This window comes from Pleurodeles waltl, chromosome 4_1, assembly GCF_031143425.1.
Source record: "Pleurodeles waltl isolate 20211129_DDA chromosome 4_1, aPleWal1.hap1.20221129, whole genome shotgun sequence".
In the NCBI taxonomy this organism is placed as follows: domain Eukaryota; kingdom Metazoa; phylum Chordata; class Amphibia; order Caudata; family Salamandridae; genus Pleurodeles; species Pleurodeles waltl.
This window is the reverse complement of record NC_090442.1, coordinates 783,551,585-783,839,942: the sequence shown is the minus strand read 5'-3', so window position 1 is coordinate 783,839,942 and position 288,358 is coordinate 783,551,585. Positions and strand designations below refer to the sequence as shown.

Here is a 288,358-nt window from a genome sequence, read left to right as displayed (position 1 = left end):
TTTGAACAGCAATTGTGAGCACTCCTTGAGACAGAACCAGAAAGTATTTAGCCTACCACACAAGCGATTCTTCTTTATTGTCAATGTTCTCTTTTTATTAGATTTAGTTCTAGCCAGCTATGCAGTGTTTTGTAAAGATATGGCAATAGGCTTGAGGGTGAAACGACTTACAGTGGCCCCTTTCATTCAGAGGCACATGCACACTATGGGCTTCATACATGCGTACAGGCTAACAGAGGTAATCTGCTGATGTAAAATAGGGTGCGAGTTTAGAAAAGGGTTTCCAGTATTTGCCTTCTCCATAATAGGTCTGTGTGCTGACCTATAATAAATATGCCTAGGATGTCATGGAACCCCAGCTTCTCCTAGAAATGCATCATTGTAGCACTTTAGAGAGATGCTTTTTTGAGCACTGGTCTATGATAGGTCATGCATCTCAGACACATAGTAATAAGGTGCATTGTCCAAGGCTATACAGAATATCTGGACTAGGAGCTAAAAGTAACCCTGGAAATATATTAACTCCTGTATCTTAAAGTACTAATTAAGTCTAGTGAGTGAACCTGGCTGTCTTCAGGCGGATTTGGGGTCAACCGATGTGTATGCCTACAAGAAAATTGTGTCTTCCTGAGGTGCACTTGGCAAGAATAGATTGCGAAAGATCTCTCCATTAATTTGTCGTTAAAAGCATATTCCTGCTTCTCAGACTAACATGGATTTTTCATGTGTCCCATATGACCCGTCCAGCCCTGTCTGGGCCATGCTGCAGCATGGACCACACTTGAAGCTACTCCTGAGGCTCCAACTATTTAATCAAATCCATTAACAGAAGCTCTTATGAGCAAAGAGTTTCCCTGATGAAGCTTTTCCAGGTTGACCAGAGAAAACTTTTAGCATTGACAGCTTGGTTAATAAGACTTAAAGTCGAGCACCAATATTTGCTTCAGTACATAAAAAGTATACTATGTCTTTGGACTCCTTCACAAGTGGCCCCATCATACCGTTTGAGTGGAAACAGTTTCTGTGGGGACAGCAGTACGACCCTCCTACATGATCAGAATCAACCATGGTTATCAAAGTTCGGACAGTGTTCAGTTGCTCAACAGTCCAGAGATGGGTAAGTAGGGGGAAACGTCTTAGTTCACCTACGTTCTGGTTATTATGGGAGACATACATACAGAGTGACGTAACTGGGTCCTTGCCGGAAGTGGTGTGGTTGTGGTGGTGGGGGTGTTCGCTTACTACTGACTCATGGCAGTAATATGCATTCCAGCAAATAGTTAACATTAGGAAGGTAAAAGCTCTGACATGGAATGTACGAGGCCTCAATAGCATGAAGAACCAATATAGCTTACATGCATATATAACGGGTAGGGGCCCTCACATAATAATGTGGCAGGAAACACACTTAACTAAAAAATAGAGCCTTGCCCTGCAGAGAAGATGGAGGAGAGGTGCACTTCATGCAATCCACAGCTTATGCCAGGGGAGTGTTGACCTGAGTCAGTCCGGAGGTTCCTTTTCAGATGAATCACAAGCTCATAGACCCAGAAGGGAAATAGTTAATTTTGGGTGGCAGACTTGAAAGCACAGATCAATAATGGTTATGCCCCTAACAATGATCAAGCAGCATATGTTGTCAACACATATAGCCATCCTGGATACAATGCCCACAAGTCATTGGGGGAGAGTTTTATTTTATCGTACTCATGTAGATAGATCCCATCCTCTGTTACCAGCATCTGCCATTGTAGGGTCGGCTAATGCCTTCAGATACTGGATTGACAACTGGAACCTAACCAACTCCTGGCATGCCCATCATTCAGGGTTGAGGTTTTTCTTCATTTTATTCAGGCATGCATGATCTATATGTCCACCTGGATAGGTTCTTGTGTTCCCCAAATATGTATGCCGTGGGGACCAGTGCTCAATACCTGACCACAATCGCTTGAGTATGTCCCTGCAGTGGAGTGGAGATAGGGCAGAGATCCAACACATGCAGGCTGACTGTAGAGGTATTAAAAGATCAAACTTCCAAGGAAGAAATACGAGACAATATCCAAAATTATTTCAGGGAGTACAGCCTCATCCCACCTCAGATAACGGAGGCATTTAAGGTGGGAATCTGTGGCAAGTGTATGGGGGCCTCAGTGAGAATCCGAACCATATGGCTCAGGGAGACAGAGCAGCAGGAACGTCATGAGGGATCTAGAAAAAGGACATCTAGAATTAAATGACAACCCGGATGGAGCAAGTCAGAAGAATGTTTAATGTTTGGAAATAGTGAACGGTTTTGATTACAAGGAATACTTGGTGAGGGCACATAGGGAACAGGACAGAACAGACAGTAAATTAGCGTGTCTAATTAACCAGCAAAAACAAGAAAGTTTCACAGTGGAAATAAATCCTACCGTTGGGGATAAGAAGTTCATGCAATGAGAGGTAAATCATGCCTTTGTAGCGGCTAAACAAAGCGACCACCCAGCAGGCACTGCATCGCCTTTTAGATGCAGTGCGCTTAGCCTCTAACTCCTGAGAGGAGAGAGAAACGCTAATGAGAGAAATCAGTGCGGGGGAGGTGAGAAGTGCTATTAAGCTCATACCGAGGGACAAGGACACGGGCTCGCATGGTCTCCCTGCTGAATTTTACATTATTTACCTAGAACAACTGACATCTATCGTGACTTGACTGCTCTACTTAACGGAGCTAAACCGACGAAGAGACTGGCATCATGCCCTCAGTGGCAAACATGGTAGCTCCCGAGATGCATCACAGCCTCGGACTAACCACAGATTAGAACGTCCTTTGCAAAGTACTTGCTGCTAGGATCCTACCTCACATGACACGGATAATTCGTGAGGATGAGAACAAATTTACTCCAGGAGCAAACATAGCGCTGAATATCAGAAGGCTAGTGCGGATACTGGGCCAGTCGGGGACTGCAGATCCCCATGCAATTCCACTTTCCATTGCTACAGAAAAGGCATTTGATTCCTCACTGTGAGACTGTTCGTTGCAGCGTAGGAACGGACGGATCTTAGTAATGAATGTTTGAGGTGAACTCTTTTACTGTATATGAACCCAAGGGCCAGTGTCCGCATTGGCCGAATCGGTCCAGGGAGTACAATATTAGAAAGGGCACTCGGATGGGGTGCCCCGAACGCCACCTCTCTTTTCAATTGCTGTGGCCCCGTTGGAAGAGAGGGTTAGTACTGGGGGAATATACAGGGGGCTCATGGCAGGAGGCGTAACACATTATACCTCCCTTACTCAGACGATATTCTGTACTTACGGGATGGACAGGCGAACCTGGTGGGGGTGATGATATCCTCCCTGAGTCTGGGGAAGTATCAGGGTTGAAAGTTAACTGGAGCAAGTTAAAAAATCTTCCCAGTACAACAGTGGGTTGTGGATATTGAGAGCCCTATTATACCGGCGGGGTTGATGTGGGGGAGAGACCCCTAGGAGTCCAAATACCCAGAACTGAAAAAGACCTGATGGAGGAAAATATCAGACCTGTGATTAAAGTTATGAGAAGCAGAAAGATATTTGGAAAATGCTGCCACCAACAGTGCTGGGTAGAGCTGCAGTGTCAAAAATGATAATGCTGTCACGATTGCTATACTGTGGGTCACACCGACAACAGTTGTCTCAAGTCAGGAAAGCTCCCTGCCATGACGTACCTTGCGCTAAGTGTGCTAGTTTTCTATTGAGCGACACCCGGGATTGCAATACTCCTCACCATGAAGGCCAGGGTCCCTGGCCTAAAAATACATGCTGCTGAAAAAAACACAGCAAAACAGGGTGTCCAGTTACTTTCAACCGGCAGACCCTAGAGACACGCAACACCCCCCACCAGGAGATGACACTGTGGCGCTGACGTAAGAAGACCTCTTGACCTCCTCACAGGACTTCAAAAAAAGCTACGGGAGGAACTGAAGACCGACCTGTCCAGCTCTTTAGACACCCTCTACTCTGACCTTACCACTCGAACCTTGGCACTACAGCAAAATGTTGATTTCACGGGGGCACGCACCCTAGACTTGGAAACCAAATGTCATACTTTGGAAGAGTGCTTAGGGAAACTGGAAGGCTCCTCCACCTAACTTCAAGAACATCTGCACACTGTACTCCTGAAATGTGAAGAACTCAAAAACCGTTCTAGAAGAGACAACATTTACCTCAGGAACTTGGCGGAAGGCATGGAACGTCTGGATCTCAAATCTTTTGTGATCGGCCTGTTCACAGAACTTCTAGGAGATAAATAGGTGAAGATTAAACTGGAACAAGTCCATCGGGTTGGACCATTGGTGGCAAGTGAGGGCAAACAGCCCTGAGATGTCCTGGCGAAGCTCCATTCTATTAGGGTCAAAGAAGCGATCTTACAAGCAGCATGAAATGTGGAAACGGTCTCCTTCCAGGGAATGACATGCTTTGTATTTCAGGACATTACACCAGCTACTTTAGCACGGAGACTTCAATTCGGATCAGTTACAGATTAACTTCTCCAAGACCACATTAAATACAAGTGAACCTTCCCATTTGGCTTGGCTTTCGACTATCAGAACAGACCATATCATTTTACAGACATCATAGAGTCAGCAGATCTCCTTGTTCTGCCCCCTCCAAAAGGTAGGACCCTCAACTGCTGATTGCCCGGCGGGAGTAGACAAGGGTTCCCTGCTCCCTCAGAGACACCCGGGATAACAAGGGAAGAGATGGGGCCATGGAAACTCTGGCTCTCCCCAGCATGAAATTTGAAGGCATTGGTCACTTGATTGACTTGACAGTACCCTTGAATTTTCCTAACATTTTTGTGCTATTGTTATCATATTGTGATGGGTCGGGCCCCCTTCGGCTCAAGACTGTCCAATGTATATACAGAGAGCACACTACCCTCCTTTGAAAGGTAATGACTTTGAAATCCACTTGCTTCAACAAGGAACGCTATAGCGGGAACTAACCTACATGCCTGCAAAGTTACAGTGCCACTACAGGTTCTATTCTTTTAAGAGAATTATATTCCCAGTAGTTCACTTTTGGTGTTTATATTTGTTTTTCATGAGTGTCACTTCATTTAATTGATTTGGGGGTGATGATGGGGACTGGAGTGGGGGCTTTCTCTTTTTACAGTGGGGAAATGCAGATAGCTCAGTGAAGATAGGGTCAGCCGGAATGACCACATAATGCGACAATATGTGATGCATTATCATGACATTAACAACATTGACATGGAATGTAAGGGGCCTGAACTCCCCAGCCAAGCTTCATAAACTATGAAAATACATTTTAGATACTAGACATGACATAGTGTGCTTTACAGGAGACTCATCTCAAGCGGAGCGAAGACCATAGATTACGTCATAAATCCTACCCTACAATTTCCACCTCTTCCCACATCATCAAACTTAATGTAGTGACCATCTTTGTCCATGCTCCCTTAAGTTCCAGCCCTCCAGTCATAAATCAGACAAGGAGGGACGATTCCTGATATTGAAGGGGAGCATAGCAGGTTATTTGTGCATTATAACGACTTTATTTGCCCCCAGTACCGCCCAAGCAGCTTTCACACAACCCTGCCCTGTACAGTTGGAAGATTTTGCAGAAGGAGAGATTATCCTCATCAGGGGTTTTAATCTCACCTGGAACCCAGCTCTCAACAGCACATATCTGACTCGGGCAGCCACTAGGAGCCTCCCTAAAGCCTTAAAAACAATACTAAAGGACACAGGACTAGCGGGGGCATGGAGGTATGCCCACTTGGAATCTAGGGACTACAAGTTCTTCTCCCAATCCCATTTCACATATTCTTGTCTCGACTATTGCTTTATAAGTCAATTCCTCACATACTCCATCCTGAGTTCGGACTTCCACCCCATAGCTCATTAGAACCATGCCCCTATGGCTCTGACTCTGGAGTGGAACCTCCCATCTCCAAAATATTGTCTATGTTTTTTTCCCAAACCCTTGGTAAGAGACTAAGGGCCAGATGTAGGTAGGCTTTTGCGCCTCGCAAACGGCAAAAAACGCTGTTTGCGAGGCGCAAAAGCCCTCATGCGACTCGCACCGCGATGTAAGTTGATTTGTGACCGCGAAAGCAGTCGCAAATCAACTCGCAGTTACTATCCACTTGAAGTGGATGGTAACTCAATCGCAAACGGGAAGGGGTCCCCGTGGGACCCCTTCCCCTATGTGAATGCTCACAAAATTATTTTTTCAGAGCAGGCAGTGGTCCTATGGACCACTGCCTGCTCTGAAAAAAACCGAAACAAAAGGTTTCGGTATTTTTTTCTATTTGCAGCTCGTTTTCCTTTAAGGAAAAAAACCGCTCTGAAAAAAACTGCTCTGAAAAAAAACGAAACAAAAGGTTTCGGTATTTTTTTCTATTTGCAGCTCGTTTTCCTTTAAGGAAAACGGGCTGCAAAGAGAAAAAAAAAGAACTGCTTTATTTAAAAGCAGTCACAGACATGGTGGTCTGCTGTCTCCAGCAGGCCACCATCCCCGTGAGTGCCTAGACTCGCTATGGGGTCGCAAACTGCGACCCACCTCATAAATATTTATGAGGTGGGTCTTTGCGACCCCATAGCGAGTCGCAGAAGGTGTCTGAGACACCTTTCTGCATCGCGAATTGCGAGTTGCAATTTGCGAGTCGCTTTGACTCGCAAATTGCAAGTCGCAATTTGTGTTCTACCTACATCTGGCCCTATCTCTTTAGAGACTAATTGCATCTCACCAAGTAGAACAACTCCCAAGATACTTATGTGAACTGTCCAACAACTGGGACCCCTCCAAGGCAGTCATCAGAGAGAAATGCATTTCTCTCATATCCACCCTGACCAAGCAAAAAACCCAAGAAAGGGCCACACTACATATGGAATTACAGGTAGCTGAACAGAAAGATTCCCCCTCATTACAGGCCCAACGAAACGGAACAGTGATAAGGGGAAAACTGAATATCGTATATAAAATAGGGCACAACTTACTTTACTACACCTTAAATTTGGGGCATATGACCAGCGAAATAAGATAGGTAACTGTTTGGCATGCCAGTTGAGGGTCAAACCTGAAAAAGAATACATTGGTCATATTGATGTAGAAGATGAGGAATGGCAACGTCAGACATAGCCAAGATGAATGCCTTTAGAACTTTTTACAAATGACCACGCAGAAGCCTCAGACAAACTACAATATCTATTGGGGTTGACCTCCCACAGGTCACCAATGACCAAAATTAAGCTCTTAGTGGCCAGATTGAGGAGGAGGAGGTTTGGGCAGCCATTGCAGCCCTTAAGCTTGATAAATCACCTGGGACAGGCGACTTCACAGCCCAATTCTATAAAACCTTCTGCTCGGATTTAACACCACACCTGACTAAACTGTTTAATCATATAGCTACAATCTGCGGGGTCACAAACTTGGTGAGTGATGCCTTAATATCTGTCACCCTCAAACCAGGGAAAGACCCACACTATTGGGCCTCATATAAACCCATTGCCCTCCTAAATTTAGATGCTAAAATATACACCATGATACTTGCTACCACTTTGGAAGTAATATTGCCAGATCTGATACACCCGGACCAGTCTAGGTTCATCAAGGGAAGGCAAGCTCATGATAATCACGACGGGTCATTCACATAGTGGAAAAGGCCACTAAAAATGAATCCATGTGGTCTTGGTAGTAGTGGATGCCGAAAAGGAATTTGACTGCGTAAACTGGGCCTTCCTCTTCCAGACTCTTAAATGATTTGGCATATGTGATAAACCTATCACCATGGTCTAAGCCAGCTACGCTAACCCCTTCTCGCAAGTGCTAGTAAATGGGGTAGGCTCAGGTGCTTTCACTTTAGAAAGAGACACGACCCAGGGTGCCATCCTTCTCCTCTCTTTCTTGATCTCAGCATAGAACCTTTGGCTGTGAGAGTGAAGAAGGAGGGAGCGGTCCAGAGTATTCTGTTTGGACCCATTACCCATAAAATTATTTGCAGATTAAGTTCTAATGTCCTTGACATCCCCGGCAACATCACTTGGTGCTTTACAATCTGAGAGGGTGGCAAGATATTGCGTCAACCTCCATAAATCGTACCTCCTCAATTTGACTCTCCCATCAGCTGTGATGGAGATGCTAGCCCTTACGACCCCCTTCCAACGGGTCTAAAAAGACCTCACCTACTTGGGCATCAAAATTACCCCTAGTCTCTGATTTATATAAAGCCAACTACCCCTAACTCCTTCAACAATTTACGGCAGACCTTAAGCGGTGGGCCCCTACCTATATGTCTTGGCTTGGCTGTATTCATGCCATCAAGGTGGTGGTCTTGCACGATTCTTATATTTATTCCAAGTGCTTCAAATCGAATTAGAGCAAGTCTTTTTTTCAAACCAGCGTACACTCCTGGTCAAGTTTATTTGGCAGAATAGCAGAGCCCAGCTTCTTGTCGATTACTCTGTCAGCTGAAGATGTGGGAGGGCTCACTCTCCTGGACTATTTCTCCTATTATAAGGTGGCCCACTTGAGGGTAATCACAGAATGGCCCCTACGCAAGTCAGACAAACATTGGCTGAATATGGACCGGGAGACAGGCTGATATATCTGGGACCTCTTATGGAAGCCCAGACTGGACTGACACATCAACGTTTACTAGGCACACCAACTAGAACAAGTCTGAAAATCTGGGATGACGTGAATTGTTCAGCATCCTGGGCTATATTCCCCTCTCCATTTACAGCTATCCATTTCAACCCGTCATTTCCCACAGCACACCCGCAGGGACCCTTCGATAGGTGGAGGGAGGGTGGCTGTCTCATGCTTTCAGATCTATTTCATGGCTAGGGTATCCTTACCTTTGGGAATTGTCACTGGAATTTGGGTTACCACAGTCAGAGAGATACCATTAAAGGCAACTAAAACATTGGGTACTCCACGCTCTCCCCAATTAAAAAAAATGTTGGACACCCGAGGGGAACAGATTTAAGCAGCCTGCCCTTGATGTGCAAGCCCAAGTGGGGCATGCTACCACATGGTAAGGGATTGCCATGAATTAAAGGACAACTGGGACAGAGTAGCCTACCTTCCCCAAAAAGGTAACTTCTGGGCTTTTTGCCCGACTGAAGTTCAAAACTAGGGGGCACATTTATCAGAAAGTCATAGGGAAAGGGCAGGAATGTGCGGTATCTAACATTATACCACAGATTGATGCCTTGCCCCAGTGCTGGCGCACAATATATTGCCTAGCACCAACGCAGGCACTCTTGCACCATGGTGCAGGATTGTGTTTGTGCAGGAAGGGGCACAAAAACAATCCCCTAAGGCATTTTCCTATTTCTATGAAAGAGGAAAAAATGCAGAGAAATATACGTTACACCTCACTGGGGAGGTATAGCAGTTTGGTGTATTCCTAAGTCTACCAATTATGATAAATCTTGGAATGGCTCCAAATCCATGCGTTTTGCAAGGGAACAACCACGCACCACCCATGGAACACATCCTTTGGGTAGAGTAACGCAACACAGCAGTTTAGGCTGGGTTGCATTACTCTGGATTTATCAAGCCACTCAGGGCCAAGCAAGGTGGTCTTAGGTGGCTTGATAAATCTCAGTTTAAGTGTTGTTGCACGCTTGTACCCTATTGCGTGGTGCAAAAGCAATGCAACCCTTTCATAAATCTGCCCTAGATACACTGATCTAAAAAGTAGATTATGTACCACTGAAATAATTGAAGTGGGAAAAACTACAGACTATGGCTCCAGGAGCTTAAAATGTGGGCAGCGGCAGAAAGCTCGAGCCCCTGAGAGGACAAAGGCTACTGGACTTTGTAAGGGCTTTGGATGCATTAATACTTACAATTGAGGCGGTACAGGAAGGGAAGGCGTGGGGCTGCTGGGACATTATCCATTGGGGATCAGGGATACGGATGAACACAAGAGAGCAGAAACAAGAAGGAACTCTTAAAATTGATTATTATGATGTGCCTCATTCCTCAACTTCAGGATTCCGTCTTGTAATTGTTTGACCTGTGGCTCTTTTGGCTGACACCCTGAGAATGCCCCTCTGCTTCGCTTCCCTTCATCTCTGATTGCCCTCTTCGTCTCTCCCTCCTTGTAAATTCTATAAGTGGGATTTCTAGTCCAATGAGCACTATATGAAAGCAGCAGTGCCAAGATCAATGAGAATCTAAATGTCTTCTTGCAATTTGTAAGGATAAGGGGGTCGACTTTTAATTTTTTCCTTTCAGTTTTCTTACACATAGAAATCATTAATTGAGGTTCACTGCCAGGCACAGCTCCTCCGCTATGGTGGAGGAGTGTCGCCCCCGCCATCAGCAGCAGCTGCAAACATTTAACAAGAAAACGATAATAAACTATATTTACTATAGTTTTATTGTTAAAGGGGCAGGGCCATGGGGCGTGAGGTGCAGAGGGGGAATGCACAGCGCACTGAGGCCGTCTCGGGCCAGCCAAACACACATTTGCACTGGGCTCTTTCCAACCTGGCACTGTGTTGCTGGGTTGGAGATAGCAAGCAGAGGCACTCTGGCCAATCCGAACGCTGCTTTCATGCTGCCAGCAGCGTGAGAACAGCATTCGGATTGGCCGCAGGGCAGGCTTGGAGCCTGTGTCTGCAGTGGATGCTGAAGAGCGGCGCAACGGCGAGGAATTGGGTGAGTGTTTTTTTTTTCTTTCCCCCAATGTCCCCCTAACCCGCACCACCCACCCCTTTTCCACGCCATGAGCCGCTCCTACTCACTTCATGTCCTTGAAACTCATTTAAAGTATGTTAAAAAATGTATGTTTTTGTGTTATTAAAGTGAAGCTTCTTGCCTATTGCTAGATTTAATGAGCTTTTGTTTGTATGTGTGTCAATCATAAGAAAGGGATGGGTGGACATATCATCCAATGCGTTTTTTGTTTGTTCTTGTCACAGTTTGAGTGCCACAGCTATGGGTCAGGGGCCCATCTCGCCTCCATCCTTGATGATGCTGAAGCCAGGATAGTTGGCAGCCACATTTCTGCCTATCAAAAGGACGATGGTGTCTGGGTGGGACTCCATGACCCACAGAAGGTAAGATGTGAGCATGCATCACAATATCTGCTTAAGTTAATTGGACATTGAATTAAATGTTGTGGGAGTGGTGGAGTGAGGAAATTGAAAGTCAGTGGGATTGAGTGGAGGAGTGGGGTTATGGGACGGAGTAGCACAGGAAATCTGCCATGTAATGGGTGGAACTGAGGGAGTAGAATTGGGATTTTGAGTGTGAGTGAGCAATTAAACATGGAGCCAGTGTGGGAGACAGAGAATGCTCAACAATAATTGTGAAGCAGAATTGTTTTTTACTCTAAATCAAATTTTCCTTGCCACACTCCTTGAATAACAGCTCACTTTATATGCTCCTAAAAGGAGACAGATAACCCTGTTGCTAGCAATATTTCCTGAAGAAATAGAAAATATATTAGGGAAGCCACGGGGACCTGCCTTATTATCTGCAACTTTGCAGAAGACCCTCCCTCTCCATGCCTTCCTCCTCCAATATTCAAGTCTTCTCTGAGAAGTGACAGAGGTGGCATTTAATTACATATCTACTTGCCCATGGAACAGTTTGCTTCATAAATCTACTTGTCCTGTAAAACAATCTACGTGTTCCTTTGGTGCCATGTAGTGCGGCGACAAATTATGGCAGGAATCTCATTACATAAGAGCTCTGATCACAGCCCCTCTAATTATGTCAGGGCTAATACTATAGTAGGGCTTGAATACTAGCAATTTCTTATTTTGCCACCTTTCTGTAGAGCTATGTACTTGGGCTGGAGGCAGTGGAAAGCAATAGTTCCAGGGTTGGAATGCCCTTTTGAGTCTGTGCACACCTACTACCTTGCATGTTTTAAGGGTTCCTGCCAGCTCTTCTCTCATTTTTTCCCCATACTGTGAAAAGTTGGAAATGTACTTCATCCAGAGATGGTAAAAAACGTGGTTAGAGGAAAAAGTGAACTTGTAAATGCTCAACAGATTTTCGCATGAGCAAATCTACACAGGCATACTTGCTCATGTTAATATACAGCTCACAAATATTTTCTAAGAGTAGGGTTCCCTGGTCTACTTCTGTAAATTCTTGGGAATTTATGAAATACGTAAATCTGCACTGATGCAAAGACATATACCATGGGTCCTTTTTTATGACTTTAAGAACTGGGCCCCTAATTAGGTCTGCTGTTAACCAAGACCTTTTGTTTTGTTTTTTTAGTAAAGTTCTGTGTTTTTCTGTGGCCATCTGTTGTCTGGCTTCACCATGAGTGATAACAATCTGCTCTTTCACAAGGAGCATAATTGCAAAGAAAGCAGTTTTGCGGCATTAATCCTTTCCTGGATTCACATGCTGTGCATTATTCCACCATCTAGTGGTTGGGTCCGAAATTGTCTCTTTTTCTTCTTTTTTCCTTTTCCCCCACTTTTTGGCGTCGTCGACCACCATTTGGTGTTTGGTCCATCCCCTGCATGATGTCATATGGCGCCCCGGAAGTTCCTGTGCATTAGCCATCTTCAGATACTTTTTTCTGCCGTTAAGTCTGGAAGCAAAAGGAGGAGCTCTGAAGTTTTTTGAGACAACGTCGAAAAAATCAAAGCGGAATGGAGGTTTATTTGCAAGAAGATATCCTTGAACGAGGGAAATGAACATCGACCAGGAGAAGGAGAGCATACCCCGACATGGGATGCTGACAGAATGAAGCAAGGTAGGGGTCATTACAAACACCCCATTTAAATTCTGCCCAAACTGCCAACACAAATTTGCCCAGCGTGACCTACACAAAATCTGCCTACCGAAAGACCACAGAGACGAGAGCTGCGAGGCCTGCACCGCTTTTATACCCAAAACTCTTAACGCACGTTGAAGACAGAGAAAGGAACACCATGCAGCATTCAGTGCCAAAAACATCAGTAGTCACTAAGGGAATTAGGCTTATCCAGTGATGAAGAACAGGCCGGAGGCGCAGAGTCGACCCACAGGGGGGTCAGACAACAAACTTCTTGAAGGTGATGCCAAGAAAAAATGCCTGCCGAAAATAAATTGACAAAGGACGTCGAAAGAAAGCCTGAAAAGGTAAAGAGACCACAGAAATCCTCAAAGGAGAAAATCCCCGAGCACAAGTACCACAAGGCAGCCTCGACGTCCAAAAAAAGCGACAATCGAAGCCCAGACACAATCAAGAGAGCCCCAAGGAGCCTGGACCAGGTATACTGAAGAATGCCAGGTGGCCAAACAGGCAAAGCCCTCCACAGGAAAAGAAATCCTGAGGCCATTGCAGGAGGCACAAGCAACACCGAAAAAACGACCATCGATGATACAAGACGTTGAAAATGCATGAAGAGGTGGAGAAGAAAAGGTGTCGACTAGAGGCAGAAATGGCAGCGCTCCTGCAGCAAAAAAAATGAGTTTGACGACGCACTGAAACAGTTTCGAAGTCCACCAAAACCCTTGGCAAACAAAGACATTGAGGAGGAGGAGACTACAAGCGAGGCACTAGCAACCCTGGAGCCTCAGGAGGAAGAGCCTTCTCCCCCTGACGGCATCACATGCTTACAACAGGCTAGTGAAGAGGGCAGTGGACACATATGGAGTACCCTTGAAGAAGAGAAGGGAGACTCCTGTTTCTTATTGGAAACCCTCATGCCATCAAGCAAGCGAAAACTTTATCTCCCAATGTTACCCAGCATTCTGGACCAGGGCAAGGAGGCCTTCAAAGAACCTGCTGCAGCTAAGAGGGTGACACTAAGGGTGGAGAAAAATACAAACCCTCCTCAAAGAACCCCAAATACATCCAAGGGAACACAGTGGTGGTCTCTGTCATTGTCACAATGGCAAGAAGGAGGAGCAATGCACATGCCTCCACAGGCCCTCCTCCTGAAAGGGAAAGCAAGAGGCTGGACCTGGTGAGGAGAAAGATGGAGAGGGAAGCAGCAATGCAATGGCATATAACAAACTCAAAAACCCTTCTCAATAGATATGGCCACGAGCAGTGGGACGAAATCGAGGAGCTAATGAAAAAGCTCCCAGAAGGGACAAGAAAAGGGCAAAGGCAATTATCCAGAAAGGCAAAACCATCACCCACAGCTGCCTAAAATCAGCACTGGACGCCGCTGACACAGCCAGCAGACAGATGTGCACAGGGACAACCCTAAGGAGACATGTTTGGCTCAGAATATCCAGTATCAAGCCCAACGTACAGGCCTCCATCATGAACAAGCCCTTCACTGGAGAGCCTTTATTTGACCAGGAGGTGAATGAGTCCTTGCAACAGATCAAAAAGGACAATGAAACAGCAAAGGTAATGGGGGCACTACAATACAGAGACAGCTGAAGAAGGGGAGGAAACACCCTTAGAAGACCCACAGAAGGGGAACCTTTGCCTCAGGACAACAGCAGCAGCAACAACCCCCCCAGGAAACTGGCCAAGAGACCGGGTACTAGCAATGGCAACACACCACAAGACAGCCCTTTCGAGGGAGAGCAAGAGGCCAACAGCCCAAAAGAGGAGGAGCAACCAAGTGACTCAAAAATACCCCCAAACCTACACACAACACTGGTGGGGGGCAGAATAGCACAATACCCACAACAATGGGAAGAAATTACTACAGACAATTGGGTTTTCAATGTGATACGCCATGGCTACTGTATAGAACTCTCAACCCTACCACCACCAAACCCTCCAAAGAAGAAAAGATATCAGAGAACAGAAACAGAACTGGTACAACTAAAGAAAGAAGTGAAAGAACTGCAGAAACAAGCAATAGAAACAGTACTAAAGAAAGAATTAAATAAGGGAAACTACTCATCCTACTTCCTGGTACCAAAACAAAACCGTACGCCAATCCTGGACCTCAGATTCATAAACAAATTCATCCGCACACAGCATTTCAAGATGATGACCCTACAGGAGATAACCCCACTCATGGCAACCATAGACCTACTGTGCATATTTGCACATAATGGTTAACCAGGCACACAAAAGATAAGTAAGATTTTTTTACTCAAAGGGGTTCAGTACCAATTCAAATTTCGGAATAAAGTCAGCACCAAGTGCCTGGCAACAGTTGCAGCATTCCTAAGAAGGAGGGGGATTCACATCTACCCCTACGTGGACGACTGGCTAATAAAGGCACATACAAGAGAAAAATGTCAAACAGTGATCACAACCCTAAAGGGGCTAGGGTTCAGCATAAATCACCAAAAATCATCCCTAAAACCACAGCTGGAAAAGATCTTCCTAGGAGCAAGTCTGGACACAAGGAAACTACCCAGAGGACAGTACAGGCAATCACAGAGCGAACCCGCCTTTAACAGAAGGGGCAATCTCTGACAGTGAGGACAGTCATGAAGCTAATGGGCATGATGGCATCATGCACACCTTCATAACCCATGCGAGACTCCACATGCGACCATTTCAGGAATGGTTACGGAACAACTGGTCACAAGCCACCGGGAGTTAGGAGGATCTAGTGGTTGACATCAAAGGACATAACCAGGGGAAGACCTTTCAAGGCAGCAATCCCCTCAGTCACCATCACAACAGATGCGTCTCACAAGGAATGGGGAGCACAGACAGACAACTTAAGAATTCGAGGACAATGGATCAAGATGGATTCAATAAATCACATCAATTTCCTAGAAATGAAGACAGTGTTACTGGCCCTGAAAGCCTTCCAAACACAAGTATCAGGGAAAGCAGTACAAATCCAAACAGATAATACAACAACAATGTTCAATCTGAACAAACAAGGGGGCACAAAAGCTTTTACCCTAAGCAAACAAGCCCAAGAAAAAAGGAAGTGGGTGATACCACAAGGGATCAACTTACAAAAAGTTCACCTACCAGGAAAAGGCAGTGCTTAATTTGTAAATAGAAATGTGCCAGTGCCCAAAGCCCTTCTCTTAAACATGTGGCTGCAATTAAATGAAATGTGTGAGCACAGAATACTGAGGCAGCGTAATCCTGAAGCCATCTCAAGCCTCTTCAATCTATTTAAAGTACTCCCTGCCTCTTCAGCTCACTCTTGCAGCTTTCTGCTTTCTCCCATTGTGACGCTTTTTCGTTTTTCTCTTCCTCCGTCTTCCCCATAGTGTCTTTTACTCACAGTAAATGCTTGAGGCAGAAAAATAAGCGCCAACCCTCACAAATAAGTGCCGGTGCTCAGCACCAGAAACAAGAAGCACAAAGTAAGCACTGATGGAAGGACAACATAGAGGCAGAAAGACTAAACAGACAGTAAAGCTGCACACACAAATGGGAGATAAAACAATCTGAGATCTGGGACACACCAACAATCGACTTGTTCGCATCAGCAGAAAACAAAAAATGGCAACTCTTCAACCTCCGGGTTTCCACACACCAGGCAAAGGGGAATGTCGTATCACTAAACTGGTCAGAAAGATTTCCCTATGCCTTTTTTCCGATTCCTCTAATACTGAAGGTACTGGAAAAGTCTAGGGAACCAGGGACGAACCTCATACTAATAGTCCCTCAGTGGGCCAGACAAGCATGGTATTCAAACCTATTCAAACTGTCCAAGGGACAGATGATGAGGAACGAGGTAGAATGGGTCCTACTCACAATGCAAAATGTTCAAGTATGCCACCAGGAACCAGCAAAACACAATCTAGCAGCATGGCACCTGAATACATAGAATGTGGACACCTAAGCCTATTAGCTAGGACCATGGAAATACTAAAGGAGGCTAGAAAACCAACAACAAGAAAATGCTACACATCAAACTGGAAAAGGTACTATCTATGGTGCACATAGAATAACGCCCTAGAAGCAATATATAGACAAGAAATAGTAAAAACCTATCTTACATACCTGCTGGACAGCGGAATCTACTACTCTTCTCTCAAGGTACACTTATGTAAAAGCTTTTTTACAGCACCTGTTAAAAGAGGTTCTTAGAGGGATGCAAAAGAATCGCCCCTCCAACAAAGACACCAGCCCCAATGTGAAGCTTAAGCACAGTGTTGTCACTACTGATAACAAAACCATTTGAACCCATGCATAAAGCTGAACTCCAGTTTCCCATGTTGAAAATTGCCTTACTCATAGCTATCACATTGCTATGAAGAGTAAGCAAGATTCAAACGCTAACAATACAAGAACCATACATGCAAATCCACAAAGACAAGGTAGTTCTCAGAACAAACCCCCAATTCTTACCTAGTGATGAGCAAATCCCACATCAACCAGACCATCCAGTTGCCAGTATTCTTTAAGAAACCACAAACAGAATTAGAAAGAAAATTACATAACCTAGATGTAAGGAGGGCACTGATATACTACCTCCAGGAGACCAAGCAGTTCCATGAAGGGAACCAACTGTTTGTTTTATATCCCAAATCCAGTAAGGGATCTCCCATCAAAAAGGGGGCTATTGCACGTTAGACCATGAAGACAATCCAAACATGCTACGCATCGACTGGCAAACACCTACCACACTGACCAAAAGCACACTCAACAAGGAAAAAGGGCGCAACAATAGCTTTCATGGCAAATGTGCCCATAAACACTAGCTGCACAACAGCAACATGGGCATCCCCATACACATTCACAAAACATTATTGTGTGGACAAGTGGGACAGAAGGTACTACATCACCTATTTGTAAACTCATCATTTCACCCCAACCAACCTAAATAAAGGGGAAACCGCAACACAATCTAATGCACAGCATGGGAATACAGAAAAGGATTCATGCTGTAAAGCAAAATGGTTACTTACTAGTAAGAGTAGTTTTGCAGCCTGAAGAGTTTCTGGATTTCAGGGGGGTTGTTGGGCCTACTTGTCCCAAGGACAAAATAGACATGAAAACTTGTTGTCCTTGAACCCAAGCAAAATGTCCTTGGCGTCGGACTATAGGAATTGCACACTCGTGAGTGAACCACAGGGGGAGCGTGTGGAGGGCTCCAGGACCTGAGATTCAGAGTAGTGAAGATTACCAGTGCACAATTGGTTGCTGTGCATGTATTGCTTCTTCCCCAGAGTTCTTATCTAATGTGGAAATAGGAAAAGCATAGTTTGTTCTTAGGTGTCACCTACAGAGAACAGGACCACAATATGACTCCAACAACCACCATAATTTCATCAACTTTGTACAGTGCAAGGAATGGATTTCCCAAAGACCATCTCCCACCATCCAGTCATACCGAGGAAATAACACTGATTAATTGTGTCCTTGAAGGACCGAGTTGCTGCACTGCAAATTTCCAGTCTAAACCCCGCCCCCACCAGCCTATTCATAAGAGGCAGACGCCGCGTTTTCTGTTCAAACTAAAATATTTGTGGAAAGAAGAATGGAAGCCAGATTATGGGGGTCATTATGAACACGGTGGAACAACCGTTGTGTTCATGCTGGCGGTCAAAACACTGACCGCCAGCAACCCCGGAACCCCGCCAGCCAGATAAGGAACCTGTCTGAGAGCCGGCGGGCAGAAACATTGTTTCTGCCCGCCGGCTCTCAGAAAGGCTCGGCCGGGACATTGACGGCGGCTGAACCGCCATGTTCATAATGAGGGCCTATATTACTTAACAAATGCAGTCTTATTAAAATGGACAATTGTGGATTGTAAGGCTTCTTACCTTTACTTACTGGCTCAAAAGCAACAAAAAAGAGTTGGACAGAACTGAAAGCCCTGTTCTTGTCCGAGCAGATCAGGATTGCCCACTGAACACAAGCTACTGCAGGAGTGTTTTTTGATCCGATTGGGAATATCAAAGCCTATTGCCTATGAGTCTGACACAACATTTAAGGTTGAAGCAACTGCCCCCCCCATTCTCTTTGCTGTTGCTACTATTACGCTTATGCCAAAAGCCCCAAAGAAAGCTGTTGTGAATGCTGCTCTGAACCCCCCGAGCTCATACCGGTTGTCTAGCACTGTTTCCAGTGCGTCTAATAGCAATGTCAGCTTTGTGAAATCTATGGGGCGCCTGTTGTCCTTTCTTTGTCCCTCGAGGCCCCTCTAACCCTTCATGGCTGTTCTAATGTAGTGTGAGGCTGTGGGATCTATGCCCATCTGTGTCTTTGAGAAGTGAGCCACTGATGCCAGGTGGGCCTGCACCCAGGACTTTGTCTTCCTCTGCTGGTAGGCCCATTTGATGAAGCGTTCCACTGCAGGCGAAGTGGCCTCCGGATCCCTTGGTGACCTTAAACCCACTATATTTCCCCCTATGTTTACCAGTGAGCTGACATATTTGGTGTACCTCTTATGCATCTCTGGCTTGAGCGCATTGTGAACTAATATTGACAAGTCTGCTCTGCCAGCTCCCACAGCTCTTTTGGATAAGGTGTCATCGCTCGTTTAAACCCATAGCTGGAAGCCGCTAAATGGTGGCGAGGGCTGCAACCCTGACCCCCGACAGCGTGGAGTTGCATCGCCCGCCCTGGCATTTCTCCACCCGACACCGATGTCCAAATTCAACCACAGTGTCCCTCTCGTTGGTCCTCCGCAGAGTCTACTGGAGTTGCAACGCTGGAAAAACAGTAGTTCTCCAAACCACCATAAAGGGTCTCAGCCAGGCACACCCTGCTTCCTCCGTTTTCTCTCTGCTCCTGGTCGGGCGCTGTCCCAGATCGTCTTTCTGCCTGTTCGAGGGGACAGAGCGCTTTTAATTGTCCATCCCTGGCCCCCTGCACGTGTCCCCTGCTTCCTTATTGGGGGTTTGAATGACTCAGACACCCTCATTGGCCCCTTGCTCATCGTGCCTCCCCCACAACTGGGTGCTTGGGGGGGCATCTAGGGATGAGGGTGTGACAATTCCCAAAAACCGGTTTGACCGGTCCCTTCTGGGTCCAAGGCAGCTGTTATGGCGCCAGGCCTTTATGCCCCCTTTGGGGGTGGCCTTTGCTACTCCTACTCCATCACAATAGGGTACTGGCGAAGTACCCTGCCTCCTCCCTGCAAAGTGCAGAGCTCTCTGCCTTGGCCCAAGTCATAGCCAAGTTTTCACACTGCTGGACTTGGGGGCCGAACAGCCTTACAGCAACGTGCTATAGTGCGCTGCGCTAGGAGTATGGCAAGGTCAAGGAAGTGCGCCTTGTTGTTTCACACAGCCTGGGGAAAAGGCCAGGGTACAAACCTCCCACATATAGAGAGGGATTAAATCAGTTAATTGCGAGAGGCATGGAGAGATTGTCAACCAATAGTGCGCAAGGGATGGGCACACCCAGAACATGTGATCAAGATCGCCATCTGTGTGAGGCAGCAAGAGAATACTGTGTCAGCACCAGGAAAGTATCTATTGATTCTTTCGGGGTGAGGTAGGCCCTGGCAAGAGTAAAAAATTGCAGGACCTTGAACCGGGCATTATATAATACTGTTGCTGGTTAGGCCAAACGTCTGTCCCATTCCTTGTCACGGAGTGATCTGCTTAGGTCAGTCTCCCAGACCCCAAGGAGGCGCTCCAGGGGGAACTGTGTGAAGTCTCAGAGTGCCCAGGACAGCCAAGTAATAAGGTGGCTGCCAGCTCCCAGTGTATGAAGGTATTGGAGCAGATAATGAGATGGGGATTCTGTTGTGGTTATGTGCCATGTAGAACGTATCGCTAGCTGCATGGCATCGTGTGTAAGGAAGTGTCCATGCGGAGCACTGCAACAATTAACTATCAATTCATAAGACATTAGAGCGCCGTTCTAAAAAAAAAACACCCAGGTTTAAAATGCCACCCATGTGCCAATGTCTGAGTGTCACTGGCGAACACAGGCACCAATGACTCGGGGATCCACACAGGGGAATAGGCGAGTGGTCAGTTTAGTAGCCTGTAGGCTTCTTCTCAAGAACAAAAAAGCAACTCAGAGGAGGTTATGAGCAGCAGGGGGCCTAGAGTTGGTAGGATGAAATAAACTAAGCACTGCAAACCATCAGTTCACCCACTGGAGTTGAAAAGCTCAACATAGATAGCCCCACCAAATCCACCTCGAGTCGTGGGCGAGAACAGCTCATGCAAGGCCACTCTCTGGCAGATGTCCCTTCAGATCAGTCACCCAAAAGGCAATCCAATGTGCAGAAATAGAGACGGGGAAGACAAGGGGCAAGGTAACAAAATAGTACTACAGGCATGTCAAAATTATCATTTTAGATTCTGAATTGTGATGGAAATAAAGATGTTATTAGGATCAGAATAAATCAAGACACTTAACTTGGGGATGCACAAATGATAAATATTCACTGAAACCAGATTATCATTTTGTGCAATATAGTTTTGTCAGTAATAGTGTATGTCTGTGCAAATTTAGTGGCCATTTCAATGGACAATGTGCTGTCTGTAAATGACAGCGCGCTACCACGCAGTGCTCTAGTTGATGAAACAAATCACCTGCTTCATGTCCATTAAAACGAGGTGGGTTGCGAAACTTTCTTGTTCTAAAAATCGAGTCATGGTTTGGGAAGCACTGATCTAGAGGAGCCATTTGGAGGGAGTGAATATTGACCTTGAATTACCAATCTCAACTGGTTGGAGAGGTTGTGGATTGGGATGAGAAGCACTTAGAATTTACCATGGAAGCTTCAAAGAAGGCAGGCTGTCAGAGGTTCGTTCCTAGCCCAGAAATGGAAGCAAACAATTGAATTAAAGAAAGACTACACTACAACGATAGTCTTGTGAAATTGCATTTTCTGAACTGCATGTGTTACCCATGCCATTGTAGACTTTTTTTTAGGGACGTTGGGTTGAAAAAAGTTTACCGACAATTTTTTCAAATCTCTTTAGGGGCAGTGCCCTGATGCTGGTCAGGCTTGCTTGCCACACCATTAAATTAACAGGATATTTCTTGCATGCCCCCTCTGAATCCAGCTTTGTAACCAATGTACCTGAAAATAGTGCTATCAGATGCAGTATTATCCCCATTTGCAAAAACATTGCACAGGGGCAAAATCTCTTGAAGCCTCCATGAAAGGTGTCAGGTTTGTGTGCTTCAGTCACTTGCTCAATGCATTTAGGAGACTGTATTTACACACCACAAGTTTCAAAGATCTCCACAAGCAGAGGTCGGTCCTGCGTATCTCTCCTTGAGCAGAGGATCATTAGCCTTCCCTTCCGGTCCACGTTCTTCCAGGCAGGCCACTAGGGCAGAAGCTACTACTCTAGTCATTCTGAACTGAAATTTTTGTTGACACAGCGCTAAATGAAGGTAGTTGATGAAGCAGGATTTTATAGTTATTCTATATGTTTTTTCCCTCTCCATGCTTCGGGTTCCCTAGAAGCACCCCATTGACTACTTCAGGAGTGGAACGTGCTAACGTCCCAGGTATACCAGCGGTGACAACACATTTATTTATTTATATATTTATTTACTTCTTTATTTATGCATATTTATATAGGATGGACATTACCCAAAGGTGCTAGAGGGATTTACAAGAGAAATTTATAATTATATGGAAGGTACAGTTTAAGATAGACACATATAACGATAAATAAATTCAAAGGTTGAAAATACAGCATGGTAAATCATTACACACTAGGACCTGGTTAAAGTCTAATAGCTAAAATATCTTTGGAGGAGAAGAAGTTTTAGGTCCTTTTTGAAAGTTGCCAGCGAGGTAATTGTGCACAGATTTGGAGGTACTGAATTCCAGATTGCGATTGAGCCACCCAAGAAGGATTGTGCCATCACTCGTTCCTTTTTAAAGGACGGTTGTTCAAGCAGCATTGCTTCATCATTTTGCAATGGTTTTTGGAGTCGCCTAATAGCTTGAGTTGTCCACCAGGTAGCGAGGAGTGGAGGTGTGCAGAGCTTTATGGTTGATGCAGGCAGCCTTTGTGATGAGCTATAAGTGCCTGTGCTATATTAACTCCGCCATCTTGAAACTGAGTTCACAACAACTTCAGTAGATTTTTCAAAATGAACATGCATTGGTTTCAACAAATGCAGTTAAAATTTAGAAGGCATATGCCTTGGAAGAGAAAGACAAAACAGGGGACGTGAGGAGCGACAGAGGGCCTTAAGGTAAGTGGTGGACAGCGAGGTAGGGGTCCCTCTCCTCAGAGCTCCTTAGTATGTTATATTTTTCTTCTAATACATTATTGTATTGTATTGTAATGAAATAGTATGTATATAGCGCTTACTACCCCTGACGAGGCGTTGAAACGCTTTTTGGCGAGTAGCACGCTACTCTGTAACCCAACAAGAATTAGTGATGGATTAGTATCGGGAAATATGAGTACAGTTTTAGTATCATTATGAGTTAATTTGAGCCGCGGACATTATGTAAACAACCGGGGTTTTTCTCTTATTAAGGAGGTTAAGTTATGTTTTGAACAGTTATACGAGAGTTCTGTGAGCTTTGCCTTTATGATATATTTTATAATGTCAAGCTGTAAGTGATTCACTAAGTATCCCCCCTCTCTGTAGAATGGACGCTGGAAATGGAATGATGGGGCTTTGTACAGTTACAAGGCTTGGAAATCTGGAGCCCCACAAGCCAAAAAGGAGAATCAATTCTGTGTTGTTCTAAGTTCTGCCTCTGGTGAGTTAAACGACCCCGTTTTAAACATGTTTTTAAGTTCTAAGCCCTCTTAAGGAGAGCTGAGGAGAAAAGTCCCTCATTTAATGGCAAGACCGTGATCCCGTCCTCACAGTGAAGGCAGCTGATCGCCTCAAGACCTGTGTGATACGAAGAAAAAAACAGAAAGAGACAGCCCCACCGCCAGAGGACATCTGAACAAGACAGGGCTCCGTCAATGATATTGCATGTTCTTAGAATCATCGGATGTTCTTTAGGCTTGTCAGTAAAGTATGGCTCACAATTCTGGGTCAGAAAACAATACTCTGTAGTGGAGAAACATGCCTTTTCAGTTATGTGAATTAAACAAACTCGCTATATTTAAGTGGGAAATAGTAGAGTAGGTATTTAAAAATGAATAGAAATTCGAGTTTTAGCAGGCTGCTCCTCTTCTGATGTAATTCTTGCTTTTAAACAGAACTAACTCTTGTTCCCTTCAGGATGTTGTGCATAAATAGACTCTCAAGAGGAATTTGGAATTATGGCGGGTAACTTCAGGGTGGCCCTATAACCAGACGCACTGACACCGTTGCCTGGGATTGAAGGGAATAAGGGTCTAAAATGTCTTAATTTCACGGGAAAATTGAATTCCAGTTCGATTGTTCAATTTCCAGGGTGTCTGTTTCTCAAAAACATGTTCAAATGATAAACATGTTCAAATGATGAGCACTCTGAAAGCTGCTATGGGGAATTATATTATATTATTGAGATGCATATTTGCTTCTCAGTATCAGCCTTCAGCATGCTCTCGCTGAGTAAATAACATGCACTGCTCGAGTTTTTTAAGGATATGGTTTAGTGTGCTTTTCCTCACACTTAGCAAAAATGCCACCATCGTTAACAAAATGCAAGCAGTACAATGTATATATTCAATGGCAATGAACAGTGCACATTTTATATTCGTTAACCAACCAAATTAGCACTTAATTAAAAAATGTATTCACCTTGAGTGAGTTTTAAGCTCAATTACTCGAAGTGGGAGATTCATCTGATGAGTTACAATAGGCAAATATCTGTGTACTCTCCTGAGGCTGTATTATGCATACAGTGCATTTTCCCTGTTTTTTCCACAGACCGCCTTTCAAAAGTTGCACTGGGTGCAAACAGGGACAGTGCACTGTATTACAAAAAATGTGCTGCCCGCAGGTCAGCCGCGAGCTTGCGCTGCTCTGGAGGCAGCGCATTCAAGTAAAAAAAACAAATGTTTGCTTCAAAGAAGCGCCATGTTTCACTGTGCAGGAGGCAACTCGCCTGTACTTTGAACAGGGAGAGAGATCCCCTTGCACATGTATGCAGTGCTTGGGAATATCTGGGGGATCCTTGGACTCCCTTTATCCTCTCCAGAGGGATGCCTTTAGGATGCGGATTGAAAGTGTGGCACATTTTCGTGGCACACTTTCAGTGTGCCTCCTAAGAGCATGTTTGCTTCTGCACCCTTGTTGGTAATACGGAGCAGGCACAAAGGCAATGTGATTCTCTCGTGTGCATGGGCCATGCCCCCATGTAAATGAGGGAGCGCCCCATCATGGTAGCACTAATGGTACATGTGCGGCAGCTCTATCAGTATTACAGAAGAGGCCGTGCAAGCAGCTGTGGCCCCTTCTGTAAAACCATTGTGGCCCCGGGGTGCACTAATTGGGCTCACATGCCTGTTGTGTCCTCAGGGCACGAGGTATAATATGGCTCCATCTTGTGTGAGCCACTTGTGTTGTGTATGTATGTGTGGAGGTGTGTGCAAGAGGACCATTAAGGCATAGATGTGAGGGGAGAGAAAGAGAGGACAAGAAGGCAAGAAGGAAGATCCGAAGGAAGGTAAGAAAGAAAGAAGGAAAGAGATGGAAGGAAATAGAGAAAGAAGGAAGAAAGTGAGAAGGAGAGAAAGAAAAGGAAATAGACAAAAGGAAAGAAGGAAATAGAGAATGAAACAGAAAGGAAGAAGGAAAAAAAGAAAAAGCAGGGACGAGAGAAAGAAAGAAGGAATGAAACAAGACAAGCATGGAAGTAGGCAAAGGAAAGAAAAGATGGAGACAAAGGAAGAAAGAGGGAAAGAGAGAAGGAAAAGAAAAGGAAAGATAATGAAGAGAGAAGTGAAGAAGGAAAGAAAGAAAGAGAAGAAAATAAAGGGACAAAGAAAGAAGGAAAGAGAAGAAATGAAAGAGAAAGAAAGAAATGAGAAAAAGTGAAGAAAGGAGGGAAGAAAAAAGAAAAAAGGAAAGAAAGAAGGAAGGAGAGGAAGAAAAAATGAAGGAGAGGAAGGAAAAAAGTAAAAAGAGTATATTATATACAAAAAATACAGAACAGTTTCAAATGGGCACAATCAGCTATGCTGTAAAATAGCTGCAGTCAGAAAAGAAAACCATTCCAAGAGGAATTTAGAACAGCTTTGGCAGCAGACGGAATATAATTAAGCTGGAATGTGCATAATAAGAGTCCTGCTATCACTTCAGGCTCTAAAAACAAAGGCAACACTAAAGTAATTATGAATTAAAAATAAAAACACTGGCACTGAAGGGAACTAGCTTGTATATGGATGTGCTCCTTGTGAGAGAGCCAAATGCAGCCACTCAAAGTGAAGTTGACCAATGACTTAAGTAGGCTGCCCCACTGCCCCACTGCCCCATGCTATATGCTTTAGGGGGCAGGAGGGGGTTTGCATTAAGGTGCTGCCATTCCTACCTTTGCTGCACATTGCAGAGCATCATTTATCTGATAATTCGGCCAATCACAATTCAGCAGTTTTTTAGGAGCTAGAAAACAGAAGAAATCTCACAGTAGGTCAGGCCAATAAGGGAGTATGGCATTCTGTGATTATGAACTGCACATAGTCAATGTGTTTGGCTATAGTAGCATGTTGTTCACTAAAATAAAGATGGATTTTATTTTTCTTTCTTCTTTTTAGGTTTCAAGAAGTGGAAAATTGCACGGTGTGGTGCATCGAAAACATTTTTGTGCAAATACAAACCTTAAAGATGGAATTGACCCCCTCTGAGCTTTTAGGAGACCCCTTACTGTAACTCTGTCATAACAACCCACAATCAATACCTTAACCCTAGTCTTGGGATCTCATCCTCCTGATGAAGTCTGAAGCCAAATGAATGTGCAAACATTATCCTTACCCTCACATAAAACTCGGTCCAAATCCTAACTCGGAATCATAATTCCCTTCATTAACCTAAAGTTCAGGGCCATGATTTCTAAATCCTTAGTTTAAATCGTACAATACCTTAAACCCCTATTTTTAACTTTAAACCTACCTAAACCTATCTGTATATTTTAACTGAAACCCCAAGGCTGAAATGCCAGCTCCCTTCAAAATTACAGTTCATACTCTTTCCTTTGACGCTGCTATGTCTAACCTGCACTATTGAGATCATCAGCTCCCCTTAGTTTTCTGCCCGAAAAACCCCACACACAACAGAGGGACTGAAGCCCTTGATGAAACCCAAAGCCATTTTTGCAGCTTGTCAAGCCCCATTATACCCCATTATACTAATAATCTTATAACCCACGCTCACAATAACCCTAATAACTACCACTATTACTACTGCTACGGCAACAACTACTACTACTACTAGTACTACTAATAATAATAATATAATAATAGCACAGTGTCGCTCACTCTACCCCATTCTCCTGAGACTAGGAGGCCAAAGCTTTCCTTCCCTACCTAATCGTTAATCAATAGACGGTCACAGCCCTACACTGAAAATGGAAGAGGGACTACAGAGGCGCCTTACACCATTGAGACTGGAGGGATGACGCATCATTCAAAGGCTGAAGACACACATTGGACCCTGTGAACTCAAATATTACTGAATCTGAGTGGCATCTTGTTTTTCTAAAAGTTTGCAAATGGCTTAATCCCACCCCTCACAAATGAAAATTACAAGATTAAAGTAATGTTTCTTAATAATACATACATGTATACAAACGGGCATGCATGCATTTTCTTTGGAAACGCAAACATATCTTGTCCTTCGGAATCTATAGTATCTATTTTGTCTTTCTCTGATTGGAGAGCAGTGGTGGCTGGCGAATTTTTAAAGTGGTGGGGCGCAAGACTAAATCCTGAATTAGACTATACAAGCAAGTGTAGTGAATGAGAGCAACTGTCATGGGACTTCAGGGTGGGTGTCTCAAACTGTACAGATTTCGAATTAAGGATAGTAAATCTATATGCAGCTATAAATATTTACTGGAGGTATATTTTCGCAGTTGATATCCTACCTATATTGTTGTTGTAGCACAATAGTTTTGTGGATGGGATTCAGAAACAAAAATCACCACTTTTGTACCCTCTATGCCATTATGTACCCTTCCATCCATCCATTACTGTGTTCCTTACTCCATGCCCTGCCTCACCAAGCTAGCTAATACCATTCCATTACAGTTTCTGAAATGCTTGTATTATTCAGAGCATTTCTCTATCTATTCTCATTTTGTGTGTCTCCCTTCCCTGTGTGTATCAATTTCTAATTTTCCTACATTTTAGTTTAGCCCTCCTTCATTCTCCTTGTTCCGCTTTATCTACATCACTCTTCTTTTCTTGCTGTTGCCAACCTTACTTCATTTCCCTTCACACACTGATTGTGATGTTTTGCAATATTTGTATAGTGCTTACTACCTATTTGGAGCATTAAAGCGCTTGCCTACAAGGGTAGCTTGCTACATCTTGTAAGCTAGGTGGTTAGAAGTGTGTTTCTTTTGTTTTGATCCTATATCTTATAGTTATATTTCTGCAGTATAACACCATATTGCACATCTTACACAATCTGTATATTGTTTCCAATCATCAAAATAGGCAATATTTTCTTTGAACTATTTACTGCATGAAAACATGCAGATGAGAGCAACAAGGTCTCTAAATAAAATACCTCAGAGGCAAAACTGCGACTACTTGCAATAAACGTTTGTGGGGACTGAAAAACGTGTGAAATGATTTAACTGCATATTTATTACAAACCCAGGCCTAAAGGTGTTTGCAAGGCAACTGCTACAGCATGGTATTTACAGTTCTCAATTATCGGGATGAAGACTTACACAAAGAAAGCATGTTGGACTGGAAAGTGAATGGTTGGGAACATGCGGTAAAAGAGAACACAAATACTGTCTTTAAAAAAATGCAAGCTCTGCTCATCAGCTCACTACTCTCACGCATGAGTAGCAAAGGGAAATGAAATGCACTTTTCAAGGCACACACATGCTAAGTTGGATGGTGCACTTGAAAAACGTTATAGGCACACTGAAGCAATTCATTAATCCACGTTGAGCTGCTGGTGCTTTGAAAACATGACTATAAAAGCAGAAATGCAGAAGCAGGTCACCTTCGCTACCAATTACCTGGCCACGCTGGACCCAATCCGATCCCGAGGATGACTGCAAACCTTTTTCTCCAATAGTGCTCATGTGGAACAAGCAAGCAGAGACAAGTGCGTTGGAAGGAAAAGGGCAGAGCATTAACAATAAAACTCCTGGGCTACCTGTGTGTCTGAAATTCACACAAACATCTTTCTCTTCCCATCCAAAGTGCTCCTTGATGTTGGCCGCATGTCGCAATCCTTCTGCCTTCAATCCTGGCCTGCTGTTCCCAGCTCATAACAGAGTGGGGTGGGATGAGGGAGGCTGGCTGACCCACCCCACTCTGTGACGAACCCTCGCTGACTGACGCACTGTTTTGAAAATCACAGGCTGCAGTCTGAAGTGCCCATGCCTAGTCAGTCAGCGAGGGTGGTGCACATTACAGGAGAGGAGTGGCCCTATGCTCGGGCAGGCCACAGAAGCAAGGGCTGAAATCACACAAGCCCTAAAAAGTCTGCGACATGGCACATGCGCAGTAAGTGCCTGTCAGTGCTGTGACTGCCTGACCCTCACGCAGTGCAAGGGTCAGAAGCCTTCTGAAGGATCAACAATTACAGCAGCAGGTAGGCTGCATTTAATTAGAAGAAAAAAAATAACAAGGGAACATCTACAGGGGCGGAGCCCCCACACCCATACAAAGAAACCGCCTCTGCTGGAGAGATAGCCCATACATCTGACAATGGGGTGACTAAGCATCCGCAGAATTGCAAGACACCACATCAGTGTTGCTTAGACAAATCTATTCTTCTGAGATTAATATTCGTGAGGGATCAAACATCTTATTTTTCTGAGACTGCAGAGACACACCTCATGTTTCTGAGATTGGAGAGAAGCAACCAGTTCATCAATTACTTGAGAGAGTCATATTTACTCATGGACAACATAGAGAAATATTAAACTTTTCTGGTACTGAAGAGGGACACTGCATGCCTCAGACTGTACTAATTCCTCTAACATTGGAGAAAAACACACTGCCCCGTTGAGACTTTGGAAAGTTCTCAGACGCATGTGAAACAGTTCCTCCAAGGCTGGAGAGAGACATGCCATTGGTCTGATACACAGCTTTCATTTGAGATTGAAAAGTACACCTCCTCTGTGCCTTTCTGGGCCTGGAGGAAAGTGGCCCACTCTGCTGAGGCTACATAGAAACACGGTATTCTTTTTTAAAAAAAGACATGTAATATTTCACAGTGACTAGATACAAAGATTCAGCACCTTTGAGATTATAGAGAGAAGCTCCATTCTGTTTAGATGGGACAGTTTAACCTCCCACCACATTTAGAAGAGGGCCAATGGAAAACCGATGAAGTGGATGAAGATTTCAATTTCATCAATATGAAGATTCCCTGCCCAAGGCACGCACAACAGGACTATTTTGGTTTTTCAGCTGCAGGATATCCTGTTCATGAAGGGTGGGATATCCCTTAGCTGCAAACATAGCACAAGAGGTATGGCGTGGTAGGGGCAAGAAATAGCCCATCATTGATTAGTGCGGATAACTTGCATTGGTGGGGGTAATTTTGAGAGGGCAAGAGGTAACAAGTTTTAAGTTGACTGACATGCTGGATGTTGAAGCTGCAACAAGCGAAAGCAACAGCACCTCACTACATTAGGAATGGTTTCTCACTGAAGAGAGGTAGTTTTAGTGTTCATTAACTGGAAACTTTTAAAAAGTTTACAAAGTTTTGAGTCTTCTAACTTCATACTAGGGGTGGGCGAAAAATTCTGTAACGCTGGCAAAGTTCACAGAGTTTTGCCCACTCTGCTCTCAGCTGGGAGCATGTAGTTCTGGCAAAACTCCACCACCTGCTGCATGGTGAAGTTTTTTTCTCGCATGCGGTTCACTAAAGTTAAGTTGGCAAGCAAGAATTTGCATCCCTAGTGTGATTTTTGGGTGCTAGAACACCGCCCAGTGAGATTTCTCAAAAGCAGGCGGTCGCAGTAGACTGCAAACGTCTGCCTTGAGAAAGCTGCCGCTTGGGTGGAAAATCTATTCGGCAGCAGAAAGAAGCAGTGCCTGCTTCATGCACCTCTAGTTAAGACTGCACAGGCTATACATTTCCTTAAGGCCACAGGCCTCTGAGATTGATTAGAGAAACCCTAATTCTATCAGAGTGCAGGGAGGCACCACTTCCATTTTAAACTGAACGGATACATTCCATTCCTCTGGAACCGGAAAGGGGCTGTGTGAGCAAGCACTGGCAGCCCTTGATCCACACACCCGTTATTTTCCTTATTCCTTCCAGAATGCAGGAGTACCTCATTTTCTTTGCCAAGTAAGTGGGACAGTTTTAGTTTGTGTGATATAGACAATGTTGGGTAACTATATGATTATTGATGTTTCTAAGGATGGTTCATATATTCCTAGTTTTTTCTCTTCTTTTCATTGTTCTTCTTTACACTAAGAACTGTTTCTTTTCAAATTCAAGAGCTAAACTGGAATAGATAAATAAAGGTCCTGATTTAGAATTCGGCGGATGGGTCACTGTCAAAACAGTGACAGATATCCTATTCGATGAAATCTAAATCCCATTGGATATAATGGGATTTAGATTTCAGCGCACAGGATATCCCATCACCGGTGTGACAGAGTAACCCATCCCCCGAGATATAAATAAGGCCCAAAGTGTTTAAATTAAAGAAAAGGCAGCTGACCAAACTATAGTACAACATGCAAAGCTCATAGGGTTTCCAATTTAAAAAAATAGTTACATGTAATACTTTTCTATTTCTCTCAATGCTGCTATTGACACTTTGAAAAACATTTAAAAAATGTGATTTATTGCTCCATTGACCAATGTGTGTCCTCATTATCTCACATTGTCCTATTTTGTTCTACTTTTATCTTCAGATGTCACAGTCTGTTTCTTTTTCCAATCTGTACCAAATTTCAATGCTAATTTTCCCCAGAAGTCACGTCAGTCAAATGTAAACTTACTGAACTTTATTTGACCAGCAGTTATATCAGGCTTGCCAAACTTTGTACAAGAGATATGCATATACAATGAAGGGAACAAGCATACCTACACGGTGTTTCTTTTCCTTTGTGTTAAATAGTTTACAAGTTTACACATATTCACAAATTCCATAACGTGCATGTGCTTGACGTTATATTTCATGTCTTGTGTGGTGGCAGCTGCAACAGGGTACTGTCTTCATTGCAAAAAAGCCTGAAACTGGTGAGGAGATACTGATTATGGCCGGTGTCTCTGCACAGTTTACACCTGTCAGGATTGTATCCCTGGGACCTAGAATTACCCTGGTCAGGTAACGCAGGTTTATCCCAATTTCGAGGTCTTTTGTGTGGACTTTGTTGCACATGGCCCTTCTTAGGGGATTTCTCTGAAACCTTTTGCTTTTTCCACCCGGTCTTTTTGCTGGCTCTCTTGGCGTGGCCTTAGGACTCTGGGCACTTTCCCACTGCATTCCAATGGGAAAGTGCATGCACCCTTCCGACACTTGCCAGGAAGGGATGCTTACATGATTGGCTCAGGTGCTATACTCAAGAGAGCCCTGTAAAAAGGTACACTACATTCCTGAGGCGGGTACAACCCTGGCTGCTAGTGGGATGTTGCCCTGAGTGTGCCACCTACTAGAATAGCTTATCAAGCATGTATCTGGCTTGACAATGGGGGCCTGTGGAGGCGCAGTTGTGCTGGTGCTCAGGTTGGTATTTCTAACTTTGTAGCCAATCTTGAGTGAGTCCTCTGTTATCCCTAGAGCACCCCCTGAAGGGCGAGGCAGGTGGTAGGTGGAAGGCTGGGCAGGTAGACATGGGTGTCCCATGCCCCTGTAATGAAGAACCCCCATGTGGGTTCCCTACCTAGGGGATCGGCCCTTCCCATAGGTTTTGCTGATTCTCCCTTAGTGGCCTTAGGACCCTGGACACTTTCCCTCTGTAAGTACTAGTGAAAGTGCACACGCGCATCCCTAAATATGTTGGGAAGTGGCACTGGCCAGAGTGTGCATCCATGCCCACTGGTGCTTTCAAGCATTTATCCACTCTGCTATCGCAGGCCTGTGTGTGCCCACTTGCACCTTTGGTGGTTTTAAACTTGTATCCAGCCTGCCCCCGCAGGGTTAGGTGTGTGCAGTTGCACCTATAATGTTTTTAAACAGGTATCCAGCCTGCCATCTCAGGCCTGTGTGTGCGCATTTGCACCTATGGTGTTTTTAAACATGTATCCAGCCTGCCCTCGCAGGCCTATGTGTGCGCAGTTCCAACTATGTTTTTTTTAAACATGTGTCCCGCCTGCCAATGCAGGCTTGTATGTGCATAAGGGCAAGTATACCCAGGGAGTGAAGAATGCCCATGTGTGTTTTCACTACATATGAGAGCTGCTCTGCCCATAGGTTAACATGGGGTAAGTTTACAATTACTCCTAGCTGCAATAGTGGGTTGCATTGGAGCAGCCTCATAATGTTTCCTAATATAAAATCATCCTGACAAACAGCTTCCCATGGTAATGGTGGTTTTGTCAATATTAACTTAGAAATGCCAGTTCTAGAAAGTGGGCATTTCTATACTCTAAAAACGCTTTCTGTGCCCTTTTAAATTTGACTTCAGTCCACACCGGAGGCTGGGGAACACATTTGTGCATTCCCCAGTGACAGCTACAAACCTTGGGCACACAACTGGAACAACAGACCTCTGCCATTTGAGGGCCTGGTTGGATAGATTGGAGGGAGAGATGTTGACACTTGGCCTCTTGAGCCAGATCATGGCCCCACTAAAGATTAAGATCTGCATTCCACGGCCTCATGACAGACAGGACTGACATTTATGGGAGGTTTCTTTGGTTCAAAGGGGAACCCTCTGAATCTCCCCTAACCTCAAGGCACATTACAGTGTAACTACTGGTGCCCCCCTGCAGCCATTGAGAGATGCCCTTTTGGGGATGCAGGACTTGAGATACTGGACTGTGCAACGCACACTGCCAGAGGAACCTGTTGTGCACAGGGAGTAATTACAGCCTCTGGAAGGGACCGCTCACCTTTCCTAAATTTTGGCTGGCCTGGGCTGGATTGCCTGCAGCTGTGTGGCACCCGAAGTTTGCTATCCAAGGACTTGCTCCCTGTTCTGTGGTGGAGGTCTCAGGGACATCAAAGACCTCCAGTGAAGGATCTACACCGGCTTCCCGTAACATCTGGGGAGCGGTGCCCTCTTAAGTGCCCACATCATCTGCTGAATCCCATGTGGTAGTAGCAGTGTGAGCGTGGAACCAAATATTGTGCCTCGAGACCGGATTGCCTGGTGTGGAGCCCTCAAAGTACTGCCCGCAGTCAAGAAGTATGGCCCTTCATCCTGGGGTCACGACACACATAACCATCTTGTTGGTGGTGAACGGATTCACCAGTTATGGGACCCCGCGTGGCCCGCTTCATCAATCATTCCACATTTCTCTTGTGCGATATGCCCACTGCATGCTTCTTGCATGCGGTGTCTGATTCACAGGTTCTGACCCTCAGAGGTGGGGGAATACCCATAGCAGTTCTGCATTCTACCTCGTGTGGCACCGCTGAACTTGCGCATTTGTGTGTTTGTGACTGGAATTGTCTGGTGCGACTCAAGTCATCGCGCACCAGACGTTGTGCCTCATTCCAGGGAGGATAACTCTTTGTGTGTAACTTGAATTGTCTGGTGTAGGAGGCTGGCCTGGCTTAAAGTGGGTACTTTGTGGTACTTACACCTTGTGCCAGGTCCAGTTATCCCTTATTAGTAGATTAATAGTGTTCTAGCAGCTTAGGCTGATAGAGGTAGCTATAGCAGAGCAGCTTAGGCTGAACTAGAAGACATGCAAAGCTCCTACTATACCACTTATATCACTTAGCACTATATCATAAGAAACACAATACTCAGAGTTAGGTGCCAGGAACTTCTCCTTTGGTCAGAAGATGTCCCATGGCGTGCTGAAGGATGCAGAGTTGTTTCCACGCAGAAAAACCGCAAACAAGCCTTGCTAGCTGCAAGAGTCGAGGTTGAGGATTTTGGGTGCTGCCAGGGCCCAGGAAGGACCAGGAGGTCTCCCCTTGGAGGAGGAGACAGAGGGGGCACTCAGCAACAGAGAGAGCCCACGCAGAAGCAGGCAGCACCTGCAGAAGCAACTGAACGGGTGTTCAGAAGATCTGAGCACGGCAGTCGTCTCAGCACAACAAACTCAGAGAGTTGGGCAATGCAGGACGGAGTGCTGGGGACCTGGGCTGTGCTGTGCACGAAGGAAGTCTTGCAAAAGTGCACAGAAGCCCTAGCAGCTGCCGTTCACGCAGTACACAGGATTACTGTCTTGCGTGGGGAGGCAAGGACTTACCTCCACCAAATTTGGACAGAAGGACCACTGGACTGTCGGGGTCACTTGGATCCAGCTTCTGTGTTCCAAGGACCACGATCGTCAGCATGAGAGGGGACCCAGAGGACCGTTGATGCAGAAGTTTGGTGCCTGCGTTAGCAGGGGGAAGATTCCATCGACCCATGGGAGATTTCTTCGTGGCTTCCAGTGTAGGGTGAAGGCAGGCAGCCCTCAGAGCATGCGCCACCAGGAAACAGACGAGAAAGCCGGGAGGATTAGGCGCTACAATGTTGCTGGTAGTCTTCTTGCTACTTTGTTGCAGTTTTGCAGGCATCCTGGAGCAGATCCTTGGTAGAAGTCGAAGAGAGAAGTGCAGAGGAACTCTGGTGAGCTCTTGCATTCGTTTTCTGCTGAGAAACTCACAGGATAGACCCTAAATAGCCCTCAGAGGAGGATTGGCTACAGAGAGAGGTAGGCACCTATCAGGAGGGGTCCCTAACGTCACCTGCTGGCACTGGCCACTCAGAGGTCTCCATTGTGCCGTCACACCTCTGCATTCAAGATGGCAGAGGTCTGGGACACACTGGAGGAGCTCTGGGCACCTCCCCTGGGGAGGTGCTGGTCAGGGGAGTGGTCACTCCCCTTTCCTTTGTCCAGTTTCACGCCAGAGCACGGCTGGGGGGATCCCTGAACTGGTGTAGACTGGCTTATGTAAGGAGGGCACCATCTGTGCCCTTCAAAGCATTTCCAGAGGCCAGGAGAGGCTACTCCTCTCAGGCCCTGAACACCTATTTCCAAAGGGAGAGGGCGTAACACCTTTGTTCTGCCTTCCTGGGACTGGGCTGCCCAGGCCCCAGGGGGGCAGAAACCTGTCTGAGGGTTGGCAGCAGCGGTAGCTGCAGAGAAAACCCCAGAGAGCTAGTTTGGCAGTACCCGGGTTCTATGCTAGAGCCCCGGGGATGCATGGGATTGTCCCCCCAATACCAGATTGGTATTGGGGAGACAAATCTATGATCCTAGACATGTTACATGGCCATGTTCGGAGTTGACGTTACGTAGGTATTGACAAGTTCATGCGTGTGTAATGGTGTCCCCGCACTCTCTAAGTCCGGGGAAATTGCCCTGAACAATGTGGGGGCTCCTTGGCTAGTGCTAGGGTGCCCTCAGACTAAGTAACTTTGCACCTAACCTTCACTAGGTGAGGGTTAGACATAAAAGTGACTTATAAGTTACTTAAGTGCAGTGTAAAATGGCTGTGAAATAACGTGGACGTTATTTCACTCAGGCTGCAGTGGCAGTCCTGTGTAAGAATTGTCTGAGCTCCCTATGGGTGGCAAAAGAAATGCTGCAGCCCATAGGGATCTCCTGGAACCCCAATACCCTGGTACCTAGGTACCATATACTAGGGAATTATAAGGGTGTTCCAGTGTGCGAATGAGAATAGGTAAAATTAGTCACTTGCCTGGAGTGACAATTTTAAAAGCAGAGAGAGCATAAACACTGAGGTTCTGGTTAGCAAAGCCTCAGTGATACAGTTAGGCACCACACAGGGAACACATACAGGGCACACTTTATGAGCACTGGGGTCCTGGCTAGCAGGATCCCAGTGACACAGGCAAAACCAACATACATACAGGTAAAAAATGGGGGTAACATGCCAGGCAAGATGGTACTTTCCTACATCTGGTGAGACTTATGTCATCACACACCAGTCGTTGTGCCTCATCCCAGGGAGGTACAGAGTTGGTAACTCTTTGTGTGCAACTGGAATTGTCTGGTGTGACTCAAGTCATCCTGCACCAGACACTGTGCCTCATTCCAGGGAGGTACGGAGTTGGTAACTCTTCATGTGTGATCGGAATTGTCTGGTGCAACTCAAGTCATTGCGCACCAGACATTGTGCCTCATTCCAGGGAGGTACGGAATTGGTAACTCTTCATATGTGTTCGGAATTGCTTGGTGCAACTCAAGTCACTGCTCACAAGATGTCGTGCCCCATTTCCACGGGGGCACAGAGGAGTTAATTTGTGTATTGGAGTGCCTGGCTTGGCGCTATTGTACATGCCGTGTTTCTTACGGTGACCTCTTCTTGTGCTTTACAGGCCCGGGCCCATGCCAGAAAGCACGTTGTGGGGACCTTTGAGTGAGCTTCCCGAGTTGGGACCAAGCCTCCATTTGTCGACTATTTCCTGTTCAGCCTGCTGCCTGTTCTTTCTCCCACCCTTCCCCCAGAACCCTGAATGAGGGTGACTCCAGCCGTGATTGGCCTAGTACCCAGGGAAAGGTTCCTGTCTCCCCCAGCCCATGGAGGCAGGGTAGAAGGGGTTGGGGGAAGGGTGTAGGAGGGTTTGGGCCCACGGGGTCTGCGAGTACAGTAACAACTGACCTGCCGGATATAAGTGCACTACCTTAGGGTGTTGAGAGCGTGTGTGTGTGTGTGAGTGTGCTATATGAGCCTGCCTGACATCTGCTGCTCTGAGTAGTGGTGCAGAGTGAGTGTATGGGAGCGACTGCCTGTGATCAACTACACCGCAGTACGGTGTTACCGTACACTTTGATTCCTTGACAAAAGATTATCGCGATTGACATTGATTTTTACCCATGCAGCCTAGGCCCACAAGGCTATTTTAAAAAGCTGTACTTACCTGTGTATACACATTGCTGCTGTTGTTGTGAACTGGGGTACACCCTATAACTGTATGGTATTGAATGGAAATTAATGCTAGGGTGGGTCTAGTGCTGACAGTGTTTTGCACTTCTGGGAGGGAAAGTAGGATTTTTCCCAAGTGTACATATTGCTGTTATCGTTTTAACACGGTTGGGCCTAGAACTGTTGGTGTTATTTCCAAATGTCACTTATGCCCAGACGTACCTGATGTCCATGTCGTGTTAATTAATGTGTGTGTTGAATACAAATCTTCTTTACATATACAATGTGTGAAGTCTCTTTTGTGGCGGTCTGTGTATTTGTTGTGTATGGGTGCTGTGCCAATGCTTTAAACATTGCCCCTTTGATAAGCCTGACTGCTCTGTGCCAAGCTACCCAATGGTGAGTGCAGGTTATACAGTGAGTGTAATCATCCACCCTTGACAGGAGTGGTAGGTTCTGCCTGGCTAAGGCCTTGCCTCAGCCACCAGAGTGTGCCGCCTCCAACAGACATTTTCCACCTGCTCTGAGTAGGAGCAAACTGTTCACCAAAACCTATGTGGTTTTACTGGTGTATTTTAACACCTGGTAAAACTGGGCCCCTTACACCCAATGATCCCAGGTACTGTAAAATGGGCACCTCAGAATTGCCCGGGAACTGTATCCCTAGTGATTCTTTTGAACTGATGATTGAAGGTGCGCCTCTTTTCTCCCTTCCCTCCCGCCCCCGGCACTTATTTTTGATGAATGGCACTTTTTAGTTTCTCATCAGACTTTGGCCCAGAGCGAGAAAAACACAAAATGCGGAAAGGAGGAGGAACAGAAGGGTGGAAAACAGTGTCAAAAGAAAGGGGGGATGAAAAAAGAACCTGATAGTGTAAGAAATGACAGGGAGTGACTGGTGGTGTATGAAAGAGGAATGGGTGATAATTTAAAGGCACCTTGGTGCAGGATTTGGTCTCTAATCACACTGCACGGCCTCAGACTCCACCCACTCTCAACCCCATCATTCATATGTCCCACTGGACTTGACAAAGGGCATATATGCTGATGAAGGTCTCCAGTCACTTGCATCCCAAGGCTCTGCTCTGGCAGAAAGCAGACATCACAATCCTAGGTGAGAAAGTTAGTTTACCTCTTAGGAAAACCCACAAGATTTGGTACCTAGACTACATTACTTTCCTATGGCTCTCGGAAATAAGCCCAGGACTTACAGCAGGAGTTCGATCTCCCTACCTTACAACTTTGGAGCTATACTTAACTGACTCAAAGCCTCTCGAGTATGTGTGGGAGCACTCATATTAACCTAGACCATTCACTTGTCACTCACTATAGGCACAATTGAAATAATTTTAAAGGGATTGTCTCAGGGCTCTAGACCCCACTTATTGTTTGTTACTTCTCTATTGAAAATTCATCCCTGTTATGCACCTGGTGGGAGGTACCACTCTATACTGAATTTATAGATGATGAGTGGGTATTACTTTCAGCTGACTATAATAAGGGACTTCGATTATCATGCTTGAAATAGAACTTTTTAAGATCTTCTACCGGGTCACTGGTCACTAATGAAATTGTATAAAGCAGGGCTTAGTGCTGCCTCAGTTTGCTGGTGATGCAGTGAGCCTGACTGTGACATAGTAAAGTATACAAAAAATGATGGATGGAATGCTTGAATTAATCTCAGCCACTGGAATTACTCGGGCTGCATTCCAGTCCATCGTTATTATGCACACCATGCCACCTCAGTTGTGGTTGCTTGTGCTCTGGTTCAGTGAAATCCTGGTCGAGCAGTTCAAGCTGGACTGGTCCCAGGAGGAGCAGGGTCAAGACTGATTTGCATATGGCTGGGTCTAAACTGAGGTGGGATGGTGGGCACAAAACAATGGACTGGGATGCGGCCTGAGTGATTGCTAATGGCTGAAATTAATTCAAGAGTTCCATCCATTACTTTATTGTTTTTTAATTTGATGCCCTAGGTGTGCTGTGTATGTCTAGATGTGGGTCCCAGGCTCCCTGTGCCATAGGTATGTATCTGGCTGGAGAGTCCCAAGAAGGGCAAACTGTTTCTGAGTTGTTTGTGTGGTGTTTCAGTGAAGACCTGGCTTGACAATTTGGGCTGGACTAGTCCCATGAGGAGCAGGGTCAAGATTGATTTATATATGGCTGGGTCCAAACTGAGGTGGCATGGTGGGTGAAAAACAATGGATTGGGATGTGGCCCGAGCAATTGCCAGTGGCTGAGATTAATTTAAGCATTCCATCCATCACCTTGTTGTTGTATTTGACACTCTGTGTGTGCCAGGTATGCCCAGACGTGAGTCCCAGGCTCACTGTGCCACAGCAATCAAGCTATACCTGGCTGAAGAGCCCTAAAAAAGGACAAAATCAGGGCTGGAGTGGGCACCCAAAGCAGCCCTGGCAACTTTTGTCAGACCAGCCCCCATAGGGTGGCTAGCGAGTGAGTCTGACCACTACATTAGAGCCTGGAGGCTGACCACCCCCCCCATCCCCCAAGAAAATTTGGCAAAAAAATTCTTCAACACAGTTTTCATTATATATTGTTTTAACGCATAGTAAAGATGACCTTACAGTGCACCAGGATAAGGCAATATTTATTGGGGTTCTTCAATGGTTCCCTCACCATCATCCTCTAACAGCGCCACTCATCTCTCCATAGCCCTTCTCTCACATATATTTCTATTGTTTTATAGCACCTTTCTTTTTAGCATAGGGTGTTGTATTACTCTTGGATGTGTAGATCAGTGTAGAGAAAATGTTGGCAGAGGGGACTACAAGAGGTAGGCTTCACATGTCATCCATACCGGTAGGCATTTTTTAAGAGTACAATGCAGTTTGTAGGAGTGGCTCGCGTGGCTGGGTGGCGCGAGGGGGGGGGCGCAAAGGGTGCAAGAAAAAAATTATACCTTTTTTTTTTTAAACGTACCTGCTTTGCTCCCGCCCCACGCTCATCTCCTGTTGCTGCTGCAGGCACAGGCGCAGGTTCCCAGCCTGCCCTGCGCCAATCCTGACGCTGCTTAGAGCAGCATCATGATTGGCTGGGAGCGCCCAGCCAGGGCACTCTCAGGCAGACTGAGAGCCTGTGCAGGCTCTCTCGGTTGCTAGGCTGGAGAGAGCCCTGTGCGCATGTGTGTTTGGCCGGCCCGAAACGGCCGGCCAAACACACATGCGCTCTGAGGGGAGTGCAAAATGCACTCCCCTCAGCTCGTCACCCCCAATGCCCCGCCCCTTTTACAGAGTTTATTATCCTTTCCATGTAAAAGGATTTGCAACAGTTGCTGCTGGCGGGGGCGACGCTCCTCCGCCCATACGGATTGCAGCCTTGCAGTTTGTATAAATCTCTTTGATGGCAGTTCATAGCTCACTAAACTAGACTATGACTGTAACTTACGTACTACACAGTAGCAAAAGAAGCCTTGTGACAAAAGCAGTATCCAACTGAACTATGCACATAAAATACTGTTCTGTGATCTGCAGAGTACACATTCTTTTAATCTTTAGTCATTTATCTTTGATCCTGTGTCTTCAAGAAGTAGGCAGTTGAATGACTAGCTGTAAAGTGAAACTCAATGAAGATAAAACAGACGTTATGCTGCTGGGTAATAACTTATGCAGCAGTGTCCCGAGCCCTCTACCAGACTGCCTGAGCAAGTTGACTTCCCCAAAAGGCTCAATAAAGAGCCTTGGGATGTGGCTGGATTCCAGGCTCACAATAGTCTATCAAGCCAAAAAGTTTGCTGCTAGCAGTTATGACATCCTGAGACTGTTAAAGAAGGTTCTCAACCTCCTTCCTTTTACAACTAGAAGACTGACAGTTAAGTCATCGTGCTATCATGTCTTGATTACGGGAATGCCTTGTACTTTGGTTCACCTGGTTATGTGGTCAAAAGATTGCAGACCATGCAGAATAAGGCTGTATGACTTCTAATGAATATTCCCAAAAATCAGTCAGCTGCTAGGGCTCATGGAGATCTCCAGTAGAACAACAAGTTCAGTTCAAGCCACTATGCATTATGCACAGGGCAATCAATAAAAAAATGCCCCATATTGTTAAGATCTTTAGCCTCCCCTTTTCTGTCTGGGAGACCTCATAGATGCGCATCTGCTCATTTATTAAGTGTACCTAAGATCCGTAGATCCTGTTGGGGTGGCCATTCTACCTTTTTCCTGGACCAAAACTCTGGAATACCCTACCTTTGGAATTGCGCTAACTGGAGCATGAACTACCCTTCTGTAAAGCCATGAAGACCTGGCTTTTCAGCGACTAATGTTCCCTTACAGCTACAGACGATTAGTGGTGTATGTTGCAGTGCTGGGAGGCCTCCAGGCAGTCATGTGCTATATAACAACTCCAGACCGGACTAGACTAGATTAGTTTATTATTTGGAGACAGAACTTAGCAACTGAAAGGTGACAAATTAATGTTTACACAGTGTCTTCCACAGTGATATACTGTGTCTGCCACATTTCTTTTATTAACTTCAATTTGAGCTAGAGTTTATTTTTTGTGAATCAATAAATTGTGCATATAGACTGTAATATGTGGCAAGTAATGCAGACTGGTAATTATTCAAAATCGAGGTTGTAAGTGGCTCTGGTCGTGACCATGGTTATCTGAACAAGTCTTCAAATTATTGTTTGCAAGTATTGCATGCTGTTGTCCTTTCCGTTGTATTTCTTAAAAAATGAATAAAGAGCTTAAAAGACCAAACAAAAGAGAGACTGGTGATTACAAATATTTGCTGGAGTCTAGGAACTCATGGATATGACCCCATTTTAGGGAAAAACCCTGATTCGACAGATTTATTTCCAAATTGCAGCAACTGGGGGTCAATCATTTGGGCACAATAGTGAGGAAGATGGGAGGACTTCAGAAGGTGTGAGATGTTTAGTGATAATTAATCACATGATCAATCTCTATCATATGGGACACAAAAGAGCTAAGGCGCTTGTAATTCTGATGTGAGCAGAACACGTTTCTTCGTTCATTGCCATTACAAATGTGCCTGTAAAACTCAATGTGTTCCTGTTTCCACAAGCACATTTCAACGAGCCAAATATGCAGAAATGTGTGTAGGGAGAAAAAGCCTGTGGGAATTGGTGTGAAGACACGCACTGCAGAGGTTATTCCCCATTTGCCAGGGGTTACTTTGAATTACCTTCATGAATCATTGCAAGGAAAAGTGTATAACCATATAGGAAACCAAATATTATATGGTGGAAACGTCAACTCTAAGTGTACCTTGTAAGCCCAAAGGGATGTGTATTTAGGCCCATATTTATACTTTTTTAGCGCCTCATTTGCGTCGTTTTTAGACGCAAAATCGGCGCAAACTTACAAAATACAATTGTATTTTGTAAGTTTGCGCCGATTTTGCGTCTAAAAACGACGCAAATGCGGCGCTAAAAAAGTATAAATATGGGCCTTAATCTTTAAGTTGAAAATACTAAGGCCCATTTTTATACTTTTTTAGCGCCGCATTTGCGCCGCTTTTTGACGCAAAAATGGCTCAAACTTAAAAAATGCTATTGTATTTTGTAAGTTTGTGCCGCTTTTGCGTCAAAAAAGTATAAATATGGGCCTAAATGTTAAGGAAAAGAATGTCCCTGTTCAGAAAAGTTGCCAAGATTTTCCATGTATAGGCCTAATTGTAAATAAAATCCGTTTTCCTAATTAATCCTAGGAAAATAGTAAAACTATGACTCAAAGTTCCTTCCCACTTGTTATTTAAAATATGATTACACTGTTAAAAAAGAATGTTTATACCTGTAGTGGAAAGGTAATTTTTAGAAGGTGCACTTTATGCTTCCACTTTAGACTGCTTTGCAGAGATGAATCATCTGGAAGGGGACAGGAACTGACAGCAACCCCAGAAATGGCTGCCCTTACAGCCCTTCCTTTGAAAATCCCAACGTGGCACCCAGAAACAGAACTGTTTGTTTCCAGAGCCTCCGCAGACATTCAACCATGTACCCTGTAGAAGGAAATACTATTTCCAGTACAGAGAGGCAGGAGGTGCCTCATTTCTGTAGAGCTGTGTCAAAAAGAAATACTAGACTTTTGCAGACGGAAGAAGGTTAGGACCATCCCAGAAGGATTCTGGGGAGGTTTATAATAAATGGAGACAAATGGTGCTGTAGAAGGAGGTTGGGTTTTTGAGGGAAAGTTGCCAAGTTTGGGTGTAAGTAATTCACTATTCACTGGCAAGCCCATAGGTTAAGAATGACACCTCACAACTACCTCCTCGGAACATTCTAGAAACTGGAAGAACATGTGCAGGAAGATTCAGCCTGACTACTAAGGATAAAGGGACTGAAGTTCTTCTGACACCTACTGGCACCAAATGAATGGGATTGCTCCCCAAGGGCCATCTCTTTTGTCCAAGGTGCACTGCTATAGGGACACAAAAGTCACTCGATGTGTGTGTCTGTGGTATACATTAAAGGAGCTCTGCTTGGAGAGATCACGATGTCCAGAAGGTGGTCATGGGAAGCCATGATCTGTAGGAGAGACAAGGCCTAACTTTCATAGAATCAAAAAATATTGGGAATCTTTATTATAACAGAGGCCTGTATGACCCTTGGAGTCGTGAATGGAGTCCACCAAAAGAGAACCAGGAAGTTTAAAAGCATTGAAGTCTACCAGCGTAGAACATTATTGACTCTGGGTCAGAAGTATGAAATACTTATTTTGCATTTTCTAAATAGCGACTACTTAGAAATCGTTAGTTAGGAAATACAAAATGGTATGTATAAAAATAGAGATTCCCTAATAGCAATTCCTACAGTGTATAAATTGCTATTAGGAATTTGCTATTTAGGTAATACCAAACTATTCGTTCCTAAGGCCCATAGGTTCTCAAGGTTTAGCTTTTCCTAATTTGTAATTTCCTAATAGGAAATCGCAGATTTGGAAATGCTAAAGCAAGGGTGACATTCAGCCTAAGGTACCCCCTTGCTACACCTCAAAAAAAGTGGTCCACATGTAAAACGAACACATGCCCTAAGGGCATGTGTGTGCTTTATTGCACTTTAAGAAAAGCATTTTCAGGAGCTTAAATTGTACATGGTTACCATTGATTTGAAGTCGATGGTAATTGTATTTCCTAAATGCTCATTTTGCATTTAGGAAATTCTTTGTACATGTGCCAAAAAAATCACAAATAGGGAATCCCTATTTGCGATTTCCTATTTAGGGAATCACATAATTTGATTTCTACACAGTAGAATTTGCATTTTGGATTTCTTTAAGGCCTTTGTACATAGGAAAAGGCTGTTTTGCATTTCTTAATAGGCCGAAATTGCGATTCGGCCCGTTAAGAAACGCAAAAGGCCTTTGTACATCTGTCCCTCTGTCCCTGACCTTTTGGCTCTACCGTGCAGAAGGGTTTGCTTGTAACTTTTCTTCGTTTTGTTGCTAGTGCTAGACTGGTCTCTGTTGTGCATAGAATTACTGCGACATTTACATCTTCATTGTTCCTAAGGCCATTTTACCCTAACAATTCAAAAATACATACTTCTGGTTCCCCCTTATTCAAGTTTAACAATTCTTTTCACATATTAACTTTTTATCAAGATTTCTAAATTTGTTCTGAAATGTTATTGTGTTGTGTTATTTATTTAACATTGTTTGGTAGTACTTGAAATTAACACACCTTTCTCTGTGAAGATGCCTATTGTTAAGTTGTGCCATAGAAATGAGGGGTTACGGAGAAATTCCCTTAGAACTGTGTTGTGACATAGCCAGATTGTGTTTATTCAGTTGAAAGGGGTACCCCCTTACAAAATAAAAATCGAATATCTAACACACTGGAATTCCAAATCAAGCTTCTATTAGTGAGTAAAATGTACACATATGTGGCAAGTGTCTTCATGCAGGTTGTGCCATACAAAGCCCGATAGCTTTTGTGAGGTAATAAAAGAGCCAGATTCTGAGTTGTCCAACTCGGTGTTGGGGGAAATAAGCGATTTTCACTCACAGTAAGCCTTCATCTGCCCGTTAACCCCATTCCATGATGGAAGATAGGGAAGTAGTTTCACCTGTTGCATATTTTTAAATCTTCCTAATATTTCTAATTCTTGGGGAAAATTACGTTGCAAATCCTGCTGCATTTGAAGGTACTATGAACTATTGACAGAGCATTGATTTTCTCGCGGAAGTCCACTTTTTTTTTGGGGGGGGGGAAGGGCATTAAGTTGCAGATTTACCATTGCAACACATCACAGCAAGGCCACTTGCTGTGCTGCATTGCATGAAAGGACAGAAATGCTCCATATTTACAAAGATATGGAGCATTCCTGCTAGCTCCTTGCGCTAGTGCACTGTGTGCTGCCTAACTCCAGTGCAGGCCCCCTTGCACCACAGTGCACCACAGTGCAAGGGTACCTGTGTCATGGGCAGGATTGTCTTTGTGAGGGAAGGTAAACCTTCCTGCACAAAAAACAATCTTTAGAGACATATTCCTCTTTCTATGTGTGCTGCAGAATGCAGCGATCGTGAAAAGGTATTAAAGAGGAAAGATAAAGATATTTCACCTCATTACGCCTCAGGATGGCTAGGTGTACTATTTTGGCACAAACCCAGGTTTACAAGTATTTGTAAATCTGGGCTTGCATCAAAATACATGGGTGAATGCATGAGAACGCCCATGCTTCACTCGTATATCACCTACCTGAAGCAAAGTAAGGCAAGGCAGCACTATGCATTGCGTTACATTACTTTGTACTTTCTAAACCACGCAAAAAGGACTTTCGTTGCCTTGCGATGACTTGTGTGACGCAAGAGCAACGCAAGTCCTTAGTAAATCAGCCTCTGAATGCTAGTGCAGCAGATAGAGGAGGCTGCTCGTGGGCGTCTGACGTGCACTGATGGCGACTGAGGAGGGAAATAGCCTGAAGCAGAGACGCCGATACAAGGCGCGCAGAATCAAAATGTAAGTGAACGATATCAGCAGTGGGGGGGAGAGACTTCAGCTTGACATTTCTTACATGGCGTTAGAAATGCTGTATTATTGGTAAGATTTGTATCTGCGTGTTCATTGTGGTACTTTATAGCTTTGCACAAGCACATGAGAGACATAGATGGCAGTATGATTCGTATTTATTCGTACATTGATGCTTTCCAAGCCATTGATTGGTCTTTGTTTTCGATATTGAACATTCGTTTTGAGCACGTATAAACCTACGCATGAATCTAAATAATGTATATTTTAGCAGGTTTCAGATGCAGGACTGGTCTTGTGGTGGACAGATTGCTTGTTCGTGTTTTAAAATGACCTCCATACACTTTTAAAGCTGGATTATCTTCCCTTCCCACCATGGTCCTCTAGCAGGAGACTGGCATGAGGCCATTGTTGAAAGGAAGCGCTGACTTTTAGCCGCAGCAGCCAAGCGCTGTAATGTTCCATGGAGATTTGGATATGTTGTGGAAGACCTCTTTAAGGATGGCTCAGCTTGGAGAGTAGGGAGCACGTCACTTGTGGATGTCCTTAGGAATAACCAGCCAATGGAGTGAGGTGTGTTGTGGCTAATTTGTGTGACTGTGCTGCCAACCCTCACATTCTTTCAGTAAAGCTGCAGTCAAAAACATCACTTTCTCTGTAAACCTATCACGAGGAGAAACTGGGAAAGAACTGGTCAAAGTATAAAAAGTACTTGGTAAAATGTCATTGTCCCTCAGGAACCACCATCTCCTGGATTCCTAGTTCTGCTTCTGCCATCCGTACATAGCACAGGCTAAGGGGTCTCTGTTTCTGATCCACTTGTTTCTAGGAGTGAGAAGACACTAAAACATCGCATGGGGCTAGCATGGCTGGAGAAAACCAAGTGAGCTTTAAGTTTATAAAAATTTTAGGGTGCTGACATGCAGCTGCGATGCGGTCATTAAGGTGCCAAGTTCACTGGGGTTAAACGCTTTTCCTGAAGTATGCCATCAACTAATAATTGGTTTATCATGCTGAATCACTGGGTACAATCAGTATCCACCTTTTATGTGGAAGTGCAGACACCACACACCACCACTGGTTTTCTGTGGCACCCTCTTCAGGTGGGGCTTTTCAAGGGCACCGGCAGGTTTTGGTCAGATGCTAAATTTGCACAAGTACTGCATACGCCTTGTGCAATTAACGTTACTCCAGAACTCGTAACCTAAACGCAGAAATATACAAAGTAAATGAGCATTAGCAGTGTTTCCACCACACATTAGCAATCCCACATCATAGGAACAGTTGCATGCTGTACGAAGTAACATGAAACAGACGTGTAAACCCACTTCTGACGACTGTCCTGAATGAACTGTACTCCCAATGAAACAATGGCTCCCACAAGGCACAATTGGTTCCTTCCATTAATTTGTCGATTCGTATGTACATCGGCCAATTCTCTATACACAACCCGCCCACTCAACTCCATCCCACTTTTCCACCTCCCTCCTTGCCTCCTCCCTACTTCTCGCCTTCTTTTAGTCTAAAGAAAAGAAGCACCTCATCCTCATCACTTCAATCATCTTTCCCTCTTGGTGTTCTTCTGCTCTCAGATACAGTATTGCTCCAGATGAAACCCCCTTCCTTACACGTGTCACACACTACACAGCGACAATTATTGAACTCTTTTCCCTAGAGCATGTCTCTCATTACAGAGGTGATCTTGCTGAAATGACTCCCTCTAGTGCTCCATAACCACCTCCACCCATGCAACCTGATGGACCTCTAAACCAGATAAAAGTTGCATAATTCAACTGTGCATTTACATTCAGTTATTAGTGGTTCGCCCCTATTGCTAGACTGTTTGCGACTTCCTTTCATATTCTGGGCCTCCCAGCATGTCTATTCTGTTGCGGCCGCTGCATGAGTTCTACCTTGTGAAGCAAGAAGAAACACACAATTTTCATCTTCAAAGTTGTTGGGTTCCCCTTTGTTCCAAGCTTCGTACTGAAGGTCGGCTCCGTCCGTCCACTTCCAAGTGTTATTCTGAAAAATCAATAACACAATGCTTCACTGATACAGATTAATGTCTGACCTCATAACAGTAATATCAGTCGCTTGGCACTACACTGCTCTAGGTTTCTGAGGAGCAAGCAGATGGAAACGGGAAGACATAAAAGCCATTCTCTTCTATCTATCTCATTTTTAACTTTGTCAAAGAGGTAAGCCTTCTTTTAGCTTAAAAATGTCTTCTTGAATCATTGGTTGGAATTCAGTAGGCAGTACATATCACATCCTAGACCAGGGTTCTGCAAAGTCGGTCCTGGAGAGCTGGGTCCATGCCAGGTTTTTAGCATATCCACATTTAGAAAAATGTAGATTTCTGAAACATATTTTTTCTAAATGTGGATATGCTAAAAACCTGGCATGGACCCAGCTCTCCAGGACCGACTTTGCAGAACCCTGTCCTAGACGGTTGTGTCCAGTTCTAAATGCCTGGTGGCTGTTGAGGTTTGTACAGTTTCTCCAGAGTATTCACTATTGGCCGCCCAGTTGTCCTGCTTTTAGAAATACTGTATTCCTTTTGAGGCACAAAAAAATTCTATAAAGAGGGCCTGGATACCTAACCCTTTAAACATCAGAGCCCTGAATTATCAAAGAATTGTGCTGCACTTGCATCGTGCAGGGGAAGGATTGTGTTTTGTGCAGGAAGGTTTCCCTTCATGTACAAAAACAATCCTTGGTGTCAAGCAGGCACCCTTGCACCATGGCTCAAGGGGGCCCTGTGTTGGCACTAGGCAGCACACAGTCCTCCAGCACAGAAAGAGAGCAGAAATGCATCATACTTACTAACATATGGTGCATTTCTGCTCTCTCTGTTTCACGTAGTGATGCAAGTTTTCTTGCTGTGTTGTGCTATGTCAAATATTGAAAAATCTGGGCCCACCTATATATCATATGGTGAACTGGGATTCAGGTCCTTACGGACCTAGGCCTATTTCATTATGGGAAGGATGCAGGAATAAATACCAGTAGTTATAATATGAGCGAACTCATCCTCGAAGATGCTCTCTGTGTTCAGCGTAATTACATCACAACTAAAATAAAACTCTGCTTCATAGCAACCTATCAGTAACTGTAAAACAACACCCCAATTCATAAACATATTAAAACATTTGCCTTATTACGAAATTGTTCAGTTTGTGACTTATGACGTGTAGCACAGGGAGCCGACTCCCACGCCATGATGTCCTGAAACTTGGGCCCATATTTATACTTCTTTTGCGCCGCATTTGCATCATTTTTTGCCGCAAAATTGGCACAAACTTAGAAACTACAATGATATTTTGTAAGATTGCTCCACTTTTGCATAAAACAATTATGCAAATGCAGCGCAAAAAATGTCAAAACATGTTACCCTTAGCCCACTCTGTTAATCTTCCCATTCCTACCAGCCCTTGCGTTAAAGGTATGTGGGTAGTAAAGTCAAGTACTTCTGTCAATTTTGCCTGATGCACTACTGCAATTTTAGAGAACGTTTTAGAGAATGACTTCAAAGTTTAATACTATGATAAAAAAAATGTTATCGTTATTGTCTTTAGGCACTGATATAATACACACTATGATTTTTAAACTATTGGATTGCTTTGATACTTGGTAATTAAGTCTCGACAGAGACGCAGAAGCACAGACGAAAAGATAATTCGCCAACTAGTGTGGCCCCCATCACATAGGCTTAAGTTGTATTTCTGGGGTAGGCTTCTCTGTATGCAGTGTGCATGCCAATCATTTGCACTGAACGGAAATCTTGGGCATGTGCAGTGGTGCAGGAACAATTTTCACAGTGGGTGTCCTGCCATTAATGTTACTACACCGAAGTCATAGGGAAAGTGAAAATTCCAAGCGCCCCACAACGAGTGTAGCAAATGTGCCACACACATACACTAGGAGAATGTTAAGGGCAGTAGCACCCTATCGTTTACAGAAAGCACATTTCCCCTTGAAATGGCCACTAAATTTACAACCACATGCAGAATTGCTGGTGAATTTATATAGGCCAAAAGCAATAATGTGTGTAAATCGGGTTTCAGCGACTATTTATCATTGCACATCTCCTCCTAAGGTGTCATTTTTTGTTTTGATGGTATTAAAATCTTTGTTTGCAATATACCGGCAGAAGTGCATGATGCTCTCTCCATTATGATAGAAGGAAATGTTACGCTGACTCCCCTCATGGCCCTGCTAGGGCATGTCAAAGACTTAAATGTTGCATTGAGAAGGTATATAGCGATACCTCTATTGTTTGCTAACAGGAGGGTTACTTGTCGATGGGGGTGGAGACAATATCTTCTTAATTCAAGCACTTGCTTAGGGACCTCATCTATTGCAATGAACAGTTGAGATTGTACACTGAATTGTTACTTTTCCATTCAAGTCCCAAGGATATCTGGTTTCCTTTACACACTTACTTGCCAGCCCGCTCACCCTCCCCGGATCTGGCTGCGGACCCTTCTGACAACCCCCCTACTGACACTCTGTCATGCCCCGTGGGTAATACCGTGCCCTCGAGCTACCGTATTCTTCGCTAAGGTAGAAGCTGTCACCCTGGTCACCTCCTGTCCCTCCGGTGCTTGTGCTCTACTAACACTGTTGATGTCTTTCTTATTGAGACTGGGGTCTCTTCTATTTATCTGCTGCTCTGGGTGGGCTGGGGGAATTGGGGTAACTGGATGCACTGTACACATTATGGATTAATGGCACAACTATTGTTGTTCTTGACTTATGTTCAATGAAATTTAATAAATTATTTTAAAAAAATCTTTTTTTCCATCACATTTCAGAATTACAAAAAATTAGCTTAATTTGTGCTTTCTTAATTTCTGATATAATATGTGTAGATTCGTTCATGTACCAGAATTTAAATGTTGTGTCTTAGGAAAAAAACTGGCACCTTACAGCATTTCCTATCACCTCTTGTACCCCAGCAGGATTCTCACCTAGATCACTTTTACTAAATCTTCTCACTTTGTAGTCAGAGAAATAAAAGTAAACACTAGCTTCCGAATAAGCATTAATTTGTCAAATGACATAGACTGACATTTGAACTTTGTCTCTGAACGGGCAGCAAATGTGACAAGATAAATACAAAATTTAAAGGCATCTTTGTTGCTCATTCAACTTCGGATCTCCAGCATGATTATTATTGGGGGTGCTGCAGCACCTCTTCCCTCCAAATTCTAGTTCCAGAGACTATGCATGTTTTTGATCCCACGATGTGAAAGCCAGCAGACCTGAAATGTGTGCCCATGTTTTCAAACTGTGATGCCGGGATAAACAATCTTATCTCACCCGAGGCTGAGAGCCCTCAGATTGGTAATAATGATATTAAATGAGTGTGCAGTGTCTTTGTTGGAGTATAGCTATATATTCAACAACTATAAGGAACAAAATTGGTTAGGCACTTGAATTGGTCGTTGCGTAAGGGCTTTCTTTGCTGGCTGAGATTGCTTCATTTTACCCTGAGGTGCACTCCTATATGTTGTCTCTGAGCAGCCTCCTCCCTGGGGTGAGTGATCTGGCATCCCACTGACCTTCTACCCCCTTGAAAACACCAATCACCTTGCAAAGATCCTGGAGTCCCACCCAGACGTTCTCCTTCCATGGATAAGATTTAATCAGCGTGCTGATCATGATGCCTTCCATAGAGTGTGTTATAGAGGCCAGGTGTGTACCGCTTCCATACGACTGGCAGTCGAGCTGAAGGAGGAAAGCACAGATAGGGATATCCTTCAGAAACAAGCCTTAGAGGAGCGTTGGATCCATAGGCCCTTTAATTATCACATCTGCTCCCTGTTGCAGTTAAACAAGTTCTACACACCACAAAGACTCTAAGTCAAACTTAACACTACATGTTTACATTATGTCCAGACCATCAGGTGGTGATGCGAGACAGGCTAGACTTCATCACCAGAACATAAAACCAACAGTATAAGAAGACCTCTTCTTAATGCTGAGTCATGCCTTATTGACCTGCTTTTATACCACTTGCATCGTGAAATCGTAACTAAGTTTTCGTATGATCGTTCTGCTAACATTTGTCTTCAGCATGAGGTATTTTATCTCTTCCAAGTAATACATCCTCTCCAAATATATAAGTGACGACCGCCAGCACGAAAGTACCAGTACAATCCTCCATGTCTTAGAATCTGCAATGTATGCCTGCATCACATTAAATGTTTCTAAGCTTTGCTCAAGGCATCACAGCCATTTCCCCTGAACAATAAGAAATGGCAAACAAGCATCATCCACTGCTTTTTCACCATAATGTAAAACAATAAATCAATCAGTCAGCATCATCTGATAAGCCTAAAGCCAGGTCACCTACACTATCCACTAACAATAATATCATGCGATTCTGGTTTATCCTCTGTGCTTTGCAACAAATACTGCAACGCCTTTATTTCTGCTAAAACATGAGTGCTACTACACTTTACCTGTGCTCCTAAGCATTACTAATGTACAAAGACCAATGCCACATATTGGTTGTAATTGTTTGGAAGGTCCAGCTCAGATACTACCCTCCGTGTCTCACAACCAATGTGTCTAAGCTAACCTCTATGATGCGCAGCCAGTGCTTCTTCAAAAGGAGCCATGTCGTACATCAATTGTGCCTACACCACTGCATCTCACAGCCAGTGCTTCCACATCATGTATCATGGTCCAGAAAGGACTTTCCTCAATGATCTCTCTACATCGCTGCCTCCTTTCAATGCCTTGCAGTTACAATTTCACCCTGACTTTTTCAGTTTAATGCTTTTTTTCAAGATGTTGTCAAGAAAGATAGGATCCTTCCTCCATCTTAAGGACCTCAAACAAGATGCATATTTGTTCATTAGAGATAACAGACAGCTCACCACCTTGAGGGCTATCTCTATACAGCATTTCTCATGCAATCTCCACCCCATACTGCTCCATAAATGCTCTAAACTCAATCTGCAACTCATTCTACCTTGGTTAAGGCACCAGCCAGTGCCTTACACAACACTTAACACTGAAATTGTATGACTGAGGGTTGAATGGAGACAAAGTTAGAACTATCAGTCCATGGAACATCAAAGACCTCAAAGAAGTCAAGGCAGAGCCCCTGTCTGTCAATAGCCTGAGAGTGGACAAGAGGGCATTTATGTTCGAGGTTCTAATCTTTACTTTTACGGAAACATGAAAGGAATCCAAAGCAAGACAGAGCATCTGACTTTTAATGGGTTGAAGTAGTGCTTAACCATGTCATGTGCCTCCACAGAGAATCAAAACAGGCAAAGGGAATCCAGTAAGTACCTCTGCATCATACCAACTGAGGAGGTTTCTGGAGAATCCATAGCAATGCGAGTTGTAGAAGAACCAACCACCACGACACTCAGTTTTGGGCAAGTTTGTTATCCTGGAATCTAAACCAAACATAAAAAAGTCAGCACATGGCTGGTTTGTGAATGCAAATATCTTTACTCACTCAGGAGCATGGTACATTATATGGAAAGGTGCAGGTCATGAATGCTTCAGATACTCTTGCTCCTAGCTGTGACCGAAGACTGTGGAGAATTGACCTTGATGATCAAAGTATAGCTAAAGTAAACTAGTGTCATCTGACATATGTGTCAGATGCCCTGCCACAGTGCCCCACTACTATCTGATCACTCAGGCCCAAATTTACTAAACTTTCACGCACCCCAACTCAGCATGGGAACTTGCTGTGCTAAGGTGCATTTAATTAAAAGGAGAAAGCATAAATGTCCCATATTTACTAAGATATGGCACACTTCTGCTCTTCCCTTGCGCTAGTACACCTGTGGCAGCCTGTGCCAATGCAGGCACCCTTGCACCACGACACAAGAGTGGCCTGTGTTGTGCTCAGAGTAGTTTTGAACAGGAAGGGATACCTTTGTGCGCTAAAACCATTCTGAGGAGCATATTCCTCTTTGCATGCGTGCTGCACAACGCAGCACGCATGCAAAGAGGAAGAAACTATGGCCCGTATTTATACTTTTTGACGCTAAACTGCGCTAACGCAGTTTAGCGTAAAAAAATGTTGCGCCGGCTGACGCCATTCTGAAGTGCCATGCGGGCGCCGTATTTATGGAATGGCGTTAGCCGGCGCAAGCAGACCGGCGCTGCCTGGTGTGCGTGGAAAAAACCCACGTACACCAGGCAGCGCCGGCGTTGGGAAAAATGGCGTTAGGGCGTCTTAAAATGGCGCAAGTCAGGTTGATGCTAAAAAATCGTCTTAACCCGATTTGCGCCATTTTAAACGACGCCCAGACGCCATTTACATGACTCCTGTCTTAGTAAAGACAGGAGTCATGCCCCCTTGCCCAATGGCCATGCCCAGGGGACTTATGTCCCCTGGGCATGGTCATTGGGCATTGTGGCATGTAGGGGGGCACAAATCAGGCCCCCCTATGCCAAAAAAAAAATATAAAAAAAAATAATGTTATACTTACCTGAACTTACCTGAATGTCCCTGGGGTGGGTCCCTCCAGCCTTGGGTGTCCTCCTGGGGTGGGCAAGGGTGGCAGGGGGGGTCCCTGGGGGCATGGGAGGGCACCTGTGGGCTCATTTTGAGCCCACAGGCCCCTTAACGCCTACCCTGACCCAGGCGTTAAAAAGTGGCGCAAATGCGTGTTTTTTTGACCCGACCACTCCCGGGCGTGATTTTTGCCCGGGAGTATAAATACGATGCATTTGCGTCGCCGTCATTTTTTTAGACGGGAACGTCTTCCTTGCATCTCATTAACGCAAGGAAGGCGTTCACGCAAAAAAATGATGCTATTTGCCCATACTTTGGCGCTAGACGCGTCTAACGCCAAAGTATAAATATGGCGTTAGTTTTGCGCCGAATTTGCGTCGAAAAAAATGACGCACATTCGGCGCAAACGGAGTATAAATATGCCCCTATGAGTAAACAATTTCTTCTTGTCATGTCAGCCTCGGGTAGACGCACCATTTTGGCACAAACCCAGGTTTACAAACTAGAAAATCTGTGTTTCATTGAATTACATGGGTGGATATACAGGAACGCCGATGTCCTACCCAGGTCACACCTCCTTGACGCAGAGAAACATGGGTGAAAGAGACACAAGCCCATGCAAGTATTGATTTTCATGGCTTTGTAAAAGTCACTTAAGCACTTGTGTTGTCTTCCATGGGCTTGCGTGAAACGAGGAAAATGCCAGTGCTTAGTAAATTTAACCCTCAGTCTGCACAAATGAATGAGTACTTACAGAAAGTAAGGGCTGCTGCTGAGCCACGGTATAAACGTGAACTTTTGAATCTAAATCAAGCTCTTTCCTCAGTGTGGGCCCCTACTCATATAGGAGTTCAATGACCTGAAAACATGAACTGATGACCCCTATACAAAGCACTTTGTAAGTTCTGAAATTCTTACCATTGGTGGACACCTCCAAACAAACGGACGTCAAGAAGAAAACAGAGACAGAAAACAGGTGAAAATCCATTCCCGAGGTCTCTGCAGTGAAACACAAGAAGCGGCATAATGAGGAAAAGAAACTGGCAAGCAGACATTCGCGAGGCCACCATGAATACGTCGCCGGTGCTGTGACTGGGGAAAGCAGCAAGCGATTATTTCAAACGAGTTGCCTTGGGCAAAACATTATTTTATTAGACTTTTCTCACAAACTTTAAATGTCGCATCTGGTTACTAACATAGAATAACAATAAAAAAGAGAGGGGAGTGGTTTCACATTGATATAGGTGGAGCCTGCGAGGCCTCCCTACCTATAACTACCCTACTTTGGCTAAATAGTAGTGATTTATTCGGAAATCTACCCTCCTATTTCCTGGCCCCTATATATGAGAACAGTTTCAGTAAGCTCTCTTTAGGAGAGACTGTCTGCGGGTGGTTTATGGCACTTTGGGCATTGGCATTGATCTCTGAGCAGCAGGCCAACACTAGACATTCATGGTGAAAAGTGATTTCACTTTAAACCATGCCTTTTTTTAAAGATTATAAGCATAACAGGGTAAGAGCCCGATCTCTACTTCGTGCAACACCCAAATAAATGTCATCATGTTCTTAATATTTGCCATCATATCACCAATACGTGTCACCAGTGTGCCACTGTATGCCACAAAATATTCATCCTTTTCTTAGGATGTGCTGTCATATGTGGAGAATGTAACATCATATGCTATATCTGTGATGCCACTGATAATGTAATCAATTATGCCAACCATAATGTAATTTGACATGTCATCAGTGGTGTGATGTTTGAGGTCGTAGGTAGGGCATAGCAGAGGAATTAAGGTTATACAGCTAATCGTAATTGGTGAATATGAGATCGTTTTCAGTCTTATGCTAGAAGCTTGTCATCCCTTACACTGAAAATTTGTAAGGTTTTCCGTGATATAAATTTAGTATATTTGCATAGTAGAAACCCTGAAAGTCTCAATAAAAAGTGTTGTTAAAGCAAATAATGTCATGACTTTGTACTTGCACTCCAATTGGAAAGCAAAAAAATTATGAGTTGACTACTTGAATAAATCATTGTCACTGATAATTACTAAGGGCACATCTCAGTCCATTGTTCTTGTGCCCACCATGCCAACTCAGACAAGAGTCAGCCATATGCAAATCAGTCTTGTCCTGCTCCAATGGGAACAGTCCAACCTAACTTTTTCCAGGCCAGGTCCCATCTGAATGGGAACAAGGCAACTCCTGGCCAGTGTCAGCCTGGTGTGCCTTTTCAATAGGGTGTTCCTGGAGTACTGTGGCACAGTGAGCATGGGACCCATGTCTGGGCAAACCCGTTTTACTTTTATGGTATTGCATCGAACAAAGCAAAGAAATGATGGGTGGAATGCTTAAATGAACCTCAATCTCTGGTAAATATTTGAAGCCCCCTCCCAGTCAATCATTATTTTGCCCACCATGGCACCTAAGACAGGTACACTTTGGAGCAGGATCAAGACTGTTTTGCATATGGCTGATTCCTGTCTGCAGTGGCATGGATTATTTCAAGCATTCCATCCATCAGTTTTGTTTACTTTTCCAGAATCCAATGAGGGAGTGTACTTTTTTTTGTCTCTCTTGGATCCACAAAGTACCACATGAGCAATAATATGAGGGACAGTGATAGAAACAGGGAAAGGGGAATGGTATACGTGAGAAAATAAATATGCTGAATCCCTCCATTCTGACGAGCCCATTCTGATGGTTAGTGATGTATGCCGGATGTAGTGACTATCTAAAAGCAAAAAGGTATTTTTAGTAACTTGCTATGAATGTTCTACACTTAACTGAAATAGTGAATGGATATACCTAGGTAATATCTCTGTGTAATCAGCTCTCTGTGTTTGGTTATGGAACTTGTAATTCCTGAAACTAACATACAAATAATGAGTACCTTCAATACATGTTTACTAGTGCTTCTCTCTGTGAACAGAGTAACTAGCTCAAGCTTCGTCACTATGCTCTCACTGTGGAATGCGAGTTAGAGTTTCTTCTTGACTTGTGTAGCACTGTAAGGTAATTAGTATGTGTTAAATATTCTGCTATGCCTTCTCTATTTGTGTACACATACTAGAACTGTAATTGTTTATGCTTCGACACTTAAAGTGCATTATCCCTGTTGTAATAGTCTGTCCTGGTCCATCACAGTACACCTCAACTAAAATACAATAAACTGTCAATCACATAAGAGTTCTTATAAGTGTTCAAATAGTAATGCTTATTGTCTTTAACAACACAACATCCAGAAATGCTTCTTTATATTCTCAATGTCTTTCACTGCAAACCATGGCAGCAACTGGTCTTTAAAAAAGGAAATCCTAGATCTGTGTAGCAAGGGTCTGGCAGCAACAATGTTGTTTAATGATTACCTAGCAAAAGACGCTGTTCACAAAAGATACACCCAAATGTCCGATACGGGCCCCACATCCCCAAACTACATGAGCATTAAAAGCCTACTGGGACATGTAGGTCGTTTTCGGGATGTTATCAATGAATGCATTCTCCGTGCACGCGAAACCTCAGTACAGGCAGCACTGACACTCTGTAAGGATTATTAGCCTTGCCTCTTCTGGAAAAGGCTCAGCACAAGTGATTTCCAAGAGGTAAGCAATATCTCCAACCATGCTTCCTGGCAAACACTTTTGGATTGGCAACATAACTCTCTTTCTTTTACAAAGACTGATTCAATTAACATTCACCTGGCACACTTAACTGACATATAGGTGGAATACCCTTAACATGAAATTCTTATAACATTTGATGTATGAAATATTTTTATAATATGCAAATTATGATTATCTTTACTAATAATATATACATCCATTGGTTGCATCATCATAAAGCACAACAACAGAACATTACAAGGAATCATATTTGGAGAAATGGTTCAGGACCAAATGATCAAATAACCTCCACAGTTCAGGATACTTCTGTGTTACGTAAGGCAATACTGTTAAACGCTTCCTACAAATATAGCACTAGTTGTATTAGACCAACACGAACTTCACATTATAGGTACTCAGTCCATATATATCATCAGTAAGTGTTGCAGTCCAAATATACCATCAGTAAGTGCAGTTGTATCTCAGCTAGCTCACAGTACCACATCCAAACTCCAAAAAGAACAGGGAAAGATGTTTTGGTAACTTGGAACATGACACTATGATCCCCATGGAATCCGTGAAAACAGATCTGACACTTTTGGTTAGTTACTCTTGCATGTCCAAGATAATTACAAGAAAGAAATGAGAAGCATTTTCAAAACATTTATTGAAATGAATGTATGCTCGTGTAGAAAGCATGTGCTGAGTATTTCTTTGCTCGCTAGTAAACAATGGTAATTAGCATTTGCAATTAAAGCTACTCATGTCCAATTAAAATCATATTGAGCTACTAATATGATTAGTGTTCTAAAAGTGACCATATCAGAAAAAATTGTATTGGTGTCCACGCCATGCCAGCAGTGATCACTTCAGTGCATCTAGCAGTGTTGTCAGAAGTAATGTAAAGAAGGCTTTACCAGTTTGGAGTGTCACATCTATATAGTTAAGCATGACTGCCATAGCTGCAATGCCCCTGGAATGAAGGTAATAATATCAGTAATACTTTCCCCCAGCACCTCATGATTTATCACTAAAATATAAACTTTAAATATGTTTTGGCAATCTAATAATTTTTCTTTAAACATCAGCTGATGAGTTCTGAAAATATACACATTTTCATCTGGAATACATGCTATTCAATTTAGTGATACATATATTAATTCAATCAAGCAAAAGCGTCTAATTTAGTAGGCTTGGGTGCACACAGGAGAGCTACTTACAGGTAGCTGGAGAGCTAGCAGTAGCTCACGAGTTACTGGTTGGCGAAGCCTCGGATAAACAGTTCAACTATGGCAATTGTTGCTAATGCTAAATGTTTGTCTACTCCTATCTGTATCTAATACAATACAAAAGAGAGCCTAGTGAAAGTACCCTCTGCCAGATCGGTTGGGATGGTGAAAATGCCATACCTTGGTGCTAGGTATCTGGAAGACACTATGGGTTATCCTCCTTTGCATGATGGAGGTTGGAGTCAGGACTACATCTCAGTCACAGCTAGTAGAGGTTCCAAGATATTCACAGCATAGAAGTGCTCCGCTCACCGAATAATAGCACAGAAGCCATTTATGTAATAAAGTAGCATTCTTATCAAACTATGAGAGAGACACAGATCAGTCTGTTCATTTCATCTGGCTGAAATGAGTTGTCTCCTAACAAGCACACAAAGAAAGCAAACAAATGACATTGTGGCCCATATTTACACTTTTTGACGCTAAACTGCGCTAACGCAGTTTAGCGTCAAAAAATTTTGCGCCGTCTAACGCCATTCTGAAGCGCCATGCGGGCGCCGTATTTATGGAATGGCGTTAGCCGGCGCAAGCAGACCGGCGCTGCCTGGTTTGCGTGGAAAAAAGCCACGTACACCAGACAGCGCCGGCGTAGGGGGAAAATGGCGTATGGGCGTCTTAAAATGGGGCAAGTCAGGTTACGTCGAAAAAATCGTCGTAACCCGACTTGCGCCATTTTTTTTCGACGCCCATCCCCCATCAACATGACTCCTATCATTGTAAAGATAGGAGTCATGCCCCCTTGCCCAATGGCCATGCCCAGGGGACTTCTGTCCCCTGGGCATGGTCATTGGGCATAGTGGCATGTAGGGGGGCACAAATCAGGCCCCCCTATGCCACAAAAAATAAAATAAAAAAAACTTACCTGAACTTACCTTAATGTCCATGGGATGGGTCCCTCCATCCTTGGGTGTCCTCCTGGGGTGGCCAAGGGTGGCAGGGGGGGTCCCTGGGGGCAGGGGAGGGCACTCTGGGCTCATTTTGAGCCCACTTGTCCCTTAACGCCATGCCTGACCCAGGCGTTAAAAAGCGGCGCAAATGCGCCGTTTTTGGCCACGCCCACTCCCGGGCGTCATTTTTGCCCGGGAGTATAAATACCACGTAAAGGCCTGGGAGTCATTTTTTAAGACGGGAACGCCTCCCTTGCATATCATTAACGCAAGGAAGGGGTTCACGCTAAAAAATGACGCACACTCCGGGCACTTTGGCGCCCGAAGCGTCTAACGCCATAGTATAAATATGGCGTTAGTTGGCGTTAGTTTAGCGTCGAATTTGCGTCGAAAAAAACGACGCAAATTCGGCGCAACCAGAGTATAAATACGGCCCTGTATTCTCAAATGTGAGACCCTGGAACTAGCTGTTCAAATTACAGGCCATCAGTGCCTGTCAGATTTGCACAGATAGCACATATATTCAGGCACTAAAGTGTGGCACAGTTTACTAAAGAAAGGAGACGTCAACCTTAAGGAGTTGAATCTAAAATGGCAACTGCATATATGCCATGTGACACCTTCCCCTAAAAATATCCACCTTTAAAAGCATTTAAAATGGAGTATTACATAACATTAATCTTTATCATTAAATGCACAAATGAAAGCTGTATATAAAAGATGCCAAGTAAAACATTCCTGCAACTATATAAAAAAAACAATAAAAGCAATTTAAAAGCAAAAAGGGCCGAATTAAGGCCCATATTTATACTTTTTTAGCACCGCATTAGCACCGCTTTTTGAGGCAAAAGCGGTGCAAACTTACAAAATTCAAGGGTATTTTGTAAGTTTGCACCGCTTTTGCGTCAAAAAAATTATGCAAATGCAGTGCTAAAAAAGTGTAAATAAGAGCCCAAAAACCTAAAAGGTGTCCGTACTACAGGCTGGTAGCCATGAGAGGTCCACCAAGTCTCGAAAGTCATTTGGGTCCTAGAGGGAACCTGCATCCCCAGACGACATATGCACAGTAGTCTGGAGAGCAAGTTGCAAAGAACAAACTTGACCAGTATCAGCCACATCATCTGAAGACCGATGTGCGAGAAATGTAGCCTCAGACGAGGAACCAGGCAGCACAGATCCTGGAGCAGAAGCATCCATCCAATCTGGTGCCTCCTGCAGCAAAGGTAATGACATAGGACAAAACTGAATGTGCATCCTCAACGGAGAAAACAACCAATACGTCCATTGTCTGAACCAATTTTGCCGCAAAGCATATGTCCAGTGCACACTTGAAAGAGCACCAGACAGTTGAACACAGGCTGTATATCCTGAAACCACACGAGCTGGAAAGACATAACCCAGCTGTCATTCAATTCCAGTAGCAAAGACAATCTAAAGTACTGCACAGAAGGACTGTATGGCAGTTGCATTACTATTTGGTTGTTTTGTGAAACATCCATTGTGGTGCAACAAGAACAGGACCAAAATAGCAATGAACAGTAATAGTGCCAACAGAACGCCTCCTAAAACACTTGAAAATAGAGGATGTAGGAAAGATGGAATCACTCCAAGTACAGTCAGAAATGCAGATACAAAACCAGAACCAATTGACTTAAAAAAGTAAACTACACCAGTAGTGTTTAAAGCATTACAAATGTGGTGCACAAGCTCACTGAAATGCCATGGCAAATTAGTGTGCAACAGTGACTGGATTTCTGAAGATGACCCAGCAACCTGGAGATCAAAAGTTTCTCTGGCAGATTTTAATGCTACTTCTTTCTGAAACAATAAGGTTTTCAGTCAGCTTCGTCAATCAAAGTCAATTTTAAGAGTAGGGAGTGTTGGCCACTTGGTTATATCCCCCATCACCTGTGTTGGAGGATATAACACATTCTTACAGCAGGGGACAACTTTGGAAACTGTTAGGGGCATATTTATAACTTGGGTTGCATCGCTCTTGCACCATGGAACGTGGTGCATGTGCAATGCAAGCCCACAGTGTGATTTATGAAGCCATTCAAGGCCACCCTGCATGGCCCTGAGTGACTTCATAAACCTGGATTAAAGCAACCGAGTAGAAATCACTGCTTTACGTTACTCTGCTCCAGTGAGGCGTTGCATGGGTGTTCCCATGTAACATCCACAGATTTTGATGTATTCTCAGATTTAACAGAAGTGATAGACCTGGGAATGTGCTAAAATGCTACACCTTCCCAAGTGAGGTGTAACAAGGAGAAATAACTCTATTTCTCCTTGTTTGTTTCTCTTCTACATGTACTGCATTCTGCACCATACATAGGGAGAGAACAATGCCTCAGGGATTGTGAAGGTGCCCCTTCCTGCACAAAAACAATTCTCCTTACAACGCAGGCACACTTGCACATTTGTCCAAGTGGGCCTACGTTGGCGCTAGGCAGCCAAAGTGGAGTCAGCACAAGGAGAAAGACAGAAATGCAATATCTTCTTTTAAATGCAGTGCATTCCTGCCCTTTCCCTGTGATGCAGCAGAGCAAGGCAACTTGCTGTGCTGAGCTATGTCACAATCTTATAAATATGCCCTTAACTATAATAGGGATACCGAGCATCATTCCACAGCAACCTTGGTCATTTAGAATTAAATAACTTCCAATTGAAAGTAACAAAACAATTGGCTTAAATCAAGGCTACTGGAACACTCTTCAAATAACACGCCAAGTTGCCCATTGATGTGCCATGCAGTGTTATCTCTTCACAAAGCAATGAAATACCGTAGGAAACTCTGCATTCATTCCCACTCAGAAAAACCTCCCTCTTGCCACTCATACATGGTTATAAAATGGGAGAAACCACGTCTCTTGTAGGAAACTCCCTTCCATCTACTCATATCTGCCTACCTGAAAGTGTTTCAGACAAAACATGAAATGAAACCCAGAAATTTTTAAGGAAGTGAAGCAGTGCGTTTACCATACATCTGAAGGCGTTTCAGCTTCTGTGAAAGGCAGTTTTTTTAAATGCTCTATGTTAAGGGTAGTGTATGTGTATGTATGTATGTGTATGTGTATGTATGTTTCTTTGCCATGACTTGTTGGAAATGTTTCAAATTGTAAAGCAAGAACAATTCTGTTCCATTCAAATATTTCCATGGCACATGGTTTGATTTTAAAACCAGCAATGTCCAACTCAATTGAAAAATCAATCTTAATTGATTTTGACCATGTAGCAGAGCAGGCATGCTACTTTGTATAATATAAAATGCAGATGACACAATATTATTCAGTGAATAAACATGAATCAATAGTATAGTCATGCCATCATCAACAACAGCTAATGCCTTTTGTAAAATTTCTTTTTCAATTTGATGCAACCTTTCAGCCACTTTTTTCTTTTTTAGAAACCTTCCAAACTTCACTGTAAATAGCATAAAGAAAGCGTTTTGAACGTGGAGCTCTGGGACCTAATAGAAAATCCTGCAAATCCATGTTGTCAGATAACAGGACAAATGTTCCTTCACAGCAGACAAAGTGGAGTGTTCTAGCCATTGCTGGCTTACCTTACCCACACTGTTGGCAGTTACCACATGCAAGCATTGTGACTGGACATATCTTGGGTCTGGTGTGCTAGCCTTGAAACCCTTGGAAGAGTTTAAAAATGTGCATTGCTGCTGTTAATATCGACAGGCCACACCAACCAACCCTCTGAACCAAAAAGTGAAGAGTTGCATGTACCATTCTGCACCATTCCATAAGCTGTTCTTCTGTTATATACTGCTGCCATTTATCGAATCATGCAACAGATGGAACGCTAGGTGTGTTTAAATTTTTTGTGTTAACCAATCCAAGACACAGTCTGCTAAACAGTTTAAAAAATATATATCATCTCTCTAGGAATCAAAAAAGCCCTAAATAAGGTTTCAAATGCCATGGGTCTGCCAGTGTCTTGTACCACAAATTGATTTTAAATCAATGTTATCCTTCCAATATTCGTAACCCTTCGGCATCAATTGGGAAACAAAGGAACCGCAATATATTAATTTTGTTTGTGTCAGCATAATTGTCTTTGCTGGTGATGGTGTTATCTTATAATAAAATGAAACTGAAATGAATTACATGACCCCGTGACAGAGCATCTTTTCGTTCTGCCAACTTTTCTCAAAGCAATTTATGTTTAATAGTATTACCTTTAGAGACTCTGAATCCATTCAAGCACCAATAATGTAAATTAGCATTATAGGACTGGACGAAGTAGCAGAAATCACACACTATAAGAATCTGTGTTTGTGCCAGCTGAGAGGTACAGCCACCCAAAGTTTATGTGTATGTTTTTTTGTACCTGAAATTCTCCATCTTTCATGACACCTTTCACTGCAACGTATGCTGCAGAGTATTTATGTTTAGTACTAACCGAGGGCTATGCTGAATCATCATATATTACAAAATCATACTGATCTAGAGACAAAATATCAGTCATCACAGGGTATTCTTGTTCATGCTGGAGACATTTCTATGTGCAAAATGTAGGGTCAAAGACATAATCTATATCAGTAGCTGTCAAGGAAGTGTCCCACTGTGTGCATCGTAGATGTAAAGCTTTGGAGTCAGGAACACTTGCCTTTGTAACAGCCTCTAAGGATGGAATGGAATAAACCACAATTTCCCTCAGCCAACGAATATTCCTTCAGACCAGATGTTTGAACTGCAGTCAGAAAGTTTTAAATCAATGCAAAATGCATGTCTGCATTAGAGTATAAATGTGATTTAAATGCATTCGGTACTGTTTCATCTTCATTAATATTGACATATGCATAGCCATTGGAACCCGCAATGATGTGGATGACTACTTTATTTTGTTAACGCAAGTGTGTGTTTGGATGCAGGCATATCAGTTTGCAATGTTCTGAAAATATCTGTGTGTTCTGTAGTCCAATGTTTTTTCTGAAAAATCTGGATGTATTAAATCATACAACGGTTTAACCCATTATGCATAATCTGGTATGTATGTTCTACCAAAATTTAGAAAGTCTAAAAGTGATTGTAGCTTTTTTAATTTGTTTGGGGGTTGTAGAAGAGCACACTTCTCTAAAAAGTGTGGTACCAGGCTTCTGCCTTAATTACCGTATTTTCCGGCGTATAAGATGACTGGGCATATAAGACGACCCCCTACGTTTCCTGTTAAAATATAGGGTTTGGGCTATACTCGCCATATAAGACTACCCCTCTTCCAACGCACACCAAATAAAAATTAAAAAACATCAGATTTGATTTTAATATGGTAATTTTAATTCAAATGCTTATGACATGCAGGTACTTAATAGGAAAACTGTCACTTATAAACATAAGGCTGTTTGTCATCAAACATGTAAACATAAAACAGTGCAAGTGGAATAGCCTGGGGCACGCGCAGGAACACGCGCCTGTCCAGACAACTGCCAGCGAGGATTGCGGCACATGGTAAGAACAGCTCAACTCACGCGCGACTGAAGTAACTGAATCTTGTGGGATGAGGAACCCATCATACACTTGGAATCGATTTCCAAATGCAGCGCACAGTGGCTCAGCAACAGGGCACCTGTCCCTGAAGTTTCAGCACGATGTATACCGGCGTATAAGACGACCCCCGACTTTTGAGGAGATTTTCAGGGGTTAAAAAGTCGTTTTATATGCCGGAAAATACGGTAGATAGCATGTATCCTAAGAAAAGGGCGCTAAGAAAAGCAATTTTTGATTTTCAAAAGTTTAATTCATAGCCGTGGTTTGCAAATCCTCGGATTATGCGATCCACTCTGGCCAAATGTTTATTTTAATCTTCATCAGTTAGTTAAATGTCATCAACATATGACAAAGCTTCTGCATCAATTTCTTGTACAATTGACGTTACACGGGCAGCAAATAGTCCTGGACTGTTCTTATACCCTTGAGGAAGTCAACAGAATTTTCACTGTGACCCTAGGGTGGTAAACACCACAAAATCTCTACTTTCTGGCGTTAGATTTTGACAGAAAAAAACATTGGAAATGTTCAATGTTGTTTTGTATTTTTTATGAATAATGTTGTTCCTCAAAGACAAACTGTGTGAGTTTTGTTTTGCAAAGGTGCATGTATGATAAATGTCTTTCGTCTAAGACAATGCAATAGGAATGATGCAGTTTCGCTTCAGGAAACAAAGAATTATTTATTGGAAAAGTACAAGGTTAAATTACACCTTGATATTCTAATTGTGTTAGTATTCGCTAACAGGGTGTTTAGCTTCATGTTTAATAGGATATTTTGGTTGTGTTTGTGGGCTGGGCCTTCTAGGTATGACATGATAAGGAGAGTCTTTATCCCAGCCTGCTTGATTGTGATATAATGCAGGGGGCTTTGGGAAGAAGGATGCTTCTTTAATTTCCTCCAGAACAAAAGTACAGAAGGATGGTAAAATGATGTCCTCCCCTTGTGGGACTTCTTTAACAAACCCAGGTGCCCACTCTGCCTCAGCCAAGAGAATGTCATAAGCATTAGACAAGCATGACCTGAATATTACTTTAATAGTATGTGATATATCGCCTTTGATTTGGATGTACAAATCAAAAAGTCTGTTTGAAGGGTTCAGACAGTGATCTGAAGTTACAACTTGAATAAAATCAATTGTAGATCTTCTTGTCAGAAACTCTTGAAGAATCTGATGAAATATTGAGACCTCTGCTTCGCTGTTGAGCAGTGTCCTCACCCACGTTTGTTTTCAAAGGAACTGTCCTCAATATTTGTGGCATATTTAGTGGAAGTTCCTGCCTCCTTCTTCTTTTTGGATAGTGTTTTTGTTGTGGAAGTTTCTTTTCCTTTTTAATGATGATGTCAGAAGAGCACTGTGAGTTCTTTTTAGGTTTGACATACTCTTCCTGTCTGTGCTCACCTCATCCCATTTTCTCTAACTTTCTGTCTGACAAGTCTTGAAAGGAACAAGAAAGACGTGTATCAGAACAATGATACCTATCAGGCTGTTTATGTGTGTCACGGTCATGCAAATTATAATGTTTTTCAGTGGACTTCAGTTGCAAAGATCCACCCCCGTTTTCTGTTTTTTCTTTGTTTTATCCCAGTGTTTTTTTAGAAGACTCCGGTATCAGCTTGGTGTTATCTGAATCAGATTTGTCTTGTAGTCCCGTATTGGAAAACACTGCTTCAAGCTGATTTGTATTTTGAGCAATCCAAAACGGAATTTCCTTCTGTTTGGTGGGTATTTTACCCACAATGGCAATAATAGTAATTAAACTAATTGCTGGCACAGCTAACTACGGTTGTACAGCTTGAACAGCCATTGCTGGGGCAGTCATTATTGTATGCATAATGAACTGCATCAAACTTCTATACAGTCTAACTAGAGCTTTGTAAAGAGTATAGAGGTCAGCATTATTTAATGGTCCTAAATTTGGGTGTGGTGTGTAGCAGGCTAAAATTGGACAGATTGCCCCATCATTGTAGAGGGGGACCGAGTCTTACATTTTACAATGCATGTGGAATGGCCCCAGGAAACCAATTCTGATTTCCTTGAAATGTTAATATTATTTCTAAATATTCATAAGCTCTATATTGGCCTGGTGTTGCTATATCAGTGTAATTATGAAATGTTTTTGTAATCATATTCACTGCAGGAAAGTGTACCCAGGAATAAAATGTTTCACATTTATAAGCTTTGTGTGCCTCAACTGCAAAGGTAACGTCTCCCTCGCCAGGGGCGAGCCCATACCCAGTTAAATGTGCAATTACTGCCTGTCTATGGTTAACAGGAATAACAATTGGCAGTGTCATGTTTAATAAATGATATTCAACAAAAGGCAAAACTATGGTGGGATAATCCTTTTAAAGGTTAAAACTTTACAGAAATAGGTGCTTCCTATTAAGCAGACTAGGATGAATCCCTTTCCCCATGGATGTCTGTGTGTAGAGCTGAAGGCAGCCTTGAGCACACACAAGAAATCTACCCATGACACCCATTAAATTAGTACCTAACCTAAAATGTTGGTAGCGTTATGTTATACAGTTCTTAGAAATATATTACGGACTGTGTATTCAACCAACACAAACTTCACAATATAGAGATTCAGTCCACATATACCATCAGTAAGTGTTGTCATAGCTACTAATTCACAGTGCTACATTTAACCTCCAAACAGAACAGGGAAGGGTGTTGCTGGCAACCTCAAACATGACACTCTGATCCCAAGGAATCTGTGGCAACAGATCTGACCCGTTCATTAGTTACTCTTGTATGCCCAAGGGAAACATAAGAAAGATATGAAAACCATTTTCAAAACATTTATTGAAATGAATGTATTCTTGTATAGAACGCATGTGACATGATTATTGGCAAGATAAGACATACTAAGGAAACCAGTGTTGTTAACATGGTGAACAGAATAAACAGTAGGCAATTGTTGCTAATGCCAATGTTTGTGTACTCCTGTCTGTATCTAATACAATACCAAGTAGAACATAGATCACTTGGGATGGTCTAAACCCCACCTTGGTGTTAGGTGTTTGTACGCCAGTATAGGGTATCCTCTTTGGCAGGATGGAAGTAAGAGTCAGCAGGGCAGCATCTGAGTCACAGCTCGTAGAGGTTCTGTGATATTCTCAGCACAGAAGTGCTCCTCTCACTGAATAATACTATGGAGGCTGTTTATATAATAAAGTAGTATTCTTATCAAACTGTGAAAGAGATGCAGATCGGCCTGTTTGTTTTGTCTGGCTGAAATGAGTTGTCTCCTAAGGAGAACACCAAGAAAGCAAACCGGATGACATCATATTCTCATACATGCAACTCTTGAACTAGCTGTTTAGACTGCGGGGCATCATGCCTGTCAGATATGCACATACAACACATTCACGCCGTGAAGTGTGGTAAAGGTTGCTATCCGAAGGAGATGTCAACATTAAGAAGCTAAATCTAAAAAACAAACTGCATGCAAACCATGCAACAATATGGAGCATTGACAGAAAGCTTGTTGTGAGTGTGGGAATGATTATGAATTAGTATGCTGCTATGTGTAATTTGGCAAAAAACAACAATTTCACGAGACGTCAACGACTATGTCCAAAATTTTACACATTCATACATATTTACATTGGACAATTGATTAATTGATTGCTATTTGCCTCTTTTGTAGTAGGAGGTGCCTCTTCAGGGCTATTTTGAATTTCTGGAGCGAGGTACATGCTCTGATATCATGGGTATGAGCATTCCAGTGGTAAGATCCAAGAAGTTGGAATGACTGAAACCTTAAGTGGCACATGGAAGACTGGGTGCTGTTACGAGATTTAGACTGGTCAATCTTTGGTGTAGCTGGGAGTGTATCAGATAAGGGAATTGGGTAGGTACTCTGGGGCTAGGTGATGTATAGCCTTGAATGTCAGTGTTAGCAGTTTAAAAAGTGCCCTGTGAGAAGAGAGTCAGCCAGTTTGATGACCATTAGCTGAAATGGGCATGGTTGCATAGGGCCCTAGTAGCTAAGATGAGAACCTTGTCTAGTCAAAAGAAAGTGTTCGAAGGGAGCCCTACCAGTAGGTGATTGCAGTAATATACCTTAATTAAAAATTGTGAATTAATTAGTGCTTAAGTTGTGTGAAATGAAATGAACAGTCATATCAAGTATATATATAAGCATGATGACCAGGCATATCCTATCAGCACATTCTGAAATGAGCGCTTGCCCAAGAAATGTTCAGATGATCAAAGATTCCCATTCAGTCAATGTCTCTTTACAGTAACTGTCCACGTTCTCGTCACATACAATGCTCCTTTTACATAAATATTAATTTCCCTGAACCATTCTCCACTGAAGAGGTTTTCTCAACACTATAAGTGCATAGCATTCCGTATGCTCACTATATTCTGTAAAACAAGGAGCTACATAGTCATGCAGATCTATAGGTCCATGGAGATCACCAATGTTACTTGGGATTACATGGTATGTTTTTCAGGAACCTAGCTAATGAGTTCCATTATGAACTAAACACTTTCACTCTCTCTGATACCCAAGCTAATTCATTCCCTTATCATGCCCCTAACCATAACACTTTCCCTACCTCTAATCATAGCTGGTAAGCTAAGTTTCCCTCCAAACAAAACTTTATGAAACTAACGCTTTTCCATAGGTATTGGAATGAAAGTACTCCAAATGAATAACTAATATAATGTGCACATATTTAAAAAAAAACAATTGGGGAGTTAACTTTTTTTTTGAAAAATATATATTAGAATAATCTTTCATTCATTGTGGGGTACAGAGAGACATTGTTGAAACCCAAGGTCGAAATGTATTAAGGCTTTGCACTCTCACGAAGCGTGTCAAAGTGGCAGATAGTATTTACTGTCCAGTGTAAAAGGTGTATTACACTAGAAAGGTGGCCTTTTCTGTGTGCAAAAATGCTTTGCGTCACGGTGACATCTCTACACAGGAAATTTTGAGTTGTTAGACCCAATATAACCCTCAGCCTTACAGTGGTGTGTGCAGTGTGTTATGAACCCTACTACAAGGAAGAAAATTGAAATTGACCCCTTGGCCTCACTTTGAACTATGGAATACATCACTAATCAGGGTTCAGCTGGCCCCTCAGGTCTGTGGGATGCGGTTCCACTGGTGCACCTACTGTTCCAATGGAAGCTACACCTTAGTTCTACTCTTAAAAAGGCACATTTCCCCATCTTGTCATTCTACAGTAAAGACAGCATTGATGAACACACCTATGAGTGTGCACTATTAATATCAAACTCACAATATCGGTGGGACAGAATATTGAGGAGAAAATATCGAAAAAAAATGTTAGCAGGTAAGTGAGTCTAGATTTTCTATTCACAACTCCTCATATGTTTATCATCACTGTAAATATATATTCTAGGTACATAGATGTGGAGTTAGGAATAGTAAATCTATACTTATCTATATGCACTTACCTTTTGGTATTTTGTCCCTCGACATACTGTCCTCGATATTCTTGTATCTCGATATTGTTAGTGCCGATATTCAGCAGTACAGCTCACCCATGTAGACTGACATAGACCTCAAACTGACTGGGCACATTCCAAGATATAAACTGTCAATAGGCAAAGTTTAAATGCAGTATCGGGATGTAAGATCCAAGAAAAAGAAACTTGAACTCTACTTTTAGATTTAGTGAATGCAGAAAATTAAAACTGAGCCAGGAGATATAAAGTATTAGTTTGCTTATAATTGGCATTTTTTAATCCAATCAAATATAATTTCACAACATACCGTAACATATGGTATTGCATTCAGCTAAATCTTCTGTGACTCGTTTTCGTGTTCAGGTTAAACTTGAGCATGTGCAAACATGTACTTATATAAGTGCCATTGCTGAGTAAACACCTTCAAAAATAACTTAATAAACAATGTCATGCAAACAGCTTGTCAGTCAAACACACTTTACTGGCTTACGCTAAACCATAAAAGCACAGGTTAAGACATATAACAAAAAAAATGAATAACTCATATAGGTAAAAAGAAAACAAGGATTTAAAAAGCCACGCCCTCAGACAGAAGCAGCTGAATACATTCAACAAGGTGCTTTATACAGCCCGAGATCTATTGCTTATTACTGGTGTTAAAAGTTATGTGCAATATCTAGACGGGCTCATATCAGCAGCCTTGGGAAATCGTGAGGTTCCCGCCAGGCGAGCAGAACGGCGCGCGAGCTGTTTGTCTGGTGAAGGCCACTGATAACAATTGACTTCTGGTTCAAAGTTAACAGGCATCCCTCTTTCCTGGCGGATCAAATGTCCGCTGGGCTTTCTCTGGCATTCGTCACTGCCCCGAGAAGTGAACCGTTTCCTGGAGAAGAACCTTCTAGTAAATGAGACGCTCTTACCCGAGGTTTCCTAGGGGTCTGGACGTTCGCCCGGCAGTAGGAGGCGGTTTTGAAGGCAAGGGCCAGTGGCTGCGTTGGTGAAGTTTCTTGAAGAGAGTAAGGGCTGCTACGACATTCCGTGATGGGCCTGAAAAGAAAAAACCTGGGGCACTCAGTTTTTGGTTAAACAGGATAAATTGGTAGAGCGCCTCTAGCCTCGCTCTCTGCCTCACGTGTGTGAGCGTTAGTGTGTGCGTGTCTGAGTCTGTGTGTTTCTCTGCTTCCTTTGTTCTCTGTTATTCTCTCCCTGCCTCCTTTTATTTTTTCATCTCTATTTGTGTTACTCCCGGTATGTCTTTGTCTTGCTTTCTCTTTCGCTCTCGTTCTGATGTTACCTTTGGCAATACATGTTCTATATATCTATTAATTAATTCTATCTTCCCCACCCAACCACTTCTCTCTCTCTCCGTCTCGCACACACTTTCGCCTTCTTTCCCTATTCGCCCCTCTCTCTGTTTTCTCTTTCTTTATCATCCCTAATCACTTCTCCCTCACTGTCTTCAACGTTCTCTTTTTCTCTATCTTCTCGTCTCTCATAAACTCTTTATATTGTCCTCTGTCCGGCTCCCTCTCTTTTTTTACCGCTGTATTTTTCCTCTCCCTTTCTCTCTCACCCCCCTCTCACTAGCTTCCTTTCACACTTTGTATTTTTGGCTTCTTCTCATCCCTCTGTTTCTGTCTCCCTCCACCTCTCTCACACACATACACACTTTTCTTCCTTCCTCTCTCGTTGTCCTCATAGTAAGATATGTCAGCCTGAATCATGCTGATCGCAGAGGTATATAGGAATTTTTTTTTCAGGAGTTGTATTTCTTAATTGGTAATAATTGCTAGATAACTGCAGAGACATCTGGGTTCTCCTCCCTAATGAAAAATATATTCATTGTTTGCGATAGACTGCGTGCTTTGCCAACCCGGATGCCCTTGTGCTATCTCAGCGGGATGGTCCGTTAATGGTTGACCAGCAATCTTTAGCGGGGTGGCTGGCCGTGGGATACAGATGTCGGAGAGAGGCAGGCTGGGAAGGGCCAAGGAGGAATCCAAGGCTGTCAGAGATTCGGTGACCTTTTGTGAGGCGAGTAAACTCTGCCACATTTGAGAGGTTCAGAAAAGACTTGTGGTTAACGTTTCGATATAGTTTTTACGAGATTTACTCCAGAGATATGGAGCCGATTCAAAAAGGCACCATGCAGATCTACGGGTATTGCAAATGCTACGGCATTCCCAGTGGCATGCTTGGAAAGCTGTGCCAGTCCTACTAGACTGGGCAAAGTTGGCCGGCAGCGCAAATATTTTTTTTTTCTTTTTTTGTTTCCTGCACCAGACAAACATTTTCCTTGCGGAGAAACTCTTCCCCCTAGACCCTATGTAGCTTGGGGCATTCCGTCCCACTTCATGCCCTGGAAGAGGAAGTGATCCAGTCCTTTGCTGGAACAAATCAATTTGTGAAATTCCAGCAAACTCATGAGTTTATGGGCATTCACAAACTCTCAAGGCAAACCACGTCTTGATCCACCCTCTTCCCGCCATTGACTGGGCTTGACAACTGCGTAATTATATAGACAGTGGTGTGGTGTGAAATCACACAATAGTATCTGCTAGGGGTCCTTTTTTTAAATTCATAGCAAGCATAAATGGAGTAAGTTACATCTGCAAACGTATGTTTGCAGCTAAAAATGAGATTTATTTAATGCCAAAAAAATTCTTCTCTGCATTCTATCACCTTGCTTTGATTGTTAAGAGTGTAGTACTCCTTATAGTCGAGATGTTGGTAGCAAGCCATGAGAAGGAATGTTACGGCAGATGTGATGCCTAATTAAGAGTGACCGGTTTTCCGGTGGTATCCCTTCCATGTATACCTGTCATGGAAAACACGTCATTTTGGTGACATGTTGGTAAAAAAACTCTCAAAAACTAAGAACCTTTTCAATGTTCATCCTCGAAATATATCCCCACCTTGGGTTCATTTCTAGTACCCACATTCTTTGCTAGACCCACTTGGCAGGTCAGATGTTTTCTTGCTGTAAATCACCTGGCAATAGTTGCTCAGGCCAAAGCTTAATTAAAAAAAAAAAAAATTAAAATAAGTGCTAGGGCCCTCACCAGTAGACCACCGCAGCTTGCACGACATGTTGTCACTGTCAGTGCTGCCAAAGGCTGTGCCTACACAGCTCCTAAACATCACTCTTCTAGAAGTGTAACAATTCATACTGTTCTAGGCCCCCAAAGCTATACGAATGGCTTGGGTGGCAGGTATTAATTGTATATTGAATTAGTAAACAACTTGTTCTGCTCATCATTAAATTACAAAAAACAGAGCCACCATGTGACAGCTGCCAAGTGCCAGTGCCGAGCCCCAGAAACCACCTGCTCAAGTTAAGTACTGGCTCAGGCCATCATAGTGGCTAAGCTGAAGTACTTTAATACTCTGTGCTGGCCTAGCACTGGTCTTGGCTCACTCACTTAGCTTCAGATGACCAACAACCAGGCAGCTCACAGAATACTTGGGATCTAAAAGAGAATGTGCATGACTCTAATTCGTGGACCGACTTCCAGGGAAAGAGACATAGAGGCATATTTATGAGAGGCTTGCTTTGCCAGAGTGTCACTTTTGTTTGTGCTCCGGCTGTGCAAGCCTCTCACCCATATCTATGAGTTCTCGCAAAGCCACTATGCATGGCTTTTCATTACCTCATAGATATGGAGTAAGACAAAGGAGTGCAAGTATCTGCGTTGCTTTACTCTGTGCCAGGAAGATGTTCCATGGGTGTTGCGGTGGGTTTTCCCATGCAACACCCACGGATTTTGACTCCGTCCATCATCTGTTCTTTTTGCATTTGTCGCCCCAAGTGGGAAGGGTATGCCCAGACGCGGGTCCCGTGCTAAATGCGCCACTGGATTCAAGCTAGCCTATCTGATCAAGGGTGATACCCTGAAACCAGTACCAGGATGCTTGTTTCTGGTCCAGGGAGGACCCGGCTTGGCAATTCGGGCTGTACTGCTCCCATGAGGAACAGGGTCAATACTGATTTGCATATGGCTGGTCCAAACTGGGGTGGCGTGGTGAGCAAAAAAACAATGGATTAAACCCAGATCTTTGTGACTGGGGGTGAATGTTTGCATTGTTCAGCATTCCGTCCATCATCTGTTCTTTATGCATGGTGTAACACTTAGCACTGTGCAAAAATAGTTTATTTGCAAAACTCTGTGGATGACATAATTGGTGTGCAACTCTGCAAATATGCCACTGCACATTTTTTGCATGAAGCAGCACTTCTAATTTACTTTATTATGCTCCGCTATGCTACTCAGGTTTCATTATATTGAGACAGTCAAGGGGATATTTATACTTTTTGATGCAAAACTGCACTAAAACAGTTTCGCTTCAAAAAGTTTAGCACCAGCTATTCCTGAGAGCAAGCCAGGCGCCATATTTATGGAATGGTGCAAGCCGGTGCAAAGGGTGGGCTAGAGTAAAAAATAAAAATGACGTTAGCCAGGTGAGGGTGGCTGTGGCGGTAAGGGGAAAGGGGGTTTTGCACCAAAAAATGACATTAGGCTGATTAGAGACAAAAAAATAAATGCCTCTAACCAGCCTAGCATCATTTTCTGACGCAAAACCATCCACACCACACGACTCCTGTCTTAGAAAAAACAGGAGTCATGACCACCAAACCAATGGACAGCACAGAGGACCAGTGTCCCCTGGGCATTGCCAATGCACCTTGTGCCATGCAGGGGGCCCCAAGTTGGGCCCCCGATGGCACTTAAATAAAAAAAAAACTCACCTATACTTAACCTACTTACCTGAGATGGGGTCACCCATCCTCCGGTGTCCCTCTGGAGTGGGTGGGGGTGATCCAAGGGCTTGAGGAGGGCACCTGTGGACCCATTCCATGGCGTTTAACCATGGAATGGGTCCACAGATCCCCTAACACCTGGTCTGACCCAGGCGTTAAATAATGGTGCAAAGCAATCTTTGCACCAATATTTAGCCCCTCCTCCCACCCATGCGTCATTTTAGCATGGGGGATAAATATGGGGCTATGGGGTTAGCACCATTTTATAGATGGGAACGCCTATCTTGCATCTCATTGACGCAAAGTAGGTTCCTGCATCTAAAAAATGGTGCAAACTCCAGTATTTTGACAATAGACCTGTCTAACGTCAGATATATAATTATGGAGTTAGCTTTGCTCCAAATTTGCATTAAAAAATGACACAAGTTATGAGCAAATGGAGTGTAAATATGTCCCATAGTTTGGGAAACTAGCCCAGTGTCAGAGGAAAGGTTTTCTGCTAAGCAAATCTAGCCGGTTTGCTTCTTTACTGCTCAAACCCAGAATACTGGAAAGGTGTCCAGGGGATTGAGAATTTAAAGGACCCTTATCACCCTATTAAAGAATCGTTTCCTTGATTACTTCTTAGGGTCCTTCTGTTTCTTTTACCCTGTATGTTTTTGTAGGGCTGAGCTGGCTTTCAGTATTTTTATAGCGCTACAAATGTATGTGGCATGAAACTTGAAATGGCAGAAAGAAACGAAGGGGAGCCTGTGAGGTTTGGGCTGAGAAAAAGAAGAGGGGTGGTTTGGATAAAAAGAAGGTAGAAACCAAGAGAGAGAGGGGTGAAATGATAGAAGCAGTGAGTGGAGAAAATGAGGAGGAAGGCAAGATCAGAGGAAGGTTTAGCGAGGAGGAAAGGAAAGAAGGAAAGATGAAGGAAGGAAAAATATTTGAAGTGGAAAAATGGCAAATGATTTGCAGAACATAAACGCATTTGCCACTTTTCTATTTTAAAAAAAATGACAAAGGTGTTGTTGAACACACATTGAAAGAAGCATAAAGCCACTTTGATTTATTCTACGTAATGCAAACAGAAGGGTACAGTGACCCTAATTGTGGCAATAAATAAATCCTCACTTAGATGCAATACACCCTTATGTGAGAGTACGGGCCTGTGTGAACACACACTGCTTTGGAACAATATAGCGGCATATTTACAGGCCCCTAGAGCCACCTTACGCCACACTAGTGTAATTTTTTTCTTTTACGCTAAGGCAGCATTAAGGAGGCCTTTCTCCCACACCATATTTACCAAATGGCGCAATGCTTGCATTGCTCCACTTTGTAACCATTGTGCCAAATTATGCCTGCGCCAGGCAAAATGTATGCAAGGGGCGTTCGCTGCAGGGAGGCCTGAAAAAATGGCGCAGTGAAATTTACAGCATTTCACGGCACCATTTTTTCCGACATTCATAATGCCTGCTCAGAGCAGGATTTAAAAGGACACACCCTCTTTGATCAATTGGCCTCCCTGAGCTTTGCTGTACTAACATCAACATTTTTGACGCTAGTGCAGCAAAGCGCCACAATATCATCAAAAATGTTGACGCTATTGTCTTAATGCCCGCCATGGTGCACCGTATTGTAAATACGGTGCAACCATGGTGTCGTTAGGTCAGACCAGGGCGCAGTGCTTAATTTGTAAGTATAAATGAGCTGGTGCCCAAAGTCCTCCTCTTAAACAGGCTGCTGCAATTAAACGAACGCGGAATACTGAGGCAGCGTAATCCCAAAGCCATCTCGGGCATCTTAAATCCATTTAAAGCCACTCCCTGACCCTTCAGCTTACTCCTGCAGCTTTCTGCTTTCTTCCATTGTGACGCTTTTTCGTTTTTCTCTTCCTCCGTCTTTCCCATATGTATCTTTTGCTTGCAGCAAATGCTTAGGGCAGAAGAAAAAGCGCTGGCCCTGAAACAACAAGCACAAATTAAGCACTGCAGGGGCGACGAAGAAAAGTGGCGCAACAGGATGGATGCACCACTTTCTTGTAAATATGCCCCATAGTTTTCCCTCCTCCTTTCAACTGCATGGCTTTCATCTCATGCTTTGCCTCTAGCCGAGACCGGCGGCTCGAGCAGCGAGCTGTAATACAAATCTTGGCTATGTCATGTCTGGGTTAGTGAGAAAAAATGTACTCAATTATTAATTTCCCAATGCCTTAGATCGCTTAAAAAAAAAAAAAAAAAAAAAAAAAAAAAAAGCATTATCAGGAAGCAGCCAGCCCTTTTTGCTGAGCTGCTTCAGTATTCATGCACTTTTCCTTTTCTCTTCCCATAATTGATGGGCACCGTCCCTAACGCTCATGCGCCAGCCTTCCCAGTTATCAAGCAGTGTATCCACTTCCGAAATCCCACTAGCTAGTAAAGTGTGATTGAAGGGAAGGTAATCCCCTCAAGGGAAACGTAATATCGCTTGTAATTATTCGCCTTTTAGTGAGTCCTCATTTTTTTAGGGTAACCAGATATAAGAATCCCAAAAACGTGACAAGGTGATGACATAAAAGTAGGACGGAAAGGACTACAATTACAACATCCACTACCAATGGAATACAGCTCCCGAGACCAGCATTTTACAGAGGCTGTGAGCAGAAAGCACAAATAACATTTATTCATTCTTATGTCTGTAACAATCACACACAGGATTATGGCTGAAGTAGCAAACAGGAAATGGACCAAATTGGCATTGCTGTCATAAAGTAAAACTGGAAACGTTATGCATGGCCTATTAGGTGGCCCAACGTGATTTGGAGAACTTAAGTAAATCTAGGCTGTTATCCAAAAGCACTCTGTGTGCTAGAATGGTTGAAGTCTTTACCCTAAAAGAGTGAGAGAAAAACTATAAGTCCCTAAATGCAACTTGATGTTGACTTTAAAAAGAGCCAAGGCTGGCTAGACGCATCACAAGTAATAAGTGGCCTGTTGGTAGATACGCACATTCCTCACAAACGTCCAAATAAAGGCCTATGCCTGAAGGTTTTCGTCCAATTGATTACGATCAACCAGATCCACCAATGGCTCAACAAAATGACAAATTAGAATCACGCTAATCTTTCAGTATCTAACTTGTCATAGCATGTGTTGGACTATCAACTGGTAGCTCACCTCATAGCTAACAGGGCACAATATCACTGGGTTCAATTTCTTGTGGATCATGGCTTTCTGGTCAGACCTTCATCAACCTCTAATCTTCAATGTTGTGATCTCCTGTGTAAATTGAAGTCTAGTGTGTATTGCGTCCCTTCCGGTGACCACTCAGATGTGCCCATGGCAAATGAAAAAGTAGTTTTGGTTTTGCTTAGTGAAACTCTTCTCCTGCAGCTCCTGAAAGTTCTACTCTTTAAACTATTTGTCTGGAATTTTCGAACAGGTTACTTCTTCCCATCAGTCCTGATAAGCTAGCAAAGAAGACTGCATCCTCACTGCTGACACTGTGAAGATTTACCTCTTCTAATCCAAGAAGAAACCTACACTTGTACATTAGGGTCTCCTCCTATTTACTGCTATTGGAGGTATATATCAGGTTATATCTGATTTACAATACCGAGTATCATTTTCCCCAATTTCAACACTTGCAAAACTACTATTCTGCTAATTTAGAAACCCAGGTAATATACATGCCACTGTGAAAATCTTGAGAGCTGTGAATTCTGTTATGGTAGAAGGTTTTCCTGGTGTTCCAAATCCCACAACTGTTTGATCTAGTGTAGCGCCTACTCCTACCTATTTCATTGTGGTTGATTTGTCTTTGGCTTTCCTTTAGATCTTGATAAACGCTGACAGAAATGTTTTATTTCCACTTGAACAGAAGAAATTACCTTGAAGCTGATTCCAATAAGTTTATACAGTGTCAGCTTTCATTTTCGTCCATGCTCTCAAGGGACTTTAATTCTCTCACTTACACAGGTTGTTCCCTGCTCATCCGGTATGAAGATGACCTAATCATTGCTTCCGATTACTTGAACCAGTAGAAATATGATTTGTTGCATTTATTCACAGACCTATCCAGAAATGGGCACAAGCTCTCCACAGAGAAGTTAGTTTTGCCTTCTCAGTGTTCATTATTTAGGTCATGACCTTTCAGCTATAGAAAAACACCTATCTATAGACTCCATTAAGGCTGTCCAAAAGGTTCCACATCCTCTCACAGTGTCCCATATGCACACTCTTTCAGAAATTGCTGGTTACTACGATTTTTGGTGTTTATGCAGATATTATAAAGAATCTACAGGATTTCACCAGAGGAGACCACCTGAGCCTTTGCCTTCGTTTGTAGATGCAACAAAATAATGCAGCAAATTTAAAGACCACTTTCTCCTTGTTGGAAAATGGATTATTGGTAAGGGCAGGTAAGTACCTACACTTAGCAATAGGCCACTATCCTCCACTTAGGTCCAGTTCGGTCTCAGTAAATTAAACCCAGCTCAACCCTTGGTAGCTTGGCAACGAGCGACAAGGCTTAACTTAGGAGGCAAGGGTGTAAAGCATTTAAAAATCACAAAACAGTAAATAAGTAAAGCACAAAACACAATATAAATCAAACACCAATTTATAACAATAGATTATATTGTTATCTTTATAATGAGACCAAAACTAATAAAATCAGGTAAGGGGAACCTGAGATATGAATTTTTAAAGAATGAATGTTTTCTAGCGCATAGAAGCAACTAGCGCTCAAAGGGTTAAGAAAGGTCAAACTGGAAAGGGACAAAGTCCAAAGTTCAGGCCACCCACGAGGTAACACTGTCACACTTACTTTCAGAAGTGTTTCTTGATTCAGAAAAGTGGTCCTCAACACCAGCCAAGGGTTCAGAGGCTCTGGTTTGCCTCTTGGGGTCTGGGACTACAACTCCCACAATGCACCTCTTCAATTTATGGAGTTGCTCCAAACATCTACAAACTTCTGGATCTTTTTCCAGAGGTCCTTTTGGTTCCTTGAAGTGTCCACAACTTGATCCAAGGTTCCAGAAGCTCTGAGATGTTTTTTGGGAGTTGGGACTACAATTCCCAGAATGCACCTGGTCAGAATCCTGAAATGGACACTGGTCAGCTGGGCACTGCTTGCAGGACTTGATGCAGGGGATTCTGGGCAGCTCCTTTGTACCTGTAGCAAGCAGGGAATCCCTCCTTGAACCAGTTGAAGCCAGGCAAAGTCCTTCTTGTGGTGAAGCCCAAGTGTGCAGCTGGTGCAGTCCTTCAGAGTGCAGTGTCCAGGTGCAGGTCAAGGCTCCAGCAGGGCAGTCCTTCTTCTTCTGATGTTTTTCCTTGTAGGGATCTGAGGTGTGGGTGCAGCTATGCCACATTTATCTTTGCTCCTGGGTGAAAAACAGGGAGGTTCTGGTTCTCCAAACAGGTGCCGAGTCCTTCCCCCTGTGATGACCAGTCCCTGGGAAATGTGGCAAAAATCAATCCCAGGGAGCAACATTCCTCAAAAATCCATCATGGCTGAAACTGATTTTTGGAGGTTACATCTGGCTGAGCCCTTCCAGTGGTGTGGCTAAAAATCTTAAACACACCCTTCTTCTGCCCTCTCCTAATCTAATCAGGGGAGCACCTAATTGGGTTTGCAGGATGTAAGGGAGGTGCTGGGTTGCTCCAAATGTCTTTCCCTGCCTTTGAAGACCAGTTTGGCAGCCCTCCCGTTTCCTGCTTCTCCAACTGCTGAGGGAAGATCTCCTCCCACAGGCACATTCCTTTGTGTTGTTTAGTCCAGGCTACTTCACACCTCATCAAGGCAGCTTGGCCAGGCTGCCAGAGCTGGCCAATCAGAGGAGAGCACTACAGGGCTCAAGTTTGCAACTTTTTAGGTAGAGTTTAAAACACTTTACCTGAACAAGTTATATTAAATCCAACAATTGTAAGTTGTGTAATTTATTATAACAATTAATTTGATACCAAACGTGAGGTATCTGTCATCTAAGGGGACTTTGTAAATTAAAATAAAGTCTCCCTATTCTAGCCTATGAGGGCCATTCACTACAATGAGGGAAAAACTAATTGGGCTGTTTTACCTCACCAGGGCTTATAAAACTATTTTTATAAGGTTCTTCCTTATAGTTACATGGTACCCAGCCATAGGGACACATAGGGCACACCTTAGGGGTGACTTATATGTAAAAAAATAGTTAGTTTAAGACTTTGGAAGTACTTTTAATTCCAAAGTCGAATTTGCATGTACATTTAATTTAAAAGCAGCCAGCAAGGCAGGCCTGCCTTTAAAATGACACTGGGCACCTCAGGAGTGCACCTATGGGTGCACTACCTATGCTGGAGTCCCTAAACCTAAATGCCCTACCATATACTAGGGACCTATAGGTAGGTTGACATAGCCAATTATAATTAACCTAATTTGCATACTGATTTTACACAGAGCACAGGCCCTGGGACTGGTTAGCAGTACCCAGAGCACCATCAGAGTCCAGAAAACACTAGCAAAAAGTCAGGGGCCTCCGCAATCATCCCTGTTTTCTCACACTCCTCATCTCCTCCTGTGGGATCGCCTGTGTATTTTAACCTTTCTTAATGTATTTTCCTGAAAACAGGGCTTATGCCCCCTAGGTATTATTGAAGAGCATGGTGAAAAGAAGAAATCCATTTCTTATTATTTAATTTTGAAGCCTGACTGCTTTTGTGCCAAGACACCAGTGGGTGAGCAAAGGTTAATTTTGTGACTTTTCTCCTTGACAATTCTCCTTGGATTGTGGCTGTTGCTTGAGTAGGGTGTCACCCACCCAGCAAGCAACATCTCAGTTTCTCACATTTATCAGTCATGAAATGGTGGTAAAGGGGTTAAGACTACCAAATCACCAACCCTGCCACATGGAGATTGTTCGTGCACACTTAGATAGACGTAATTCAGATGCCATTCTGTTGCTGCCACAAGCATGAGTTAGTTAATTTGTATTTTCTTAGGATAGTTAGAAAATTCTCTTGTGCTAAGGCCAATGCCACTAAGGTGGCTAAGAGACTAATTTGGAAATGTATATCAACGTTCGGAGCGCACCTCAACAAGGGAGTCATTTCTGGTCATCTAATGTCCAAGAACAGTGCAAAGCTGTACAGATTCAGCAACATTTACACTGCACCTATTACCTTGATTCATCAGTAAAGAGAGAACAGCTAATTAGAAACTTAAAAACAAATTTCAACATTGTGCTCTGAAACAAGACTGAAATATCCTCTAGCTTTGCCTTTAAGACTTATGTCTACCAATAAACTCATCCGAGCACTCATTAAATCTTAATGGAACACCCATAATTCATTCTTTCACTCCACCTGCATCCCCAGTTTTGCTAAACATACACATGACTGATGATGCGATTCTGAATTTTTGCAAGTGACCAACTCAGCAATTCAATAGCCTCTGTTCTCATTATCAAACCGAAGGCTGGGTGCATATCAAGGTACACCAGAAACAGTCATTGTTTCAGCCGAGCTGACTGGGAAGAACAGTGCACTGATTTGCATTTGCATACCACTTCATTAAGGAATGTGAAACAAACTTGCTTGTTATCACTGTTGAAGGTCTTGAACTGCCCTTTCCTAACAAAGACACATAGTCCCCCGCAGCCTTCCCTTGTCAGCCACTGCACAAGGGCTAGTTTGTGAGGAAGGAAATGGCTGTATCAATGTAGAAGCTAGCATCTGCAATCCAGCAATCAGCCAGTGAAAGGAGCCCATTCCATTCCATATCTTTTGGATTTGGTAAGTAGACCTGCTCAGAACTACTATTTTTAAATTAAGTGCTCTTCAAACTAAGGAACATATTAGCCCAACCCGAGACTTACGACACACATGGAAAAAAGCTGCAGAGATTGGTAGATTCTCAGTATGCTAGTTATGTGGTCCCTGCTATGCTGCATTTTGTCTCTTTTCATGTTAGATCTCCAGGAAAATCAAAATAAAGCTTGCAGAGATTGCACAGAACTTTCAATTTCTGTGTCTGAACAATGGTAATGGCTTCTAAATAAATAAGATTTGCAATGTGACTTAACCCCTTCGCTGCCAGGCCTTTTCCCCCTCCTGTGCCGAGCCTTTTTTTGGCTATTTGGAGCAGTTCGCGCTTAGGCCCTCATAACTTTTTGTTCACGTAAGCTACCCACGCCAAATTTGCGTCCTTTTTTCCAACATCCTAGGGATTCTAGAGGTACCCAGACTTTGGGGGTTCCCCAGAAGGAGGCCAAGAAATTAGCCAAAAAACAGTGAAAATTTCGTTTTTTTAAAAAAAATTGGAAAAATGGGCTGCAGAAGAAGGCTTGTGGTTTTTTCCCTGAAAAGGGCATCAACAAAGGGTTTGCGGTGATAAAATCACCAGCTTCCCAGCTTTCAGGAACAGGCAGACTTGAATCAGAAAACCCAATTTTTCAACTCAATTTTGGCATTTTACTGGGACATACCCCATTTTTACGATTTTTTGTGCTTTCAGCCTCCTTCCAGTCAGTGACAGAAATGGGCATGAAACCAATGCTGGATCCCAGAAACCGCAACATTTCTGAAAAGTAGACAAAATTCTGAATTCAGCAAGGGGTAATTTGTGTAGATCCTACAAGGGTTTCCTACAGAAAATAACAACTGAAAAAGAAAAATAATGAAATTGAGGTGAAAAAAACATAAATGTTTCTCTAAGTTTTACTCTGTAATTTTTTCCTGCAATGTCAGATTTTCGAAAGCAATATACCGTTACGTCTGCTGGACTCTTCTGGTTGCGGGGATATATAGGGCTTGTAGGTTCATCAAGAACTCTAGGTACCCAGAGCCAATAAATGACCTGCACCCTGCAGTGGGTTTTCATTCTATGCCGGGTATACAGCAATTCATTTGCTGAAATATAAAGAGTAAAAAATAGCTATCAAGAAAACCTTTGTATTTCCAAAATGGGCACAAGATAAGGTGTTGAGAAGCAGTGGTTATTTGCACATCTCTGAATTCCAGGGTGCCCATACTAGCATGTGAATTACAGGGCATTTCTCAAATAGATGTCTTTTTTACACACTGTCTTACATTTGGAAGGGAAAAATGTAGAGAAAGACAAGGGGCAATAACACTTGTTTTGCTATTCTATGTTTCCCCAAGTCTCCCGATAAAAATGATACCTCACTTGTGTGGGTAGGCCTAGCGCCCGCGACAGGATACGCCCCAAAACACAACGTGGACACATCGCAGAAAACAGACCTGTTTTTAGCAAAGTGCCTGCCTGTAGCTCAGCCGCCACCTAGGGAAACCTACCAAACCTGTGCATTTCTGAAAACTAGAGACCTAGGGGAATCCAAGATGGGGTGACTTGTGTGGCTGGGACCAGGTTCTGTTACCCAGAATCCTTTGCAAACCTCAAAATTTGGCTAAAAAAACACATGTTCCTCACATTTCTGTGGCAGAAAGTTCTGGAATCTGAGAGGAGCCACAAATTTCCTTCCACCCAGCGTTCCCCCACGTCTCCTGATAAAAATGATACCTCACTTGTGTGGGTAGGCCTAGCGCCCACGACAGGAAACGCCCCAAAGCGCAACGTGGACACAACCAAATTTTTGAAGGAAAACAGAGGTGTTTTTTGCAAAGTGCCTACCTGTAGATTTTGGCCTGTAGCTCAGCCGCCACCTAGGGAAACCTACCAAACTTGTGCATTTCTGAAAACTAGAGACCTGGGGGAATCCAAGATGGGGTGACTTGTGTGTCTGGGACCAGGTTCTGTTACCCAGAATCCTTTGCAAACCTCAAAATGTGGCTAAAAAAACACATGTTCCTCACATTTCTGTGGCAGAAAGTTCTGGAATCTGAGAGGAGCCACAAATTTCCTTCCACCCAGCGTTCCCCCACGTCTCCCGATAAAAATGATACCTCACTTGTGTGGGTAGGCCTAGCGCCCGCGACAGGAAACGCCCCAAAGCGCAACGTGGACACATCACAGAAAATAGACCTGTTTTTAGCAAAGTGCCTACCTGTGGATTTTGGCCTGTAGCTCAGCCGCCACCTAGGGAAACCTACCAAACCTGTGCATTTCTGAAAACTAGAGACCTAGGGGAATCCAAGATGGGGTGACTTGTGTGGCTGGGACCAGGTTCTGTTACCCAGAATCCTTTGCAAACTCAAAATTTGGCTAAAAAAACACATGTTCCTCACATTTCTGTGGCAGAAAGTTCTGGAATCTGAGAGGAGCCACAAATTTCCTTCCACCCAGCGTTCCCCCACGTCTCCCGATAAAAATGATACCTCACTTGTGTGGGTAGGCCTAGCGCCCACGACAGGAAACGCCCCAAAGCGCAACGTGGACACAACCAAATTTGTGAAGGAAAACAGAGATGTTTTTTGCAAAGTGCCTACCTGTAGATTTTGACCTGTAGCTCAGCCGCCACCTAGGGAAACCTACCAAACCTGTGCATTTCTGAAAACTAGAGACCTAGGGGAATCCAAGATGGGGTGACTTGTGTGGCTGGGACCAGGTTCTGTTACCCAGAATCCTTTGCAAACCTCAAAATGTGGCTAAAAAAACACATGTTCCTCACATTTCTGTGGCAGAAAGTTCTGGAATCTGAGAGGAGCCACAAATTTCCTTCCACCCAGCGTTCCCCCACGTCTCCCGATAAAAATGATACTTCACTTGTGTGGGTAGGCCTAGCGCCCGCGACAGGAAACGCCCCAAAGCGCAACGTGGACACATCACAGAAAACAGAACTGTTTTTAGCAAAGTGCCTACCTGTGGATTTTGGCCTGTAGCTCAGCCGGCACCTGGGGAAACCTAGCAAACCAGCGCATTTTTGAAAACTAGAGACCTAGGGGAATCCAAGATGGGGTGATTTGCGGGGCTCTGACCAGGTTCTGTTACCCAGAATCCTTTGCAAACATCAAAATCTGTCCGAAAAACACTTTTTCCTCTCATTTCGGTGACAGAAAGTTCTGGAATCTGAGAGGAGCCACAAATTTCCTTCCACCCAGCGTTCCCCTAAGTCTCTCCATAAAAATGGTACCTCACTTGTGTGGGCAGGCCTTGCGCCCACGAAAGGAAATGGCCCAAAACACAACGTGGACACAACATATTTTTTCACAGAAAACAGAGGTGTTTTTTGCAAAGTGCCTACATGTGGATTTTGGCCTCTAGCTCAGCCGGCCCCGGGGGGGGGGGAAATGCCCTAAAATAAATTTGACCCCCACCCCCCCCAAACCCCCCCTGCCCAGGTGCGACCCTTGCCTACGGGGTCGCTACCCCTGCGTGATATTGGCGCCAAAAAACAAATTCCCGGTGCCTAGTGGTTTCTGCCCCCTTGAGGCAGATTGACCTAAAATCGACCAATCTGCCCCCAAGGGGGGCAGAAATGGTCTAAACACAGTTTGCCCCCCAGGGGAGCGACCCTTGTCTGATGGGTCGCTCCCCATCTCTAAAAAAACAAACAAACTAAAAAAAAAAACACTAAAAAAAATTTGCCCTGGCAACAAGAGGTTTCTGCCCCCCCTGGGGGCAGATCGGCCTAATAATAGGCCGATCTGCCCCCAGGGGGGGCAGAAATGGCCTAAAATAAATTTGCCCCCCGAACACCCCCCCGTTCCCCCCCCCCCCCGGAGCGACCCTTGCCTACTGGGTCGCTCCCCCTGCGTGACATTGGCGCCAAAAAACGAATCCCCAGTGCCTAGTGGTTGCAGATTGACCTAAAATCGACCAATCTGCCCCCAAGGGGGGCAGAAATGGTCTAAACACAGTTTGCCCCCCAGGGGAGCGACCCTTGTCTGATGGGTCGCTCCCCATCTGTAAAAAAAACCAAACAAAAACAAAAAAAAATTACCCTGGCGCCTACAGGTTTCTGCCCCCCCGGGGGCAGATCGGCCTAATAATAGGCAGATCTGCCCCCAGGGGGGGCAGAAATGGCCTAAAATAAATTTGCCCCCGAACACCCACCACCCCCACCCCCCGGAGCGACCCTTGCCTACGGGGTCGCTCCCCTTGCGTGACATTGGCGCAAAAAACAAATCCCCGGTGCCTAGTGGTTTCTGCCCCCTTGGGGCAGATTGACCTAAAATCGACCAATCTGCCCCCAAGGGGGGCAGAAATGGTCTAAATACAATTTGCCCCCCAGGGGAGCGACCCTTGCCTGATGGGTCGCTGCCCATCTCAAAAACAAAAATTAAAAAAAAAAAATTAAAAAATAAAATAAAAAACCACACAAAAAAAATTTGCCCTGGCGCCTAGAGGTTTCTGCCCCCCCTGGGGGTAGATCGGCCTAATACCAATAGGGCGATCTGCCCCCAGGGGGGGCAGAGATGGCCTAAAATAATTTGGCCCCCCCACCCCACTGGGGAGCGACCCTTGACTACAAGGTCGCTCCCCTTGTGTGACGGCGCAAAAAAAAGATCTCTGGTGCCTAGTGGTTTGACCTAAAATCGTCCGATCTGCCCCCAAAGCGGGCAGAAATGGCCTAAATACATTTTGCCCCCCCAGGGAGCGACCCTTGCCTAAGGGGTCGCTCCCCTTGCGTGAAATTCACGCAAAAAAAAAACTCCCTGGTGTCTAATGGTTTCTGCCCCCCTTGGGGGCAGATTGGCCTCATCAAAATAGGCCAATCTGCCCCCAAGGGGGGCAGAAATGGCCTAAATATAATGTGCCCCCTAGGGGAGCGACCCTTGCGTAAGGGGTCGCTCCCCACCTAAAAAAAAAAGAAAACATATCAAAAAGAAAAAAAAAAAAAAAAGATCCCTGGTGCCTAGAGGTTTCTGCCCCCCCTGGGGGCAGATCGGCCTAATAATAGGCCGATCTGTCCCCAGGGGGGGCAGAAAAGGCCTTCCCAAAAAAATGCCCCCCCTGGGAGCGACCCTTGCCAAAGGGGTCGCTCCCGTTGCGTGAAATTTGCGCGCAAAAACAAACTCCCTGGTGTCTAATGGTTTCTGCCCCCCTTGGGGGCAGATTGGCCTCATCAAAATAGGCCAATCTGCCCCCAAGGGGGGCAGAAATGGCCTAAATATATATTGCCCCGTAGGGGAGCGACCCTTGCCTAAGGGATCGCTCCCCACCTAAAAAAAAAAGAAATCATCACAAAAAAAAAGGTCCCTGGTGCCTAGAGGTTTCTGCCCCCCCCGGGGGCAGATCGGCCTAATAATAGGCCAATCTGCCCCAAGGGGGGGCAGAAAAGGCCTTCCTAAAAAAATGCCCCCCCGGGAGCGACCCTTGCCCAAGGGGTCGCTCCCTTTTGCCAATTTCACTGAAAAAAAAAAAATCCCTGGTGTCTAGTGGGGTTTCAAAAGCCGGATTGCAAGCAATCCGGTTTTTGAAACCTGTGAGAGACTTCAAAGGGAAGGAAATACATTTCCTTCCCTTTGAAGCCTCTCGGGGCCTCCCCCATGGGATTGAAAAAGAAATGCAAAAGCATTTCTTTTTCAATCGCGCTGGAAGCTCTGCTTCCAGCGCGATGGGGGAGACCCTGTGACTAATCAGCGCGCGCTGACGTCACAGGGGGGGTTGGGGGGGTCGGGGTGGGAGGGGAAGGGCTTCCCCTTCCATCCCTGACTTGGGGGGGTGGGGGGAAACCCCACAGAGGGAGCGAGAGCGCTCCCTCTGGGCTCTGTGCACAGGACGTAATGGTTACGTCCTGGGCACAGCAGCACTGTGCCTCAGGACGTAACCATTACGTCCTGGGCACAGAAGGGGTTAAAGCTGGTGACTAACATCGCCGCTGATGCTCTTGAAAGTATTATCATCAAATTGACTGCCCCAAGACCATCCACTTCCCCGAACAGGACGCTCTCAGATGTTCTGCTTACAGCAAAGGGTGGTACAACCTGGGAGGACCAAGGGCCTCAATTAAGAAAAGTGGCGTTGCATCCAATGCAAAAAGAACAGATGATGGGCTGAATGCTGAACAATGCAAACATTCACCCCCAGTCACAAAGATCTGGGTTTAATCCATCGTTTTTTTTGCTCACCTCGTCACCCCAGTTTGGATCCAGCCATATATGCAAATCAGTCTTGATCCTGTTCCTCATGGGAACAGTCCAGCCCAAAATGCCAAGCCAGATCCTCCCTGGACCGCAAACAAGCATCCTGGACCCGGTTTCAGGATGTCACCCTTCATCAGCCAGGCTAGCTTGAATCCAGTGGTGCAGTGAGCACGGGACCCATGTCTGGGCATACCCTTCACACTGGGGGCAACAAATTCAAAAAGAACATATGATGGACGGAATGCTGAACAATGCAAACATTCACCCACAGTCACAAAGATCTGGGTTTAATCCATCTTTTTTTTGCTAACCACGCCACCCCAGTTTGGATCCAGCCATATACAAATCAGTCTTGACCCTGTTCCCCATGGGTATAGTCCAGCTCAAACTGTCAAACCAGGTCCTCCCTGGACCGGAAACTAGCATCCTGGACCCAGTTTCAGGATATCACCCTTCATCAGCCAAGCTAACTTGAATCCAGTGGTGCAGTGAGCACGGGACCCATGTTTGGGCATACCCGTCACACTGGGGGGCAACAAAACCAAAAACAACAGATGATAGATGGAATGCTGAACAATGCAAACATTCACCCCCAGTCACAAAGATCTGGGTTTAATCCATTGTTTTTTTTGCTCACAACGCAACCCTTGTTTGGACCCAGCCATATGCAAATCAGTCTTGACCCTGTTCCCCATGGGAACAGTCCAGCCTGAACTGCCAAGCCAGGTCCTCCGTGGACCGGAAACAAGCATCCTGCGACCGGTTTCAGGGTAGACTGATTTGCATATGGCTGGGTCCAAACTAGAATGGCATGGCAATCAAAAAAACAAATAGATTAAACCCAGATCTGTGACTGGGGGTGAATGTTTGATTTGCTCTGCATTCTGCCCATCATCTGTTGTCTTTGCATTTGTTGCCCCAAGTGGGAAGGGTATGCCCAGACGTGGGTCCCGTGCTTTCTATGCCGCAGGTTCAAGCTAGCCTGGCTCATGAAGGGTGATATCCTGAAACCGATCCCAGGATGCTTTTTTCTGGTCCAGGGAGGACCTGGCCTGGCAGTTCGGGCTGAACTGTTACCATGGGGAACAGGGTCAAGACTGATTTGCGTATGGCTAGGTCCAAACTGGAATAGCGTGGCAAGTGAAAAAACTGATGGATTAAACCCAGATCTGTGACTGGGGGGTGAATGTTTGATTTTCTCTGCATTCCGGCCATCATCTGTTGTTTTTGTAGCTGCATCCAATGCAGCACCACTTTTGTTGCACCCCTTAGTGCCCCCCATCTGCCACCATGTGTGCCCCTTATTTAATATACTGCACATCATGGCGAAGAGTTGGGGCAATAGCTTCAACATTTTTGACACTATTAATATATTGTACAGAATCAGTGCCAACATTTTGGCACTAATCCTGCCGAGTAGATAGGGTCCCATTGAAAACAATGGTATGCCCCCTTTTAACACCTTCTCTGTGCAGGCATTAAAAATAGCCACAAAAAATGGCGCAGTGGAATCTCTTAGATTCCTCTGCGCCCTTTTTGCAGTCCCCCTCACAGAGGAACATCCCCCTTGCCTACATTATGCCTGCGCCAGGTAGACATAGTGTGGTGCAAGGGGTTACAAAGTGGCATAATGCATGAATTGCGCCACTTTGTAAATATGGCATGCCGAATTTGGCCTCAGGCCACATCAACGTCAAATGTTTTTTGTAAATCCCTGAGAGCTCACAAGTCATTCATCGGCAAGCTCAGGGCATTCAGAGGTGGGATATGAGAGAGCAAAATATTTTCACTGTTGGCTTTCTCCATCTCCTAAAGAGGACACTATTTGAGTTTTGGAAGAATCCCTGTCATAATCTGGAATTGATTCTTTGCGGTTTAGAGCAAGAGATGATACAGGAGCAGACTGGAAATGTTCAACTGTTGTTCCTTCGAATTATATAACTATTTTGTTTCAAAAGGGGGAGTTATCTTTAGAAGTGCACATCCAGGGATTAACAATGTATTATGTGGTCCACTAGTAGACACATTAGGACTTTTCCATATCACACAACAGATGGCCATTACAAGAAAGAACACATATACATGGTGTAAGACAGACTTATCGGCTTTTTCAATGTTTGTTATTAAAAATATCAGCATTTATTACTATAATATCTTGCTAAAAGAGTGAGGTGCCCGAGTGGTTTTGATGGACCAATGCTGTCTTCATATTTCCAATGAAAATTAGATGAAGGTGGGTGTTATTCAAGGTGATTAGTTTTTTATTATCCTTTTCATCCAAATGTTTTATTTTACACTGAATGTGCACTTTACAAATACTTTTTAAAATAACAATTATGCATTATTCCATGTAGTGTTATTGGGTTAACTCCATCTGTTGGAGTTCAGTTTTATAAAGTAATCCATTGATTGCGGTGGTTCACAAAGTTGGATTTTCATAGCCTTTTTAAAAAAACAAAAAAAGGTTGCCAGATTGACCCGGGAAAGGAATATGTTAATGGGGACGTTACCTAACTGAAAGGTTGCTGAATATTTACTGCTAGTAGCACCAGCACTGGTAGTAACTGTATTAAAGGCAGTGGTTAAAAGAGTACCCGAAGTGGTATTATAATGATATCACCAGAAATTGTCGCACTAATAAAAGCCCTGCCTGAGGCAGTAGAAATACTTGTATTAGTGGCAATCAATGTTGTAAATCGGCAACATCAGCCTCCAGAAGTCAACATTAGAATCACCTAACTTCAGCCTTAACTATTCTGCTCTTCATTCCAGAACATGAGATTCTAGAAGGCAGGGTTAGAAGACTTCAAAAGCTACTGATATGGGTCCACAGGCACTGGGCTCAGACATGTAATCCTTTGAGTTAGAGAATGACAGTTTCCAGAAGTCAAAGTTCTCAATTTGGGGACTACATGGTTTAGAGGACACATCTCAGGATATCGGTATTCTTGGATCAGGGGCCTCACACTTGATAGGACGTAATAAGATGGTATTGTAAGATGAAAAATTAGATTTAATTTACCCTTGACTGTATCTAAATAAAAAAACATTAGCTGGAAACAACAATTTTAGACTACTGTTCTCCAGGAGAGATACAAATGTGCCATTCGATGTACAAATAAGGGATGTCTTAAATATGACAGTTTATTAAGAATGTGGGCCTAATTATGAGTCTGGCGGTCCTAGGACTGCCAGATCCGCAGTGGCAGTCTGACCGCCACATTAAGACCCAGCCGGTCTGGCTTCCAGGGGACCGCCGTCATCGGTGATCCCGACAGGCGGACAGTGGGTGATGGTTGCATTCAGTGCCAGCCTGCTGATTACAACCTGGCTCTCCACCAGCCTCCATAACAAATCTGGTGGAGAACAGGTGCAAGGAGCCACAGGGGGGGCCCTGCACTGCCCATGCCAGTGGCTTGGCCAGTGCAGGGCCCCCCCTGCCCAGCACCCTTATAATGCGCACTAACTGCTGTGCAGATAGTGCACATTATGAGGGTGCTGGTGCCCCCTGTGGGCGGCAGCATTGCCGTCTGCTCGATTACGAGCCGGCGACAATGCCGCTGGGCTAACCGGCGGAAATCTTGTTTTCCACCCATCATACCAGCAGAAAAATCATAATGGGGCTGGCCGGGAGGCCACCACTACAGTGGCAGCCACCCTGTCAGGAGTTTGGCAGACAGGTGTTCCTGTCCGCCAAACTCGTGATCAGGGCCTATGTGCAGTATGAAAACCAGTGCCTAACCAGCATGTATGTATGTATGGGTGATACGCACTGTACACCCACAGGGTTTGTAGTCTTTTGTGTATATTGTTATATGGTAATATGTATAAATGTAGTTTGGTATGTGCGAAACAGATAGTCTCTTATGTTATTGCTATGTAAAGGTGGAAAATGTGGGCTGTATTCTATTTCCAATGGCAAAAATAATATAAATGAATAAAGGATTTATGAATGTACACTTTTGGACTTGGAGCTGAAATTCAAAAGCAGTCATACTACATTGGTGCACCATCAAACCATTAATATAAAATGGTTTTAATTAATATTGTGAACTACATATATAAACAAAATGGATAAATGGATAAAAAACAATAGAGATAGCCTCATTACGAGGCTGGCGGTCCTAGGACCGCCAGCTCTGCGGTGGCGGTCAGATCGCCGCAGCTGTGGCAGTCTGGCTGCCACATTAGAAGATAGGCGGGCAGACCTGCCTACAGACCGCCGTCCCCCAGGATCAAAGATCCCAGCAGGCTGACAGCAGTTTTGCTAATTACAACCTTGTTCTCCGCCAGGCTTCTCATGACGGTTTCCCCTCTGTGGAAAGGCTGGCAGTGAATAAGTGCAGGGGGCCAAAGGGGGGCCACTGCACTGCCCACAGGGGTACCCCGGTCCAGCACCCTTGAAATGTGCACTGTCTTCTGTGCATTTCAAGGCTGCTAGTGCACCATGAGTGTGGCTGCATTGTCACTGGCTCTATTATGAGCAGGGAACAATGCTGCCGCACCTTTCCCACTGGGCTGATGGGCAGGAACCTTGGTTACCGCCCCTCAGGCCAGTGGGAAAGTCGTAATAGGACCAGTGAGATGACCTCCATGTCTGCGGTGGTCTTCTCACCACAGGGCTGGCGGGCCAACGGTCGGCCCGTCAGCCTCATAATGAGGCCCTTAGATAAACATGCATCTATAATATTAACAATAACTTACACATTTATATTAATAAACATATTAACAAAAACATATATCCCACTTAATAAAAAAAGAAAATTAATATCAAAAATAAAAAGTACAACTCCTTTTTTTAAATAAATAATATAAATATTAAAAATAAAAAAATAAAACTGGTAAAAAACGTCATATTTCAAAGGAGTCAGATTTTGTATTGTAACTCCAATTTCAGGTAAAGTAGAACCTGGGGGTTAGATTTACTATTCCTACTGCAAAATAAGCGAAGCAGGCAAAGCGTTGAGCTTTGAAGGGGTTAGATTTACTATTCCCGCTTCAATCTAAGCAAACGTTTAGAGGAGTTAGATTTACAATTCTACCCCAAACATAAGAAAAATCAGGGAAAGGGTCAGATTTTGGATAGTTACCTAACCTAAGCAACAGTATGGGAAGGTGTTGGACTGTGGAGGGTTCATGTTTACTGTTCCCATTTCAACCTAAGCAACAGTAGGGAAAGTTTGGAGAGATTAGATTTACTATTCCCACTCCAATCTCAGCAACAGTGGGGAAAGTGTTGGATTTAGGAGGGGATGGATTTACTATTCAAACTCCAACATGAGCCAAAATCAGGAAAGTGTTGGACATTGAACGGGTTAGATTTACTATTCCCACTTCAACCTAAGCAAAAGTATGGAAAGTATTGGACTTTGGAGGAGTTGGATTTATTATTTTCACTCCTATGTAAACAACAGTAGATGGAGGTGTAGGACTTGGGAGGGATTACATTTATTATTCCTACTCCAACATAAAATAAATCTGTAAACGTGTTACACTTTAGAGGGGTCACATTTATTATTCACACTTCAACCGAAGCAACAGCAGGGAAAGTATTGGGCTTTGGAGGGGTTAGTTTACTAGTTCCACTCCAATATGAATAACACCATGGAAAATGTTGGACTTTGGAGGGATTAGATTTACTATTCCTACTTGCAAATAAGAAAATCAGGTTATGTGTAGGAGTTTGGGTTGGTTTACTAATGTAAGCAACAGGTGGGAAAGTGCTGGACTTTGGAGGGGGTGCAATTTTACTATTTCCAATCCAAGCAACTGGTAAGAAAGTGTTGCACATTAAGGGGCATATTTAAGAGCCCCTAGCACCACTGTGTCATTTTTGGTGACGTTCCGGTGGCGCTAAGCACTGCTCTGTATTTACAAGGTATTACGCCATTATTTTGTGGCGTAACACCTCCTTGTAAATATGGGCACTCCGACGCAGTTTTCTGCATCATAGGGGCATGCAATGGGTGTTGCTGTGGGTGTTCTACCGCAAAACCCACTGCTTTTAATTCTGCCTCAGATTTACGAGTTGTCGTAAACCTGATGCAGCTCCAAAAACTAAAACGCTTTTATTCCTCCTCGTTTTTTGCTTTTTCCATGTGTGATGCATTCTGCAGCACACATATAAGATACAAAATGCCATGGACGATTGTTTACTTGCAGGAAGGGACACCATCCTGCACATAAACAATCATTCAAAATGACGCTTTGGTACTTCTATGTGTGCTGCATTTTGCAGCACACATAGAAGTGCCAAATCGCCATTATAGATTGTTTATGTGCTGTGTTGGCACTAGGCAGCTTAATTCAGCACCAGTGCAGGGGGAAACGCAGGGGTGCGCCGTATTCCTCTAAATACGGCGTACCTCTGCATTCCTAGAGTGGCATAGCACCGTCCTGCACCACTCTAACATAAATCTGGGCCTAAATTGGTTAAATTTACTATTCCCACTACAATCTAAGGAACAACAAGGAAGGTGATCGACTTTCGAGGGTTTAGATTCACTATTCCCACTCAAACGTAAGCAAAAGCTTTGAAAATGTTGGACTTTGGAGGACCTATATTTACTGTTCCCACTTCAGTCTAAGCAATAGTAGGGATAATTTTGGACTTAAGAAGGGTTAGATATACCATTTCAATTCCTAATGATTTAAAAATCATTTAAATGCATAACAACATTTAAATATTGAAACATATTAAAAATAAAAAATAGATGCATTATAATAAAAATGTAATGTAATTAACATAATAAAAATACTAATACATAAATAACTTAAACATAAATCAACATAAATCAATTTTAAATATATTTTCTCACCCTACTACCTAAAAGACATTCTTTTAAACCCTTTAAAATAAATTATAAATATAACATAACAATACTAACATTAAAATAACAATTTGGTAAAACAAATAAAATTATATATAAAAATATTTAAAAACATTTAGCATTATGTACACCTACCAACAAATTAGCAATTAATAAAACTACAACAAATAATTCACATAAAATACGTTAAATAATTTACATAGTTAATTACCAATTAAATATTTAATCAACATAATATATTAGGTGAAAAAAAAATAAAAAAATTATAAATTAAATAACATCCCGCCTACTTACCTACAAACATACCCCACTATTAAATTATAATTCAGTAAGTTAACTATATATAAGTAGAATTACACAACCATCAAAATAATAATTCATCAATTAAATAATTTACATAGTTAACTAATTAAAATTTAAAGTTAAAAGTATATGTAATTTATCCTTTAAATAACATGCCAGCCTATTCCCTTATAAACCAACAAGCTAACTATTTAATTATAAATGAATAATTAAACTATAGAAAATTAAGATTACACATAAAGGGCATATTTACAAGAAAGTGGTGCATCAGTCCCAATGCGCTACTTTTCTTGCGCATACCTGCGCCCCCCATCGCCACCATGATTGCACTGTATTTACAATATGGGGCACCATGGTGGTCGTTACCACAACAAAGCCAACATATTTGCTGCTGCTGTGGCGCTTTGATGCACTAGCACCAAAAAATTTCGCGCTAGTGCAGCAAAGCACAGGGAGGCCAATGCAGGAGCGTCACTTTAACGCCTGCCTTGTGCAGGAGTTAAAAATGACAGAAAAAATTGTGCTGTGAAATCTTGTAAATTTCTCTGAGCTATTTTTTTGGGCCTCCCTGTGAGGGAACGCCCCCCCTTGCATACATTATGCTAGGTGCACGCATAATGTGGAGCAAGGGGTTACAATGTACCACGATGCACACATTGCACCACTTTTTAAATGTGGCATGGGGGAATGGCCTCCTTAACGCAAAAAACACCCAATGATGCTAGGGTGGCACAAGGCGGCGGTAGGGGCTTGTAAATATGCTGCAAAGAGTCACAATATATAGTTATGGTATGAAAAGTAACAATTAATCAATTAAATACTCTACGTAATTAGCTCTTTTAAACAGCTAGTTATCCATAAAAATTAATTTAAAACAAAAAACATAAATTCATAATTTAAATAACTTCTAACCTTATTCTCCTTCAAGCCCAACCACGGCTACTAAATTATAAAGTACAGATCATATATATATATATATATATATATATACATATATATATATATATATATGGAAAATGTCAGATTCACATGCAATGCATAGTCTGCCATCTAGTGTTGGGCTCGGAGTGTTACAAGATGTTTGTCTTTGAAGAAGTGTTTTCGAGACACAGGATCGACTGACTCCTCCTCTTCGGCTCCATTGCGCATGGGCATCGACTCCATGTTAGATTGTTTTCCCGCAGAGGGTAAGTTAGGAGTGATAGAGTATAAAGAAAAGAGATGTCCATGCAAATATGGAAAATGTCACTTACCCAGTGTACATCTGTTCGTGGCATTAGTCGTTGCAGATTCACATGCTGTGCACAGTCCGCCATCTGGTGTTGGGCTCGGAGTGTTACAAGTTGTTTTCCTTCGAAGAAGTCTTTTCGAGTCACGAGACCGAGGGACTCCTCCCATTTCGATTCCATTGCGCATGGGCGTCGACTCCATCTTAGATTGTTTTCCCCGCAGAGGGTGAGGTAGGAGTTGTGTATGTTAGTAATAGTGCCCATGCAATGGAATGAATACGTATGTACTTAATAAAGGTTAAAGTAATATATTTACAAATGTACAAATGTTCAAGATCTACTTCTAAACGGCTACAGGCTCCCGGGGAGGCGGGTGGGCGCATGTGAATCTGCAGCGACTAATGCCACGAACAGATGTACACTGGGTAAGTGACATTTTCCGTTCGATGGCATGTGTAGCTGCAGATACACATGCTGTGCATAGACTAGTAAGCAGTTATCTCCCCAAAAGCGGTGGTTTAGCCTGTAGGAGTTGAAGTAGTTTGAAATAATGTTCTTAGTACAGCTTGACCTACTGTGGCTTGTTGTGCAGTTAACACATCTACACAGTAGTGCTTGGTAAATGTATGAGGCGTAGACCATGTTGCTGCCTTACATATTTCGTTCATTGGAATATTTCCTAGAAAGGCCATGGTAGCACCTTTCTTTCTGGTTGAGTGTGCTTTTGGTGTAATAGGCAGCTCTCTCTTTGCTTTAAGATAGCAGGTTTGAATACACTTAACTATCCACCTAGCAATGCCTTGTTTTGAAATTGGATTTCCTGTATGAGGTTTTTGAAAGGCAATAAATAGTTGTTTTGTTTTTCTAATTAGTTTTGTTCTGTCAATGTAGTACATTAGTGCTCTTTTGATGCCTAATGTATGTAGTGCTCTTTCAGCTACAGAATCTGGCTGTGGGAAGAACACTGGTAATTCTACTGTTTGATTTAAGTGGAACGGTGAGATAACCTTTGGTAAACATTTTGGATTTGTCCTTAGAACTACTTTATTTTTATGTATTTGAATAAATGGTTCTTGTATGGTAAATGCGTGAATCTCACTCACTCTTCTTAGAGATGTGATGGCAATCAAAAATGCAACTTTCCACGTTAAGTATTGCATTTCACAAGAATGCATGGGCTCGAAAGGTGGACCCATGAGTCTTGTTAAGACAATGTTGAGGTTCCATGAAGGAACAGGTGGTGTTCTTGGTGGTATAATTCTCTTTAGGCCTTCCATAAACGCTTTAATGACTGGTATTCTAAAAAGTGAAGTTGAATGAGTAATTTGCAGGTAAGCTGATATTGCGGTGAGATGTATCTTTATGGAAGAGAAAGCTAGATTTGATTTTTGCAAATGTAGTAAATATCCTACTATATCTTTTGGAGATGCGTGTAATGGCTGAATTTGATTATTCTGGCAGTAATACACAAATCTTTTCCACTTATTTGCCTAGCAGTGTCTAGTGGTAGGTTTCCTAGCTTGTCTTATGACCTCCATACATTCTTGTGTGAGGTCTAAGTGTCTGAATTCTAGGATTTCAGGAGCCAAATTGCTAGATTCAAAGATGCTGGATTTGGATGTCTGATCTGTTGTTTGTGTTGTGTTAACAGATCTGGTCTGTTGGGTAGTTTGACATGAGGTACTACTGAAAGGTCTAGTAGTGTTGTGTACCAAGGTTGCCTTGCCCATGTTGGTGCTATTAGTATGAGTTTGAGTTTGTTTTGACTCAACCTGTTTACTAGATATGGAAGGAGAGGGAGAGGGGGGGAAAGCGTACGCAAATATCCCTGACCAGTTCATCCATAGAGCATTGCCTTGGGATTGATCTTGTGGGTACCTGGATGCGAAGTGTTGGCATTTTGAGTTTTCCTTTGTTGCAAATAGATCTATTTGAGGTGTCCCCCAAATTTGAAAGTAATTGTTTAGTATTTGGGGGTGAATTTCCCATTCGTGGGTTTGTTGGTGATCTCGAGAGAGATGGTCTGCCAACTGGTTCTGAATCCCTGGAATAAATTGTGCTATTAGGCGAATGTGGTTGTGAATCGCCCAATGCCATATTTTTTGTGTTAGGAGGCACAACTGCGTCGAGTGTGTCCCTCCTTGTTTGTTTAGATAATACATTGTTGTCATGTTGTCTGTTTTGACAAGAATGTATTTTTGGGTTATTATGGGTTGAAATGCTTTCAGCGCCAGAAATACTGCTAACAGTTCTAAGTGATTTATGTGAAACTGCCTCTGATGTATGTCCCATTGTCCTTGGATGCTGTGTTGATTGAGGTGTGCTCCCCACCCTGTCATGGAAGCATCCGTCGTTATGACGTATTGTGGCACTGGGTCTTGGAAAGGCCGCCCTTGGTTTATATTTGTACTGTTCCACCATAGAAGCGAGATGTATGTTTGGCGGTCTATCAACACCAGATCTAGAAGTTGACCCTGTGCTTGTGACCATTGTGATGCTAGGCACTGTTGTAAGGGCCGCATGTGCAACCTTGCGTTTGGGACAATGGCTATGCATGAAGACATCATGCCTAGGAGTTTCATTACCGTTTTGACTTGTATCTTTTGTGTTGGATACATGGCCTGTATTACCTTGTGAAATGTTTGAACCCTTTGTGGACTTGGAGTGGCAATCCCTTTTGCTGGGTTGATTGTCGCTCCTAAGTATTGCTGTGTTTGACACGGCAAAAGGTGTGACTTCGCGTAGTTGATGGAGAAACCTAGCCTGTGAAGGGTCTGTATGACATATTTTGTGTGCTGTGAACACTGTCTTAGCGTGTTGGTTTTGATTAACCAGTCGTCTAAGTACGGGAACACATGTATTTGCTGCCTTCTGATATGTGCAGCTACTACTGCCAGGCATTTTGTAAAAACTCTTGGCGCAGTTGTTATTCCGAATGGCAACACTTGAATTGGTAATGTATTCCTTGGAATACAAACCTTAGGTATTTCCTTTGTGAAGGATGTATTGGTATATGGAAATACGCATCTTTTAGGTCTAATGTTGTCATGTAGTCTTGCTGTTTGAGCAGTGGGATTACGTCTTGTAATGTGACCATGTGAAAGTGGTCTGATTTGATGTAGGTATTTAGTGTTCTGAGATCTAGTATTGGTCTCAGAGTTTAGTCCTTTTTGGGTATTAGAAAGTACAGTGAGTAAACTCCTGTGTTTTTATGTAGATTTGGTACTAATTCTATTGCGTCCTTTTGTAGCAATGCTTGAACTTCTAGTCCTACAAGATCTATATGTTGTTTTGACATATTGTGTGTTTTCGGTGGGACGTTTGGAGGGAATTGGAGAAATTCTATGCAATAACCATGCTGGATAATTGCTAAGACCCAAGTGTCTGTTGTTATTTCCTCCCAAAGTTTGTAAAATTGCTTAGTCTTCCCCCCACAGGTGTTATGTGATGGGGTTGTGTGACTTGTGAGTCACTGTTTATTTTGAGGAGTTTTGGGGCCTTGGAATTTTCCTTGATTTCTTGGGAATTGGCCCCCTCTATATTGCCCCCGAAAACCTCCCCTCTGATATTGACCCTGGTAAGTAGGCCTTGTTTGTGAGGTAGTGGCTTCTGTGGGTTGACCTCGAAACCCTCCCCTAAAAGGTGTTTTTCAAAATGTGCCTCTGCTCTGCGGGGAGTAGAGTGCGCCCATGGCTTTGGCTGTATCAGTGTCTTTTTTGAGTTTGTCAATGGCAGTGTCCACCTCCGGCCCAAACAATTGCTGTTCATTAAATGGCATATTGAGCACAGCTTGTTGGATTTCCGGCTTGAACCCTGAAGTGCACAGCCATGCGTGCCTTCGTATCGTGATTGCAGTGTTTATTGTCCTTGCAGCTGTATCTGCTACATCCATGGAAGACCGTATCTGATTATTTGAGATACTTTGTCCCTCTTCCACCACCTGTTGCGCTCTTTTTTGGAACTCGTTGGGTAAGTGTTCGATGAAATGTTGCATTTCATCCCAATGAGCTCTGTCGTATCTTGCCAAAAGTGCTTGTGAATTGGCAATACGCCATTGATTTGCTGCTTGTGCTGCAACCCTTTTTCCCGCAGCATCAAATTTGCGGCTCTCCTTGTCTGGAGGTGGTGCGTCTCCTGAGGTATGAGAGTTGGCTCTCTTACGAGCTGCCCCGACAACTACTGAGTCTGGTGTTAGTTGTGTTGTAATATAGATTGGATCTGTTGGCGGTGGCTTGTACTTTTTCTCCACCCTTGGAGTTATGGCTCTGCCTTTAACTGGATCCTGAAATATTTGTTTTGAATGTCTTAGCATTCCTGGGAGCATGGGAAGGCTTTGGTACTGGCTATGGGTGGAGGATAGGGTGTTAAACAGAAAGTCATCCTCAATTGGTTCAGAATGTAAGGTGACGTTGTGAAATTCGGCTGCCCTTGCGACCACCTGTGTGTAGGATGTACTGTCCTCAGGTGGTGACGGTTTTGTAGGATAGGAGTCTGGGCTGTTGTCAGACACTGGAGCATCGTAAAGGTCCCATGCATCGGGATCATCCTGACTCATTGTAGTATGAGCTGGTGAGTGCATCTGTGGTGGAGTTGTTGCTGGTGATGCATGTATTGATGGTGGTGGAGACGGTGGTGGGGTTGTTTTCCTTGCCACCTTTGCCTGTGGTTGCTTGTCCTTTTGTTGAAAGGCAAGTTTCCTTTTTATTTTGATTGGGGGAAGAGTGGTTATCTTCCCTGTGTCCTCATGAATATGAAGCCTTCTTTGCGTGTAGTCAGGCTCTACATCTTGAAGCTCCTCTCCAAATCTATGTAATTGGGAGGTCAATCCTTGTTCCTCTGTATAGGAACTAGTTTTCGGCTCCGAGGCTGGATGTTTAGGAACCGAAACCTTTTCGGAAGTCTTTTTAGGCTCCGAAGAAACCTTCTTTGTTTTCGGCGTGGTGTCTCGGTGCCGAAATTCTTCGGTGCCGCTGTCTCTGTGCTGAAGTTTCTCGGAGCCGCTGTCTCAGCTCCGAGGTTGCTGTGTGGCGGTATCTCGACCGGAGTCGGATGACTTCGACACCAGCATGCCCTTTTTCGGTGCCTTGGATGGGTCACCTAGTTTTCGGGTTAAGCCATGGCCTGTTGGCGGTGGCGTCCCCTGGGCTTTTGTGGACTTCTTGTGAGTCTTGATTTTCGACGTCTTACTCACGGTTTTGGGTGTTTCTTCGGCGTCGAGTTCTTCAGAATCTGACTCGTGGACGGAGAAAGCTTCTTCTTCCTCCTCGAAACGATCTTGACCTGTCGGCGTGGACGCCATTTGTAGTCTCCTGGCTCTTCGGTCTCTCATCGTCTTCCTCGACCGAAACGCTCGACAGGCTTCACAAGTATCCTCCTTGTGCTCGGGGGACAAGCACAAGTTACAGACCAGATGGTGATCCGTATACGGATACTTGTGATGGCATTTTGGGCAGAAGCGGAATGGGGTCCGTTCCATCAGCCTTGAAGTCGCACGTGGCCGGGCCGACCAGGCCCCGACGGGGGATTGAAAAAACCCCGAAGGGCCACCGGAGCTCTTCAAAATTCGGTGTCGATTTGTTCTAACTAACCCGATACCGAACGCAAACAATACCGACGTTTTTTTCCGAGATTCTAACTAACTTTCCGACCCGAAACACGGAGCGAAAAGGAACACGTCCGAACCCGATGGCGGAAAAAAAACAATCTAAGATGGAGTCGACGCCCATGCGCAATGGAATCGAAATGGGAGGAGTCCCTCGGTCTCGTGACTCGAAAAGACTTCTTCGAAGAAAAACAACTTGTAACACTCCGAGCCCAACACCAGATGGCGGACTGTGCACAGCATGTGTATCTGCAGCTACACATGCCATCGAACATATATATACATATGTACAAGTGAATGTTGAACTTAAACGGCTACAGGCTCCCGGGGAGGTGGGAGGGTGCATGTGAATCTGCAGCAGAACATGCCACGAACAGATGTGTACTGGGTAAGTGACATTTTCCGTTCAAAGGCATGTGTAGCTGCAGATACACATGCTATGCATAGACTACAAAGCAGTTTTTCCTCCCATATTAGCGGTGGCTAGCCTGTAGGAGTTGAAGTTGTTTGAAATAATGTTCTTAGTACAGCTTGGCCCACTGTGGCTTGCTGTGCTGCTAACACATGTACACAGTAATGTTTGGTAAATGTATGTGGTGTTGACCAAGTAGCTGCTTTACAAATTTCAGCCATTGGTATATTTCCTAAGAAAGCCATTGTAGCCCCTTTTTCCTTGTGGAACGTGCTTTAGGTGCAACTAAGAGCTGCCTTTTAGCTTTAAGGTAACATGTTTGGATGCATTTTACTATCCACCTTGCTAAACCTTGTTTTGAAATGGGGTTAACAGTATGTGGTTTTTGGAATGCCACAAATAACTGTTTAGTCTTTCTAAATGATTTTGTTCTATCTATGTAATACATTAAGGCTCTTTTAATATCTAATGTATGCAGGGCTCTTTCTGCCACAGAATCTGGCTGTGGGAAGAAGACTGGTAGTTCCACTGTTTGATTGATATGAACGGTGATACAACCTTTGGGAGAAATTTAGGATTAATTTGAAGTACGACTATGTTTGTGTACTTGTATGAATGGTTCTTGAATTGTGAAAGCTTGGATTTCACTAACTCTTCGCAATGAAATAATTGCGACTAGGAAGGCAACTTTCCATGTTAGGTATTGAATCTGACACGAGTGCATAGGTTCAACTAGTGGGCCCATAAGTCGTGTGAGCACTATGTTTAGATTCCACGAAGGCACTGGAGGCGTTCTAGGTGGGATGATGCGTTTTAACCCTTCGATGAAGGCTTTGATAACAGGAACTCCAAATAAAGAGCTATGCTGTATATTTTGCAAGTACGCAGAGATTGCAGTGAGATGTATTTTTATGGATGAAAAAGCTAAGTTTGCTTTTTGCAAATGAAGCAAATAACATACAATGTCTTGTATTGATGCTGAAAGAGCGGTAATTTATTTAGATTGACAGTAATGCACAAATCTTTTCCATTTGTTTGCATAACACTGCCTGGTAGTGGGTTTTCTTGCTTGTTTAATTACTTCCATACATTCAGTTGGTAGTTGTAGATACCCAAATTCTATTACTTCAGGAGCTAAATCGCTAGATTGAGTATGTTGGGCTTTGGATGCCTGATTTGTTGTTTGTTTCGTGTTAACAGATCTGGTCTGTTTGGGAGTTTGATATGTGGTACTACTGACAGGTCTAATAGTGTTCTAGGGTTGATGTGCCCATGTTGGCGCTATGAGTATCAGTTTGAGCGAGTTTTGATGCAGTTTGTTGACTAGAAATGGAATGAGTGGGAGGGGGGAAAAGTGTAAGCAAATATACCTGACCAATTCATCCATAGAGAATTGCCCTTGGATAGGGTATGTGGGTACCTGGATGCGAAGTTTTGGCTTTTTGCGTTTTCGCTGGTGGCGAATAGATCTATGTCTGGTGTTCCCCAACGCTGAAAGTATAGTTGAAGCACTTAAGGGTGAATCTCCCACTTGTGTGATTGTTGATTATCTCTGCTGAGAACATCTGCCAATTGGTTGTGTATCCCTGGAATGTATTGTGCTACCAGGTGAATTCTGTTGTGGATTGCCCATTGACAAATTGTTTGGGCTAGGAGGGAGAGTTGGGATGAATGGGTGCCTCCTTATTTGTTTAGGTAATACATTGTTGTCATGTTGTCTGTTTTGATAAGGATATTCTTGTGAGTGAGAAGAGGCTGCAAAGCTTTGAGTGCTAGGAATACAGCTAGCAACTTCAAGTGATTTATGTGTAACTGTGTTTGGCATCCCATTGTCCTTGAATGTTGTGATTGTTGAGGTGTGCCCCCGAGCCACTCATTGATGCATCTGTTGCAAGTATGGTCTGTGGCACGGGGTATTGAAATGGCGGCCCTTTGTTTAGGTTTGTGGAATTCCACCACTGAAGGGACATGCATGTTTGGCGGTCTATCAACACTAGATCTTGAAGTTTGACCCAGTGCCTGTGACCATTGCTGTGCAAGGCACTGTTGTAAAGGCCGCATGTTTAGTCTTGCATGTGGGACAATGGCGATACAAGATGCCATCATGCCCAATAGTTTCATGACAAATTTGACAGTGTGCTGTTGGGCTGGCTGTATTTGTGGCAATATATTGCAAAATGCTTGTATTCTTTGTGGGCTTGCAAGTGCTGTTTGCATATTTAGTGTTGCCCCTAAATACTGTTGAATTTGCACAGGTTGTAGGTGTGATTTTTGGTAGTTTATGGAGAACCCTAGGTTGTGTAGGGTTTGTATTACATAATGTGTATGGTTTGACACTGTGTATGACTGTTGGATTTTATTAGCCAATCATCGAGATAAGGAAAGACATGAATGTGTTGCCTTCTTAGGTAGGCTGCAACTACCGCCAGGCATTTTGTGAATACTCTGGGAGTTGTTGTTATTCCAAAGGGTAACACTTTGAACTGATAATGCTTTCCTTGAATCACAAACCTGAGATATTTTCTGTGCGCTGGATGGATGGGTATGTGAAAGTATGCATCTTTGAGGTCTAATGTTGCCATGGAATCGTATTGTTGAAGTAGTGGGACAACATCCTGTAGTGTTACCATGTCAAAATGTTCTGACAGGATGTAAAGATTGAGGGTTCTAAGATCTAATATTGGCCTTAAGGTTCCGTCCTTTTTGGGAATGAGGAAATAGTGAGTAAACTCCTGTTCCTACTTGATTTTGTGACACTGCCTCTATTGCTTGTTTGAGTAATAGAGATTTTACTTCCTCTTGCAACAGGGCGATATGTTGTGTGGTGAGGTTGTGTGGTTTTGGTGGAATGTATGGTGGAGTTTGTGCCAATTCTATGCAATAGCCATTGCGGATAATTGATAATACCCAGCTGTCTGTGGTAATGGGTAGCCAATTGTTGTGGAACCTTTGAAGTCTTCCCTCCACAGGTGAGGTGTGAATTGGGAAGGGATGGCTCAAGTCACTGCTTTGCCTGTTGTGAGGCTTGTTTTGCTGACTGATATTTTTCCCTGCCTCTGGGGTACTGGCCTCTGTAAGTACTTTTGAATCCACCTCGTTGATATTGAGGTTGGTAGGTCGACTTTGTTTGTGAGGTGGATGCCTCAGGTGTTTGGGTTCTAAATCCACCTCTGTATTGGGGCTTATGAAAGGATCCCTGTATTGTGTAGTATACAAAGCATCCATGGCTTTAGCTGTGTCAGAATCATTTTTTCATTTTTTCAATTGCCATTTCCACATCTGGGCCAAAAAGTTGTTTTTGGTTAAATGGCATTTTGTGGACAGCCTGTTGTAGCTCAGGCCTAAATCCTGAAGGCCTAAGCCATGCGTGTCTTCTTCTGGTGACAGCAGTGTTGATGGTTCTAGCTTCTGTATCTGCAGAGTCTAGGGCTGACCTGATCTGATTGTTTGTGATGGCTTGCCGTTCCTCAACTATTTGTTGTGCCCTCTTCTGTTGTTCCTTGGGGAGATGTTGTATCATGTCTTTCATCTCATCCCAGTGGGCCCTATCTTATCTAGCCAACAATGCCTGAGAGTTGGCTATCCTCCACTGGTTGGCTTACTGAGATGCCACCCTTTTTCCCACAGCATCCAACTTTCTACTCTCCTTGTCTGGTGGGGGTGCATCCCCTGATGGCTGAGAGTTTGCTTTTTTTATGGCTGCGCTTACCACTACAGAGTCTGGAGGCAATTGTTGTGTGATAAAGACAGGATCACAGGGAGGTGGCTTATATTTTTTCTACACCCTAGGAGTAATTATTCTAGTTTTAACTGGCTCCTTGAATATTTGGTCAGCACGCTTTAACATGCCAGGGAGCATGGCAAGCGACTGATAAGTTGCATGTGTAGAGGAAAGTGTATTAAAAAGGAAGTCATTGTGATAGGATGCCGCCGCCCTAGCTATGACCTGAGAGTAACCTGTACTATCCTCTGGTGGTGATGGCTTAGAGGGATAGCAGTCTGGGTTGTTATCCGGAATTGGATCTGGATCATAAAGATCCCATGGATCCACATTGTCCTGCTGTGAATCGAATGAGTGTGCTGGAGATTGCATAGGTGTAGGACTGGTAGGGGGAGAGAAGTAAATGAGGAGAGTGAGGAGGAGACTGAGGAGAAAATTGAGGAGGTGGAGGTTTCTCTTTGGTTCTTGGCACTTTAGCTGGTGGTTGAGCAGTGTCCAATTCTTCCTGAAAGGCTAATTTCCTCTTTGGCTTTAGAGGGTGCGGTTATAATTCTGCCAGTGTCTTTATGGATGTGAATCCTGGCTTGCTTTTCATCTATTGCCTCCCTTTGTGAGTGTTCCTCAGTCAGTTTATGGTTTTCTTTGAGTGCTTGTGAAAGTTCATGTTCCTCTGTGTAAATTGGCTTTTTTGGCTCCAAAGCTGTTTTTTTCGGTATCGAAAAAGTCGGAGTCAATGATGGTCTTGGCTCTGAAAACGATTTTCGAGGTTTCGACTCAAAGGATCGATGTTTGGTGGACTCGGAGACAGAGCCTCAGCTCGAGTCCGATGGCTTGGGTGGCGTGGCCTTTTTCGGTGACAAAGTTGTGTGTTGGTCACCGAAGGTCTTTTTACGGGTCGAGTAATGGCCTTCCGGCAGTGGCGTTCCCAAGGCCTTATGTTTGGGCTTGGCTGGGACAGGGGCAGGCGTACTCACGTGCTGTCCTGCCATGACCGGTCTGTCGTCTTCAGAGTCGGATGCTCGAACGGAGATAGCCATCTGCATAATCTCTTCCTCCTCAACATCGAGACGTTCGGCGCTCTTGGATGCCATCTCGAGTCTCCGTGCTCTTTTGTCTCGGAGCGTTTTCTTGGAGCGAAAGGATCTGCAGGCCTCGCAATTTTCTTCCCGATTGTCTGGGGAAAGGTAAAGATTACAGACAAGATGTTGGTCTGTGTAGGGAAATTTTAAGTGACACAGAGGACAAAAGCGGAATGGGGTCTGGTCCATGAGGCTTCCACGCGGTCGGCCAGGCCTGGCCCAAGTTGGGCGCGGTGGCCCAAAGGGCAAAAAAGATGTTAGACCCAACGGACCGAAGTGTCTATGGAAGATGGAACGCAATCGAAACAATACCGACGAGAATTAGAGTTTTGAACTTTTCCGACTCAAATTATCGGAGCGAAAAGAAACACGTCCAAACCCGATGGCGGAAAGAAAACAATCTAACATGGAGTCGATGCCCATGCGCAATGGAGCCGAAGAGGAGGAGTCACTCGATCCTGTGACTCGAAAACACTTCTTTGAAGAAAAACAACTTTTAACACTCCGAGCACAACACTAGTTGGCAGACTATGCATAGCCTGTATATCTGCGGCTACACATGCCATCGAAAATGTGTGTGTGTGTGTGTGTGTGTGTGTGTTGGTGTGTGTGTGTGTGTGTATGTATAGTTACAACTTAAAATGTAGGAACTATACTAATGATTATACTACTAAAACCAAACAGTATTGTAATAACTGATATATGTTTTAAAAAACAATATTTAATGTATCTATATTAAAGTAAATATTATATACAATAAAAAGTATGTTATATACATAAAAAAAGACTATCCTTACCTTCTATATTCTGTTCCTGAATATTTTTGACTTCACAGTATTTTTGGTGCAGTGCTCTGGCAGCTCAATATTTTTTTAACTGAAATGATATTCTTGTCATTCACCGCATTTGCGCTGTTCCATTAGCAGAAGTATATGTTGAACCAAGTGCAAAGTTCTTTTTCTCTGTAGCATGTCCTGTAGAACGGTTCATGGTTTGAACTTCTTATCACTGTGCTGTCTTTTATTTACCTTCTGATACTTCTCACTGTATATTCTTCTTTTTCTTTTAAACTCATTGACTTTCTATTATAGGGGATAACATTAGTTCTTTCCTTCGTCTAGCGAGTATCAGTCTTGCTACCCATGTAGCTGGAGTGGCAAAGGGTTGAATTTCCAAAGGGAAGCTTCTAATACGTTGGTTGTGATCTAGCAATATCAGTTTTGGTTCCAATTCTACCTCGTGGCAAGGCTTTTTCCAAAACTATGTTGCAATTCATAACCAGAAGCATTTCAAGACTAGAAAACTTGTGATTTACTTCATGTATGGTCAATTTTCATCATTAAATGTTGTTCTTTTTCACTAAATTGTTTTGGGTATTAAACATGTTTTATTTTTTATGCTTTTGGGGTTGCTGTTCATATATCCTGCCAGTTTATTTTTATTTTATTTTTTATTTAGAGAGTTTTATAAAGTGAGACATGATCCAAAAGTATCAGTACGTTGTGCAGAACCCCCAGAACCCATAACATAATAAAGTATCCCTTAAATATATGCCAGAATAATCACAGTTGAGAGCTTGTGGTCCAAGATAGCCCTCCAGGAATCGTGTTGTTATGCCCATGGGATATCTGCCTATCAGTGAGCAAAATGACCCTGGTATAAGAGTGTCCGTGTCGAGCTTAGTTAGAAACCAGGTTTAAACCGTGTGTTAAGAATGTCAACTAAAATCTTCTTAAACTCTTTCTTGAAACCGTACATCGATGGAGTCAACCGAACCTCTGGTAAGAGAGAGATTTTTAGGTGGTAGAGAATTCAAGTGGTGTCTGAAGATGGCTTTGCTGCTTATGACATACTTTCACAGGTGCGTTAGGAATTCTTCACATAAGGAAAATGTTACTTAGCATGGAAGCATCTGTTTGTAGTGTGTAGTGCTGTAGATTCACATGTTCAGCATATTCCTGCCATCTGGTGTTGGACCAGGATGTTTGCAACTTGTTTTTATTTCATTGAAATCTTGTAAGCCACAAGATACAGTGACTCCAGTCTTAGCTTGCAATGCGCATGGGAACTGCCTCCATGTTAGATTGTTTTCCTCGCAGTCGGTGATAGTAGTATGGGGGGATGATACACATGTGTAGTGGATATAAAGGATACTAAGTGAAATAGGAATGATATCTGTGAAAAGAGACATATGCGTCCAGAGAGGAGGGTGGGCACATGTGAATCTGCAGCACTGCACAAAAGGAACATATGCTTACATGACAAGAAATATTTCAGTTCGTAGCGTGTGTTACTATAGAAACACATGCGGGGAATAGATTGTAAAGCAGTATCCCCTGAAAGCAGTGCCTAGCGTGTGGATGAAGCAGATGTCTGAAACATAGTCCTAAGATCTGCCTGACCAACCGTTGCTTGCAGTCTAGCAAGAACATCCAGACAATAGTGTTTAGCAAAAGTTTGAGAGGTTCGCCAAGTAGTCACCTTACATATATTGCCTAGAGAATAGGCCATGGAAGCAGCCTTTCTGCAGGGACAATGAGCCCTAGGTTTAATGAGGAGAGCTCTCTTAGCTTCGTTATAGCATGTTTGGACAAATTTGACTATCCATCTTACAAATCTTGCCTTGAATATGGCATGCTCCTTATAAGGCTTTACAAAGGCATCAAATAGCTGGTCTGTTTTACCAAAGGGCTTGGTCCTATTAACGTGATGCATGAGGGCGTGTTTCACATCCAGGGTATAGAGCACTCCCTCTGCTACTGAGCCAGGCTGTTGGAAGAAGATTGGGAGCTCTGTGGTTTGGTTAAGCTGGAATTGCAAACCACTATTGGAAAACAAAATGGGAGTTTGTTTTCAGCACCACCCTAACCTTATGAACTTATATGAAGGGTTCCTACAGTGTGAGGGCTTGCATCTATTTAATCCGGTTTGAAGAGTTTATTGCCACCAGGAAGGCCACCTTCCAAGAAAGGCATAGTTAAGGACAGGAATGTAAGAATTCAAATAGGGGATCCAGAAGTCAGGTGAGTACAGTTTTAAGGTTTCGGACAGCTGCTGGTGGAACCCTAGGCAGGATGATTTTTTTAACACCTTCCATGAAAGCTTTAACCAGTGAGACACGGAAGGGGGAGGACCGATCCGTGTTTTGCATGTAGGCAGCTATTGCTGCCAAATGGAGGCATATTGGGCAAAGCCTGGCTTTGGAGACTAAGCAAGTATTTAATGATGTCTTGGACAGATGGTTTAAGGGGTCGGTCTTATGAGTAATGCAGTAGTGAAAACATCATTTCTATTTTGAGGCATAGCACACTTGCTTAGTGAGACTATAGGATACAAGCAGGATGTCCATGCAAGAGGCCCAAATAACCAAATTCAAATCTCAAGTGCCAGACTGCTAGATTTAGCTGCTTGGGATCTGGGTGCCTGATTTGGCATGGGTTCCTGGTGACGAGGTCCAACCTATGAGGAAGCTTCTCTTGGAGACTGATGGACATCTCCAGTATGGCTGAGTATCAGGGGTGTCTCACCCAGGCAGGGTCACTCGGATGACAGTTTACGATGTTAGCTGAATCTTCCACACCACCAGTGGTAGAAGCGGAAGAGGCAGAAAAGCATAGACAAATATTCCTAACCAGTTGATCCATAGTGCATTGCCCATGGAGTGAGGGTATGAGTACCTGGAGGTGACATTTGTTCATTTCGCATTTCATGGGTGGCAAACAGATCCACATTGGGAGTGCCCCAGCGTTGGAGGTACTGCTGGATCAGTACAGGTGAAGTTCCCACACATGGACATATAGATGCAACGTGCTTAAGAGGGTTGCCAAGTTGTTGCCAACCCAGGGGCAGTATTCAGTCACCAGATTAACGTGGTGAGGAATTGCCCATTTCCACGTTAACTGAGCTAGCAAGGAAAGAGAGAGTGAGTGAGTGTCTTCCAGCTTCTAATAGAAGTACACATTGAACACATTGTCAGTTGTGACAAGGATTACCTAACCCCCAAATCAGTGGAAGGAAGGCGCTGAGAGCAAGGTGGATTGGCAGGAGTTGGAGGTTGAAGGTGGTGGAGGCTTCAAAGTGATCTCATTCTAAAATGTGAGCTGTCTCTTTCGAAGTAAAGTCTGTGGGTTTTAAGGGAGGCTTGGTTCTACCTTTTGTGGGTAGATAAATAGACGTTTTAGTCTAGCATCCAAATTATCCTTGAGGATCAGAAGAATCAGTTGCTCTGAGTCACTAGAGGCCACTGACGAAGGCATTCTTTGGGACTGAGTAGGCTTTCGGAGTTGGCAGATGTTTGGACGTCAAAGACTGCTTTGAAGTTTTCTATTGGTCATTATGAATGCTTCAAATGTGCTATGCACCTGAGACCATGATCTGCGTTTTAGTGTAGACTCATGGTGGCATTTGGGCTAGGACAGTGGAAATCATTTGTTACTGATTAAAAAGATCATTATGGGCAATGGCTATGTCTGTTATAAAATGTCAGGCCATGGGTATGGCTGGAGGGCCAAAGATTGTTAGTGGGTTGTGATATTATGAGTGTGATCAGTCAAAGTGGCAAAGCCAATATTTGTTTTATATGGTGATAAGGGTAGGATGTGATCATCACATGCTCAGCTCTGACAAAAGAAGCAATTTTCACATTCTACAGAAGCTCTTATTCTGTATATCAAGCTATGACTTATCAATCATACATTAGCTCCTTCCCCTACTGTATCCCAGCAGACCAAAATGTGTAGGTGAAAAAAGCTTCACTGACTGTGACAATTCTATATAAATGAAACGCAGGGTTACTTGTTCTATCACTGCTTCCATGGTGGCATCAGCACCTTCATTATTTTGGTTCGTCTTATTTAAGACATTAAACTCTAGCTATGAAAGACTCTCTGTGAGCCAGTGGACTGCTCATTTTGGATACAGTGTACTTGATGCAGAGTCATGTGGCACTTCCCTTCTAAAACAGAACATGACGATGCAGAGATGAGTTCACACTGCACCCCATAATGTACAAAAGCAGAGATTAAGGGGTTCACTATACATCACAGAATTTATTTAGATTTCCTATAAGTATAACAAGAATATATACTACTTAGTTTTCAAAAAACTTAATGCAGTGAAATGAGCTGCAGTGGTGAGTGACAGAGACAATGCCATTTTCATATATAAAGAAACCATGATAAGTGAAACACTAGCTGGCCAGTATCCCACTAGACAGCCCTCTAGCTTTCATTCATAATAGTACACATTAATTTAAGGGGAGTGGGCTGGTTGGCAGCTTGGATTAGGTTAAGCAGCTGCTCCACCTATAAGTCATTGGTCCCAGCTGACCACCAGTCACTGACCCCCAGGAGGCTCCTTGACTTCCCATGTGTAAGGAGTTGGTGGTCTCATTCCAGCCTCTAGTCCCTAAAAGCCACCTGCACATGTTGGTCTAACGAATAAACACCTTAGATGGACTTGCATGGAAAAATATTACTGTGACCATTTTTAGACCATGGTGGTTATCCACTAGAGGAGGTTTACACTCCTGGAAACACTGCATGTGTCACCTGATCCTGATGAATGAATCAATGGGACACTTTAGCTAATAGCCAAACACCCATGACTGAAGAACAAGGCAGTGAGCCAAACAAATATCAACATGTTTTGAGGATGGATAATTGATTTTGTCTCTAATTACTAGCAGAATCAATGCATTTACTGATCACGTCGTTCATTAGAGGATGAAAGTATCTCTGTGACACCCACACACCAGTTTTCCACCTGTTTGACAGAGATATCCAGTTTTTGCAAGTGTATATCTTTTACGTGTCATTTTTTTAGATGATGGCACTCTGATGATGGGCATGAAGGCTCTTCTGTGAAGAAAAGTATCATACTTTCCAATTTCATCAACAAAATCTACCCTGTCCCTTTGAATCCCACCCACCAGACCTTTTGAATTATCCCTGTATACTTTCCCCACACACATTAAGTAAAGACTGCTATGACTTTACCCACTCACAGTTTGTACACTGCTCACTCTCAGTAGATCTGGTGACCCAGGGGTGTGTGGCTGTATTCGTTGGAGGAGGGGTTCAATACACTGATTACGCTGTCAGTGATTTCCCATAACCATAAATGACCAACTTCTTTTGAAGTCCTAAAGCACATACTCTGTTACAAACATTAAACAGTCTACCATGGTCAATAATTTACATGTGTCATGAGTTACAGAGAGGACTGGCTCTGAGACTCCTCTCCAGTAGACATCCAATCATAAGGACATGCGCTAATTCAGTAAATGTACAATTGATCTCCATATAAATCCCAGGTTGAGTGCAAGTGACGTCAGAATTCTGAATTGTGTGTACATTAGTGGCCATCTCTGGATGATGCAGGATCACCATGCCAGGGGTTTCTTGTCTGAGAAGAACCACTAGAGAGCTAATTTAGTGGCTTAGTCAAGGCAACATCGAAGAGCTGTGCAAGGTCCAGCATGGCCTGTTGGATGTTATTGCCAAACCGGAAGGAGTCCTGTTATGGGTAGAAAATAAATGGATATAATGTGAAATTTTATACCAAATATTGTTTGCCTGAAATTAAACATGTTCAATACTCTGCACAAAATCATATAACTTATTCGTGTGTGTACACAACCATCAAAGCTGACCGAAAACATCCCATACTTAATGCAACCAAACCAGTCTCACATAACTTCAGTGTAATCCATTCTCGTACGGGCCAGCCATGTCCGACTAAATAACATACAAACACATTCCACTCCAATGTGCCCACAACCAACCACCCCTTCAAGGGATGCTTATACAATATTTCAGTATCTTAAGCAGCTTACACATTTGCACAAGACCTCCATGCAATCCTTCCAGTGTGCATACAAACTGCCATTCATGGACAACACCTCAAAATGGTCCAGTAGAGCTTGCACATGACTGCTAAACAATAAACAAGACCCCTCAGCAAGACCACTGTGCCAAAGATCACAGAGGCCCATTTCGAACTCCTCCACCATGGATGACCTTGAGCTTCTCCTGAAGGTCAACTAAGGTAGGCTCATTAACTCTCCAGTGATGCAACAGTGTCCCCACTAAGGTGTGTCTTCCAAATGAGACTGGAGTTAGCACCTTTTTAGACACCTAAGCAACAGAAATATTACATAAGGTGGACTAAATGTCAACTGGATCTAGGGATGAGTCATTGCCTTTTGGCTTCTTTTATTTGTAGAGCTTTATTAGAGTATTAATGTGAGGAAGCACACTCTTAGTGCAAATGTCCAAATACATAGGTTATAGTACATACTTGTTGATCCAATTTCAAGCTTACTGGGTCCAATTTAAATGGAATATAAATAAAATAAAACACTGAACAGTACTGAACTATTGGATGAGAATTATTTCTGATTAACTAGCGTCTTCAATGCTGTGGAATGGGAATAGCTCAACATAGAGCTTGGAATTGGATCAACAAGTGGTCTATGAAAGTGATGTGCTCTACTCATCGCTTTCATTTTGACATTTGGTTGTAGGCAGTGACAACTTGAGGATTGAGCACTGTGATTTTATATTAAACATTGAACTGGCTTGTGCGGCCTAAACAAATCACATCTGCCTCTTGAAGCTATTTAGGTTATTGTAGTTACCCTTTGCTTTTCAGTGTGTGTGTGTGTGTGTGTGTGTGTGTGTGTGTGTGTGTGTGTGTGTGTGTGTGTGTGTGTGTGTGTGTGTGTGTGTGTGTGTGTGTGTGTGTGTGTGTGTGTGTGTGTGTGTGTGTGTGTGTGTGTGTGTGTGTGTGTGTGTGTGTGTGTGTGTGTGTGTGTGTGTGTGTGTGTGTGTGTATATATATATATATATATATAGTGGGGACACTAATGTTGGAGACACAATAATAATAACTGCAAAGAATGTCGAAATGTGTATAATTTGAACCCCTCACTTTTATACATGTTGAATTACCCCACCCTTGCTTGAGATGGCTAAAGCAATAATAATGTGCTGTCTGGAGTGGGTAACAAATGGCTTAAGATTAAAAGGAAGACCTCGCAGGTAAACATGATTATTAGTAATGGCCTGGAAATATGTCCTCTACCTTTGCTGCCTTCTCTTCGTCGATTTTATAACGACATAGCGAGGAAGTTCAAAGAGAGACCATGTGGTAAGGTAATTAAACATGAAGCCATCAAGGCACTTCATGAAGTGTACTTTACAAGACATTGCATACATATCCTGATAGTGGAGCCTGCTTATTTATTTGGACTGTGAAAAATGATATCCTGGTCAAGGCCTGCAACATACCTCGTCTTTAAGAAACGCTAACTGCTTGTGGGCATTTCACAATGGGTAAAGGGCCACACATGAAACCTTTGAAAATATCAGACAAGTAATGTGTACCCACAAAGCTAACTCAAAGGGGAAAGGGCTTGTAGCAACCCCAAGTAGCAAAAAAACATGAGTGTGGTCTAGGAACCAATGATAAGGATGAGATGTCAATCATTATTGACTAAACAAAACACCACCTCAGCATATACCTGGTATGAAGCTGTATTACTACGTTAATTTTAGGCACAGGTACAAAGATGGGGAACATTATCGCCATTAATGTGGGGGCTTATTGCCATTTTAGGTAAATCTGTTAGACCAACTCCTCCTGCATTACTACACCTGCTAAAAACTTCACAAAGGAGAATGAATCAGTAGTGCTTGGATCCCTTTCTTAAAGTCAAACCAGATATTCACGAATCCCAAACTGACGTGAGCGAAAAACAGTCCATATGTCCTGCCCAGAGCAGCAGGCCCCATTGCCTTTATTTTGAAATATATCCATTAACTGACCCAGGTGCAGAACACTGTGTCTGAGCTTTCCTGCTTTAGCCCTCCCCCGCTTTTCCTTTTTTTGGAATTTCCATCAAACTGATTTCCTTGATGGAACAAAAATGGGAGAAATTATGGAACTCCTGGATGCATGGGCACAGCAGAACTTCACAGTTCAGTATTCACTGGAATGCTTTGCACAATACTGCTCATTATGTTGCCATAAGGAATTTGAAAATGTGGCTGTGCTAAAATGATATTTCTTCATTTAAAATGAAAGTGGTGAAATAATCATTTGATCCTTTGTTTGAAAGAGGATTTAGCGCTGTTACAGACTGGTCTTTGGAAAGGACATTGCCAGTGATCTGACACCTCTCACTGCATATATTTCCTTATAGTTATAATTTTTGTCCAAGGAATACGTGGATTAACAGCAATATTATTTGCAAATGGAGCAACCTTTAGTAGCTGGAGAATCAGTTCATAGGACGATATCATGGGTGGTACACTGGCTGTGGGATGGTATTCTGCAATACTGATCTTCATAGACTCTGGAATCCAGCTTATATATGGTACAAAGTTCCCAATGGCCGGTTATCGTCCGTACTTCTGGAAGAGGGAGCCCCTGGTATGCTATAAAAGCGTTATACACCCTGGCCTTCTGTCACTGACACGAAGCCAATGGAGATGCAGGACAGGCTTTCTTGGCCACTCTCCCCCACTCCTGCATTTCATTTGGAGACTTTATCCAAAGGTGTAGATGGGAAAGAATGTCTAGTATGCTGTGCAGATGTTTTCTGCTGGCTTTCCCTTTGGTAGAGCACGAAGGCAGATAGGCGAGAATCCTTTTACTTGTTGCCTTTAGATGCACAATACTTCTCTGGGAGCTTGTCCCTTTTCAGGTACAGGCAGCCATTGCAAGACGTTAAAGTGCACATCTGGTCCGAACTGTTGCATTCTACACTAAGGGAACTTGTAGTATAAAACATCCTTATCTAAACTGTTCCTACAGTTTTCAATGCTGCAGAACGTCTGTTTGTCCTACCTAGATGTGTTAATGCATTCAGTTGTAATCCATGATTCGCAACTCAGTATTATGATATAGCTGTGCCCACAGGCTCTCTGTCCTCCCCTAGATTCTGGAATAGACAGTAGCTTTCATTTCTTTTGTTTGGTGTTCAATAGTTATTTCATCAATTCATTTTTCTTACATTTACTTCTGTGTGATTACTTAATCCACAGTTTTACTCTGCATTTAATTAGTTACACCTTCACTTCACCCAAGGCATAAGGACAACGACTGTTAAGGTAAGATTTATTAAGTATTATGGTTAAGAAAATCACTAAATTATTAGTAAATAAAATATAATACAATTTTGTTTAATTTAGGATTAATATCAGTTTTTATAAGTAATTAGTTGAAAAAATATTGGGTTAAAATTCCTGTGGGTTTATGGTTAGAATAACGTTTCTTACCAGTTTTATTATTTTTTTATTGAAAATAAATTTGTAATATTTATAATTCGGGTTAAGGTTGTAACAAAAAAAACTGAATACACTAATATAAAAAATGTTTCAATAGAATGTAAGGATACGATTAGCATGGTTAGAATAAAGAGTATTATTATTTTCATTTTATTTAGTTTAATTTATGGCTAGCGTAAGAATTCATCTAATACTTCAGAAGTTAATTTCAATTACCTAAAGTTATTTTAATTGAATAGTATAACAACAAATCACTTACAATAATGTAGTTTATGTAAGGTTAGTGTTCGGATTTAAAATGTAATGTGTTTCTAAACACATACGGCCTATGATAATTCTCCCCTCATTTAAAGTTAAGTCAAAGGTGAAGTCAAGTCCTTTACCTACTCCACAGGGCCTACTGTGAGAAATAATCTATCTCTATTAAAAAAATGAGTTTCATTTTCAATCAGACCAGATTTTCCATTCATCTGACTCTCAGCTTATCCGTTATCAAATCGTGAAGTGGCAGAAAGCCGGGATAGATGAGCCCTCGTGGTCTAAGGCCCACCAAACTACCTCACCTTATGGACACTTGAAATCAGATATTTTTAAGGAAGCTTTTGTAAACCAGGAACCTGGTTTGTAAACTCAGGTGTATGTGTAAAGCCACAGGTCAAACTCTGAACGAAGTCTATGCATTGCTAACCCTGTTCTGATCTCACCACTAACCTTCTCAACCTTGCACATCATTGCTGCTACAGATTTGGGATTGTTCGCTCTCCAGGCTTTTGTTTTGTAACCAGGCTAATTAGAACACTGTAATGGAAGTTACCTCTTTGCATGAATCCACAGATGTACCTTCACACGCGATCTGAATATGCTGTGTAACAGAACGTGCCAAAGTGGCCAGTACCTGACATTAAATAAATACTTATGCAACTGAATAAATAAATCTCAACTTTGCAGCCTCCTGAGCAAGACAGCATAGACCCAGCAACTGAACAGTGAGTCACAGGAACTCCCAGGATTCAGGGATAGTTACACATGACTTTTTATCCATGTAGTAGAAGGCACTTTAAGAAGGAATTCATTTTCTTTAGTCAATGAATTGATTAAATTAGATTTTCCCTGTAGGAACACTTCAAAATTGCCATAAGGTGTGATAGAAAAGTGGGCGGCTTTAGCAGTTGTAATCCGCCAGGGCTGCTCTCTGGATATACCGCCAGCCTTTTCATGGCGGTTCCACGACCATGAAAAGGCTAGCAGAATGGGGGTGTCGGGGGCTCCCTAGGGGCCTGTGCACTGCACTGCCCCCCATGCACAGCCCTGTTGTGCATTCCACTGCCTGAATTATGGCAGTAGAATGTGCGATGGGTGCTGCTGCACCTGCCGCACCGCCAAATTGCCGGCGGCTCAATTACGAGTTACCTGCAATGTTAAGGCCCTGTTCACTGCAGGGCCAGTGGGTGGAAACGCTGTTTCCGCCCGCCGGCCCTGCAGTGAACTAGAAATAGGGCCGGCAGTGTTTGGACCGCACAGGCGGACTCTCGGCGGTTTGAGTTTGGCGGGCGGCCTCCGTCACCTGCCAAACTCATAATGAGGGCCATTGTGTGACCCACTGTATTAGTCAAGAGTATGAGTGAGTCACACATTATATCACAAGTGTGACAGCCATTGTTTTGCACGATGTGTCTGGGTGTATGTTGATTAGTGGAGTCCCTTTGATATCTACAAGCGTGTGGCCCAGAATATCGTCATTTCACTCATTGTGTGTGTAAGGAAATGCCTCTTTGGCATGGTTACCCCCTGACTTTTTGCCTTTGCTGATGCTATGTTTTGAATTGAAAGTGTGCTGAGGCCTGCTAACCAGGCCCCAGCACCAGTGTTCTTTCCCTAACCTGTACTTTTGTATCCACAATTGGCACACCCTGGCATCCAGGTAAGTCCCTTGTAACTGGTACCTCTGGTACCAAGGGCCCTGATGCCAGGGAAGGTCTTTAAGGGCTGCAGCATGTCTTATGCCACCCTGGAGACCCCTCACTCAGCACAGACACACTGCTTGCCAGCTTGTGTGTGCTGGTGAGAACAAAATGAGTAAGTCGACATGGCACTCCCCTCAGGGTGCCATGCCAGCCTCTCACTGCCTATGCCAGTATAGATAAGTCACCCCTCTAGCAGGCCTTACAGCCCTAAGGCAGGGTGCACTATACCATAGGTGAGGGCACCAGTGCATGAGCACTGTGCCCCTACAGTGTCTAAGCAAAACCTTAGACATTGTAAGTGCAGGGTAGCCATAAGAGTATATGGTCTGGGAGTCTGTCAAACACGAACTCCACAGCACCATAATGGCTACACTGAAAACTGGGAAGTTTGGTATCAAACTTCTCAGCACAATAAATGCACACTGATGCCAGTGTACATTTTATTGTAAAATACACCCCAGAGGGCACCTTAGAGGTGCCCCCTGAAACCTTAACCGACTATCTGTGTAGGCTGACTGGTTCCAGCAGCCTGTCACAACCGAGACATGTTGCTGGCCCCATGGGGAGAGTGCCTTTGTCACTCGGAGGCCAGTAACAAAGCCTGCACTGGGTGGAGATGCTAACACCTCCCCCAGGCAGGAGCTGTAACACCTGGCGGTGAGCCTCAAAGGCTCACCTCCTTTGTTCCAGCACCACAGGGCACTCCACCTAGTGGAGTTGCCCGCCCCCTCCGGCCACGGCCCCACTTTTGGCGGCAAGGCCGGGGGAAATAATGAGAATAACAAGGAGGAGTCACTGGCCAGTCAGGACAGCCCCTAAGGTGTCCTGAGCTGAAGTGACTAACTTTTAGAAATCCTCCATCTTGCAGATGGAGGATTCCCCCAATAGGATTAGGGATGTGACCCCCCTCCCCTTGGGAGGAGGCACAAAGAGGGTGTACCCACCCTCAGGGCTAGTAGCCATTGGCTACTAACCCCCCAGACCTAAACACGCCCTTAAATTCAGTATTTAAGGGCTTCCCTGAACCTAAGAATTTAGATTCCTGAAACTACAAGAAGAAGAGGACTGCTGAGCTGAAAGACCCCTGCAGAAGAAGAAAAGAAGACACCAACTGCTTTGGCCCCAGACCTACCGGCCTGTCTCCTGCCTTCTAAAGAAACCTGCTCCAGCGACGCTTTCCCCAGGACCAGCGACCTCTGAATCCTCAGAGGACTGCCCTGCTTCAAGAAAGACAAGAAACTCCTGAGGACAGCGGCCCTGCTCCAAAAAGACTGCAACTTTGTTACAGAGGAGCAGATTTAAAGACCCCTGCAATCCCCGCAAGAAGCGTGAGACTTGCAACACTGCACCCGGCGACCCCGACTCGACTGGTGGAGAACCAACACCTCAGGGAGGACCCTCCGGCGACTCCGAGACTGTGAGTAACCAAAGTTGTCCCCCCTGAGCCCCCACAGCGGCGCCTGCAGAGGGTATCCCCAGGCTCCCCCTGACCGCGACTGCCTGACTCTAAAATCCCGACGGCTGGAAAAGACCCTGCACCCGCAGCCCCCAGCACATGAAGGATCGGAGCTTCAATGCAGGAGTGACCCCCAGGAGGCCCTCTCCCTTGCCCAGGTGGTGGCTACCCCGAGGAGCCCCCCCCCTTGCCTGCCTGCATCGCTGAAGAGACCCCTTGGTCTCCCATTGATTTACATTGAAAACCCGACGCTTGTTTCTACACTGCACCCGGCCGCCCCAGTGCCGCTGAGGGTGTACTTTTTGTGTGAACTTGTGTCCCCCCCGGGGCCCTACAAAACCCCCCTGGTCTGCCCTCCGAAGACGCGGGTACTTACCTGCTGGCAGACTGGAACCGGGGCACCCCCTTCTCTCCATTGAAGCCTATGTGTTTTGGGCACCACTTTGAACTCTGCACCTGACCGGCCCGGAGCTGCTGGTGTGGTGACTTTGGGGTTGCTCTGAACCCCCAACGGTGGGCTACTTTGGACCCAAATCTGAACCCTGTAGGTGGGTTACTTACCTGCAAAAACTAACAATACTTTACCTCTCCCAGGAACTGTGAAAATTGCACTAAGTGTCCACTTTTAAAACAGCTATTTGTGTTTTATGTGAAAAGTATATATGCTACTGTAATTATTCAAAGTTCCTAAAGTACTTACCTGCAATACCTTTCAAATGAGATATTACATGTAGAATTTGAACCTGTGGTTCTTAAAATAAACTAAGAAAATATATTTTTCTATAACAAAACCTATTGGCCTGGATTTGTCTCTGAGTGTGTGTTCCTCATTTATTGCCTGTGTGTATGTACAACAAATGCTTAACACTACTCCTTTGATAAGCCTACTGCTCGACCACACTACCACAAAATAGAGCATTAGTATTATCTCTTTTTGCCACTATCTTACCTCTAAGGGGAACCCTTGGACTCTGTGCATACTATTCCTTACTTTGAAATAGTGCATACAGAGCCAACTTCCTACAGTGTCCATAAGTGTGCTTCTCATTGTGCTGTCCAGTGTGTCAGTAAGCAAGCAACCTGTGGTGCGTGTCACAGTTTTGCTCAATTATGCTTCATTTTCTGTGTTGCCATTGTTTGAACTTCTCCCCCAATGTTTGACCCTCCCTTACCTCTCATCCTTTCTTATTCCTCATCTGCTCTGTGTCTTTCACCAGCAATTTGTACTGGTTACTAACCACTTCATCATCATTGTGGGACCATGATTTGGACTAATAGCATGGTTAATGGGTGAGTGTCATACACCCCATCTTCACATGTGCTATGCTCTGCTGCTATCATTTGAAGAACCCTTAAAACAAAGGAAGAGTAGGTAGCAGACTTTGAATGAATGTTGAAGTGCATGTTAAGATAAAGGAGGCCCTGATTGGAGCCTCTGGCACTACCATGTATAGGGGTTCAAATATACCAGGCTGGACATAAGATGACTTGAGGCATAAAACTGAGCACACGCACCAGACTATAACATCTGAATATGGCAAAATAGTGTGGCATCTCCTGAATAAAATCTGTCTGACAGCAATGACACGGTATTATCATTTTCTGGCACCCTTTTGTGAACAGAAAGAAATACAAACCGTTTCCGGGCTGGAAAACTTGCTGGAAATGTGGAAAGTGATGAGGTTTTCACCAACAATGTTGTATGAGACTCCATAGCCATCATCAGCCACCTGGGTAGAATAAACAGAAAAGAGAGTGTGCAAGAATCAGGGACGACTGCAATACATGATCCTCTTATGATTTGAGTGCCAAGAAACATTTGTGTGATCCTACCAGAACTCTATGGCCAGTTGACCCAGTCATAAGATGATTCTGTGATTAATATGAACGCTGTGATTATTTTACGGCTCATGGTCATCTCATGGTCTTATCATTAGGAAGATACATGGACGTGCAGGAAATTCATCTGAGATATTTCGGTAACAATTGGAATGCACACAGTACACATACACAAACATATGCCTGGGCACACACAGTAGGAGGACAAACACTTTGCTATACTGGCAAGAGCAAGCACAAAACTTATTGCTCAAATGCAAAATACCTGGTAATGGAACTGCGCAATTCAATCTCTTCCCTAAAGGGGGTACAGGCTTATGGCTGTGCGCTCTACCAGAACGTTCAGTGCGGCTAGAGAAAGTGTTTAGAAAAATATATAATATTTATCTGGGTATTTGCAGGTCAAAACGATCAAAGATGCAATATGAATTTGTAAGATATCACTGAAAAGTGATATACAGCGTCTTAAGTCTTTAAAAAGCAAACAAAGTCTCTTTCAAGCACAAAGTACCTGGTTTCTGGTGGAAAATCTCTGCAAAGGGACGCAAAAGAAGAGATAAGTGGAAAAATGGTGTGTGCGTCGATTTCTCCCCAGCACACACAGACTTGCGTCGTTATTTTTCACACGGGGAAGTCGTGCGTCGTTTTCCGGCGCGCGGACAGTCTTTCTGTGGATCGTGGGGATTACCAGATGTCCCGGGTCTGTGCGTGGATTCTCCTGCTTGTTTTCCGGCTGCGCGTCGTTCCGCGGGGCTGTGCGTCGAAATTTCGCTCTCATGGCAGGTGTTGCGTCGATTTCTCCTTGGAAGTCAGGCGGCGTTGTCCTTGCGAGGCCGTACGTCAAAGTTTCGGTCGTCCCGAAGGCGTTGCGTCGATCAGCGTCGGTGTGCGGCGTTTTTCTCGCCACGGAACAAGCTGTGCGTCAAAAATTTCGGCGCACGAAGCGTCCAAGTGAAAAAGAGAAGTCTTTTTGGTCCTGAGACTTCAGGGAACAGGAGGCAAGCTCTATCCAAGCCCTTGGAGAGCACTTTTACAGCCAGACAAGAGTTCAGCAAGGCAGCAGGCCAACAGCAAGTCAGCAGTCCTTCGTAGAAAAGCAGACAGGTGAGTCCTTTAAGCAGCCAGGCAGTTCAGCAATGCAGCAGGCCAACAGCAAGGCAGCAGTCCTTTGTAGAAAAGCAGACAGGTGAGTCCTTTAAGCAGCCAGGCAGTTCTTCTTGGCAGGTTGTAGTTTCTGGTTTAGGTTTCTTCTCCAGCAAGTGACTGTTGAGGTAGGGCAGAGGCCCTGTTTTATACTAAATTGTGCCTTTGAAGTGGGGGTGACTTCAAAGAGTGTCTAAGAAATGCACCAGGCCCCCTTTCAGTTCAATCCTGTCTGCCAGAGTCCCAGTAGGGGGTGTGGCAGTCCTTTTGTGAGGGCAGGCCCTCCACCCTCCCAGCCCAGGAAGACCCATTCAAAATGCAGATGTATGCAAGTGAGGCTGAGTACCCTGTGTTTGGGGTGTGTCTGAGTGAATGCACAAGGAGCTGTCAACTAAACCTAGCCAGACGTGGATTGAAGGGCACAACAAGATTTAAGTGCAAAGAAATGCTCACTTTCTAAAAGTGGCATTTCTAGAATAGTAATATTAAATCCGACTTCACCAGTCAGCAGGACTTTATATTACCATTCTGGCCATACTAAATATGACCTTCCTGCTCCTTTCAGATCAGCAGCTGCCACTTCAACAGTGTAGGAGGGCAGCCCCAATGCTAGCCTATGAAGGGAGCAGGCCTCACAGTAATGTAAAAACGAATTTAGGAGTTTTACACAACCAGGACATATAACTACACAGGTACATGTCTTGCCTTTTACCCACACAACACCCTGCTCTAGGGGTTACCTAGGGCACACATTAGGGATGACTTATAAATAAATTAAATAGCCAATCATGGATAAACCAATCAATAGTACAATTTACACAGAGAGCATATGCACTTTAGCACTGGTCAGCAGTGGTAAAGTGACCAGAGGTCAAAAGCCAACAACAACAGGTCAGAAAAAATAGGAGGAAGGAGGCAAAACGTTTGGGTATGTCCCTGTCAAAAAGCCAGGTACAACATGACCCCCTACCAGCCTAAAGCCAGGGGAGAACAATCACTATCCTGATGTACTTCCCTGTTTGAGGCGACAGAACAAGAACCCAGGCCCACAACAGCAGGTGCATGCTCCAGTTCTTCGCCTTCCTGACTCCACTTGGATCCCTCTGTCCATACTCTCAGGGCCCACTAAGCCAACCCATGGGGAACCTTTCTCCTTACCTGCGGATCCCATCTGTGCAGCACCTAACCTTACTTTGCTAACAGATGTATCCCAGGAGCAGGATAGTACCACCAGGACCAACACAGTGGTGTTGCCCACTCTACCCCCGGGGTGTGACACTTGTCCCCTCCCCAGGGATAACTCTGTCCACCCGGACAGCAAGCCACAGTGGTTACTGACAGCTGCCAGGGATGAGAGCCAGGCCCCAGGCCTCTCAAAGCTCTCCCACCACTGTGGCTGTGGAGAGTGGGGGGCATTAGCCCCAGGTGCTGGGCACCCTTTAACCACTCTCCCTTCCACCAGGTCAGGGATGACAGCCTGAACCTGCTCCTCCCCTCTGGGGCTCTGTACCCTCCCACCTGGAGCGGTACCCCCAGAGTCCAACATGGTCAGGGTGCTTATAGAAGTCGCCCTGTACCATTCCTCCACCAGTGCAGGGCTGTTAACCTGCAACTGGCCCTCCAACCTGGGGTCTGTACCTTCAGGTTGGACTAGGGCCCGGGGTGAGGCTCCCCCCCCCCTGCTCTCCCTTCTGGGGTCCAGCACCCTCCAACTAGGAGTGGCCTCCTCAGAAGACAACATGGTAGGGGCACTGTTATCAGTAGCCCCTCCTTCCAGGTCCGAGGGGACACCCTGAACCTGGCCTTCCAGCCCAGGGTCTGTACCCTCAGACTGGATCACTGCCTGGCAAACCAGGACTTTCTGGGGGGCACACCTACCCCCCACCAGGTCAGAGTTTAACCTCTGCACCTGACCATCCAACCCAGAGTCACCACCCTGAGGTTGAACAATTGCCTGGCACTCCAGGACTTCCTGGGGGGCACACCTACCCCCCACCGGGTCAGAGTTTAACCTCTGAACCGGGTTCTCCAACCCAGGGTCACCACCCTGAGGTTGAACAATTGCCTGGCAGGCCAGGACTTCCTGGGAGGCACACCTACCTCCCACCAGGTCAGAGTTTAACCTCTGAACCTGGTTATCCAACCCATAGTCACCACCCTGAGGTTGAATCTTTGCCTGGCATGCCAGGACTTCCTGGGGGGCACTCTCACCCCCCACAAGAGACACACCGTCCCCAAGGGCCACACAAGAGTCTGGTTGGCGCAGGTCTCCTGACCTCTGCCCATCCGGCAGAGTCTGGGTCTCCCCCAAACCAGAAACGGTTTCACCTGGGTCATTCCTGGAGGGCTCTGCTCTCAGACTTGACCCCTGACTCTCCAGGTCCTCCACTGGGGTCCGCAACCCCCTCTCAACCCTATGTCTGGACTTCTGCACCCCCTCACTAGGAGTGGTACTGCCAGACACCAGAACTGTTGGGATGCTGGCTACTGTCACCCCCCCCCAAGTTCTTCTGACACTGCGGGGCTTCCCTCAACAGGTGGCCCTACGGTACAGGCCAGGCTTCCCTCCTGGTGTTCCCTCATGGAACCCTCTAGGACCTGGGACCTACCTGGGACACTACCATCCTCTCCCACCTCACTTGGTTGGGAACCACCTAGACCACTCCCTTCAGGAGCACCCCCAAATGCCTCTTCAGACTCTCTGGTACTCACCCAGAAGTCTGCCTCCATTGTAAGTTCCCTGGGGTCAGAGAACTCACACTCCACCTGGTGTTGGCGTAGCTCTGGAAAATATGGACCAGACATATGCTCTCCAGCAATTACATCACTCTGCCCTTCACATGTATTAACCACAGTACCCTTCACCCAACCATCCAGTAACTCAGCCTTGGAAAAGCACTCTACATCACCCTCCTGAGACTGGTGAGACAGTATCTGCCTGTCCCTGACACTCAACCCATACTCTTCTGGGATGTCTCTACACCCTATATCCAGGACGTCCACCAGGGGGGAACCCTTTTCTCTGTCACTCTCTGCTAGAGCCAGTAAAGTGTCCCTCCCCCCAGTAGGAATATGACTCCCTGTGCCAGTTCCCCAATTCTTTTCAGGAACCCTGTGCATAACGGGAACTACCTCATACCCTTGAACCACCTGGGGTGTGTCAACTCCCTTCTTCAAGTTGGGCACCACATCTCTGGGCTTGTGCCCTTCTTCAGCAGTACTGGATGCAAGATTTTTGCTGCCACCATCTGAACTGGACTCAGCCCTTCCAGCCTCCAGTTTCAGCTCTTTACAGCTCAGCTCTTGAGCTGCAATCTTTTCTTCTTCCAGGGCTAAGAGTCTTGCTGCCCCAGCCCTTTCAAGAAACCCATCTAGCTCTTCCATCCACCGCTCTCTAGCTAGGAGCCATTCATCTCTCACTGGTTCTCTTTCCTCATCTGAGTAATCTTCCTCCTCATTTGAGCAGTCCCCCTCCTCATCTAAGGGGTACTTAGTCATTTGGTTTTTTTCTGCCTCTCTCTCTGCCCATCTTTCTTCCCCCCAGACTATGTAGGCATGTAGCATTTCCATCTTAGTAGATCTCCTTGATACAGGAAGGCACCATTTTCTGCAAAGCCTCCTTAGGTCAGCCTTAGTGAGGTGGTCAGTAGGCACAAAGAGTGAGTAGGTAAGCAATCTCATTGCTGATAAGGTCTTACCGGCAAAAACCAAAATCCAAAGTCCAAAATATCTATAGTATATCCAGGAGGACATCAGAGAACCAAAAGCAAAAAGATGAAAAATCAAGTTGACCTTCAACTGTGGGTAGGTAGTGAAATACTTAGCTACTGTATGTCACTGCACAAACACAAGTCCTATCCTCCCCGCTGATCACCAATGTTAGAAATGGGGTTTTTGGTTGGCAGTCAAGTTGCCCTCTGTCCAAGCAAGAGCCCTCACTCTAGTCAGGGTAAGTCTCACACAATGCAAAATCAGCCTGTGCCCAACCTCTGGTAGCTTGGCACGAGCAGTCAGGCTTAACTTAGAAGGCAATGTGTAAAGCATTTGTGCAATAAATCATACAACACCATAATATAACACCACAAAAATACACCACAGTGTTTAGAAAAATATATAATATTTATCTGGGTATTTGCAGGTCAAAACGATCAAAGATGCAATATGAATTTGTAAGATATCACTGAAAAGTGATATACAGCGTCTTAAGTCTTTAAAAAGCAAACAAAGTCTCTTTCAAGCACAAAGTACCTAGTTTCTGGTGGAAAATCTCCGCAAAGGGCCGCAGAAGAAGAGATACGTGGAAAAATGGTGTGCGCGTCGATTTCTCCCCAGCACACACGGACTTGCGTCGTTATTTTTCACGCGTGGAAGTTGTGCGTCGTTTTCCGGCTCGCGGACAGTCTCTTTCTGTGGATCGCGGGGATTACCAGATGTCCCGGGTCTGTGCGTGGATTCTCCTGCTTGTTTTCCGGCTGCGCGTCGTTCCGTGGGGCTGTGCGTCGAAATTTCGCTCTCACGGCAGGCGTTGCGTCGATTTCTCCTTGGAAGTCGGGCGGCGTTGTCCTTGCGAGGCCGTGCGTCAAAGTTTCGGTCGTCCCGAAGGCGTTGCATCGATCAGTGTCGGTGTGCAGCGTTTTTCTCGCCGCGGAACAAGCTGTGCGGCGAAAATTTCGGCGCACAAAGCGTCCAAGTGAAAAAGAGAAGTCTATTTGGTCCTGAGACTTCAGGGAACAGGAGGCAAGCTCTATCCAAGCCCTTGGAGAGCACTTTTACAGACAGACAAGAGTTCAGCAAGGCAGCAGGCCAACAGCAAGTCAGCAGTCCTTCGTAGAAAAGCAGACAGGTGAGTCCTTTAAGCAGCCAGGCAGTTCAGCAAGGCAGCAGGCCAACAGCAAGGCAGCAGTCCTTTGTAGAAAGCAGACAGGTGAGTCTTTTAAGCAGCCAGGCAGTTCTTCTTGGCAGGTTGTAGTTTCTGGTTCAGGTTTCTTCTCCAGCAAGTGTCTGTTGAGGTAGGGCAGAGGCCCTGTTTTATACTAAGTTGTGCCTTTGAAGTGGGGGTGACTTCAAAGAGTGTCTAAGAAATGCACCAGGCCCCCTTTCAGTTCAATCCTGTCTGCCAGAGTCCCAGTAGGGGGTGTGGCAGTCCTTTTGTGAGGGCAGGCCCTCCACCCTCCCAGCCCAGGAAGACCCATTCAAAATGCAGATGTATGCAAGTGAGGCTGAGTACCCTGTGTTTGGGGTGTGTCTGAGTGAATGCACAAGGAGCTGTCAACTAAACCTAGCCAGACGTGGATTGAAGGGCACAACAAGATTTAAGTGCAAAGAAATGCTCACTTTCTATAAGTGGCATTTCTAGAATAGTAATATTAAATCCAACTTCACCAGTCAGCAGACCTTTATATTACCATTCTGGCCATACTAAATATGACCTTCCTGCTCCTTTCAGATCAGCAGCTGCCACTTCAACAGTGTATGAGGGCAGCCCCAATGCTAGCCTATGAAGGGAGCAGGCCTCACAGTAATGTAAAAATGAATTTAGGAGTTTTACACTACCAGGACATATAACTACACAGGTACATGTCTTGCCTTTTACCCACACAGCACCCTGCTCTAGGGCTTACCTAGGGCACACATTAGGGATGACTTATAAGTAAACTAAATAGCCAATCATGGATAAACCAATCAATAGTACAATTTACACAGAGAGTATATGCACTTTAGCACTGGTTAGCAGTGGTAAAGTGCCCAGAGGTCAAAAGCCAACAACAACAGGTTAGAAAAAATAGGAGGAAGGAGGCAAAAAGTTTGGGTATGTGCCTGTCAAAAAGCCAGGTACAACACCCTCATTATGAGTTTGGCGGGCGGGGAGGCGTTTCCGCTTGCCGGCCCTGCAGTAAACAGGGCATTAACATTGCAACCGGCTCGTAATTGAGCCGGAGGCAATGTGGCGGTGTGGCGGGTGCAGCAGCACCAGTCTCGCATTCTACTGCCCGTAATTCTGGCAGTGGAATAAGCGACAGGCTGTGCGTGGGGGGCCCCTGCACTGCCCATGCCAACCACATGGGCAGTGCAGAGGCCTCCAGACCCCCAAAGCCCCCATTGTGCCAGCCTTTCCATGGTGGTGGAACCGCAATGGAAAGGCTGGCGGTATAGGGACTCGTAATCCGCAGCGATGCCCTGGTGGATTACAGTCACCGGGACCGCCAGTCTGCCGATAACCTGGCGGTGTTGGCGCTCGGACCGTGGCGGCTCCGCCACGGTTGTAATGTGGCAGTCAGACCGCACCAACCGCGGTGGTCCGACCGCCACCGTGAGTCTGGCGGTCTAATGAGGGCCAATGTACCTATTAAAAGCCAGAGGATTCCCATTCTCAATTGAGACCAAATTAACTCTGCCTCTACCCTTCACATAAGTCCACGTGAATCACTACTTTGAAATTAATACTCATAAGCAAGAGGTTTGCACAAGCTCACATTTGTGAGATTGCTGACTTAACCTCACACATCCTAATACATTTCATTTTTGACACCTAGTTTTCTTCTACATTCTCACCAACATTTCACATCATAGTACGACATAGTTAAACCCTCCTTCACCAAGACAGAGGGGTGGCTTCACAAAGTCACATGGAAATTTTGCTATTGTATACCTTCCCACATATAAGTCCTTTGAACTTCTTTGTTATTGTATACTCTCCTGTATATACCTCCTTGGCACTTCTATCCATAACAATGAAACTGAAGGAAAACAAAACTAAATGTTTTCCAATCACCTTCCACCCTCCGATTACAACCCTTCTTTTCTTATGCATTTGAATACACCTATCTAGTTATCACCACAATGAAAACAAACTGCTCCTACTTTTTGTTTTAGAAATGTCAAGGTTTCATGGAACGTAATTTAAACTATCTGCAACATAAAAATGAAAAAGATACACTACAAGGCTTGCTTCTCTTCCGTCTTATTTCGGTCCGCGGCGAGGTGAGGAGTAGGTTTTAAGGTGGGAGTGTCGCTTTGAGGAACGTGTGACTATAAGCACACCCCCCTCCCAGAGGACCTATGATGCAATTAGCATAAACACAGAAAATTTGCCCAGTAGAGCATTGACACTCATGGGTAGTATTTATTTAATTTAATTTAATTGTTATATATCACTTTACCACAGTAAATAGTAAAAGTACTTCTACTAGTGTAAGGTACAAGAGGAGTGAGACTAGGGAGGTTACTTTGGTCCTGAAGAGGAGTTTAGAGGTAAACTCCGAAACATGTAGACCACTAAGCAACACCCCTTTTTAATCATACCACCCTTGTGAGACATATTAAACTAATAATATCATCCAGAGGGGGGTATTTTTAATTTACCAAGACCCAACCACTCCTATCCTTTTCTAGCATCCGCATCGCTGATACCAATAGTGCTCCCACGTATTCAGTCGTTCGCAGCAGGCCTCGTTCTGCAGCAGAACGGGAAGAAACCCAATGATGAAGCATGCCACCAAGGGGTAACCCTGGTGGGTGAGGGTTTTTCTAACAAAAAATATTTTTCTGTGGAAGTTTTTCCCCTCTGGGTTGGGTCTCTAAATACGTTTACTGTTGCTTCTCTCCCAACCTATAAAAATTGTAATCACATGGGTGTATCAATTTTTCCTCTCCCCCACTACATCCCAAAACCAGATATTTCAATCCCCACCAGACAACTGATGATCCAGAACAAGTCAATCTAAGCCACGGAAAATATGGAAAAGAAAACTAACAGGGAGGTCAATTCAGCAAGTAGCTCAATACATCATAGCCATAGGTACACAGTTAAATATCCCCAATTGCACAGAAGACTACATCACATAGTACAACTAACCCACTGTAAGCTTCATAAATACCCTGCCTCCCCTCTTGTGGGTTTTTACCTGCACGAAATAAACTCCACTGCGCACCATACGGCTGTACAATGATAAAAGTGTAATAGGCAAACTAGAAGAAACTTATAGAATATTTCAAACTCATGAAGCACTACAAGCAATGAAGCAAAATGAGGAAAACCCTAACTCTGAGACAAACCTTTTCAGAAATTAGATTAATGAGAAGGCAAACGTTGACAATCCGAACATAAATTGGTGTGCCCAGAACACTGCCTAAGCCTTAGTGGAGTTCATAAAAATCATCTAATCTGCACTAAAAGCGGGCATGTTGCCCTCCTAGCAATATTTGGAGTAAATCACACCTCTAGTGGTAGACCCTAAAAAATTCCAGAACATAAGACCAGTTTCCAAACTTCCCCTACTTGGGAACATTATTGAGAAAGAGTTATAGCCAACTGTCTTAATCAAATATCCATCAATATCTAATTGCCCGTCAATCTAGATTCCATCCCAAATTCAGCATATAAATGAGTTCTCCCAAAATTTTCAACAACCATTTCTGTATCTTTAGGCCACAATCATTTTTAACTACTTGCATTTCTTAATCTGTCTGTTTCATTCAGCATAGTTAATTACAACATTATGCTTTCAAGCAACCTTTAATGCTGACAGAAAGCAAAGTTCGGCATTGGGTGCAATCCGTCCTTAATTAGGTCAAAGTTCCATTTTGCATAAATGATCTCCTTAAGATGTAATATGTCAAGCATGAAAAGTTTCAAAGAAAAGTAATAAAGTGGCTGAACTAATTTTATCTGTAATTGAGCCCAGCTACAACAGAATTATTTCTCCTCTGATAACATGATTTTCCAGGGCTCCTCTTCACCATATCATTGCAATACATCATTGAACCTTAATTCCCATATCTAAGTTTACAAAAACGCACCCTTCCATACTTGCTTTGGAAACTCAAGCCCTTATCCCCCTCAAAGAATAAAGAGTGCATTACAAGCTCTTGCAATCTGACATCTAATTACAATAAACTAATAGAAGGACTTTACGAATACACTCTTGCCCACTTCAAATACATTTTATTTGCTGGAGCCAGACTTTTGAAGCCAGAAACATGTTTAAAGTAACCTGTCTGACCCACAAGATTCTACGTGAAGACTTACCCACATAAATAAGAAATTACTTATCTCAGGAGGGTAAGGAAACAAAAGAAGCAAATTCTCATAATGTATGAATTACATTCTAATGCACTTGAATAAGGTGGGTGGGATATCTGTCTCATTTGTGATAGAGTACCTGCCAACTAAACTCTAAATCAAGCCCTCAGTTCTGGTAGTATATCACAAGAGTATCCACTTAACGTATAAGTTGTGTATTGCTCTTTTTGCTACAAATTCAGGTTGTGGAAAGATTACAGGCATCTCATTATTTGGTTAATGGGGAAAGATGAGGCAACCTTAGGTAAGTACTTTGGATTGGTTCTAAACACTACTCTATCCTTGTGTATCTGAATGAATGATTTCTGAATAGTGAGAGCTTTTAATTTGCTGATGCCCCTTATGAACGTTATAGCTATGAAAAAAGCCACCAGGCAGGAAAGGAACTGTAAATCTAAGTAGAGCAGGTGTTCAAGAAGCAGCCCCATGAGCATTGTAGAAAACATGTTAAGTTTCCAAACTGGGCCTGGAGGTGTTTTCAGGGGTATGACACTTTTGAGACCCTCTATGAACCCCTTGAACATCGGAATCCCTGAGAGGGATGAGTGTTTCCTGTTCTGCCTCTATGATGATACAGCAGCTAAGAGGTTATAGGGGTATATGCAAGACCTGTCTTCAGAAAGTAACAGACGATACATTGAATCTTGACCTTAAAAGGGGTCCAATTGCTTGGCGACACAGTAGTGGAGTTCCAATTGCCTGCATAGCGTGCACTTGTGGTGGGCCTACATCCCTCACGCAGTATTTCTCATACACTCCTCAGGAGGGTTTAGGTAGCCAAACTCTAAGACCTCTTGCACCAGATCGCTAAGTTAAGCTGCTTAGGATTTGGGTGCCTGATTTGGCTCCGATGTTGTATGGGGAGGCCTGGCCTGAGTGGTAGATTCTTGTCGGGGGCTAATGAACACCTCCAGGAGCATTTAAGCACAAGGACTGTCATAACCAAGTTGGGGCCTCAGGGATGACGGTCAAAGACACCTGTCACAACTTCCTCACCACGTAGTGGATGAGTGGGAGAGGTGGAAAAGTTTAGAAGAACATCCTTGACTAGCTCACCCATCGTACATTGCTCATGGACTCTAGGTTTTGGGTACCTGGAGGCAGAGCATGGGCATTTTTCAATTTCTAATGTGGCAAAGAGGTTGACAGCTGGGTTTTCCCACTGCTGAAAAGTACCTATGGGTCAACTTGTGGGAGAAGTTTCCACTCATGGAGCTGTTTGTGCATCCCACTTAACAGGTTCACATAGTTGTTGTCCACCCCTAGAAGGTGTTCTGATTGGAGATGGATCTTGTGGCGATTTGCCATTTCAAGGTCCTTTCTGCTAGCATGGAAAGCTGGGGGGAGTGGGTACCCTTCTGTTTATATGTGTAATACATATCTTTAGAGTTGACTAGTAGAACCTTACTCCAGAGAATTGAGTAGAAAATTGTTAGGGCTATGTGAATGTCTATCAGTGCCAGGTAGTTGATGGGTTGTCCCTGGTGAAGTAGGGTTCAGGTGCCGTGCAGTTGAGATGCACGGCCCACCTAATAAGTGATGCATGAGTGGTAATTGTAGAAAGCTGGCTAGCTATGTAGTGCACTAATGTAGGGGTACACTATGTAGATAGTACAGGTGACCCTCATTGGCTGACAGAAGTTAAAGTAATAACCCAAAATGCTCCCTTTTGTGTTAGTGTGGGTGGGTAGTTTAGGCTTATGAGAGGGCAGTGTTAAGCATTTGTTGAACACAAAGACTCCATAAATGAGACCCACAGAAGAAGAAACTCTAGACCAATTTTAGAAAAATAGCAACACTTTTTATATTTTTTAGACACCAACGATATTCAGAATTAGGTAAGCACTGCTCCAAGAGTCCCTTTGAACAGTGAGGTAAGCAAATCACACTAATGCACTTTTAAGCAGTAATCCTTTTTAATGGCAACAGAACATGTACTGCATATAGGTATTGGCAATAGTATATCACGAGAATCACCAGCAGTTCAGTTTTATCTGCCCTGGGGAGTCTGGGTGCGAAGGTGATGGATGGGTCGGGTGACTTGCCCACATCATGATTGGAGAAGAGGAGGTGAGGCACCTAGAAACAGGCTACAGAGGGGTCTTGGAGACAGGTCTGGGAGCTCCCAACAGCGGGGGAGGGAGTAGGATCAGTAAGTGAGGGTCCTGGGAGCAAAGAGGCACAATTGATAGTCCTGAACCCCAGCCAGGATGTTCAGGTGCAGACGGTTTTGGTCGGCTGGTCTTATGCGGCAAAGGCACTCAGGGTGCTTGGTTAGACCTGTAGAGGGGGAACAGACAGTCGGACCAGTCTTGTGGACATCCTCATCAATTCCGTCGTCCCTCAGGGGCAGGTCATCTTTTTGCAGTGGTGGTGTCAGGTTCAGACACAAACAAGCCTTGGTGCTTGCAACTGCTCCGGTTCCCTGGGTATTGGTGCAGGGCGATTCCTTGGGGGCTTGGCATCTTCAAACTTTGTGGGGAGACAGGTCTGTCCTCTTGGAGCCCATTGACATCCCCCTGGGTTACTGCTGCATCGATGGACCAAATGTCAGGGCCAGTGCCTTCAGGTTGCAGGGAAGTGGCTCCTCCACTCCAAGGAAGATGCTGGCTAGTTTACGAAGTGCTGTTAGCCCTCCGAGGCTTTTGGGAGATGCAGAGCTTCAGAACGAGTCTGGTCTGGACGATTGCCAGGACAGCAGCAGGTGGGCACCGTCTGGAGCCAAAAGTCCAGGCAGGCTCACAGTTCTCGTGTTGGTCTGCTCTTCTTTGTCAGTCTTCTTCTTCAGACAGATGAATCTGAGTTCCTGGTATGGGGGGGGGGGGGGGGAGTGAAGCACTTAAATACTTAAGTAAAGGGCATTTAGGAGAGTGTAAGGTAGTGGTGAATTGGCTACTTACCCCTTGGGTAACTACACCCCTTATATCACCACTTTACTGTGGGGGAGTGGGCATAACCCTTCCCCAGAATTCCTCATTCCACCAAAAAGAAAAAATTTTGCATTTCAGGCAGCCCACCCTATGCGTATGACTAGCCTGGTAGTTTAACACGCCTCCTTGCATAGCTAATTTTGTGCCTGCCCTCGTGCCAAATGGGCCTCAGGGCAGAGGGTGGCATCTCCCAGGTCTGAGGGAATCTGGTGTTGCATATCCAAGGCAGCAGGGGCTTTAAAGTCCCTGGCCTTGGTATGTAGATTCACTATCCATCCTGCTGGAGGAGGAGATAAGACCTTCCTCTCCGAAGCAGGCATTGTTTCTGTCCTCTGAGAGCACGGGCACTCACCTCCAGGGAGTAAGAAACTCACCCAGGGTGGCATACTGGTCAGTACTAGTCAGCCATCACACTAGAGGACTAATAGGTTTGAGGGAGCACCTCTATGGTGCCCTCTGGGTGCTTGTCATAATAAACTTAATAGTGGCAGTAGTGTGTATTTATTAAGACAAGGTGTTTGATACCAAATAAGATTGAGTTCAGTGAAGCCATTATGTAACTGGGTAACTTGTAATGACCAGTGTCCAGTACATACCTTAAGATGGCTTTCCTGTTCACTTGTAAATCTAGTAACCAAACTAGAAATCACAGGCTCTTATCTGCTCTTGCAGAAATGTCCTCATATAAAATATAATGCACCCTGCATTAGGGCGGCTGTAAGGCCTGCTGTAGGGGTGACTTACATATAACAAATGCAGTGAGTTTGGCATGGCACACGAGTGGGCCATGTTGTGTTCTCTCACATGATTTTCACCATGTTGCACAGTCTGCAATGGCAGTCTGCATGCAATTTGTAGGGGGTCCCTTAGAGTGGCATAATACATGTTGCAACCTTTAGAGACCCTCTTTAGTACCCATGCCCTAGGTACCATGGGTACCATTTACTAGAGTCTTACAAGGGTGCTAAAGTGTGTGTCAATTGTACACAATTAATTTAGTCTACCTTATTGTAGTGAAAGAGAACTGGCACTGGGGAACTGGTTAGCAGGAACCCAGTGCACCTTCAGTCGAAAAACCTAATACCAGTGGCAAAGGGTGGCGGTGACCATGTCAGAAAGGGCACTTTCCTGCTGTAATGTCACCTGTGGACGAGGGACTAAGAATGGCTTGCCAAGAAACACATTGTTTCAGTTCCACCACTCCACAGAGTGCCGAGTGCTGGCCTTTATTAACACTAGATCTTCCCCGACTGTCCGCTTATGACTGTTTCAGGAGGCACCGCTGCATTATCTGTATGTGTAATCTGGCAGAAGGCACAATTGCTTAGCAAAATGCCATCATGGTCAAGAGCTTCAATACTGTTCCTATAGTCAAGGGGCGAGTGGATTGAAAAAGAGGAAGCAGCTGTTGAAATGCCAGCCACCTCTGCTGGTTCAGTACGCTTTACCTGTGACAGCATGTAACACCGAGCCCAGGAAGGTGACCGGATCGGTTGGAGAAGGGGGTTGGACTTTTGAGCATTTACAGTGAATCCTAAGCTGTGGAATAAGGGTACAGCTGTCTGCCTGATTGCTAAGCATTGTTGTCTCTAGATCAGCCAGTCATTGAGAAATGCGAAGACATGGAGGTTTACTCTGTATAGATAAGCAGCCGCCTCCATCAGACACGTGTTAATGTCCCTTGTAGCCATACAGCCCCCGAAGCGCAGTACTGTGGATTCATGGTGCTGTCCTTTTACCACAAACCAAGGATACTTGTGAACGGTGGAGTAGCTATGCAGGTGGAAGTTGACTTCTTTGAGATTTAACATCGTCATGAAGTCTCCCTGATGGAGCAGCAGGAGGACGCCCTGAAGAGCATTCGTTTGAAAGTGCTCAGACAGGATGTGCGGATCTTGCGGCCTCAGGTCTAAGATGGGCTGAGGCGAGCCATCTTTCTTTGGAATCAAGACGTACAGTGAATAGACGCCTTTGCAACGATGATGTGGTGATATAGGCTGTACTGCGCCGCTTTAAAGGAGCGATCTGACCTCTTCTTAAAAGAGAGTGAGGTGGTCTTGACTGAGAGTGTGTTGATATGAAGGTTTGTTGGGTGTTGTAGAGTAGAATTCTAAGCAGGTGCCCATGGGAGATTAAGCCATGAATAACAGCAGAGCAGAATGCTGGTATTTGTACTGTGAGAAAGTACAGCATCAAATGAGCCACATATTTTTGAGCAGGAAATGATCTTTTCCTCTGCATCCAATCCTCATCTATCTTAGCAAGGTGCTGCACCAGAACCTCCATTTCCTCCCAGTGATGTATGTCATAGTCTAACTGGAAACCCACCAAACTGGCAATTCCCGACTAGGTGGTTGCACCAATTGCTACATGTTGTTCTGCAGCATTGAAGTGCTTATTCTCCTTATCTAGTGGGTCATCTCCTTCTGCCTGAGCAGATGCCTGTGTCCTTGCCTAGTGGGCCATTACAGAGTTATGGTGTACCTGGCCTCTGATGTAAAGGGAGGCATATGGAGAAGCACTGAATTTTTTACGACCAGTGGTGTCACCACTTTAGCCCCAATCAGGTCTTTAAAGTTGTCATGGGCTTACTTGAGCATGGGCAGGAATTGGACTATGACTTCTATCTTAGAGACGGTCACCACCAGAAAGTAATCCTCATCCTGAAGGGCATGCATGCTCACCCTATGATGGTGGTCTACACTCTGAACGATGGCATAATAGACAGTGGCAGGGGCGGCCCCTCTGGTACGGTGGAGGAGTGTCGCAGCACTGCTGAAAGGAGGCTGAAAAATAAAATTATAATAAAGCTATTTCATTATCATTTTATTCTTTGCTTCTGCCTTGGTCAGTCTGCTGAGTGTGGGGCAGGGCCATCCTGGTCGTCACCAGGGGAAGAAATAGTGTGCACTCTAATGTCGCATCCTGGTTTGGCCAGCCGTTCTAGGCTGGCCAAACTGGCATGTGCACTTAGAACTCTCCACCCAGGCTGTGTTGCACAGCCTGAGTGAAGCACTAGTGCAGGCTTCCAGTCCTCAACTGAGCTGTGTTTCAGCCCGCTCAGACCAATCCAGGCGCTCCTCTCATACTGGGTAACAGCATGAGAGAAGCGTCTGGATTGGATGGGGAGAGAAGAAGCAGAGAAGCATGAGGAACATGGAGGCAGCATGCGGCAGGTAAGTGTTGTTTTAAAAAAATATTCCCCACCCGTACCCCCTCTGCCCCCGCCCCACCAAGCTGCCGCTGGTATGATCAGAAGGGGAGACTGTTTGTCTGGGTAAGGCTCTAGGTCAGAATAGTCTGCAGGGGTCAATGCTGTAGTCATCCCAAGAGTCATACGCGTCCCCTGCCTCAGCAGATTGTTCATCAGAAGCTCTCTCCTAATATGGGCTACCCGGGTCAGAAAAGGAATGGACCGACTTCTCATGAGATTCTGGTCCATTGGAGGGATGGTGAGTATGGCAGTGGAGGTGGAGGAGAGGTAGTAGTGAGTGCCCGGGTGTGGGATTAGGTCCTGTTTTTGAAGATGAAAAAAGTTACTTACCTGTAACTGTAGTTCTCCAGTATTGGACACTTTCATAGATTCACATGCTTGAATACTTCCCCGTCGTCGAGATGGGAGTCCCCGGTGGAATATAAAACCAGGCCTGAAGATGTATGCACACAATACATGAAGTAGGCCTCAATACAATAACCCATTCTAGTCATTTTGTAAAATAGACCCAAACTCAAACTTAAACCAATCAGATTGCCTCTCCCCTTTAGAGCCTCCTGTGAGGAGCTGCCTTCCCTCAGATTTTCCGAGCACAAGAGCTGAAAGAACCCAGCACACTGAAAAGAGAGAAGGTGAGCTCCCCGGGAAGGCGGGCGGGCAGCATGTGAATCTATGAAAGTGTCTAATACTGGATAACTACAGTTACAGGTAAGTAACTTATTTCTTACTCCAGTATTGGAACTTTCATAGAATCACATGCTTGAATAGAATAGGAAGCAGTAAGTAACATTTTCTGTACCAAGAAATACTGTCTATGTCAATCATTATAAATAATGTCAGAAAGTTACATGCATAGCAATAAAATAATGCTGTAAACATAAATATATAAATATGCAAGAAAGGTAAGTAGATAACAACCAGAAAATGTGATTAAATATGACGCGGATGGAGGGAAACAAACAGCTCACCTTATCTGAACAAATGTCTAAGAACTGCTTGACCCACTGCGGCATCATGTAGCAATTCAGCATCCAGGCAGTAGTGCTTCGTGAAGGCGTGCGTTGTCCTCCACATGGCTGCACGACAGATGTCTAGAAGGGACACTCCAGAGAAGAGTGCACAAGAAGTGGACACTGCACGTGTAGAATGTGCATGAACTTTACTATCCAGCGGTCGACCAGCTTTTGGGTGGCAAAAGGCTATGGCACTAGAAATCCATCTGGAGATGGTTTGCTTAGAAACAGGAAGCTCTCTCCTGGGCGCACTAAATGCCACAAACAGCTGACTGGATCTTCTGATTGTGGATGTGCGCTGCAAATAAAATTTAAGGCACCGCTTGACATCCAAAGAATGCAGCGATCTTTCTGCCCCAGTCTGGGGCCGTGGAAAGAAAGTCCTTAGGACCACTGGCTCGTTCATGTGGAAATCAGTTGGCACCTTTGGGATGAACTTTGGGTTTGTCTGTAGGATGACTGTGTTGTCTGTAAACCTCAAGAAAGGCTCTTGGATGGTAAAGGCTTGAATCTCGCTTACTCTGCGAGCTGATGTCAAAACTAAGAGGAGCGCTACCTTCCAGGTAAGATACTTAATGTCTGATTTATGAATAGGTTCGAATAGCTCCTTCATCAACTGAGTTAGGACTTTATTCAGTAGCCAAGATGGAGGAGGTCGTTTGGCTGAAGGAAAGGATTGGAATAAGCCCTTCATAAACTGCTATATCAGCCGATGAGACCAGAGAGACGGTCCTTTGGATGGTCGTCTCTCTCTGTAGATAGCAGCTAAGTGGACCTTAATGGAAGCATGGGCGAGACCAGACTTAGCCAGTTGGAGAAGGAACGGTAAAACCTGTTCTGGAGCAGATAAAAGCGGATGAACACCATTCGCAGAACACCATAAACAAAACCGCTTCCATTTTAATGTACGTCTTATTGGTGCTATCTGCACGAGCTTTAGCTAAAACTGATTGACAGTCCATGGGAATGTTTAGATGGCCGAATTCATTGAACTCAGGAGCCATGCACATAACCTGAGATGCTTGGGATCCGGATGCCTCACTTGGCCCTGGCTGATGGTGAGCAGGTCCGGACTAGGTGCTAACTTGATGGGAGGACACGAGGATAGCAACAGAAGCTCCGTGTACCACGGTTGACGTGGCCAAGCTGGAGCAATTAGAATTATCTGGCAGGGCTCCGATTTGATCCTGCTGATGACCCGAGGAAGAAGGGGTATCGGAGGAAAGGAGTAAGCATAAATCCCTGACCATGCTATTGAAAGGGCATTTGCCCACAACCCTGGCTGGGGATGCCAGCTTGCATAGAACTGGCATTTCGCGTTCTGAGGCATCACGAGGAGGTCCAGGTTCAGTGTCCCCCACCTGTGGAAGACTGCATCCAGCTTTGCTTGGTTCGGTTCCCACTTGTGTGAAGATGTGCTTAGCCTGCTTGGATAGTCTGCTGTGGTGTTGCTGACTCCTGGGAGATGTTCCGCCCGTATGTGCACTGAATTCTGAATGCACCAGGTCCAGATGAGCTGAGCTTCTGTGGAGGGTAAGCGAGACCGAGTTCCTCCTTGCTTGTTTATGTAGTGCATGGTGGTAATATTGTCCGTCCGGACCAGCACCGACGAACCTCGGATTCTCTGTAGAAAAGCTTGTAGTGCAAGGTACACAGCTCTGAGTTCGAGGAGGTTGATGTGCAGCGTCGCATGAGAATTGGGCCATCTGCCACTGACTTGCAGGTCTTGGAGACATGCTCCCCATCCCTCCATCGAAGCATCCGTCGTGATGGTGAAAGGAGGGATTTGATTCAGGAACTCCAGACCAACTGAAATGTTTGCAGGCGTTGACCACCACTGGGGGGGAGTAGACCATCCTTGGCGTTACGTGAATGTTGTCCCCGAAGGACCCTTGCGCCTGCTTCCACTGTTCGTCGAGCTCTTCCTGTAGAGGGTGCATTCGAAGACGACAGTGTGGAACTAGGTTGATACAGGAGGACATCATCCCCAGTGATGATTTGAACCTCTGAGCTGAAAGATACTTTTTTCTTCGAACTGATTTTGCCACCCAGAAACACTATCCTTCTGGTAGGCTGGAGCTGTGACTTGTCTCTGTTGAGAGTGAGACCTAGTTGTTAGAAAAGACGTAACGTGGTCTTGAGTGAGTGACGTAGAGTAGAGATATTCGGAGCCTTTAGTAACCAATCGTCCAGATATGGGAATACCTGGTGCTTGAGACGTCTCAGATATGCAGCCACTGGGGCTAAGCACTTTGTGGAAATCCAGGGGGCGGATTTGAGCCCGAAGGGTAGCACTCTGAACTGAAAGTGCTGGCCGGCTACCATGAATCTCAGAAATTTCCTGTGCTTGGGGTGAATGGGAACGTGAAAATATGCATCCTGAAGATCTAGGGAAGCCATGAAGTCTCCTCTGTTGAGAAGCTGTACTACGTCCTTCAAAGTTACCAATCGAAAGGATTGTTTTTGGAGATATTTGTTGAGCTGCCTCAGATCCAGGATGGGTCTCCACAGATGGGACTTCTGTCTGATGAGGAAGAATCGAGAGTAAAAACCTCTTCCCAGCTGTGAAGAGGGTACCATCTCTATTGCCCCTTTGGACAACATGCTCGCTATCTCTTGGAGGAGAAAATGTAGATGTTGTTGGCGCTCCCGGGAAGGTGGAGTTTCTGGAGGCCTGGAAGTGAATTCTAGTAGACGGCCATGAGTTATGATGTCCAGAACCCACTTGTCGCTTGTAATCTGATTCCAGCGACGTAGGTGATGGGACAAGGAGGGAGGGGTAGCCGGCCCCTGGAGGCCGTCATTGCCTGTGCGAGGCATCCTTGGACTGTCTTGCCGATCTTCCTCTAGGAGGCGGTCTGCTGTATGCTGCCGCTGGAGGCTGACTTTGATGGTACTGGGGTCTGGATGACTGATACTGGGAAGAGTAGGGTAGATAGCGAAAGGACTGGTAGCCACCTCGAAAAGAGGAGTGGCCTCTACCCCTGGCTCCTCGAAAGGGAGTACGCTTGTACTGTAGGGATCCCAACACCCTGGCAGTATCAGTATCAGACTTGATCGCCTGAAGGGCATCGTCGACATGCTTGCCGAATAGGTCTTGGCCATCATACGGGAGATCCAGGATCTTTGTTTGGACATTCGGCCTGAAATTAGTGGCTTTGAGCCATCCCTGGCACCTTAAGACGGCTGAACCAGCCAGAAACCTAAATCCCATGGCCGCAATGTCCAGGGCGCAGTCAATCACTTCTGCAGATGTTCGCTGACCCTCTCTAATGATCTTTTTTTGCGTCAGACTTGTTGGTATCCGAAAGGTCCTCTACAGAGTGGGAGATATCAGACCACAGCTGCCTGTCGTATCTGCCCAGTAGTGCCAATTAATTTGCCGCACGGACCACAATTGCAGACATAGAAGAGAACCTCTTCCCGATATTGTCCAGGCGCCTTCCATCCTTATCAGGAGGGGCTGATAAAGGCGCTGAAGGGTTCTTGGAGCGTCTCTGGGCAGCCTGGGAAACCACAGAGTATGGTGTAGGGTGACCCACTAGGCACGCAGGAGCGTCTTCTGTTGCCTTATACTTTTTGTCCAGCTTTGGTAACACCGCTGGTACTGTCGCCAGCTTTTTCATAATTTTTAGCCCTTGACTCCAGACATGGTCAATGTTTGGGATAGCCCTAACAGATTTTCTGTGCGGCTCTTTAAAATCATACAGAAAACAGTCCTGCTGCGTAGATAACAATTGCAGCTCAAACCTCATTGCAGCTTTCTTTAAGAGATTATGGAAAGAGCCAATATCCTCAGGAGGAGATTCGAATGCCAGTGGCTCTGGAGAAGGGGGTGCCATTCCATCCCATTCGTCCTGGTCAGATAGAACCTCTCCTTCCTCTGCTGCTTCATCAGAAGAGGCCTGGACCTGAGGACTCTGCGGAGCCTGAAGAGGAACTTGTGGCATCGTAGAAAAAGCTGGCAGAGGTGCCGGAGTAGCTGGAGCAGAAACTGCTGGTGTGGGATCTTTCCTCGGTTGAGGGTAGAAGCGTTCTCTGTAGTCCGCCAGCATAGCCTGGAGTTCGGACACCAGACTGGAGGGCAGAGAAACAGTTTCCTGCTGTTGTGGAACTGGGTCATAGTACTGTTGGCCATAATACGAATTGTCGTCCGAGTACTCCTGGCATTTCACGTGTAGCTGCGAAGGACTTCTAGCTACTCCAAACATTATATTTTGACCTGAGCCCTCATCCTCATCATCTAAAAACCTAGATGGTAAGAGTCTTGAAACGTTGCTCGGGGATGTAACCGAAGGTGTTAAACGAGCTTAGAGAGCTTTTTAAGCAGAGTATGTTGTGCAGGTTGACCCAGAAGTAGTGTAGATGGTCTTTGCCTTTTCGTTGGAAGCAATCCTGGTGTTGAAGGCAAAAAGCCACTTGTCGATACCATCGTCGCTGGAAACATTGTCGCCGACGACGGTTGGACCGTCGACAAGAACGTCATCGACGGTGGCGTAGTCAGAATCATCATCGACGAAGGTGTCATCGACGAGAGCATCGTCGATGAAGGCACTGTCCATGGGGGCATCGCCGACGGGTGTGTCGTCGGCGAGAGAAGCATCGGTGATGGGGCGCACCGTCAACGAGGATGATACTGTCATCAATTAAGATTCAGTAGCAGCTGCGGTCGACGTAGAGATGGTTACCATCACTGGCGTCACCGATGAAACGGTCGTCGACGAGGGTGCAGAGCTAAGCTTCTTAAATTTGTGAAGCACTTTAGGAGGAGGAGTGGCAGGCTCTGAAGCAGTTTTCTTTACTTTTTTGAGGGATTCTGTACCCAGTCTTTTCTTCTGTGGAGAGCCATGCTTTGAGGTCTTTTTGCTAGGTGGCTCTTGCCCCTCAGAACTTTTTTTTTTTTTTTTAAGGGGTGTTTTAGGGGCAGAAATAGAAGAAGAGGAACTGTCCTCATCAGAGGTAGAGTGTCCAGTCTTACCCCTTTGCAGCCACAAAAGAAGACGACCCTCCCTGTCCTTCAGGGTCTTGGTAGAAAACTTCCTGCAGATTTTGCAGTCCTTAGTCTTGTGGATGGGGTACAGGCAGTAAATACACTCCTCATGTGGATCCTCCACATATAATCTCTTTTTTAAGCACGAGGCACAGGATCTGAAGAGGCCTTTCTTTGGTGTCTCTGACATGGTAGACAATTTGAATCACCAGAGTAGATAGAAATATCCAAAAGCTGTAGAAACAGGTCTTCTGACAGACAATTTTGAGCAGAGCTCAAAGGAGACTCCTCAGCACAATGTGTGGTGGAAAATCTGAGGGAAGGCAGCTCCTCACAGGAGGTTCTAAAGGGGTGAGGCAATCTGATTGGCTTAAGTTTGAGTTTGGGTCTATTTTACAAAACGACTAGGATGGGTTATTGTATTGAGGCCTACTTCATGTATTGTGTGCATACATCTTCAGGCCTGGTTTTATATTCCACCGGGGACTCCCATCTCGACGACGGGGAAGTATTCAAGCATGTGAATCTATGAAAGTTCAAATACTGGAGTAATGACAGTATCTGCATTTTTGAGTGTGCTCAAAGGCATTCCCTTACCCTCAGGGTCTTTTAACACTGAAAGGCAGGACAAAAAGGATGACTCCTTATGGTAGGGGAGAAGCAGAGGTTGCAGATGCAATTCTGTTCCTCTCACAGTTATTTAGAGTTGCATCTTGTAAAAATTGGAAGTATGTGAATTGCATCACCCCCTTACTGTCTGCCTCCTAAGTGCTTGGCTCCACAGAGACTGAAGAAGACTGGGCCAAGGCATGGGCTTGGGTATCAGCTGTCTGGGAGTTGAGGCAAAGCGGTCATGGTCTTGTGGAAGAGGAGAGGTGCAACCCTCAGGGGAACTGTAGACAGTGATTGTCCTCTATCCACCTGTCTCAATGAGTGGAAAACTAGGCCTGAAATAGCCATGAAGAACTTTTTATCAGTCTGGGAGCCTTGGTGAACATGTTCTAACCCAATGTGGAACAAAAACAATCGAAGGTGGAGTCTCTGCTATGCATGCTACGAACACAACTGCATTTACAAAACAAAGACACTTAGGGGGGTCATTCTGACCCCGGCAGGGTTGACAGGCCGGCGGTGCCTCGCAGGGCATTCTGACCACGGCGGTTCGGCCGCGGTCAGATGCGGAAAACCGGCGGTCTCCCGCCGGTTTTCCGCTGCCCTTGTGAATCCACCATGGCGGCGGAGCGCGCTCTGCCACCATGGGGATTCTGACACCCCCTACCGCCATCCTGTTCCCGGCGGGTCTCCCGCCAGGAACAGGATGGCGGTAGGGGGTGCCGTGGGGGCCCTGGGGGCCCCTGCAGTGCCCATGTGGCATGGGCACTGCAGGGGCCCCCAGGGCCCCCACGGCACCCCCTACCGCCATCCTGTCCCCGGCGGGTCTCCCGCCAGGAACAGGATGGCGGTAGGGGGTGCCGTGGGGGCCCCTGCAGTGCCCATGCCAATGGCATGGGCACTGCAGGGGCCCCCGTAAGAGGGCCCCACTTTGTATTTCAGTGTCTGCTATGCTATGCAGACACTGAAATACGCGACGGGTGCCACTGCACCCGTCGCACCTTCCCACTCCGCCGGCTCAATTCTGAGCCGGCGTCCTAGTGGGAAGGCCGTTTTGCACTGGGCTGGCGGGCAGCCTTTTGGCGGTCGCCCACCAGCCCAGTGCAAAACCCAAAATACCCTCAGCGGCCCGCCAGGGTGAGAATCACCCCCTTAATTTGGTATACACTGACCATTTTACTACGGATTTGGCAATGGCTGGCATAAAAAATGTAATCTTCAGCTCCATCATAAATGTAACAATTATCGGTTTAGAGAGAACATCTCTATTGTGCATGACAGTGGTGAGATTTGGGCACCACATAACATAATGAGGATAAAGCAAACACAACACAAGAGAGTGAAAGATAATACAAAGAGTGGGAAATAGAAAGTAGTGATGAATCAGGTAGCTATAGAAACGTAAGAGATAACAGAGGAGGGATGGCACTGAGGGGTAGAAAGAGAAGAGAGAAATGTAATTGGGAAGACAGAGATATAAAGAAAACACAAGCAAAGGGAGAGTGGGCATAGAACCAGAGAAACAATAAGAAATAGAACAGAGCATTGAGGTAGAGAATGTTGAGACTCTACACAGAATTTAGAAAGACAGTGGAAACAGAAAACGAGAAAAAAAGACAGCATTGGGCAAAAGAAGGAGAGTTATACAAAGGCTTCAGGTACAGTGGAGACAGGACAAAATTAAAAGGAAAGGTGAGTGAGCAAGGAAGAAGATGCAGAGAAGATGGAGAGAGAGACATAAGAGAGCATGGAAGGAAAGAGAAGACAGAGAATAGAGCCTCCCCTCTTTATTGAACCCCTCTTACCGGTCCGAACCCACCCCCAGCGGACACGTGGTTTGGATGCTTCTCAATATCAAACATTTTGAGCTGCAACTGGGGGGTCTGACTGGTGGAGAGTCGCCATGGTTCAGCGAGCACCTGGACCAAGAAACACAACATTACAGATGAACTTTCTAGGAAATACCATGAATATTTACAGACAGAGAGCACTGTGAGAGGACATTGGGAAACAGCTGAACGGATGGGTGAAGGGCTGGGGTAGCCAGTGTGAGATGCAAAATGGATGGAAATAGTGAGTAAAAGTGAAGTAGAGGGAACAGAGTTAAGGGAGGGATAAAGAGACAAGAGTGAGCTTGGAAGAGAGAGAGAGGGTGAACATGACAAATTATTTTTTGTCAGGGATTTCGCACCTCATTAGCTCCAACTGTCAGTACTCCAAGTGTTAGTTCCTTTGTCCTCACTGAGTGAGGTAGTTCCTCATCCTGGGGTCAGACTTGAGAAAAGTCTGTAGACCATCCTTTAAACAATCTCCTTTTGCTTTGGTTTGCCTTAACCTTGAGCTTCAAAGCCGTCCTCAGTGTACAGCTGCAGGTAATCGTGTGCCACGCCATGCTAGGGCCTAGCCGGACATGCTAGTTCCGGGATGGAGCTCGAACCACGGATTCCATTCTGTGGACTCATGCCGATTACCAGAAAGTATTAGCGTCCTTACTACCTTACCGCTCCTCCTTGTTTGTCTCAGCTGTCCCGACTGCTCATTCACCTAAGCACCAACAACTATGGTAAGAGAGTCCTAGTTTATACAATGCAAGAGGAACATATTACAAAACCAATTGAAGGCTTAAGTTAGCGCTTCTTCTGAGAAGCAGCTCAGGGTTTGTATCACTTAGAGTTATAAATCTTTTGCATTTTGACTAGATTCCGGTTTGGATGATGAATATACATCACAAACTCAGCTGTACAAAGAGAGAGAGAGGAGCATATGGAGAGCAGGGTGGTAATGTGTATCTTTTCTTCAAAAGCCCAGCCTACTCTCGGCCCACAAATCTGGTGTCTGAGCAAGACTCTGGCCTGAGGGTCCTACGATGCAGAGCGCCCTTAATAGAAAACACAATTTTACATGGTGCAGTTTGACAGGTTTCCCATCGCTATTAACAAATGAAGACCCTCACACCCCGGCACCCACGTGCCAAGGGAAATAACCAGAAACTCCAAAACGAGTGGCTATGATCAGACCTCAATACACCAATGTACGCGAAGTGACTGAGAACAGCTGGAACAGACGAGGAAGCAAAACAGCCGGAGAAATGCAGACTGCCCCTTATGCAAAAGGAGAAGAGGACTTTTCATCCTATGACAGCCTCTCACCTGCTTCAGGAACGGAGACTCGACCCCCAGGTACCTGGAGACCAGGTAGAGGCAGAAAAGGTGCCGATCGATGCCCGCTCCGGTCATTGCCAGCCGGTACATGTGCTGGTGCTTCTCCGCTGCCTTCCGGAACAGGGACAGGCGCTGCTCCTTCTGCACAGAGAGAAGAGCACTGAGTAACTGGTGTGGGAGGGTTGGAATGGGCAATGTATGTGGAAGACTGCCCTGTATAGAACACAAAGTCAGAACATACAACACAGGGGCTATAGAACTGTGGCCAGGCACCAAAGGGCTCTGTTTACATGTCAGCAACCTGTGATGGGGTCAGCATACTGCATACAAGCTGAAGGATGGAGAGAAAGGATAAGACTACAGAGGTCGAAGCAGTGTACACATTAGTTATTGCAAATTATATAGAATTAAAGGATCCCATAAGAAGGGTGAAGTATGTGGGATCAGACAGCATACATATGGAGAAAAGGCAAAGCATAGAAATCAAATACGGCCACATTCTACCAAATTGTTTATGTGTCCAAGTACAATTTATGGGTCGGAATGCCAGGCACAGGAGCCTTTGACCAAGTTTCAAGGGGTTCATGATAGGACCTAAGTCACTTTGGAGGCCTTCTGAAGCACCTCTCATGAGCTATGTGGCCCTCGAGAAAATACAAATAGACACAGAAATATGCAAATAGATAAAATGAATGGGATTTGCACTCACACTCTGTGTCGGATCTTCCATGGCACGCACAAATGCTGTGGACTCTACTGTACATGATCTCACGGTTTCCGTGCGACCCTCCCGGAACAGACGGGTCATGGATGCCTCATACGTGAGGCAGAATTTTCCTTTGTCCTTGAGCGATAAAGCAGAGAAGAAAGGGTGAAGCCAGCATGGAACATATGAGCAGTTCAGTGCTCCTGCCTCCTCCATTCTACTCCAAGAAGTAGACTACTCCCACAAAAACATGTACAAACACCGCTCCAACCTACATAAAAAAGGCAAATGAAAATCACACAAATTGGATAATATTATATCAACGTACACATACAGGACAGTGTCACTCCATGACATACACAAATAGGGCCGTGTGATGCCAAAACACGTAAAATCATGTGATGGAGTCAAGCACACACATCCTGCACCATTAACCTTGGCCACATTACTTCATCTTTTTCTCTCTCCTTCTCTTTATCTCTCTCTCACATGTATGCACAAACACACACAAGCATACACAAATCTTCATTATTGTTCATCACACATGCATATACACACTGGCAAGCACAAACACACATCAACAAGTTTCCAAAGCATAATCAAACACACCAACACACACACAGCAGGACATTAACCCCTTGCCCCACATGCGCACACACACACACACACACACACTCTCAGTGCAACATTAGCTAACAAACTTATGCACACATACATTCACTTGTACACATGCTGCAGAAAATGTTAATTCAACATACTCATAGGGCAATGTTACTTCATTATACACAGAGAACAACACTGCTGCAATTTACACACAATAGTAACATACCTACAAAGATGCATATAGCCATGCATGCACGCACTCGCACCTGCTCGTACACAAACATGTACATCGGGAACTGCTGCCCCAACAAGCTCATAGGATCCTTCAATGCTGCTTCAGCATACACACAAACTATCATGTTCACACAGACACGTGTATAATATTACTTCAATACACAAACGCAAATCCACGCTCAAAAACTACACAATCCACACACACATTAAATTGCACTCCACAACGTATATGCTGCCCTATCCAAATACACATGAAGGAACAAGCATATACACTGAGTAAACCACATAAAGATGCACACCTGCACACACAGGCTTACACACACACACACACAAACACACCTTTCACCTCTTACCCGGAAATGTGCTAACTGCAGGGCAATCTGTAAAAAGGCGTCGGGGCTAGTCCGGCAGCGTTTGATTAGACCTTTCCCAAAGGTTTTGAATAAGACACAGTTGAAATCCACATCATCGGCTATTGACTTGGCCAGCTGGTACGAGCTATGAATGACTTCTTGACACTGAAGAAACATCACAAATGTATAATACTTAAAGGGCCGCCCACAAAAAAAGGACATTTTGAAAGTTGTATTCAATAAACATTGGACACCAGCATTTGTTTTATCAGTAATTAATTTCATATCGCTGAGAATATGAAAAGGGGGCCTAGCTAAGCATGCTAACGGCTGATTTAGGGTTTGGCAGAAGCAGGTCATCTGCCAAAAAACAGTGGATGCCCGGTCACCCTAACTTGCTTTTCTCCAGCTCTATTGAGAGTGAAGAGGAAGCAAAACGTTTATTTGCGGGCAGAAATCTTTGACTGAAGGCCCGTCCGTTAATGGGCCATCGGTCAATGTACTTCAGTATATTCGCCCTCTTTAGGGTACTCGTTCTGCTATACATGTTTCCTGGGTGGGACTGCCAGTGAAAGGTGGTGGTCATAAACAGGAATCAAGAGAAACACCCAACCACCACATGCTGGAGAAAACTCCCAGAGCATCACAGCCATTATTTGTTTGTTTTTCTGTAACAAACTCCTGCTTTAGGAGTTTGTTAGGAAACACAAAAATACTCTGAGGACCAGGCACATTAAAAATGGTGCCCCCCTGCAAAGGTTAATTGCCTTCAATGGAGCTGCCACAGCTCTGCTAAAGACACAGAGGTCCTCCCCTTCCTGGAAGGGCTCTCTAAGTCAGGGGCGGCTGGTGTTCAAGGGCTAAGCGGCTGCGCCCCTAACCTTTTCTGGCCTCTCTAGTGAAGCACACATTTAAATACATGATGAAAGTAAAACATTTTCTGCACAACATTTTCCGAGTGCAAGTTGTGCACTTTCAAAAGCCCCACTGCGCCTGCGTGAGTGTGTGGCTGAAAGCTGCACAGTAGGACTGACAGGGCTTGCCCACGCAAAGCCCTTACGTTTTCTCAGAACGCAGTGACGTCCCTGGCTTATCTCCTCCTCCACCAGGAGCCCTGATAGTAAACAGGCTGCAGCGTTTTTCTGTTCAGCCCGGATTTCTAAAAACTTCATGCCCCTCCGATATTACTCCACCCTTTCCTATATGCTCAAATGGTGGGGTCTGATCAGAAGGCCTTTCTGACCACGCCCACTCTATGACGCAATCGTGAAGGGTTGGTTGAGAAGCATGCTACCAGAGGTCACATTTTATTAAGGGAATGTGGCACTGCGCAAAAGAAATCCCCTTTTCCTGCATTACAAGCAGTCTGTGGCAGAGAAATGGAATAAATACAATAAATAACTCCATCCAGGGCTCTCTGGGAGACAGGAGTGTGACCTGAAGACCTCGAGTCATAAATATGCCAAAGACAGCCCTGCACACAAGTAAGTTGGAGCTCTATCTTTTTTACAGACAATAAGAAAAAAATCTGTTCTCTCAGCTCTCCTCTCCCTTCACTGCCTCTGTAGGTGATTTTGACTCTCAAAAGCAGTAATGGTTCCAGTAATTTAGCATGGCTAGTTATGCTTGTTTTATTTCTTCTGCAGACTAATGACGTGATATGTCATATTAAACATGTAATCTGCAGCTCAAATAAAAGCGTAGCTTTTATCACTGAAACTGCTGGATACTGGATGTGTGTTTGTTTGAACAAGTGTTTGCAGGGCTTGACTGAGTGGCTGAGAAAATGTGGGTGTCTGTGTATAAGAGTTGTGTGAATGGCAGTGGATGACAATGTGGATGAGTGAATGGGTAGGCGACCAAAGGCAGTGGGTGAGTAGGTGAATGGAAATAAGTGGGTAGTGAGGCTCACTCACAAGGTGCGATTCCGTCTTGTATTTGTGCCCCACCACTGCTTTCAGTCACCAGCCACCACTGCTCCAAGTATGGCAGATGGTCCTCCACCAGGAGAGCAGAGGTAATCCTGGAAGCCCAGGGGATCACCCACCAAACTCAGAATCAGTCCCATAGTAAACTGCAAAATACAAACTTTGCTTTCATACGTTCAGCTGCATAGTGGTGCTACTGAAAAAGAAAAAGCACTTAGGGCACCTGAATGCAGGATGCCAGCTTCCAAGCAAAACCCACCCTTTGACTCGGAAAAAAACTGAGGAAATCCCAATTAATCATATTCCTTTTTCCTTAACATCGATGTCTTGTTGGACCTGTAAAACACAATGTGCACTGATATATTTTATAATCAAATCAGTTCATCTTCTTGTTAATTTGAAGTGCCCATTAGCCTCAGTACGCATGGTAGGTTTCGTGGTTATAGTAGGCCAGGAAGCTATTTTATTTGAGGTAGCACATTTGCATAACATTTTGCATCTCGTAGTAGTGTGTAAATTTGATTTTGATATTGGCAACCACAAGAGAGAATTTATGAAGTCATCCTTCCACCTGCTCATTAAAGTAACAAGCTTCTGTCACACATTAACATCCAATAGACTTGTATAGGAGGGAGAAATGTACACAAAACTGTTCAATTTTGCATACTTTTAGCATTGCACGCTCCATCTGGCAATTTTGGGTGAGAGCTCTGGTCGACAAATGACAATTGCCTTTTGATTATTTGCTGTGGTGCACACTTTTTTTTTGCATTAAATGCGTTAGACTTTTGGCTTTCCTATGTGTTATGTTTTAATTTTCCAGCTAGAGAAACTGGCTTTACTGAACTTTACCTCTGGAGATCAGGATTTCAGAACACTAGGGCTTTTGGAGAAATATATAGCCTCTTTGTTTTTGAATAAGGGGAAACTGGAAAGAAATGGAGGTCCGCAATGGTTGAAACTATCATTTTAGTACTTCCATCTTAAAGACATTAATTTGCGATGAAAAGCAGATAGAGAATTGCATGATTTTCCTGGCTCGTTCAAATGCCGCTATCTCTGAATTCTCGCCATACTTTATCAGCTGGACTCTAAGGCCACCGTACCCATTTTGTGCCTCCCGGTTGATTCTATAGTTTATTCTACTCAGCAAGAAATGAGTTATATTCACTCTTGAATACAGAAATAACATTCTGGGTTAGAGACTCGCGCTAAAACTTGGGGCAAAAATCCCCTATGTAAGTTAAATTTGATCCCAGCACCTCCTGAGTTTTTGAGCCAGATTTAAAGATCTTTAAAATATATTGTAAAGTATTGCAGTTAATTATTTATAAAGCACAAACAGTTACCAGAAGAGAACCCAGTTTGAAGGCACTGTGCAATAGGAAGGCAGTACATACAAATACATCTGTGCAGCAGCTAGAGTAGAAAAATGTGAGGGAGTGGGCAAAGGATGAAGAGAGTACAAAAAAGTCAAAACAATCATACAAAGTGGTAGAGAGAAGAGCAAGGAATTGAGGCGATTTATGGCAATGGTGATTAAGTCAGGTTAAACTGTTTACGTGAGAAGTATTTCTTCTGTGTTGTCTTGAAACTGTTAAGTTTGAAGGTATCTTTGCCTGGCCTCAACAGCTGGTACCAAGGTGCTGCTCATCCTGTTGTCTGATGTTTTTCACCAAGTTTTTTGTTTCCAGCAATTTGGTAACTGTGAGTTTATGGTCATTAGAAGAGAAGCTAGAAAGTGCTTGGTAAGGACGCCTGGTGCTTGAGGATGTGTTGACTTACACATCGTTTCTAAAGTGTTCATGTTGATTTGAGTTTTGATAGGCAGACAGTTCAGGGAGGCACTTGGTGTGGAGAGATGCTCACGTTTCATCACAGCAAAGATGATTCTCTGCTCTATTACTCTACACCAGAGGTCTTCAAACTGGGGGGCCTGAAGTGATCCCAGGGGGGGGGCCCAGACTCTGGCCAAAATAAATATTATACAGATAACAGGCCTTTGTTTTAAGCAGAAGCATCTTATTGCAGTTTTAAAAAGGTAACCGTACTTAACTGCAATGTTTAAATAGGTTTAGACATATTTAAACATTGCCATGTTTATAAAATAATGGTGACAAATTCTGAGGGGGGCCCAATGATTTTTATTTTTCAACTGGGGGGGCGCGGCATTAAAAAGTTTGGAGACCTCTGCTCTACACTTTGTAGCTCAGGGATGGGCTGCTGGGGAGCACTGAATTTGTTGAACGTATCGTCTAAATTTCTAGTGGGGAGTAAGGGATTCAAAAAGCAGTTGCACACCTTTTGCATACCGTATTTCTGTTTTGCTTTTGCACTCACATTTACCATAAGAGTATGCATAAACAACAATCAACTCCTATTTCATGCTGGTGCAAAAATAGGTCCTAAATTGTGCCGTAAGTGCTTAGAACAGCCATCCACGGCCTCAGGTAGTTTAAAGAAGATGTTCTACCACTGTGGAATGCAGACTGGTAATGTATAATAGTATCATCAGTCATAGAACATTAGTGGAGGTGCTAGCCTTCAAGGGAGTATAGTGCCCAAGGAATCCTGGTGTGAACTAGGCACTAAGTGGTGCTGTAGGACATACCAGTTACCTTTCATGAATCACAGAAACAGCATACACTCTGCTTATTCTCAGACGGCCACCTCCTCCTTCTCAATGGTCTGCCTAATCTCATGTGCTGTATTTTAGCTTGGCTCATTTCTCTGTCCCTGTCGATGGAGGTCTCGGAGAATGAGAACAGCTGCCTTCTGTGGGGTCACTCTTTCACTAAAGAACCCAAATCACTATAGAGACACTCAAATAACCAGAATGAGAAACAAAGAACTGTTGCCTGCCCAGTCAGGAGTTTCTACAGAGTAAATCCACATTGTTTGTTAGGATAGGCTGACTGTCATCTAAAGACACGCTCAAAGACCTGTTGGTTCTGGGTTTACATCCGAGTAGGTGAGATTGAAACTTTCACTCTTCATTGGTCAATGGGTGCTCAATGAGTTGGCAAATAACACATTATTCAAGCACTAAGGGGAACAGCACACATCCTCTTAACTATCTCAGTTTCGTCCCATCAAGGTCTGCACAGTTCCCTCCTCACCGTCTGTGGAATGTCCCACTGGAGTCTCTGTGGTGCCGGCAGTGACGGGTTCACATCCCCACAGCAGTGGCCGTCTGCAGTGTATCCCAGCTGAAAGGAGTCAACTGACAGCATGAACTGGAAGGGAAGAGAGAGTTGAAGTAAGAGAGAAGCATTGTTAGGCAGCAGGGCTCAGCCATGGGACATAAGAGCCTGTTCAACATTTTACTTCCTAGTTCGGATAAGATTGTATTCCAAGCCCAAGTTATAAAAGCAGACGAGAAGAATGTTTTAAAACCAGCTTCACAGCCAGCATGCCCAATCCTCTCAAGGGGTGTTTGTCTGTGGTTCTGAACGTCTAGAATGTATCATTAAAATATAGGAGAAAGCATTTCATTTTACAGCACAATTTTCCAATATATTGTCTAGAAACACAGGGCCTGATTTAGAACTTGGCGGATGGAATACTCCATCACAAAAGTGATGGATGTCGTGTCTGCCATATTACGATCCCCATATGACATAAATGGATCATAATATGGCGGACGGATATCTGTCACGTTTGTGACAGAATATTCCCCTCTGCTGACATCTAAATCAGGCCCTCAGTCTTTACCAGCAGCTCTCAAAAGAACCTCCTGAAATGTTCCCATGGTTTTCCATCATCCACAAAGACTTAATTCACCTGCAACAAATGTCTTCCACCTACATGTCTTACAATCACAATTTCCCCCTTATCTGCAAACACCAATTACTTCCACATCATTTACTACCACCAAACCATAATACTAATTTCTTTGATTAGATCTCAGATTCTTTTTCCATTAACTCAATGTTGTCCTCAAAACATATCTCAGAGATTTTAAAATTGAGCCAGGAAATTAATCTAAAATGCAAATCCTTCATATCAGTGAAGACCTGATGAAAGTACACAATCTTTATCAGCACTCTTCCCAAAGGAAGCTATTAGGCCAATTTATTGATGGTTCAATAGTCTCCCTACTTAATACAGGCTTGTCTGCTCATTTCTTTACCCTGTTCTGTACTCCCATATCATCTTCCTCATCGTATAATATATACACAAAAATCTACCCTGAAGAAAACATAACCGCCACTTCCCTCAAAGACATTATCTCCCTCGGGCTAAGTCCACTTCACCAATCTGCAGATAACAATTTCCTGCTAAATGACTATAAAAACATAATCATTGCAGCTGATGGTGCCATAGTGTTCCTTCTATTGAAGCTACAATACGAGGAACTGAGCTAACCTTAGTTTCAACCCAGCTCTCAGTGGGAAAAAGAGCCAAGCGAGTTTTACAAGAAACAAAAAGACTCATACTCCAACCCTTCTGAATCTCTTTTCCAATTCATTCACTCTATTATTACTCCCATTGCTAAAGTTTTAGCAGCTGTCACATGGGACACATTTCTCGCCTTCTCCACAAATCAAATTATATATCTCCAAGACAAAACTTCCACCTTCAGCTCAAACAGTACATCGGCCCCAAAAACAATAGCTGGAGCAGTTTTGCCCCTATCTGCACCAAGGACCTAACCTTGATCCTCAAACAACAGAAACCTATGAACCTTCCTTTGGATATACTTCCTTTAAATATAATTAAAGCAAACTTTCTATTTTTAACAGCATAGCCCACTCTGTTTATGGTTTGTCTCTCTCAAATGTCTGCACAATAAATTAAATTAAAAAACATATTTGTGAAATATGCATATTTTTCAAGACAATTATTACATGGGGCAGGCTCAAGTAGACCAGCAACAAATGGTTCCTCGGGATGTGCCTACCTTCCCCCACAGGGATGGAGTATCAAAATACCATACACAGAAAGAAATAAGAAGAGTGAAAAAATGTATAGTTCATAAATGTATTGTCCAAGCACTATCGGCTAACGTGTTTCACAATAACAATCGCTTCATCAGGGCGTATTTAACAGTTCCAGTAAATCACTCAATTTGTATTTTCAAAGAAGATTTCCATAATAACAGGGATGTACTCAAGTTTTAAATTAAAGGCAGTTCTAGTCTAACAAGAATTGTGCCGTTTCATTATCAGTGTGTCAGCAAAACAGTGTTGATGCACTGATCATGGAGCGGCACTATGCTGGTTACTCTTCCTGTTATATCAGAACTGTCTTTAATTTTAAACTTGAGTGCCTGGGGCTATTAAACAGGCCTGATGAAGCGATTTTTTTCGTGAAGCATGTGTTTGTTGGCCGTTTGTGCTTGGACAATAAAATCATAAAGAATACTTATTTTTTACCCCTCGCAATTCTTTCTGTGTATGAAATACATGAAATGTACTTGGTCTTTATCTACTATGAAACTAAACACAAGGGCATGCATTATTTACAAGGGTCACACAAGATCCTGAAATTAGAGTGATTAGAACAGGAAATGTTGGGAGCCTTGAGGGCGCCATGCAAGGAGGCCGCCGGACTGAGAAGCTCCCCGTTGGCTCACGCGCACAGACGGGAACTTAGCACCCTCACAGATTCATCCAAAGTCCGGATTTCAAAGCGGGAGGCTGCCGCTACCTTCTGCAACCTGCTTTCTTGAAGCTGCACGTCTTGGTGGGGTGTTTTTTTCTCCCGTATATTGAATATGCGGCTCTTCTGAACGTGTATTGAAGAGCCGCCATTTTCTGTTCACAGATTATCCTAAAAGGATTATTTACACATGCAACGCGGTTGTGTTGGCTTGCTAATTATCTACTTTGGAAGGCAATACCAGATGTTTAACCTTTCCCTGATACATCAACTAGTCTATATGAGGTACTTTTCGGGTTCTGATACTTTTTACTGGCATTTTCAATTCTGAATGGCAGCCCCTGTTGATGTTATAATATCTTTGGGTTTTTTCAGTTTCTAAAATTTCCCTGCAACACACCGGTGGGTGGCAAATGTCACTTTCTCTCTGAACACTATCAAAAATACAACAGTAATGACTTTTGAGGCGCATTTCAAGCAATGACAGATTCTCAGTGAACTTACCTGTATCTTAAGCAATTTTGCCATAGACGTGAATATGTCAAGTTGAGTTCATTTTGAATGTGGTAGGATTCAATACTCTTGCCCTTTGGAATATTTTATTCTCTCATGAAATTTTAAGTATGCGCCTTGTAGCACTTCTGGTTTACTGGTGCAACTTGCCGCCAATATTATCTGGATTCTTTCAAGTAAAACAACAGTACAATAGGCTCTACATATTACCTCTCAGAAAGGTTCATCTCTGGTATAAAATATACATCCTTTCTTTATGGACAGAAGTTTGAAGCAAAAAGACAAATCTTCAACCCTTGCATCTACTACTAAACTCATTATCCATCCTAAAATTTGTCGAAAGGACCTTGTTCCTAAAACTCTTGCTTCTCTCATGGAGATTCACATTGGATTAGGATGTTCTATCTCTCAACCTGGAGCAATTTCTAAAATGTCCTCTACTTCAGTCAAGAGACCAAAATAGGATTCTGATTCTCCATCCACATCACCACCTCTTTTCACCCTTGAGGATATCATGGAGAACATCTGGGCCTTGAAACCCTTCTTTGTGGAAACCAACGCCTCCCTGGTATGAACTCCCTGGTATGAACCGAGGAAAAATGGTCAACTCACGAACAACGCATCACTGATATCGAACAAAAGGATTAGTGTTGTGGAAGATTTGATCCTAGAGGTTTTTCGGCTGACAAAAGACATTGAGATGCTCAAAAGAGCTACTGAAGAATTGGAAAATAGAAAAATGAGAAACAACCTACGTCTTTATGGAATCCCAGAGAACTCAGAAGAACCCAATATTATTTCCTTTCTGCAAAGGATTATCCCATCTATTGTCCATTTACCAGATTAGAGTACACTTAATATCCAATGAGCTCATAGTCTTGGTCACAAGACTCCTACTTTACCTTCACACCAGAGACCTAAGAGAATCATTATCCTCTTCCTGCAGCACTGTTGTTTAATGCACATCCTCAATGCAGCAAAAAAGCAGGCCCTCTCCAATAGTCTGGTAAGAAGGAATATTTTGCGCAGGATATTTCCAACGCCACAGCTGTGAGAAGAAAACGCTTCTTAGAACTTCGTCCACAGCTAAAATCCATGAATATCAGATATGGACTAGTTTGTCTATGCTTTTTCAAGACTACATTTAGAGAGAAGTCCTATACCTTTGAATACCCAGCTAAATTACACGATTTTCTTCAACAACACCGTTTTGAAGACATGGAAATTGGTGCTGCGGCAAAGACCTGATTACTATACTGGCCTTGTTCGTTATATTTCTTTACTGTTCAGAGTGTTCTTTCTCATTTAAGAAATATACTCTTCTGGTTTGGTTATTATGTGTAACCCAGATTTGTCTCGTACTTCAGCCCCAGTATATTACTTGGCGTATATGTCCTGAATAATATGTACTGCCCTTCATTGCGCGTGCTGTTCCCTCAACATCTCACCTCTTCTGGTTTATGGCAAGTCTATTGCTACACTTTTTATCCTCTCATAGTTACACATAACATGTTTTATATTGGACAGTCACTGTATACTTTTGTTCCTATACCCAATGGTATTGATGTCATTTCCAGCATTTGATGTTTGTGTTGTCCCTCATTGTGTTTGCCAGAGCCTAATATGGCTCTATCTTCTTTAGGTGTTCCGCACTCTCCTCATCCCAAGAGATGTTTATCTTTTAATGTAAGGTTATTTTTACAAATACAGTTTTTCCTTCCTGTATTGCCTCTAAATTTTGTCTTTTTTGGGGGTTCCTCATATGCCATTCACCTTCCCCAGTCTTTTTTTATTCTATTCTCTTTTCCGCTCTTTTTTTTCAATGTTGAAATTTCCTGCATGCAATACACTGGTATGGATATTTACTCTAAATGTTTAAATATGAACTCTACACATACATCACATAGAATAAGATCCTGGAAGGTAAAAGGTTAAAAAAAAAAAACATCAAATGCCAAGTGTGCTATCTCATCTCTCTAGATTGCATTGCCAGCTTGTATTACTTTAAGAAACACATCTTATTGAAGCAGACATACACAAGCTCAAAATACAATGGGTGGGAGAGATTTTCCTTTCACCTTCTACACAACATAAAAATGGGGCAACCATTTTATTGCATAAGAGTTTAAACATTTCTTTTGTTTCTCAAGAGAATGACAAGGACCGACAGTAGATGCTGGTTTACTCAATATTGATGGTATCTTATTTCCAATTCTAAATGTTTACAACCCTACCGATCCTGATCCCAATTTTTGGAGGCACATTTCACAACTGGTCACTCAAAACTGCACTCAAAACTTTATCATGCAGGGTGATTGTAACCAAATTATTGATCTCTTTCCTGATCACCAATTCTCTGCAAGATTTTTCCCTCATAAATCTCACAAAGCATTTAAGCAGACTATAAAACATAATATACCCTCTTGGATTCATGGAGATTGGCTCATCCCTCTCTCCAAGAATTTTCATTTTATTCTGCACCGCATAAACCTCAGACCAGGAGAGACTATATTTTCTTTATCAAAAACCTTAACCAACACCTAGCAAATTATGAAATAGGCTCAATTTTAATTTCAGACCACGCAACTGTCTCTACTGATTTAGATGTTCTGTGTGACTCTTCGCCCCGATCTTGTTGGAGATTCAATAATTGCTTACATTCGAATAAGGAGTTTGTCCATGAGTACTTTATGAATAATGATATAGGCAAAATCTCCTTTCACTTTGTCTGGGATGGTTTTAAGGCTGCATCCAGAGGTTTTATTAGCTTTCTTTACAATAAATGAAACATTATGAAGGAAAAATCAGCCTCTATTCTATGTGAAATTAAAAGATTACAACATAAATACTTTACATAAAAAAACTATAAAACTGATCTTGATGTGCTCGTAGCTGCCAAAATACAATTTAACTAATTTACTACAGAAAAGATGTGTGGCACTCTACTTAAGATCAACGCTAGATACTATAGTGGATGTAATAAAACTGGGTCTCTACTTGCTAACTACTTAACAGTAGAAAAGAAAAATCCTTCATTGCTTCTATCTCCAATCCGTTGGACACCAAAGTCTTTCAAGATTCAGAAATTGCTAAATGCTTTGTTGATTATAACCAAACATTATATACCCTTAAGCCCAGCCTTCTGAAACCTCCCTTACCTTATTTTATTCACAGATCGATTTTACTCCCCTTGAACATCCCCTATAAGTGGAAGAATTGTTTTCTTCAGTCAAATGTGTTCCAATATGTAAGGCACCTGGACTAGACAGACTCACAGTGAATTTTCTCTTCAGTTTTCTAAGTTACTTTTCCTGCAATAATTTAAATTGATTACTAATTTTCTCTCAATGAACAAATCCTCTGGATCTTTCACAGAGGCTATGATATGTCTTATTCCTAAGAAAGAGAGAGTCCCTCTTAATGTAAGAATTATTGTCTAATATCACCGATAGCTACAGACTGCAACATTTTCACCAAAGCGCTGGCCCTTTACCTCAATTACTTTATGCCTGATCTAGTACATGTTGAACTGTCTGGTTTTGTTAAAAATAGAAACATAAGGATAATTCATGGGTTTTCTTCAACATTCTTAGCAAGGCACCTAAACTGAAACATTCCCTGGGGGAGGCAGCTCTCAACACTGAGAAGGCATTCTATTGAGTGGATTGGCAATATCTAATGTACGCTTTATTCTGGCATGGGTTTGGCCCTCATTTTTTACAAATAATTCATTTACTATATTCTTCCTCATGCTCTTCTGTTTTGGTCAACAGAGTCCAATCTTTCTATTTTTCCTTTAAACAGAGCTACTCGACAGGTACGCCCTCTATCGCCCATGCTTTTTATTCTTGCAATCAAGACTGAAACCTTCTGATGCCTTTACATGTTTTCGGATAATTAAGATTCATATTAAAATCATGACATATGTGGATGATGTCCTTCTCTATATCTACAAACCAGAAACATCACTTTCCTATTTTTTCAAACAGCTAGGTGCATATTCCAATGTGCCAAGTTATAAACTCAATATAGAAAAGTCCAACGTGATGTCTTTGAATACATTTTGTTTTAAAGTACCATTTGCTGGATTGGGTCTTTCCTGAAGCCCTGACAAGATCAAATGTCTAGGAATCCTTTACGACAACAATCTAAGTGAACGTCTGAGAGCTACCTTGGATGATCTTATTGCAAAAATAACTAAACTAACGCAGGGTTGGTCCCTTCTTTTTATCATGGTGGGGTCGTCTTGACACCATCAAAATGATGCTTCTTCCTATTATTAAAATACTGTTTAAATTCTTTACAACTAGCAATAAACTCTTAACTGAATTTTTGTTGAACAGGAAACCTTCTTCTATCTCACTACAACACCTTAATTTACCTAAGTCAAGTGGAAGGATTTAATTTCGTACATTTTCTTGCTATCATAAAGTATTTTGTTATTAAACAATGTCTAAGTTGTTTTATTGAACATTCACATCTTCCTCCCAAACTATGGCTTCAGCTGGAATCAGCCTTTCTCTCCCACTCATATCATACATATGTCACATCTCTCTAAATATTGGCCTCCGGCAGTTATATCTTATTCTTGTTCTCTTTTCAAGTCTTACTTGATTTCTCATCTCTCCGCGTCTGAACAATTCTTTCAAAGTACTATCTGGTATATAAAAACCTGCAACTAAACGATAAGCCAATACTCTGGTAGAACTGGTTGCATAAGAGTATAATCACTATTTCTCAATTACTTTTCAATAATAACACATTTATTCCATTTACAACTCTCTCCTTTTCATTTAAGCTCCCTCTGAAATTTCCTAGAATAACTGTTGATTCCTAAATTGTTGTCTATTCCTAGACCTTCCATTCAGGGAAATTCTATCCAAATCTCCCATAGTCTGTAATTGAAACTTCCAAGGTATCTTTTTTAACGCAAACTTTATTGCATTTATAAATCATAATAATGTACATATGCTTCAGTCTGCAAAATAACATAGTAATATTACATTGCGTTCAGCTTTCTCGGCTGTATGATTGGTTATGACTACAATCAATTTTTGAATCATCAATGTAATAAACAATCACTGTCCCACTCCCTTCTGCTGTTTGCTGCTTTTTAGTCTGATAATAATAGTGTTGGTATGGATGATCACAGTGAGCCATAGTAAGGTGACCTGGGTATCACATTTGCGAGTGTTAGTTCTTGTGAGATAGCCAATACATGGTAAATAATATTATAACCACTAAGCTTCAGGATAACGAGGGGACTATGGAGATGGTTTTGGAGGAGCAAAGTAGCAGGGCTATGTAGGGTTGTACGATGAGGGGAGGACAATAGCGTGCATCAGGAAGTCTCACCTTGAACATCCCCATCTTTTTCATTAAATTAAATGAGTGTGAAATGGGTATGGCATCCCATTGCATTGAAATCAGCCCCTTAAGTAGTCCCCTGTATTCTTCGCGACGTATTGCTGAGCTTTCGGCCTGTCCCCATTGTACAACTTCATCGCACCATTGAGCTAATGGTGGTACTCGTGAGAATTCCCAGTGTCTAGTCAATAGGCGCTTTGCTAAAAGGAGAGACAAATCTATTAAGTGGGTAGTGACTTTGGAGCTGGGGGGGGGTTGAGGAAAGAGGCCCAGAATACAATGTTCAAATGTGCACCAATGATTCTTGCCTGTTAAGTTGTGTAATAATCCCCCCACCTCTGACCAGCAAGTGGTGAGCCTAGCGGATGTCCACATCATGTGCATAGAGTCCGCATCTGTGAAATGGCATCGGGGGCAACGTACAGTGGCTGTGGGAAACATTACATTGAACTTGTGTGGTGTGAGGTACGGCGATTTAATATCGGGAACTGTATAAACTTAAATCTTGTATTGCAGGAGAGAGTGTCTTGGCATATCTGAGGAGAAAGCTCCATTCTGTCTCAGTTAATTCTTTGTGTCAGTCCGCCTCCCATCTCAATTTAAGAAAGTTGAGTGGTATTTGGAGGTGTGCGCGGACACTTCGGTATAGCCACAGAATCAGGTGCCTGCTGAGTCCAATGGTTTGTAGAGCCTGCAATAGTTAACTTGTTTGTGGCTCTGTCCCCTCTGGTGCCCAGTATTCACAAAAATAGGCCTAAACGCTGGCATGGGTGAGAACCAGTGTGGCAGGGAGGCCGTGAGTTTCTGTAAAGTCTATGTGGGGCATTAGGGTGCCTTCACTGAATAGGCCTCCCAACGTACGTGGCCCATCTTGTTCCCAAGGGTACAACATGCAAGCCTATAGGGTACCTATATAGGTGTTGGTAGACCGCGCAGTGGAACATTTGGTAAGTAGGGGGGTCCAAAGAGTTTGTGTATTGTAATGCCATCTTCCAGTATGTGAGAGTCATACGCATCAGAAGGTTAGAATTTGTGGTGGGTGCAGCTGGGCCAGGACATAACAGCCGGTGTAACTGCCTATGTCAGAGCATGTCACTGGTGTACTCTATCTCCTCCAAATTGTGGCCAGCCAGCCAATATGAGAGCCATTGTAATTGACCAGCTATGCTATAGGTTTTCAAATCTGGGGCTCCCAGTCCACCCTCATCTGATGGTCCCTGCAGTTTAAGACTCACTTTCCGGCATCCCTCACCTCAAATCAGGTGTATCAGTATGGAGTCAGTAACCTTAAATGTTTGGGCAGGTACTACAATCAGTAGGTTTATAAAATAGTACAATCAACATGGCAGCAGAACCATTTTCGCCAGTGCTAGTCGACCAACCATAGACAGTGGAAGTGTGGACCAGAAGGCTACCTGTGATAGGGCCCCTACAATTGCTTTATGTAGGTTGACTGCCAGTATGTTAGGTTGGTCTCTGTATATGTGGATGCCAAAGTACTGAAAGCAGGTTGGAGCTACCTAAATGTGTAGTGCTCCAGAGTGCACAATTGGATCTGTGTATGTATCATTAAAGGAAAATGCATATGATTTGTTGGCATTAACCCGCAGACCAGAGAGGTCATTGAATTCAGATAATACATCTGCGGCCATGGCCTTGTTGGTTCGTAAGTCTCTGTAGCACATGATAATATCGTCTGCGTAGAGCGATATCGAGTGGACCATACCATTTAGTGTAATACCCAAACTATATGTTGTGCGCCCGGATAGCGTGTGCCAGGAGTTCCAATGCTAGCACAAATAGAAGAGAAGATAAGGGGCGAGAATACCCGCTGTGAAAGAGGCTTTATATTCTTTCTCCAGATACTGGACCAATTTATCCGCATAGGTGGAATAAAATTCTACCGGTAGGCTGTCTGGACCAGGTGTTTTATTGCGTGCTAGGGCCCTGATGGCTTCTCGTATTTCCTTAGAGGAAATAGGGGCTTTGAGGGATTACCTCTCTGTGGCCAGTACCCTTGGTAGTGTGACCTGATCCAGGAACGTTGCTAACCGTGCAGGAGGAGGGGGGAGCTGCATATAGGGCCACGTAATAGTCCTGGAATGCCGTGTTAATGGCAGCCTGGGTCATTGCTGTTTCCCCAGAGGGAATCTGTATGGCTAGAATAAGTGTCGGCGTATCAACCTAGCCAGCAGCGTCCCTGCCCGGTCTGCTTCCGCATGCATTTTCTGTGTGTCAGTCCTGAAGTCAATAATTCTGTGGCGCTCTAAAAGTTCAGCACAGGTCATTTTAGCGTCTCAGAGTAGCAGTTCATTACTCGGGTCGAGCGATGCCAGGCGGTGAAGTGGGCCTTAACTGTTTTCTACTTGTGGGCGCTCTCGCAGAACTTCCGCTCTAGCACCCACTATTGTGCTAATGGACACCCCTCTAATAACAACTTTAAATGCCTCCCCTTCACTCAGCCAAGAGGATGCGGTGCCCTCATTCTCTCAGAAATACTTATTGATCGTACCGGCAAGATTGTCACGAAACGCTGGGTCCTCAAGATGGGTGGGCTGAAGGTGACAAGTTGGGACTGGGGTGGAAGTCTGTCCCCATGTTAAAGTGATTTCCATAGGGTTGTGGTCGGATAGTGTTTTGCCTAGGTATACCACATGCGTAATCTGTGGCAGTAGAGAGGGTGGGCAGAGGAACCTGCCGAGGTGGTAGTGTAGGGAGTGTGGGGGCGAGTAGAATGAGTACTTCCGGAAACCACTATTGCGGCTGCACCATGCATCAGCGAACCCACAACTCTGCACCCATTGTTGCAACATTTTAGCGTGGCTGAATGGGGCCACTGTCAGTAGGGGGGTGGGTGAGAGCGGTCTAGGTGGATATCCATTACTGCATTACAATCCCAATCCCAATCTGCCAATATGGACGCAAGATGTGAAAAGTACTTGTCCTGATCATAATTTGGGGCATATAAACATTCTAGAACTACAAGTGTCCCTTCCAGGCAACCTTAGAAATACATAACGGCCTTGTGTGTCAATTTTAGAGTTGTGTATTAGCAAGGGTACCCCGGCTCGTACCCAGATCGTGGTTTCTCGAGCATAAGCAGAGTATGTCGTGGAGAAGAGCTGTCCTCTCCACTTCCGGCGCAGTTTTTGGGCCTCAGGGTTGGTAAGATGTGTTTCTTGAAGGTATGCTATATGTATATTGCGTCTGTGCATTTGTGCTAATATCCTGTGTCGTTAGTAAGGAAAGCCTAGTCCCCGTACATTCCAAGTAAGTACATTGTAACAATTACGTTGCATGTTCATCATGTGTGTTATATATTGTGAAAGGAGTATCGCTCATGCATTGAATCTGTGCCCTCCATACCAATTATATTGACAGCAGAGACTGAACAACAAACAAATTCCCCAAATACTCAGTCCACAGAAAAAACATTTGGTCGCTCATTAAAATTCTCATAACAGAATACAAAATCAACAGTAAACCATGTGCCTGTGCATCTGGGAGCCACTGTCCAAACGCAGAGCGGTTAAGGCGCACAGAGGGTACTAGGTGAACCACAGATGGACCCGGGCTGTTGTACAATAGGGTAACATTACAGGCTATAAGCATGATCCCATAAAGCCACACCTCCGGGCCCAGGTCAGAGCCTTGCTAACCAGAATGTTTGTCCGATGACCATTGAGTGACACAATTGAATGCAAACTGGAGCTGGTGTGTCCCTAGCATCTAACAATCAAGTGTAAGGAGGCGGGGGTCTCTGCTGAGGACTGGTTGAGGATACAACAAACCAGAGGTTGTATGTGGGGGTAGATGGGGGTCTGCACACATCACCCCAACAAATCATTCGCAGTTTGTGGTGTTATTGCCAGAAACTGAGCCATACTGCCATCCGTGTCAGAGTCCGAGACACTGCCCCGAGATGAACCGGAGGCAGACAGGGGATGGTCACAATCATGTAGGGCGGTTGCCGAGCAGCGGGCCTTGCATTGGCTCTCCAGAGCCTGTTGGGGAGTTGGAGCTCCTCTGGCATAGGTCCCCATAGGTTCGCCCCTTGGTCTCCTCTGGGGCAGGAGTTTCAGCTTTGCTGGTGGACAGTGCTGTTGAGTAAGACCACGAGAGTCTGGATAGTGGAGATCCAGACAGTCTCAAGCGACCTCTGGGGTGTCACAGAAATGTGAGCATTGGTCATGGACAATTTTCAATTTGGCAGGAAAAATTAAGGCACAGGAGAGACTGACGCTGCACATTCATTTCTTTACTGTGTAGAATGAGGAGCACTGCCGTTGAACTGCTAGTGTGAAGTCTGGAAATAGCGAGAGCTTTGCTCCTTCTATGGTCAGCGGTACTTTCTCTCGAGCCACTCGGAGCAAGTGGTCGCTATCTCTAAAGTTGGGAATCCGTGCCACTATACGCCTTTGAGGGGCTCCACAGATCGGCAGTCTCATCACTCTGTGTGCCCTGTCCACCATGAAGAAATCCGATTGGCCTGTCAGGGCCACTGCCATCCAGAGTCAAGTTTCAATGTATTGGGTGGGTTGGGGCCCTTCCATTCCCTGAGGTAGACCCATAATCGGAACGTTGATCCTGCGGGCTTGGCCTTCCGCATCCTCCGCTCGGGATTGGAGCTGGTCCACTTGTTTCAGTAGTTGTGCTACCAGTGCAGTCTGCCCTGCAAACTCAGGTGTTAATGTGGAAAGGGAATGCGCAGCGTCTTTGACTCTGTCTGCCAATTTCCGATGATCATCCTTGAGAAAAGTGATGTCTGTGGCGATGACCACAGGTTGTTGCTCTATTGCCACCCTGGAGTCGCGTATTTCTTACAATACAATGTCCAGTTTGTCCATGGGGGGGCGGCATCCCGGTGGGAGGCACATAGTCAGTAGATAACATTGTGGAAGAGCCCTCAGAGGGATGGGAGCATATATAAGAGCATATATAAGAGCATATGTCTAGTTTAGTTTGCGCCCCATAGTGTGTCTTCAAGGGCAGTCCTGAAAGCACAAAATAGATTGTGACCTTGGCCAGCTCATTTAGAGTGTATCTATCAAGTCAAGCGGGTCCATAGCGTTATATGGCCCCCTGTCCAGGGACGACCACCAGGCCAGGGGGTTAGCGACGGTGTACATGCACCTCCTGGGTATATGCCCCAGTTATAGAACCAAGACTTGATTACAATGAGATCAATTCCCAAAACACTGTGTCATGAGCGCAGGCAAGGAGCATTACTGGCCAACAGGAAAGGTGGCTCCTTATGGCAGCAATCCTTGATACCTCCATCCGGAGCACCCCGCACCCGCAAGCCCAGCGCTGGGGCCCTGAACCCTATGTTCACAGGCGAGACAGAAATGCCACGGGTCAGCAACTCCCCGCATCTCCAAGTCTCTGAGTCCCTTATGCCCAGCTCAGAGCCGATCGCCGGCCCAGGCCAGGCCCACGGTCCCACTGGGCCAGCTGCAGAATCAGCAACCTGTCCAGTCCAGCTCACCACCTCCAGGCTCCGGCCCCAGGAGGCGGTGGGGCCCGCAGAGGACACAGCGAACTCCCGTGCCCACCATATACCCCGCATGATCCAGGATACTACATCGGGGGCCCACGGCTCTCACTGGGACCCCTGGAGGATGTCTATGGGGGCAAGAGGAGGACCTTGCAGTCCCAAGGGCCAGTCAGCACGGGGCACCCCAGGGCCAGGGGAGGGCTGAGAAGCAACAGCGGACGTGCACCACTTCACTGCTGTTTAGGTGCACTGTTTGTGGCAGTAAGTCTATATTGCTGCGGGCTGTATTTGCGGCTTGTCCTGCTCTGGTCCAAACTCCTGTCGCCTAAACAGGGCCACCGGCCACAGACTGGCAGAAGCTCGGAAACCCTAGGCCTCAGCCCACCTCCGCTGAGCCCAAAAGACTGACGTCTGCCCAGAAGCAAGCCGTGCCGCAACACCCACGCGGCCATGATGACACTCCACTTTAGCTGCCAGCCACTGGGTGGCTGCCGCCGGCTGGCACCTCGCAGAAGAGCGAGCAGGCAAGAAGGCACATGGGTGCTATAGTCCACTTACCAGGTGCCCTGGCTGACCCCAGCACTCAAGGCATGCCGCCCCAGCCGGATAGGCCACCGGTCGTAGTCCCGCGGCGTCGGATGTTGGCCGCGCCTGGGTGTATGATGGCTTGCTCGTCATCAGTACTCCTTTCGAATCGCACTTTCGGGTGGGCCACGAAGTGAGAGGAGAGTTTAAGGTGGTGGATTAACTGGATGCCTGTAAATAACTGTACAAATGTAGGGCCCAGGTCTGGGAAATCCTCAGCTACACATCCGCCATCTTAGTCGGCTGGACACCCCTCCCCCCCCAACATTTAAGGTATCTTTAATGTATAAAACACTAATAAATCTCCCTCTAAATATACCAAAATCCAAACTAGAACTCTTATGGGAATCAGATTCAGTTTCTAGTTGGCCCATTCTACTGTGGTAGAAAATATGGGAAAAAATTGTCCCTAGAGCACGTCCTGCAAACCAAATCCAAACGTTCCATTTTTTCTATAATAGGCTATACCATACGCCAGTACACTCGTATAAACTCAAACTACTTGAAAGCGATGCATGCTGGTGATGTAATACTGACCTCGGGATTTATCTTCATATGCTTATCCTATGTTCTAAATTGTCTCTGTTCTGGGAGCAGTTATGGAAAAGAATAGAGGACATAACCGAAGTACATACTCCATTTCCAATTGAACTTTTATATTTAGATGGATTAAGTAACATTTGGCCTCATAATAAATTAGTACGTAAATTTGTAGATCTATTGATTGCCATTGCCTTCCAAGTAATTACCTCCAACTGGAAATCTATGGACAATGTTACTTTACAACAGTGGTGGAACTTAATATGTCATAACCACCATTTGCATTCACCCTTTTTGTCGGCAAAACGAGACAAACTCTGGGAACCACTGACTATTTGTCCTTGCATCCTTTTACTTCAACTTAAATATCCAATGTATTTCAATATTTTGACAATGGAACGCAGTTTTGTTCTTCTTCTAACACTGCTATGTTGCTTGTTCATCATATGTTGTATTAAGCATGTTTATCTGGAGGTTTCTTAACAATTTTACAGCAGTTTTTCTTTACTCCATCTCTTTCCTTCTCTGTTTCTCTTTCCTCATTTTTCTGTTCTTTCCTTATCTTTCTCTGTCTTTCATACTTTAAATAATATTCAGTTTCATCCAGTCATTTGCTTAAAAAGATCAAATGATTTTCTCATGTTACTAGGAGCTCCAGTGTGTCTTATCTTTACAGTATCTCATTTCTCTATCTAAACTGGTATGCCCGAATCCATGTATATCTCTTATTTCTAAAAACAAAACAAAAAAAAACACTAAACTAAAAAGGAATGTTTCTCAGCCTTGCTTTTGCAATTCCCAAAAGACACTTTCTACTCAAAACAGTCACCTGAAAGTGAAAGAGTAAAAAGTTTGTGAAGTAGTGCTACCTCGAAGTGGAAAAAAAAAACAATCTGTTATTTTAGGTCACGCAAAATGTGTGAATGTTTTGCTGACTTCATAAAAGTTTCATCTAAGCTACTCATAACCTCAACGTTATTTGATTTTCCTGTGGCTTTCAACACAATGGATCATTGTAATCTTTACTTTGGAACACAGCATTGGCCTGTGTGGCATATCTCCGAGTTGGTTCTCCTTCTTTCTAGCTTCTTTTATAACCAGCCATTCACAACTGAAACTCATACCTCTGGCACGGAAACAATACCTTCTTACTTACCCCAGTGTTTCATTGTGTTGTATAGTATTGCAGCATTTATATAGCACTTACTATACCCCGGTGTGCTACAGCACCCATGCAGTTACATTTTATCTGTAGGTGCTGAGCTTGGTGTCTCCATATACCTATTTCCCCATATATGTACCTTTTGATGATACCTTACTCTACTTACAAACAACCTTCACAAATGGTACACTAACCTCATGCACTGGTCCCACCAAATTTCAAAGATATACAGCAAATAATGTCCTGATGCAGGTTATAAATTAGGTGCCACATTCCTAGTCAGAGTAAGTCAGATACACTCCCTAAATGAACCAGTGCTCACTCCCTGGTAGCTTGGACAGAGCAGTTAGGGTTAACGTAGAAGGCAATGTGTAAAGTATTTGAGCAACACTAAATTACAGCAACACAGTGAAGGAAACCACAAAAAGACCCAACACCAGATTAGAAAAATAGACACCTTTTTATCTGACCAAAACGACAAAAACCCAATAAACTATTCAGGAGTACTACCACTGAGAATAAATTAGATTGTGAGTTAATTTAAGAATCACCAAGTCATTTAAAAAAAATTACTGAGTTCATTGAGAAAGAATTGCTGAAAATCTCCTTGTGATATCAGAGGAGTTATTATTGTTTTTTAGCAAAGCAAGTCCTCTGGGTTTGGATATGGCCTCAGAATGTCAGTGAATATATGTGGCGTTCCTTCTAGGAGTATTACAGTGTGGGTGTAAAGTGTTGCCCGATCTGGACCATAGAGAAGTTGGAGGTGCCTCTCTTCGTTGGTGTGCAGGCTCCTTCAGTGGCTGTATCAGTTCCTGGAGGCAGGAAGCCTCTGACTCGTCACGGAAACACACGGCAATGAGGGCGGGATGCCTGTCCCAGAAAGCACAGTCCCCCCCTGGTCAAGGAGTTGGGCTGTTGCACGGCTCTCCCACTCTGAGCTTGGGCAAATGAAGTGCAGCACGCACTAGGCAGCTCGATATGAGCGCAGGCAGGGCTGGGGCATGGTGTGGCTCAGTCCACAAAAGAGTCTTCTTATTTGGCAAGTTATGCGAATGGTGCCAGACTCCAGAATATGGCCCGTTGGCCGAAAGGATAACACCTTGCAAATGTAGACACGACAAAGGCAGGGGGATAAGGCTACGTTTGTGATCTTTGCGGGGGCATTTGAACAGCAGTGTTAGTGTGTCGCTTAGTGGTGCCAGGCCAAGGAAAAATACCATGGCCAATCTTTCAAGGATCAATCTGGGGACCTCTGGAGAACTGGGGGCAGGCCGACATGCCCTTGGATACTCTTGGGGCAGGGACAAAGAGGAGAGTTCATTCCTTTTCTTGCAGGGTAGAAGCAGAAGGAAGCAGGCCAATACAACAGAGGAGCAGCAAGGTGGCAGTCCCTACTACATTTGAGCATACAGCAGCAGTAGGCTAACACAGCATTGCAGTGCAGAGGGGCAATCGCTCCTGGCAGCACAGCAGTTCTTCTTTCTTACAGGGTATCCTTGTCCCAGTGGAGTTCCCATTTGGTGGGGTTTGGGTTCCAGCATTTATACTTTGGTGCCTAGGTTTTGGAAGGTGGAGCAACTTCCAGACCTTCCTTTGGAGTCCCCAGGGTCCCATTCCTGCCCTTCCTGTCTCCAGACACTACACAGGGGGTTATGCAGCCCTTTATGTAAGGAGAGGCACAGACCTATTCAGAAAGGAGTATAAGCTCCCCCCTCTCACCTAGCCCAGGAAGACCCATCAGCCTGGTGGTAGGACATTAATATGCAAATGCCACACCCAAGAACCCTTTGTGTGTGACTGTCTTGTGGGAATGCAGAAAGCCCAGCTGTCATCTATCCCAGATGTGTATTCAGAGACAGGAAAAGGCACAGAATAGTTAAAGTAATACAATGTCCACTTTCTTAAAGTGGCATTTTCCCACTTACAAATTTAAAATCCGACTTCACTATAAGTTGTGATTTTAGATTGTGAGTCCAGGGACACCAAACTCTATAGTTCTATCTCCTCCCATTTGGAAGTTACACTTAAAAGATGTTTAAGGCAACAACAATGTTATCCTATGGGAGCGATAGCCTTTGAAATAGTGAAAAATTAATTTAGCGGTTTTTCACTACCTGGACATGTTAAATTTAAGATTACATGTCCAACATTTTAAAAACACTTTACCCTGCCCTTGGGGCTAACTAGAACCTATCTTAGGGGTGGCTTGCATGTAATAAAAAGGAAGAGTTGGGCCTGGCAAGTGTGTACACTTGCCCAGTCGAAAAAGCAGTTTAAACTACACACATAGGCTCTGCAGTGGCAGGTCTGAGACATGTTTGGAAGGCTACTGTAGTGGGTGGAACAATCAGTTCTGGCGGCCCACTAATAGTATTTAATTTACATGCCCAAGGCACCCATAGTGCACTTTATTAGGGTCTTGCCAGTAAATTAAATATTCCAGTTATGGAGAAGCCAATGTAACCATGTTTTAGAGAACAAAGCACCTGCACTTTAGCACTGGTCAGCAGTGGTAAAGTGCACAGAACCCTATAGGCTATCAAACATAGGTCAGAAAAAACAGGAGGTCAGGGGGCAAACATTTTGGGGAGACCACGCCAAGTATGCCATTTCTAACAATTCTCAACCCCCAAAAAACGTTCTATTCATTATGTTTACATGAAAAACTAAACTTACCCAGTGAAAGACTTCTCTCCTTTTCTCTCACTACCAGCAAAATCAAAGGGCTTTATACTAGACACTTCTTTTTCCCTGGTTCATCAAATAAGCAACATGGAGAGAAGTCGCCAATCTTCATTTGCTATCTCTCAAAATACAAATAATCAACCATACGCTATTACCTGACCTACTAAGATTGTCAGCCTATTCCTTGGTTTTCTCTTGTCCTGACTCTAGAAATGCCTACCTTCTTTGATGGCATAACCTCATTCCTCTCTCACTCCACCCCAGTCCATATTAAAGCCCCCTGCCAGGCTCATATCTTCAACAAGTAAGTTCAATCACATTGCCCTATCCTGGGAAGCCTACAATGTCTTCCTTTTAAAGCAAAAGTCAAGTTTAAAATAGGCTTTGTCATCTACAAAGCATTGTCTGCCTTTCCAATCCACTTATTTTTACCACCGACAGACTGACTCAGAACTGCTCAAGCTCAAAACGAACGCCTCAGGTTCGTCAACTGCTTTCTGTAACTCTCCTTCTATTTAATTAAAGATCTAACACTCTCTTTTGTGTCACGGATGACATTTAAAAGCCACCCTTTCTTGTGGTTTCTGAATTTACAAACATTTTTTATATGTTCAGTCAAGATCTTTTACAGTTCTAGGTTTGTTACTCTGAAACAATCAGCATGATTCACAAAGATAAATTACACTTTTGAGTAAGTTTAGACTTGTGTAAGTTTCGATATTTACAGAATGCATTTTTGTAGTAACTTACACTTTTGTAGAAAGTAGAGAACTACAGATTTCAAACCACTGGGACTGAAACAATCCCTCTATAGAAGTTAATGGTGGTAAGGAATTATTACAAAAGTGTAAGTTACTACAAAAGTGTAAGTAGCTGCAAAAGTCTAGTATGTGAATCAAGCCAATGTTTCGTTCATATGTAAAAATCCCTAATACTGCTCTTAGTACTGGAGCTCTTTATACAAGTGTCAGCCACATAAATACAATGCATTAGAAGTGACTATAAGAACATTAAGTGCTGCTCCTTCCACGCAGCTTTCAGAGTTGGATCCCACTATCCATTCAGCCCTAAGGAACAGTTATTTGTCGTTTGACCAAGCTGGGGATTTTCCTGTAGCCCATATACAGTGCCCGGCCCATCTCTAACCCAAAATGATAACTGATTATAATTTCACTGTACTATTATTGTATGTGTACAACCCCTCATTTAAAACACATAACATACCACATAACCTACCATAACAATGCAGTTATTGTTGTTTTTCTTTTGTTCTGTGCTGCATGTGCTTTATTGGAGTCACTCCGCCTACAGGAGAGGCACAAGACTGGTGAAAGTAATGTGTCTGTGGCTTGTGAGAGAGACCCACTGAAACCACAGCCCTTTGGGATGACTTGAAAAAACACAAGTTTTAATTGACACCACCATTCAAGGCTTTTAAACTTGAATGATTCACCTTGATCTTAAACCTTTGCTAAGCGCCTCTTTACATACGTTTAATCCCAGAGCCAGATCACAGAGTCCTCTACATAGGCACTGGGTGATTTGAAGAGCTTTAGGCACAGATCTCAGCTCTAGAGAGGTAATCGTGATATAAGAGAGAGGGACAGTTCTCAACTCCAAATTCACAAACAAATACCACAGAAATAGATTTAAACAAACCAATCCTTGCACCAGATATTCAAAACTTGCTAGCAGTTACAAACTTTGTGATTTGATAAAACATTGGGTTTGCAACCTGTAAAAGGTTTTTTCCCTTTGTACCAAAACAATCTTAGGAGACCGTAAAGCTTTACCGATTCCTAAAATGTGTCTTTAACAGGATACCAAATCACAATTTGGAAAGGTTGTATTATGAGCATCCATTCCAAACTGTGATTCTGTATCAGATGTACCAATTATTTACAACCGTAATGAAAACTACTGAAAAGTTATAGACTCCAATATTGTGGTGGTAGCTCATTTGTAAAGGGAAAGAGTCCCCTTTGAATCCCTTACTCTTTATACATTTTTGCAAATGTTTCAGCAAGGAGCCCTTTTTTCCTAAAAGCAACCCCACTTCCTTTAAGAAAAACAGGCTCTTTTTTAAGAAAATACTTTATTTAAACACAATCACAAGTATGGTGGTCTACAGAGCCATGCGGACCACGATACTTGTGCCTGTGGCTAATCAGAGTGAGTGTCAATGTGTGGCCTACCTCATGGATATTTATATAGTTGGTTGAATTGCAATCAGAATTTGACTCTGACCTTGCAGTACATAGGCTTGTTCACAAAATTACACACTGGTCGCAAAAATACTGGTCATAAACTGCAACTCATTTTTGAGACACGGCATTAATATAGCTGAACCCTTGTTCTTAGAAGTGTTGTAGTTCTTTTGACGGTGAGCCTCAGATCTTTTGTTTCAAGTTTTTATTCAGGTACAAAATACTTTACCTATGGCTTCTGGCACAAATTTTAAAAAACAGAAAGATCATGCAGTACAGTCAGTCAAAAAAATGAATAAATTAAAAAGTCAATACAATTATTTTTGCTGGCAATGTTTCCCATAAACAGTATACGAGAGCAAACAGGCGAACACCAGTGGAATATGTCCATGTACATCTGGCCTTCCCTGAATGTGAAGATGCTAGAGTGGGCAGTGAGAAAGATATGATCTCAAACAGAATTGCTGAGAGTTCAGTGCAAAAGACGAACTCTGATATGAGGAAATATCTGTGTCAATAGCATCTGTGTATATAGCGGCAATAGTGCCTCGTCAACACTCTACTCTACTTCTCCAGTCTTATTTACTCTAGCAGTTTTAAACCCCTTTCCAGGCTTACCTCCCAGAGGTGTCCGCCGATGGGAGCATCTGCCCAGGAATGCTCCATGTTCATGCCCAGCTTCCCATTCTGGAAGACTATGAGGCTGAAGGATTTATCAAACCACCTAAAACAAGGCACAAGAGTCAAGTAGACAGAAAGTAGTGTTGTTTTATGATGTGTACATGTGTAGAGAGTAAGATTTTGATGAAGCCAAAGAAAATGCACCTGTCATAGCACTTCCCATGGAGGAGGGACTTGGCATATTTGTCCATGGATCGATCCTGTTCCTGCTCAAAACCACTGGCCTCATCCAGAGTCAAAAAGAAGGCTGCACTCTCCACTGCATCAAGAGATGACTTGTTCTTTCCTTGTTGGAAGAACTCAGCACGGGCTTTTGCCCAGGGAATTCTGAAGTGATAGGAAAAAAAAGAGAGATCATGAGCAGGAACACACAAGAATAGGGCCAGAGTAGAGAGAACACAAGAGGAGCGGGCTACAACTAAGGGAAGGAAGAAAAACAAAGGAACAGAAGGACAAGAAACATAAAATAACTTATAAGACGAAGAACAAATAAGAGGTATGTGGGATCTTTTGTGCACTAATCAGGAAAGTGCATTATTAATAGCGTGTTGAAGAAGCAATCAATACCTACATCTACATGTATGCACTGATATACTATTGCTTTTGGAACCATTCAAAGTACATTTTCTTGGCTTATGTAAACTAGGACTCAGCTAGGCCTTAATGCCATCTTGGCTAAAATTGATGTCAAGTTCACTGTTTATTATCTCTGCTGCACATAGTCAAGCAAGTGATGCTTATTATTTTCTGAACTACACTGTTCTTGAAGAAGGCTCTCTAGTATGGGCTCACTAATATAAATTTTGTTGAGAATCTTTGCTTGCACGCAGTACTGCATTAATTCACAATGGCTCACTGTGGTTTATGTAACTAGTAACCTCTGGGGGATGCTATTTCAGCCACCCTCAATAAATGTTCATGCAGCGGGTTAGTGGTTAGATGGTAGTACTGTATGATGATTTCAAAAGGCTTATTTTAATTTTTTTTCTAAATGTATATCTCACACCACGATAATTCTGCACTTTTCAGACATATCTGGGGAGATTTCCTATAAAAACCCTTCATTTTGGGGGTGAGTCAGATCTCTAGAAAGACTTTTGCTATCTTACTAGGGATGCTGCCCGCTTTCTTACTGATTCTGCTGCAGATTTAGAGGCAAATTTAACTGCTGGCTGTCCATCACCGCCAGGGAAACCCTGGCAGTAAGGGACAGTACTAAACAAAAATGCCCCCTCTAGGCATGGGAGATTACTCCTATTGGCATTGCTTTTTCATTTTCAAACAGAAAATCGCGATTCTGGCATTTTCTTTCTTTTTGAAAATAAAAAAGAAACCAGTTTGGTGCAACGCTTCGTCATATTGAGATATCCCTGCACCAAACAGCGAAAAGCATTGACAGGAACCACTGTGGCGTCAGTTCCTAGCAATGCTTTAGAAATAACCACCATCTTAGCTGTCATTTCTACATTCAGTGGGTAGTATCTCCATCAGAGCACCAGCACAATTTACTCTGTCACCCTGGTGGCGAAACAGGCCTCCTGCTGAAAATTAAATCGCCCCTAGTATATTTCTGATTTTGATGATTATTTTGAATTTTGCCTCTTACTGAGAGTCTTTGTGGCAATGATTGTATGCAATTGACTGAGGTGTGTTGCATTTGTACTTTAATATTTCTGCACTTTGCTTTTTAAATGTTTGTAATAAACCTTCATAATGTATTCCAAAATTCTGCTCTAGAACTCACTTATTGAGTCTGTCTTTCATTAATTGACTTCGTTTTAATATGATGCTTCTTATCTGAGGGACAAACTGCCTCATGAAATTGAGTTAACATCGTCCCTGGTCTACCCAACCAAAGGTCATGCTTTTGAGGTGTAAGATTTTAGGGTGCAGCCCACCCATAATCCTTTGGTAGAAGAGGATGATTTATGAGAAGGATGGCTTTATAGACATCTTTTTGCTCAGTTCTAAGTCTGGCCTTTTATCTATATTCACATGTTCACTCTTGGATTATCTGTTGAGTTTCTGACGCTGCAGTGATGTTCCTGAGCAAAAAGGTTTGTAAGTATTAATAGGGGAAAACGATTCTTGAGATAGAGAGTGTTCAAAGTGCTAGTGAAGCTTTGGGAGATGCGTAGTTGAGACTGCAGTCTGTTTTGAGTGATAGATTGTTGTTGCATCTGAGATTTTTGGATATGTGGAATTGATTCTTGGTTCAGTTGGTGGTTTGATCACTGATTTAGATGTATTTGTCACATTTGTAATTTGTGTGAACAAAGATTTTAGTTTGCATTTTGCTGGTTAAGGTAATCAAATGTGTTGCAATCTAAGATCTTGAGATACTATTGTTGAACATGTTTGCAAACTGGTAGGGTGATTTGCAAAGCATCGCATCCCTATGGGATACCAATTTTTCTGAATTAATGAGTTAACACCCAGGTTTTGTGTGTTTAATGTAGGTTGGTGTTATTTTTTCTTTGATGCACAGGATACGGTACAATAAGAAAAGGTGGATACTATTGTTGAATTGGTTTGCAAACTGGTAGTGTGATTTGCAAAGCACCGCATACCCATGGGATACCAATTTTTCTTAATTAATGAATTAACTCCCAGGTTTTGTGTGTTTAATGTAGGTTGGTTGTATTTGTTCTTTACAGTGGATTGCCACTGAACAGTGATCTCCTTTCTTGTGAATTAGGATTGGCAAGTGCTGTGAAGGTACTCGTCTATTTTCTACTGATTACAAGATCCTCTTTGTCTAACATGCTGACTTTTTCTCATGTCCACTTTGAGCACACAATATTTTATTTATTGATTTGTGTGAGTTCTGTGACAGGAAAAGGATGTATATTGTTTTTACCATCCACGGAAAAGCTGCACTGCAAGTGGTTAGCCAGCTGAGGAGTCGCTCTAGCATTGGTGAGACGTCACCACAGTGTTGCGCCGTCATTGTTTGGTTGCTGCTATAATTTGTGGTGTGACTGATTGTTACTTGTTTGTTTTTAAATTATTTTGAGCAGAAATAATGAATACTGTATTGAGAAAGCCTAAATCTTCTAGAGCACCTGCTGAAGAGGGAGAGAAGATTCCTCCAGAAGGCTCACCTGTGTATGAAATGTTGCCAGGTGTTGGGCTCTATATGTGTGTATGCATACAAGACTTGTTTGACTATACATCTGGTGACATCAGCTTGCAATTTTCTTTCGAGGGCACCTTTAATATTGGAACTCGAGATTTTATGTGACATACAATGAATGAGATAAGGCTGTTACCTAGAGCTACAAAATTTGAAGCAAGCACTGAATAAATAGGATAATATGGCCACAGAGAAAGAAGAAAGACAATGATAACACAGTTAAATGTACATGGAGTCACTGATTAGAAATCAAGGGTCTGATTTATATGTTCAAAACCAATGATCCCCAAGAAATTACTTTAACATTAGTGTCTCTGGCCTAATGTGAGGCAACATACATCCAGTACATCTAAATGCATACATAGTTTAAAATATTTTCTTTAACAAGATTCTTTCATGATAAAATTTTAATACATTAATCAAAATAATTTAGGTGCTCCAAGTGATGGTGTAGACCAAGTGCAAAAAAGTGAACAAAACAGTATGCAGCAATTAGTGTAGGGAATATTTATAATATATACAAAAGAAGACATCATCCAACATAGGACAACAATGTATATAAATCTGATAATATTAGTATTCAGATTTGGGTAGTCCAACAATAGGGGTAGATTCTAAACATGTTGACGTTTTGACCCCCTCATACAAAATCACATGGGGTATTTCTCTGGACAAACGAAGCAGCAGCACCCTAAAAGAGATGGCAAAAAAACTTTTCAGATCTCCAATATCTAGGTAGTGACCGGGTGTTTAAAATTGCCTCTAAATAAACCAGCCTCACTTGACAAAATACTACTAGTATCTTAGTCTATTTCTATTAGTAGATCTTTGTCAATTGTAACATAGGAGCAAAAATCAACCCTGCAACACGTAAAAATGCACAGATTAATAGTGAGGAAAATTAAAGGAAACTCCTAGTTATGAGAAAATAGCTGCATGCATCCGGTACCAAAGAATATATTCCTGTCACTCATGCAGAGCTCACGCTGCCCCATATGACCTCATAAAATGTTGAAAACGAGAGAAGGCTTTAGTCTCTCATGCCCCTGCAAATAGTGCTTTTTCACATGCAAGTAAACATAATGCATAGGAGTACAAGCCACATCAAAACTGTGAAAAAGAGAGGTCTTTTAATCTCTCGAACACCTGTTCGATGGCATTATTACACATGCAAGCTGATTGAAGGCAAAGAAAAACGAGTTAGGAAAACCAAGAATGAAATATCCCCTTCTGGCCGCCGTATGAAAACATCAGAGAAAACCAAATCATCTGATTAAATGAAGAGTGCTGAATGCATCACACATTAATGCGTACCGTAAAGCAAGATCTCACGTTCAAACAGGCTCACTGACGGAAAATAAAAACAAAACTTGTCAAACAAGGAAAAATCCTCTCGAACTCAAAAAAATAATAATCAGAGAATCAAACTAAGGTGAAAATAACCTCTAGTGTATCCGACTGTCACTCGGAAAAAACGCAGGGTATGGGGGAAGCAGAACAGCATCCCTCGAAATAGAGAAAGGACCACGTAAGAATGTTGCACGCCCATGTGCCTCTATCCGATAGACTGTTAACCTAGGGAGAGTCCTATTCCATAAATTAGGTAAAAAGAGGACTACGTGGCTGCGTATTGCCCACGAATCCTCTAGTCCCCGTATTGTACAGCCAGGTGGAGGCCGCATGTATTTGTAGTGATGCAGAGAGCACTGCATGTCTGTGAATAATACCGTCAGCTCAGATGAAGCCCTGCTATGCATGATTACTAAAAAAAAGCAGGGCATGGCTAATGAAACTACACTCAGCCCAGTGATTTATTCGAAATTGAATTATTTTTGCTGTTTCCACCCGGTCATGGCTATTCAATACACAGTGGGCGTACAGGACCCCTAGACTCCTGAGATTGGAGAGAGAGGACTGCAGTCAGCCCAGATAAATCCCTGCCATGCATGATTACTCAAAACAAAGAACACAGCAAGCTAACTGTAAATCCAAAAGGCAACTGCATTTAGTCCAGTTATTAACTTTCTAATGAAGTTAGATTTGTGGTCTCAACTTGGTCGTAACTATTTAAAATGCCTTTGTTAGTAGTGAATAAAGACTCAAACCCGAACCATGTCTATAAAAATGTATTCAAACTGGTGCAGTTCCTGCATACCCTCAAAACCTGTCTGTAGGGTAAGTTGACCCACAGGCCTCTGGGATGAGGACTAGTGTACAAAAGTAAAGAGTTTTTTGGTTGGCTTTCTGAATAACGTATTTTATAGTTTCCTTCATCTACCTTAATAGTTAGATCCAGAAATTAGATACCTTGATTGTTGTAAAACCTAGTAAATTGGATGTCAGAGGAACATGAATAAATCCAATCATGGAATAGTTTAAGTGATGTGTCATGACCTTCCCAGGTGAAAAATACATAACTGATGTACCAAACCCCACTCCCATAGCAACACCTTTGCTCTGGTAATAGTATGTTATCAATAAAATGGAAACAAATTATGGGTCAGAGCTATTTTAGTCAATTTAACTATGAATTATGTGGGGTCCCAATGAGGGTGCTCCCTCAACTCCAAAACCCTGCTAATGACTTCAAATGCCTCACGTTGGGGAATATTGGTGTATAGGGCTTGAAGTAAAATCCTCAATCTTTTGGAAGAAGTCCAAACTGTCCCTGACATATGACCTTGCCAGAGGTACAAATGGCTTGAGAAATAAATTGACATATTGGCGAAAGGGCTCAAGTATTAAGCCACAACCTGAAACAGTGGGGCCGCCAGGTGGACTGGATGGGTTTTTGTGAATCTTAGGAAGCGTGTAAGCCTATATATATATATATATATATATATATATATATATATATATATATATATACACACACACACACACACACACACACACACATATATATATATATATACACACACACACATATATCTCACAGACATCCTAGAGTTTACTTTATTTAGGAAGATACACATGTTTAGCTTTCTCCAGGCCCTTTATTGTCAGTCTCTTTATCATAAGCATTACCTTGCAGGTGGGATTATTTGCAGTTCTTGTATAACACTCCTCCACAAAGAGCTACCAAATTGATCTCAGGACAGCAGGGCTCCTAGTCCTGGATCAACAGGTTTTTTAATGTTCATTTTATTTTTGCATTTATTGGTAACAAAACCCAGACAGAACAAAGCTCTGAGGTCAACTGGTACAGATGATAGTCAGCGTAGAGTACAAGTCACAAATGGAGACATATGAACCATCATAAGCATACATCAAGGAGAAGGCGGCATATCGCTGCGGGGTGTTGTGTAAACAGAGCCGCATCATTGAAACATCCAGATGCAAACAATGAAAGAAAAGGAGGAAGAGCAAAGAGCAAGAGAGTGCAGAAGAAAAAGAGAAAACAGAAAAAAACGGCATCGAAGGTGCAAAGGGCTCTCGCACAGCAGCGTGCCGCAACAGCGCAGTCCAGGCCCTCGCTGTAGAGGCCACAGCGTCGACCCCTCACGGTCGGGGCCTGATCGGGACACTGAGCACCCGCGGCAGCCTATCAGGCCACACTGCATCACACTCCGGTGCCAATTGTGGCAGATATCATATAGGGTGCAGCCAAAAATGTGCAAAATGAGCCTGCGCGCAATGATAATAAAGTTCTAGATCTGGGGCCGCCAAACCACCCAGTTCAAACAGGAGTGTCTGTTTTTCCCAGGAAACTCTGGGCTGCCAACCAGCCCAGGCCAGAGTCACAAGCGCAGACTTAACCCGCTTCAGAAAGCTCACAGTAAGGGCAAGAGGCAAGTTGAAAAATAAATTCAGAAATTTGGGCAGAATAACCATCTTCGCTATCGCTATGCGACCTGTCAACGAGAGCGGCAATGAACGCCACACCTCCACCTTATCTTCCAACCATGCAATAGCTTTGTAGTAATTTGCTGACCAAAGCGTAGTAACGTCCCTGCTCAACCAGATACCTAAATACTGCACTGGTCCATCAGCCCAGCCGAGGGGATGTATAGAGGGGCACCTCACCGTAGCCTCAGACAAGGGCAGCATCACCAATTTGGACCAGTTGATGGTGATCCCAGAAATCTGCCCAAAACAAACTATTTCATCTAGCAGATTGTCTAGGTGCAGCTGCGAATCACAAACATATAGGGCAACATCATCCGCATACATAGAGATCAATATTGGACGCTGTTGGAATGCCAATCTCCTGTGGGTATGGTGCTGTCTCAGACGTGCCGCACGCGGTTCCATCGCAACTGCAAAAAGCAGCGGAGAGAATGGGTATCCCTGATGACTGCCCCTATCAATCGAAAAGGGGTCAGAAATAGCCCCAATGGCTATCAGCCCGGTGGATAGCTGAGAGCACAGCAGGCGAATCAGTTGAATAAACCTAGAACTCAACCCCACCGGAGCTAACAAAGCAAACATATACGGCCACGCAAGAGAGTCAAAGGCCTTAGTAACATCAAGGAACACCGCCGCCGCACGGTCATGAGGATCGATCATGCTAGATATTGCAAAGTAGGTGCGAAGGTTATACAAAGTAGAGCGCCCCAGCACAAAGCCGGACTGATCAGTCAGCACCAAAGCAGGGAACAGAGGCTGCAGTCTGGTCACAATAAGTTTCGCCAGAATCTTATTATCTATATTTATTAATGAAAGGGGCCGATATGAATCGCACAGCACAGGTCTTTCCCAGGCTTAAAAATGGTCACAATGAGAGCCTCCTGTAACGAGGCTGGGAGAACACCGTTCTCAAGAGCCTCCGCATATACCTTCAGGAGGTTCGGCGCTAATATATATGCATATTCCTTATGGAACGACGGCATCAGGCCGTCCAGCCCAGGGGCCTTATCGCCAGGCAGACTATGTATCGCGTGGATCACATCGTCCACCGAAAAAGGAGCGTCCAGATATTACCTATGTTAATTCTCAACCCATAGCAGGCTGATATCCTCAAAGTAGTCAGAGGCAGCCGCGGATCCCCGTCCCGAGCGCTCAGCATACAAGTCAGTGAGGACTCGCCTGATCTCCTCGGTGCTGGTTTATCGCACGCCAGTCGAATCAGTCAGTTCTATAATATAATTACTTTCCCACGGCTTACGAAGCATTGCTGCCAGCATTCGGCCGGCCCTCTCACCCTCACCATATCTCCTCGTCGTATCATCTTTCCCTAGGAAGTGAACCCCACGAAGGGCGGCCTCCTCAAACTGTGTCCTTTTTCCTCTCAGTTCAGCCATAAGGTCACCAGACCAGTAGAGACCAATCATCTTTTGAGATCCGCAAGCTGAGCCTCCAGATCTGCCAAGTCTCACCTTAGCGCCTTCAACACACTGTGCTGTTTAGAGAGACAGAGCCTGCGAATTACTACCTTGAAAGCCTCCCACACGGTGCCCACAGAGGACACAGATCCCTGATTCTTCACAAAGTAGTGGACAATGGCGTCATGGATCTTGTCCCTAAAAACCTGATCCCTGAGCGCATGATGAGGCAGCCTCCACATGAAGGCACAACCGGGGCCTCCAGGGACAAGCAACTCCAGCAGGACCGGTGAATGATCCAACAAGGTACGGGCCTTATGCTCAATTGACTGCGTACAAAGCTCTACGTCCCTGGTGCCGAGACATTGGTCAATACGGGACCAACTGCCATGCACATAATTGACACAGGTACCCTCCCTGTCAGTTCCATGTTTTGCCCCCCATAGGTCAACCAAAGCACCTTCAGCCATCACAAGAGACAAGGCCTTAGCAGCTGCCACATGCTGTGGTCTAGCCTGGCTTTCATGGTCCGCCACAAAGTCCAGTACCAAGTTGAAGTCTCCCTCCTCCCCCACAGCAGGGACCCGGGACCCAGTGAGGCAATCAACCGCCACACTTCCCAAAAAAATTCAGGGTCATCAGTATTTGGTCCGTAGATCAACACCAACCTACACGGTCTATCTAGCAGCGTTCCTCTCATCATGACATAATGACCATTCGGATCCACAAGCACCTTTTCAGTACACCAGTGCAGCCCCTTTCGGGTCAAGATCTCCACGCCCGTGCATATCTCAAATACATCGCAGCATGACACCCAAAAATCCAACCAGCTTTCACTCGGTGTTTCGTGGCTTCCACCAGGTAAGTCTCCTGCAGCATACAAATGTCTATTGCATGCCGCTGCATGTAGGAGGACAGCAACCTCATCTTACGCCCATCATTCAGCCCACGAATATTCCAAGTGAGACAGCATACAGGTGTCACGCTTTTTTGCGCCATCCCAGCAATCTATCAAAACACACAACTCCCCATACCATCACAAGAAAGGAATCAGCTGCATGAAGGGGAACGAACAGGGGAAAAGGAAAGAAGGCAAGAAAAAAAACCAGGTACAAGACATTTCAAACCCCCACCCACGCCGACCCCCCAATTGGGTCAGTACTACAATCCCGCCCAAACGGGATGGGTGGGCAAGGGAACTCCCAATGTAAGGTGTATAGCAGAACAGACCGCACAAACAGGTAAAACAACAACAAATTTGCAGGCCACAAGGCACCGGGCAAGGCACAGAGACCCCAAACGATAGAATGAATTCAGTCTTTGTCCCTAAGAGCATCGCCCTCTCCGCCATCAGCCCGAGGGCACTCCGACGGTGCCTTTTTGGGAACAGATTTAGCATATTTAACAGCCAGTTTCAGGTCAGTGAAAAAGTGCAGCTTGCCCCTTATGCTGCACTCGCAGTTTAGCTGGATAAATGAGGGAGTATTTGGCATTGGTCTGGCTCAAAGTGTGTTTGGCCGGCAGGAAGGCCTTACGGGCCGCCTGCACCACAGGAGTGTAGCCAGGGAAGAAACTCAGTTCAGTAATATTATAGATCACACGTCAAAGCTCTCTGGCCAGTCTAAGTATAGTAACTATCTCAGTAGTTCAGTAAGCGTACAATAATAAGACACGCTGAGACCCCGGCGGAGGCCGCAGCCCCTGAGATCTGTGGGCCCTCTCCACCACCAACAATCTGGGAAAGCTCGCCGGAGCATAATGCAGAGAGCATGGTCTCGACATAGCCATGGGGCGCATGGAGGACTGTCGACTCCGGGCGTCAATGCTACCCAGACTATGCTTAAGCTCTAAGAACATAGCCTTCACGGAGGACGCGGCGGGCTCCTCCTCAAGCAGCAGATCATCCGCCGGACGGCCAGACGGGCCTCTTTTCTTTTTCCCACCATCAAAAGTGAGATTAGGCTGTCTCTGGTCCGCCTTCCCCATCCTCTATGCAGCTGACCAGGCCGGAAGCCAAAGTGGCCACTCCACACAGTAGTAGTCACCAGCTAGGTAGGGCCGCCAAAGAACAGAAGTTTCTCGGGGTCACTCACTCCCGCCAGTCGCACATGTCATGGCAAAGAAGGAGGGAAGTGGGAGACGTCAGGCACCAGAACCTCACGTTTGTAACCGCACAGCCGGCAGCAGCCACAAAAGTCCATCACGGCGACCCACAGCAGCAGCACTCCCACCCACGGGGCCACGTGGCTCGAACCCCGCTGCCGATCAGGCCACGCAGGTCACCAATTGCAGGGCCCCCGCTTACCAGAGAGACCAGGCCCAGGATCGGCAGCAGGCCACCCACAGGAGGAAAAAAAAAAGGGGGGGGGGGGGGGGGAAAGAGCCCCACACCCAGGCGCCCTGAAAGGCATCCCCCACAGGCACAGCACACCTTCAGCCCTCCCGAGCCAACCAAAACACTGGAGGGGTGACAAGAGGAACCAGCCCCGCACCTGCCACAGGTTAGCGCCCGCAAAAGCCACGCGGCCTGACCAAGCCGCCGACCAGGCCCCTCGGGAGCAGACAGCAGGGCGTTGGCTGGATAGGCCGATGAGGCAGCCGGCAGGTCCCTCACCCCCGATTGCAGGGGCGAGACAAAAGAAAAAGGGGAGAAAGGGGCCGCTTCCTACGCCACGCACCAGCCCGGCCTCTGTAGAAGCAGGCGACTGCGAGGCCCGCGTGCCCCACGCACCAAAATCAGGCCCCATCCCGCAGAGCAGACCAGCACGGTCCCCAGTCCAAAACTGGCACCCTGCCGCGGCCTGCAACCTCCCCGATCCTTCCTCAGGGGCACCCGGGAAGGACTAGGAGGCAGGGCGGCTGATCTACGGGAGGAAAAGCGCTGAAGGAGCCCCCAGCTGGCAGAGCCTCACAGTGTGGTGGCCATCTTGCGGAACGGCCAGGCCAGGCCACGCCCCTTGTCAACAGGTTTGATTATAATTTCATGATTGGAAGCTATGGTCTGTATAGCTCTTCTTTCTGCAACAGTAGTGTTGTGTGTAATGTATCTTTGATGTAGTCTCTCTACGTCCCTTAATAAAGTTCTCTTATAATTCAAGATCTCTAGGGCGATGGTAGTAATGGGAGGATTGAAGGTAGAAACAGGACATATTCCTGTGGCACTTGAGTTGCCTGTGTAAGGATTGTGTAAAATATTGTTCTTTAATCTAATCTTCTGAAAAAAATATTGAAGTTGAGTTTGGCCCGAGAGCTTAGTTTTCATATTCAGCAGAGTGTGATGTGTTGGCAAATGAAAAGTACGGATTAGATTTTGAAGCTATTTTGATGTGAAACACAAAAAGATTAAGGAGAAGTTGATGATTGCACAGATGAAGCAAATTTAGAGAAACACTAGAAATTCGATTTTGTTTAGTCTGAAAATTTTCGAATGAATGGAACACAGGGATGGTGCAGACTCAATTTCAAGGCTGAGGTAATGTTATTAATTCTGGAATGAATGTGAATATTAATTTGCCAAAGAAGAACACTGCTTGACACATTTGCAGTAAAATTGGACACTGGAAGTGCAAGTGAAGACAAAATTCAGATCACATTCAGAATGATTTTGTTCCCTACATGTAGCGAAAGACAAATCAAATGCAGATAGAAAACTGTGCCTAAGCCCAACAGACACTTATACAGAAAGTGCAAAATTAAAGGCAGTTAACTACAAATATGCCCATAGCTCCGATGATGCAGCTACATATGAGAAGCAAGATGCCATATACTTCAAGGTATCAACAGAATCAATTGATTCTGACCAATTTCCCCCCCTCTTTTCTCCACAACTACATTCACAATGACAGTGCCTCAAGGGGAAGAGATTTGCATGCTTTGTGCAGCCCTAGAGACAGAGCAATATGGCTGATATGTAGATGGCGAGGTGAATGGCCATCTTATATAATTTCTGATCGATACTGGTGCAACCCTGCTTTACTGTTCGTTCTGTGGAGGTTCCAAACCCACTCTTCTCTGGAAAAGAGGTCCAAGATGTAAGGATTAGTAGCAAACAGATTATTAATCAGGATACAGCAGATTCACAGTTAAAATAGGATCAATTGAACACAGTCACAAGTTCATACTGTGTGATTCAAGTCCTGTTAATTTACTTGGCAGGAACTTGCTTGGCAAAATGAATTGTGTAATTTATTGCAGACAGAATGGTGGTGCAAATGAAACACAAGCTGAAGATTCACTTTTTAAAATCCCATCACAAAATCCATGAATTCAAATGTTCCCAGTTCTTGCAAATTATGAACAACTTCTGGATTTTAGGAAATACTGTCAAGAGGTATGGGATTTTGCAGATAAAAATATGATTGATAAAAAGTGCAAAGTCAGTTAAGGTCAAAACAAATGCCATTTACCCCACAAGTTGGCAAATAAAAACTTTCAAGAAAAGCAGAAGGAATGAAGCCCATCACAGAAAGTTTGATGGAACAAGACATTCTATGGGAGGTACTTGGTAGTCCTTGTAATTTATCCGATTGGCATAAACAAAATTAGCGGGACACAGAGGAAGGCACAGGACCTTAGCAATATTAATCAAATTATAGTCTCATGTTGTCAGTTAGTACAAAATCCTGCTATAATATTGTTTCAGATTCTTGCAGATGCAGAATGGTATACAGTCATTTATTAAGCCCATTCTTTTATATTCTTCTACATGTAGTAAGTCAACTTATTTTCACATTTTGGTTCCACACAAAGGTATACATAAAGTCCCTCTATTTTTAGTCCAATCCTAAAGAAAGGTGTGGATAGTTTGCAGCAATCCTCTAAATTGGGGCTAGTTCAGTACTTTGATAACCTGTTAGTAGCATAAAAGACCAAAGACTGCAAACTATATACAAGTGCACTCGTGCGTCATCTTGCTGACAATGGTCACAAAAGGTCTCACTCAAAAAGGTATAGTAATGTGGAAGAGAAGTGATTTATCTTGTTTATCATATTGAGAAAGCAACAAGAAAAGTCTAAAAACAATGCATTTCTGCAGTCTTGAAGATGAACCTTTTAACCAACCAGTGGGAGGTGAGGAATATATTTGGGAACAGATGGCTACTGTATCAGTACATTCCCAAACTTTTCCTGACTGTAAAGTCTTTATTAAGGCTTACTTGTAGTGGTATCATGGATCCAGGGCCATTTAATGAGGGATGCATCAAAGCCTTCCAAGAATTAAGAGAACATTTTTGAAGAGCACTGTCCTCAGAATGGCAGTGGCAGCGATTTGCCTTACAACAGAACAAAGTGAAGGAATTGCTGTGTGCCATATAATCATTGTGTCTGTTCTCCATTCAGTTGATAATTTGACTTGCACCAGAACCCAGCACTTGACAAACAGCCCCCTCACAAGATATGAGCAGACAATATTAGCACCTGAAAATATTTTGTTTAAAAGGTGCGATTCCTTTAATCCTGCTCCATTGCTGCTGATTTCAGACAATGATAAAGATGATGTTGAGGGCAGTGACCACAATTCTTGACAAAATTATGTACCAAGCCAAGGCCAGATATTCAAGCTGTTCCCCTAAAAGTGACAAGACTGGATTTGTAGATGATTCCTGTTTTGAGAGATGACACAGGAGCATTAGTGCTTTTCAGTTTGTTCAAATTATGAAATCACTTAAGTATTATACATGACTGAAGTAACTTTAGTAAAAGTGGCAAAGTTGATTGCTCTAAAAAGGGCTTTCTGCCTAGCAGATGAATTGAGTGTTACAGTTTATACAGACAGCCAGTATGGATTCAAAGTGGTACACAATTTTGGACAGTTATGGTGGGAAAGGGGCTTTATAACCTCTTTTGGTATTCCCATCAGGAATGGTTCCTACATTCTTGATCCTTTGGTAACAATACTGCAACCTAGAGAAATATTAGTGGACAAATTTTCAGCCCACAAAGTCAGTGATGACATACTCACAATGGGAGATAATTATGCTGATCAAATGTCAGAAATACTGTAACCTTGAAAATGCTAAATTGAGATTAAATGAGCAAACCACAGTACCAGAATCAGAACAATATGAAATGAATGTAAGAACTGCTGGAAATGCAAAAAAAGTCAACTTTTGTCTGTTGAATCTAATAGTGAATTGAGGGACCACCAGGAGGAAGGGTCAAAGGACAACAGGAAGAAATGGGGATTGGACAGTTGTAAGAGAAACTATGATGATATGAGGGCAAACCCTGATCACCTATATGTACTCCATGATTCCATGTTAAATTCCATGGCCTGTTATCTTCATGACCATGAGCATGTAGGGAGGGAAGCAATGACCAGAACTTTCCTAAAGTACTGGTATAATACAAAATATAGAAGTGTAGCAGAAGATGTGTGCCAAAGATGTATCACTTGCCAGAGACATAATCAGTGAAATGAACATTGGTGGTAATGAGCCACTTAGGAAAATCAGAATGCCCATTTACTAGACTTCAAGCACATTTAATTTGAATACCTATTTGTGATGGACCTAATTACATTCTAGTGATGGTCTGCTTTTTTTTCCTAAATGGGTTGAGGCCTATCAAACCAGAAGCGACAGCATTACAGTGGCTAAACTTCTGTAGAGAGAGCTATTACCACAATTCACCTGTCAACTTGTATTGAGATAGACTGTGGAACTCATTTTCAAAAACGAGATCTTAAAGTTATTATGTATTGTATTTCAGATTGAGCAGAAGTTCCATTCTAACTATTGCCATCAATCATCAGGGTTTTGGGAGAAGATGAATTGCACCATCAAAAGTAAGCTGGCTAAGGTGTGCGCCTCCACAACTCTTAAGTGATCTTAAGTTTTTCCTTGTTCACATAAGCATTAGAAGAACTCCAGACAAAAAGAATGGTTTATCCCCCCATGAGGTCTTGATAAGCAGAGAGTTGCATATATCCCTTCAAAGACATTTATATCAGTAACTGAGGGTATCTCATTTGATTACTGCAACAATCTGGCTGATGTGGTGAAATATGTTTCTTATCACGCGACTTTGGCAACAGTACCAACAAAAGAAATTCTGGGCCATCTCCTACGACCAGGCGACTAGATTGTGATCAAGAAGCATGGTTGCAAAAACTGCCTGGAACCGAGATGGAAAGGGCAACATTAAGTCGTGCTTGTGACTAACATACCTGTGCAGTGTGCTGGATTCCCGCATTAGATCCACCCAGCTCACACAGAAGAAAGAAGATGGCAGTGGTGGCAACAGCCACTGATTCACCGAGTCAAGCTCAGGTTTGTAGCATGGATCCAGAGGTGGGAGAAGACAATCTTGAAGTTGGTGAATTTGGTGATGCTGGTGGGAGTGTAGATTTGGTGAGCATACCAGAACTGTTGTAAAGTCACAAGCAACAGGAAGACAGTCTTTGATTCAGTTCAGGAAACACTGCAGCCGAACGTTTGAGTGAGTTGAGTTACTGATGCTGACCAAAGTTACAGTTCAACTGTGAGTGAAAAAGATTTAGCAGTAGTCACAGGTAAAAGCATAATGGTTGATAGAGTGCATTGAGGAGATAAGCGGCCTAACTAGAAAGAGATCTTGCTAAAGAAGACATTGGGAGAACGAATCAGAGAAAGATCAGAGAAGAACCTGAAATATGATAGTGAATTACCAGTTGCAAGAAACCAATGAGTAAGAAAATCCCAAACAAAAGGAGAACATCACCTGAGTAGGCATATCTGGCATCTAGGTCTGAAGAAGATGTGTAAAGTCCCGAAGGTCTGTCTCCATCTTAGCTAGGCCCGACTCCCTCATAGATCATGGATGCCGCCATCTTCTCCATCTCAGACACAGGACATTGCCATGTTCCCTGTTTTTGCAGAACCATTGTCTTGTCTGTCCTTTAACATCATTGTCACCAGACCTTATCTTTCTAGGAACAGTGATATCATCAAGTTCTTTGATGAATGAAATAGATGTAACATCTAAACAGGCAGATGTCTGGGTCAAATGTTGATTCATCATTACATCAAGGATAAATAACAACCGCTATATATATATATATATATATGGAAAATGTCACTTACCCAGTGTACATCTGTTTGTGGCATTAGTCGCTGCAGATTCACATGCTGTGCACATCCCGCCATCTGGTGTTGGGCTCGGAGTGTTACAAGTTGTTTTTCTTCGAAGAAGTCTTTTCGAGTCACAAGACCGAGGGACTCCTCCCATTTCGGCTCCATTGCGCATGGGCGTCGACTCCATCTTAGATTGTTTTCCCCCGCAGAGGGTGAGGTAGGAGTTGTGTATGCTAGTAATAGTGCCCATGCCATGGAGTAATGTACATAATGTAGTTTAAAGTAATATATTTTCAAATTTACAAATTTTCAAGATCAACTTCTTAACGGCTACAGGCTCCCGGGGAGGCGGGTGGGCGCATGTGAATCTGCAGCGACTAATGCCACGAACAGATGTACACTGGGTAAGTGACATTTTCCGTTCGATGGCATGTGTAGCTGCAGATACACATGCTGTGCATAGACTAGTAAGCAGTTATCTCCCCAAAAGCGGTGGTTCAGCCTGTAGGAGTTGAAGTTGTTTGAAACAATGCTCGTAGTACCGCTTGACCTACTGTGGCTTGTGTGCCGTTAACACATCTACACAGTAGTGTTTGGTAAATGTATGAGGCGTAGACAATGTAGCTGCCTTACATATTTCTGTCATTGGAATGTTTCCTAGAAAGGCCATGGTAGCACCTTTCTTTCTGGTTGAGTGTGCCTTTGGTGTAATCGGCAGTTCTCTTTTAGCTTTAAGATAGCAGGTTTGAATACACTTAACTATCCATCTAGCAATGCCTTGTTTAGAAATTGGATTACCTGTATGAGGTTTTTGGAAAGCAATAAATAATTGTTTTGTTTTTCGAATTAGTTTTGTTCTGTTAATGTAGTACATTAACGCTCTTTTGATGTCTAATGTATGTAGTGCTCTTTCAGCTACAGAGTCTGGCTGTGGGAAGAACACTGGTAATTCTACTGTTTGATTCAAGTGGAACGGTGATATAACTTTTGGTAAATATTTTGGATTTGTCCGTAGAACTACTTTATGCTTGTGTATTTGAATAAATGGTTCTTGTATGGTAAATGCTTGAATTTCACTCACTCTTCTTAGAGATGTGATGGCAATTAAAAATGCAACTTTCCATGTTAAGTATTGCATTTCATAAGAGTGCATGGGCTCAAAAGGTGGACCCATGAGTCGTGTTAAGACAATGTTGAGGTTCCATGAAGGAACTGGTGGTGTTCTTGGTGGTATAATTCTCTTTAGTCCTTCCATAAACGCTTTTATGACTGGTATCCTAAATAGTGAAGTTGAGTGCGTAATTTGCAGGTAAGCTGAAATTGCGGTAAGATGTATCTTTATGGAAGAGAAAGCTAGCTTTGACTTTTGCAAATGTAGTAAGTATTTTACGATGTCTTTGGCAGATGCGTGTAAGGGTTGAATTTGATTATTATGGCAGTAATAAACAAATCTTTTCCACTTATTTGCATAGCAATGTCTAGTGGTAGGTTTTCTAGCTTGTTTTATGACCTCCATACATTCCTGTGTAAGGTCTAAGTGTCCGAATTCTAGGACTTCAGGAGCCAAATTGCTAGATTCAGTGATGCTGGATTTGGATGTCTGATCTGTTGTTTGTGTTGTGTTAACAGATCTGGTCTGTTTGGTAGTTTGACATGAGGCACTACAGAGAGGTCTAGTAGTGTTGTGTACCAAGGTTGTCTTGCCCATGTTGGCGCTATCAGTATGAGTTTGAGTTTGTTTTGACTCAATTTGTTTACCAGATATGGAAGGAGTCGGAGAGGGGGAAAAGAGTAAGCAAATATCCCTGACCAGCTCATCCATAACGCATTGCCCTGAGACTGATCTTGTGGGTACCTGGATGCGAAGTTTCGGCATTTTGCGTTTTCCTTTGTTGCAAATAGATCTATTTGTGGTGTTCCCCAATTCTGGAAGTATTTGTTTAGTATTTGGGGGTGAATCTCCCATTCGTGGATCTGTTGGTGATCCTGAGAGAGATTGTCTGCTAACTGGTTCTGAATTCCTGGAATAAATTGTGCTATTAGGCGAATGTGGTTGTGAATCGCCCAATGCCATATTTTTTGTGCCAGGAGACACAACTGTGTTGAGTGTGTCCCTCCCTGTTTGTTTAGGTAATACATTGTTGTCATGTTGTCTGTTTTGACAAGAATGTGTTTGTGGCTTATTATGGGTTGAAATGCTTTTAGCGCTAGAAATACTGCTAATAGTTCTAAGTGATTTATGTGAAACTGTTTTTGCTGAGTGTCCCATTGTCCTTGGATGCTGTGTTGATTGAGGTGTGCTCCCCACCCTATCATGGAGGCATCTGTTGTTATTACATATTGTGGCACTGGGTCTTGGAAAGGCCGCCTTTGGTTTAAATGTATACTGTTCCACCATTGAAGCGAGGTGTATGTTTGGCGGTCTATCAACACCAGATCTAGAAGTTGACCCTGTGCTTGTGACCATTGTGATGCTAAGCACTGTTGTAAGGGCCGCATGTGCAACCTTGCGTTTGGGACAATGGCTATGCATGAGGACATCATGCCTAGTAGTTTCATCACCATTTTGACTTGTATCTTTTGTTTTGGATACATGGTCTTTATTACATTGTGAAATGCTTGAACCCTTTGTGGGCTTGGAGTGGCAATCCCTTTTGCTGTGTTGATTGTCGCCCCTAAGTATTGCTGTGTTTGACACAACAGAAGGTGTGACTTTGTGTAGTTGATTGAGAAACCTAGATTGTGGAGGATTTCTATGACGTACTTCGTGTGTTGTGAACACCGTTTTAGCGTGTTGGTTTTGATTAACCAATCGTCTAGGTACGGGAACACATGTATTTGCTGCCTTCTGATATGTGCAGCTACTACTGCTAGTCATTTTGTAAAAACTCTTGGTGCAGTTGTTATTCCGAATGCCAACACCTTGAACTGGTAATGTACTCCTTGGAATACAAACCTTAGATACTTTCTGTGTGAAGGATGTATCGGTATATGGAAATATGCATCCTTTAGGTCTAGTGTTGGCATGTAGTCTTGTTGTTTGAGCAGTGGGATTACGTCCTGTAATGTCACCATGTGGAAGTGATCTGATTTGATGTATGTATTTAATGTTCTGAGATCTAGTATAGGTCTCAGACTCTTGTCTTTTTTGGGTATGAGAAAGTACAGAGAGTAAACTCCTGTCCCTTTCTGTTGGTTTGGTACTAATTCTATTGCTTCTTTTTGTAGCAATGCCTGAACTTCTAGTCCTAAAAGATCTATATGTTGTTTTGACATATTGTGTGTTTTTGGTGGGACGTTTGGAGGGAATTTGAGAAATTCTATGCAATAACCATGCTGGATAATTGCTAGGACCCAAGGGTCTGTTGTTATTTCCTCCCAATGTTTGTAAAACTTGGTTAGTCTCCCCCCCACAGATGGTATGTGTTGGGGATTTGTGACTTGGAAGTCACTGCTTGTTTTGAGGAGTTTTGGGACTTTGGAACTTCCCTATATTCTTTTGGAATTGTCCCCCTTTATATTGTCCCCGAAAACTTCCCCGCTGATACTGGCTCTGGTAAGTGGGTCTTGTTTGTGAGGTTGTGGGTTCTGTGCTTTGTCCTCGAAACCCCCCTCTAAATTTTGTTTTTCGAAATGTGCCTCTGCTCTGTGGGGAGTAGAGTGCGCCCATGGCTTTGGCCGTGTCAGTGTCTTTCTTAAGTTTTTCGATAGCAGTGTCCACCTCCGGCCCAAACAACTGCTGTCCGTTGAATGGCATATTCAGCACAGCTTGCTGTATTTCTGGTTTAAATCCTGATGTACGCAGCCATGCATGTCTCCTTATTGTTACTGCTGTGTTGACAGTTCTAGCATTGTTGGAGATACTCTCCTTCTACTAACTGCTGCGCTCTCTTTTGGAACTCCTTGGGCAAATGTTCTATAAAGTGTTTCATTTCGTCCCAATGGGCCCTATCGTATCTGGCCAACAAAGCCTGTGAATTGGCAATATGCCACTGGTTTGCTGCCTGTGCCGCCACCCTCTTGCCTGCTGCGTCGAATTTTCAACTTTCTTTATCTGGAGGTGCATCTCCTGAAGTATGTGAGTTCGCTCTTTTGCGCGCTGCCCCTACTACAACTGAGACCGGTGTTAGCTGTTGTGTGATGTACACGGGGTCTGTTGATGACGGTATATATTTTTTCTCCACTCTTGGAGTAATGGCCCTTCCTTTTACAGGCTCTTCAAACACTTGTTTGGAGTGTTTTAGCATTCCGGGTAGCATAGGAAGACTTTGATACTGGCTGTGTGTGGACGACAGTGTGTTAAAAAGAAAGTCGTCTTCAATGGGCTCAGCATGCAAGCTGACATTATGAAATGCCGCTGCTCTCGACACCACCTGTGCGTAGGCTGTACTATCCTCTGGTGGCGACGGTCTAGCTGGATAACATTCAGGACTATTATCTGACACTGGTGCGTCATAAAGGTCCCATGCGTCAGGGTCATCTTGACTCATTCCTGTATGAGTTAGGGATTGCATCATTGGTGGAGTGGCTACCGGTGATGGTTGCGGAGAGCCTTGTGGAGATGGTGGCGGGGTTACTTGTTTAGCCACCTTTGCCTGTGGCTGCTTGTCTTTTTCTTGGAAGGCAAGTTTGCGTTTCATTTTAATGGGAGGGAGAGTACTGATCTTCCCTGTTTCTTTTTGGATATGGAGCCTTTTTTGTGTATAGTCTGGCTCTATTGTTTCCAATTCCTGTCCAAATCTATGTGTCTTCATTTGTGTGGACATTCCTTGTTCCTCAGTGTAGGAACTTGTTTTTGTTTCCGAGGCTGGATGTTTCGGTATCGAAACCTTTTCGGCTGCTTTTTTCGGTTCTGACGAAACCTTCTTTACTTTCGGCGTCGTGGTCTCTCGGTGCTGAACCATTTCGGTGCCGCTATCTCGGTGCCGAACCTGCTCGGAGCCACTATCTCGGGCCCGAGATTGCTGTGTGGCGGTATCTCGACCGGAGTCGGATGACTTCGCCACCAGCGTGCCCTTTTTCGGTGCCGATGATCGGTCACCTATTTTTCGGGTTAAGCCATGGCCTGTTGGCGGTGGCATCCCCTGGGCTTTAGTGGTTTTTTCGTGAGTTTTGTGTTTTGGCGTTTCTATGGGATCGATCTCATCAGAGTCAGATTCCTGGATGGAGAATGTTTCTTCCTCCTCCTCGAAACGCTCTTGTCCTGTCGGCGCCCACGCCATTTGCAGTCTCCTTGCTCTTCGGTCTCTTAGTGTCTTCCTGGACCGAAACGCTCGACAGGCTTCACAAGTATCTTCCTTGTGTTCTGGCGACAAACACAAGTTACAGACCAGATGCTGATCTGTATATGGATACTTGTTATGGCATTTTGGGCAGAAGCGGAATGGGGTCCGTTCCATCAGCCTTGAAGAGACACGTGGCGGCCCCGACGGGGGAATCGAAAAAACCCCGAAGGGCCACCGGAGCTCTTCAAAAGTCGGTGTCGATCTGTTGTAACTAACCCGATACCGAACGCAAACAATACCGACGATTTTTCCGAGATTCTAACTAACTTTCCGACCCGAAACACGGAGCGAAAAGGAACACGTCCGAACCCGATGGCGGAAAAAAAAACAATCTAAGATGGAGTCGACGCTGATGCGCAATGGAGCCGAAATGGGAGGAGTCCCTCGGTCTTGTGACTCGAAAAGACTTCTTCGAAGTAAAACAACTTGTAACACTCCGAGCCCAGCACCAGATGGCGGGATGTGCACAGCATGTGTATCTGCAGCTACACATACCATCGAATATATATATATATATATATATATATATATATATATATAATCAAACAAGTGTAGTATGAATTAACATCCTTCATTGCTATATGCCCGTAAGGCAACATCGGAAATGTATTCTTTGATGTTCATAATCTCTGTCCCACATTCCAATCTCTGATAAGATTTAGGACCTAAGGATTGTCATATGCTCACTTTACACATTATCACCCGGGATTCTGCCAGGGACTGTCTCATCTATTGCCAGCATACTTCATACTTCGCAGATGACACATCTTGCCTGAAGCTGACAGAGCCAAGCCTGGAGGAAGACTGACGGACTGCTATTGCTCTGGGTGTTTGCCCTTTGCAGGGAACACTGTCTTCACGCCTATGCTTGTAAAGACAGCCTTTGCTGTCAATAAGGTGTGCAGAGTGCCCCTTTTCCCTAAGAACCTCTAGACTGCAAGTTGATCTGCCTTTTATGTTCTCAGCACAAAAATAGGCAATTACATGTCGGGTTCTAGATAATATTTTAAATGACATTTTAACAATGCTTGTAATCTTCATTTTGTTCTTGTTACTTGTATATGTCTCATTGCTGCTTTAAAATATTATGTGTAGTTGTTTTAGATGTACTAAGAAACAGATTGTTTCTGTAGTAATAAATAGTTTTTACACAAATTGTTCATCCATCTTAGTACAGTGTGCGTAATACTGCGAATAACGAAATGAGGTTGCTACTGTTTCGACAGTACCCGATCCTCTTATGGGATCGTTAGTAACCCTAGATCAATACTTTTATTTCAATTACACATCGAATAGTGTCTTGCGGAACTACAATGACTTGTCTTTCACACTCAGCCCTGGTGTATTAAATCACGTTCACCTGTGTCACCCATGGGTGAGAAGGCACCCCTTGTAGAGTTATGCCAAAGTCGTAACTTACGCAAAGGAATAAGAGGCAGATGTAGAAACCAACAACCCAAGTAACTGTTGCCAGTTAATCTTTGAAGACAAACTAGAAGAAGAACTACCTTCAATTTTTGCACATTTTGATGGCTGTGAAATTTAGAAACTAACAATATAAACTCTGCAAGACAATAAGTGGTGTTTCTCTTACTAAAGTATTCACAAGAAGATTTGGAGTTCGAATCTATGAACTCGATAAAGAACTGAAGAGAGAAAAAACTCTGGTTTGATTTTGATTATTGTTTAAAAAAAAGTAAAACATTTATTATTGTTTTGAAAAAAATCTCCTGAAGACAAATGTTTGGAGTCCTAAATTCTTTTAATTTTTGTATTTGATCTCAATGGAAATGGCATACAGAAAATGCTGTAAAATTGTTATGGTAATCTCATTGGTAGTGATAGTAATAGCTTTAGGTGGCCTTCTGTTTTTCTTTTACAATTTTGTTTATTGGCATTTCAAATAGTATGAATCTGTTCGTTCATTTTGCCAGAACTGAATACTCAGGGTACTATATCACATTGTTATACAGCCTGTGGGTGTCCATTACATACTTCGCAGAGCCACAATTACAGAGTATCCAATATCTTATCCGTTCCTTGGTATACAAAATCATATTGGCAAAGCCTTAGGTTTTCTCAGGTTCTCAGTTGCATATTTGCGAGATAGGGAGCTGATAATAACTCCAATCAACATCACAGGCATGCATGACTGTCTTCCCTGTGTGCGAAAGCAAAAAACAAAATGGAAAACAACAAAACATGATTCTTCGTTAACCCAGTAACTCGCCCAGAGTTCCAAAAATCATGTGTGCGCTGTGCGGTTGTCCATGCCGGCCCCCGATTCCCAGGGGCCGGGAGGGGTGGGGGGGCGCGAGGGGCATGAAGGGGCAGATCGAGGGGGAGATCCCACCCAGAACGCAGACCGACAGCGGTCCACTCAGTGCTAGTTCTCAGTCATCCCCAAGCCATTCTGAGTCAGGGCACCACCCGTGCCATCATCCGCAGCGATGTCTAGTGTCTCCCATGCGTCCACGACTTCTGCCCACAAAGGGGCAATCGGTCGGTGCATCAGTCCTCTCATCTCTTCTCTCTGCAGTACTCTCTCCACTGCCCTTGCCCAGTGAGTAACGTCCGCCACCCATGTGGCCAGCTGGGGTCCATACTTGCTTTTCCAGGCCATTGCCACCCTCTTGCGCACAAGTACTAATGCCAAGTCTGCAAATCTATTATCCACTTTTTAGCTAAGGGCTTGTCAAAAAGGCCCAACAAGCACACTGCTGGCCCACCTAGTTTTCTATGTAAAACTGTGTTGAAACAGGCAACCACCTTTTCCCAGTAGGGCCTCAGCGTTGGACAGTCCCAGGTCATATGGCGAAGGTTCACATCAGCCAACCGACATCGGGGGCATGCTCATGTCGTCCCCCCATAGATCCAGTTAATTCTGCACGGGGTGAGATAAGTCCTGTGAACATAGTTATATTGTATAAACTTCAGACACGTATTGCGTGAAATCTTATATGCCGAGGCTAGAATCTTATGCCATTCGGCATCTGTCATGGTTCTGTCTACATCGGCATCCCATTTGAGTCGCAGTCCGTTTAGTGGTCTCTCAATCATCCCATTTAGAGCCTTATATATCCAGGTGCGAACCTCCACCCACAACCAGCACAGTCTGGAGGGCTGCCGCCGTGGGTGGTTCACCACTAAAGTCTCCCCACAGTGTCCTCAAGGCCCATGCCACTGCCTCATAAGTCAGAAATTGGCCGACCGGCAGGCCCTTTTGGTCCGTTAGGTCCCCGAAGGGGATCAGCATCCCTCCCTGATAGCAGTCGCCCACTGTAGTGATCCCTGCCCATGTCCAGTATGTGAGTTGTCTGAAGGTGAAGGCGGGCCGAGCCGCGTCATGTGGGAGTCCCACATGGGGTAGCGCAGGCACATAGGGATCAGTTGTATCGGTTCTCCGAAGGGCTCAACGCCACGCTGCCAGAGCTGTGGATACCAATATGTTTGGGCTGGGCGGTACTGGTTTACCGCTGAGCAGTCGTGCTATGAGTTCCTCCCCTTGCCCGGCTTTGCCGTCCATCGTGGTCTCTGCTAAGGTTAGCCCATTTAGCCATCGCGCCAGCCATTGTAATTGAGCTGACACATAGTGTAACTCAAAGTCTGGGGCTCCAAGTCCCCCCTTCTCAGGCATCAGACGAAGAGTCCCCAGTGCCACCGGGTGGCGTCCCCCGTCCCATATCAGGTCGCGTTGTAGAGAGTCTAGTGTCCGAAACCACGGCACCGGAACAGTCAGCGGTAAGTTGGTGAAATAGAAGAGGAGTCTAGGGATCATCACCATCTTGGTAAGTGTGATCCTGGCCATAACTGGTAGTTTTAAGGAGTGCCAGAAGGCTACCTCCGTTTTCAGAGCCCGGTATGCTCTCCCCAGGTTGCCCTCCCGGAGCCCTTTTTTATTATGATAAATCTGGATTCCCAGGTACTTAAAAGTCTGGGGGGGCCCATTGTACATCCACCAGGCATGAGAGCGCATGCGCCACCCCCTTGAGCATTGGGAATACGGATGTCTTTTGTCTGTTAAGCCGTAAGCCTGCGTGTTTACCGAAATCCTCCAGCGTCTAAAGCACCTGCGGGAGCACAGCGCTCCCATCTTGCACATAGATGAGGAGGTCTTCTGCGTACAGGGAGATGATGTGTGGGACCCCACCTCTAATCACACCCTACTCCCGTCCCTTATTCCGGAACTTCTCCGCCAGTGGCTCTAAGACCAAGGCAAATAGTAGGGGCGAGAGCAGGCAGCCCTGTCTGGTCCCCCTAGGGACTTCGTAGCTGGCAGATATTGTGTGTCATGTTTTGACCCTAGCTGCAGAGTGGGTGTAGAGCAAGTTTACTCATCTTCCCCACTCCGGTCCCAGGCGTTGCATTACTGTCTCCAGGAAGTCTCAACGTATCGTGTCAAAGGCCTTTTCCAGGTCTACTGACACTATCATAACTCTGGGGTCATGTGGGTGTTTCTCATTATAGAGCAGCGTGTAGAGCCGCAGTAAATTACTAGATGTGTTTCGTGTAGGGATGAACACGATTTGGTCTTCATGGATGAGGTCCCTCATTTGTGGGAGTAGCCGATTCGCCAGCACTTTGCTGAGTATTTTAAAGTTGGGGTTTAACATTGAAAGTGGGCAGTAATCAGCAACCGTCGCCCCGTCCCGCCTCCCCTTGGGTAAGGGTATCACCAACACCTCCCTCTTCTCATAAGCCTCTGCGTACATCTCCACCAGTCGTGGCGTCAGTAATCCCATGAGCCTTTGATGAAATTCAGGGGGGAGACCATCAGTCCCGGGGGTTTTCCCCATCGCCAGGTCTTTTATAGCAGTCTGCACCTCCTGTGCCATCACCAGCGCCCCCAATTTTTCACTGTCTGGCCCTGCCGCATACGCAGTTGCAGTCCACCCAAGTAGGTATGTAGCGCGCCCCTCTCTGCCAGCAGTGATGTGCTATAGAGGGTCATGTAGTAAGACAAAGACAAAGAATATATGTAGTAAGATCTAAACTCATGATTAATGTGTGTCGGTGCATGCAGTATAGTCCCATCCTGGGTCGTCAGGTGAGTGATTGGAGTACCCCTGCTTTCCGGTTTTATCAGCCAAGCCAGCAGTCTCCCAGCTCTCCCCTCCTCCACGTGAATTCTATTAGTGTGTATTTTATAGCTGTGGCGGCGAAGGCGCTCTAGCGCCTCATTATTTGCTTCCCGCGCTACTGAGATCTGTTGAGGTGCCTCCGGGTTGCCACCCATCTCCGATTCCCATCTACGTAGGGTTGTCTCTATGCAAAGGACTTCGGCCATCAGCTCCCTTCTGATTCCCACTGTTTGGCCGAGGCAATGGCCCCGGTTCACCACCTTTAGAGTCTCCCATTCCACCCTCCGATCTGAGGCTGTCTCCTTATTTAGTGTGAATTACTCCGTCGGTTTAGTCGCTAAGGCGCCTCGGAAGACCTCGTCGTCCAAGGCTCTAGGATACAGGTGCCACGTCAGGATTGGCAGTAATTTCTCAGCTGTCTGCATTGTTACTAGCAGTGGACTGTGGTCCGACACTGTGCAGCCTAAATATTCTGAGTTTGTGAATGTACTGCTAAACTTGGCCGTACAGAGCATATAGTCGATCCTAGTATGTATTTGATATTACTTTCACATCTATGAGAACTCCCTGCAGTGCTGGTGCTGCAACCGCCATATATCTTCCAGGTCCCACCCAGATCTCCAACTCATCGAGCCCTTAGCCACCCGGTTTGCCGCCGCCCCCGCAGAGGTGGAGTAGAACGGCCTATGTCGGGATCAGGGACAGCACTGAAGTCATCCCCCAGGAGAGAGGGACCGCCCAGGTGTGTGGCCAGCCGGGCAGACAACTTGTGAAGTAAGGAGACCTGATCTTGGGTGCATATATGCTCCTCTGCTCTATCAGTCGTCCATACAAGGGGCCTTCTACTAATACGTACCAGCCCTCTTTGTCTGCGTCCACCAAGACTGGCTCACGTGGCAGTCCCGCCCTCACCCAGACCAGCGCTCCACGTCCATATGCAGAGTATGTGGTGGCAAACAGTTGCCCCCGCCACAGTTTATAGAGGCGATCAGCATCCATCTTGGTTAGGTGTGACGCCTGTAACAGTGCAATGTGGACTCCCGTTCTCTTTATGTATGTCAGGTTATTATGGCGCTTTGACATGCTACCCATCCCCGTAATGTTCCAAGACATCAATTTAAGAGTAGTTGCGGCATGCACCAGGGAACCAGCCTGTCACTCGCCTTGAGATCCTCACCACCCCCCCACCCCACAGCCCTGCACACCTGTCCCCATCCTGGGCATCACCAACAGCAAGAACATCAACAGTGTTAATCAATCGCCAACTCCCCATACCCAGGGCAGAACGGCAACGGCCAACCACCCAAATCTGTGTTACTAGCCATAATCTTCACCCTGCTGGAGTAGTCCAGGGGCAAATGGGGGGGTATGCTTGTCTTTTAACATCGCAATGGGGTTGGCCATCGGTGATGTCCAGACCGGCCCAAACTCGCACTCCGGGCGCTGCTCCCGTAAAGGGGAATTCTATGTAGTGGCGAAAGGTGGCAGCGGCTAAATAATAACTTCAGCTGTCTGAGGTGTCACGTGTGGCAGATCACCAAGAGGGTCCACAACCGACTCATGATCTGATTAGTCCTCTGTCCCTCCAGCGTCCGTGTGACTTATTTTGTCCTTATCAGAGGTGGGCGACTCCGTCAGAGACACGGCCGCCTGGTTCGCCGCCAGTTTACCTTGGCTGGCTTGTGTTTTCGTTGGCCCAAGCACTCTGTCCCTGTGAGGCCGATCACCAGAGTGGCGGCTTTTTCCAGCATCTAGCCGGTGGGGGCTCGCGCAGGTTCTGGTCATCTTGTCCAGTTCTGTACGTTTCAAGCCAGGACCATGCTTCCTCTGAGCTCACACAGAAATGGGTGTGGCCGTCCCACATTATTTTCAGTTTCGAGGGAAAGAGCAGAGCATATCGAATCCCTTCAGTCGTTAGGGCCTTCTTCACTTCGGTATAAGACGGCCTCTTGGCCTGCACTGCTGCTGTATAGTCTGGGTACATACTGACCCTGCTGTTGTACACGACAAAGGGGCCTTCTTCACGCACTCTCTGAAGTAGCAAGTCCCGATCATTATAATGGAGCAGCTTGGCCACAACAGGTCTGGGGGGTCTTCCCGGTGCGGGGGCTTGGTCGGGACCGTGTGCCCTTTCTAGGCAAAAAACAGTGTGAATTGGTGGGGTCTCATAAGTCCTTTCATCCAGGGTTCCAAGTAGGCCACCATGTCACTGCCCTCCACTCCTTCTGGTAGACCTACTATCCGGACGTTATTTCACCGGCTGCGGCCCTCCGCGTCTTCAGCCCTAGGTTCCAGACTCTGCACTCTGTCTGTAAGGTGGGCAAGTTGGGTTTGTTGCGCCCAATGTGATGTGCCCATTTCATTCAACTCTTCCTTTGCACTGTCGACTGTCTCCACCAGCTTTCAGTGGTCCATTCTTAAAAGGCCCAGTTCTGCTGACACTTTCCCTAATTCTTGTCGGATGGTGTTCTTAGAGTCCTCAATTGCACCTCCAGGATCTTTTGTAAGGTGTCTTGCAACTGGGGTGGCTGAGGTGCTCTCTGTGGGGTCGGTGTTTTGGCCCTTCGCTCACTGTCTGGGCCAGCCACCCGCGATTCCTGTGGTTTAGGGCGTTGCTTCCCAATTAGGCATGCTCAGTTGCGGTACTGCGGTACAAATCTAGTGGGGGGGGGGGCTCTCCTTCACTCGGGGTCCGCAGCATCCCAGCAGGTCTCCCAAAGCGCAGGGCTGTCAGCAACTGGAGCTGCTCCCCTGGGTATCATTTCAAGAGCCGCCCTCAGACTCCCATGTTGACTGGTCCAGCCTGCCCCAGTTGTCCGCGCCACCCCGAGCTCCAAGGTCTATTGGGGGAGGGGGTTCCGACTTTTACTATAGCTGTGTCCACTCCAATGCCCGCTTCTCTCTTCTCAGAGGCTACGGACCGTGCCCAGTCTGTCCACGGTAGACCGGTCTCACCGGCGCTAATACATCTGCCCAGCCGCACCTCATAGCTCTGCCCCACCGCGACTTATCAGCTCACCATCTGTGCCGTGAAGATCTGCCAGCTCTGTACCGAGCATCATCAGCCCATCCACTACATAGGGCAAGGTGTGTGTGTCGGGGGTGGTTGGGGGGCTGGGGATGGCGAAGCTCCATCGGTCCTCAAGCCCCTCCTGTCGTTCTCCACATCTGTCACCTTCCCCTGTGGGCCCAGGGCCCCTGCAGCTCCCGCCTCCACCAGCGCCCGGAGCTCCTGTGCGCTATGACCGCCGGCAGTGGCCGGCACTCACCTCTAATCCTTTAGAGCCGGCGCACGCTCACCATTTTGTGCGGCTGCACTGTCGCAGCTCACAGCGTCTTCGCCACTGCCGCAGGTCGTTATCCTCCGTTCTGTAGTGGCTCCGTTCCCCGGTCACTTGCCCCCAGTCCCCGAGCCACGTTAGGCCAGGGGCAGCACCCGGATTGGCAGGATAGATTGCAGGCCGGTCCGGAGCTGCTCCGCTACACCACAGCCATCTTTAGCAGTTAGCTCCGCCCCCCCTTTAGTGGCCTTCTGTTGTGCCTTATTTTGCTGCTTAGTTATGTTTCACCACAAGTTGAATTAACTACAGTGCATAATGAAACTGGACATAACACAATGACACACAAGGAAAGATTAGTTACTAACTTTGAAAATAATATTTAAGCAATTTTTTGAAGGAATATATAGAAATCATGAGAGTTGGGAATTGCTTTATGTGCACCTTTATCACCTCTTATATCAGTGAAGGATCAACATATTGTCAACTACCAATGTCATATAGTCTGTCAAGTTTTTGTTAGTTTTTTTTTTCACCATACAGAGTGTCTGATTTCAACACTTCGCTGGAAGACCTTTCTGTTTGTGGATATACTTGGTGCTAATTAACCTTTATTAAATACTTGAATTCAGTTGCACAAGCTAACCAGAAGTCTAAAATTACTAACGGGGAGTTTGTGTGTAGTTTGAGTAAAGAGGAGCATGAATTTATTAGAGAATATGATGAGAGAAAAGTGAACATTTTGAAGACTGGAAATATGAAAAGAAAGTTAGAGAACAGATTAAAGCTGAAGAGGCATCAAAGATTGAGAATACAGCATGAGATAGAATGGGTGAATAATGCAGGGTGTCTCATGAGCCTATGTGAGTTAGATCAATAAAGTTTTTGGGAAAGACACTGGGGCAGATTTAAGAGCCCCTAACTCCTCCTTGCGCCACATTAGCGTAATTTATTTTATGCTAATGTGGCCCAACGAGGCCAAAATTGCAGTACCAAATTTACAAAGTGGTGCAATGCATGCATTGTGCCCCTTTGTAACCCTTTGTGCTACATTATGCCTGCGTCAGGCATAATGTATGCAAAGGGGACATTCCACCGTTGAAGGGGCGAATGGCACAAAGAAATCAAAGAGATTTCTTTGTGTCATTTTTTTCTGCACTTTCAACGCCTGCTCATAGCAGGCGTTAAAAGGAGGAACACCATTGTTTACAATGGCCTTTTCAGGATTAGCATAATTTTTTACACACTAATCCTGCAAAGATTCGAACTAGCGTAAAAGAATTGATGCTAGTTCCATAACTACTGCCACAGTGCGCTATATTTTATATATGGAGCACAGATGGTGGCATTAGCGGGTGCTCAGGGGCTCAAGGAAAGTGGCGCTGCACTGCGTGCAGCATCAGTTTCCTTAAATCAGGCCCTTTATGTTGTTAGTGGAGACTTTCTGGTTGGTGAAGAACCAATATTTAGAGGAATTCTTTAGGTGTGTGATAAGACTGCAATTTTTGACCTACCTCATAAACGAGTGGGCTCCTGCTAACTTGCTTTGGCTTTCCCTCTGGTTTACCATGTGAATGAAATATGTGATGCTATTCGTTTCAAGAGAGTGAAATAAGGTTTTAGGCAAACTCTGCCAGATGTATTAGGAGCTATGATTCCATCTGTTGGAGTGACTATGAATAATATGAAAATTATGTACGCTTCTGGATAGTTTCCAACACTACCAACCTATTATTGCTAGTAAATAATGAACTAATTGCTATACGAATGGTGATTATGCAAAACTGGCTAACACTGCACCTTCATCCAATATAACAGTATTATTATCGGTGCATATGTTGGTAATATTATTAATTTTTCTTGTGAAGTCAAAGCTTTTGAAGAGTATGGCTTATGGGAATCAGTGGGTTCATGGATTGGTGAAATTGGAAAGGGTTTTGGAAAGGTTGGTGAGTGGTTTGACAGCCTGAGTGGGGGCATGCTAAGGCCTACTAACACATGTATTTATTTGTGCAGTTGTTCGATTTCTCTTGCTTAAATTTTCTGAAATCATATTTTCAAAATATGGGTGTAAGGAGAAGAACATGTTCTCTAAATGGAAAAGATATGAGATAGAGGTGGAAGATGTCAGAGATCGAGTATGTAATCAACTTAAGAAGTTTGAAGAATTAAAAGGCAAGAGACAAAAAGGTCACACAGTCTATATTTTAAATAGTTTGGGCGTTTAGTGATGATAGAATTGTCAAAGGGGGGAAATTGTCAGAGCTATTGGGCATTAATCATGAATGTGCATTACTAATAGTGTCAAGCAATCAACACTCAGATTCACATGTGCACAGATATAGTATTGCTGTTGGAAATAATTTTGATATGGCCTGTTAAAGTGCATTTTTCTCATCTAGGCCTTGGTGGCAGCTTCCTCACAATAGCTGTGGCATATTCACGGTTTGTTGCTCCTGCTGCACATAACCAAGCAAGTCATGTTTGTCTATTTCTGAATGACATTGTTCTCAAAGAAGACTCTCCAACATGGGCTCACAAATGTAATATATTGTTAATGATCTTTTGCTTCAAGACAGTATTGCATTCAATCACAACAGTTCACTGTTTATGTAACTAGGTTTTTTCTGATACCTCCAGATGATGTTATTTCAGCCTCTCTAAATCAATGTTCATGTAGTAGGTTAGAGCTAAGATGGCAGGACAGTATGACACTTTTAATATGCTGATTCTTATTTGTTGAATGTGAATTTCTGCACATTCCATTATGTTCTATGGGGAGATTTCCTATATAACCCCTCAATTTTGGGGGTGAGCCACAACTCTAGACAGACTTTTCCTATGCTACTAGGTTTGCTGTCTGATTTCTTGTTGACTTTGTTGTACATCTGAGGCTTACGGCCCTATTACGAGTCTGGCAGTCTCAAGACTTCACCCAGGCCTAAAATGTATTTAGGATAAAGTGAAGATGCTAACTAGCGTTACCCATTTAATGGCTATAGTAATGTAGACTGGTATAAATAATCGCCTTTGTAGAAAAAGCTGGCTTTTTTTACAAAGCATAGTTAAAAATAAAATACCTTTCGACGGGCTTCATCACGGTGTAATAATTCTCCTTTAAACGTCTATTAGCTTTAACACTTGGTATTCACAATAAACAAGTGAGCAAGCGAGGCCTACTGCCTTTGTCGTCTACTAAGCAAAGTGGTTAAATAGCATCTGTTGTAACATTTCTGAACGGGTGGGCTTAACAAGTATTTTCACATTGCAAATCTGCCCCAAGGGATTGTCAGGGAGGTTAAACAACACTAAAACATTGCCTACTATTGTAAGCTGTGAGATCCCATATGACAAAATAACAAAGTACTGTTTTTTCCAAAGTGTAATAACAATGCACCTTTAAAAGGTTCTTGCCTTTGATAGGCGCTTCACAATAAATAGGTCAGGCCGAATGCCTTTGTCATAATGTTTTTATAATAAACATATCAGACCTATCTCACATTACAAAACTGTTTAACAACGAACCAATCGAGTCTATAGAATTTATCATTGACTTGTGTATAACCAGCTCCCTGTATTGAATGTGAGCTAGCGCACGGAGCAGCCTTTTTTCGTCAAAAATCACAAATATGAACAAAAACATATTTGAAAGTAATGACCAATGACACAGTTGTCTCCCCAGTAGTGAGTGGAGCATGTTCTCAAAAGTGACTGTTACATATTTCTAGTGTCCTGGGCAGCTGCTTGTCTGAAGGTCTTCCCGATGCGCATGTCTGATGATATTCCGCTATTGGTGATGAACATCTACCATAGCAGTGAACGGTGTTTCAAAATAAGTGTTTGATTATTCTTCTGGCCGCTTACCTTTCTCCAGCAGTGAGTGCAGGCAGCTGCTCCTCGCCTGGCTGAGGCGGGGAGGAATCATCCAGGATCCGCTGAAACTGCATCTCCAGATCACGCGGGTTCAGAAGCTTCCCGCCATGGTACAGCCAAACCTTGAAGAACCGTCCCTTGTGGTAAACAACTAAGTGCTTGCTGTCCATCAGGTGCAGGAGGGTGTCTGATGGTGGGACAAGGAATAGACAGTTATCCGCATGTTCTGGTGGGGACTCAACGTCATCCTATTGTTCATTTCTAGGCAAATCTAACCTCCTCTGTGAAAGTGGTATGTAAGAAATTCCTATGTTCATAATATAATGCGCTATGGCCAAGTTACCCAACAAGAGGATCTCCTTTACAGGTATCCATCTCTCAAACCTCCATGAATTGAGAGACACCTTCTCAGATGCCAGCAATTAGGAGTCACCTCATATGAACCCAGAGATATTCACCTTCTCCATTATGGAGAGTAGGAAGACTTCTTTTTTGTAATCTAAGTCTGGGAGCTCCTCCTACATACACAGTGATAGGGGTATCACATCCTATGTGCATACCAATTAGGAGCCAGATCCTCTGTAGACAGGTATCCCACCATAACAACTGGGACCCACTTCGCATGTACACAGAGCCACTAAGGTGCTTTCAGCATACACCGGCATATGAAGCCGACTGCAGTCTACGAAGGGATTGGGATACTCCTCCTAGCTATACAGCAATGAGAAAACATGACCAGAAATTGGACGCTACTTACAAGCTCTCAGGAATGGAGACAGACTCGCGGGTGCCCTGACATACATAGCCATTTTGCAAATGGCCACAGATTGGAAGCCACCTCTTACAATGAAGTGGAAGAGAGAGACTCATTTTAAACCTGGCGGAATTGGGAGCCACCTGGTAGGAGTCTTTGAATAGAGTATCCCTTTCTATGGTTCCTACCAGGGTAGCCTTCCACCCGGTGTCCATTTGTGCTTAATGTCTATTATGATGATGGATGCCCCTACATGAGCCAAAAAGGGTTTAAAACACTGGATTATCTCAAACGTACAGGAAGATTACAGACTCCGTCAGGAAACCTTGGATTGAGATCTTAAGTGTTCTGAAGTGAATGAGCTGCCATTAAGTGCTTAGAGCAAGAGAGCTCCCTACCTTTCTCCACGCCAGGGATTCGTGTAGAGTTGAAAATTCTCTCCATCTGGTAGGAGCACATCGGCACCAGCCCCATGGCCATTGTCTGTTGACAATAACAAAAAAAGCCAGAATTAGTGCTCTCAGCAACACCATCAAAGTCAATTACAGGCTTGTACGACAAAGATCTGGGGACTGTTCCCAATTCCTGACACATCCACTGCCTCCAAGCACAGTGACCAGCAAGAGGAGACTGTTAATGAATGAAAGGCAAACTTGTATAGTGCAACACTGCAAAGTGAATGTCAATGAGGCAGTACTTGACTGAAGGAGGGAGTGGTACCTTTTAACATAGGCAGATGTCTAGCTAGTTCTTTCTGAACTAATATCAGTAGAGACTGATTTTCAATTGAGGTATGCCGACCACAATATGCCACCACATTTTCAGAAACAACATGCGTTTGGATAGGGAGTGAGCTCTGATTGGCAGATGAATGCTTCAAAAATATTCAGTTTCAAAGGAATCAGGGATTTTTAACTTCTTGAGTGGCATTGCTAAAAAAGACGTGCAGTTAAGAGAATGCAACAAATTCAATTTAATATGAAATCTTTTAGGGCTTAGACAGCCTCATTTGATCAACTCAATAACATTATAACGTACTGGTGCTATACTCAAGCTTTTGGCTATGGTGCTCATCTTCTTCATGTCCATCTTCTAGACATTTCTATAAAGGAGCAGGTTTCTTTGAAATTTTTATTTGAGTGTAGGCTTCCTAAAATGTCCCCTTTGTTCACTTCTGACTAAAACACACTAAACTCGGGCCAGTCTTACCTCAACATTCACTTTAGAAAACAATCACAATGACTTGTTACTTTTGTCTCGCCTAGCTTTGTGCTTTACCAGTAGAACACATTCTCATTTAACACCGAGAGGACAAGACTAGCTATTCTGGGCAGATCGGCAATTACTTCCACTACAAGCAAGCCAGTGAATTTATTTACAAGCTCCCATCTGGACAATCTTTCTCTGCTCGATTCCTGAAGCCTCGAGCTTTAATACGTGCATATCCTTCACATGCCCAGAAGATTTCTAGACAGAAGGTTCCCTTCGCAGTACCTCAGCAATTCATCCCCTCAGCACCAACTTTAAAAGGTCTCTTACCACACATCAACTTATTAAAGAAATGATTAGACTCACCGGAGCTATCTCCTCGCGGTCCAGTTTACGGCGGTATAGTAGCATGGAATGCACTGCGTTTCCTGCCCGGGATGCTTGTCGAGATGTAGGGATTACATACAAGAGATCCTAAAACATGACACCAAGTTAGAAATTACAGTGAGATCCATTCTGTGTCCTGGATGAGATGTCCAAGGCCAGACATATGGACTGTGCTGGCATCCTGTAGTAAATCCCTTAGTGACTGCACAAGAGCTAAAATTCGATTTCATTTAAAGTGACATCACATGGTGTAATTGACAAGTGAAATCGCATGGGTTGAGGTATGGGAGCAATCATTCTGGAAAACTGCCAGTGAGTTATTAGGTGGGTTAATAGTAAAATTGCATCATAGTGGTAAATATGGAGGTGAGATTGTGATTTATAATTGACAGATAGGTTCATAAGGCATGGTCTCCGGGTGGGATTCCATGTGATCTCTCTCAGGGGAAATCTCATTGAACAGTCTACAAGTGTGATAAAGTGTAAGTTGCAGGTGGGTTCACATGGGATAACTAAGAGGTTGGATCACGATTATATAATCTACAGGTGTGAGGTAATCTAATATAGAGGTGGTCTTATGATCTACAGGTGTTACCACACAGGGAGATCTACAGATCATATAGGCTACTTAGTAGTTACACATTCTCGTATGCTTCATTTAGACGGGCATACGGTTTATCCTAGAGACACACTCACTGCAATCGTCTGGCTGCTGCAGTGCACAGCTTTCACTTGAAGCAGTGGTTGTGTTTTTAGAGTTCAGGAGTGTATGTGCGCATGCAGGCACACACCCGAGAACAAAACGCCACACGCACAAGCCATCAGCTTTTACAATACACGTCCTGCAGTACCCATGATACGGGTCGCATGTATTTACCATGACATAGTAGTTGCTGTTCACCATGATGGGCCCCCGGCCCCGGAGGTAGATGTAGTCCTCCCACCAGTCACTGACCTGTGAAAGGAAGAACAGAGGGCTACAGACAGTCACCATGCTGCCTCTGGTCACCAGAGGGAGATAGGAGTAGTTAATAATGTCAAGCTCATCAACAAACAAACTGCATGGTTTCCTTAGTTCATTTTCTTTTTGTTTAAGTCCTGATGTAATTAGTGAGACATTATAGTGTGGAACGTCCCCGTCATCAGCGGGTGCCACAGGTAAGCAGGCAATGGGCATGACACATGCGGTAATGGCATTTGGGCAGGAGTAGGTGAAAATATCACATACAAAGTGGGAAAGAAGACAGTATTGGACAAATCAGGATAAATCAATGGGCCATCAGTGATGCCAAGATTGCAGTAAAAAATTATAATAAGACACGTACCTTTTTTAAACCAGGATGTTAATTTGCAATGTCCCTGGATGCTGGATTACTATTACTTCAATTTGTTCTGTGTGTCTGATTCTTTGTGTCTATCCCTGTCCTAAAACCTTGTCTTCCTATTGTCCCACAGCCATGAAGTCCCTAAAACCTAAGATGTATCCTATTTTGACAAGATCTGCTTACAACATCTTCCCCCATCTTCTTAGGTGAAACAATTCCCAGTCTGTTGCCCATGCCTTCTCCGCCCCTGACTCATTCTGTCTCTTCTGCTGCTGGTCACAATGGATCTATTCTAGGTCAACCTTTTTCAGGTATTTGAAGTCCTGCTTCTTGCACACAGTTCTCAAATGTACTGCTTCTTTCCCCCAATGTTTCTGTTCCATAAAAGTGCGTTAATTAAAATACTGCCTCAGGCCCCCTTCCCTTCCATAGCTAAATCCATTAAAGTTACCTTGGAGTGCCCTCTTTAACACAGTCTGCCCCACCAAGTCCACTAATCTCTTCTCTAATGGGGTGAGGTCTTGAACCAGAGCACCAGAGAGCCAAGTTACCACTTGTATCAAATAACCGTGACAACAATGGATAGTTAAAATATAGTAGCCTGATATGAAAATACCCAGCCACTACAATAGTTGACCACCAAAATACATAGCTACAACAATCCACTATCGCTTCAGTACCAAGCCACTTCAATACCTGTTCACTACAATATCTCACTACTGCAAAACCCTACCAATGAAATAGCCGAACACTTCAATAATAAACCTCTTCAAAACCTTAACAATTCAATGGAGAAATATGTCAATTTCCATAAAACACTAAACATGGATTACACATTCTGATTACTTCAATACCGTCCCAAAACAATACCCGATCATTAAATTATCCTTCCTCTTCAAATACCTAACCACCTCAGTACAATACTACTGTAATGCAATACGTGAAAACAATACCTCAGTACAACTGCCGCCCACTACAGTGTGCGACAAATGAAATACATTCATCTTCAATAGTCAGCCACTACAATTTACCGCTAGTGAAATTAGATTTAGTAGAGAAAGAGGGGTAAGTTTGATGTAGAAGTAGAGAGAGAGGAGAGAAACGAGGATAAGTAAGGGAAGTAGAGAAAGACGTGAGATGGAGAGGGTGAGCTAAAATGGAGTAGGGGCAGCAGAGAAAAATGGTAGCTGGAGAGTGGTACAAAAAGCGGTTGTGATGGATGAGTAAGGTGATGAGAGATGCGGTAGAGGGAAAAGCAGTAGAAAGAGAAAGGGGAGGGGGACAGATGAGACATTGAGTGTATGTGAGGTACATTTTGAGGTGAAATTATGAGAGAAAGAGAGAGAGGGAAAGAAGTGGGATACAAGATAAGGAAGTGAGAGAGAAATGGGGTAGAAAATTGTGAGGTTGAGGGTAGTGACATAGAGAGAGGGCTGAGAGTGAGGAGTTAGGGAGTTTTTAAATGATTAGAAAATAATGCTTAGTTTTAAATATGTTAGCCTTAGCATACCTAGACCTCAGTCAGAGACAAATCCAAAGCCAGCATGCAAAGACATCCATCTTACAGTGACAGAGAAAATGTGTTTTTTCAAAAACTACAGGAAAAGTTCCCTAGATGTTGGTTTCTCTTCTGTTTTCCCTTTTCAGAAACTGAGCAAAATAGAATTAATTTTGCTGAGGCGCTTATCAGATGAGTGAAATGTTTAAATTTGTGTTCCTCACGAAGGAAACCATGGGCTGAATGTTCGTGTAGCTGCCACACATTCAAGGTCCTTTACCAGGGTCTCTTTTAACAACCTGAACTAAGTAAAGCTTTCACTTGTTGCATGAATATCACATTAGTTTCCTTATAGTTGTGAATGCATAAAAGTAGGTGTTCGTAAATGTTTCTTATTTCATAGATCACCTTTGCTGTTGCATTTTGGTCTGTGTGAATGTTATGTAAGGCTTGGACTTTGAATATCATCCTGTGAAGATTCTCTTTACTGTCCGAGGGCCGCTGCCATCGACACTCACATTGCCCCAATCCTGCATCTTAAACCTTTGAATGTATTAGTGAAAAGCATTGACAGGGGCGAAGAGAGGTGACGTGTAGAGAGATAGAGATAGCCAGCTGGGGTGACGAAGGATACGTGCTTGAGAGACAGGTGAAGTAGGTGGAGAAGACATGCAGAGAGGTGAGGCGAAATGAGAGCAGTGAGGAGTAGAAAGGGGCATGAGGTAGATGGAGGTGGAATAGAAAGAGGTAGAGATCAAAGGTAGGCACAGAAGGTTGCAGAGAGTTCAAGTCACGAAAGAGTGAACAGTGGGATATGAGAGATAGTTCAAGAGAGACAGATGTACGGTAGAGAGAGAAGAGATAGGGATGTAGCTAGAGAGAGAAGGGGAAAGAGCGAGCGAGCGAGATGAGATTGAGGAGATCAGGAAAGGAGAGAGATATTTGGAAGGATACACTTTAGTGTAATTGCTCCAGCTGCTAGGAACATGAGTGTTAAGTTTGAGCAGGCCTGGAGGGGGCAGCTGTCACACTGAAATCCAATGTGCACCTTATCACTTTATCAAGGGGCGCCCTGCGGGCTGGGGGGGCTCTACAAACCCTACCCCTGCAATATCCCTCCACTATCATACTCTACCATGACTTACCTTACTACTGCAAAACTCCACCCCCACAATACACGATCGTTGGTACTCAGCCACTGCAATGCTTGGTGAGTAACATACAGTCCACTTTAATGTCCTAACGTTTATATACACTCCCTCGGACAATCTCAAACATGAAAATGGCGACCATGCCCACAACTACACTTTCTATTGACTGAAATCAATCAAATACCTGATCACTTTATCTGAATAATAAGATCACACTTTACTCATTTAAGACTAATAGAGTTTTCAAATAGGGGCGAATGCTAGTTGTGTAGGCCCATAGGAGTGAATCTGCGTCTTAGATGTCCATCTAAAGCAATGCAAGATATATTTGGTATGTTTGTGTACATCGAGGGAAGAGCCAATGTGTGCGTGAGTGTGTGTGTGTACACGAGCGTGCGTTCGTGTGCACAGGAACAGGGGTACTGTTAGGTGTGAATGTACGTAGGATCGAAAGTACTCTCTCAATTGCATGTACCCAGGAAGGGAGGAGACGTCTGATGTACACAGACACGGGAAGAAACGTCTTCTTTGGTGTAAATATACGTACAATTTCAAGTCCTACTAGGTAGGTACGTACATAGGAATGACTGGAAAGTATGTGCAGATGATGGATAGTGCTGAATGCACAATAGCGGTGCATTGGTGTGTCGTCTGCGTGTACATAAGATGGTAAGTGATGCGCACACGGAGAGAGGGGAGGGCTTCTGGTGTAAATGTACACAGAATGAAAAGTACTGCGTGGTACGGCATCAATGAATTCTGTGCTTTTTTTACTGTTATTGATTGAACGCTTTCTATATCGTTAGAGTTCTGGGTGCACATAGGGAGGGGCGGTGTGGTATGTAAATCCACAGAAAGGGGCGCAGCGCAGTCATTCTTGCTATTCACATACACAGGAAGAGAGAGGCGTGCTGTCCAGACGTAGAAGTGCACACGGAAAGGAATTCCTTTCTGCTGGGACTCTGTTTAGGATCCAAAGTGAGGTGTGTGTGTGTGTCTAAAGGGTGCGGGTGGCTGTTCATCTTTACTTACATAGGAAGAGGAGGTCTGCTGTGATGCACACAAGGAGTACTTTTGGTGTGTGCAGAGAGGAAGAATCGCTATTTGGTGTGAACACAAACAGGAAGGAAGTGCTGTTTATTGTACAGAGGGTTGCATACGTAGAAGGGGAGCGCTGTTAGTTCTGTACGTACATAGTTAGTGGCCCACCAGGATTTGAGGATCAGGTACTTCTGCAGCCGGGGAGCAACCTTCTTCTGGAACTCTTTCGCCATCGTCTCCATCCTAACATACTGCTCGTCATCCAGCAGAGGGCGTACGGACTCCAGGTACTGCAGACAGCACAAAGACAGCTCATGAGTCACCCAAGATCGGGCGGAGGAGGGAAGACACAAACAAACAATTGACCCGCCTACTGCCAATGACACGTAACAGCAGAAAACTGCTTCGCGATCCGGCCAGAATGGAGAAAGACTCGAAGTCCAAGGCTCCGGGAGCTTCCAGGCAGGTATAGCCCAGGAAACTGGTCAAATCATCTGCAATAGATTAAAAATAGTCTCACTGCTGCCCATGCGTACCTCCCAGACTAACTCTGAAGGAGTATGGACGTTGAGCAACCATTATCGCTAGGGTTGTGGAAGTTACATCACGCACCCTTTGGCACCGAATGACATCACCGTTGCAGGGTTGACCGCTTCTCCCACCGTTAGTCCTACAGGAGCCTCCTATTTGCTACTGAGGGGCAGGTGAAGGGGCAGGGGGTGGTAATGACAGTGAGTGAACAAAGGTGAACATGGGTCTAATTACTCCCTATCGCTATCACAGGCTTCGTGACCCCAGAGGCAAGGGGTGGGCGGGTGGCAAAGGCAGTGCCAGGGGAACTAACGCACAAGCCAGGGATAGTAGCTGATGCCACCGAGTACCCCAACTGACATCCATGAGAAGCATTCAGTCTGATCATCCATATAACTCAAAACTGACCACCGTGCTGCAACACCCGTCACCTGTCAGTGCCACCGCCCTCACAGCCATCGTGTCCCCAGAGAACGCCTCCTCACTGGTCACCCGTCACCATCCACCCTCATCCGCCACTGCTCGCCTCTTGCACCAGCATTTTCCAAGCTCACATCCCCACTATCTGTTACCTCTCACCACAGCAGCAACACTCACCCTCATTCAGTATCCAACACTCTCCTCATCCACTGCGTTGAGTTCAACGTTTCCTTTGCGTCCACAAACCTTTCAAACTATCCTCCTTCAGGGGCCAGAGATGAGTTTTTGGGGACGAACTTTGGAAAGTCCGAAAGAGACCAATGTTAACAGCTTTAGAAGGAACTGTAGGACTTTTCTTGTATAACTCTCAAGCTGCTGCGCCGAGACACAGCTCCTAGAAGCGAGCTTTTGTGTACTAACTTATAGCTGATGACATCTTATCATGCTCTATCAGCAATAACGTGGGTACACCCAGTGCTTTAAATGAAAATATAGACGTGCGGGTACTCCCTATTTAAGGTACCTGCTTGCTCCTGAGAAGTGCTGGTACTCTTCCCATTAAATGTATTGCAGCAGTGCTGAGAAGTGCAGGTACTCTCCCTCACAAATTAAAGACGTCCAGGTACTCGGTACCGGTCAGTACCTGTTCATTTAAAGCACTGGGTACACCAATATAACTCTTTTGGCCTCATTCATCGCCTCACCCCGCAGTGTCAGTACCTACCGCTCGTCTACACCTGTTCGCCTGGTGCCCCAGCAGTGCCAATGTCCACTCCGCCCGTCACTTCTTAGACCCAGGCCTCGTGCACAAGCCCCACCCTCAGGACTGATTCAGCGCGGGTCTCCCCACAGGTGGTGCGAGCGCGCTTGTGCATCCCTGTAGCCCGTGCATGCCATTACACACGTACAGATCACTGAGATCTCCCACCATGGACGCTGGAATGGGCTTTGGTCCTCCTATGGGTAGGGCCTTCCCTTACCCTCTGGACTGTTTTCCCAATCGAAGGAACAGGCAGCGTGGGGAGAGAAGTCTGGAAACTGTACAACATCGGGTTGCGTCCTGAGACCAGCCTCAAAGCTCCCTGACAAACACAAATGGAAGGAAACAAAAGGCAAGACTAGAATTAGGCTTACAGACAGCGGTTACAGGTACAGAGGAAGCACACATCTGGCATTAGGACTCCCTAAAGCCTAAACTGCTATGTTTCACATTTATAAGGGCCAACAGATGGCATCCTGGCTGCACACTATGCGCCAGTATTTCAGGAGGACAGCGAGGGGCACCATAGAGTAGATGATAGTAGCCCATGTTCCTAGTGTCCAAAACAGTGCACTCTGCGGGGTCAGCCGGTTGTCAGAAATACCCCATATTGCTCATGACTAACAGAATGGCGCTGTTACTTACCAGTACATATTTTTAGCCCACATCATCCTCACTCCAGTCAGTAATTATGTCCTGAATCCCACCTCCAGGGAAAGGAGGTAATCAGGAGTGCTGTGATGGAAGCCCCTTCTACCCTCAGCTTGACGTCATAATGGGGCTGGCCCTCGCGGTACCCTTCTGAATTTTCCCAAGAACTGTCAAAATCCTCTAAGAATGGTAGAGCGGGTGGGTTGTAATGACTGGGACGAGGATGAGTTGGGCTAAGAGTATTACAAACACAAAACCTTGGAACCATTTGCATGTAAACATGACATTTTAAAGCATCATAGTAACATCCGATTTATCACTCAAAAGTTATGAAGGTTATCAAATTATTGATATTAAAAAAGCAAACAAAATGTCACCACATTGTTTACCTAATTAAGAACCCCAGAACCAAAGAGGCCCATGTAGCAGCTTGGTATATATCTTCTAAAAATGATTTTTCATGAAACTCAGCACAAGAGGCAGAAGTTCTTCTTGTCAACCTTCCCTGAATATTACACAGGGTAGAATGATCCTACCCAGCATATGCCACAACAATAGTTTCTTTAATCCCTCAACTGATGGTCATCCTGGATGTCTTCTTACCGCTACCTGACATACTAAAAGTAAAAAACGAGTGATCTGCTTTCCGAAATGCAATGGACCTGTCAAGATAAATTGACAAATCTCTTTTAGTATTAATGTGATTCAATAAACATGGTATATCAGAAATAGAAGGAAAGAAAGTAGGCACAATGACATTCTGAGACAAATAAATGGAAGAAGAATTAACTTTCAGTATAAATGAAGGGTCAAGATTTTCAACTTTCTCCATCTTCCATTGTTAGACCTGGGATCCTTGCTGTGGTTTCCCCTGTCTTTTTGTCTCTGCTTCCTGTTTTTGACTGTGTGCTGGACTATGTTTTTATTGGTTTTGGTACTCTGGACACTTTACAACTGCTGTCCAGTGCTAAAGTGCAAGTGCTCTCTGTGTAAACTAAAAAGGAACCTCTGCCAAGGAGAAGAGTTGAAGAGCTGGAGTAGGAATACTGCCCCTTTGCTCGGGCCTGTGCTTTGTCGGGTTGGCCTGCAGTTGCTGCTTCTGCCTGAAAGAGGACAAAGACTGGAATTTGTGGTATATTCCTACTTGTTAAGTGTCTCCAAGGCTTTGACTGAGCATACCTCCTGTTTTGAAGTCTCAGGGCCATCAAAGACTTTCTCTGCCAGCACCCGGACACTCTGCGGAGACTCCCACCCTGCTAAGTGGTGCCCAAACCAGTCCCTGGGCCTTAAAAGGAGAAGCTAGTAGAACCAAGGAGGAAATCCATGCACAAGAGCCGTGCGTGGAAAATTAGACGCACCACCTGCAATGCGGCTGTAAAAACGATGCACCACCTGCATCGTGGCTGGGAAATCGATGCATCACCTGCATCGCAGCAGGAGAAACGACACAGCACCCACTTGTGGCTGTTAAAATCGACGCAACCCCCACGCAGTGTGGTTCCTTATCACCATGCAGTTGGAATTCGCACACATCATCGCTGGTGTCATGATCAATGAGAACCCGCCCAGATCCGAGGTGCCTGTCCGGAAATTGATGCATCGCTCTCTTGCAGGAGAGAAAAACGACGCATCGCTTACCCGACTAGAGAAGAAACGACAGATGGCCTCACTTGCGAGTAGGGAGTTGACACATTGCTGACTTTTCCGACACACGCTCACCCATGCAGCTTTATTTTTTATGCAGACCAGGTACTTTGTGTAACATCAACGCATCCATTGTTTTCTATGGAGTAGGACTCTTTTTAATTAAAAAAAAAAAAAATCATAACTTTGTTTATGTTGGATTTGTGTCATTTTGGTCTTGTTTGTTTGAGATAAATATTGGCTATTTTTCTAAACTGGTGTGGTGTCAATTTTGTAGTGTTTTCACTATATTAATGCATGTGTTGGTACAAATACTTTACACATTGCCTTTAAGATAAGCCTGACTGCTTGTGCCAAGCTACCAAGGAGGTGAGCAGGGGTTATCTTAAGTGTGTATCTCCATTGCACTGATTAAAGTGAGGGTCCCTGCTTGGCAGAGTGCAAACTGACTGCCACCAGAGACTCCCTTTCTAACATCCATGAATCTAAGAAAGGGGCAGGGTCCAGATAATAGGGATGAAAGCTTACCCATTCTTTGGCCAGATATGATAGCTACCTAGAGAGCTGCATTTTAAGAAATACATTTTAAAATCTGCTAATATTAGACAGATTTAAGGACTAACGGCAGCTCCCACAGTGGAGAAATAGGGTCGGAAAGTAGTCTAGTGAAAGAAAGACTCTTAAAGAGTCCAGAGACTAAGAGATCAGTGCGCCTGAAAGACTCATCAAACTCAAGGGATGCCTTGACTGCAAACTATTAGGTTTTCAAAGTAGAGCAGAAAGATTCTGTGGGAGCCCGTCCAACAAAAACTGAAGGATCAAATGTAAAAAAATTGAATTGGAGACAGAGTGAACAGTACACCACTCATGAAAAGATACCCAATGAGTATAACATCTAGAGTTGACCTTGTTCCCACCCTGAAGACTGAAATAATCTTTCCTCCAAAAGTGAGCTCTATCCACATTCCAGCTCTTCAATATGCTGGTGGTACCGTGTTGTTGGATTGTACACCATTAGATTACAAAGAGTGTTGACAATCCTCCACAAATATAATGAATAAAATAATGCTAGGCTGAATCTGGGAAAAATAAAGATTGTGCAATTTGGCTATACCACTGGTGATCATTCTTGGTGGATTGGTGGAGAAACGATCACTTGGCCATGCTTACCAGTACCTAGGAGTATGGCAGGATGAAAGGCCTAGAGACAAAGTTCAAGTGACTTCTAGACAGGACCATACAAGATTTTTAAATCAAATCTACAGACACTTTATTGCACAGACCAACTGGTTCTGCAATTCTTTGAACTTTTTAGAGCAAACGTTTTTATCCCACCCTCACATATGGTTCATCTACCTATGAGGGGCAGCTAAATAATGAAACAGAAAATACCTTTTGGGCAATGATTGGCTCAGTCTTGGGTCTCCAGCAGTGGGTGCCCAAAAGACAATTGAGATTGCAATTTGGGTTGCTGAGTCTTGGCTTGTGTGTTGAGCTGCAATTTAGGAAGAATTTCCATAAGCTGAAGAGCTCAGAGATTCTTATTTGGAGACAAAAGGCCTAATTTAGATTTCGGCAGAGGGATTACTCCATCACAACAGTGACCGATATCCCTTCCACAGAAATCTAAATCCCGAGGAAACAATGGGATTTTTGATTTCGGCAGATGGGATATCCGTCCCCATTGTGACTGAGTAACCCTCCGTCTCAATCTAAATCAGGCCTAAAGAGTCTTTTTTGGAGGGTAATTTGTGAGCATGTAAACCTCCATCATCATACAGGGTTCATAAACAATAGAAGCCGCACTATTGGAGCACTTGCGGGGAGAAGATTGCCAGTTCACGGGTATGGTAATCGTTGATTTAGCAGCAACAACCGGCAGCATTCTATGAATTGTTCTCACAAATAATTTTCTGCAAAAGGAAAATCTCATGAACAGAGTTTGCTCCCTACAGCAAAAGCGATGACAGTTTTGCTTTCAGTAGCTTTGAGCTATATTTGTGTGATATTTAATTTAACGATGGAACATAAGAGGATTATGAACTCTCAGTTTCTTGCCATTTGAAGTGCAAGTCATTGATGTACTATTAAGGTGTATGTTTACATAAATTACACTGATGATTGAATTTTATGATCGGATTGCATGTCTACTTTATTTGGTACATTCACTGTTAACCATGAGTGAAAAGGTGGCAGCCTGTTTATTTAGGAAATATGTACGGCATATTTTTTAATATTCCTTTGTCTTATTTATGATCACATAAAACTCTGTGGTGTCAGACTCATACTATGAGATCGCATATGTGTCTTAACCCCTTCTGTGCCGCGGACGTAGTGGTTACGACCTGCGGCACAGTGCTGCTGTGCCGAGGACGTAACCACTACGTCCTCGGCACACACCCCAGAGGGAGCGCTCTCGCTCCCTCTGTGTGCTTCCCCCCACCCCCCAAAGTCAGGGATGGAAGGGGAAGCCCTTCCCCTTCCACCCCCGACCCCCCCAACCCCCGCTGTGACATCAGCGCGCGAGCGCGCGCTGATTAGTCACAGGGTCTCCCCCATTGCGCTGGAAGCAGAGCTTCCAGCGCGATTGAAAAAGAAATGCTTTTGCATTTCTCTTTCAATCACTGGGGGAGGCCCCGAGAGGCTTCAAAAGGGAAGGAAATGTATTTCCTTCCCTTTGAAGACTCTCACAGGTTTCAAAAGCCGGATTGCTTGCAATCCGGCTTTTGAAACCCCACTAGACACCAGGGATTTTTTTTTTCTCAATGAAATTGGCAAAAGGGAGCGACCCCTTGGGCAAGGGTCGCTCCCAGGGGGGCATTTTTTAGGAAGGCCTTTTCTGCCCCCCCTGGGGGGCAGATTGGCCTATTATTAGGCCGATCTGCCCCCAGGGGGGGCAGAAACCTCTAGGCATCAGGGACCTTTTTTTTTTTTTTTTTTTGTGATGTTTTCTTTTTTTGTAGGTGGGGAGCGACCCCTTAGGCAAGGGTCGCTCCCCTGGGGGGCAAATTATATTTAGGCCATTTCTGCCCCCCTTGGGGGCAGATTGGCCTATTTTGATGAGGCCAATCTGCCCCCAAGGGGGGCAGAAACCATTAGACACCAGGGAGGTTTTTTTTTAGCACGAATTTCACGCAACGGGAGCGACCCCTTAGGCAAGGGTCGCTCCCTGGGGGGGGGGGATTATTTTAGGCCATTTCTGCCCCCCTGGGGGGTAGATCAGCCTATTTTGATTCGGCTGATCTGCCCCCAAGGGGGGCAGAAACCACTAGGCACCAGGGATTTTTTTGTTTTTTTGTTTTACAGATGGGGAGCGACCCCTTGGACAAGGGTCGCTCCCCTGGAGGGGCAAAATGTATTTAGGCCATTTTTGCCCGCTTTGGGGGCAGATCGGCCGATTTTAGGTCAATCTGCCCCCAAGGGGGGCAGAAACCACTAGGCACCAGGGATCTTTTTTTTGCGCCGTCACGCAAGGGGAGCGACCTTGTAGGCAAGGGTCGCTCCCCGGGGGGGGGAGAGGGAGGGGGGACAAAATTATTTTAGGCCATCTCTGCCCCCCCTTGGTATTAGGCCGATCTACCCCCAGGGGGGGCAGAAACCTCTAGGCGCCAGGGCAAATTTTTTTTTGTGTTTTTTTTTTTGTTTGTTTGTTTTTTTTAGAGATGGGGAGCGACCCATCAGACAAGGGTTGCTCCCCTGGGGGGCAAACTGTGTTTAGACCATTTCTGTCCCCCTTGGGGGCAGATTGGTCGATTTTATGTCAATCTGCCCCCAAGGGGGCAGATACCACTAGGCACCGGGGATTTGTTTTTTGGTGCCAATGTCACGCAGGGGGAGCGACCCCGTAGGCAAGGGTCGCTCCCCTAGGGGGCACATTATATTTAGGCCATTTCTGCCCCCCTTGGGGGCAGATTGGCCTATTTTGATGAGGCCAATCTGCCCCCAAGGGGGGCAGAAACCATTAGACACCAGGGAGTTTTTTTTTTGCGTGAATTTCACGCAAGGGGAGCGACCCCTTAGGCAAGGGTCGCTCCCTGGGGGGGGGGGGGTGGGGGGATTATTTTAGGCCATTTCTGCCCCCTTGGGGGGGGTAGATCAGCCTATTTTGATTCGGCTGATCTGCCCCCAAGGGGGGCAGAAACCACTAGGCACCAGGGATTTTTTTGTTTTTCTGTTTTACAGATGGGGAGCGACCCCCTTGGACAAGGGTCGCTCCCCTGGAGGGGCAAAATGTATTTAGGCCATTTCTGCCCGCTTTGGGGGCAGATCGGACGATTTTAGGTCAAACCACTAGGCACCAGGGATCTTTTTTTTGCGCCGTCACACAAGGGGAGCGACCTTGTAGTCAAGGGTCGCTCCCCGGTGGGGTGGGGGGGGCCAAATTATTTTAGGCCATCTCTGCCCCCCCTGGGGGCAGATCGCCCTATTGGTATTAGGCCGATCTACCCCCAGGGGGGGCAGAAACCTCTAGGCGCCAGGGCAAATTTTTTTTGTGTGTTTTTTTTTTTTTTTTTTTTAATTTTTGTTTTAGAGATGGGCAGCGACCCATCAGGCAAGGGTCGCTCCCCTGGGGGGCAAATTGTATTTAGACCATTTCTGCCCCCCTTGGGGGCAGATTGGTCGATTTTAGGTCAATCTGCCCCAAGGGGGCAGAAACCACTAGGCACCGGGGATTTGTTTTTTGCGCCAATGTCACGCAAGGGGAGCGACCCCGTAGGCAAGGGTCGCTCCGGGGGGTGGGGGTGGTGGGTGTTCGGGGGCAAATTTATTTTAGGCCATTTCTGCCCCCCCTGGGGGCAGATCTGCCTATTATTAGGCCGATCTGCCCCCAGGGGGGGCAGAAACCTGTAGGCGCCAGGGTAATTTTTTTTTGTTTTTGTTTGGGTTTTTTTACAGATGGGGAGCGACCCATCAGACAAGGGTCGCTCCCCTGGGGGGCAAACTGTGTTTAGACCATTTCTGCCCCCCTTGGGGGCAGATTGGTCGATTTTAGGTCAATCTGCAACCACTAGGCACCGGGGATTCGTTTTTTGGCGCCAATGTCACGCAGGGGGAGCGACCCAGTAGGCAAGGGTCGCTCCGGGGGGGGGGGGGGAACGGGGGGGTGTTCGGGGGGCAAATTTATTTTAGGCCATTTCTGCCCCCCCTGGGGGCAGATCGGCCTATTATTAGGCCGATCTGCCCCCAGGGGGAGCAGAAACCTCTAGGCGCCAGGGCAATTTTTTATTTTTTTTTATTTTTTATTTTTAGAGATGGGGAGCGACCCATCAGACAAGGGTCGCTCCCCTGGGGGGCAAACTGTGTTTAGACCATTTCTGTACCCCTTGGGGGCAGATTGGTCGATTTTATGTCAATCTGCCCCCAAGGGGGGCAGAAACCACTAGGCACCAGGGATCTTTTTTTTGCGCCGTCACGCAAGGGGAGCTACCTTGTAGGCAAGGGTCCCTACCCGGGGGGGGGGTGTGGGGGGGACAAATTTATTTTAGGCCATTTCTGCCCCCCCTAGGGGCAGATCGGCCTATTATTAGGCCGATCTGCCCCCAGGGGGGGGGCAGAAACCTCTAGGCGCCAGGGCAATTTTCTTTTTTTTTTTTTGTTTGTTTGTTTTTTTAGAGATGGGGAGCGACCCATCAGACAAGGGTCGCTCCCCTGGGGGGCAAACTGTATTTAGAGCATTTCTGCCCGCTTTGGGGGCAGATCTGCCGATTTTAGGTCAATCTGCCCCCAAGGGGGGCAGAAACCACTAGGCACCAGGGATCTTTTTTTTGCGCCGTCACGCAAGGGGAGCGACCTTGTAGGCAAGGGTCGCTCCCCAGGGGGGGGGGGACAAAATTATTTTAGGCCATCTCTGCCCCCCCTGGGGGCAGATCGGCCTATTGGTATTAGGCCGATCTACCCCCAGGGGGGGCAGAAACCTCTAGGCGCCAGGGCAAATTTTTTTTTTTTTGTTTGTTTGTTTTTTTTAGAGATGGGGAGCGACCCATCAGACAAGGGTTGCTCCCCTGGGGGGCAAACTGTGTTTAGACCATTTCTGCCCCCCTTGGGGGCAGATTGGTCGATTTTACGTCAATCTGCCCCCAAGGGGTCAGAAACCACTAGGCACCGGGGATTTGTTTTTGGCGCCAATGTCACGCAGGGGGAGCGACCCCGTAGGCAAGGGTCGCTCCTGGTGGGGGGGTGGGGGTTGGGGGGGCAAATTTATTTTAGGCCATTTCTGCCCCCCCCAGGGGGAAGATCGGCCTATTATTCGGCCGATCTGCCCCCAGGGGGGGCAGAAACCTGTAGGCACCAGGGCAAATTTTTTGTGTGTGTTTTTTTTGGAGATGGGGAGTGACCCATCAGACAAGGGTTGCTCCCCTGGGGGGCAAACTGTATTTAGAGCATTTCTGCCCCCCTTGGGGGCAAATGGGTCGATTTTAGGTCAATCTGCCCGCAAGGGGGCAGAAACCACTAGGCACCGGGGATTTGTTTTTTGGCGCCAATGTCACGCAGGGGGAGCGACCCCGTAGGCAAGGGTCGCTCCCGGGGGGCGTGGAGGTTCGGGGGCAAATTTATTTTAGGCCATTTCTGACCCCCCTGGGGGAAGATCGGCCTATTAGGCCGATCTGTCCCCAGGGTGGGCAGAAACCTGTAGGCGCCAGGACAAATTTATTTTTGGTGTTTTTTTGTTTGTTTGTTTGTTTTTTTAGAGATGGGGAGCGACCCATCAGACAAGGGTCGCTCCCCTGGGGGGCAAAGTGTGTTTAGACCATTTCTGCCCCCCTTGGGGGCAGATTGGTCAATTTTAGGGCAATCTGCCCCCAAGGGGGCAGAAACCACTAGGCACCGGGGATTTGTTGTTTGGCGCCAATGTCACGCAGGGGGAGCGACCCCGTAGGCAAGGGTCGCTCCTGGGCAGGGGGGGGTCAAATTTATTTTAGGGCATTTCCCCCCCCCCCCGGGGCCGGCTGAGCTAGAGGTCAAAATCCACAGGTAGGCACTTTGCAAAAAACACCTCTGTTTTCTGTGAAAAAATATGTTGTGTCCACGTTGTGTTTTGGGCCATTTCCTTTCGTGGGCGCTAGGCCTACCCACACAAGTGAGGTACCATTTTTATGGAGAGACTTAGGGGAACGCTGGGTGGAAGGAAATTTGTGGCTCCTCTCAGATTCCAGAACTTTCTGTCACCGAAATGAGAGGAAAAAGTGTTTTTGGGCCAAATTTTGATGTTTGCAAAGGATTCTGGGTAACAGAACCTGGTCAGAGCCCGGCAAATCACCCCATCTTGGATTCCCCTAGGTCGCTAGTTTTCAGAAATGCGCTGGTTTGCTAGGTTTCCCCAGGTGCCGGCTGAGCTAGAGGCCAAAATCCACAGGTAAGCACTGTTTTCCATGAAAAAATTTGATGTGTCCACGTTGTGTTTTGGTCCGTTTCCTGTCGCGAGCGCTAGGCCTACCCACACAAGTGAGGTATCATTTTTATCGGGAGACGTGGGGGAACGCTGGGTGGAAGGAAATTTGTGCCTCCTCTCAGATTCCAGAACTTTCTGCCACAGAAATGTGAGGAACATGTGGTTTTTTAGCCAAATTTTGAGGTTTGCAAAGGATTCTGGGTAACAGAACCTGGTCCGAGCCACACAAGTCACCCCATCTTGGATTCCCCTAGGTCTCTAGTTTTCAGAAATGCACAGGTTTGGTAGGTTTCCCTAGGTGGCGGCTGAGCTACAGGCCAAAATCTACAGGTAGGCACTTTGCAGAAAACACCTCTGTTTTCCTTCAAAAATTTGGCTGTGTCCACGTTGCGCTTTGGGGCGTTTCCTGTCGCAGGAGCTAGGCCTACCCACACAAGTGAGGTATCATTTTCATCGGGAGACGTGGGGGAACGCTGGGTGGAAGGAAATTTGTGGCTCCTCTCAGATTCCAGAACTTTCTGCCACAGAAATGTGAGGAACATGTGTTTTTTTAGCCAAATTTTGAGGTTTGCAAAGGATTCTGGGTAACAGAACCTGGTCCAAGCCACACAAGTCACCCCATCTTGGATTCCCCTAGGTCTCTAGTTTTCAGAAATGCACAGGTTTGGTAGGTTCCCTAGGTGGCGGCTGAGCTACAGGCCAAAATCTACAGGTAGGCACTTTGCAAAAAACACCTCTGTTTTCCTTCAAAAATTTGGCTGTGTCCACGTTGCGCTTTGGGGCGTTTCCTGTCGCGGGCGCTAGGCCTACCCACACAAGTGAGGTATCATTTTCATCGGGAGACGTGGGGGAACGCTGGGTGGAAGGAAATTTGTGCCTCCTCTCAGATTCCAGAACTTTCTGCCACAGAAATGTGAGGAACATGTGTTTTTTTAGCCAAATTTTGAGGTTTGCAAAGGATTCTGGGTAACAGAACCTGGTCCAAGCCACACAAGTCACCCCATCTTGGATTCCCCTAGGTCTCTAGTTTTCAGAAATGCACAGGTTTGGTAGGTTCCCTAGGTGGCGGCTGAGCTACAGGCCAAAATCTACAGGTAGGCACTTTGCAAAAAACACCTCTGTTTTCCTTCAAAAATTTGGCTGTGTCCACGTTGCGCTTTGGGGCGTTTCCTGTCGCGGGCGCTAGGCCTACCCACACAAGTGAGGTATCATTTTCATCGGGAGACGTGGGGGAACGCTGGGTGGAAGGAAATTTGTGGCTCCTCTCAGATTCCAGAACTTTCTGACACAGAAATGTGAGGAACATGTGTTTTTTTAGCCACATTGAGGTTTGCAAAGGATTCTGGGTAACAGAACCTGGTCCGAGCCACACAAGTCACCCCATCTTGGATTCCCCTAGGTCTCTAGTTTTCAGAAATGCACAGGTTTGGTAGGTTTCCCTAGGTGGCGGCTGAGCTAGAGGCCAAAATCTACAGGTAGTCACTTTGCTAAAAACAGCTCTGTTTTCTGTGATGTGTCCACGTTGTGTTTTGGGGCATATCCTGTCGCGGGCGTTTGGCCTACCCACACAAGTGAGGTATCATTTTTATCGGGAGACTTGGGGGAACATAGAATAGCAAAACAAGTGTTATTGCCCCTTGTCTTTCTCTACATTTTTCCCTTCCAAATGTAAGACAGTGTGTAAAAAAGACGTCTATTTGAGAAATGCCCTGTAATTCACATGCTAGTTTGGGCACCCCGGAATTCAGAGATGTGCAAATAACCACTGCTTCTCAACACCTTATCTTGTGCCCATTTTGGAAATACAAAAGTTTTCTTGATAGCTATTTTTTACTCTTTGTATTTCAGCAAATGAATTGCTGTATACCCGGCATAGAATGAAAACCCACTGCAGGGTGCAGGTCATTTATTGGCTCTGGGTACCTAGAGTTCTTGATGAACCTGCAAGCCCTATATGTCCCCGCAACCAGAAGAGTCCAGCAGACGGAACGGTATATTGCTTTCAAAAATCTGACATTGCAGGTAAAAGTTACAGAGTAAAACGTAGAGAAAAAGTGATGTTTTTTTCACCTCAATTTCAATATTTTTCTTTTTCAGTTGTTATTTTCTGTAGGAAACCCTTGTAGGATCTACACAAATTACCCCTTGCTGAATTCAGAATTTTGTCTACTTTTCAGAAATGTTGTGGTTTCTGGGATCCAGCGTTGGTTTCATGCCCATTTCTGTCACTGACTGGAAGGAGGCTGAAAGCACAAAAAATCATAAAAATGGGGTATGTCCCAGTAAAATGCCAAAATTGTGTTGAAAAATTGGGTTTTCTGATTCAAGTCTGCCTGTTCCTGAAAGCTGGGAAGCTGGTGATTTTAGCACCGCAAACCCTTTGTTGATGCCCTTTTCAGGGGAAAAACCACAAGCCTTCTTCTGCAACCCATTTTTCCCATTTTTTTTTAAAAAAACGAAATTTTCACTGTTTTTTGGCTAATTTCTTGGCCTCCTTCTGGGGAACCCACAAAGTCTGGGTACCTCTAGAATCCCTAGGATGTTGGAAAAAAAGGACGCAAATGTGGCGTGGGTAGCTTATGTGAACAAAAAGTTATGAGGGCCTAAGCGTGAACTGCTCCAAATAGCCAAAAAAAGGCTCGGCACAGGAGGGGGAAAAGGCCTGGCAGCGAAGGGGTTAATCGACAGATCCACTGTTAGTCATGAGTTAAAAGTCAGCTGCTTGTTTCATTTTAAAATCTGTGCAGAATGTTTTATCATATTTGCCTGTCTTATATTCTTATTTTTTAAACTGTACTACTCACAGGACTTTTTAAAGATTTTTGTAGTGGTGTTCATTAATCGAACAAATAAACTAATACCAAATAAATACCAGAGTTGAGGATCTTCTGGACCTTTGAAAAGTATCTGCTAAGTGAAGAGGAAGACCTATCTTCTGCAAATGTCACCTTTAAACTTCCAGGCTGAGAAAGAGCATCTGAGCAGAGGAGGGAGAGTTGAAGGGCTCAGAGGTGATGTAGAAATTGGAAGGTTCTTAGGGAATCTTCCAAGTGGGAGATGTGGCTTAATGGCCAGATCAGCCAACTACTGAGTTGGAGAACCAGGGCCAAGACTCAGCTCAACATTCTGTAACTCTGGGCAACTAATTTAATCTCCCCGTCCCTAAAAAAATAAAAACATGAATCTGACCTTGTGTAACGTAACCCGTTACTCATGTATAGCACTCCAGTGCCCTTGAGCCGCATTCACGCTACATAAAACGTCAAAAAATAAAAATAACTACAACAGGAAGTAGAGGGAACAAAGATTTACATGGCCAAAAGGGAACTATTACTATCACCTCTGCTTCCTCTTCCTGAATTTTATCTAGAGGCTTTGGGATAAGAGGAAATGGAGGGAAAGTGTACATTAGCGACTTGGGTCACTCCACCAACAGTGCTTCCACACCGCATGCTCTCTCTACTGGATAACAGCCACAAAATCTGGGCAAGAGAAAATGTTCCTCCTCGGAGGCATACAACTAAAATGACCAGACCCCATCAGGATATAAATGATAAGGGGAATATCTTACAACCCCAAATAGGTGAAGGTTGCAACAATCTGCAAAACGTTTATATAGTCACCCTTGTGAAATATCCAAACAACTGATACTAACTCAGGGGGCAAAGGATTCAACCCCCTGAGGTTTCAGTCAATGTGGAAGGTCCCTGGTGCTTCAACAGGTGTGGGAAGACCCATGTGCTGCGGTTAGAATGGGCAAGAAGAACGCTGAGGGCGAGCTTGTTACTCCATAGAGAACACACTACATTTAGGGCCAGATGTATCAAGGGTTTTTACCCATTCTACGTACATATGGCTCTTGGTCCTTTCCAAACCAGATGGAGCACCTGGGACCTTCCACAAGGGTTCAAACCTTAGGGGGTTAAATATTTTGCCCCCTAAGCAAGTGCCATGCAATGTTTGGGCATTTCAAGATGGTGACTATATAAAAATTTGGCAGATTGTTGTAGTCTTTATCAATTTTTGTGGTTGTTAGATAATCTCCTTAACATTTGTTTCCTGATAAGACCAGGTCAATACGTTCTGGGTCGAAATGCCATTGAGAACTATAACAAACAAACAAATAGGGTGGAACTTGTAGAAGGCAAAAGGACCACTATTGAGAATTTAGGATGGTTGTTTGTTATGAGAAACACACATACACTTGTGTTATTGTAAAACAATGTGTTCAATTGCTCTTTTCTGTGATTATTTTCACTGGGGACACTGCACATATTTTCACTATGACCAGTGGATGTAAATGTTTAATGTTTTAGTTTTTTACATATAAATGAATATGAGAAATATTGTCCAAAATCCTTACGGAGGTCTGAACCGTGATTCTATGGTGACAGCCTTAACTGCAATTGGCTATTCAGCTTTTTAAATTATTTATTGATGTTTTCAAGTGATATCTACGAGTACCATCGTTTTGTTTAAGCACTTATACCAAAGCTTCATGGGTTTATGGTGTACCAGTGGCGCGTCCGCCCTGTAGCCTCCATTAATCAAAAGCAGTTTTGGGACAAAACAGTGATATCAGGTGTAGGTGAAACGTGGGAAACGGGGTGGGTGAAACACTCTTGTCCACGTGTGCCCTCTGGCTGTGTAATCTCGATGAGCCCAATGACTATTACCAGCCCAGTCAGGGTTAACGGGTCACTCGTAATGATAACTCAGACCCGGAGCTAGACTTGTGTTTCCCTTATTTGAAGTGTCCATCACTGATATGGTTGATTAATAACATATTTCATTTATAAAGTAAATGTGGCAGTGTATTTCCTATGTTTTATTCTTATTCACTTGATGTTTTTACAGGACTCATTTTATATCTACTAGTTGTCAGAGTCCTTTGAAGCAGTTTACTATTTGAATTTACTGAGAAAACAGGCGTGAAAGCAGAGATTTTAAACCTGGCGTATCTGGTCCATGTGAACTTTAATGGCAACGCTTGGCTTACAAAATTGCAAATATAACACTTGAGTGTGAAAGGCACACAACTGACCGAAGGAATGGGCAGTTTAAGTGACAGACAAGCAAGGTCCATGCTCCAAGGGTGGGCCAAACACAAGGAGAGGACATGACGCAGGCATCCCTTGACAAACCAGAACGAAGGAAATGAGAGCAACGCAGAAGCAAACCAATGATAAAGCTATAGGAGGGCTGTAAGCAAAATTTCTGGAAGAGACAGTGCATGCACTGACTAGCACAGACCTAAAAAAGAAAAATAATTCTACACCCTCACATCATTGATGCAAGTGACTGAGCTTCAGTGGTACCACCATGCCACAGGTTGTTCAATGACATACCCAAGTCACTAGTGATAATTTCATCGATTATTCTCATTTTAAGAAGCATCGTTTGGCATTCTGGGACTTGTAGTGTCACTGTTTCACCTGCGGTATGAGCTGAAACTGACAGCATCCAAATTTCCATTGACTTAAAAACAGTTTTGACTGCTAGTGTCAGATATAACTTCGTGTCATTAGGCAGTTCCAAAACCAGCTCCTAGAGCTAAATTACATAGCAGAGTTTTGATGCTCTCCGGCACTAGTAGGTTTTACAGTTCGGGTTTCTTTCTGCAATTTAGTGTTGGTAGTTTTGTTATTTCGTTTTAAACACGGAGCTACAAGTACCAGAACACAAAGAAAAAAAAAACAGAAGTACTCATTTATGAAATGGGACAACGTGAGACAGCACCATTCAACAGGTACATTGTGCCAGGAAAATTTGCAGTGCAATCTATTCTAAAGCATTTATCTCACATGATCACTGAAGAATACATGTTAATTACAGAACACATAAATCAGCACACGATGGCTGTGCTGTCCTCCACAACCAAACGTGTACTGCCAGGTCAGGCACCAAACAATAACTTCCCTCTCGGATGCCAGGGTAAAACAGGCACCTTCAACCGCAACCCTAGAAGCGGCAGACTTCAGGGACCTGTACCCCCTCACTGACTAGCTGCAGACAAGACTTCAGTTTACAGGGGCAACTAATGAATTAGGAGCACCCACCGGCCTCCCAAGCTCAATGAGGGGGAACCAAGCTGGGGTTTGTGGTCCGGAAGCAGTAACAACTTTAATCGAGGCTATCCCCACAACGGAAATGGCGAGCGGCATCTGTCACGTGCTTTCAGAATCTGGATAGCTGGTTCCGGCCAATGAAAAGCGACATCAAGGACTGGGGTAAAGAAGCGAAAACCATGCAATGGAAAAGTGTAGCTACGGGCTTCGCCCCGGGATGGGAATGAGTATGGGCTCACCATAGTCTCCTCAGGTCCTCCACTTCTGGTCCAACAGGGCCTCTTCTGATGATTCTTTCTGGACAGCTGGGCTCAAGGCCCCTTAAGGGCGCTGCTCTGAGAATACCCACCTAACAAAGTGGGCCTTTTTTGGAATGCGCGCCCGAAACTGATTTGTCCCTTTGAGTTTAAAACAACAGAGGCCGGTTACAAGTGAAATAGTGCTGGGGTGTTGAAATTACCGGGATTGGAATCTCTGAATCCGGCTTTTATTTCACATCTGTATCATGAAGTTTCAAAATCTGGAGCCTGGATAGGGCAAGTAACCACACGGACGGGGAATACCAGGACACCTGATTTTTACCCGTGTCATCAATATTTTTTTAACTCACATTAGAATGAATTAGAGACATAGCCGACCTCCTTGGATTACAACTTATGATCCACAGGATTCTTGGACATAATTAGTCAACTAACTAGTTTTGCAGATTCTTTAAAAGTTCCACAGTTCATGGGTCTGCTCCTAAAATAGCCATTCCAAGTAAGGAAATACTAAGTGATGAAGGCCTAAAAGTCTTTGAGAGATTAAATCCATTTCCAATGCTCATTTGGGTCCCCTACATTACTCCAGGCTAGACAGATAATGACCGTTTACCTTTGAGACATCTCAAGGTCAGCAAACTTTCTCTATTCATATAAAAAACTACCGGGCCCTAGGAGACAGTTTTCAATGTGTGTTTACTGAGAGTGCTCGAGGGTTTGGAAGAGAGTCATGCCCTCAGTACAGCAGCCGCCTGACAGATCAGTAAACTGAAGGAGACAATACATCAATGCTACCAGGATGTCCTGTTTCTGCATAACTGTCTCGCGTTCTCATGCTAACGTGCCAGCTGCTAATGCTCCCAAATGGATTCTTCACTGAAATTAGAAGTCACTTACCAAAGTGTGGCTGTGAGGTGGAGGCCGGTGTGCATGAGACAACATTTTATGCGATGAGTGGAAGAGGTCCTCCCATAGTCAACATCCCATTAATTTGTAACAGTTTCCATGCAGAGGCTAGTTTCTTCCTGCCTGCAAGTGCAGGAGGGGTAAAGCAGGTGTAATATTAACAGACATGTGTCCCCTTTAAGCCTAAGGTTTGTATAGCCTTCAGGGCCACACTTGTGTTTTGAATCAACCTCAACCTATGAATCAAATTTGCAGCTTCTATGGGCGTGTTCCTGGCCTGCCTGGAAGCCTTGTCCACAGGAAACCTGTTGGCGCTTGAACAGTGATATACTAAAATGTCCATGGTAGTTGACCCATATTTGACATCACAGTGCAACTGGCCTCTGGTGAGATCACAATTGTGGCCCCTCTTAACATTATTTTAGCTCACATTCTGCGGTTTGCTGCAGAGGATTTAGGGGAAGGAGTGGGGAGTAACAACTACAGATTGTGAGCAGAGCTCTTAGAGTTAGTTCCTTTTCCTGCGGATGCCTTCATGACCCCTTAGACTGAAGGTATCAAGGAATGCACCAAGGGTACCTTCTGCATTCCAGAGCAAGCATCTGCTATTCCTCCAAACCCTCAGTGGGCTTCCATGTGCAGCCCAGAACATCAGAACCTTAGGCTCTAAGCAGCCCTTTACTCCGAAAAAGGGCAACTGGCATTGAAATACTCTAGAGCTCTGCTGAATCATGGTTTGCTCTCCTCTCTTAGATAATTACCCAGGTTACGCAGGTAGAGTTACACTTGCACTTATGGTGTTCAAAACACGTAAGGTAGGCCCCTGCATTATGGGGGGGTCCCCCAGGGTTCCTTGTTTTGGAGGGAACCCCTCACCCTCTAAGCCATGCCATTTTATGTGTTGCAAAATGTGTGCAATGGCTTGTAATAAGAAATATTTAAATACTTGGGAAAGCCACACTGCTTTTCCGAGCAGGCCCCTTCAGCGTAGAGCGGGGGCCTAACCATTCGGGGGGGGGGGCATTAAATCCAAGACCAATGAATATTAGTGCAATCTGGGAAACGCTGGGTCCCTCGTCACTTTCTGTAGGGGGGGGCCCGTAATTTTGTGTTATGCCACGTGTTCACAACGCCATTTTTATATACACTCGGGGACTCTGTACATATTGAGGATCAACTGTGACCAGTGTTTAATGCAGTTATTTAAAAGGTGGGCTTGACACTCCTGTGGAACAACTATTAGTGTTAGTGAACTTGACAGCTGTGTAGCCATACAATACTTCTTTGCATCTGTTAGAAATGAAGAGGGGGGAGGATGGGTCAAATAATATAGAGTACCTGATGCGGTCCCTGAAGCCCAAAATCAACTTTGCTCACTCAGGGCATCCTACGAGCACTTACCGCCCAAACCTTGGTGCTTCTGCTGATCTTGCCATGAGGCTCGAACATCCAGCCATGATAGGACAGCAGCAGCTTCGTGGCTTGTCTGAAGAACAGGATCCCGGACAGCCATAGGCCTGTCGAGAAGAGGGTGGCACTCATGAGGGTCTTGGTGTGAGTGCCAAGCAGGGCACTAGAGTGAAGGGAGACAAAGGTGAGGACGCATCAGGAGTCCGTCTCCACAAGAGAGAAAGCACGTGCTACTGGGACCACCAGCTCACCTCTCTGGTAGTGAACCCTCATTACCTCCCCTCTCAACAGCAGAACTTTGGATCACTGAGACCACCATGAGGTCACCGATGTAGTAGCTAGACTCAGAACCAAAATAGAAATGAGACTTTCGAGGTTTGACCTCGCTAACAAACAAAAAAATGATTTCTGAGGTCACCACGGGTTCATTGCCTCACTAAAACCTATCATTTCTGGGATCCTAGAAATTCACCTCCTGAGTGAAACTTACAGTTACTGGGATCACCAGTTTCCCTCATCAAGTGTGAAATCTAGGAATATCTGTACTGCTAGAGGTGTACCTCTTCAGTGGTTTGGTACCAGAATATCCTAGTTAGACTATGGTTGGATCTAAATATTTAGGCATAAATATTATTTACAATAATATCACCCAGTAATAATAGAAAATCTACATAAAATGAAGCACATTTTTTTGTAAACAATATTTAGAACACAATAAGTATATCAAGCTACATTTTTGTAAACAATATTTAAACAATAAGTATATCAAGCTATATTTTTGTAAACAATATTTAAACAATAAGTATATCAAGCTATATTTTTGTAAACCAAATTCTGAAATGCAACTCTTCAGTAGTAAAATTTATGAACAACTGTCATAGGGAAAAGCGATGTTTACCCCACAACAGTTACATGTAGGACAAGCAACTGCATGAAGAGCTCACCTCTATGGCGGAGTATCCGTTAATGATTGGGAGCATCCGCGGTTTACCTTTTGAGGAATGAAATCTAGTAAGATTGGGAGCATTGCTAATGCATCGCTTAACCCATCAAACTAGAGTGATCAAAACTCCACTTAACAGCAGTGAAACTTCAAAAAACATAAGGAGGATCTCACTTTTGGGATGTCCAATGCTTGAGACGGTCATCCCATGCAGATCAAAATGTTCAGTGGCCAGCAACATCCAATTCCCCATCATACCGTAAAACCACAGGACACAATGCCCTGTGCACTTCATCTCCCCAAGGCCAGGCATTATGCATAAATTCAAACAAACATGCACAAACACAACGCAAAAAACACAGGTAAGAAATTAATATAAAATACACACAGAAAACAGGGACACTAAAACGTGTTTAACTATATGCACTCAAACGGAATCGGAGAGACAAGCTACACTTCACAATGAACAGGTTTTAATGCAGCGCAAGAAGGCTGAGAAGAAAAGTTATGTCTTGCAGTGCATAGCATCCTTAGAGCAGTCTGGGATCACACTACTGGAACACACTGCAGAGACAAAGAGATATACAATACAGGGAGATAGGCACCCTCCTGCCTTCTTACACACATGCAAGTGCACACACATTGTGGGCCATGTGTAATGTTCTCACTCCATAGACGTCCTCTAACAGTAATGCATGTTTTCATTAGGAGGCATGGCGTGTTACAGATCTGATTCTTCACACACTCACAATGTGTGAAGGTCACTGATTGGCCAGGGATGGGACTGCGGCCTGAACCTTAATGAGTTTAGTTGAACTCCCTCAACACAACCGATCCAGCCATTCACTTGCCAAGTTAGACCAGAAACCGTGCAGCGGCGATTGTCACATGACGTACTTCCAGTATTTTCAAGATGGCTGCAGAGCGGTTTTCTGAGCCGGACAGCATCTCTTCTTGACTACATAAAATAACAACCCTTGGAAGCCAGGTGCGGGTCGGAAACCTCTCCCTGGTGCACATTCTGCATGTCGGATGAGGCATTCCTTTGCCCTGGGGTTCATCCTTCCCCAGCACCAAGAGCAGTTATTGCCGACCCCGAGAGGATAAAGGACCTGCACCGGAAGGACATTCCTGGTAACATGTCACACCAGACTGACTTTCCTAACGGAGCTCAACATACAATCTTGTACTGCAGGGGTTGCCATTTCACATTGCAGCCTGCATACGCCTGGCGACGGCCGCAGGACTTTTAAAATTAAAGATGTCCTGTTTACATCTAGCAATATGTTGGGCAAAAACACAGACCAATGACCTCTCTCAGGTACAACAATAGGGGACGGGCAAACGAAAATCCCTGGCACAGAAAAGGTCAGGGGCTCGCTTCATACATTTTTAGTATTAGTCCTCACTCCTGATAGAAATAAGAGGTGCACATGTTTGTACACATGATGCGTGTTAACAAGAGCGGTCTCAAGGTTTGTAGCCCCGCTTTTCACACACGCACACCTCACATTCTCCATCCAGCGAGGAACAGGGCGACGCAGAAGGGCCTAGAAGGATGCAGCAGGCTTTACCAGGGAGCATCTGGCAACATCAGCTTGCAGCATGAAGCAGGAGGTGTAGCAGGCCGCAGCAGAACACAGCAGGGTGCAGTAAAGGCTGCTTGGTGTCTCACCTCCCTGGAAGGACATTGCGGATGTGTCCAATCATCCCTGCAGACAGGTCGATCTTCGCATACAGGCAGCCCACAGTCCCAACAGTAACCAACAGCCAGCTGGTGGGGCTGGCAGGATACAAACCTGTCAGGATGCTGTTCTGTGGGGTAAACAGGCACAGAGACAACTACACGTAAGTCGAGCAAAAATGCAAGAGGCTGAAGGACAAAGATGTGTGTGCAGTGAGAAGAAGAGAGGCAGAAAAAAGATGAGTGCTGGATTTAAAATGGCAGTGAATAGAGGGGTGCGGTAGAAAGGAAAGAGAGGGCCCAGCAAGGAGCAGACAAAGGCAGAGATAAAAGACTGTTGGGAAAATTTGGTCAGAAGAAGGTGGATCGATAGAAGAGAGGAACATAGGACAGGAGAGGATCAGAAAATTAGAAGAAGAAGAAAGGAGTGGGAATAGACTGGAACAACAAAGAGCAGGTGAAGAGGGGAACAGGAAGGAGGGAGAGAGAAGATGGGGATTCAAAGCCAGTGAGAGCGAGAGAGGTCACGAAAGGATGAAACATTGGCGAGGATCACGGATCAAAAGGAATGTGTGAGAGAATCAAGGACCATAATGGAAAAAAGAGTGAGAGTCAGAGAGAGAAAGGATCAAGAAAAAGTCAAGAAAAGTGAGATTCGAGAGCGAGGGAATCAGAGAAACAGAGGAAGAAATGATGGGGGTTCAAGAGGAACAGCAGAGAGTCAGAGAACATTGTAGAGGTTCTAAGTCCACGAAGAGTAGGAGAGAGAATCAAGGAAGAAGATAGAGAAATAGTGATAGAGGTAGGAACAGAGAAACTAGAAAGAGAATCAGGGAATTACATGAACAAGAGACAAGAGCCGTGAAAAAGAGACTATGTGAGGCCGATGGGGAAAACGAATGCAAGGGAGGATCCAAGAAAGAGAGGAGCAAGAGAAAGATGAAGGAATGAGCTGAACACGAGAGGGAATAAAAGAGAGGGACAGAGGAGGGGAACGAGGGAGGCAGAAGGAATGATAGGCACAGGGAGAGAAAGAAAGAGATAGAAGAAATGGCTCCACAGCTGACCTTTATCCGTGTCAATCGCTTTCTCCAAGACCGGACTTCTGTCAGAAAGAAGTGCTTCAGAGCCTCCCGGCTCAGCTGGAAATCAAATCCTTCTGGCGTGACCGTGAACTGGAAGGCCACGGCTTGATGTGCTTCTGCCATCTTGGGATGCTCACACCACCTGTGCAAAGGTTGAAATAGAGAGATGAATCCAGCAAGGGAGTTCCCTCTGGGTCTCAGACAAGGCAGTAATTCAAAATGGACATTTGCAAAAGATCTCTATAGGGCCCTATATTTATATCCTTAACTTGACCGGCAAAAACACTGATCAATTTCTGAACAGGGAATGCGAAAACAAGTTAAGGTAATCCATGTCAGTGATTTAGTTCCTGTTAACATTTCACATGTTTAGCACTCTTAGGGAACACAATAATAAATTATTTTCAGGGTGTGTTCTGTATTTTTTTCGTGTAGCATATTACTTCTGTACAGTCCATATTTTGACCTGAGGCACCTTCAGATACTTAGAACGAGTCACAATCGAATGCTCTGGATTTGAGTCTGAAGGCAGTGCAAGTTTCTCACGGTGATTGTCAGTGAGTCAAAAAGGTGTTCAGAATAGACGGTCATCCAATTCTTGGGCTGGTGAGGGGTGCACAAGGCAATGGTCACCTATTCCAGCTGTGGTTCTGTGCGAATGTGTGTGAAGGAGGTATACATTTGTCAGCATACTGACAGGGCAAAAGTAACTGAAAAAGCGGCGCTTACAGAGCGCACGTGTTGTGTTTTGGGAGTGATGAAGTGAAGGAGAAGTGGGAGAAAGGCAGTCAGGACAGAGTGAAAAGAGGGTGCTGAAGAAGAAAGAGATGTAAGATATGTAGATGGACGAGATGTGTAGAGAAGAGACCGTGCATGACCAAAAGAGTGAACATAACAAGAGTGATTGAGACATTCTGAAGACCATTACTTCTTCCACATGCCTCAGTAACGTTTAATTCACAGTTTCAATTTCAGAATTGAAACATTTTCATTATTATTTACAATAATATCATTGTCGTTACTAATTTGTCTTAAAACGCTAAGAGCAATTAAAAATGTCAATAGTCCTGGCTGGTTTTATATGTATATCAATTGTTGTGTTATATATCTGGATGCAATAACAGAAAGTTTGAAGAACCAAAATACTTTGTTGGGGGCATACTATGGAAATCACAAAATTTAGGCCTATATTTATTATTCCTTTTCACTGTCTTTGGGACATGCAAGGAAAAAGCAAAGCCTTCAGTAATATTTACAGTGCACCTCAAAGCCTGATTTGCATGGCCTTGCATGGCTTTGTAAAGATATGCAACGTAAGGCAACTGCTTCGCTTGTGCTGCATTACACTGCATTTCAAGTTGGGAGGCATTCCATGGGTGGAGCATGGGCATTCCCATGCATCCATCCATAGGTTTTGCTACATTTCCAAATTTATAAAGACTTGTAAACCTAGAAATGCGTCAAAATGCAACACCTTCCCAAGTGAAGCACAACGGGGAAAAATATTTGTATTTCTCCTCTGTATTTCCTCTTTCCTCGTGCACTGCATTCTGGAGGGCACACAGAAAGAGGGAAATACCTCTAAGGATTGTTTTTGTGCAGGAAGGTGTCCCTTACTGCACACAAACAATCCTGCCTGTAACGCAGGCACCCTTGCACTATAGTGTGAGGGTGCCTGCATTGGTGCTAGGCTGCCTGCCTTGGCGCTAGGCTGCACATTGTCCCAGCACTCAGACAGAACTGAAATGCTCTATCTCTTTGTAAATATAGAACATTTCTGCTCTCTCCCTTGCACACAATGCAGTGCAGAAAATTTGCCCTCAGCTGCATGAAAGTTTAGTAAATGTGCCCTTTAGCTTATGAATTTGAGTCACACAAATACATAGACCATGCCTCATTTATAGACCCCCCGTTTTTTTCGTCCCTCTTAAAGTCCTGCCCACAAAGAACAGAAATTAACCAAATGACCATCTTCCAAATAGAACACGCAGGATCTCTCCTTACTCTGTATCACAAGAGGGTCATACATGGACATTATTTAGGGGTCACCCTGGGTTGCAGCTGGAACCCTTGGCTTCCCCCATGCAACTCCTGCCACTGCGTTTGCAACCCCTGGACTCAAAGGTGGCAAAATTAGTGTCACAGATACTTTGGGGTACAGCTGCGGCTCCACTTTCTTTGTTTTCTGTAAAAAACAAAGGGGGTCATTCCGACCCTGGCGGTCCATGACCCCCAGGGCCGGGGACCACGGAAGCACCGCCAACAGGCTGGCGGTGCTTCCAGGGCCATTCTGACCGCGGCGGTAAAGCCGCGGTCAGAAAAGGGGAACCGGCGGTTTCCCGCCGGTTTTCCCCTGGCCCAGGGAATCCTCCATGCCATGGGGATTCCGACCCCCTTCCCGCCACCCTGTTTCTGGCGGTTTTCACCGCCAGAAACAGGATGGTGGGAGCGGGTGTCGTGGGGCCCCTGGGGGCCCCTGCACTGCCCATGCCACTGGCAGTGGGCAGTGCAGGGGCCCCCTAACAAGGCCCCATAAAGATTTTCACTGTCTGCTTTGCAGACAGTGAAAATCGCGACGGGTGCCACTGCACCCGTCGCACCCCTGCAACTCCGCCGGCTCCATTCAGAGCCGGCTTCCTTGTAGAAGGGTCTTTCCCGCTGGGCCGGCGGGCGCCCTTTTGGCGGTCGCCCGCCGGCCCAGTGGGAAAGTCGGAATGACCCTCGCGGTCTTCCGACGGGGTTACTTTGGCGAGCGGCCTCCGCCGCCCGCCAAAGTCGGAATGACCCCCAAAATCTATTATGGTAATAGTGAATAATAAAATATTATTCACTATTACTGTAATATAAAAATGGATTATAATTAGCTGGAATATGCCCCCCCCCCCATCCCCCGGCAACTATGGTAAGTAAAAAATGCTTTTACAAATATGATGTGTGTGTGCTTGGGAGTGAGAGGGTGTTTAAATGAGAGACTGTGTGTATGTATGAATGAACAAATGTGTGTGTATATTTAAACATGCATGCATATGTGAATGAAAGTAAAGGTTCAGTGGCGTGCAATAACACCTCCACTGCTCCTGGCATTTTGGTGAATGGATGTTCATGGTGTCATATGGGGGGGTACAACTCTAATTATTGGATGTCTAAAAAATGAATGTCCCTGAATCTGTAAACAAAAAGATGGCATAATGTGCATGCATCAAATCATTGTAAAACAAGGAAGTTTGCAATACCTGCATGAAAACTTTATCTAAGTTTATTTTCACAGTCTAATTCTGGCATTTCTACAGGTCTGTAGTAAGAAAATTACATCCACCCTATTATAACAAACAACAAGGTGATGCATGGGAGGCTTAATCTGAGTCACTGGCAATCACTTGAGGCTGAATTCCAATCCATCATTTTTTACCCACCACACTAACTCTAGACAAAGGCCCGCCTAGTTTAAATTAGTACTGACCCTGCTTGTTATAGTAACAGTCTGTCCCTAACTTCTCGAAAAACCCTCAGGAGAGACCACATGGTAAACTAATACGAGTTTCGCCTAATTAGAGGCTGATAAGTAGGGAGTAGCTTCAGTCCTATGGTAACGTGAGCACAAAACCCACATCTAGGCATACCTGTCGCCCTTCAGTGTCAACTGCAACAAACTTCAAGCTGATGGATTGACGTTTGCTCTGGAATGTTCCTACTGGGGCAGGACCAAGGCTGATTTGCATATGGGTGGGTCTAATGTGAGGTATCATGGTGGGTAAAAAATGATGGACTGGGATGAGGCCCGAGAAATTACCATTGGATGAAATTAATTAAAACATTCCTGCAATCACTTTTTGTATTATCAGTGTGACGCCCTAAGTACGACAGAATTGCCCGGATGTGGGTCCCATGCTTACTGTACCACTGGAACCGAACTAAGGAGGCCCATTAGACTGCAACCAGTATTGGATTGCCGGAGTTCCAGTTCAGCAAGGATATGGCTTTGCAGTTAGGGCTGGACTGTTCCTATTGGAGCAGTACCAAGGCTGGTTTCCATATGGCAGGGCCTAAACTAAATGGCATGATGGGCAAAATAAATTGGACTCGAATGCGGCCCAAGTAATTACCACTGGCTGGCATGAATTCAAGCAATCCATCCACCACTTTTTTGTATTCGTTGGTGTGACACCCTAATTGTGATAGGTATACCCAGACTTGGGTCCCATACTCGCTGTGACACTGAAACCAAGCTTCACTTGACTCAAGAGGCCCAATTAGGCTATAATCGGTCTTGGGTTGCATGAGTTTTGTTTCAGAGAGGACCTGTTTGGCAGTTCGGGCTGGACTGTTCCTACTGGAGCAGAGCCAATGCTGATTTGCAAAAGCCTGGGTCTAATCTAAGGTCTCATTGTTGCCAAAAAAAGTTACAAAGATGGACAGGGATGTGGCCTTAGTATTAATCAATGACAGGGATTATTTAAAGCCTTCCATCAATCACTTTTTTCTTCAGTGCGATACCTTTTTGTGGGTCTGTGCTCACTTTGCCACAAGAAACAAGCTGCACTTGATTGAAGAGGTCCAGTTAGGCCAAAATAGGTCTTGCATGTGTTCCGGTTCAGAGAAAATCTGGGTTGGCGATTCAGGTTGCTCTGTTCCTATAGGACCAAGGTTGATTTGTATATGGCTAGGTTTAATTTAAAGAATGATGGTGGGCACAAAAACAATGGATTGAGGTGGCAAGTAATTACCAGTGTCTGAGACCAATTCAAATATTTCATTGTTCACTTTATGTGGTGTCCCTCTCTACTCTGCTCTAGTCAGTAATAACAGTTGAATCATGACATCACGCTGCCCACTGCCAGAGCCAGAAACAGAATGACATCTGGTGGTTAGGCAATGAAAAAGATAACTTGCTTTTCAACTCTTTTTCAGAGCTATATGCCCCTTGAAATTTATATTTATTAACTGATAATGATTAACTTGTGGTGAGATTATTATTAATGTCACAGCTGGAGTTCATTACAAGAAAGCAAGAAGTTCGGAATGCATATTACAATACATTTTGACCTACAGGTGCCACGAAAGCAACATATTAAACTACCTAAAATAAAGTTAGCACTTAATTACTAGCTGCATATTGGCTTGTTAATTATGACAGCACAGGTTCTGCGTGTATTTTATCCATGTGAAATCAAATGATTTCCTTCAAGAAACAGCACAGGAGTGTAAGATACTGAAGGGGTTTTGGTGGAATAATGAGGGTCATCTGTAATAGGGATTAAAATATCCTTTCTGTCACCTCTGGGTTTCAAGTTCTATAAGGAATTAAGGGCCTGATTGGCAAACAAGTTACTCCATCACAGACATGACTGATATCCTGTCTCCTGTATTACAAGAAGAATATTTCCCGTGACACTTGTAATACAAAGGGCAAGATAGTGTTCACATTTGTGACAGAACATACCATCTGCAAAACTGTATATCAGGCCCTTGGGCTTCAGCCAAGCTCTATGTTATCACAGATGCCTTTGGTGACTTGCAATATGGTGGTAAAGTACAGAACAGGATGTTTTAGTCCAGCGGTCCTTAACCTGTGGTCAGAGGGCCCCTCGGGATCTGCAAGGCCTACTCAGGGGGTCCAGAACTGTTATAAAATTAAATAATATTAAAATCAAAACATTAAAATTAATAAAGTATACATAAATAAAGAAGAGACATTGAAAATGTGAGAACTTTTTCTATATTTGATGGTAAATTAAATAAAATATTTCAGTATTTGCGCATTTGTTTCGTCTAAACTTGTTTTTGTATTTTTGTGTAAAGTTGCTTTGACCAGGGGTCCCCAGCTTCTAATAATAACTCGGGGTTTTCCTGGACTCAAGTAATGAGTCAGTGGGAATCCACATTAGTGGAAAGGTTAAGCACCGCTGCTTTAGCCTATATATAAAATACTAAAATGCTGCTCTGAGCATGGCTGTGCTAAACAGCTCTATCAAATCAATTGTGTTGCAAAAAATTTAAAACAATAGAAGGGTAGGCCTGCGTAAACCTCCGGTCACTCTTCCCCTCGCTAGCTCTGCTGCTGCAGCCCAGTGAGGCCTCAAAGTGCAAATAAATGACTGGCACCAGCGAGGCCTGTGCAAGGGAACAGAGCGGCCCACAGTTTGGTTTACCATGGCACACTCTGAACTCTGGGCGTGATTTGCTGTGGTCTTGGCAACACCACATTTGGCAGCACAGGCCGTGGGCTTCTGACAAAAACTTTGGACATCAGCACTTATGGGGCGAAACAGTGTAAAAAACACAACTCTCATGTTAAGAGGTAAAAAGCCGCTTTAATAGTACAGGTCTGGCATAACACATTAACCTTGGCATTCAAGCCTCACAAAACTACAAAATCCTCACTAATACAATATTTCCTCCTTACCCCTCCCCCACCCTCTAAACTTACCCCTCACCAATACCCCTTGTCCCATCCCCACCTTGACCCGACCAATCCATTACCCCTCTGTCCTGCTGTCTACCTTCTGTAGTTACCCTTGCCTTTCCTCCCTTGTGTTAACTCCCTGCCCTCTCATCTTTTTGCATCCATCCCCTTACTCCCCAAAGCCTTTCTGTGAAAAACCCTGCCTAACTAGACCTGCCTACCAGCGACATATGATCAAACAACCTCAGTAAAGCATAAACCCCCGACTCCAGTCGGGGGGAGTGACAAAGGGGACTTCCATGGCATTTCACGAGCTGGAGCAACCTGGGAGGCGTGGCAATCTGCAGCAGTGAGTGCAACATTTGGAAGCTGGAGAGCTGTGGATCGTTGGAGAGAGCTCACAAGGAACCGGAATTGGACGAGGATCTTGAGGAGCTACTACAGAAGGTGTGGGAACTACCAGCAAGGCAACAAAGAAGTGGGGGCAACAGGAACCAGAGCACACCAGCACAGAGTCAAGCCAAGAGAAGGAGGCGGATGGCAAGCAAAAGGGAACCGCCAAGTATGGAAAACAGAGCCCCCCACGAGGGCGCTTGGTGGTTGCAGCCAGAACGGCACCCCCTGGCAATCGCACAACCACACAGGCAGCAAAAAGAGGGAAGACCGCAGCTAAGTCCCGACGGCCTGCCAAGGTTGCATCTGACATAGAAGGACCGAATGGGGAGAGCAGTGATGAGGACTGGGACCAAGGCTAGGCACATGAAGATAGTAATGCGGAGACCATGGAGGCAGTGGACGATCAGATTAAGGAGACACAGGATGGTGAGCAATTGGTGCAGTGAGAGGTGCACAGGCAATGCAGCGTGGGCGTGCCAGTAGCAGCATAGCAAACTATGGTACACAAGTAGGGGCGGTGAACAATACACAACTTCACTTTGACGGGCAACAGGGATCCAGCAATCCACCACAGCAGGACCAGCCGGGCACTTGGGTAAGGGGTTCAAGCACACCCTTTTACACCTCCTGCAGGGAATCAGTGGTGGGCGTGGCCTGGCATGGGATCAGAGGTTCCCCGTGGCTAAACGCCCTTTTACTGGCGCGGATGGCCAGTGGCACAGTCAGCGGGCAGGAGGGGTGCCAACCGAGGTGGCCATGGGCAGCACAAGGCCTAATATGACAAACGCAGGGGGTTTAAAGACCAATGACAAGGAGAGGCCGGTGGCAAGGGACACAAAAAGCAAGGTTACAGAGGATATCAGAGCAGAGTTTCAGGTGGCCAACACAAATGAGCGCCCAGCAAAAAAGCACCTACCCCACGAGGGCTTGGGTGGGGGGAGCACCCGAGGAGCTGTAGTAGGGAAGCCAGCCAGAGAATATCTGAGATCATCCCCAGGCGACCCTCCAGTAATGGGCAAAGAAACTGGCCTGGGGAGCCTGATCCCGCTGGCAGCGAAGGAAAGGATATGGAGGAAGGAGTTCAGAAATATAGCCTCCCTCCTGGAGGTGGGGCAGACTGGGTTGTCTTGACCATGCATGATAAAAGGACGAAGAGAGAAAGGAGACGTGCAGGCGCAGGGTCGAGAGGAGCATAGAAAACTGGTTGCAGGCCTTCCGAACCTTAGCATGTATTTTTATTGAGAAATTTCCAGAGTGTGGCAGGGCTGTTCCTGCACAATCAGAGGGTACATGCAGCTCAGTTGAAATATCAAGGTGATGCCTGGCTGCACTACTGCAAAGGGTTCAGCGAAATAATGCGAACTGGTCCAGCATATGGTGGGATAAGCAAGATGTTGAAGGGTTCACAACCCACGTGGTGGCATCCAGAGAAGGGGTAGGCTCATGAGAACATAGTTTTTGCACCCTCAGGGGAAAAGGAAAACAGGAAGGGTTCTCACATGGTTACAAGGCAAAGAGTCATGGCGGGGCCAATCAAAATAGGCCTCGGTCAACCACCTGCTGGAAGTTTGACAAAAATGAATGCAAGAGGGGGCAAGTACGTAAATTCAAGCACAACTGCAGAGGTAATCACCCATCAGTCGAATGCAGGAGGGCAAAAGGGGTGGGGAAGGGAAGGACAGGGGTAACAAGAAGTAATAGGCCAGGGGAGTAGGGCCACGGGAAGAGGCCCCCGGAAGCCACGTGTCTTTACCCACCCTCATCCAGGTGCATCACCTTTTATATTTACTCAGCAGTTACCCCAAAAAGACAGACAGACAATTACTGGAGGAAGGTTTCATGGTGGGGTTTAGCATCTCTTACAGTGGTCCATTTAGACACAGCATGTGCAGAAAATTGAAATCAGTCAGGGAGAACCAGGACATAGCCAGCAAGAAGGTGGCAAAGGAGTTGGCGTTAGGAAGGGTGGCAGGCCCATTTGTAACTCCTCCTGCAAGAAATGTGTAGTTTCACCACTAGGGTCGTACCAAAAAAGAGTTAGGACATTCAGGTTAATTAATCACCTGTCTTGTTGGTGAATGACGGAATGGACCCAGGAAGGTGCTCGCTGTCGTGTACCACAGTGGACGACGCAGTTGACCGAATCAAAGCGCTGGGTAAAGGGATGCTACTGGCAATAACAGATATTGAGGCACCGTTTTGCCTCCTACTGGTACACCCTGATAACTACCACTTGTTGGGGTTCCATCTGGATGGCCAATTCTAGTATGACAAATGCCTTCCCATGGGTTGTGCCATATCATGAGCATATTTTCAGAGGCTTTCATCTCCTTTCTGGAATGGGCTCTGTTAGAGAGGCACCCTGGGAGACGTTGCACACATTACCTGGATGATTTTATATTCACAGGCAGGGCAGGTACCGGGGACTGCGGGGAACTCCTACAATGCTTCAAATGTTTGGCTGCAGAACTGGGAGTCCCTCTGGCACAGGACAAGATGGAAGGGCTGACCGCTCCCTTATCCTTCCTGGGCATAGAGTTGGACACCAATGAGGGAGTGTGCAGGCTTCCCTGGGACAAGGTACAAGAAATGCAGAGGGACATCACACAGGTGCTCGCACAAAAGAAAGCTACATTAGGAGAGATACAGCAGTTACTGGGCAGGTTCAATTTTGGGAGTAAGGTAATACCAGCAAGCAGACCATTTGAAGAAGAAACACCACAGGGTGGGCATTACAGAAGGGTTCAGGAAGGTCCTGGAACCGTGGCTGGAATTCCTAGGTAGCTTTACAGGACACTAATATGGAGAGAACCCTGGGTCTCTTCTAAACACCTCAAGCTCTTTACTGACCCGGCAGGGGGCGAGGCTGTCAGGGCGGTTTTAGGGACAGCCTGGATGGCAGCCCGCTGGCCCGCAGCATGGCGGCTAGCCAGCTTGACCAAGAACATAACGGTACTGGAACTCTTCCCTATAGTGGTGGCCTTTGCGATTTGGGGATGCAGACTTACAAATAGGCAGATTACCCTATGGTTAGACAACCAAGCAGTAGTTCAGGCAATCAACCTCAGGACAGCACGGTGCCCGCACGTGGTGGGGCTGCTGCACCACCTCACGGGTTGCCAACAAAGAAACAATGTTGCGTTGAGGGCTAGGCACATTCCTGGTTGCGACAATGCCATGGCTGATGCTTTGTCCCGTTTCCAACAGTAGAAATTCAAGGAACTGGCCCCGCAAGTGGATCTGCACGTGACTCCCATATCCGGAAAGCTGTGGGAACTGGTGGGACTTGTGGATCGGTCATGAGGATGCTGGTGGACAATACGCTTGCTCCCAAGACAGCAGTAATATACATTAAGTGCTGGTAGGTGTTTCAGGAGGTGACCGGAACAAAAGGGCATGACCAGGTTAGCACGCCGGAGGTGCAGAATTTTATAAAGTGGGCATTTGCAGAGGGTTAGGAGCAAGACACAGGCATAAGCCCACCTTACTGGAGTGGCCTACTACACAAAGTTGTCATCAGGATCGGATCCCACCACTACATTTAACTGCAGGGCGCCATGAAAGGATGGGGTAGGTTACAGCTCACCCGGCTGAATCAGCGCCTTCCAATTGACTTTGCCATATTGAGTCGGTTAATTGCTATCCTACCACAGATATGCAGGACAAGACAGCCTTTACAGGGCCTTCTTTGAGAAATACCGGGTCAGCAAAATTGTGGCACATTGCAGGTCACCACCGGGGACCTTTGCTACAAGAACGGAATGTGATCATGGGGGAGGGAGGCATGACCATCCATCTCTGCAGGTCAAAGGCTGACCAAGGGGGGGAAAGGGAAATACTCACAGCTTTTCTGCCTGGAGGAAGACACACTCTGCCCAGTGTGCAACATGCAGGAATACATCAGGCCTGGCCTCCCCACAGAATCACCGCTTTGTCAGCACGAGGCCGGCTCCTGCCTCAGTCGTTTCCAATTCAATGCAGTTTTAAAGATGGCCATTGCAAAAGTTGGGTTACCGCCAGGGAGATTCGGGACACACTCCATCCACATAGGCGCAGCAACAACAGCGGCAATAAATATTCTCATTGAGGACCGGATCAACAGATTGGGTCGCTGGGCGTCAGGGGGTTTTAAGGGGTACATCAGGCCGGTGGCACCACTAGTTTAACCCCTCGCTGTCTCTCTCCTTTTTCTTTTGTTACGCTGCAGGACTCGCTGGAGATGAGTGCAAAATATGGATTATGTGTCACTCATATATATTAAAGGCACAGAGCTGGGCCGCACGGAAAAAGTTTGAGGGGCTGGGTTGAAAGACACCAAGGTGTCATGGTTTGGCCAGCCTGCAATTCAATGGGCGCAGCTCATCCCCACTGTGCACAGTGAGCTCCAACGGGACGGCAGGCCAGATGTTGTGATCATACATTTAGGGGTGGAATTTAACCTGCCTTGGTAGGAGAGATCTGTTAGGGACAATGGTATCAGGGCTCACAGCCGCGGCTAGAATATCAGCTGGAGGACACATTCTTTGGTCCAAAAGTGATAGCGAGGCTGAGTTGGAAGGGGGCTTTGAACCACGGGGCAGTAGAAAGATCCTGATGGCAACAGTGCTTTAAATGGAAAAATAGAAGTGCAGGTACTCTGTACCAGAGTACCTGCTTGTTTCTGAGAAGTGCTGGTACTCTCCAATTAAAAGTATTACGTTTTTCTTGAGATGTGCCGGTACTCTCCCTCTCAAAATAAAAAAGTGCCGGTACTCAGTACCGGACAGTACCGGCCCATTTAAAGCACTGGATGGCAACTCAATATTTCTATGTCCTAAGTGTGTAGGGCCAACTCTTGGGGCTTCATTAGACACGGCTTTATCAACCTAAAGACACCAGGGTTATATAAGGCAGATGGCGTCCACTTGACAGGTGTAGGCATGGATATGTTTCTGTTGAACATAGTGGGGGCTTTAGAGGTTTTCAATAGGACAGTCGGGAAGTGGGAGCTGCCTTCGGTCGGGTAACCACCGGTAGCGTGATGGTAAAAAACAGCCGGACAGATATAACATAAAAGGTAAGAGCTGCTCAGAGAGTGTCCTTGGGATGCCTTACGGCAGGGACATGTGGGAGCAGGGATAGGCCAACAAAGGGGGTTAGCAACAAAGGAGGGAAGGCAGTCACTTGCCCGTCTGGGCAGGGTTTTGGCGCGGGCCAGTCGCATAGCGGACCGCTCGGGCCCATGCCCAATGCAACCAGGGGTGGTGACCAACTGAATGGGGAGTGGGGGAGAGAGACACAAGCTCTGGGAAAAAAGGGGCGCACCTACTATGGGTATGCAGGCTTCACAGCGCTTAAAGGTGAGCATCGAGAAGCACCCATCAGTACGAGGATCCCACTATGCTTTGTGGAATCCACCCAGACCAAAGAGGCGGGCGTCATAGCCGCAAATCAGGGGGACTAATCGAGGCAGGAAGACACAGCCAGACGTAGAACACCATAACATAAAAGGCAAGAGTTGCTCGGGGAGTATCCTTGGGATGCCTTACAGCAGGGACACGTGGGAGCAGCAACAGGACAACAAGGGGAGTTAGCAGCGGGCAGATACGGCACTTGTAGCCCGGGCAAGGCCAAGGAGCCGCCCACGGCAATCGGTAGCAAGAGAAGTCTAGCCGGTGGAACGCTGTCTAGGAGGCCCTCGTGAAAATAAGTTATGCAAGAACATTGGCGATCAGTGGCTAACAACACAGTAACTGAAGAGGCACAAACTGACATGCACTGAACTTGTATAATATGATTGCATTTTTGCATTTGTGAGTTTGAATTTGTGAAGTTAATTAAAACACTGCGGCCGTTATATGATCCAAATTGACTCTCCCGTTCGTTGAAGGAAACGTTCCATTTCCATTGAAGGAAAGGGTGGGGGGATTGGTACAAAAACGCGCGCTCTCTCGATTGCAAAAGCGCCCAAAAAGCGGCAGGACCCTTATGCAATGGCGAACCTTGGACCCAATTCATGACAAGAGAGAACCGTTTTATAAAAGAAGCTCTCTGGGGCTCGGATCTGTCGAGCGGTGCAGAGCTGGCAGCCTGACGGAGAGTGGGCGTAGCAGGGTCTTGTCGAAGGCGGAGACAAAGGCGGGCGGGGAAGACAGTTTACTCCGTCACGAGTTCTGAAACCTGCGGCGTATTTTGGGAACTGCCTCCACGTTTGTTTCCATCACACAGACCTGGCACGGCTCCAACTGTGTCAGAGAGCAAAGCGGCTTGGCCTGGAGTCCCGCTGGAGGCCGCGGACTCCGGGAGGGGCGGTGCTCCGCGTGGTTTGCTGCCGGTGTGTGGGCTGCATTTTGGCGTTAGAAGTGCAGACAGTACTTTTATACGTGCAGAGGGGGTATATTAGGTGGGGAAGTAGAAGAGAGCGGTAGTGCAGGCAGTGAGGGTGTAGGGCGCGGTGCGGTCAGTGGAGTTACCCGCCGGTGATGTAGGTGGGGGCGATGATCCTGTAGGCAGGGTGTTGAGGGCGGAGCTGTTGTGGAGGTATCGGCTGGTATGTTTTTTTTTCACAAGAGAAGATGGAAAGTGGAACTGTAGTGAGGGTCTAGCGTGTGCTACTGTGAGGTGTAGAGGGTGAAATGGGTATAGGTGGGGCTATACATAATGGCGTTGCTGCGTTACAGTAGGCAATGTGTGGGATGTTGAGCGCACAACTATGTATTTTTGCAGGTGCGTAGTAGAGAACAGAAGTGGCGGTGGGGTGTTAAGGGTTGTATTGTTGTCGGCGAGGTGCCGTGGGGGGTATTGTTTAATTGCATCTGCTGTGGGTGGGGTGCAGAGGGTGGCGCTCTTTTAGCCGGGGTCTAGAGGGTGGGGGTTTAAATGGGGGGGTAGCGGATGGGATTGCAGGACGGGTGCAGTGGGGACATATTGCTGTAGGTGGGGATTAGAGGCTGGGATTGGTCTCGTGGAGAAGACTGCTGTAGGTGCGGGGGGATTTGTTGCAGCTGGCGGGATAAACGGTGGTGTTTCTGTCAGGGCCTGTACAGGGTGCTATACTTGTCGCTGTCTGTGCAGAGAGAGGGCTGTGTTTTTGCGTAGGGTGTGGTTTTTCTCTCTTCAGTTGCCACTGCCACAGCCTGTACTGAAGATAGGGTGAAAGCAGGGGTGGGATTGGTAAGGACGGCGGTATCATCACCTACCTGGCTTGCCTTTGGGGGTGGGGGGCTTCTCTACTCTTTTGACCCACGGAAGGGGTCTGCTTAAATGTAGATACTTTTCGTGGGGGGCAGAGCCACCTGTGGGTTTTGTAGAGGTCTTTCCGCCGCGGTGTCCTTCACAGCTCAGAGTGTTCTCTGCCCTCCTGTGACAGGACAAGGGCCGGGCCCTCCCCTTCCCTCTGTAATAAGACACCAGCGCAGACTGTAGGCGGTGCGCAGAGGAAATGTTTAACTTAAACAGCCCGTGGCACAGGATATCTCTGCCGCCACATGCGCAAACGCATATTAAAGGCAGAGCGGGGCAGGAGAAAATAGAACCATAAGAAGAAAAGCAGACAAAATTCCAACAGTGTCGTAAGCAGCCTCCAGAAACGCTCATAAAATGCACCTTTTCATTGCAGTCATTGTGTAGTAGACTGCTTTAAGCAGCTCCTGCACACCCTAAAACTTCGCACCCTGTGCGCAGCCCTGCAAGATGCCCAGGTTCATGCGTGATGTGTGTTGCCCCAGTCTAGGCTTTTTCTTTGAATTCTGGGACTTGTAGTCTTTTTTTCTTACATTATAAAATGGGATTATAAGTCCCCGTAATCAAAGGGAAAACAAACTGCACTGGAGCAGCACATCATGCATTGTCGTGGGAAACTTGGCAGCTATGTGTGCGTGGACTCAGCTCGCACGTCCTAATTGCTGGCCCTGGGCCGTGGTTTAAGTGGGATGCAAAAGGTGCTGGGTCTCTATAGGGACATGTCAAAAGCATTCCAAAAATGTGTGGTCTCTGTAATTAAGGTTACCATGGTCTGTGGAAGGGCAATTTAGCTGTATCAGAAAAATGAGTAACAACAATTATTTTGTTGTGAATAATTAAAAGTAAAAATGTTTCGGTTCTGAAAATATGAGCCTGTCAATTAAACGTTTCTAAGAAAAGTTGAAAAAGTAGTTGCCTTCGGACTGTCTGAATCATTTCCCCTCTCTTTTTTTTATATCATCATACCCTTGTCCTCTGCAGTCTTCAACCATGGCAGACACTTATATCCTTTTCCTAAAAGCATGTTTGTGATATCCTCCATCCGCGTATCCCGCATGTCATATCTTTGTTCATCAGGGCCATTTTCTCACCCTCTCTTCGGGTGTAACAGTGAAAAGACCACACACTCTGTTTGAAGGGGTAAAAGGCCGCTTTAATAGAACAGGTCTGGCAATAACCATTACCTTGGCATAAAAGCCTCACAAAACTACGAAATCCTCACTAATACAGAATTTTCTTCCTAGCCCCTCCCTCTAAATTTACCCCTCAGCACTACCCCTTATCCCATCCCCACCTTGACCCGACCTACCCATTACCCATCTGTCCTGCTGTCCACCTTCTGTAGTTACCCTTGCCTGTGAAAACTCCCTGTCCTCTCATCACCCCCAATATATGCAAAAAACAGACAAATTGCCCCATCAACCAAACAGCACACCTGCCCTGTTAAAGCTATCCAATTCAAGCCATAACCTCAAAAGCCCCCAGACAAACCTGAGGAACTGAATTGAGACTATCACCCAGCCACACTAAACATAAAAAAGGGGAAAATTACAAAATCTTGGGAGGGCACGAAGACAACACGCCTACTGGGTGTGACGACGGCCAAAGAGGCCGTCACCGCCCCATCCGGGACCATAACCAATCACCAAACTCGGGGTGTGGACTATACCACAGACGCCCGATAAGCCTGGGGGGAGACAGGGCAAGCCCTCTTCTCCCCCCAAGCCCTCATCGGGCGTAACAGTGAAAAGACCACACACTCAGTTTCAAGGGGTAAAAGGCTGCTTTAATAGAACAGGTCTGGCAATAACCATAACCTTGGCATAAAAGCCTCACAAAACTACGAAATCCTCACTAATACAGAATTTTCCTCCTAGCCCCTCCCTCTAAATCTACCCTTCAGCACTACCCCTTATCCAATCCCCACCTTGACCTGACATACCCATTACCCATCTGTCCTGCTGTCCACCTTCTGCATTTATCCTTGCCTGTGAAAACTCCCTGTCCTCTCATCTTTTTTGATCGACCCCCTTCCCACCCGAAAGGCTTTCAGTGAACAAAACCCCTGCCACACAGGAAAACCCAATAGGCGTTTTCCTGCCCCACCCAACCCACTCTACCTATCCCAGAGCTTCTCACCCAACAAATCTGCAATGACCAAACGCAGCTCCAACATATAATGTTCATTGCCCATGAATGATAAATGGACCCCGTCCTGCTGGAATAGTTTCACCTCTGAACCAATAATGTTTTCATGAGTTAGAACCGAAAAACCTTGCACCCTACAAAAATTTCTCATCTCCCTATTCACCTTCCTATGCTGTTTCTCTATCCCCTTAAAAGAATTAGCGCCCCTCCAGACCCTCCTCGGCACCAGACTAGTCACACAATGTGGGTACCTGTCCAACGTTCCTTAATCCTTACCAAATCCATTTTCATCACCTTCAAAAGCCAATACCCGATAGCGAAACTAAATTGTTCTCCCCTAAATGAATCACCAATAAATCAGGGCAAACCCCCTGTTCCAGCCTCTTGGAAAGAACATATAACAATTCACCCCACCTCATCCCACTCTTACCCACCCAGCTAACTTTGATCCTTGCCCCATCCAAACCCAATTGCCGACCAAAATGCCTCTAACAAGCTTGTTTTTCAGCCCAACGAACAAATGAATGCCCGACAATCCATACAGCACAGGCTCTGTCCGGGCCCCGACGCAACCTACAAAAGAACAGATGTTAAGTGATTTGCATAACAGCACGGTTAAAGCAAGAAAGGAAGGTAGAAGAAAAAAGAGTGGGGGGAGGGGAAGAGTGAAAGAAGAGGAAGTAATATGCACATCTGAAAAAACCAACAAACTACCCTCCTATTTAAACAACCTAACATAGCGCTGGAAACACTGCGATCTCTACCTACCCAACTCCTGAATTGCCTGATCAGTTTTCCCCCAACCTTCTTGCTTCTGTGGCAGCACCAATCCTAAAATAATGCGTCCCGTAGCAATTCGGATCCAAACCCAACCTCCTAATAGACATCTTCAAAACCGCAAGCACTTGCGAAGCTGTTAAACAAGAGCCATCCTGGTGCAAGAATACCAACCTGGGAGAGTCTGGCAAAAAACCCACAAAAACACTCCAAAGCCCGAACCTGTTCCCTTTAAAATAACCTCCTGGCCCCTTCCCAACTGATCCACCTTAGACTTACCCAACCATATGACAATGTCCCCACCTCTTACCTGCACGTCCGCACGCAATATACCTTCCTTCCCTCTCACCCCCAGCAGCTCAGAAACGCGAAATGCCCCATGGAATAGCCAAGACCTACATAGTGAACACAATAGCATCTTCCAGTTTGAGAAACAAACCTCCTCTAAAACCTCCAATATGGCCCGTAAAAGCTGTGATGTAATCAGGCGCCTGCGATCCCACCTCGCGCCCCGTGACCTAGCCCAACCCGCCAAAATCCTCCTACAAATTTCACCTTCAACTGGATCATACCCCCCAAAATACTTACCATAAAATGAAACCCCTGATAACTTACCCGCTATTGTAACCGCAGACAACCCTGCTTCAATCTGCTGCATAATAAAACGAACAGCATCATCCTTCCTCCTAGAAATAACTTCACACACACCCCCACCCATTTTACAGCACCTGAATTCAGAAACTCCAACCAGGCCTGAAAATAACTCTTCCTCGTTGACGGAGCTATAGACTGCTGTACCAGTTCCAACATCCTCAATCTCCTATCTCCCACAACTCCCCAGGTATGACAGTCTTCTGGAAATCTGCTCCTGGTGCCAGACCACGGAACCTCTGCCACTGAAAACGAGATAGAGCATCAGCAATATCATTATTAATGCCTGGTATGTAACTCGCCTTAAACATAATATTAACCTTCAAACAATTCAACATAAAAATTCGCAACAACCTCAGCACTCTCTCATCCTTTGCTTTTTGCGAGTTGACCCAGGACACCACAGTCTGATTGTCCACGTTAAACACAACATTCCTGTTAGCCAAGTATGGACCCCAAACGACCAAGGCAACCACCAATGGAAAAAATTCCAAAAGTGCAATACTCTGTCTCGCTTGCTTCCAACTTGCTGGCCAGGCCTCCGCCGCCCAAGCCCATCCCAAAACAGCCCAAAACCATTAGCACCCGATCCATCTGAAAATATCTGAATTTGCCAAAACCAATCAGAGTCCTCCATCAGCATTGTCACACCATTGAATTCTTGAAGAAAACCAATCCACATCTTCAAATCTTCTCGAACATGAGCCCGAAGCCGAATATGGTGATGCGGCGAAATCGCACCCCGCATAGCAAAACCCAGCCTCCTACAGAACGCCCTGCCCACTCTCACAACCTTACAAGCAAAGTTCAAATGACCAAGTAATGCCTGAGCCTGCCGCAATTCCAACTTGGGTTTCTTTACTGCCTCCTTCAACATAGTGATTAACTGCTGCATTTTGTCTTGAGGTAACCTCACCTCCATCTTTTCCGAATCAAGCTCAATGCCCAAAAAAGTGAGACATGTTGACGGCCCTTCCTTCTTTTCTTTCGCCAGCGGAACACCAAAAAGAGATATCAACTTCTCAAAGTCAGACAGGGATCTGCCGCACTCACCTGAATTTGCCTTTCCAACAAAGAAAAAATCATCCAAATAATGTGTCACCAACCTAGCACCCCCTTGAAATTGAAAACACCACTGCAAAAAGGTACTAAACATCTCAAACAAAGAACAAGACACCGAACAGCCCACAGCAACATCCGATCCACTTATATTGCATCCTCAAATTGGATGCCCAACAGGGAAAAATCCTCCGGGTGAACCGGTAATAATCTAAAAGCCAACTGAATGTCAGACTTACCCATTTCTGCAACTTGACCACACCATCGCACCAACAAAATAGCCTAATCCACAAAGGCGTAATGCACCTCTGTATCCTCCACTGCAATGAAATCACTGACCAAAGGACCAGCCGGCATGACAAGTGATGAATCAAACGGAACTCACCAGCCTGCTTCTTAGGTACTACCCCAAGGGGTGAAATAGTCAGATTCGGCAAAGGCCACTCTGAAAATGGGCCCACAATTCTGCCCAACTCCAACTCCTTCTTCAATTTAGACCTGACCACCTCTGGGTAAGCCCTCACTGACTTCAAGTTGTTGGCCCATCTACGCAGCATAGGACCCTGATAGCATAACCAAAACCGTCCAAAAAACCATAAAACAAGATCTTTGCTTCCTCAACCTGAGGATAGAACTGCAGCTAAGGAGAAATCACCTCCCACTTAATAGGTGTAGGGCCCTTTTCCTTAAGGTGCTGCATCTGCCCCCTACCTCTCTCCACACCTCTGGACTGTTGCCCTGCCAGCCCCATTGGATCCCTCCATAACATTGATATGCTGGGTGTCTTCCGCCACAATTGGAACAATCATGCCTAAACCTGCATTGCTGCCTGTTGCAAAGTCCACTGTTGAATGACCAACATGCCCCATTACTCTGGAGCTGTCCAAACCCCACCCCAAATTGGGTAGGACGCCCCTGAAGGGGCTTGTACTGTACAGGTAATCCACTCGCCGTATGCGTTGTAGGCGCATACCTAGCCGTCCTTAGCCATTGCATCCAAAGTTCATTGTCTATTTCACCCCAAACCTTCCTTGTATCCATGGCCTTCCGTGCGCGAAATTCCTCATCGTATCGAAACCAACCAAAACCACCATAATCCATCTGTGCCCGACGCACCACACCCATATACTTAAACAAAGCCACGCAAGAATCTGAATGACGCTCACAATAAACGCTTGCATAAATCAAAAAAGCTGACGTCCAATTCTCAATAGTGGTTGGAACCCTGGGTCGTCTTGCTAACTCCCATTCCTCCTCTTTCGACCCTTCCTTCGCCTGTACCTCCTCCCTATGCAACAATTTAAAGACATCCACAAACTCTCCTTTCCATATCTTCTCCTTCAAACTTTGAGTGAGATGCGCCCCAAAGGCATCGACACTCCCATATAAGGTAACCGCTTGGCTTTAGAAGTACACCCCGAACCTGTAACCCCTACACTCTTGGTAGTATCCTGCACCTCAACTGCCTCATCCGCTTTAGGCATCACCTCAGAAACCGTCCCCGAACTCACCTCCAACTTACCTGCCCCAGCGCCAGAGTCCAAACCTACCTGAATAGAGGCATCCACCCCATCCTTCCTGGGTACCTGGGATACAACACGCACATTCTCCCCCCCCTTCCGCATGCCAACCCCAAAAACTTCCCTCCCCCCACCAAAGCCCACCGAAACCGACCTTGCCTCCTCACCTCTCGGCAAGCTGCCCGCCACCATGTCCCGAGGACGATTCCCAAAGTGATTGCCCCGGACCACCTTCGGGACAGTGTGTGGCGTCTCCTTGACCACACCCTTCGATGCTGGCATAACTTGCTCCTCCACATCTTCGTCATAATCCAGTAATTCTTCTTCCAGGCACTCCAATCTGGCACTAGCGCCCCGGCTAGTGGAAGGCTGCTCGTCGAAGACTGAGTCCCCACCTTGACCCAGAGAACCAGGAACATCCGGCTTCCTTGATGTCGGGTAAACCGCTCCAGATTTCACCCTCCCTTCAAAACGGTGTCCTGAAGGTGCCAGGACCTTCACCGGCAAACTCTGACCACCATCAAGCCGCCTAGACTGCCGATGCACCGTCACCTCCCCAATTCCACCCAAAAACCGGGAAGTGTCACACCCAGAACTAACCTCACCCCGCTCTGACTACCAAAAATCCAACAAAACCTGAGCCCTACCTATAGACCCATCCCCACTAGTTTCCACACACACTGTGCCCCTAAGCACCAAACCAGTTTTATCTACAAACTCCACCTGCTACCCCAACCTAAACATAGACTGGTTCCCCAAGTCCCAAGCCTGCACCTCATGCAACATAGAACCACCTACACTAGGAAGCCTTCGCACCACCTTACTTACCCGTTCCCTGAAATTACCAGCAAACTTAGCATTTCCCTCACCTCTCACCACCCTATGTCCTCCTTAAACCTCTACCTCCTCATCCGATATTAAAATCACCTCATCCTCGATGAAATCCCTGGGCGCGGCCATCTTGCCCGCCTCACCTAACTGTCCTTCCTCTAAAATACCCTCATCCGAAGAAATAATGTCGGAGGACGCCGCCATCTTGGGCACGCCTCCTAAGGAGCTTTCCTCTACAAAGCCTTCCCTCAGCTCAATGCCACTCTCTAACGGCGGTTGAGCTTGTTTTTTTGCCTGCGTGACACGCAAAACTGGTCGTGCATGCTCACCATAACCCTGCGCCCCCCTACGGCCTCCAACCCTCACCGCACCCACAAGGCCCGCCCCTCTCCCTCCTGCGGCCACCCGCCTCGCTAAAGAAACACCAGAGCGTCGGGAAAAACTACCGCCGCCCTGTCACCGCACCACAACCACCTCCTCAGCCCCAGAGACCTGAGAACCAACATCCTGAATGAACTCAGGTGAGCGTGTCACCTTGCACCCTTCGGCGCTCTTTGATTTACATTTTTTAGACTTTTTCTGAGGCGATGTGCACGCAAGCACCGCAGCCATCACGCCTCCTGAAGAAAGCCTTTTAGGCCTTCTCAAACCAACCCAGGCCTCCTCTAAAACCCCTTCCTTGATGAGGTCCTCCCTCCCCTCATCCTGCAAGATTTTAAGAGCCTGTACGACTTTGTTGGGCTCCATAATAAACAATACAATTCACCAGCAGCACAACCTACAACAAAACTCCTCCCAAAAACTAAAAAGAAACGCCCCCAAAAACAGCCTTTAACACGCCTTAAACACATTCCTACCCTGAAGACACGAAGACAACACGCCTAATGGGTGTGACGACAGCCAAAGTGGCCGCCCACACCCTGCCCCTGCCTTATATCCCTGTGCGCCTATCACCGCCCCATCCAGGACCATACCCAATCACCAAACTCGGGGTGTGGATTATACCACAGACACCCGATAAGCCCGGGGGGAGACGGAGCAAGCCCTCTGCTCCCCCCCCAGCTCCCATTCTACACATACTTACTTCCATCTCCTCCACTTCATCATCCCTTTACACACATACATACAACTCACCTGTAAACACTGCATTTTTTTTTTAGCACTTTCGATATTTTTAAGCCCTTTACCTCCTTCATGTACTTTCCTAAAATTAGCAGATATGTACCCATCGGTCTGTGCTTGTCGTAGTTGGACTCTTGCTTTAGTCAAGACTGCTGGTTTAGGGAGGACAGCACTTTTGTTTGTAAGTGACTAGGCCAATCCCATAGCAATTCGCAACTGTCTGTTTAACCCTCCCCTTTCACAAACAGTACCTCACCAAAAACACAAACAGTAAAAGGTGATTTGTGGGGGGAAACGTCCAGAACGATGCCGCCAGAATCACGACGACTCCCGTTTTCTCTGCCTTAACCACGCACGTGCTGAACAACGCACATGTGTGTTTAAGGTAGAGAAAAAGGGAGTCGGCATCGGGAGAGGACGCGGTCAGGTAAGTGGGGCTGGAGGGTAGTTTTTAGGGCAGGGGTCGGGGTAATTTTGTATTTAGGGCGGGTGGGGGGAGGTGGGTTTTTAGGGGTGGGGTAATTTTGTTTTTGGGGATGGGGTCAGGGTAATTTGGTATTTAGGGTGGATGGGGTTGGGTTTTTAGGGGAGGGGATTGGGGTAATTTTTTCAGGGTGGGTGGGAAGGTCTGGTTTTTAGGGGCGAGGGTCAGGATAATTTTGTTTTAGGGATGGGGATCAGGGTAGGACGCAGTCAGGTAAGTGGGGCTGTGGGAGGTTTGGGATAGTTTTTATGGGTCGGGTTATTTTTTTTTAATGGGTGGGGGTCTGGGTAGTTTTGTTTTTATGGCTGGGTGGGGGGGTTGGGGTACTATGGCTTTTAGGGTGGTGGGGTCGGGGTAATTTTTGTATTGTAGCTGGGGGTCACGTTTTTAGGGGCAGGGGTGGGGGTTCGGGATAATTTTGTTTTTAGAGGTGGGGTAGTTTTATTTTTAGGGCAGGTTGGGGGATTGGGGTAGTGGTGTTTTTATGGCGGGTGGTGGGGGTGGCATGCAAAAACCACGCATGCCGTTCCACTCATGCCTTTACTAGGCCTGTCTTTACAATGAAAAATCGCTGTAAAGGTATGCGTGGTAAAGTCATTTGTGGAAATATCGTAGTCGTTGTTCTGACCATGTTTAGGCATGCGTGGTTGGCACAAGCGTTGTTCCACCATACATCCGTGGGCAGCCTTTATGCATGGACTCAAGAGTGCGACATCTCAGGGAAGTCGTGGTTAAACTGAGATTACCATTTTCTCACATGAGCAGCATATTTCAGTCACATGCAGGCAATAAAATGCAGTAAAGTTTTCAATAGGTTTTATTAACAAGACTGCAATCTACTGTAAATTGCATGGGCTACAATGATTAGGATAATGAACAATGCAAGAAACAGAATGGTAAAAACGAGTCATGAATACAAAGACCCCCCCACCGTCTTGCAATAACATAAGATGTAAAGTAGGTGTAAAATAAACCCTAATACCCTAGCTTGATGAACCTGATCTCTAACATAAAGAGAGCTAGGTGTGTTAAACCCAATCTGCCAGGACCATGTCCATGAGAAGAGCCCCCAAACCCTTGTTACCTTGGAAAGAGGTCTCTAGATCAGGCTCTGTGGTCACACAAAAGCTTGGTCTGCATCAAGGCGACGTGTAGCATAGATTGCTTTGATGGAATCTGGTAGGAATCCCTCTGATAATCTTGTCTGTGTGAGATGTATTTATACAGATCTTGTAGGACCCCTGATGCAGTTATGATCCCAAACAATAGATACGAAGGCATGCTTGGGGTGGCAATTGCATAAACAATTCCCTGAAAAGGTACATTATGTTACTGTCACACGGAAGTGGGAAAGTACATGATGTGAATACCTACATATATCATTTTTCTTTGACGCAGATAGTGACGCCTTTACAAAGTGGCACTGATAACGTGAAACTAAAACATCTTCCTAACTATAAACACAGCAGCCGTTTTGGAAGAAATAATTAAATAAATATGCTAAAACAGAGCAAGCTAAGTAGGTTAAAAGCCAGTAGGTGACGGGGGCACAGGACTGCAAGCCAGAAGTCTAAGCTAAACTCCTGATTCCTATTAAAACTAAATAGGATCCACTACATGAGCACTGCAGAAAAGCAAAGAATAGGATATGTGTGTAACCCGCACACCTTTTTGACCTACTGGAGGGCACTGTGAATAACTCACACTGCCTTCAACATCAGCACTATCAGTTGAATCCAGTCATAAACATCTACATCCCAAATTCACCAAGAGTCCTATGTCGCACGGAAAAAAAATACAGAAACACTTATTGAAATGGAGGTCAATTCACCAATTGTCAGTGTTAGCAAAAATGATATCACAGGACGTGAGATCATATGACCTCTGACTCCAATATATACTTGATGTGATGTCATGTGTCCTTTGACCCTGTAACTATCCCACAAATTGACATAATTAATGTTAAGAACTCTGTGTTAAACACAAGATTAAGACACCGACAACAGTTACACAGATGCATTGTATTTTTCACTAGGGTACTGCTTTGATATACCTCGGACTTAGCTCAGTTACCACATACCACAGTGCTGTCATCATGGACCAGATGTATGAAGCATTTTGCCCCATCCGACTGTTTACGACCGGAAAAATGCCTTTTCCTATATACAAAAAGCAATGCGCGACTCGGTAACTTGTTACCGAATTACATTTTGCTTTTGTGATTAGGTATTTGGAAGGGACGTGTTTAGGGCATCCCTTGCTAATACCGAATAGCACTGGTGGCATGTATGATTATTTTGTGACCAGAATGCAGTCGCAAAACATTCATATTTTACCAACTCCATAGAGGAGGTGGTAACCCATTCACAAACAGGAAGGACGGACCCCTTCCCCTTTGTGAATGTAGGTGAAAACATTTTTTAAGAGCAGGCATTGGTCCCACGGACCTCTGCCTACCCTTAAAAAATAAAAAATAAAACTTTTTGCCTCTGCAATGCAACCTGTTTTCCTTCAAGGAAAATGGGCTGCATTACAAACAAAAAAACAGCTTTATTTAAAAAGAATCAGAGATGGTGATTTGCTGACCCCAGCAGACCACCATCCTTGCAGTCATTCCCAGAGGGTCGCAAATTGCGACCTGCCTCATGAATACTGATGAGGCAAGTCCCTTGCGACCCATTTGGGTATCGCAAAGTGTGTGAGACACTGTAGTACATCACAGTTTGCGATTTCCCAATAGCGAATCGCAAACATTTGCTATTAGGAAACACAAACCACTTTTTTGTACATCTGGCCCCATATGCCTAATGCATGAATATCCAATTGTAGTATAAAATACTGAGGTTCAACTACTGGGTGCCCAGACTTTCTGCAACACAATTCACCTAATTTTGCCAGAATGTATCTGCAAATCATGGAACTGTAAACATAAAAATCATTAAAAATGTTTACTCCATATTTTGTTCTAATCAGAATGTGCCAACATTTGAAACCCAACTGCTGTGCAGAATACATCAATTAAGAAACAATACCATTGTGTTATATTGAGCCACATCCAGCATAATGTTGCTTTTTGGCCCAAAGCACACCCCAAGGGCAGCACCAGGCACCGGCCCAGGCTCCAATGCCAACTCATCAGTGAGACGTGCATCTTATCTCTTTACCACACTTGAAAATAGCATTTGCTTTCCTATCTATTGTCAATACCACCTTAAATAACTTTTGTAATTTTTTCATTAGCAAAATTATCTTGAAATCACATAGAGTATTTATTTATAGAAACAGAACAAGCTTTAAAAAGTCTCTGCCCGCCAGAATCTTATGCTGGTAAGTAATTGTAGGAAGACAGGGACGTGGGACGCGCTAGTAACTTTAAGTGGTACTACATATCCCAGACTGCTTTGTAGCCCCAGGAGGCGGCCATTTTCCTCAGCACCTGCACCCACTAAACTAGACCAACGACCTCTATAAAGTGCGTGGGGGCACTTTGCAGTGCTGATCGAGAAATACACCACTACAAACAAGGGAGATCGTACCTGGTCTTTGTTGATTTAACTGGTGCCTTTGACTGCATAATCCATAGTAAATTATGGTTCAATCATGGGGTATATGGGGGTGGGCTTACCGACCATACAGTGTCTTAAGGGAACATATCATGGGTGCAGCGCCAGAATGCGATATGGACTAAAGGGCGAATGTACCCAGCCTTTTAGTATAGAGAGGGGTGTAAGGCATGGTTGTGTCCTGACACCCTTTCCCTTTTCCTTATACATTAATAGTCTGAGTAATGTATTATCTGCTGATTGTAACAGCCTGCCCCAAATAGGGTCCGGCCCTTTCCCACCCTTTTATATGCTGATGATGCTGTTCTTATGGCGCGAACCCCCCTTGCACTGCAACAGCTACTAACATGCTTTGTGTCCTATATGGAGGAACTGGGGCTACTAGTTAACAAGAGCAAGACATTTGCTATGAGGGGTGGGAAAGTGTTACCGAAACCCCCAGCCTCATGATAAAAGATACTAGAATTGATTACTTTACGTCCTTCTACCTGGGGATAATGTTCGATGTAAAAGGGACATGGTGGATGGCAATTAGAACCAGAGGACTACACTTCCAGAAAACTATTGCAGCCTTGCACAACTTTGCTTGCAAGGTTGGTAAGAAACCCCTTAGATCGATACTAACAGTGTATTAGGCCAAATGTATGTTAACAGCCATGTATGGGGCAGGCCTCTTTGGGCATGTAAATCACGACTCCCTGCAGCTGACAGAGAATGCCTTTCTGAAGTATCTTCTTTCTCTCCCGTAGAGTAGTCCATTACATGTATGCCACTCGGAACTAAGGGTCCCGCTTTTTACAAACCTAGTTAAAACTCAACCGATTTTGCTATGGCACAAGATATGGACTTCTGAGTACTGTTAGACTTTTCATCCTTGGCGTGGTCTCCCTTAACTTTTTGCCTCTGTTCCCCAGGTTGTTGATGTGTGCTGGACTCTGATTTTGCTATTTTTGTTACTCTGGGCACTTTACCACTGCTAACCAGTGCTAAAGTGCAAGTGCTCCTTTACAAAATGTGTATTTGATTGGTTTATCCGTGATTGGCATATTTGATTTACTAGTAAGTCCCTAGTAAAGTGCACTAGAGGTGCCAGGGCCTGTAAATAAAATGCTACTAGTGGGCCTGCAGCACTGGCTGTGCCACCCACATAAGTAGCTCTGTAGTCATGACTCAGACCTGCCATTGCAGTGTATGTGTGTGCAGTTATACCTGTAAATTCGACTTGGCAAGTGTACCCACTTGCCAGGCCTAAACCTTCCCTTTTTCTTTCATGTCAGACACCCCTAAGGTAGGCCCTAGGTAGCCCCAAGGGCAGGGTGCAGTGTATGGTTAAGGTAGGACATATAGTAATGTGTTTTATATGTCCTGACAGTGAAATATTGCTAAATTCATTTTTCACTGTTGCGAGGCCTGTCCCTCTCATAGGTTAACATGGGTGCTACCTTTAAATCTGATTAAAGTGTAGATTCCCTTTGGGAGCGGATGGACATGTGGAGTTGGGGGTCTCTAAGCTCACAATTTAGAAATACATCTTTTAGTAAAGTTGATTTTAAGATTGTGCGATGTGAAAATGCCACTTTTAGAAAGTGAGCATTTTCTTGCTTATACCATTTCTGTGACTCTGCCTGTTTGTGGATTCCCTGTCTGGGTCAGTTTCACAGTTAGGCTGGTTGCACCTCACACTAGACAGTGACACAAAGGGAGCTGAGGTGTAGCCTGCATATCCTGATGAGCCATCTGTGCTAGGAGGGAGGGGAGGAGTGGTCACTCACACCTGAAAGGGCTGTGCCTGCCCTCACACAATGCAGTCTCCAACCCCCTGGTGAGTGTCTGGGGCCTGGCCTGGGCAAGGCAGGATTTCACATTCCAAAGAGACTTTACTTTGAAGTAGGCCTACTTCAAAGGAGAAACTGGATACAAGAAGGGCACCCAAAACCACAGACTTTAGAAACACTTCTGGAACCAAGAGGAACCTCTGCCTGGAGAAGAGCTGAATAGCTGAGGAAGACGTGCTGCCCTGCCTGTGACTGTGCTTTGTGGAGCTTTCCTGCAGTGCTGCTTCTGCCAGAGTAAGAGGGCAAAGACTGGACTTTGTGTGCCTTCCATCTTGTGAAGAAATCTCCAAGGGCTTGATTTAGAGCTTGCCTCCTGTTGTTTGAAGTCTCAGGGACAGCAAAGACTTCTCTCTGCCAGCACCTGGAGTCTCTGGAGAGACTCCTGCTCTGACAAGTGGTGCCCTATCCAGTCCCTGGGCCCTTGAAAGGAAAGCTGGTGGAAATCCAAGGAAATCAACTTCGGACGACTTCGGACCGACGCCGCTGCTGAATCCGGTGACAGTGCCTGCACCCGACGCCGTGACCTTCGCTGGAACGTGACGCTCTTCGCAGGCCCGACACCGCTGCAGCCTCGCTAAAGACCGTGACTCCGTGGAAGTTGCCGTACCACGTCGTGACCGACGCCGCTCAAAGTGCACAGATTCAACGTTTCGCACAGACGCCGCGATCCCGACTTCGCGCATCGGCTTGTTTTCACTCTTCAGCAAAGGTACTGTACTTGGGGGTCTACGCGACTCCGTGTCCGGCGCCGCTGGTGTCGGCTTGTTGGGAACGACTCCGTCATGACACAGTGTTAACACCTCATCGAAGCATTTTTGTTTCTAAGCGCTATTTTTGGGTTTAATCTCCAAAAATTCATAACTTGACTTGTGTATGTTGGATTTTTTTCGTTTTGGTCTTGTTTTGTTTAGATAAATATTTCCTATTTTTTTAAACTGGTGTTGCGTCATTTTGTAGTCATTTAAGTTACTGTGTGTGTTGGTACAAATACTTTACACCTAGCACTCTGAAGTTAAGCCTACTGCTCTGTCAAGCTACCAAGGGGGTAAGCAGGTGTTAGCTGAGGGTGATTCTCTTTTACCCTGACTAGAGTGAGGGTCCTTGCTTGAACAGGGGGTAACCTGTCAACCAAAGACCCCATTTCTAACATTGGTGATCAGCGGTTGGGATTTGGACTTGTATTTGTACTTGACATACAGTGATTAAGTGTACACTACTGTTTGAGTTCAGACCACTACGTGACCACATACTACTTGTTTGGTGACCTTTTGATTTTTTCTCTTTGGGACTGTTTTTGTTCTACTTCCATTTTTTTTCTTCGCTGATTCCTTGATTGACTTTCTTTGGAACTTCATTTGGGAACTTGTTTTTCTGCCTTTGGACCTTTGCACTTGTTTTTGAATCTTCATCATGTCCCATGCTGGAGATCCATCAGTTGGAGCTGACTTTGACCTTGAGAAATTGGAGAGTTATACCAAAGCTCAGTTGAAGCAGTTCTGTAAAAGTTGTGACTGTCCCGTTAAGTGCTCTTCCAGGAAGGAGGAGCTGCAAAAGGCGCTGAGGGCCTGGGTGACAGCCAAGAGCACTGAAGGGCACACAGAGGATGAGGGAGATGAGGAGGATGAGGAAGAGTGTTCAGTACACAATAGTATTGTGGGTGGGCCTGTTATGTCCAGGGAGAAGGTCTCCAGGGCAGGTAGCAGTGTCTCATCCAAGGGTCTGACACCTGAGGAGTTACAGGACAGACAGGCAGAAAGGGAGTACCAGTTGGAGCAGAGGAGGCTAGCCCTTGAGGAGAGGAAGTTAGCGATGGCTTATGAGCTTAGCTTGAAAGAGATGGATCACAGAAGCCAGTCCAGTAGAGATGGTGGCAGCAACCCTACAGTGCAGCCTGAGAGAAGGGTGCACATTCCTAAAGACCTTGTGAAAGATTACAAGAGGGAGGATAACATATACTTGTGGTTCAAAGGGTATGAGTCTGCTCTCCACATGAATCTGGTCCCTAAAGCTCATTGGGGGGCTGGTCTGTGGAAGCACTTTGAGGTAGAGGGGAGGGATACACTGACAGCCTTAGGGGTTGCTCAGAATCTCACCTACTCTAACATGAAGGATGCCTTTCTTACAAGGTATGGTCTTACCCCTGAGCAGTACAAGGATAAGTTTAGGTCCTACAAGAAGAAGGAATCCCAAACATGGTTGGAATGTGTTGATTCTTATTTCAGGTCACTGGATGGTTGGGTGAAGGGCAGTAAGGTAACTACGTATGAGGGGTTTTACAATCTGATTGCTTGGGAGCACTTGTACAGTTTATGTTTTCCAGAGCTGCGCCAACACCTGATTGACAGCAAGCTGACTGACCCCAGGAAGCTTGCGCAGGAAGCGGACCGCTGGGAGAGCACCAGGGTCCAAAAGAGGTATGGGGGAGACCACACCAAGGGTGGGCAGGGTCCCTCTCAGAAGAAAGGGGGGGTAAGGGCAAACAGGGGGAGTTCTCTAAAGGGCCCCAAACTGATTCCCAGGGTAAGGATTCCCAACCCCCCAGTGAAAAGAAGCCATGGTTCTCCAAAGGGAAGCCAGTGGCAGGTGGTCCCCATGTAAGTGTTATGCATGTGACCAGGTGGGTCATGTGAGAGGGGACCCCAAATGCCCCAAAAGTACACCGGCACCCACTGGTGCACCGTCCCAGGGTTTGACCAGTGTAGCGCTTGGGGAGGAGTTGGTTTCAGGTGGGTGGGAACCAGCTGAGATGACCCTTGTCTCATTAGGGGACAGTGAGATGGTCCAGAGAACCCTAGTGCCTGAAAACACTAAGAAATACAGGCAGTGGGTGACCATTAATGGACAGAGGGTGAAGGCTCTGAGAGACACAGGAGCCAGTGTGACTACAGTGAGGAGTCAGCTGGTGTCTGAAGAGCAGATTGATCCCCGGGTACTTCACCAAGTAGTTGCAGTGGACAACTCAGAGCGCCTGTGCAGAGTGGCGCAGGTTCCCTTTGAATAGGGGGGGGGGTCTCAGGTTCCTTGAAGGTAGCTGTGAGTCCAACCATGCCTGTTGATTGTTTGCTAGGCAATGACCTGGAGGATTCACCTTGGAAGGAGGTGGAACACAGGTCTCACTTGGAGATGTTGGGTCTGCCTGGGTGGGTATGCGTATCCACCCGGTCAATGGCAGCCTGTCAGGGTAATCAAGAGCCCCTGGAGCCTGAAACAGTGGCCCAGGGGACCGCCAAGAAGAGGAAGGGCAGGGGGCACGGGAAACCGGCCCCAGAAGTTCCCACGGTCCGGGAGGAGGCAGAGCCTGAGGGTGACGCCCCAGAGCCTACAGGGGAACAGGTGGCTGAACTGGGGGAGGTCCCTGAGATGTTGCAGCAGGAAAGGGGGCCCACCAGGGAAGCATTCTGTGCAGCACAGAAGTCATGCCCTACCTTGGAGGGTTTGCGGCAGCAGGCGGCAGACCAGGCGGCTGGCAAGAAGCCAGGATCACACCTGATTTATTTGGATGATGACCTCCTGTATAGCGAGCCTAAGGTTCCTGAGCCTGGGTCAGCCCGTGTCCTGGTGGTACCACAGTGCGTCAGGGCCTTCCTACTGGGGTTGGCTCATGATGTGCCTTTAGTTGGACACTTGGGGCAGAACAAGACCTTTGAGAGGCTTGTCACCCACTTTTACTGGCCCCTAATGCGCAGGCACTCAGATGCACATTTCAGGTCTTGTCAGACTTGTCAGGCAAGTGGCAAGAGTGGGAGGAAATGTAAAGCTCCCCTCCAGCCTTTGCCTGTTGTCAGTACTCCCTTTGAGAGGGTAGGCATTGACATTGTGGGGCCTCTGGATCCCAAGACAGCCATGGGCAACAGGTTTATCCTGGTCTTGGTGGTCCATGCCACCCGGTACCCAGAAGCCTTTCCTTTGAGATCAATCACTTCCCCTGTGGTGGGTCGTGCATTGATGTTTTTTTTTACCCGCATGGGGTTCCCCAAGGAAGTGGTATCTGATAGGGGTACCAACTTCATATCTACGTATATGAAGTCTCTGTGGAAGGAGTGAGGTGTAACCTACAAGTTCACCACCCCTTACCACCCCCAAAGTAATGGTCTGGTTGAGAGATTTAACCGCACCTTAAAAGGCATGATCATGGGCCTGTCAGAGCCCTTGAGGCGGAAGTGGGACGTCCTCTTACCATGCCTTCTGTTCGCCTACAGGGAGGTGCCTCAAAAGGGACTTGGGTTTAGTCCCTTTGAGCTGATTTATGGCCACCCTGTGAGGGGACCCTTGAGTCTGGTTAAGGAAGCTTTGGAGAAAGCTCCTAGTAAACCCCCCCCAGGATGTATTCAGTTACATGCTGGCTTTGAGAAACCAGACTGCCCGCTTCAGGAGTCTCGCTCAGGAGAACCTGGAAGCAAGCCAGGAGGATATGAAACAGTGGTATGACCAGAATGCCACTCTGGTCGAGTTTCAACCTGGTAAAAAAGTGTGGGTGATGGCACCAGTGGATCCTAGGGCGCTCCAGGATAAGTGGACTGGGACATTTGAGGAGGTGGAACGCAAGAGTGAAGTCACCTACCTGGTGGACTTGCGGTCTCCAAGGAACCCTTTAAGGGTCCTGCATGTCAACCGCCTCAAACCTCACTTTGAGCGGACTGAACTGTCCATGCTCCTTGCGACAGATGATGGGGTAGAGGAGGAGAGTGAGCCTCTTCCTGACCTCCTGTCTGCAGGAGAAAAAGAAGGGTCAGTGGAGGGAGTGATCCTCTCCCCCTCCCTGACTGAGGAGCAGCAAGGTGACTGTCGCCACGTGTTGGGACAGTTTTCCTCACTGTTTTCCCTGATCCCAGGAGTCACACACTTGTGCACACATGATGTGGACACTGGGGACAGTACACCTATTAAACAGAAGGTTTACAGGGTGACTGACAGGGTCAGGGCATGCATTAAAGATGAGGTATCCAAAATGCTTACCCTAGGGGTTATTGAGCACTCCAGCAGTCCTTGGGCCAGCCCAGTGGTATTGGTCCCAAAGGCTGCCGCACCTGGTGCCACCCCAGAACTCAGGTTCTGTGTGGACTACCCGGGACTCTATGCGGTCAGCAAGACTGACGAACACCCCATCCCCCGAGCTGATGAGCTCACTGACCGGTTGGGAGCTGTCAAGTACCTCAGTACGTTTGATTTAACATCTGGGTACTGGCAGATTGCCTTAACTGAGGGGGCCAAGGAGAGGTCAGCATTCTCTACACCAGATGGACACTTTCAATTTAAAGTGATGCCATTTGGGATGAAGAATGCCCCTGCCACCTTTCAGAGGTTGGTCAACCAGGTGTTGGCAAGACTGGATGAGTTCAGTGCCGCCTACCTGGAAGACATTGCTGTGTTTAGTTCCACATGGGAGGAACACCTGCAACACCTCTGGAGAGTGTTAGAGGCCCTGCAGAAGGCAGGCCTCACTATTAAGGCGAGCAAGTGCCAAATAGAGCAGGGTTCTGTGGTGTACTTAGGACACCAGGTGGGGAGTGGCCAGGTGGCACCCCTACAGCCTAAGATTGACACGATTCTGGCTTGGGAGCCTCCCAAGACCCAGACTGAAGTGAGAGCCTTTTTAGGTCTCACAGGATATTACAGGAGGTTTGTTAAGGGATATGGTACCATTGTTACCCCCTTAACTGAGCTGACTTCTAAGAAGCAACCCAAGAAAGTGATCTGGACAGAGGCTTGCCAGAACGCTTTTGATGCCCTGAAGGCTGCCATGTGCACAGCACCCACCTGTGCTGAAGGCACCTGACTACTCCAAGGAGTTTGTTGTGAAACAGACACCTCAGAGCATGGTATTTGAGCAGTACTCTCACAGCTTAATGAAGACGGCCTAGATCAACCCGTAGCCTTCATTAGCAGGAGGTTACTACCCAGGGAACGTAGGTAGAGTGCCATAGAACGTGAAGCGTTTGCTGTGGTCTGGGCACTGAAGAAGCTAAGACCCTACTTGTTTGGGTCTCACTTCCGAGTTCAGACCGACTACAGGCCCCTCAGATGGTTAATGCAGATGAGGGGTGAGAATCCAAAACTGTTGAGGTGGTCCATTTCCCTACAGGGGATGGACTTTACGGTGGAACACTGTCCTGGTACAGAGCACGCCAATGCTGATGGTCTGTCCAGGTTCTTCCGCCTTAGTGATGAGAACTCCCATGAGGTTGGGTAGTTGCTCCCCACTTTCAGCTGGGGGGACACGTGTTAGACTTTTCATCCTTGGCGTGGTCTCCCTTAACTTTTTGCCTCTGTTCCCCAGGTTGTTGATGTGTGCTGGACTCTGATTTTGCTGTTTTTGTTACTCTGGGCACTTTACCACTGCTAACCAGTGCTAAAGTGCAAGTGCTCCTTTACAAAATGTGTATGCGATTGGTTTATCTGTGATTGGCATATTTGATTTACTAGTAAGTCCCTAGTAAAGTGCACTAGAGGTGCCAGGGCCTGTAAATCAAATGACACTAGTGGGCCTGCAGCACTGGTGGTGCCACCCACATAAGTAGCTCTGTAGTCATGACTCAGACCTGCCATTGCAGTGTCTGCGTGTGCAGTTTTACCTGTAAATTCGACTTGGCAAGTGTACCCACTTGCCAGGCCTAAACCTTCCCTTTTCTTACATGTCAGACACCCCTAAGGTAGGCCCTAGGTAGCCCCAAGGGCAGGGTGCAGTGTATGGTTAAGGTAGGACATATAGGAATGTGTTTTATATGTCCTGACAGTGAAATATTGCTAAATTCGTTTTTCACTGTTGCAAGGCCTGTCCCTCTCATAGGTTAACATGGGGGCTACCTTTAAATCTGATTAAAGTGTAGATTCCCTTTGGGAGCGGATGGACATATGTAGTTTGGGGTCTCTAAGCTCACAATTTAAAAATACATCTTTTAGTAAAGTTGATTTTAAGATCGTGCGCTTGAAAATGCCACTTTTAGAAAGTGAGCATTTTCTTGCTTATACCATTTCTGTGACTCTGCCTGTTTGTGGAGTCCCTGTCTGGGTCAGTTTGACAGTTGGGCTGGTTGCACCTCACACTAGACAGTGACACAAAGGGAGCTGGGGTGTAGCCTGCATATCCTGATGAGCCATCTGTGCTAGGAGGGAGGGGAGAAGTGGTCACTCGCACCTGAAAGGGCTGTGCCTGCCCTCACACAAAGCAGTCTCCAACCCCCTGGTGAGTGTCTGGGGCCTGGCCTGGGCAAGGCAGGATTTCACATTCCAAAGAGACTTTACTTTGAAGTAGGCCTACTTCAAAGGAGAAACTGGGTATAAGAAGGGCACCCAAAACCACAGACTTTAGAAACACTTCTGGAACCAAGAGGAACCTCTGCCTGGAGAAGAGCTGAATAGCTGAGGAAGAAGTGCTGCCCTGCCTGTGACTGTGCTTTGTGGAGCTTTCCTGCAGTGCTGCTTCTGCCAGAGTAAGAGGGCAAAGACTGGACTTTGTGCGTCTTCCATCTTGTGAAGAAATCTCCAAGGGCTTGATTTAGAGCTTGCATCCTGTTGTTTGAAGTCTCAGGGACAGCAAAGACTTCTCTCTGCCAGCACCTGGAGTCTCTGGAGAGACTCCTGCTCTGACCAATGGTGCCCTATCCAGTCCCTGGGCCCTTGAAAGGAAAGCTGGTGGAAATCCAAGGAAATCAACTTCGGACGACTTCGGACCTACGCCGCTGCTTAATCCGGTGACACCGCCTGCACCCGACGCTGTGACCTTCGCTGGAACACGACGCTCTTCGCAGGCCTGACGCCGCTGCAGCCTCGCTGAAGTCCATGACTCCGTGGAAGTCGCCGCACCACGTCGTGACCGACGCCGCTCGAAGTGCGCGGATTCAACGTTTCGCACAGACGCCGCGATCCCCGACTTCGGCTTGTTTTCACTCTTCACCAAAGGTACTGTATTTGGGGGTCTACGCGACTCCGTGTCTGGCGCCACTGGTGTCGGCTTGTTGGGAACGACTCCGTCACGACGCCGTGTTAACACCTCATCGAAGCATTTTTGTTTCCAAACGCTATTTTTGAGTTTAATCTTTCAAAATTCCTAACTTGACTTGTGTATATTAGATGTTTGTCGTTTTGGTCTTGTTTTGTTTAGATAAATATTTCCTATTGTTCTAAACTGGTGTTGTGTCATTTTGTAGTGTTTTCATTAAGTTACTGTGTGTGTTGGTACAAATACTTTACACATAGCACTCTGAAGTTAAGCCTACTGCTCTGCCAAGCTACCAAGGGGGTAAGCAGGGGTTTAGCTGAGGGTGAACAGGGGGTAACCTGACTGTCAACCAAAGACCCCATTTCTATCAAGAGATTACAGGGTACTGTCTTAGGTCCTCTCACGTAGGAAGAGTTCAATGGTTGGGATACATAAAAAAAACTTTGAGTGACCTAGGACATCCAGACTACTACTATAAACCAGAAACACCACAAGCTGTCACAAGAAAAAACCTGAAAAAAGACTGCTTGACTCGTTTAGAAGAACTAAGTCTATCTGTTGAACTGCTTAAGCCAAGTGTTCTTAGAAACCAGTTAATTTTAACCTCACTTGGCATGCAACTCTACCTAAAGGAGGTGAGCAAGGAACAGAATAGATTTGTTTTAACCAGTTGTAGGCTATATTTTTTCCATCACTTGGTGAGTTTTCCAACCATAAGTGACTGGTCGAGGCCCATGGCCAAATGCCAGTGTGACATGGCTACTGAGCAAAGTACTTTCCATACGATTCTATTTTGCTCATTGTGTAATTCACCAAGAAAGGTATTTCTGCTGCCATTATTGAGATCCATGGACTTGATACAATGTCGACCAGCTTATGTGTTCTTACAGTCTTTGTCAACCATATACATTTGTAACATCATGTCAACACTTTTATGGGGTATTCTTAGACACAGAAAATTAATACATTTAATAGTGACGAAGAAGTAAATTCTATATCTGTAGCCATATGGGACCTGTTGGGTTATTGTAATCATTTTATTACTGTTCTATTGTTGTGTGTTTATGCTTTTATCCTGAACAGACCATATCTATTAAAAATGTTTTAGAATAGCTCTTAACTACAAAACCCTGTATATACAGTTTTATTTGGTCTTAACACCATGTATTCTACCTGAGTCTTAATGCTTTTTTCCCTTCCTTATTGTTTGGTTTGTGGTTAATGTATTGCTTTTGTTTTATGCATGTATGCTTTTATGACAACTTCTGTCGAATGCAGCTTATTTGATTTGAACAGTAGGAAGCTGGCCTGGTGTATGGTGTGCACCTCTGGTGTTATCACCTTATACCAAGTCCAGGTATCCCCTATTAGTGAAGTGTAGACAGTGTCGAGGAAGCCAGGCTCTCTAGCTGTGGATGAGCAGCCAATACTTATCTAGGAGACATGTAAAGCTTACACAATGCCACTACAGTCACTCAGCACTTACACACATGAAAGAACCACATAGTGTTACAAAAATAAAGGTACTTTATTATAGTAACACAAGTACTAAAATACTGTATAGGCAATACTCCACTAGGAGGTGAGTAAACACACTATTATGTACACATTAGAATTCATTGATTAGCATAGAAAGCAATGACAAATAGTAAAAACATTAGTAAATAATGAAGGCTCTAGGGGGAGACCTAACCATATACTAAGTAAGTGGAATGTGAAAGACAGTCCCCCACCCAGGGAAGTGGAATATGTAGAGGGGAGCTGGAGGAACTAGAAACCCTTAAAAGTAAGTACCAGGGTGTCCCCCAGTGACCAGGAGAGAGGAGGTAAGTACCTGGTTTATCCCTAAAAGGACTGTGCAAGATCCCGACAAGACTGGAAGAAACCAAAGGTGGATCAGACAGAAGAGGACCTGCAAAAGAAGGGGACCAAGTCCAGTTTGAATTGGAGTGTCAGGCTCTGGCAGTAGCCACTACCCACCCTTCTGTGGATGCAGGACCAGGTCGACGGATGAAGAAAGTCAGCATTGCAGGACAGGCGCAGAAGAGGAGTTCCAGAAGTGATGTAAGTGATGTCTTACGTCAGTAGTCGTGATGCAGTAAGTGGTGTTCGAAAACTACCAACATGCCTTGGCAAATGCAAGAGTCGGAGAAGGAGGTTTTGCAAGGCTGAAGAGGACCAGAAAGGCCCAGGGGACTGGCCCCGACGAGGGGAGTCCAAGGTGATCCTCAGCAGCTTGGAGAGTCACATGAGGAGGAGGCAGACCCCATAGGCTACCCACAGCCAGCAGGCACAGGAGTCGCAGTGAGGCCCACTCAGCACACCTGCAAAGGAGTCCCATGTCGCTGGAGCAGCAGGCAGAAGACTGTGCTGTGCAGAGAAGAGTGCTGGAGGCCGGGGCTACCCGGAGCCTGAAGATCCCTTGGTGGAGGGACAAACAAACCTTGGTAGCTGCAAGAGTCGCAGTGCACAGGGTACTGTCCTGCAAGGAGAGGCAACAGCTTACCGTCTCCCAAGTTGGACAGCTGGTAGAGAGGACCATGGGGGACACTCCAGACCACCACCTGTGATGCAGGATCCATGCACTTCCGGAGGAGAGAGGATCCACACCGCCGGTCATTGTTGCAGTTAGTGCCTGTGGATGCAGGGGAGTGGCTCCTTCACTCCAATGGAGATTCCTTATTTCTTCTTGTGCAGGCTGAAGACTTGTCTCCCCCAGAGGATGCACAGTCAGGGAAGTGTTGCAGTTGCTGGAAGGAGCCGGAGAAACAATGTTGCAGAGTGGAGTTGTCACTGGAGTTGCAGACTTTCGGTTCCTGGAGGGTCCAGTTGCAGTCCCGGTGGCCAGAAGATGAAGTAAACGATGCAGAGGAGTCCTGCTGGAATCTTGCACGTCGAATCTGAGGACCCTAAATAGCCCAGGAAGAGGGATTGGTCACCTCGCAGGGTGACCACCTATCAGGAGGGCGCTGTGACATCACCTACCTGAGCTGGCCACTCAGATGCTCCCAGGAGCCTCTGCCCACTTTGGATTTAAGATGGCAGAATCAAGTGGCCATATGGAGGAGCTCTGGGAGCCACCCATGGGGTGGTGATGAACGGGGGAGTGGTCACATCTCTTTCCATTGTCCATTTTCAAACACACTGACAGCAGGCAAAAGTGGGGGTAACCACAGTAACACTGAAATGAATGCAGGGGACATGTGGGCTACCTTTCTGCTACTGGACATTTGCACATGTATTTGTGTGTTATCAACATTCATAACGGTTTCTGCCACAAGAGAAGACAAAAGAATTACAGATGGGCACATGTAAAGATTAAATAACAAGGCAGGAGGTGAAAGGGGGGTAGGGGGGTAAGGAACATGGTGGATGCCATAGCAATACTTGTAAATTGATTTCTAAGGGAGATGGATTGGAGTGATTCTCCAAGAAGACCCACCTCTGCCAATGCTTTAACCGAATGGGATGGTCATCTGTGTCAAATGTAGCTGATGGGTCCAAATCTGAGCACAGACCCCATCAGCATCCAATCATTCTCTCATATTACCAAGATTTATGGTACTCCCAATTCCTTGCAGTGGTCTGGTTGAAAGTCTTTGATGGAGGCCATGCCGTGCAAGCTTGATTTGAAAAGATGTTCAAAACAGAAAGGAATGAGAGGCATGTTGCTAGTTAGAATAGTCAGTGTTATCAGGCACTGGTTCCTTTTTTTGTCCCGCTTATCATTTCCCTTTCATTTTCTACCCCCTGCATCCCCCTGTTCCTAGTTCCATTGTCCCCGCACTTCCCTAACTACACCCTACCTTCTTTCTTACTCATTTTCACTGAGTCCTCCTCAAGCCTCCTGTCAAATTCTCTCTTCCACTTTAGCCAGTAGACGCTCCTCCCTGCCAGGTTAGTTCCTTACCCAGATTACTTAAAAAGCTGCCCTTGAGAGCTCAAAAGTGGGGATGGCCAATAGAGGTCACCTCAACACGCGCAACTGGATGCAAAGGCAGGAAGAGAAGGTTTTCTACCACAGAGATGGATGGGCATGTACAACAGGAGTGCAAGGTGAACTCCTATGATCAGCAGGCCCTGCATAGGTAGCAGCACCACAAATTTTACACACACAAAAAACAGGTTCCAACCGAAAAGGAGGGCAACGTTTCCTCACACCAAAAAGAGTTACACCACAGGACGCAGCTGTGCAAGCTTTCCTGTCACAAATTGTAGAGGCGCAGAACTGACATTGGATGTGCCAACTTCCTTCACTTTCACGCACACATGAGCCGCTGTGCTGCAGCTTTCCTGACCCACGGAAAAGTACCGCAAGGACAGCAGCTAGGAAAACTAATCTCAAGCACAGAAATGCGCGGTTTAGGCGTCCCTCGACGAATACACAAAAAAGTAGCACAGTAAGCTGCTGTGCAAGTCTCCTTCACACAGTTGTAGAGCCCAGCAGTGGAATATTCACTCACACAGAGGACTGGCATGAGTTTTGTAAATGTCTTTCCCACAAAACATGAAAAGTACGAGCAGCAGCAAGGGAGCGCCCCTTTCCAAACATGTACAGCACTGTGAGAAAGCAGCAGTGCAAGCCACCCTCATAAAACATACACCATGGACAGGCACTGGGCAGACCTCCCTCACAGAAAACAATATACAGCAGCAAAGCAATTCGACCTCAGAAAAAATGTACAGAATACAGGAATAAATGATAAATTCAAGCCTCCATCACAAAAAATTAATGGATAGGTCGGCAAACCTGCGGATAGGCATCACGCAATGCGTCTGTCACTCGTTCAAGCCGTCCTTGCTTTTTATCAAACAGTAGTTTGTATGCGGTGATGTTTGTTTCCATGCTGCTTACAAAAAAACTAAAAGTAAAATGCAAAATGCAGCTTGATAAAAAGTCAGGGATCGTTGACAATGCCGCACACATAATGTGAAGTGTGTCAGGCACTCATGTTGAAATCTGATAAATTAATTAAATCATCAAACATGGATTCTTACTCTAAGTGCCGTCTATTGTGGGGTCGCATGTACTATTTAACAGTTGCAAAAAAAATGGTTGCAATTTGCGACCCGTAAATAATTTTATTAAGCGCCCTATGTATTGTTGATCTTGCCTTTCAGGCAGTCTGGGACTTCCTGATGGGCCTCTTAGGAAGAGCCAGTTGTGTGGGCCCGCACAGTGGCCCGATCAAGCTGGCCCGTCTGGAAGTGACAGATTGCCCGAAAAGCCAAATTCAACACTGAACCTATGTCCAAATAGACTGGTTTGTAATATTCAGATTCAGAGTGGGTCGTAATCTGGTAGCGTGCAAACTGTGACTCAATTCAATTGAACACCATCGCAGGGATGGTGGCCTGCTAAGTGAGCAGACCTCCATGCCTGCGTTCACTCTTCACTAAAGTAAACGTTTTTAAAAATATGTAACCAGTTTTCCTTAAAGAAAAGAGTACTGTGTTTGAAAAAAAATGTTTATTAATACTTTTGCCAAGTTTGTCTGAGACTTGGCAGTGTTCCTGCAGTCCACTGCTGCTCCCCGACAATTCTTTTTATCAACAAATTGCAAATAGGTTCTCTCTCTCAGTGGTAATCCATTTGCATATTGATACACCGCAGAACATTGATACATTGCATGTCTAATCGGTATTAGTAGGGATGCCTACAACATGACCCTTCGGAATACCGAATTGGTCTGAGGTCCAAATCCCATTTTGGGCGTGTGTAAAGGGATACCAACTCCTAAAATGGAATTCGTGTATTTACAAAAGCATTTCTGCAGTGGCAAATACTGAATCAGTGTTTCCAACCAGTGACATAACGGAAAATGATGGGGCCCGCCGCAGAATGTGAAGAGGCCTCCTTCCACCAAGTCTCCAATATCTCAGATATTTATTGCCTTTTGGCTGAATGTGGGGCCTCCTAGAGGCTGCAGGGGCCTGGGTTATGCCTGTTTTTAACCATAAAAATTATTTTATCTGGCCCTTGAGCTGTAAAATGTACACACTTGTAGCAGCAGAGTTGAGCTCTTGTCTACAAACTGCTTGGCAATTTGCAGGATAAAGTCCTTGCATTCAATATATTGATTATGTTGCTGTTAAGGGTGTTACGTAGGTAGGTTATTTAAGTGAAGAACTTATTACATTTAAACGTAACAGGAGAAGTCCAGGAACAGGTCAGTTCACTGGCACTGCCTGCCAGTAGCATTTCCTAGGTCAAGGAGAGGCAGTCGAGATGTATTAAAAGATACCTTCTGTCATCCCTGGGATCAGAGGCCCTGCACAGACACTCTCAACTTCAGCACAGAAAGTGAAAGAATTCCGCTGTTGGGGCACAACTTTAACTGAACTCTCTTTGCAAGCGGGCTATGGTGCCATCCCCTCGAAGTGACATCCATGATTTTGAAAAAAGCTAATTCTCTTAGCCAATGCAACATGGAGTTAACTATGTGAAATGTAAGCAGCGTTGACATGAATTACCTGAAGTGTTTTTACCTTCATTATTGAGGAATCAATGAGTGTTATTGCCTGTAAAATTAAGGACAGGGATATAGAACACAATAGGAACCCATTTTCAAAGCGTATTTTTTAATTACTGCTGGGTCTGAGACCTGGCAGGTCCTGCCCTTTTTAAAGCCCTACATGCATGCACAGTGCAGCAGGAAACACTCTTTCTCTTGCGCGCTCTCTCTCGCTCTAAAGTTTTTCATCATGCAACATAGCACAGCAGCTACATGTTCTGCATTGTGTTGCGCATGGGGGAAAAAAGAGAACAGCCAAATGTACTGGGATTGGCCTGCTGCTGCTGTGATCCCCTGCGTTGGCACTCTAATTAGGCTGCCTTGTGTGATATACAGCCTCGTACCATAGTGGAAATGTCAGAGTGCTGCGTCTAACATAGGCTTCATTTAGGAACCGTACCCTTCCAATACAAATTCCTATGGCTTGACACGTTCCAGAAGAATTCCATGCATTGTATGTGTGCTATGCACTTCAGAACACATGCAGTGCCGGGGTTTTCTTGAGGAAGAAATCATATCACCT

The 288,358-nt window shown here is 45.0% G+C and overlaps 3 protein-coding genes across 3 annotated transcripts in view; 1 reads left to right on the top strand and 2 right to left on the bottom strand.

Moving 5' to 3' along the window:
- Positions 1–27,469, top strand: part of LOC138288582 (regenerating islet-derived protein 4-like) — a 61,728-nt gene extending 34,259 nt beyond the window's left edge. Inside the window, exons 4-6 of the mRNA XM_069230086.1 lie at positions 10,924–11,061; positions 23,385–23,499; positions 26,435–27,469. Of these exons, the coding sequence (XP_069086187.1) occupies positions 10,924–11,061; positions 23,385–23,499; positions 26,435–26,502 (321 nt within the window). The 3' untranslated portion in view covers positions 26,503–27,469. The remainder of the gene's footprint in view (positions 1–10,923; positions 11,062–23,384; positions 23,500–26,434) is intronic.
- Positions 27,470–46,929: 19,460 nt separating this feature from the next.
- On the bottom strand, positions 46,930–73,704 carry LOC138288581 (regenerating islet-derived protein 4-like). Its single transcript, XM_069230085.1, has 6 exons — positions 72,950–73,704; positions 56,208–56,288; positions 54,104–54,213; positions 52,388–52,525; positions 48,703–48,814; positions 46,930–47,993 (listed from the first exon to the last, which is right to left on the bottom strand). Exons 2-6 carry the CDS (start codon positions 56,275–56,277, stop codon positions 47,926–47,928), a joined length of 498 nt encoding a protein of 165 aa, XP_069086186.1. The 5' UTR covers positions 56,278–56,288; positions 72,950–73,704; the 3' UTR covers positions 46,930–47,925.
- A 41,243-nt stretch (positions 73,705–114,947) lies between these two features.
- CPT1B (carnitine palmitoyltransferase 1B) lies at positions 114,948–259,528 on the bottom strand. The gene is made up of 19 exons (XM_069229479.1): positions 259,349–259,528; positions 245,354–245,513; positions 244,278–244,417; positions 241,651–241,822; positions 223,551–223,652; positions 221,772–221,909; positions 217,482–217,559; positions 216,584–216,691; positions 215,407–215,491; positions 214,246–214,441; positions 180,428–180,610; positions 180,221–180,326; positions 158,559–158,675; positions 153,512–153,676; positions 152,325–152,459; positions 151,604–151,756; positions 150,260–150,373; positions 125,269–125,361; positions 114,948–116,435 (listed from the first exon to the last, which is right to left on the bottom strand). Exons 2-19 carry the CDS (start codon positions 245,492–245,494, stop codon positions 116,346–116,348), a joined length of 2,316 nt encoding a protein of 771 aa, XP_069085580.1. The 5' UTR covers positions 245,495–245,513; positions 259,349–259,528; the 3' UTR covers positions 114,948–116,345.
- Positions 259,529–288,358: the final 28,830 nt, after the last annotated feature.

Coding starts and splice junctions, on each gene's coding strand:
- LOC138288581 (XM_069230085.1), bottom strand. CDS start 56,277: ATGGATTTTCACCTGTTTTCTGTCTCTGTTTTCTTCTTGACGTCCGTT. Junction 54,214..56,207: donor TTTGGAGGTGTCCACCAATG/GTAAGAATTTCA, acceptor TGTTTGGTTTAG/ATTCCAGGATAACAAACTTG. Junction 47,994..48,702: donor GTTTCTTCTTGCTTCACAAG/GTAGAACTCATG, acceptor TTCTGCGTTTAG/GTTACGAGTTCTGGAGTAAC.
- CPT1B (XM_069229479.1), bottom strand. CDS start 245,494: ATGGCAGAAGCACATCAAGCCGTGGCCTTCCAGTTCACGGTCACGCCA. Junction 153,677..158,558: donor AGTGGGACATTCCACAGACG/GTGAGGAGGGAA, acceptor ATGTTTCTTCAG/TGTCAAGAAGTCATTCATAG. Junction 125,362..150,259: donor CTGGGGGTGGGTTCGGACCG/GTAAGAGGGGTT, acceptor TATTCTACCCAG/GTGGCTGATGATGGCTATGG.